At 42.1% G+C, this 210494-nt stretch overlaps 7 protein-coding genes, 1 long non-coding RNA gene and 3 other non-coding genes across 22 annotated transcripts; 5 read left to right on the top strand and 6 right to left on the bottom strand.

Annotated features, from left to right (window-relative positions):
• Window positions 1–10433: 10433 nt before the first annotated feature.
• mybpha (myosin binding protein Ha) lies at window positions 10434–64051 on the top strand. Of its 5 annotated transcripts, XM_029123982.2 has the most exons (14): window positions 10435–10959; window positions 14229–14282; window positions 16732–16788; window positions 21463–21510; window positions 21936–22070; window positions 25785–25952; window positions 41195–41283; window positions 42378–42573; window positions 42680–42819; window positions 50332–50491; window positions 50782–50918; window positions 55066–55252; window positions 62354–62393; window positions 63854–64051. In XM_029123982.2, exons 1-13 carry the CDS (start codon window positions 10776–10778, stop codon window positions 62377–62379), a joined length of 1581 nt encoding a protein of 526 aa, XP_028979815.1. In that variant the 5' UTR covers window positions 10435–10775; the 3' UTR covers window positions 62380–62393; window positions 63854–64051. The 5 variants fall into 5 exon arrangements, with proteins under 5 accessions (XP_028979816.1, XP_028979815.1, XP_028979818.1 ...); XM_029123983.2 differs by lacking the exon at window positions 14229–14282 and having other exon boundaries at window positions 10434–10959; XM_029123984.2 differs by lacking the exon at window positions 16732–16788 and having other exon boundaries at window positions 10557–10959.
• A 9981-nt stretch (window positions 64052–74032) lies between these two features.
• Window positions 74033–102885, top strand: LOC105008758 (sialoadhesin). 5 transcript variants are annotated; one of them, XM_029124259.2, is made up of 20 exons: window positions 74033–74305; window positions 74846–74878; window positions 76429–76713; window positions 78571–78840; window positions 79006–79290; window positions 79967–80236; window positions 80402–80686; window positions 81363–81632; window positions 81798–82082; window positions 82759–83028; window positions 83194–83478; window positions 84155–84424; window positions 84591–84821; window positions 85251–85371; window positions 91451–91617; window positions 96152–96253; window positions 96379–96438; window positions 97055–97114; window positions 100670–100759; window positions 101821–102885. In XM_029124259.2, exons 1-20 carry the CDS (start codon window positions 74275–74277, stop codon window positions 101880–101882), a joined length of 3732 nt encoding a protein of 1243 aa, XP_028980092.2. In that variant the 5' UTR covers window positions 74033–74274; the 3' UTR covers window positions 101883–102885. The 5 variants fall into 5 exon arrangements, 4 of the variants coding, with proteins under 4 accessions (XP_028980092.2, XP_028980089.2, XP_028980091.2 ...); XM_029124256.2 differs by having other exon boundaries at window positions 84591–84875; XM_029124258.2 differs by lacking the exon at window positions 74846–74878 and having other exon boundaries at window positions 84591–84875.
• A 9097-nt stretch (window positions 102886–111982) lies between these two features.
• Window positions 111983–121991, bottom strand: si:dkey-109j17.5. 2 transcript variants are annotated; one of them, XM_034296080.1, is made up of 7 exons: window positions 121264–121991; window positions 120261–121032; window positions 119747–119989; window positions 118573–118844; window positions 116164–116719; window positions 114679–114837; window positions 111983–113125 (listed from the first exon to the last, which is right to left on the bottom strand). In XM_034296080.1, the coding sequence occupies exons 2-7, from the start codon at window positions 120408–120410 to the stop codon at window positions 112451–112453; spliced, it is 2055 nt and encodes a 684-aa protein (XP_034151971.1). In that variant the 5' UTR covers window positions 120411–121032; window positions 121264–121991; the 3' UTR covers window positions 111983–112450. The 2 variants fall into 2 exon arrangements, with proteins under 2 accessions (XP_034151971.1, XP_034151970.1); XM_034296079.1 differs by having other exon boundaries at window positions 120261–121991.
• Window positions 121992–122051: 60 nt separating this feature from the next.
• ccdc115 (coiled-coil domain containing 115) lies at window positions 122052–126863 on the bottom strand. 2 transcript variants are annotated; one of them, XM_020044987.1, is made up of 5 exons: window positions 126633–126863; window positions 125172–125275; window positions 124948–125063; window positions 124660–124869; window positions 122052–122941 (listed from the first exon to the last, which is right to left on the bottom strand). In XM_020044987.1, exons 1-5 carry the CDS (start codon window positions 126651–126653, stop codon window positions 122829–122831), a joined length of 564 nt encoding a protein of 187 aa, XP_019900546.1. In that variant the 5' UTR covers window positions 126654–126863; the 3' UTR covers window positions 122052–122828.
• Window positions 126864–127033: 170 nt separating this feature from the next.
• trnae-uuc lies at window positions 127034–127105 on the bottom strand. Its single transcript has one exon. It is a non-coding gene; the product is annotated as a tRNA-Glu (tRNA).
• Window positions 127106–129094: 1989 nt separating this feature from the next.
• On the top strand, window positions 129095–131814 carry ebp (EBP cholestenol delta-isomerase). The gene is made up of 5 exons (XM_010868112.3): window positions 129095–129333; window positions 130183–130510; window positions 130760–130796; window positions 131024–131154; window positions 131251–131814. Exons 2-5 carry the CDS (start codon window positions 130183–130185, stop codon window positions 131463–131465), a joined length of 711 nt encoding a protein of 236 aa, XP_010866414.1. The 5' UTR covers window positions 129095–129333; the 3' UTR covers window positions 131466–131814.
• Window positions 131815–134668: 2854 nt separating this feature from the next.
• Window positions 134669–134741, top strand: trnaf-gaa. The gene has a single exon. It is a non-coding gene; the product is annotated as a tRNA-Phe (tRNA).
• A 1692-nt stretch (window positions 134742–136433) lies between these two features.
• trnaf-gaa lies at window positions 136434–136506 on the top strand. Its single transcript has one exon. It is a non-coding gene; the product is annotated as a tRNA-Phe (tRNA).
• A 5516-nt stretch (window positions 136507–142022) lies between these two features.
• On the bottom strand, window positions 142023–147075 carry fkbpl (FKBP prolyl isomerase like). Its single transcript, XM_010868113.5, has 3 exons — window positions 147006–147075; window positions 145221–145671; window positions 142023–144076 (listed from the first exon to the last, which is right to left on the bottom strand). Exons 2-3 carry the CDS (start codon window positions 145617–145619, stop codon window positions 143357–143359), a joined length of 1119 nt encoding a protein of 372 aa, XP_010866415.2. The 5' UTR covers window positions 145620–145671; window positions 147006–147075; the 3' UTR covers window positions 142023–143356.
• Window positions 147076–167837: 20762 nt separating this feature from the next.
• Window positions 167838–169996, bottom strand: LOC105007951. The gene is made up of 3 exons (XR_003782703.1): window positions 169764–169996; window positions 169477–169608; window positions 167838–168633 (listed from the first exon to the last, which is right to left on the bottom strand). It is a non-coding gene; the product is annotated as an uncharacterized LOC105007951 (long non-coding RNA).
• A 253-nt stretch (window positions 169997–170249) lies between these two features.
• On the bottom strand, window positions 170250–203313 carry LOC105007952 (protein Wnt-2b-A). Of its 2 annotated transcripts, none has more exons than XM_020044988.1 (5): window positions 203171–203313; window positions 183072–183292; window positions 177714–177991; window positions 172713–172977; window positions 170250–171869 (listed from the first exon to the last, which is right to left on the bottom strand). In XM_020044988.1, exons 1-5 carry the CDS (start codon window positions 203269–203271, stop codon window positions 171640–171642), a joined length of 1095 nt encoding a protein of 364 aa, XP_019900547.1. In that variant the 5' UTR covers window positions 203272–203313; the 3' UTR covers window positions 170250–171639. The 2 variants fall into 2 exon arrangements, with proteins under 2 accessions (XP_019900547.1, XP_010865400.2); XM_010867098.3 differs by lacking the exon at window positions 203171–203313 and adding an exon at window positions 185843–186387.
• Between the last annotated feature and the right edge of the window lie 7181 nt (window positions 203314–210494).

Here is a 210494-nt window from a genome sequence, read left to right as displayed (position 1 = left end):
CAGTGTTGCGGTCTGGGTCTCCGGGGTTTGGGTCTGGGTCTGGGTCTCCGGGGTCTGGGTCTCCGGGGTTTGGGTCTCCGGGGTTTGGGTCTGGGTCTGGGTCTCCGGGGTTTGGGTCTCCGGGGTTTTGGTTTTGGTCTGGGTCTCCAGGGTTTGGGTCTTGGGCTGTGTCTTGGTCTCCAGTGTTGCGGTCTTGGTCACCTCTGTAAAACGAGACCGATTTTTCATATAGGCTAGCTTGTCTCTTCGTCTCTTCGTGCACCTGTAGTACTGTATTTGCGTGTTTTCTATCATGTGTTGTCCCTTTGTGCACCTGTTGTTGAACTGTATGTGAACTGACACCAAACAGATCTGCAGCCGCCTGCAACCCTTGATGTCTGCAGGTAAATCATAGCTAGCTAGCTAATACATACATTATCTTAAGTGGTCATGATTTGTTCAGTTATACTTCTGACATAACTCATTACATTACATTCATATATAGTACCAAGCTAAAGTCTTGGTTAGCTAGGCTTAATAGCTACACTACCTAATTTGGCCTAATGTATTCTGTAAAACAATGCTTTGTTTTACAGAATACATTGCAAAAAAATCATTTATTTCCTTATATTACTTTCTTACTGTTTTATGTTTGGGAAATATTGGATAGTCTAAGGTCTTGGTCTTGTTTTTTTTTGTGTTCAAAGTAGTCTTGGTCTTGACCCGCTGGGTCTTGGTCTCCAAGGTTTGGGTCTTGGTCTGGGTCTCCAGGGTTGTGGTCTTGACTCCATCTCTGGGTTATAATGAGGTGGTTTCTATGAAATTTATTGAGGGCATTGTGCAACATTGCCTGGTATTTGGAGTCCAAAGCATTTGATGGGGCCAATGTTGTTTTGTATGCATGCACCTATAGGGGTGTGGTCAGGATGCAGTAGGGGTGTGGTCATGCAGCTCTGGGAGTGTGTTCAAATCTGAACTTAGTTTTGAGATGTGACTTTAAAGAGCCAGAGTTTGTCAGGGAGGATGGCACAGTGAAAAGCACAAAGCATTAGTGGCAGGAGATGGTTGTGATATACATGAGAAAGAAAGGTATATCTGTAGTAAATCAGAGTTCATGGAAGTTATGAGGGCTCAAAGTGTCTGTGCTTTCTCAAGCATGCCCATGACAAACTTTGACCTCTGACTGGCAAGCAGCTATTTGACTATTGGCACAGACTGAGCTTAAGTGACAAAATACAGTGCCCTCCAGTATTGGTACAGTAAAGTTCCTGTACACTCAGAACATATGAAAATACGGCAAAAATGCAGTGTCACTTTTCATTTCTGTTTGTTCCAACAATTATATGTTTTACTAAATAAGAACAGCACTGTCTGGGTTCCAGACAATGCAGTGCTGAAACCTAGCGTCAAAGCTTGTTTCAAAGTGACCAAGTCATGTGATCTAAGCAAACAAAGTGTTAGTTAAATCATTCTGTTTCTATCAGATTTGATGCCAGTCCCTGAAATAAAAGCCAATGAAAATGGCCAGATTTCAAGAGTTCTTTGAAGTAGGAGAGAGACACACTATTATCAGAACTATTATCAGAACGATTCAGTTGATTTGGAGAAATGGAGGGAGCACACAAAATAACAAGAACCAGTGTGTGGGAACAAGTTGTTAAACGTAACCTTCTGAAGATTTGTGAGCAACAACTGTGCTAGAACTTGCATTCACAACTTTTATACATAAATTATGTAAAAGCATATAATTGTCCGCTTATACAGTGGGGAGAACAAGTATCTGATACAGACTTCTACATGCTTTGTAAGTGTAATTTTTATCATAGGTACTCTTCAACTGTGAGTGACGTAATCTATAACAAAAATCCAGAAAATCCCATTGTATGATTTTTAAGTAATTAATTTGCATTTTATTATATGACATAAGTATTTGATACATCAGAAAAGCAGAACTTAATATTTGATACAGAAACCTTTGTTTTCAATTACAGAGATCATACGTTTCTTGTAGTTCTTGACCAAGTTTGCACACACTGCAACAGGGATTTTGGCCCACTCCTTCATACAGACCTTCTCCAGATCCTTCAGGTTTCGGGGCTGTCACTGGGCAATACGGACTTTCAGCTCCCTCCAAAGATTTTCTATTGGGTTCAGGTCATGAGACTGGCTAGGCCACTCCAGGACCTTGAGATGCTTCTTACGGAGCCACTCCTTTGTTGCCCTGGCTGTGTGTTTCGGGCCGTTGTCATGCTGGAAGACCCAGCCACGACCCATCTTCAGTGCTCTTACTGTGGGAAGGAGGTTGTTGGCCAAGATCTCACGATACATGGCCCCATCCATCCTCCCCTCAATACGGTGCAGTCGTCATGTCCCCTTTGCAGAAAAGCATCCCCAAAGAATGATGTGTCCACCTCCATGCTTCACGGTTGGGATGGTGTTCTTGGGTTTATACTCATCCTTCTTCTTCCTCCAAACACGGTGAGTGGAGTTTAGACCAAAAAGCTAAATCTTTGTCTCATCAGACCACATGAGCTTTTCCCATTCCTTCTCTGGATGTGTGTTACTAATGGTTTTCTTTGAGACTGTGGTCCCAGCTCTCTTCAGGTCATTGACCAAGTCCTGCCGTGTAGCTCTGGGCTGATCCCTCAACTTCCTCATGATCATTGATGCCCCATGAGGTGAGATCTTGCATGGAGCCTCAGACTGAGTGAGATTGACCGTCATCTTGAACTTCTTCCATTTTCTAATAATTGCGCCAACAGTTGTTGCCTTCTCACCAAGCTGCTTGCCTATTGTCCTGTAGCCTATCCCAGCCTTGTGCAGGTCTACAATTTTATCCCTGATGTCCTTACACAGCTCTCTGGTCTTGGCCATTGTGGAGAGGTTGGAGTCTGTTTGATTGGGTGTGTGGACAGGTAACGTCTTTTATACAGGTAACGAGTTCAAACAGGTGCAGTTAATACAGGTAATGAGTGGAGAACAGGAGGGCTTCTTAAAGAAAAACTAACAGTTTTGTGAGGGCTGGAATTCTTATTGGTTGGTAGGTAATCAGTTATTTATGTCATGCAATAAAATGCTAATTAATTATTTAAAAATCATACAATGTGATTTTTTGGATTTATGTTTTAGATTCCGTCTCTCACAGTTGAAGAGTACCTATGATAAAAATTACAGACCTCTACATGCTTTGTAAGTGGGAAAACCTGCAAAATCGGCAGTGTATCAAATACTTGTTCTCCCCACTGTATATCGAACTCCACCAAGTCCACCAATACAACATCAATATGTCATACAGCCTTTACTCGATGATTGACATGGAAACCCAGGAAGTGAGGTGGATACTTTCGCTCAGATAGAGCTGGTGAAGCTCAACCTGGAACAAGAGATGTGCAATGGAGCAAGAGAAATGCAATGGAGCAAGAGAAGTGCAAAGGAGCAAGGAAATGCAATGGAGCGCTTCAAATGGAAACTTGAGAGAGAGAGGGAGGAGTCTCTGTGATTTAAATAAGAAAGCTGGATAGTGCTAAACATACGATGAGTGTGATGTAAATAAATACATTAGTTTGGATCCTCATTTTAGCAAGCAGGATTATGAGACTTTTTAATTTCTTTTGCAAAGTTTGCCAATAGCCTGAAATGGTCTGAAATGTTTTGGCCCTCTTGGTACAAAGTGTGTTTGAAGGAAAAGCTCAAGAGGTGTATTCTTTGGATGAAAGCACTTCCTCTGATTATGACATTGTTAAAGCCTCCGTGTTGACTGCTTATATGAGTTGGTGTTGGAGCCATTTATAGTTTCATTGTAGTTTGGTTCTTTGGATAGTTTTGTGTTGTTTTTCAAATTTTTAAGACTACTAAAATTATATCCAATTGTGTTTACATTTATTGTTTATTGTTATTTTTGTTTTGATAAATAATCTGTCTAACTAACTGTGTCTCATGATCACCTTGATTCGCACCCCCCCATCCTGGGGAAAACTATGATTTGTCCCCCCCAATATATAAATGTAAACATAACTATGTCATTTCAATAATAGTAATAAGATGCAATGAAAGCCCTTGTGCTGCATATAGACACTTAATAGTGGGTTTAAGTTTCAAAATCACTCACAGGCGGCCCAGTCCTCGTGCAGTGTCCCTCCCAGCTGCAGTCAGAGCAGGAGATGTTCACCCCTCCGCGTCCAGAGACTGTGAATGAATCGCGCACCACTGGCGTCTTCTTTGTCTTAAATAAATCCCTGCATCACTCACACAGCCTCAGTCACTTACTCACCACTGTGTGTGCCTCTCTGTGACATAAGCTAAACATCTAGCTGGCTAGCTCATCATGTTTCAGTCTAAACTGTACACTCATGGACAATAAAACACATGTATAACCGTCAACAGCCTTCATTTTCTCTGCATTGAATTACAGGTCACTCGTTATGTTAGCTAACTGTTAGCAGATGTTTGCTAGCAATCTATAATAACATAAACCAGCTTTTGCGGCTGTTTGAATTTGAGTCAATGAGAGAAGATTGCAGTGCAGTGTGTGTAGTTTTCCTTAGCTGGCAAAGTGACAGTGTTCATGTCTACTGTCTGAAAGGCTCTCAATGCACATAGCTAACGTGAGGTTAAACCAGTACATTTGTTTTATGTTGGTAGGGTTCACACACAATAGCTGAATTTGCAGAGCTACAGTAGTGTCCCACCCATAACACTTATGTGATTGTCCCTTCCAAACTTGTTATCAGATTTTGGCCCCTGTTCATACCACCTGGGATACGTGGTAATTGAAGGTGTGTCAGAGAAAGAGAGTGAGAAGAGGTGAGAAGGCACACAGTTTTTCGACCTTAGGACTTAGAGGGTTATAGAAAGAACATTGGACACATTGGAATATTGGAGTTGTGACTGGAACATTGTTTGTTTGTTATGTTATTTGTCTCTGTTAAATAAATGAATACCTTTTGCATATAACACAATCGTTTGGGAATCTTCTTGGAATTGTGTGGAACAACCTATGTGTCGGAACTAGTCTTGCCTCTTCCTGGAAGTGGCTTGAGTTAATAGAATGGGTATTTAACTAAAGGCCACTACAGTTGGTGCCTGAGGCCTACCGTCAGAAGTTCAGAACATTGGTGAGGACCCATGGAATGTCACATGTTAAATTTGCTTGTCAAAAAGAGAGTGCTTTTGATAGGTGGTGCGGGCAGCCCAAGTAGGACAACAGTTTCACGTTAAAATAATTTATTCAATTAGAGGAATTTAAGAATTCCATTTCTATGGATTTACATATCCATCTTGATGACCATAAGATGTGTTTGCTGATGATTATGAGTTGGTTCATAAAAAGATTAACATTAAAGAACCAAAAGGCAGTGGAAAAGTGGGAGTAGATTTCAGCCCTCTTCCAAAGAGCAGGTGGTGCCTCCCCATAATCTCCTCCTGGTCAGGTTTCCCCTTTGGGGTTTGAGAGGAAGGGTTAGAGTCTGGAGGCTTTATACTGCTGTAAAAGAGGTCACTTCATCTCTCAATGCTGGAAGTTGCACAGGAAAGAAAAAGAAAAAGGTGGGGCAAAGCCAGGTGCTTTGGTCTCCACTGGTGCTGCAGTTTTTACTCACGTGCACATTCTGCCTGAGCAGCTTGCCTGACATAAAGAGTATGATAGTTTTATATGGGAAGGGTCTGTGTCTTCTGAGGGTGAGGAGTGGCATCCTGTGGTCACTCACCGGCGATTAAAGTTCCTCTGAGGAGCTTTCAGGGCAATTTAGTCATGATTGGTTAATACAAGAGCAGTCCCGTGACCCTATCCTTTCAGGTGTTGCTCGGAAGCGTTTGGCAGATTCTGAAATGTACGATTAGCCTGAAGGTTTTTACATCTAGAAGGAAGTGTTAATGACAAATTAGACCTCCACAATCTCCAGCCTTCAGTGTGTGGAGGGAGCCGAATCAAATTGTTTTGCCTGTGTGTTTTAGGGTCAACGTTCTTCGGATGACACATGACATTCCTGCCAGTGGCCATTTAGGAATGAGTAAAACCATGAGGGGGTAATGAAATTATTATTTTTTATTTTTTATTTTTTTTTACTGGTCAAAAATGCACAAAGACATAGTTGAATTTTGTCGTACGTGTCATATATGTCCATTAAAATGACTCCCCCTGCTACCCCTAACCCTCCATTAAAATGACTCCCCCTGCTAACCCTAACCCTCCATTAAAATGACTCCCCCTGCTAACCCTAACCCTCCATTAAAATGACTCCCCCTGCTAACCCTAACCCTCCATTAAAGTGAGTCTCCCTGCTAACCCTAACCCCCCATTAAAGTGACTCCCACTGCTAACCCTAACCCTCCATTAAAGTGACTCCCCCCTGCTAACCCTAACCCTCCATTAAAGTGACTCCCCTTGCTAACCGTAACCCTCCATTAAAGTGACTCCCCTTGCTAACCGTAACCCTAACCCTGCTCCATTAGTGCCTTTACCAGTGTTTCTATTCACATGAGTAATGGTACACTGTGTTGGCCCTTTTCCAAAGACTAGAAAGGAAAAACAATATTTGTGAACGATCCTGAACATGTTCTCCAGATTTTCTGAGGTGGACTATCTGCAGCATGTTATCTGGTAAGAGCGGGTAAAAAGTGGCTAATGTGTGGCCAATTTCACAGATAACATGCTGCAGATAGTCCATTAAATAGTCATTAGCAAAGAGGCAAAATAACTTGTGACCACCGCAAAACCTCCTTTCGGACCGACAATGGCAAAAGGGATGCATTAAAAAAGGATCTGATGCTCAACTGTCTGAAGCTGACTGAACGACTGAACAGGCTTACCACTAGCTAAAGCCCTGCTGGGAAAGGTCTTGTTTGCCCAATTCCGACTTTAGGGGGCCTTTCTTGCTCTCTGTGGAAAGCCTGTCAATAAACAGCAGCATAACTACTAACATCTGAGGTCTATACCACAAAGCAAGTTCAACATGCCCAGGATTTTTTGTTAGCTGGCTTCACCAAGCCTAACAACCGCAATCCCCCATAACTGCAATCCTGTGTCACAAGGGTGGTTATCAATTTGTTAAATCAACCCAGGTTTTCCCAATCTAGCAACAAGTGTGTTCACATTAAAGGGGCAGTGTTTGCATCATATGACCAATCTCAAACATGGAGCAGTGCTGCATATTTAATTCAAGAGGAGAAAATGATAATTTTAGACAAATGTGAAGAATATATATATACAGCTCTGGTAAAAATTAAGAGACCACTCCTAATATATCTTAAATCAGCATCTCTACATGTATTGCAGCCATTAAATTCCAGTGTCTGTTAAATTCCAACCCAGGCACACCTCATTTTACTTAATGAGTTACTATTTAGGTGATTACCTGAACCAAATCTAATTTAATGACGAAAAGTATAAAAACCACTGCTGTGGTCATCACTATCCTCTTGCTATAGGACCACCTGGATGGCAAAAACTATGGAAGTAGTACCTCAAAGGTAATTTGAATAAACATGACAAAAGAGTTGAATAAGAAAAGCTTTGAGTGAGGAAAAGAAGGGTTACATTTTGGCTTTACTGGCAGAGGGATACAACAAGCGTCAGGTTGCTTCCATCCTGAAAATGTCAAAGATGGCGATTCATAAGAACAAAGTCAAGCAACAGACATTGGGGACAACAAAGCTACAGACTGGCAGAGGGCGAAAATGTCTGTCCACTGACCGAGTTGACCGTCAACTCATTCGAATGTCACTCAACAACCGTAGGATGACATCAAGTGACCTACAAAAAGAATGACAAACTGCAGCTGGGGTGAAGTGCATGGCGAGGACGGTTCGAAACAGGCTCCTAGAGGCAGGGCTGGAGTCGTGAAAAGCTAGAAAAAAGCCCTTAATCAGTGAGAACCAAAGAAGAGCCAGGCTGAAGTTCGCAATAGACAATAAGAATTGGACCGTAGAGGAATGGAGTAAGGTCATCTTCTCTGACGAGAAAAGTTTTCAACTTCGCCCAACACTTGGTCGTCTAAAGGTTAGATGGAGACCTGGAGAGGCCTACAAGCCACAGTTTCTCACACCCATTGCAAAATTTGTTGGAGGATCTGTGATGATCTTAGGATGCTTCAGCAAAGCTGGAATGCAGATTTGTCTTTGTGAATGACACATGAATCAAGCCAAGTACAAGGTCATCCTGGAAGAACACCTGCTTCCTTCTGCTCTGAAAATGTTCCCCAACTCTGAGAATTGGGTTTTCCAGCAGAACAATGCTCCATGCCACACAGCCGGGTCAATCAAGGTGTGGATGGAGGACCACCAGATCAAGACCCTGTCATGGCCAGCCCAATCTCCAGACCTGAACCCCATTGAAAACCTCTGGAATTTGATCAAGAGGAAGACAGATGGTCACTAGCCATTAAACAAAGCCGAGCTACTTGAATTTTTGTGCCACGAGTGGCATAAAGTCACCCAACAGCAATGTGACAGACTGGTGGAGAGCATGCCAAGACACATGCTGTGATAAGAAATCAGGTTTATTCCACCAAATATTGTTTTCTGAACTCTTCCTAAGTTAAGACATTAGTATTTGTTGTTGAAAAATGAATATTAATGCGTTTTCTTTGCATTATTTGAGGTCTGAAAACAATGCATATTTTTTTGGTTATTTTGACCAGTTGTTGTTTTCTACAAATAAATACTCTAAATGTCAATATTTATATTTGGAATTTGGGAGTAATGTTGTCCATAGTTTATAAAATAAAACAACAATGTTCGTTTACTTAAACACACCTATGAATAGTAAAACCAAAGAAACTGATAATTTGTTCCAGAGCTGTATATTCAAACCCGATTCCATGGAATGGAATAATTTACAAATCTCATAAACTTATATTTAATTCACAATAGAATATAGATAACATATCGAATGTTGAAAGTCGAATGGCGAAAAATAGTGGAGCAATATCAGAAAGGAGTTTCTCAGAGAAAAATTGTAAAGAGTTTGAAGTTATCATCATCTACAGTGCATAATATCATCCAAAGTTTCAGAGAGTCTGGAACAATCTCTGTGCATAAGGGTCAAGGCCGGAAAACCATACTGGATGCCTGTGATCTTCAGGCCCTCAGACGGCACTGCATCACATACAGGAATGATACTGTAATGGAAATCACAACATGGGCTCAGGACTACTTATGTAATTGTCCCTTCCAAACTTTTCCATTCCTTTATGACCACCATGTACCCATCCTCTGATGGCTACTTCCAGCAGGATAATGCACCATGTCACAAAGCTCGAATCATTTCAAATTGGTTTCTTGAACATGACAATGAGTTCACTGTACTGAAATGGCCCCCACGGTCACCAGATCTCAACCCAATAGAGCATCTTTGGAATGTGGTGGAACGGGAGCTTCGTGCCCTGGATGTGCATCCCACAAATCTCCATCAACTGCTAGATGCTATCCTATCAATATGGGCCAACATTTGAATCAATGCCACATAGAATTAAGGCAGTTCTGAAGGCGAAAGGGGGTCAAACACAGTATTAGTATGGTGTTCCTAATAATCCTTCAGGTGAGTGTACATATACTTAATACTTGTAAATGCTTGTCAATATTCTGCCCTCCTCTTTTGGCAGTTCTGGTTAAATGCTAACTGCATTTAATGACAATAAAGTTTAATCTAATCCTATCTTGAATCTAATATGACTCAAGACACTGACAAAGATAGGCCTGTGTAATTCCCTCAGCTGAGAAAGATAAAGATACTCATCAGAGAAAGCCAACGGGTTTTGTCGGCTTCTAAATATTCTTGCTTTTCTAAGAGACCCTCTCACCCTCTCACTCCAAGCACTGAGCTCCACATGAAGTTCTGAGAATGGTGACACCATTTTCAATCGAGAATTGATTGGTCAGTAGGCGGTGCTTTTATACGGGTTGATCTGTTATCTGTAATATAACCTGGTCCTGAGCAGGTTAGGTCTGTAGCATGAGTTCCCATGAAGATGTAACCCAGTAACATGTGAACTACCGTTGTGACTCTGGGTTCAACCTGAAGTTAGCTTGCTTACCCCAAATCCTGATTTGTAGTATGAGCCTCTGGATGTTGTGGTGTTATTCCAGACTCTACCAGTAGAGGGCAGCATATCTACTAACAACTGGATGTTTTTGAGGTGTTTTTCCAGACTCTACCAGCATATCTATTCCTATGCCCATATCAATGGTTCTACACAAAGTTGAAATATGACTATATAACTACAATATCAGATTATGAAAATGAGCAGTAAGCATATTATTTACATATATATATATCTTGACCCAGGGAAATGAAAAACATTTAAGTTCAGTAAAGTGCAGCTATTCAAGTTAGAACTTGGTTTGATCAGTAGTTCTGTTGGTTTGATCATTAGTTTGGTATATTACATTGCTGTAAATTATCAAGCATTGCATTGTTTGTTTGTATCATAACAAGAGAGTTGAAAAGCAAACCATGTTTCCATTGAATGCTGGGAAAGAAACAATCATGCAGACATAGAAACAGGTATTGATTCCAGCCTAATTCCCTGGTGTGGATGAATGCTGAGGTGATGAGAGGGGTGTGTAGGAGAGGAATGCTGGGCCCACTGGTCAGTGTCTGCTTTGTGCGTTAGAGAAGCTCTCTAGGGGCGGTGTGTGTGTTCTCGTTTGGTTTACAGAGGCATTTGGGAGCTGTGTGTATGATTACAAGCATCTATATATAAGGTTATCCAAGGGGTGGAGTCGTGTCCCTCGTGGCTCTATATATCCCAGGGACTGCCATCGCCCTCATCCAAACCGCTCCCCAGAGTCCCTTCACCATGCCAGCCAAGCCAGCCCCCATAAAGAAGTCCGCCACCAAGAAGGCAGCCAAGGAGAAGGAACCCACACCTGCCCCAGTGGCCACTCCAACCAAAGCTCCAGCGGAGGTCCCAGCGGAGGTCCCAGCGGAGGTCCCAGCAGAGGTCCCAGCGGAGGTCCCAGTTCAGGCACCAGCAGCTGAAGGTACAGTCCCAGGGGAGCAGGTGCCACAAACTTTTCACTATTAAAGCACCTTTAAGCTTATCTATCTCATTCTCTATGATTCAACATTTATATGATGATGCTCACATACAGTCCAATCAAATACATCCTTATATTCTCTTCTTGAAGAATGTGGACAAGATCAGGACAAAAGGCATATTAGAGCTTTAAATGGAGATAGGCATCCTTCATCATGATACTCTCCCTTGATACTTAGAAGTTCAATTACCAATGTGGTTTATTTACAAACATTTCAGGAATTTTTATCTGAATTTGGAGAATATCCAGACAATAAGGACACATGACAACATCAGGTATAAACTGGGCTTTACGCAGCTGAAGTATAGTTGTACTCTGTATTTACCTACCTTACCCAACCCCAGCTTGACTCCTGACCAGCCCTTAACTTACCCAACCCCAGCTTGACTCCTGACCAGCCCTTAACTTACCCAACCCCAGCTTGACTCCTGACCAGCCCTTAACTTACCCAACCCCAGCTTGACTCCTGACCAGCCCTTAACTTACCCAACCCCAGCTTGACTCCTGACCAGCCCTTAACTTACCCAACCCCAGTTTGACTCCTGGCCAGCTCTTAACTTACCCAACCACAGATTGACTCCTGACCAGCCCTTAACTTACTCAACCCCAGTTTGACTCCTGACCAGCTCTTAACTTACCCAACGTTTCACTGTTGTTTTTGCTGAGCTTACTTCCAGGATGCTGGCTTCCACCCAGCCCCCAGCCACCAAGGGTAAATCAATCACAGATAAATAAAATATGACATGTTTCCCTGGGGTTTTTAAAATCATGTCTATGTTTCAAAATGCAAATGTGTGTTCAGCATTCCCTCGTTCTTTCAACGGCAAAGAGCACCAAATTTACCTGAGAGACCATTATTTCTTATACGGGATAAAGCAGAGCGCTTAGCATAAGAAACATTTGATCACATAACACCCTAGAGAACTAATTGGCTTAGTACTTTTTTGCATTAAGCCATATTGCATTTGAATTTGGTTTTGAAAAAAACAAACATGTACTTCCATACATGTTTCACACTCTAGGTAGGACCCATTTTGAAACACAACTCAAGAGGTGTGTCTGGTTTCCTGGTCTGATGAATGTCACCCTGATTAGCGGGAGACAATGAGAGTCAGCAGTGGAAATGACTTCAAGGCTGTAGAAAACTATTTGACAGTTTCATTATAGCTGTACTGGTTATCCAGTTGTCTGAAATAAGATCTTGCCCGGAGAATAAAGTAATAACAAGTTTACAAGCAGAAATGCTAGCTCAGTGTTCCCCAGCTCCACAGCTGCTGTGACACCTTAACAAGATTTCTGCTGTAGGATCTGTTAGCCTGTCTGTTGGTTAGCCACTCCATCTGTCTGTCTGTTAGCCTGTCTATCTATTAGCCTCTCCATCTGTCTGTCAGTTAGCCTGTCTATCTATTAGCCTCTCCATCTGTCTGTCTGTTAGCTTCCTGTCTCCAACACTACAGTGATAATATAGATTTTACAGTATAGTATAGAATAGTATTGTATAGTATAGAACAGTATTGTACAGTATAAATAGTGTAGTACCACGGTAATACTACGATGTAGTTTATGTGCTACTACAGCAATATGATATATAATATACTGTAGACAGTAGACAGTAGGCAATAGGCAATAGGCCAGTAAACAAAAAGCAGGTTCTAATCAAACTGACAAGGTGAAAAACCCTCTTGTTCTGAGCAAGACCATTCATCTTAATGAACCCAGATCATTGCTGTGAATAAGGAAATGTTTTTAGCATACTAACCTGGTAAATACTATTGATTTAGTGTATGTAGTCATACACTAACATCATTGATCTAGTATATACTGTAGTACTGCACTAATGCTACTGATCTAGATGTAATGTATAGTACTACAGTAATAATACTGATATAGTGTATAGAATAGTTAAAAAATAACATTATTTATCTAAACTCAGAATATATTTTAAAGTGGTGCTTTTAGACTATAAATCATTGAATGGTTTAGGCCCCGAATAAGTATCTGATATGTTTGAAGATTATAAACCGAACAGGGCTCTTAGCTTAGTTTAGCAGTTAAACCATTATTATTATGTTTTATTATTGTTTATTGTTTTTATTTAAATATTTGTTTTTATTGTATTGTATTACTATATTTTGCACATTTGCATTTCTTCTATTTATGAATTGCGTTATATAAATAAACTTGCTTGCTTACTGGTGGCTAAACTATAGTATAGGTATACCATAAAACTACTGATCTAGCCTATATTTTAAAATTACAGAAATACTACTATATGTATTCTCTAGTATAGTACCACAGTTTATTATCAATCACACTATAGTGTGGTACAACAATAATGCTATTGATCAGGGGCTGTATTCACAAAACATTTTAGGGTTAAAAGTAGCTCGTAACTTGCTGATTTAGGAGTAACTCTTCAAAGAAATTGACATGTCAGTCCTAACCTTTTGGCCTAAGAGTATTTCACATAGCATTTTAGCACTAAAACCAGCTCCTAAATCTGGGAAGAGTTAGAGGAGTAGTCAAGAGGACTTTGTACCATCTATACCATTTCTCACCTATTTACTAACTCTACCATCTCTTTACCATTTGTACCATCACTCTACCATCTCCCTCAATGCTCTACCATCTCTTTACTCTCTTTCTACTCTTTCTTATCTCTCTGCTCTATGTGTCTTATCTCGCTACCCTCTCCCTATTCTGGTTTGCCTCTCAACTATCTCTCTAATTTCTTCAGCATCTTTATAATTTCTCTTTAATCTCTCTATTCTCTCTGTCATCTCTGTAATCTCTTCACCTTCTCTATCATTTCGCTACCATCTCTCTAATGTTCATACCATCTCTCTCATCTCCCTTCCTTCTCTCTACTATCTGTTTAATCTCTCTACCATCTTTACCATCGCCCTAGTATCTCTCTACTCTCTCCATACCATATCTCAGTCATCTTTAATATCTTTATCTAAGGCTGTAACTGGTGTCGCCTCCACTGAAGAACACCTACTGACAAGCAACTGAATGCTACAAACCAGCTACCGATAAGTGACTGACCACTACCAACCAGATACTGACAAGCAGCTGAATGCTACAAACCAGCTACCGATAAGTGACTGATCACTACCAACCAGATACTGACGAGCAGCTGACATTCTGTGGCAGTCTGTTAGCCTCTATGGTCTACCTGTTTAATCCCTGCCTCTGACCTCTAACCCCAGCTGCTGCTTCTCCCGCTGAGGGTGGAGTCCCTGTAGCTGATGCCCCTGTTGATGGTAAACACACACCTGCGAATACACACACCTGCGAATACACACATACACCTGCGAATACACACACCTGCGAATACACACACACCTGAGAATACATACACACCTGAGAATACACACACACCTGCAAATACACACACACCTGTGAATACACACACACACCTGGGAATACACACACACACATACCTGAGAATACACACACATACCTGAGAATATACACACATACCTGAGAATACACACACACACCTGGGAATACACACACACTTGTGAATACACACACTTGTGAATACAAACCGACCTGAGAATACCCACAGACTTGAGAATACACACACACCTTGGAATAAACACACACACAACTGGGAACACATTCTGGTGTCTGTGTCTATATCTCCATGGTGTCTATATCATTCTGGTGTCTATATCTCCATGGTGTCTATATAATTCTGGTGTCTATATCTCCATGGTCTCTGTGTCATTCTGGTGTCTATATCTTCATGGTGTCTATATCATTTTGGTGTATATATCTCCATGGTGTCTATATAATTCTGGAGTCTGTATCACTCTGATTATGTATTGCTGTATTATCAGTCACTATATCTTGTGTGACTGTATGGTTTTGGAATGTGTCGATACATCCTGCAGTATATCTGTTGCTGCTGGGTGTGTCTGTTTCACATTCTTTAAATGTGCTGTCCACTGTCACTTTCTCAGTGACCATGTGAGCTGGGTCTGCATCACATTCTTTACAGAGGGTCAGTATCCCTCTGACGTCCATATCATACTAGTGTGTATCATTGATGTCCGTCTCATTCTGATGTCTGTCCCATTCTGAGGTCTGTTTCATTCTGATGTCTGTCTCAGTCTGGTGTCTGGATCTGCTTTTTGGGTACACAAACAGTAACTCACTCTGGATAATAGCATCAGCAATATGAATAAATTGTAAATGTGGTATTAGTTTTAACATTGAATATTGACAACAACACACAGCAAACCTTAAGGTATTTTTACTCAAATGTTTCTACTAATTGTAACTCAAAGTTAGTGAACTGTTCCTAATGACTAGAAATTATTATATGATACTGACCTTTACCAAATGTTTTTTTTTTTGCATGTACATTGACTAATTAATACATCTTAGCTACACATCAAACACATACATTTTTGTAAAGTTACCCAATCATATAAATAAAAAATATTTTGCAATTAAATAAAAATTGCAGTCAAAACCTAAGATGGATTCCAATAGGAATCACCCATTGCTTTGCAGGCCACTGCCTTGCGGGAAGCATTGCTGAATCAGGGAATTTTCACATTTTTGCTTTTTTAATAATTTCAGTAGCATGTAGATAAAATATATATGTTTAACTAGCCCTAACCCTCTAAGTTCTGCAAATTTTTATGAACTTAAAAACATAAAAGCTTCTGTTCGCCTACATTATTTTTAATCAATTTTACAGTGCAGTTATGTATTCTGTCTCCCTATTTCTACGCATCAAAAGTAATGGGACAGATTAATATAATGTATACTAAATGGAGCACAAAGGTTTAGTACTTGGTTGCAGATCCTTTGCATGCAACAACGCCCTGAAGTCTGCAATCCATTGGTCCTTCCAGAGTCTGGGTATCTTCTCTGGTGATGATCTGCTTGCCATCAATTTATTTTGCTTTAAGTCTCATCTCCAGCAAATTAAAGGCACTTTCATCTGGATTTATATCTAGAGATAAAGTAGAGTAAACTTTCCACTTTCTGCCTTGAAAAACTTCCTTGTGTAGTTCTGCTGGTGGAGTCTTTTGAGGCTGGTTGTTGCTAACACATCCACATCCACCTTCTGATACATCCACATCAACCTGCTGAGACATCCACATCCACTTTCTGACACATCCACATCCACCTTTTGACACATCCACATCCACCCTTTGACACATCCATATCTACCTTCTGACACATCCACATCCACCTGCTGTCACATCCACAACCACCTGCTGATACATCCACCTTCTGACACATCCACATCCACCCTTTGACAAATCCACATCTACCTTTTGACGTATGCACATCTACCTTCTGACACGTGCACCTTCTGGTGTTACTGATCTGTCAGTTCAGTTTTGTTATAATTCTTTTATCATGGTGACCTTTCTTCAGTCATCCACTGTAGATCTCCTTGGCCTACCCGACCGTTTGTGATTGCTGAGCTTATCTGTACACATGGCTAACCAGAAACACCTGTCAAGTAAACTGTCCCAATACTTTTTGTGCCCTGACATAGAGGGTCTATGTATAGTCCCCTAAATGTACACTTTAAGGTTAAGGTTGTTCTATATCAAATCCCAACTTTTCAAGTACAGAGCTAAAACCTATGGAACACAATGTGTGTGACTGGTTGTGTAACTTTAAAAGCTGTAATTAATTAATGAAATTATTGAACTTGCTTCTCTAACATTCTACTGCTAGCTGCTCCTTTTGCTGAAGATGCTTCTGCCACTCCTGCCAGTGATGCCCCTACACTTGGTAAATAATCAAAGACAGCTGCAATATGACCATAAACCAGCATAACCATAACCCCAACCGACACCTGTGGTATCACCATAAAACCGGCATAACCATAACCCCAACAGACAACTGCAATATGACCATAAAATCAGCATAACCTTAACCCAAACAGACAGCAGCAATATCACCAGCATAACCATAACCCAAACAGACAATTGCAATATCACCAGCATAACCATAACCCCAACAGACAACTGCAATATGACCATGAAACCGGCATAACCATAACCCCAACAGACAACTGCAATATCACCATAAAACCGGCATAACCATAACCCCAACAAACAACTGCAATATCACCATAAAACCGGCATAACCATAACCCCAACAAACAACTGCAATATGACCATGAAACCGGCATAACAATAACCCCAACAGACAACTGCAATATCACCAGCATAACGATAACCCCAACAGACAACTGCAATATCACCATAAAACTGGCATAACCATAACCCCAAACAGACAACTGCAATATGACCATAAATTCAGCATAACCATAACCCCAACAGACAGCTGCAATATCACCAGCATAACCATAACCCAAACAGACAATTGCAATATCACCAGCATAACCATAAAACCAGCATAAACATAACCCCAACAGTCAACTGCAATATCACCAGCATAACGATAACCCCAACAGACAACTGCAATATCACCATAAAACCGGCATAACCATAACCCCAAACAGACAACTGCAATATGACCATAAATTCAGCATAACCATAACCCCAACAGACAGCTGCAATATCACCAGCATAACCATAACCCAAACAGACAATTGCAATATCACCAGCATAACCATAAAACCAGCATAAACATAACCCCAACAGTCAACTGCAATATCACCAGCATAACTATAACCCCAACATCCATCCATCCATCTTCTCCCGCTTTATCCGGGGCCGGGTCGCGGGGGCAGCAGTCTAAGCAGGGATGCCCAGACTTCCCTCTCCCCAGACACTTCCTCTAGCTCTTCCGGGGGGACACCGAGGCGTTCCCAGGCCAGCCGGGAGACATAGTCCCTCCAGCGTGTCCTAGGTCTTCCCCGGGGTCTCTTCCCGGTGGGACGGGACCGGAACACCTTCCCAGGAAGGCGTTCCGGAGGCATCCGAAAAAGATGCCCAAGCCACCTCAGCTGACCCCTCTCGATGTGGAGGAGCAGCGGCTCTACTCTGAGCTCCTCCCGGGTGACCGAGCTTCTCACCCTATCTCTAAGGGATCGCCCGGCCACCCTGCGGAGAAAGCTCATTTCGGCCGCCTGTATCCGGGATCTTGTCCTTTCGGTCATGACCCAAAGCTCATGACCATAGGTGAGAGTAGGAACGTAGATTGACTGGTAAATCGAGAGCTTCGCCTTGCGGCTCAGCTCTTTCTTCACCACGACAGACCGATACATCGACTGCATTACTGCAGAAGCTGCACCGATCCGTCTGTCAATCTCCCGTTCCATCCTTCCCTCACTCGTGAACAAGACCCCTAGATACTTAAACTCCTCCACTTGAGGCAGGCACTCTCCACCAACCTGAAGTGGGCAAGCCACCCTTTTCCGACTGAGGACCATGGCCTCAGATTTGGAGGTACTGATTTTCATCCCCACCGCTTCACACTCGGCTGCAAACCGTCCCAGTGCATGCTGAAGGTCCTGGTTAGAAGGGGCCAACACGACAACATCATCTGCAAAGAGCAGAGACGAAATTGTGTGGTCCCCAAACCTGACACCCTCCGGCCCCTGGCTGCGCCTAGAAATTCTGTCCATAAAAATTACGAACAGAACCGGTGACAAAGGGCAGCCCTGCCGGAGTCCAACATGCACTGGGAACAAGTCTGACTTACTGCCGGCAATGCGGACCAAGCTCCTGCTTCGGTTGTACAGGGACCTGACAGCCCTTAGCAAAGGACCCAGGACCCCATATTCCCCAAGCACCCTCCACAAGATGCCCCGAGGGACACAGTCGAATGCTTTCTCCAAATCCACAAAACACATGTGGATTGGTTGGGCAAACTCCCATGAACCCTCCAACACCCCGTAGAGGGTATAGAGCTGGTCCAGTGTTCCACGGCCCGGACGAAAACCACACTGTTCCTCCTGAATCCGAGGTTCTACTATCGGCCGTATTCTCCTCTCCAGAACCCTGGCATAGACTTTCCCGGGGAGGCTGAGAAGTGTGATCCCCCTATAGTTGGAACACACCCTCCGGTCCCCCTTCTTAAAAAGAGGGACCACCACCCCGGTCTGCCATCCCAGAGGCACTGTCCCCGACCGCCACGCGATGTTGCACAGGCGTGTCAACCAAGACAGCCCCACAACATCCAGAGACTTGAGGTACTCAGGGCGGATCTCATCCACCCCCGGTGCCTTGCCACCGAGGAGTTTCTTGACCACCTCAGTGACTTCAGCCCGGGTGATGGACGAGTCCACCTCTGAGCCCTCATCCTCTGCTTCCTCAATGGAAGACGTGTCAGCGGGATTGAGGAGATCCTCGAAGTACTCCTTCCACCGCCCGACGACATCCTCAGTTGAGGTCAACAGCTGCCCACCTCTACTGTAAACAGCGTTGGTAGGGCACTGTTTCCCTCTCCTGAGGCGCCGGATGGTTTGCCAGAATCTCTTCGAGGCCAGCCGATAGTCCTTCTCCATGGCCTCACCGAACTCCTCCCAGGCCCGAGTTTTTGCCTCCACAACCACCCGGGCTGCAGCCCGCTTGGCCTGTCGGTACCCGTCAGCTGCCTCAGGAGTCCCACAAGCCAACCAGGCCTGATAGGACTCCTTCTTCAGCTTGACGGCATCCCTTACTTCCGGTGTCCACCACCGGGTTCGGGGATTGCCGCCTCGACAGGCACCGGAGACCTTACGGCCACAGCTCCGAGCGGCCGCTTCGACAATGGCGGTGGAGAACATGGTCCACTCGGACTCAATATCTCCAACCTCCCTCGGGATCCAGTCGAAACTCTGCCGGAGGTGGGAGTTAAAGATCTCTCTGACAGGAGACTCGGCCAGACGTTCCCAGCAGACCCTTACAGTACGCTTGGGCCTGCCGAGTCTGTCCAGCTTCCTCCCCCGCCATCGGATCCAACTCACCACCAGGTGGTGATCAGTTGACAGCTCCGCCCCTCTCTTCACCCGAGTGTCCAAGACATACGGCCGCAGGTCAGATGAGACGACAACAAAGTCGATCATCGACCTGCGGCCTAGGGTGTCCTGGTGCCACGTGCACTGATGGACACCCTTATGCTTGAACATGGTGTTCGTTATGGACAAACTGTGACTAGCACAGAAGTCCAATAATTGAACACCACTCGGGTTCAGATCCGGGGGGCCGTTCCTCCCAATCACGCCCCTCCAGGTGTCACTGTCGTTGCCCACGTGGGCGTTGAAGTCCCCCAGTAGAACAATAGAGTCCCCAGTCGGAGCACTTTCCAGCACCCCTCCCAGAGACTCCAAGAAGGTCGGGTACTCTGCACTGCCGTTCGGCCCGTAGGCACAAACAACAGTGAGAGACCTATCCCCGACCCGTAGGCGCAGGGAAACGACCCTCTCGTTCACCGGGGTAAACTCCAACACATGGCGGCAGAGCTGGGGAGCTATGAGCAAACCCACACCAGCCCGCCGCCTCTCACCATGGGCAACTCCAGAGTGGTGAAGAGTCCATCCTCTCTCAAGGAGTGTGGTTCCAGAGCCCAAGCCGTGTGTAGAGGTGATCCCGATTACCTCTAATCGGAACCTCTCAACCTCACGCACCAACTCAGGCTCCTTCCCCGCCAGCGAGGTGACATTCCACGTCCCTAGAGCCAGTTTCCGTGTCCAGAGATCGGGTTGTCTAGGCCCCTGCCTTCGACTGCCGCCCGATCCTCTTCGCACCGGCCCCTTATGGTCCCTCCTGTGGGTGGTGAGCCCACGGGAGGGCGGCCCCACGTCGCCCGTTCGGGCTGAGCCCGGCCGGGCCCCATGGGGGAAGGCCCGGCCACCAGGCGCTCGCATACGAGCCCCAACCCCGGGCCTGGCTCCAGGGTGGGGCCCCGGCTGCGCCATACCGGGCGACGTCACGGTACTCAAAATGTTTTTCTTCATTAAGGGGGTTTTGAACCGCTCTTAGTCTGACCCGTCGCCTAAGACCTGTTTGCCTTGGGAGACCCTACCAGGGGCATATAGCCCCAGACAACATAGATCCTAGGGTCACTCGGGTACTCAAACCCCTCCACCACGTTAAGGTGGCAGTTCTTGGAGGAGTATAACCCCAACAGATAACTGAAATATGACCATAAAACCAGCATAACCATAACCCCAACAAACAGCTGCAATATCACCAGCATAACCATAACCCCAACAGACAACTGCAATTTCCCTATAAAACCAGCATAACGATAACCCCAACAGACAACTGCAATATCACCATAAAACCGACATAACCATAACCATAACATAGAAAATAGTTTACAAATAACATTGAACACAAATCTCATGGAAGTATCAATGCCAGACTTAGTCCTGAAGTAAATCAGATCTCAAACACAGAATCTGTCTAATAATCATCCTACATTCAGGAATAAGTTATGCCCCTCTGTGGTTAGTGCTGCATCAGTGTTGCTTTTGTTCTAACAGAAGTGTTTGTTGCTGTTTGTTGCCAGCTACCCCAGCCGCAAAGCCTCCCAAGGCCCCGACACCCCCTCCTGCAGGTAATAGTCTCCCTCTGCCTTCTTAACCATGTGTGGTTGTGTCACGGTTGTTTTATGGTTGTGTGGTTGGGTTGTGATTGTGTCACAGTTGTGATATGGTTGTGTTGTGATTGTGTCACAATTGTGATATGGTTGTGTTGTGGTTGTGTGGTTGTGTTATGGTTGTGTTATGGTTGTGTGGTTGTGTTATGGTTCTGTTGTGGTTGTGTGGTTGTGTTATGATTGTGTGGTTGTGTTATGATTCTGTGGATGTGTTATGGTTGTGTGGTTGTGTCACGGTTGTGTTATAGTTGTGTTGTGGTTGTGTGGTTGTGTGGTTGTGTTGTTGTGTTGTTGTGTTGTTGTGTTGTTGTGTTATGGTTTTGTGGATGTGTTATGATTGTGTGGTTGTGTTATGGTTGTGTTTTGGTTTGCCCATCCTCCAGTGCCAACGAGCGCCCCCCAGAATCTGACCGTAGAAGATGTCCAGGAAACATCAGTGACCATCAGTTGGCTTGCCCCAAAAACCATCGGAGCCACAGGTCTGGATGGATATACAGTCGAGACCTGCAAGGATGGAGGTGAGACTGACTCATAAAATCACAAACATTGTTCAGTAAAGAAAGACTGTCATCAGACTCTTACAATGCAATGAGCAGTGAAAACAACTATCACTCAACAAGACATTACAAGTAGGCATTGTTCTTTATGCACAACCTGCAACTTACACACAACGCATTCAAGCCAAATTTCTGCAAAACTATGAAAGTGAAATCTGATCATTATTATACTCCTCATACAAGTGGCCTAGAGTGTCTCCCCAGAGATATAGGGTTGTTTTGGATCCCTGGGCCAGCCATCTCTGCTTGGCAATAAGGAGATACATTGGGAATAAGGCCGTTTGCTTGTGGTAGACAACCATCCTGTTCAGTGAGTGAGGAGGAGTTGTAAAGGTTTCAGTAAAGCACGGGATAATTTACTGTGCGGAGGAGTTGTAAAGGATCCTGTAAGCACGGGATGTAAAGTCAATCAGAATGTTTTACACTGTGATGACACCATGACATCCAGGGTTATAAACACATTGCTAAAATTGGTCCCTGTTGGACACACTGCAACGTCCGTGGGTGGTGCGTGATTGTGTGTGTGTGTTGCACCTGTCCTCAGAGTGTCAGGGACAGACTGACTCGTAAGAGGTCCATGCCACATATGGACAGCCACACTTTCCCGGCTGTCTCCATATCCCCTTACGCACACACACACACACACACACACACGCACACACACACACACACACACACACACACACACAGGTGAGCGTTTTTGAACATGATGTCACCAATGGATTGAACACTCTGTTCACCTTATTATGGAGGTGTTGGTGTTTGGAAGGTTGTCAGGAATTTATTTTTTTGGAATGGAAAAGCAGCATTCATCTGAAAAAATCTGAAATAAAATAATTACTTAGGGTTAGGGTTACCAGAGAAGCTCATCCATGCTTTTATCTCTAGTAGGGTTGACTACTGTAATGGCCTCTTAACTGGACTCCCCAAAATGACTGTAAAACAGCTGCAACTCATTCCGAATACTGCTCTGGAAAGCACATTGAATTGCTTCTATGTATGAATTGTGCTATATAAATGAAATTGCTTGCTTGCTAGATCAATAGAACTTTAAGTTTATAAAACGTTTTTAAAGTTTGACAGCACCCATTCACTGGTTTCTATTGAGCATTTTATCTTACCACTAGGAGGACTCCTAAACAGCACCAAAAGTTCCTAGCTAAGAGTGTCCTCTTAAAACCTATTCACAGAGCTGCTAAGACCAACTTTTACTAAGGAACAGGGTGAAGTCTTAAGCAAAGAGAAAGGTCGGGGTTGACCCCGTTGCTATGGATGATGTCATGTTCCACGAACAAGCTTACTTACTACGCCCACACTGATAGGGGATGGTCAATTAATCATAGCCATGCTGTAGAATAATGTGTCATGTTGCCATATTGAAATAAAGATATTAAAATAAAATCATGTAGGCTAAATGTCACTGATTAAACATGAAACCAAGAATGAGTCAAGATTCAGTTGTGCTCAAACGTTTGCATACCCTTGGAGAATTGGTAATATATGTACCATTTGTAAAGAAAACATGAGTGAGCACACAAAACACATCTTTTATTTCTTATGGGATTCACATTCAACTGTAGGTCATAACAGAATGGCACAATCATAAAACAAAACATGGCAACAAAGATTTTTTTTTACTGACCCCTGTTCAAAAGTCTGCATTCCCTTAGTTCTTAATACTGTGTATTGCCCCCTTTAGAATCAATGACAGGGTAAAGTATTTTGTAATAGTTGTCTATAAGGCCCCAAATTCTTACAAGCCTATTCGACTTGGCAAAGTGCCTCCAGGTCATGCAATCTTTGGTCGTCTTGCATTAACCACACGTTTGAGATCTCCCCAGAGTGGCTCAATGATATATTAAGGTCAGGAGACTGTGAAGGCCACTCCAGAACCTTCACCTTTTTCTGCTGTAACCACTGGAGGGTCAACTTGGCCTTGTGCATAGAGTCATTGACATGCTGGAAAGTCCTTTCTGCAGATTTCGTGCAGAAGAATGCAAACAGTCTGCCAGTATTTTCTGATAACATGCTGCATTCATCTTGCCATACATTTTCACAAGATTCCCTGTGCTTTTAGAGCTCACACACCCCCAAAACATCAGTGAGCCACCACCATGCCTCACAGTGGGGATGGTATTCTGTTCACTATAGGCCTTGTTGACTCCTCTCCAAACATAGCACTTATGGTTGTGACCATAAAGCTCTATTTTGGTCGCATCACTCCAAATTACAGTGTGCCAGAAGCTGTGAGTCATGTCAAGGTGTTATCGGGCATATTGTAACCAAGATTTTTTGTGGCATTGGCGCAGTATAGGTTTCTTTCTGGCAACTTGACCATGCAGCTCATTTTTGTTCAAGTATTGTCATATTGTGCTCCTTGAAACAACCACACTGTCTTTTTCCAGAGCAGCCTGTATTTCCCCTGAGGTCACCTGAGGGTTTTTCTTTGTATCCTGAACCATTCTTTTTGGCTTTCTTGGTCTACCTGACATTGGCTTGGTATCAAGAGATCCCTGAATTTTCCGCTTCTTAATAAGTGATTGAACAGTACTGACTGGCATTTGCAAGGCTTTGGATATCTTTTTATATCCTTTTTCATCTTTATAAAGTTCCATTACCTTGTTACGCAGGTCTTTTGACAGTTATTTTCTGCTCCCCATGGCTCAGTATCTAGCCTGCTCAGTGCATCCACGTGAGAGCTAACAAAATCATTGACTATTTATACACAGACACTAATTGCAATTTAAAAAGCCACAGGTGTGGGAAATTCACCTTTAATTGACATTTTCACCTGTGTGTGTCACCTTGTGGGTCTGTAACAAGGCCAAACATTCAAGGGTATGTAAACTTTTGATCAGGAGCATCATTATGAATTAAAAACGAGCCAAACAACTATGTGATAATTAATGGCTTCATATGATAATTTCCTTAAATAAAATAGTTTTTCAGTCATATTTTCTAAATCAATCCCAAAATTTCACAGTTTCTGCCAGGGTAAGCAAACTTATTAGCACAACTGCATGTTCAGCTAATTTTCTGCCTCTTCCATGTCAGGCAGCTCATAAAGAAAATTGTGTTCATGTTTTGATGGTGCAATAATTTGTGCAATTATGTGTCCCATCTATAGCACTGACTATACCAGGTTGTCAAGCTATGGCCATGAAGTTGGCTTAGTTTCTTTTCTAGTTGTCGAACATCACAAGGAAACCAAATGATTTGTCTGATGATATGGGGTCTGGGGAGGGTATTTATTGTTTGATGTAATATTCTAAAATATATTCTAAAACGTTGACCGCCTTATGAGGTGGATTGCCGGCAGTAGCCTTTAGGATTGTTTGTGACTTGGTCTTCTTGACTAGTCCTAATTTTTCACAGATTTAGGAGATGGTTTTAGCATTAAAACGCTTTGTGAAATACTCTTAGGCCAAAAATGTCCTAAATTTAGGAATGACACACAAAAAATATGTTTTGTGAATACAGCCCCTGAAGCCCAATGGATGATGCCAATACCATGCTAATTATAACTTCACTATAGCTACAGGTAGGATAGTGGCTAGTATTAACTGGCTAACTAGTACTAGCTGGCTAACTAGTACTAACTGTGCTCTCTATTAAACTATGACTAGTTTGGATGTTGCTAATGCTAATTATCAAGAAATATGTGTTTTTCTATAGCCAAAGAGTGGGTGGTGGCTAACGAGGAGCTAACTGTGGCTAATCGCTACATGATAAGGAATCTGACACCGGGAGACCTGCTGAACATCCGCGTTGTTGCAGTTAATGTTGGGGGGCGTAGTGAGCCTGTCGCCCTCCCCCAGCCTGTACCGGTCCACGAAGTACTTGGTAAGTATTCACATTTTATTGGTGTGTAGAGAGGTTAAGATGCTCTCAGTTGATGATCATGGTTCTCCTGGTTCCCAGATAAGGGTTAGGTTTGCCTTGGTGTGGCTGACCTTGAACTGATCCATTAGAGGAAAATTAGAAGAAAATACTCAAGTAAATGTTTTTAAACATTTTGACATGTATTTCAATTCATCCATACTCTTGTAAATGTTTTTTGAAAAGTCAATATATATATTTTTAAATATTTTTTTAAATAGAAATGTCAGATTTCTTTCCAGTAGTATTTTTTGTAGTATGTGGATTGTATGTTACAGTATCTCACCTCATCCCCACTAAAGTGTAACACCCATGTTGATGATTTAACGGCAGCCATTATATTCAATAACTCTTTTCACCCTTCTCTTTTTAAAGATGACATTAGTTGTCACTGTGAAGAATTATGAGGCAGTTGACGTTGGTGACATTTAAAATGAACCAGAAAGGTAATATTCTTATTAAGGGAAAGTAGTTTGCCCTCTCATCCAGGACTTCTTACTGCTGTATCACTTATGATATCTCCTTCACTTATAACTGTAATGCCTATGACATCTGTAACACTCTCCTGTTACATTCAGCTTGGCGCTGGCTGGCTGAAGTGATGTAGTGTACTGAACATAAATCCACTGACATGTGATGACAAGGCATGACACACACATTCACCCACAAACACACACCAATCCACACACACGCATTAACACACACGTGCACACAAACACATTCCCAAACACATACATATATAGTCACACATTCACACACACACAAAGTATACAGAACACTTTATGCTGTGTTGTAGACATCATTTATAATTTATTAGATGCCAGACGTCTGCACACCATACCCCTTAATGATAATGTTTTTAGAGATTTGTACCAATTTATTTAAAGTAAAAAACTGCATTAGCTCATACACAAGAATTTAGAACCTTTATTTATTACTTTGTAGTAGTGGCTTAGTTGGAGATCACAGCTTTGAGTCTTTTTGGGTTTGCCTCTACCAGCCACCAGCTTTACACACCTGGACTCTGGCACTTTCTCCCATTGTTGTAAATCCTCTCAAGCTCTGTCAGATTGGTACAGATGTTTAATTGGGTTAAAGTGAAGGCTTTGGCCACTCTAGGACTCCAGCATTGTCTTGGCTGTGTGCTTCAGGTTGTTGTCATGCTGAAGATGAGTCTTCGTTCCAGTCTGAGGTGCTGTGTGCTTTGGATCATGTTTTTTTGAAAAAATGTCTGTCTGTATTTTCTCTGTTCATCATTCCCTCAAACCCGACCAGTCTCGCAGTTCCTGCTGCTAAGCAGCGTCACATAGCATGATGTTTTTTACCACAATGCTTCAAAGCAAGTGGCCCCTTATTTTCACCAGGCGTAGACCTTGACATTCACGCATAGATCATTTTGTTCTCATCAGACCAGAGAATTCGATTTCATTATTAGATTAGGTTCAACTTCATTGTCATTGAACAGTATGAGTACAGTACAACAAAGTTAGCATCTAACCTGAAATGCAAATAGAAGAGGGCAGTACATTTACAAGTATTAAGTAAAGTGTATGTTACAAGTGGAATGTATAGATGTGCAATGAAGACAAATACAGTGCAAAATGACCATTCTAAATGAACAATGAAGGCAAACAGTGGAGGACAGAAAGTATACAAATGTACAAGTATTAAGTATATGTATGTGTAAGTGGATGTGAATGTGTATGGTTGTGAGATGAGGCAAATGCAAGTAGAAATGGCAATTCTGCCTGTGCAATCGAGCAAGTTGGAGGTGTAAGGGAGTCTGTGCAACTGAAATGCAGGGATAGCAGCAATGAGGTGCCCTACCAACATAAAACAAACTTACTGGATTAAATTTGAAACTGGAAGGAATCCAGTGTTGGGGGAAGGCAGGACTTAAGGTGGGCCTGAACTAGTCTTTCGAAGCACAACAGGTCAGAAGTCATTCAGGCTAGACGCAGTCGACTGTTTCAGTGGTTGCGGTCTTGAAGCACGTTGGAACAACCGCCTGGGCCAGTGACTGGTTGATAATGTCAGTAAAGACCTTGGCCAGCTGCCCAGCACATACTCTAAGCACACCCCCATGGATGCCATCAGGACCTTGCAGCTTTGCCTGCATTCACTCTGCTCAATGCAGACAACACATCTGCAGTGGATAGACTGGGGGGGAACATCTGGCAGGAGTTCAGCTTTAATGGCAGGCTCTGTGTTGTCCCTGTCGAAGCTTGCGTAGAACCTGTTTAACTCATCGGTGAAGGAGACGTCGCTGGCTGAAGGGGTAGGGTTCTTTGGCTGGTAGTCTGTGATGACTTGCCTCCCCTAACTCTAACCCTCTTCTCCATCTGGTCACAAGACACTGTGTTGCGTGAATCTAGCTGCTAACACCTTGCTTGTAGCATGGTTAGTTGTCATTATTTAATGTGTTTTCTAATTAAGTAAAGTAATAATGTTGTCACCAGTCATTTCCACCAAAAGATATTCAAATAGTGGAATTAACAAACAACTTCCATACCCTGCATGAATAACATATATCATCTGATTAATGTTTGTAGGTAAACATTTCTAGACACCTTGACTACATTATGCCATTGCCTTTTCAAGTAACCTGCCTTATGTATTTGGTTGAATTTGGGAATAATTTAATAAAGACACAAGTATTTGGTTGTAACCATCCATCCGGATTGCTACTGTTACAGCCTTCTACCTGAACCCCATTCTAACCACATTTCAGCCTAACCATCAAAGGACAATAACCTGGAATAGCTTGGGTGTGATTCCGTGTGGGTTCAAATGCCTGCACACTCTGCAGCTCTCCAGATAAGATGGTAGTAGTTTAAAGTAGCAGTTATTATATTTGGTGCCTCAATGAAAAGAACAATGGAAGGAGACGGTAGAACTATTGAATCAGAGACGAGCAATCTTCTATTTAGATTTGCATGGGATACATTTAAGGGCTTTGACATTTAAGGGCTGTGACAACTTGTATTTATTTAATTCCAAGTCAAGTACTGTCCATATATTATAATAAAATACAGTCTGTCTTTAACATAATTCACTGCTTTTTAAACAGAAAAATTGTGTATTAAGGACAAAATTTGAATACATTCCAAAATATTGACAAATTGGGTTTAACTACAGAAGATTATGCAATGAATCATGGTTAATTATTTTAATTGTTTGGCAGCACTAGTTACAACATGAAATCAAAATGGTTTTCATTAGGGTGCTTTAGTTGTGCAAACTAAATTATTATTATTGGAATAAAAATATATTTGATTTGATGAACAACAACTCTGTTCTGTGCAGCTTTTTCAGCCGATATCCTGGTGAAATGCATTAAAATACAAATAGAAGAATGTATTTACTAATTGCATTTGGATCACTACAGTTTTTTCAGGACCAAGACGGCAAACTAAGTTAATTCTATTGAGTCTTCTCTTGCTCATCACTAAACAACAGTGGTTGGGGAATTGAAGTACAGCTTATTGTGGGTACTGTATGTTTAGAAATTACTGTAACTATTGAGATTTGTGGCTAGCAATCAGGATGTAAAGTACATAACTACTCTTTAGATATGGCTAGCAATCATGTTAAATACATAACTAATCTTTAGATATGGCTCGCAATCATGTTAAATACGTAACTACTCTTTTTATATATGGCTAGCAATCATGTTAAATACATAACTACTCTTTAGATATGGCTAGCAATCATGTTAAATACATAACCACTCTTTTTAGATATGGCTAGCAATCATTATGTAAAATACATAGCTACTCTTTTTAAATATGGCTAGCAATCATTATTTGATATTTGAAAAATCACTTTTCTGCATTTCCTTGTAATTAATGCAGCACTGAAAGTCACAGTTAGTACATTGATACATACATGCACTAAACTGCAAAGTTAATGTATGCAATTGTTTTTGGTAAATTTAACATAAATCATTTCTATTTTGATATGTAGTTGTTGGACTGTAGCTTTCCCCCAAAATAATGTAAAATTATTTGATATGACAACTGAAAGTGTCTTTAGTGTTATTGTGCATTAAAGTAGATTCTACAAAATGTTACTAAGATTTCCATGAAATGTGACAAAAACAAAAGTTTTGTTTAATTACTTATTGCTTTGCCTATTTCGTATAAAAAAGATAAGGTATTCATTTTATTTAGTTTTATGGTTTGGAAAACTTTTTTACCTGCATTGTCCATTTTACCACAGTATACTGAGTAACCCTTACCATTGTAGATTCTAGTACTGTCCTGTCCTATAAACCCACAGCATACTGAATAAACCTTACCATTGTAGATTTTAGTACTGTCCTGTCCTATAAACCCACAGTATACTGAGTAACCCTTACCATTGTAGATTCTAGTACTGTCCTGTCCTATAAACCCACAGTATACTGAGTAACCCTTACCATTGTAGATTCTAGTACTGTCCTGTCCTATAAACCCACAGCATACTGAGTAACCCTTACCATTGTAGATTCTAGTACTGTCCTGTCCTATAAACCCACAGCATACTGAGTAACCCTTACCAATGTAGATTCTAGTACTGTCCTATCCTATAAATCCACAGCAACAACTTCCTCCCTCTCCACCCCACATTTCCCACCCCCCATCTCCCACCCCCTCTGGTAATATTTCCTGTGTGGATTATGTCATTAGTCCCAGCAGTAACAGGAGCGTCAGGGATCAGGCTGTAATGCTCACTGTCAGCAGCGTTGAGGTCAGCTCAGGAGGATGACACTCCATTCTAAATAATGAATTCTGGGTAATGCTGATCTGGAGAGGATAAAAACAGCTACATGTCACCCTCTCCCCTTTAGGCACTTCTGCTACCCAACCCTAACCCATCAGATCTTGGTTCTGTACGTTTGTAAACTATCTACAATGCAATCATATAGTGCTCAGTGTCCAAAACAAAGGATTATACAGTTGGGTTCATATGTTTTCTTACCCTGGCAGAAATTGTGAAATTCTGACATTGATTTTGAAAATATGACTGATCATGCCACAAACCTTTTATTTAAGGATAGTGACGTGGATGTACTGAGCAGGCTAGATACTGAGCCATGGAGAGCAGAAAAGAACTGTCAAAAGAACTGCGTAACAAGATAATGTATCTTTAAAAAGATGGAAAAGGATCTAAGAAGATATTCAAAGCCTTGCAAATGCCAGTCAGTATTGTTCAATCACTTATTAAGAAGTGGAAAATTCAAGGCTCTCTTGATACCAAGCCAAGGTCAGGTAGACCAAGAACAGGAGCACAAAGGAGCACAATACGACGATACTTGAACCAAAATTAGCTGCATGGTCGAGTTGCCAGAAAGAAACCTTTACTGCGCCAATGCCACAAAAAAGCCTGGTTACAATATGCCCGATAACACCTTGACACGCCACACAGCTTCTGGCACACTGTAATTTGGAGTGATGAGACCAAAATAGAGCTTTATGGTCACAACCATAAGTGCTATGTTTGGAGAGGGGTCAACAAGGCCTATAGTGAACAGAATACCATCCCCACTGTGAAGCATGGTGGTGGCTCACTGATGTTTTGGGGGGGTGTGAACTCTAAAGGCATGGGGAATCTTGTGAAAATGTATGGCAAGATGAATGCAGCATGTAGTCAAAAAATACTGGCAGACAATTTGCATTCTTCTGCATGAAGCTGCACATGGGACGCTCTTGGACTTTCCAGCATGTCGATGACCCTAAGCACAAGGACAAATTGACCCTCCAGTGGTTACAGCAGAAAAGGTGAAGGTTCTGGAGTGGCCATCACAGTCTCCTGGCCTTAATATCATCAAGACACTCTGGGAAGATCTCAAATGTGCAGTTCATGCAAGATGACCAAAGACTTTGCATGACCTGGAGGCAGCTATACCACCTGCAAGAATATGGGGCCTCATAGACCGCTATTACAAAAGACTGCCTGCTGTCATTGATGCTAAAGGGAGCAATACAGAGTAATTAGAACTTAGGGTATGCAGACTTTTGAACAAGGGTCAGTAAATATTTGCAGTATATAAATGTATGCACTCAGTAGAAGTAGCCTGTATATTAATGTATGTACTCAGTAGGAGGGGCCAGTATATAAATGTATGCACTCAAAAGGTGTGGCCTGTATATAAATGTATGCACTCAGTAGGAGTGGCCAGTATAGAAATGTACGCACTTGGTAGGAGCGGCCAGTATAGAAATGTATGCACTCATAAGCAGTGTCCTGTATATAAATGTATGCCCTGAGTAGGAAGGGCAACTATAGAAACGTATGCAGTCAGTAGGTGTAGCCATTATAGGGAAATGTATGCACTCAGTAGGAGTGGCCAGTATAGAAATGTACGCACTCTGTAGGAGCGGCCAGTATAGAAATTTATGCACTCATAAGCAGTGTCCTGTATATAAATGTATGCCCTGAGTAGGAAGGGCAACTATAGAAACGTATGCAGTCAGTAGGTGTAGCCATTATAGGGAAATGTATGCACTCAGTAGGAGTGGTTATTATATTAATGTATGCACTCAGTAGGAGGGGAAAGAGGCCACTGCCATCAGGGAATACCGTTGCCAAGAATGGCTGTACCTGGTTTGCAACAATGTTTAGGTAGGTTGCATGTGTCAAATTGACATCCACATGAATGCCCAGACCCAGGGTTTCCCAGCAGAACATTGCCCCAGATAGGGAACCGGGGTCATCATGGGCAATCTGACCGGTCTGCGGCTATGCAGCCCCATTAGTAGCAGGGTGTGATGCACATTTCTCCTGTAACCATCATTAACATTTTCTGTGAATTGTGCCACAGTAGACCTTCTACTTTAAAACAATAACTGCAGATATCTTCTGGTTATATTTGGTTGTATTTATCCTAGTAGTACAGTCATAGTCTTACATTTGTAACTGTTAAGGTTTTGATTATTGGTTAATACCTTTGTATACCAAAGGTATGAAAAGGTATACCAAATGTATATAAAGGTATACAAATGTTTTTGCGGTTTCTAATTGTGGTAGCAGTTTTATTACACCAAAAATAAACATTGGGGGTTAGTTGTAATATATTGCCAGTATACCGCTGTGGTGTATCCAGGCATTCTTGGTTGTGTCGTGCTTAAAAATAGATAGTGTCTATATAACACGCTCCCTTATGCTTATATTGCTTAAATAACCACCCCTTTAACTGTGACTCACTTAAGTATCAATACTGAGGTCTCATTCCTCTTTGGTGGTATTGTACACTTCCTTTCCGTCCGAGATGTAATGGTTACCTTTTTATGGGGTGTTAAACACACATTTAATGGATAGAAATAACTTGTTTTTGTTTCATGTGGGGTGGGGTTTGGGGGGGCCTCAGACTGGAATCTGCCTCAGGCCTCTAAATCATTAAGTCTGCCCCTGCCTGACAGGGTAGTTAGCTGGCAGGGGGTCTTCTGGCTCAGGATCTGAGTTTACCAAACAGCTTGCATCCTGATCCCAAATCTGTAGATGTTGGACCTCTCACACACTGCACCCCTGATGGACAGACTGGGACAGGTGGGGGGGTTATTCAGAGTGAGGTCGTGAGAAAGAGAGCGATAGAGACTAGGGATGTCTCATATATCCAGTAAGCCAAAAGAGATTTTTAGAGATTTGCTGTTTAAGTAGGAACATGTCTGGGACTTTGTGACTGGCACTCGGCACCAAGCATCTCCGAGCCCTCCAGTACTCAACACTGGGGCTTAACCCACACCCCTCAATCCAGCTAGTACACATCAGATCCAACCTAGTAACAGACATTTGATATAACTGTATCTAACCCTAACCCTATCCCATCTGAAATTCAACACTACTGTTGTTTGCTCCTTGGGGTTTAAGGCTGGGTGTCTCTGTAAAGCACTTTGTGACAACTGCTGTTGTAAAAAGGGCTTTATAAATACATTTGATTGATTGATTGATCTTATAGACAGTAGTCATTATCTGTCCCTTCTTATAAAAGGTAGTCATTATCTGTAACATCTTATTAAAGGTATTAATTATCTGTCCCATCTTAATAATGGTAGTCATTATCTGTCCCATCTTATTAAAGGTAGTCATTATCTGTCCCTTCTTATAAAAGGTAGTCATTATCTGTCATATCTTATTAAAGGTAGTCATTATCTGTCCTTTCTTATTAAAGGTAGTCATTATCTGTCCTTTCTTATTAAAGGTAGTCATTATCTGTCCCTTCTTATTAAAGGAAGTAATTATCTGTCCCTTCTTATTAAAGAGAGTCATTATCTGTCAGATCTTATCAAAGGTGTTCATTTCCTGTCCCATCTTATTAAAGGTGTTCATTATCTGGCCCATTTTAATAATGGTAGTCATTATCTGTCCCATCTTATGATAGGTAAAGACAGCTGTCTGGTCTAAAATATTTTTAGCTGTCACTTATTTTTTATTTTATTTGATTTTGTCAAAGTGTTCAGTCAATGAACTTGCTCTGCACACTTATTTCTCCTTCTGGCACCAAGGCTCAGTCCCTAATCTGCTATTAGCCATCTGAGACGAAAATGTTTCTCAGCTCATCCTATTCTCATTATCACCTTTTATTTATGGAGCAGTTTGAAGGTGGTTGCTGACTGTCATCTGCGCACTACGACTGGGGTCAATTCTGAATAGAGTTGTGAATCGCTCTGTTAATTGGGTCTGAATTGATTTGTGAATCGCTCGGTTAATTGGGTATGAATTGATTTGTGAATCGCTCGGTTAATTGGGTCTGATTTGAGTTGTGAATCACTCTGAAATGGCAGTTGTTTTCTGGATTTTGAATTTCATTTGAAAAGACCACTGCCCACATAAAGCAGGGTTAATTTAATTAGAATTCAATGTATCATTTCATTCAATGAAATTCAAATATGTGATTTATTCTACACATCTGGATATTGTATCAGGTCAAAAGTTTTACAGTATAATGTCTCTATCACAATCCATTCAAAGGTTATTGGATGGGATACATAGATACATAGTTTAGAACCACTGCACTAAACAACACCACTCACTAAACAACACCACTCAATAAACAACCCCTCTCACTAAACAAAACCACTCACTAAACAACACCTCTCACTAAACAACACCTCTCAATAAACAACGCCTCTCACTAAACAACACTAATCAACACCACTCACTAAACCACACCTCTCTATAAACAATGCCTCTCACTAAACAACACTAAACAACACCACTCACTAAACAACACCTCTCAATAAACAACGCCTCTCACTAAACAACACTAAACAACACCTTTCACTAAACAAAATCTCTTACTAAACAACACCTCTCAATAAACAATGCCTCTCACTAAACAACACTCCTATAGCCTCACCATGAGATAGGGTGCAGTTCAGGCCGCAGGCTGTTAGCCAGCCTGCTAGCATATTGGAGTCTGTTGATAGCATAGCCAGAGTAGTTAGTACCTTTTGCCACTGTGATTTCAATGAACCATGGAGAAGCCCCAAAATTAGCTACTTTGGAAGCATGCGTTTCAGATATTAGGAAGTGGATTACAGAAAATGTCTAGCTTTTAAACTCAAGAAAAACAGAAATGCTCGTTTTAGGACCCAAGAAACAAAGAGCGTTGTTAGCACTGTGAACACTGTGAACCTCGACGGCTGCATGGTCATATCCCAAAAAACTGTAAGAAACCTCGGCATTACCCTTGACCCTGACCTCTCCTTTGATGAACGTATAAAATGTCTCAAGAGCTGCTTATTTTCATCTTCGAAACATTGCAAAAATCTGAAACTTTTTATCAAAACTGATGCAGATAAACAAATCCATGCTTTTGTTACTTCTAGACTAGATTACTGCAATGCTCTACTTTCCGGTTACCCTGAAAAATCAATAGATAAACTTCAATTAGTGCTGCACACGGCTGCTAGAATCCTAACTAGAACAACACATTTGAACACATTACTCCTGTACTAGCCTCTTTACCCTAGCTGCCTGTTAAGGTTTTATTCTTAACCTATAAATCAATACAAGGACTTGCTCCCACTTACCTCGCTGAAATGATCCAGCCATACACGTAACCTACAATCGCAAGATGCAGGTCTTTTAATTTTAACTACAATCTCAAAACAAACAGCTGGAGGCAGGGCCTTTTCTCATAGAGCTCCACTACTGTGGAACGATTTGCCAATCAAGGTTAGAAATGCAAACTCAGTGCAAACTTTCAAGTGTCTACTAAAGACTCATCTCTACAGTACAGTCTATGATTAGGTGTAGCCTGGCCCAGGGGCGTGAAGGTGACCATTAGGCTTGATACTGTCCACCCTTGCTGTCTTGCGAGGGTGGACTTTCATGACCATCCCTCCAATACCTCTCGGGGGCGGAGTCACTGGCTTGTTGTTGTCTCTCTGTTGTGCACTTGTGCAATTGGGCTGTACTCTGCTGGCAATCCTCAGCCCTCATTCAGGGTGGTTGCGGTTCGTGGGTGTCCCTTTGGTTGATGCTTGGTAATGTGGGTGGATTGATTTCCTGCCTGTTGGGCCCTGTCCGGGGCCTCCCCCAGATAGGGCCACAGTGTCACCAGACCCCCCTGTCTCAGTCCCAAGGTCTTACACTGCTATATTATTGTGCTGGGGGAGTAGGGTCTGTTCTCCTTCTCCACTAAGTTCTCCTTTTCTGAATTTTCCCAGTCTCCTCCCATTTTGAATTTAGAAGGGCATGAGGTCCTGGCCCACATCTGCGGGGACCCGTTGCTGTCCCTGTCCAGAGTCTTCCTGGTTGTGTTGCAGATCGAGAAGATACCTGACGATTTCAGCTGCCACTGTGCTGACACCTCCTCCTCCCCTGTGTTGTCTAGAGTTTAAATAGTCTAGAGTTTAAATAGACTCTAGACTCAGTCCACACGCATTTATTAGTTATTACAATTATAATCTTAATATGTTCACCTGGCACAGCCAGAAGAGGACTGGTCACCCCTCTGAGTCTGGGTCCTCTCTAGGTTTCTTCCTCTCTCTCATCATCTCTCTCATTTTCATCCGCTTATCCGGTATCGGGTCGCGGGGGCAGCAGCCAGCCACCCTTCTGAGAAAACCCATTTCAGCCAATTGTACTCGCGATCTTGTTCTTTCGGTCATGACCCAGCCTTCATGACCATAGGTGAGGGTAGGAACGAAAATTGACTGGTATATCGAGAGCTTTGCCTTCCGGCTCAGCTAAATTTTTATCACAACGGTGCGGTAAAGCGACTGCAATACCACCCCGCTCCATTGTCCCTTCACTCACGAACAAGACCCTGAGATACTTGAACTCCTCTACTTGGGGTAACGCCTAATTCCCTACCTGGAGGAAGCACTCCATCGGTTTCCTGCTGAGAACCATGGCCTCAGATTTAGAGGTGCTAATCCTCATCCCAACCGCTTCGCACTCGGTTGCGAACCGGTCCAGTGAGTGATGCCATCAGGACCACATCATCCGCAAAAAGCGGCGATGAGATCCCCAGCCCACCGAACTGCAACCCCCCCCACCGACTACACCTCGATATCCTGTCCATAAAAGTCACAAACAGGATTGGTGACAAAGCGCAGCCCTGGCGGAGGCCAACCCCCACCTGGAACGAGTCCGACTTACTACAGAGAACCCGAACACACCTCTCACTTTGGACGTACAGGGACTGGATAACCCTCAGAAGGGACCTCCTCACCCCATACTCCCACAGCACCTCCCAAAGTATCTCCCGGGGGACCCATTCATTTGCCTTCTCCAGATCCACAAAACACATGTAGACAGGATGGGCATATTCCCAGGCCCCCTGGGAGTTTTTCCTAGCCACTGAAATTCAACACTACTGTTGTTTGTTCCTTGGGGTTTAAGACCAGGTGTTTTGTAAAAGCACTTTGTGACATCTGCTCATGTAAAAAGGGCTTTATAAATACATTTGATTGATTTGATTGAACACCTTTCACAAAAAAAAACTCTCACTAAACTACACCAAACAACACCTCTCACTAAACAACACTAAACAAGACCTCTCACTAAACAAAACCTCTCACTAAACAACACCTCTCACTAAACAACACCTCGCACTAAACAACACCTTTCACTAAACAACACTAAACAACACCTCTCACTAAACAACCCCTCTCACTAAACAGACAGGTCAATGTGACCTCCCTGGAAAAGAGTGAAAATCTTGGGATCCATTAACCCTGACCCCCCCAATATACAATACAAACCTATGCCCTTGATGCAGGTACCAATCAACACTTCTCTTTTTAAGCTCATTGTAATGATTCGCCTTCTGGTCTTAATGTAGGTTTGGTGAATGTGAAGAGGCTCCTGTGCCATTGGAAATTTGATTTGCCGAAAGTGTATTGGCCGATAGGTTGGGTGTCTAGCTTGAAATTTACATAAGATGTTTGAATATTTGTGGTTATTGTCAATAAATGTTTTGAAGAATTTTTAAATGTTAAAGAAAGTATTTTTGTTGTTTGAAATCTGTTTCAATAGTTTAACAGTTTTGGGCCTGAATAATGTTGGTGTCCTGCAGAGTCTCCTCCCAGACCTTGATCCGGGCATTAGTGAGCTCCTGGTCAGTCTGTAGCGCTACTTGGTGGTGTCGGATGCACCGATACATAACATCCCAGAGGTTCTCAATTGCATTCAGCTCTGGGGAATGTGTGGGCCAGTCAATGGCATCAATGCCTTTGTCACACAGGAACTGCCTACACACTCTGGCCACAAGGCTGGGCATTGTTCTGCACCAGGAGGAACCCAGGGCCCACTGCACCAGCTTAAGGTCGGATGATGGGTCTGAGGATTTCATCCCGGTGCCTAACAGCAGTCAGGGTACCGTTGGCTAGCGCGTGGAGGTCTGTGCAAACCTCAAAGGATATGCCTCCCCAGACCATCACTGACCCACCACCAAACTGGTCATGCTGGATGATGTTGCAGGAAGCATAATGTTCACCACCACGTCTCCAGACTCTTTCACGTCTGCCATGTGTTCTGTGTGAACCTGCTCTCATCTGTGAAGAGAACGGGGCACCAATGGCGGACTTGCCAATTCTGGTGTTCTCTGGCGAATGCCAATCGAGCTGTATGGGGCTGGGCTGTGAGCACAGGTCCCAATCGAGGACATCGGGCCCTCATGCCACCCTCATGGAGTCTGTCTCTGACAGTTTGGTTAGAAACATGCCCACCAGTAGCCCGCTGGAGGTCATTTTGTAGGGCTCTGACAGTGCTTCTCCTGTTCCTCGTCGCATAAAGAAATAGATACTGGTCTTGCTGCTGGATTGATGCCATTCTATGGCCCTGTCCAGCTCTCCTCGTGTAACTGCCACGTCTCCTGGTATCTCCTCCATGCTCCTGAGATTGTACTGGGAGACACAGCAAACCCACTTGCGATGGCACATATGGATGTGCTATCCTGGAGGAGCTGGATTACCTGTGCAAACTGAATGGGCTGCAGGTACAGCCTCATGCTACCAGTAGTGACAATGACACAGCTAAAACACAAAACTAGAGTAGAATAAGTCAGGAAGAATAAGGAGAGAGCAATTGTCTGTGGCCACCACCTGCAAAACCATTTTGAGGGTTGTTTTGCTGTTGCCTCTCCAGTGCACCTGTTGTCATTTTCATTTCCACCATAACAGGTGACATTGATTAACAATCACTTTATGCTTCCTAACTGGACAGATTGATAACCCTGAAGTTTAACTGACTTGGTGTATATATACTGTGATGATTACATGTTCCTTAAATTATTTTGAGCAGTGTATATAAGTGTTGTTGCACATTAAACGACTGTAAATTGGGATGGTTAAGCAAGTGATACAAAGGTGTGCAAATGTATACGCATTTAGATTATTTAGATTATCAATAGAATTAAATACATGTTTAAGCCTGTTTTTGTAGATTGTCTAAACATTTGTGTTTTTTTTTTTACTTTTGAATCTGTTATTATCTGTAGCTTTAAAAAAGTTCATTATATACTGTTTAAGTAATCCAAGTTAAGCAGAAAAAAGTGTAGGAATATTTACATGATAATGGATAATGACGTGTCATAAGATTTTTTAATTGGGATGACATAAAGATGGAAGAAAATGTGTGTAGGTTAAATTAGCCAACTCAGAAAAAAACTGAGTTTTAGCAAAAGTTGGTTGGGAATTGTTGGGAAGCGGAAATTGTGTCATTGGTTTAGTGAGTATCAATCAATCAATCAAATGTATTCATAAAGCCCTTTTTACAGCAGTTGTCACAAAGAGCTTTTACAAAAAAAACTGCCTGAAACCCCAAGGAGCAAAGAACAACGTGTTGAATTTCCGTGGTTAGGAAAAACTCCATAAGAAGGCCGAAATTTAGGAAGAAACCTAGATTGGAACCAGGCTCAGAAGGGTGACCAGTCCTCTTCTGGCTGTGCCGGGTGAACATTTTATGAGTACAAGTTGAAATAATTAATAAATGCATGTGGGATGTGTGGGGGGTATCAGACTGGCCGCTGAAATCATCAGGTATCGTCATGATCTGCAACACAACCAGGAGGATTTTGGACAGGGACAGCAACAACACTTTTAAGCCTGGTACTCCAGAGGTGTGGGCCAAGACCTCATGTCCTGCTAAGTTTAAGCAGGGCAGGAGAAAAATTAAAGAGTGCATTCCTTAGATTTATATGAATTTACAATGGAGAAGGAGAACTGGCCCTACTCCCCCAGCACAATAATATGGCAGCGTAAGACCTTGGGGCTGAGACAGGGGGTACAGTGACACTGTGGCCCTACCCGGGCCACACTAACGTTCCAGTACACTTGGGACATACAGTACCACACCAGATCTTCCCAAATTTAAAGCAGGCAGACATAAATCCATGTTCCCATTTCTGCTATTGAAGGAATCCAGAACAGAACCCTAACCACCTAATGTTTCCATTCCAGTTGTTTAAGGGAACCAGAGCAGAACCCTAACCCCCCAATGTTTCTATTCCAGTTGTTTAAGGGAACCAGAGCAGAACCCTAACCCCCCAATGTTTCCATTCCAGTTGTTTAAGGGAACCAGAGCAGAACCCTAACCCCCCAATGTTTCTATTCCAGTTGTTTAAGGGAACCAGAGCAGAACCCTAACCCCCCAATGTTTCCATTCCAGTTGTTTAAGGGAACCAGAGCAGAACCCTAACCCCCCAATGTTTCTATTCCAGTTGTTTAAGGGAACCAGAGCAGAAAATTAACCCCCCAATGTTTCTATTCCAGACCGCCCAAGGATCAAGTTGCCCCGTTTCCTCAGAACTTGTTACACCAGAAAGGTTGGAGAACAGGTCAACATTGTCATCCCATTTCTGGTAAGTACACAACACCACTGATCAATAGATTGATGGACAGTTACAGACTGACTGGCTGGCTCAGTGAATGATTGACTGACTGAGTGTTGGTCTGATGTCCATCTTAGGGTAATCTTCGGGATGTCCGTCTTCTGTTAACATACTCCATGTCCTAGGGTCAGCCTAAACCGCTGGTCTTCTGTTCATATATTCCATGTCCTAGGCTCAGCCTAAACCACTGATCTTCTGTTCATATACTCTGTGTCCTAGGGTCAGCCTAAACCACTGATCTTCTGTTCATATACTCTGTGTCCTAGGGTCAGCCTAAACCGCTGGTCTTCTGTTCATATACTCTGTGTCCTAGGGTCAGCCTAAACCGCTGGTCTTCTGTTCATATATTCTGTGTCCTAGGGTCAGCCTAAACCGCTGGTCTTCTGTTCATATACTCTGTGTCCTAGGCTCAGCCTAAACCGATGGTCTTCTGTTCATATATTCCATGTCCTTGGCTCAGCCAAACCGCTGGTCTTCTGTTCATATACTCCATGTCCTAGGGTCAGCCTAAACCGCTGGTCTTCTGTTCATATATTCCATGTCCTAGGCTCAGCCTAAACCGCTGGTCTTCTGTTCATATACTCTGTGTCCTAGGGTCAGCCTAAACCGCTGGTCTTCTGTTCATATACTCTGTGTCCTAGGGTCAGCCTAAACCGCTGGTCTTCTGTTCATATACTCTGTGTCCTAGGCTCAGCCTAAACCGATGGTCTTCTGTTCATATATTCCATGTCCTTGGCTCAGCCTAAACCGCTGGTCTTCTGTTCATATACTCCATGTCCTAGGGTCAGCCTAAACCGCTGGTCTTCTGTTCATATACTCTGTGTCCTAGGGTCAGCCTAAACCGCTGGTCTTCTGTTCATATATTCCATGTCCTAGGCTCAGCCTAAACCGCTGGTCTTCTGTTCATATACTCTGTGTCCTAGGGTCAGCCTAAACCGCTGGTCTTCTGTTCATATACTCTGTGTCCTAGGCTCAGCCTAAACTGCTGGTCTTCTGTTCATATATTCCATGTCCTAGGGTCAGCCTAAACCGCTGGTCTTCTGTTCATATATTCCATGTCCTAGGGTCAGCCTAAACCGGTGGTGTGCTGGACTAAGGATGGGGAACCCCTGGACACCAATCGGGTCAGCATCCGGACCAGTGATAGAGATTCCATCCTCTTCATCAGGAGCGCTAACAGAGAGGATTCTGGGAACTATGTAATCTCTGTCAAAGTGGACAGCCTTGAGGACAGGGCCACCATCATAATGCAGATAGTTGGTGAGGATGTGTGTGTGAATGTGTGTGTGTGTATAGGTGTGTATAGGTGTGTATATGCCACTGTTTAATTTGCTGTTCTTTGCTGTTTTGTGTGTGTGTGTGCCAGAGCGACCAGGACCTCCTGCCTCAGTAAAGCTGGTTGACACGTGGGGCTTCAATGCAGCGCTGGAGTGGACCCCCCCTCGGGACAATGGCAACACAGAGATCACGGGATACATCGTCCAGAAGGCTGATAAAAAGACTGGGGTAAAACACACACAAACACACATATACAGTATCTCACAAAAGTGACTACACCCCTCACATATTTGCTAATATTTGATTATATCTTTTCATGTGACAACACTGAAGAAATGACACTTTGCTACACTTTAAATTAGTGAGTGTACAGCTTGTATAACAGTGTTAATTTGCTGTCCCCCCAAAATAACTCAACACAGAGCCATTAATGTCTCAACCGCTGCCAACAAAAGTGAGTACATCCCTAAGTGAAATGTCCAATTTCCCTCCCTGGTTTCATGTGACTCGTTAGTGTTACAAGTTCTCAGGTGTGAATGGGGAGCAGGTGTGTTAAATCTGGTGTTATCGCTCTCACACTCCCTCATACTGGTCACTGGAAGTTCAACATGGCACCTCATGGCAAAGAACTCTGAGGATCTGAAAAAAAGAATTGTTGCTCTACATAAAGATGGCTTAAGCTATGAAAATTGAGTTGCAGCACAGTGGCCAAGACCATACAGCGGTTTAACAGGACAGGTCCCACTCAGAACAGGCCTCACCATGGTCGACCAAAGAAGTTGAGTGCACGTGCTCAGCGTCATATACAGAGGTTGTCTTTGGGAAAAAAACTAATGAGTGCTACAAGCATTGCTGCAGAGATTGAAGGGTGGGTGTCAGTCTGTCAGTGCTCAGACCATACGTCGCACACTCCATCTAATTGGTCTGCAAGACTGTCAACCCAGAAGGAAGACTCTTTTAAAGATGATGCACAAGAAAGCCTGCAAACAGTTTGCTGAAGACAAGCAGACTAAGGACATGGATTACAGGAACCATGTCCTGTGGTCTGATAAGACCAAGATAAACGTATTTGGTTCAGATGGTGTCAAGCGTGTGTGGCAGCAACCAAGTGAGGAATACAAAGACAAGTGTGTCTTGCCTACAGTCAAGCATGGTGGTGGGAGTGTCAAGCATGAGTGCTGCCGGCACTGGGGAGCTACAGTTCATTGAGGAAACCATGAATGCCAATATGTACTGTGACATACCAAAGCAGAGCATGATCCCCTCCCTTCAGAGACTGGGCCGCAGGGCAGTATTCCAACATGATAACGACCCCAAACACACCTCCAAGACGACCACTGCCTTGCTAAAGAAGCTGAGGGTAAAGGTGATGGACTGGCCAAACATGTCTCCAGACCTAAACCCTATTGAGCATCTGTGGGGCTTCCTCCAACGGAAGGTGGAGAAGCGCAACATCTCTAACATCCACCAACTCCGTGATATCGTCATGGAAGAGTGGAAGAGGACTCCAGTGGCAACCTGTAAAGCTCTGGTGAACTCCATGCCCAAGAGGGTTAAGGCAGTGCTGGAAAATAATGGTGGCCACACAAAATATTGACACTTTGGGCTCAATTTGGACACTTTTGTTGCCAGAGGTTTAGACATTAATGGCTGTGTGTTGTGTTATTTTGAGGGGACAGCAAGTTTACACTGTTATACAAGCTGTACACTCACTACTTTACATTGTAGCAAAGTATACTTTCTTCAGTGTTGTCACATGAAAAGATATACAAGAATGTGAGGTGTGTACTCACTTTTGAGAGATACTGTATATAATTGTAACGCAAACCTGAGCTTCAACAAATAACTTTCATGCCTAAACTTAAACTAACCTTACCCATAAACCTAACCCTAATACCTAAATATAACCATAAACCCTGAACCAAAAAAATGGTACCTGAGGACCGGCCAAAAGCAATTTGAATATACTTACAAATGGTGCACATCAAAAGTTTGGACACACCTACTCATTCAAGGGTATTTATTTATTTAGACAATTTTCAACATTGTAGAATAATACTGAAGACAACAAACCTATGGATAGCACATATGGAATCATGTAGTAGCCAAAAGAATGCAAAACAAATGTTATATTTTATATTGTTCCAAGTAGCCGCAAGTCTTCATCTTGCAGTCTCTGCCTTGAGACCACATCAGAATCAGAACGTTTTATTTGCCAAGTGAGTTTCACAAGAAACTAGGAATTTGTTCTGGTCCATTGGGGCAGCAATTTATACAAAATAAATAAAAACAAATAAGAATAAGAATAGTGTACTGAACATGAAAACAGTAGACTGAGCATTAATTCATTACTAAAAAATATACAAAAAAATATACTAAAAGATATATAAGGTGCAAGAATTGTCCAGTTGAGGATGTGTGCATGTGGGAAGGGGTATAGATTTGTCAAGCTGAAGGTCTAAAGAGGACACAATATCCACAGCTTTACACTCTGCTCTGACTAACCTGGACAAAACCAAGTCGTATGTGAAAATGCAATTCATAGACTTTAGCTCAGCATTACACAGTCATCCCCTCTAGGCTGGTCAACAAACTCCATGACCTGGGGATCAGCCCCTCTCTCTGTAACTGGACTTTGGACTTCCTAACCAGCAGACCCCAGTCTTCACCTCCTCCACCCTGATCCTGAACACTGGTGTTCCACAAGGCTGTGTGCTGAGCCCCCTCCTATAGTCCCTCTTCACCCAAGACTGCGTTCCTGTATACATTTCCAACACCATTGTCAAGTTCACAGACACACCACAGTAGTAATCCTGATCAGTAACAATGACGAGTCAGCCAATAGGGAGGAGGCTGACAACAACCTGGCCCTCAATGCAAAGAAAACCAGGAAGCTCAATGTGGATTGTAGGAAGTCTAAAGGCTAGAGTCACTCCCCAGTTCTCATTGATGGCACTAAGGTGGAGCGTGTGTCCAGCTTCAAATTCCTGGGTGTCCACATCTCCACTGACCTCTACTGGACCCTCAACACCTCAGCCCTGGTCAAAAAGTCGCAGCAGCGCCTTTATTTTATGAGGAGGGTGAAGGAGGCCTGTCTGTCTTCCAAGATACTTGTGAACATTTACTGCTGCACAATCAAGAGCATTCTGACAAACTGGGCCACATTGTGGACTTGCGGATGCCCTGTGGCCGAGCAGATGGCCCTGCAATGGGTGGTGAAAATCACTGGTGCCCAGCTCCCTACCATCACAGACCTCCAGCACATCACTGGTGCCCAGCTCCCTACCATCACAGACCTCCAGCACATCACTGGTGCCCAGCTCCCTACCATCATAGACCTCCAGCACATCACTGGTGCCCAGCTCCCTACCATCACAGACCTCCAGCACATCACTGGTGCCCAGCTCCCTACCATCACAGACCTCCAGCACATCACTGGTGCCCAGCTCCCTACCATCGCAAGCAGTGTCTGCATTGGTCACATAGCATCATCAGGGACCCTTCACATCCATGCCACAAACTGTTTGCCCTCCTACCACCAGGCAGGCAGTACAGGTCTTTTATTTTCCACACCAGTTTATATTTGGACACTGACACAATATTCATAATTCCGTCTCTGTATGCCATTCTGTCTCTCTAATGGATTTGAAAGGAAACAACCGAGATGCAATTGAAGTGCAGACTTTCACCTTTAATTCAAGGGCTTGAACAAAAATATAATATGAAATGTTTAGGAACTGTAACCATTTTCATACACAGTCCCCTTATTTCAGGGGCTCAAATGTAATTGGACAAATTAACACCATCATAAATAAAATGTTCATTTTTAATACATTGTGGAAATCATTTGCAGGCAATGACTGCTTGAAGTCTAGAATGCATGGACATCACCAAATGCTGGGTTTTCTGGCTTTGCCAGACCTTTACTGCACTTGTCTTCAGTTGTTGTTTGTTCGTGAGTCTTTCTGCCTTAAGTTTTGATCAGGTGATTGACTCGGCCATTGGAGAATATTCCACTTCTTTGCCTTAAAAGACTCCTGGGTTCCTTTCGCAATACATCTGTAAAGTGAAGCACTGTCCAATCAACTTTGTTGAATTTGGGTGAATCTGAGCAGTCAGCATATCCCTATACACTTCAGAATTAATCCAGCTTCTTCTGTCTTCTGTCACATCATCAATAAACACCAGTGACCCAGTGCCATTGGAAGCCATGCATGCCCATGCCATCACACTGCCTCTACAGTGTTTTACAGATGATGTGGTATGCTTCAGACCATCAGCTGTTCCAAGCCTTCTCCATACTTTTCTCTTCCCATCATTCTGGTTCAGGTTGATCTTAGTTTCATCTGTCCAAAGATTGCTGTTCCAGAACTGGGCTGGTTTTTAGATGTTTTTTTGGCAAAATCTGGCGTTTCTAATTTTGAGGCTTATGAATGGTTTGCACCTTGTGGTGAACCCTCTGTATTTGCTGTCATTAAGTCTCCTCTCTATAGTAGACTTGGATAATGGCTGGATGTTGTGAAGGGGTTTTTCTTTACCATGGAAAGGTTCCTATGATCATCCACCACTGTGTTCTTCTGTGGACGTCCAGGCCTTTTTGTGTTGCAGAGCTCACCAGTGTGTTCTTTTTATCTCAGAATGTACCAAACAGCACGTTGTGGGTTCACAGCAACATCTTCCAAATGCAAATGCCACTCTTGGAATCAACTCCAGAACTTTTACCTGCTTAATTGATGAAGAAATAATGAAGGAATAGCCCACACCTGTCCATGAAACAGCTTTTGAGTCAATTGTCCAATTACTTTTGGTCCCTTAAAGAGAGGGGGCTACATATTAAAGAGCTGTAATTCCTAAACCCTTCCTCCAAATTGGATGTGAATACCCTCACATTAAAGCTGAGAGACTGCACTTTAAGCAAATATTTATTATTCCACTGTAACTTGAATATATTTTGGTATACAACAATAACTTGTGTCAGTGTCCAGTTATTCCAGACCTGTACATGTCTACCTCGGGAACCTCACGGCTGTTATTCCTGCATTTCAGTTGAACATGCCACCTTGCACCTTCAACTTGCCTTCATTGCACATTTAGAATTGCCATTGTACTTGCATTTTTCAGTTGTTATGTGTACATGTCTATCTCGGGACCTCATTTCTGCTATCCCTGTATTTCATTCGCACATGCTAACTTACTCCTTCATTTTGCCTCGATTGCACATTTAGAATTGACATTTATACCTGCACAACGATTTATCCCACTTGTAACACACATTATACTTAATACTTGTGAGGTTCTGCCCTCCTCTATTTGCATCTATACAGTCCGCTTGTAACATACATATACTTAATACTTGTGAATACTTGCTCTGCATTTGCCTTCATTGCACATCTATATATTCTGCTTGTAAACATACATTTACTTAATACTTGTGAATTTTCTGCCCTCTGCTATTTGCACTTCTGGTTAGATGCTAAATGCATTTCATTGTACTGCACTTGTACTTGTTCAATGACAATCAAAGTTGAATCTAATCTAATCATTTGTGTATGTGGTGAGCGGGCTAGTCAGTTAGGCTCTAGGGGCATGTTCATGAGGCCTACGGCTGTAGGAAAAAAAAATGTCTTGTGGCGAGAAGTTTTGGTCCTGATAGACCTCAATCTTGGAATAGTCCAATCTTTGCCGCTCACCTCTGCGTCTTGGAGGTGTGTAGATCTCGTAGAGACTGCAGATTGCAGCCAATCACCCTCTCTGCAGAGCGAATGATGCACTGCAGCCTGCCTTTGTCCTTAGCAGTGGCTGCAGCATACTACAGACAGACAGTGATGGAGGAGGTCAGGATGGACTCTATGATGGCAGTGTAGAAGTGCATCATAATAGTCTTTGGCAGTCAGCTTTTTCAGCTGACGCAGGAAGTACATCCTCTGCTGAGCTTTCTTTGTAAGTGAGGTAATGTTCAGCTCCCACTTGAGGTCCTGGGCGATGATGGTGCCCAGAAAATCAAAGGACTCTACAGAGTTGACTGGGAAGCCATGCATGTGGAATGCAAATAATGTGCAAATCTGTCAACAAGGCAAAGTGGGTACTTTGAACTACAAAATGAAATGTATTTTGATTTGTTAAACACTTTTTGCTACATGATTCCATATATTTCATAGTTTTGATATCTTCACTACTGTGCCACAATGTGGAAACTAGTAAAAATAAAGAAATACCTTTGATTAAGGAAGTGTCCAAACCTTTAATTGGTAATGTATGCACATAAATGCAAACATTTATTCGTATATACACCCACCAGACATAATACAGCAGGCTGGTATTCAGACAGGCAGACAGCAGACAGACGTAGGGACATTCAGACTTTCTCTCATTAGACAGCAGACAGTCAGATCCTCTCTTCCTCAAGTCTCTGACAGACAGACAGACCAAGAAAGGAAAGCAAGAAGATAAATAAGACAGCCAATGAGTAATCACTTCCTAGAATAACTGCAGAGTTTCGATGACTCCCATTATTAGTGACATCATCACAATGAACAACCTGACCTGAACCAAAGCCCTGTGTCTGGATTTACTAACCAAGTCATTCAACATGCTACTGCGCCTTTTTAGTGTAGTGACAGATGGCTGGCATCAAGGATCTGACAGAAGTCTGGCAGAGAACCTGAGAGTTTTTAACACAGTGCTCTCTGCAGAAAATATAATGAAAGAGGATACTGCAGACTCAAGAAAGCAAAAGACAGATGGACAGAGAGAAGAAACGAGAGATGAGGGTGGGAGGGGTAGTGATGTAGGGACCGATTTAGAATTTCAATGGAGTAGGTTCCTAAGGTGGAGTGGTCAAACATTATAAAGACATTAAGGACTTTCCTTCTGAGCTGGTCTAGTGCTGAAAGATGTATAACAGATGTCTAAAAAGATAGAATAAGAGAAAGAAAAAGGAGAAAGTGAGAAGGAAAAAATTAAAAAGAGGAATGATGGTTGATACACACTCCCCACTCTGCCAAACCTACCAGCAGGAGTTAACTGATACATTAATTTGTGGACAATGTTTATGGCACTGCTGGTGTCAGTTGTTAGTTTAAATGAGACCACTTCAAACACAACACAACCCATTCAATGACTGATGAACAGTCAAACTCCTCCACCAACTAACACTGTTACACACTTCCATTGGCTGAAGAACTATTACACTCCTTCAGTGATTGAGAAACTGTCAAACTATTTACATGAATGATGAACTAATTTCATTTTAATGGGATTGTTTGGGATTAAGGGCTGTGAACCCCTTTGTCCACTTCCACAGAGTCAGGTGAACTTGTAGATACCATGTTTGTGTCTGTTTCCAGTATGAAGGAAGTTAGATGACCAGGTACAGTTATTCCATTATGACGTTAGATGACCAGGTATAGTAGTTCCAGTATGAAGTGGGGATGAACTGGTATTGTAGTTCCAGTATGAAGTGGGGATGAACTGGTATTGTAGTTCCAGTATGAAGTTAGATGACCTGGTATTGTAGTTCCAGTATGAAGTTAGATGAACTGGTATTGTAGTTCCAGTATGAAGTTAGATGACCTGGTATAGTAGTTCCAGTATGAAGTTAGATGAACTGGTAAAGTTGTTCCAGTATGAAGTTAGATGACCTGGTATAGTTGTTCCAGTATGAAGTTAGATGAACTGGTATAGTAGTAGTCAGGGGTTATACTGTAGGTCAGGAGGTAACTGTTTTGTTCTGTATTCTAGGATTGGTTCACAGTTTATGACAACTGCCACCGCCTCAGTGCCACTGTCTCGGATCTCATCATGGGGAACTCATACTCCTTTAGGGTGTTCTCTCAGAACAAGGTGGGCATCAGTGAAGAGGGCACTGTTGCCAAGGGGATCGCCACCATCCAGAAAATAGGTGATGCCTCAACTTCTAACTCCAACTGTGACCCTATTCCTAACACTGTGTTTTAGGTATTGTCTACTAACCGCTCCAGTAAACAGCACTAACCCTGAACTCTAACCTCTGACCCTGTCCTGTGTTCTAGGTATTGTCTACTAACCACTCCAGTAAACAGCACTAACCCTGAACTCTAACTCTAACCTCTGACCCTGTCCTGTGTTCTAGGTATTGTCTACTAACCACTCCAGTAAACAGCACTAACCCTGAACTCTAACTCTAACCTCTGACCCTGTCCTGTGTTCTAGGTATTGTCTATAAACCAGCCCAATACACTGAACATGATTTCAGTGAAGCTCCCAAATTCACGGCCTCCCTGAACGACCGTGCAGCCACCGTGGGTTATACAACCAAACTGCTGTGTGCTGTCAGGGGCAGCCCCACGGTAAACACACACACACAGCCCCACGGTAAACACACACACACACTCAGCCCCACGATAAACACACACACTTAGCCCCACGGTAAACACACACACTCAGCTCCACGGTAAACACACACACATACACAACCCCACACACACAGCCCCACAGTAAACACACACACACACACACACACAGCCCCATGGTAAACACACACACACAGCCCCACGGTAAACACACACACATACACACACAACCCCACAGTAAACACACACACATACACACACAGCCCCACGGTAAGCACACACACATACACACACAACCCCACAGTAAACACACACACATACACACACAGCCACACAGACAGACATACACAAACACACAATTCCATAATCAGGAATTTGTTGTTACAATTCTGGGAGGGGAGAAAATTAGGTGAAAATATGGGTAAAAAGTAACAAAAAACATAATACAGGCTAACTCCCTGAAATTGTGATTAATAAACTCACGTTTCTGGACTCCATTGTAATTGAATGATGAATGATGCAATTCAGTAGCTTTAGAAGAAAGAAACCTCAGTTACAGAAAAGCATTTAATGTCGGAGGCATTTTATTTTTCAGGTCTCCTCCCAAAAATATATTATTAGACAAATGTATACATTCTTTTGACAACATATTGCATCGCCATGATGATTCCACCTCATGCAAGCTGCATTGTTTCACTATGGGGCTAGATGGCCACTAAAACGTCTATAATATAGATTCCCTCAGCTTTGGGAAAGTCAATTAAATCCATTCAGGGATATCAGTCCTTCCAGTTAGGAATTATAAGCGATTATGAATGTTTTGGTGCAAATGAAAGTGACCACAGGTGCACTGGAGAGGCAACAGCAAGACAACCCCTAAAAAGGGAAGGGATTTGCAGGTGGTTGCCACAGACAATTGCTCTCTCCTTATCCTTCCTGACTGATTCTTGTCTAGTTTTGCGTTTTGCTAGTGTCCTTGTAACTACTGGTAGCATGAGGCGGTACCTGCAGCCCGTTCAGGTTGCACAGCAAGCAAGTTTATTTATATAGCACAATTCATACATACATAGAAGCAATTCAATGTGCTTTACAAAGAAAAAATATTAAAATACAATAGCATAAAAACAAATACTCAAATGAAAACATCAAAACAAAATTATAATAATAAAACATAGAATAGGAAAATAGAAATAGAATAAAATCACATGAAGCTATAAAAGCTGTAAGGCTAAACAGGGTTTAAGTGCTCAGTCACAGGCATGTGAAAAGATATGAGTTTTTAACCTGGATTTAAAAATTGTCTAAGATCTTCTGGTAGTTTATTCCAGTTGTGTGCAGCATAACTGCTAAAAGCAGCTTCACCATATTTAGTTTGGACTCTGGGCTTGACTAGCTGACCTGTGTTTATGGATCTAAGAGCCCTGCTCGGTTTATATTAATCAAATATATCAGAAATGTATTCGGGGCCTAAACAATTCAATGATTTTTAAACTGAAAGCACCACTTTAAAATCTATTCTGTAACTGACTGGAAGCCAGTGCAAAGATTTAAGAACCGGAGTGATGTGCTCTGTTCTCTTGGTTCTGGTTAACATTCTAGCAGCAGCATTCTGAATGAGCTGCAGCTGTTTTACAGTTTTTGTGGGGAGTTCAATTAAGAGGCCATTACAGTAGTCAACTCTACTAGAGATAATAGTATGGTAGTCCCGGATTCATAAAAGCACAGGTACATCCATAAGTGCCATAAGTGGACAGGGCTTTAGAAGGGCATCAACTGTTCTAATCAATGGAATTCCCATCACACAACCCAATAGCAGGATCGGTATCTGCTCCTTTGTCTGAGGAGAAATAGGAGGAGCACTGCCAGAGCCCTACAAATTGACCTCCAGCAGGCTACTGGTGTGCATGCAGAAACAGACTCCAGAAACAGACTCCATGAGGGTGGCATGAGGGCCCGATGTCCTCTATTGGGACCTGTGCTAACAGCCCAGCACTGTGCAGTTTAACTGGCACTCACCAGAGAACACCAGAATTGTCAGGTGCCATTTACACCCCGTTTTCTTCCCAGATGAGAGAAGGTTCACACTGAGCATGACAGACGTGAAAGAGTCTGGAGATGCCGTGGTGAATTTTATGCTGCCTGCAACATGACCGGTTTGGCGGTGAGTCAGTGTTGGTTTGGGAAGGCATATCCTTGGAGGGTCGCACAGACCTCCACGTGTTAGCCAACAGTACCCTGACTGTTGTTAGGTACCGGGATGAAATCCTCAGACCTATCATCAGACACTGGTGCAGTGGGCCCTGGGTTACATCTGGTGCAGTGGGCACTGGGTTACATCTGGTGCAGTGGGCCCTGGATTACATCTGGTGCAGTGGGCACTGGGTTACATCTGGTGCAGTGGGCACTGGGTTACATCTGGTGCAGTGGGCCCTGGGTTACATCTGGTGCAGTGGGCACTGGGTTACATCTGGTGCAGTGGGCACTGGGTTACATCTGGTGCAGTGGGCCCTGGGTTACATCTGGTGCAGTGGGCACTGGGTTACATCTGGTGCAGTGGGCACTGGGTTACATCTGGTGCAGTGGGCACTGGGTTACATCTGGTGCAGTGGGCACTGGGTTACATCTGGTGCAGGACAATGCCCAGCCTCATGCGGCCAGAGTGTGTAGGCAGTTCCTGGATCAAGAAGGCATTGATGTCACTGACTGGCCCTCATTTTCCCCAGACCTGAATCCAATTGAGAACCTCAGGGACGTTACGTATTGGTGAATCCGACACCGCCAAGTAGTGCCACAGACTGTCCAGGAGCTCACTGATCCAGGTCTGGGAGGAGTCTCAACATGAGCATTGCCCAGACATTGTCAGGAGTGCATACAAACACGTGGGGGCCATGCACACTACTGAGTCCCATTATGAGTTACCGGGATGAATTTCACGCAGGATGGAACAGCCTGCGATTTCAATTGTTTACTTTGATTTTCAGTGTGTGTTTTAATCCAGACCTCAGTCAGTTTGTGATTTTGGTTTCCATTGACTGTTGTTAGGTCATTTAGTTCTCAACGAATTACACAATGTACAGTAAAGATTTTGATCTTCAATATATTTAGTTCATCGAGACCCAATGTGTGATTTAGGTGTTTCCTTACTTTTTTTGAGCAGTGCACGAAGGCATGATAGTTTGTGGCCAAAGCGTGTCCAAGATATGGACAACAGATGGCCAAGGCCTGGAAATGGTGCAACTTCAAGGCTGTGTGCTGATAGGCTTTTTAAGTAAAGGCTCTATTTTCTAAGTCAGGTCTTAGACTTGACTACGGACCAGAACCTAATATATGGACAGACCGCCCGTTTAGAAACCTGCTATCACTGTGAATGTCCCTGTGAGATTCAGAGAGAAAATGAGACAGGGAGGGAGAACAGTGCAAGAGGGCGAGAGTTGGAAGGAGACCAAGAGAGAGAGACCACTACTATTTACTGGTTTCTTTAACAGGAAACTCCAAACAAAGATTGTTTTTGCATAACCGGTCTTTTTGACGTTATAATCATCAGTGTACATAGACACACAGGCTCTGGTCAAGGTCAGCAGAAGGTAATTGGTAAAAACAGAAAACAATGTAGACCCAAGCCTGCTGCCCTGCAGTACTGTAATGCTCAACACACATCCATGTTGTTGTTGGAGTGGCTTGCACCAAATAAATCCCATGTCTTCTATTAGATAATTAATTCCCAGCTATTGTCAGTCCCAAGGCTCCTGCCCTGTGGGACGCCACACCCCTTTGTTCTATCAGATATTAACTATTAGTTGTTGTCAGTGCCAAGCCTCCTGCCATGTAGTACACCACACCCCAAGTGTTCTGTTAGATAATTAGCTGTCAATTAAGGAACGGGTTTAGTATTAGGGAAAGGTTTTAGTATTAGAGAACAGATTTAGTTTTAGAGAGTAGTTTTTTGGGATTATAGTCTTGAGTTACTGTCCTGCTGAGAATAAAGAGAAATGAAAACCACAACCAATATCTTTTTCTCTCCATCTTTCTGCTGATCTCCATGTGTCTCTTTGTCTCTTTCTTCTGATCTCTATGTGTCTCTCTGTCTTTCTGCTGATCTACAAGTGTTTCTCATTCTTCCTCTGTCTCTGTCTCCTCAACCCAGCCAAAGATTGAATGGTTGAAGAACCAGATGGTGATTGGTAATGACCCTAAGTTCCGTCAGATCAGTAACCAGGGAGTGTGTGCTCTGGAGATCAGGAAGCCGTGCAGCTTTGACGGTGGCGTATACACCTGCCGTGCCAAGAACGCCCTGGGAGAGGCCACGGTCGCCTGCCGGCTGGAGGTCAAAAGTGAGTCAATCCGTAAACTTTGACCCCTGGACAAACAATAGTCTACTAAACCGAAGCCTAGAAACTTGAGGTTCGAAAACAAAGAGGGTTTTTATAGTTTTATAGCTTTAAAGAGCACAATTTCATAAAAAAACACAAACATGAAATGTAAAACCTTTTTCGATTCAGACTAGCAATGAGTTACTCTCTCGGTGCTGCAAGGCAAAACACATGCGTTGCTTTAGCCAGACAACTGAGCTGGAAGATCATTTATTTTTCTGATTCTGTTTGTGGCTAGAAGGACTTACATCACTGTTCATTCCACTCCAGTACACAGCTAGACGTTGTGTTTAGACCTCAGTAGCTGTGGGGAGCATTGTTTGGAAAGGTCTGCCACATTACCTCAGAAGGTGGCATGTAAACATTAAGATTGTTCCCCTGTCTACACAAAAATAATCTTGAATCTGGCTGTGTTGTTTATCTACGTAAAAATAACATTATGGGAAAACACTCTACACCTAATCCTTAACCTATCTCCTAAACCTATCCCCTAATACTAAACCTGTCCCATAATACAAAACCTGTCCCCTAATACTAAACCTGTTCCATAATACTAAACCTGTCCCATAATACAAAACCTGTCCCCTAATACTAAACCTGTCCCATAATACAAAACCTGTCCCCTAATACTAAACCTGTTCCCTAATACTAAACCTGTCCCATAATACAAAACATGTCCCCTAATACTAAACCTGTTCCATAATACTAAACCTGTCCCATAATACAAAACCTGTCCCCTAATACTAAACCTGTTCCCTAATACTAAACCTGTCCCATAATACAAAACCTGTCCCCTAATACTAAACCTGTCCCATAATACAAAACCTGTCCCCTAATACTAAACCTGTTCCCTAATACTAAACCTGTCCCATAATACAAAACATGTCCCCTAATACTAAACCTGTCCCATAATACAAAACTTGTCCCATAATACTAAACCTGTTCCGAAATACTAAACCTGTCCCCTAATATTAAACCTGTTCCATAATACAAAACCTGTCCCCTAATACTAAACCTGTTCCATAATACTAAACCTGTCCCATAATACTAAACCTGTCCCCTAATACTAAACCTGTCCCATAATACAAAACCTGTCCCCTAATACTAAACCTGTTCCATAATACTAAACCTGTCCCCTCAAACTAAACCTGTTCCATAATACTAAACCTGTTCCCTCAGACTAAACCTGTTCCATAATACTAAACCTGTCCCATAATACTAAACCTGTTCCATAATACTAAACCTGTCCCATAATACAAAACCTGTCCCCTAATACTAAACCTGTCCCATAATACAAAACCTGTCCCCTAATACTAAACCTGTTCCCTAATACTAAACCTGTCCCATAATACAAAACATGTCCCCTAATACTAAACCTGTTCCATAATACTAAACCTGTCCCATAATACAAAACCTGTCCCCTAATACTAAACCTGTCCCATAATACAAAACCTGTCCCCTAATACTAAACCTGTTCCCTAATACTAAACCTGTCCCATAATACAAAACATGTCCCCTAATACTAAACCTGTTCCATAATACTAAACCTGTCCCATAATACAAAACCTGTCCCCTAATACTAAACCTGTTCCCTAATACTAAACCTGTCCCATAATACAAAACCTGTCCCCTAATACTAAACCTGTCCCATAATACAAAACCTGTCCCCTAATACTAAACCTGTTCCCTAATACTAAACCTGTCCCATAATACAAAACATGTCCCCTAATACTAAACCTGTCCCATAATACAAAACTTGTCCCATAATACTAAACCTGTTCCGAAATACTAAACCTGTCCCCTAATATTAAACCTGTTCCATAATACAAAACCTGTCCCCTAATACTAAACCTGTTCCATAATACTAAACCTGTCCCATAATACTAAACCTGTCCCCTAATACTAAACCTGTCCCATAATACAAAACCTGTCCCCTAATACTAAACCTGTTCCATAATACTAAACCTGTCCCCTCAAACTAAACCTGTTCCATAATACTAAACCTGTTCCCTCAGACTAAACCTGTTCCATAATACTAAACCTGTCCCATAATACAAAACCTGTCCCCTAATACTAAACCTGTTCCATAATACTAAACCTGTCCCCTCAAACTAAACCTGTTCCATAATACTAAACCTGTTCCCTCAGACTAAACCTGTTCCATAATACTAAACCTGTCCCCTCATATTAAACCTGTTCCATAATACTAAACCTGTCCCCTCATATTAAACCTGTCCCATAATACAAAACCTGTCCCCTAATACTAAACCTGTTCCATAATACTAAACCTGTCCCATAATACAAAACCTGTCCCCTAATACTAAACATGTTCCATAATACTAAACCTGTTCCATAATACTAAACCTGTTCCATAATACTAAACCTGTTCCATAATAATAAACCTGTCCCCTAATACTAAACCTGTTCCATAATAATAAACCTGTCCCCTAATACTAAACCTGTTCCATAATAATAAACCTGTCCCCTAATACTAAACCTGTTCCATAATACTAAACCTGTCCCCTCATACTAAACCTGTTCCATAATACTAAACCTGTCCCCTAATACTAAACCTGTCCCATAATACAAAACCTGTCCCCTAATATTAAACATGTTCCATAATACTAAACCTGTCCCCTCATACTAAACCTGTTCCATAATACTAAACCTGTCCCCTCATACTAAACATGTTCCATAATACTAAACCTATCCCCTAATATTAAACCATCATCATCATCATCATCTTCTTCCGCTTCATCCGGGGCCGGGTCGCGGGGGCAGCAGTCTAAGCAGGGATGCCCAGACTTCCCTCTCCCCAGACACTTCCTCCAGCTCTTCCGGGGGGACACCGAGGCGTTCCCAGGCCAGCCGGGAGACATAGTCCCTCCAGCGTGTCCTAGGTCTTCCCCGGGGTCTCCTCCCGGTGGGACGGGACCGGAACACCTTCCCTGGAAGGCGTTCCGGAGGCATCCGAAACAGATGCCCAAGCCACCTCAGCTGACCCCTCTCGATGTGGAGGAGCAGCGGCTCTACTCCGAGCTCCTCCCGGGTGACCGAGCTTCTCACCCTATCTCTAAGGGAACGCCCAGCCACCCTGCGGAGAAAGCTCATTTCGGCCGCCTGTATCCGGGATCTTGTCCTTTCGGTCATGACCCAAAGCTCATGACCATAGGTGAGAGTAGGAACGTAGATTGACCGGTAAATCGAGAGCTTCGCCTTGCGGCTCAGCTCTTTCTTCACCACGACAGACCGATACATCGACCGCATTACTGCAGAAGCTGCACCGATCCGTCTGTCAATCTCCCGTTCCATCCTTCCCTCACTCGTGAACAAGACCCCTAGATACTTAAACTCCTCCACTTGAGGCAGGCACTCTCCACCAACCTGAAGTGAGCAAGCCACCCTTTTCCGACTGAGGACCATGGCCTCAGATTTGGAGGTACTGATTCTCATCCCCACCGCTTCACACTCGGCTGCAAACCGTCCCAGCGCATGCTGAAGGTCCTGGTTTGAAGAGGCAAACACGACAACATCATCCGCAAAGAGCAGAGACGAAATCGTGTGGTCCCCAAACCTGACACCCTCCGGCCCCTGGCTGCGTCTAGAAATTCTGTCCATAAAAATTATGAACAGAACCGGTGACAAAGGGCAGCCCTGCCGGAGTCCAACATGCACTGGGAACAAGTCTGACTTACTGCCGGCAATGCGGACCAAGCTCCTGCTTCGGTCGTACAGGGACCTGACAGCCCTTAGCAAAGGACCCAGGACCCCATATTCCCGAAGCACTCTCCACAGGATGCCGCGAGGGACACAGTCGAATGCCTTCTCCAAATCCACAAAACACATGTGGATTGGTTGGGCAAACTCCCATGAACCCTCCAACACCCCGTAGAGGGTATAGAGCTGGTCCAGTGTTCCACGGCCCGGACGAAAACCACACTGTTCCTCCTGAATCCGAGGTTCTACTATCGGCCGTATTCTCCTCTCCAGAACCCTGGCATAGACTTTCCCGGGGAGGCTGAGAAGTGTGATCCCCCTGTAGTTGGAACACACCCTCCGGTCCCCCTTCTTAAAAAGAGGGACCACCACCCCGGTCTGCCATCCCAAAGGCACTGTCCCCGACCGCCACGCGATGTTGCACAGGCGTGTCAACCAAGACAGCCCCACAACATCCAGAGACTTGAGGTACTCAGGGCGGATCTCATCCACCCCCGGTGCCTTGCCACCGAGGAGTTTCTTGACCACCTCAGTGACTTCAGCCCGGGTGATGGACGAGTCCACCTCTGAGCCCTCATCCTCTGCTTCCTCAATGGAAGATGTGACGGCGGGATTGAGGAGATCCTCGAAGTACTCCTTCCACCGCCCGACGACATCCCCAGTTGAGGTCAACAGCTGGCCACCTCTACTGTAAACAGCGTTGGTAGGGCACTGTTTCCCTCTCCTGAGGCGCCGGACGGTTTGCCAGAATCTCTTCCAGGCCAGCCGATAGTCCTTCTCCATGGCCTCACCGAACTCCTCCCAGGCCCGAGTTTTTGCCTCCACAACCACCCGGGCTGCAGTCCGCTTGGCCTGTCGGTACCCGTCAGCTGCCTCAGGAGTCCCACAAGCCAACCAGGCCTGATAGGACTCCTTCTTCAGCTTGACGGCATCCCTTACTTCCGGTGTCCACCACCGGGTTCGGGGATTGCCGCCTCGACAGGCACCGGAGACCTTACGTCCACAGCTCCGAACGGCCGCTTCGACAATGGCGGTGGAGAACATGGTCCACTCGGACTCAATATCTCCAGCCTCCCTCGGGATCCAGTCGAAGCTCTGTCGGAGGTGGGAGTTAAAGATCTCTCTGACAGGAGACTCGGCCAGACGTTCCCAGCAGACCCTTACAGTACGCTTGGGCCTGCCGAGTCTGTCCAGCTTCCTCCCCCGCCATCGGATCCAGCTCACCACCAGGTGGTGATCAGTTGACAGCTCCGCCCCTCTCTTCACCCGAGTGTCCAAGACATACGGCCGCAGGTCAGATGAAACGACAACAAAGTCGATCATCGACCTGCGGCCTAGGGTGTCCTGGTGCCATGTGCACTGATGGACACCCTTATGCTTGAACATGGTGTTCGTTATGGACAAACTGTGACTAGCACAGAAGTCCAATAACTGAACACCACTCGGGTTCAGATCAGGGGGGCCGTTCCTCCCAATCACACCCCTCCAGGTGTCACTGTCGTTGCCCACGTGGGCGTTGAAGTCCCCCAGTAGAACGATAGAGTCCCCAGTTGGAGCACTTTCCAGCACCCCTCCCAGAGACTCCAAGAAGGTCGGGTACTCTACACTGCCGTTCGGCCCATAGGCACAAACAACAGTGAGAGACCTATCCCCGACCCGAAGGCGCAGGGAAACGACCCTCTCGTTCACCGGGGTAAACTCCAACACATGGCGGCAGAGCTGGGGAGCTATAAGCAAACCCACACCAGCCCGCCGCCTCTCACCATGGGCAACTCCAGAGTGGTGAAGAGTCCATCCTCTCTCAAGGAGTGTGGTTCCAGAGCCCAAGCCGTGCGTAGAGGTGATTCCGACTACCTCCAGTCGGAACCTCTCAACCTCACGCACTATCTCAGGCTCCTTCCCCGCCAGCGAGGTGACGTTCCACGTCCCTAGAGCTAGTTTCCGTGTCCAGGGATCGGGTTGCCTAGGCCCCTGCCTTCGACTGCCGCCCGATCCTCTACGCACCGACCCCTTATGGTCCCTCCTGTGGGTGGTGAGCCCACGGGAAGGCGGCCCCACGTCGCTCCTTCGGGCTATGCCCGGCCGGGCCCCATGGGGAAAGGCCCGGCCACCAGGCGCTCGCGTGCGAGCCCCAACCCCGGGCCTGGCTCCAGGGTGGGGCCCCGGCTGCGCCATACCGGGCGACGTCACGGAACTCAAATAATTATTCATCATTAAGGGGTATTTTGAACCGCTCTTAGTCTGACCCGTCGCCTAGGACCTGTTTGCCTTGGGAGACCCTACCAGGGGCATATAGCCCCAGACAACATAGCTCCTAGGGTCACTCAGGTACTCAAACCCCTCCACCACGTTAAGGTGGCAGTTCATGGAGGAGCAATATTAAACCTGTCCCCTAATACTAAACCTGTTCCATAATACTAAACCTGTCCCCTAATACTAAACCTGTCCCCTAATACTAAACCTGTTCCATAATACTAAACCTGTCCCCTAATACTAAACCTGTTCCATAATACTAAACCTGTCCCCTAATACTAAACCTGTTCCATAATACTAAACCTGTTCCCTAATACTAAACCTGTCCCCTAATACAAAACCTGTTCCATAATACTAAACCTGTCCCCTAATACTAAACCTATCCCCTAATACTAAACCTGTTCCATAATACTAAACCTGTCCCCTCATATTAAACCTGTTCCATGATACTAAACCTGTCCCCTAATACTAAACCTGTCCCCTAATACTAAACCTGTTCCATAATACTAAACCTGTCCCCTAATACTAAACCTGTTCCATAATACTAAACCTGTCCCCTAATACTAAACCTGTTCCATAATACTAAACCTGTCCCCTAATACTAAACCTGTTCCATAATACTTAACCTGTCCCCTCATACTAAACCTGTTCCATAATACTAAACCTGTCCCCTCATACTAAACCTATTGTGAAGAAGTAAGTGCATAAAAGTAAAGGCAAAAAAATAAAACCGTAAGATATTAAAGCCAATATTAATGACCTGCAGTAAGATATTAAAACTGCTATTAATGACCTGCAGTAAGATTTTAAAGCCAATATTAATGACCTGCAGTAAGATATTAAAGCCAATATTAATGACCTGCAGTAAGATATTAAAACTACTATTAATGACCTGCAGTAAGATATTCAAATTATTATTAATGTCCGGTAGAAAATCATGCTTCTCATTGTTCTAATATGTTAATGAACTCCTAATGTTAATGGTAACTTAACATATACTGAACCTCTCTCCATTGTTTACTCTCCTACTCTCCCTCCATCCACCCTCTCCTACTCTCCCTTTTTTCTACCCTTCTATTCTCTCCTTCTTAGAGGTTATTATTCCAGAAGCTAAGTAAACAGACCTACACAGGTGAGTCAGATACACACTGCACCTCTCCCTACTGAGACACACTGCACCTCTCCCTACTGAGACACACTGCACCTCTCCCTACTCAGACACACTGCACCTCTCCCTACTCAGACACACTGCACCTCTCCCTACTCAGACACACTGCACCTCTCCCTACTGAGACACACTGCACCTCTCCCTACTCAGACACACTGCACCTCTCCCTACTGAGACACACTGCACCTCTCCCTACTCAGACACACTGCACCTCTCCCTACTCAGACACACTGCACCTCTCCCTACTCAGACACACTGCACCTCTCCCTACTCAGACACACTGCACCTCTCCCTACTGAGACACACTGCACCTCTCCCTACTCAGACACACTGCACCTCTCCCTACTCAGACACACTGCACCTCTCCCTACTCAGACACACTGCAGCTCTCCCTACTCAATCAATCAAATGTATTTATAAAGCCCTTTTTACAACAGCAGTCGTCACAAAGTGCTTTACAGAGACACCCGGCCTTAAACCCCAAGGAACAAACAACAGTAGTGTTGGATTTCAGTGGCTAGGAAAAACTCTTTAAGAAGGCCGCATTTTAGGAAGAAACCTAGAGAGGACCCATGCTCAGAGCTGTGACCAGTCCTCTTCTGGCTGTGCCGGGTGAGATATTAAGAGTGCAATTAGCACCTCTCCCTACTCAGCCAGAGACACTCTGCACCTCTCCCTACTCAGACACACAGCACCTCTCCCTACTCTGCCCCAGACACACTGCACCTCCCCCTACTCAGACACACTGTACCTCTCCTTACACAGCCCCAGACATACTGCAGCTCTCCCTACTCAGCCCAAGATACATTACACCTCTCCCTACTCAGACACACAACACCTTCACCCAGACCTTAATCCAATCATATGCTGTGTAGAAGTCTCTTTTCCCCATGAGAGCAGTTGGCTCTCCTTCACTCGTCCCTCAAAATATGTCAGAGACAGATTTTTGGCTACAAGAGACATTTACTCCAAGTTATCACTCATAATAGAGGTGCCACATGCTGAAGCATTTCACATACAGTGGATATAAAAAGTAGACACAGCCTTGTTAAAATGCCAGTTTTAACCCCAACCCTTATTGTAAGGTTATTGTAAGATTTATATTTTTCATTTTTCCCCCTCGAAGATTTCAATGTGTTTTACAATTGAATTGTTCACATTATAGGTCACATTAAAAGTGGAATAAGTTCTGACATGATTTACTTTTGTCTCATTCTTTTACATTCTTTTACATCACAAAAACCTGGAATAATCACTGTATTTTCCACACTTGAAATCTGCAATGAAATAAGCAATGAATGTGTATCATTTGTTTTTGTTTCTGACGAATTGGTGTTTAGATAAATATCTTATGAGTTTATATTTAATATTTTATACCAAAATAATTATTATTCCTGCTAACTCTTGGATGTTTCCTTCCTCAGTGGGAGAGAGTACAGAAGCTTATATGTGTGAAGAGGAAGACGACAGAACCCCCCGAACCCAGCCCCACCTCTGTCTATGTCAACCCCTCCCTCCGAGCCCAGCCCCACCTCTCTCTATGTCCAACCCACCCCCCGAACCCAGCCCCACCTCTCTCTATGTCAACCCCTCCCCCCTAAACCCAGCCCCACCTCTCTCTATGTCAACCCCCCCCGAACCCAGCCCCACCTCTCTCTATGTCAACCCACCGTTAACCCAGCCCCACCTCTGTCTATGTCAACCCCTCCCTCCGAGCCCAGCCCCACCTCTCTCTATGTCCAACCCACCCCCCGAACCCAGCCCCACCTCTCTCTATGTCAACCCCTCCCCCCTAAACCCAGCCCCACCTCTCTCTATGTCAACACCCCCGAACCCAGCCCCACCTCTGTCTATGTCAACCCCTCCCCCCGAACCCAGCCCCACCTCTCTTCATATCCAACCCCCCACTTAACCCAGCCCTACCTCTACCCATATGCAAACCCCCATCCCCCCACCACCGAACCCGGCCCCGAACCCAGCCCCACCTCTCTCTATGTCAACCCACCGTTAACCCAGCCCCACCTCTCCCCAAATTCAACCCCCCCCCCACCGAACCCAGCCCCACCTCTCTCTATGTCAACCCCCCCCGAACCCAGCCCCACCTCTCTCTATGTCAACACCCCATTAACCCAGCCCCACCTCTCCCCAAATGCAACCCCCCCCCACCGATCCCAGCCCCACCTCTCTCTATGTCACCCCTCGCCCCCCCAATTCTCCATCCCAATCAACCAGGTCACGATGAATATTACAGTTATTATGCCACCTGAATGTTATCTTACATGTTACCATTACGTTAACTAACATTACTTTGATGTTACCTAATAAAAAAAATTCACCAACAAGATTCTAGGCTGTTTTCTCTGGAGACCAATAATCAGATTTCTCTGGAGACCAATTGACTTGAATACTTGACACTGATACTGTGGTTTTAACAGTGACACAAACAGGGACATTTTTGTTCAAGATTAAAGCCTATCAGCCAGAGAGGAAACCTGACAGGATTTAGTTAATTTAACATGAATTTAAAATATTAAAGCTTACGGTTTGGTTCAGGTAAGGATTGGACAGAGTCATTCCCAGGAATTTGTATAGCATTAACAGAAAGGATTCATGGAGAGTACCTCTTTTTTATTATAGAAAGCTGCAGCTTCTATTTTCAATTCAAATTAAACCAGGATAATATTATACTGACCCCTCCTGGCTGAACCAGGACAATATAATTTTACTGACCCCTCTTGGTTAAACCAGGATAATATCATTATACTGACCCCTCCAGGTTGAACCAGGATAACATCATTATACTGACCCCTCCTGGTTAAACCAGGATAATATCATTATTCTGTCCACTCCTGGCTGAACCAGGATAATATCATTATTCTGACCACTCCTGGCTGAACCAGGATAACATCATTATACTGACCCCTCCTGGTTAAACCAGAATAATATCATTATACTGACCCCCACTGGCTGAAACAGGATATCATTTTACTGACCCCTTTTGGTTAAACCAGGATATATCATTATACTGACCCCTCCTGGCTGAACCAGGATAATATCATTATACTGACCCCTCCTGGCTGAACAAGGACAATATCATTATACTGACCCCTCCTGGTTAAACCAGGATAATATAATTATATTTCAGTTTGTTTTTCAATTGAATTCTTCACATTATAGGTCACATTAAAAATGGAAAAAGCTCTGACATGATTTATCTTTGTCTCATTCTTTACCATCACAAAAACCTGCCATTTCAACAGGTGCATGTAGACTTTTTATATCCACTAGGTGCTGGTCATAAAATTAGAATATAATCAAAAAGTTGATTTTTTTCAGTAATTCCATTCAAAAAGTGTTTTCTGAAGTCCAAGGTCAACACAGCCGTCAAGCAGGAAGTTTTAGAGCATTTCATGCTTCCTGCTGCTGACCAACTTTATGGAAATGCAGATTTCATTTTCCAACAGGACTTGGCACCTGCACACAGTGCCAAAGCTACCAGTACCTGGTTTAAGGACCATGGTATCCCTGTTCTTAATAGGCCAGCAAACTCGCCTGACCTTAACCCTATAGAAAATCTATGGGGTATTGTGAAGAGGAAGATGCGATACACCAGACCCAACAATGCAGAAGACCTGAAGGCCACTATCAGAGCAACCTGGGCTCTCATAACACCTGATCAGTGCCACAGACTGATCGACACCATGCCACACCGCATTGCTGCAGTAATTCAAGTAAAAGGAGCCCCAACTAAGTATTGAGTGCTGTACATGCTCATACTTTTCATGTTCATACTTTTCAGTTGGCCAACATTTCAAAAAAATATATAATGATAGTAATATAAAGATTTTCTGAGATACTGAATTTGGGATTTTCATTAGTTGTCAGTTATAATCATCACAATTAAAATAAATAAACATTTGAAATATATCAGTCTGTGTGTAATGAATGAATATAATATACAAATTTCACTTTTTGAATGGAATTACTGAAATAAATCAACTTTTGATGATATTCACATTTTATGACCAGCACCTGTATATACCTCTAGCCAGCACTACAGTGTTTCACAGTTTCTTCCAGGGTATGCAAACTTATGAGCATAAATGTATACAAATTAGTATCTATCCTTAGACTCAGGGGCAAGAATCTGATATCAAGTTTGGAGGGGACAATTATATAAAATATTCTCAAGAGCAATTTTTGTGGGGGACACCAAAAGTAGAGCTGTAATACTGTTTTAGTTTGCACCAGTGGTTTGCTTGCTACTGTAGCTCTGCAAATTCAGCTGTGTGTGAACCCTACCAAAATAAAACACATTTACTGGTTTAACCTCATGTTAGCTACGTGCATTGAGTGCTTTTCAGATGGTAGACACAAACACTGTCACCTTGCTAGCTAAGGAAAACTACATACACTCCACTGCAAGCTTCTCTCATTGACTCAAATTCCAACAGCTGCAAAAGCTGGTTAATGTTACTGTATCTTGCTAGTAAACATCAGCTAACCGCCGGCTAACATAATATGTGACCTGTAATTCAATGCAGAAAAAAGAAGGCTGGTGACAGTTAGAAATGTGTTTATTCTATTGAGTGGTAGAAGTAAAGAAATGTCTAACATATGCTTCGTTTGAACTACTAACAGAAATTAACCACCAAGGACAGACAATCAGATTCCCACACATGCACTGTACCAGCAAGATGTGCCACTGCTGAGGGCTGGGGGGGGGGGGGGGGGGGGGGCAGTGGATCAAACCACTGTGAGGCAAAAAACAGGGGTGTTGCAATTTCTGCAAACTAAAACCTGCTATTAAGTGAAAATAAATTGATTGAACATGAATGCAAATAATTATTTGAGAGGGATTTCTTTTCTTGATAACGCGATTTGGAAGCATTATCTATCTACAGTTTTTTTCTATCTTTGGTTATGTTATAACAGATGATACAAGTGGCCTAGATATTCCCTATTAGTTAAGCCTACTATTACTTGGATAGGTAGGAAGTGGAGGTGCCAGAATCATTGTGGATTGCATCTAGCTTAACATGAGATAGGGTGCAGGTCAGGCTGTTAGCCTGCTAGCATAGTGGAGTCTGTTGATAGCATAGCCAGAGTAGTTAGTACAGCTTTACCTATTGCCACGTTCCAGGCTGAGAAAAGTTAAACAAGGTAGTGCTAACAAAAACAACCTTATTAAGAGTAAAGCCTTCCTCCGCCTCGGTCACAAACCTTGTAGTCATGGCAGATAGTATTCATATTTTTGGCGATTTCAATATTCTTATGGAAAAGTCCAATGATCCTCTTCAAAAAGCCTTTGAAGCCATAATTGACTCAATGGGTTTTATCCAACATGTCTCAGGTCCAACACATTGCCACAATCACACCTTAGATTTAGTCCTTTCACGAGAAATAGATATTGTAGATCTAATAATTTCCCCCCAAAATCCTGGATTATCGGATCACTGTCTTATTACATTTACCGTTAAAACAAGAAATCCACTTGCTCCGCAAACAATGAGTTTCAAAAGCCGTACTATAAATTCTCGGACTACAAATAAATTCCTTGATATTCTTACATGTTCGCTCATTAACGACAGATTAAATAAATCTGTAAACGATCAAATCAAGGTTCTAAACTCAACACTGCAAAATACATTACCAGGGAACAAGAAACTTGCTCCCTGGTACACAGACAATACTAGAGCACTTCAGCAAGCCTCCAGAAAATTGGAGCGAAAGTGGCGCTCCACCAAGTTGGATGTATTTAGACTAGTCTGGATAGACATTACACTACAATACCGAAAATCACTCACGTCTGCTCGATCAGCTTATTTCTCCAACCTGACTGAGGTGAACAAAAACAATCCAAAATGTCTCTTTGATACAGTTGCAAAGTTAACAAAAAAGCAAAGCGGGTCTTCACTTTAGTTGTAATGAATACATTAACTATTTTGATGAAAAGATCATCACCATTAGAAAACCAATAACTGACTAGTTATGGTCCTCAAAATCTCAGTTGTCCTGAGAATGTCCTGAACCTCCCTGACCAGGTGTCAATAGGGACACTTGAATTTTTTGATACCGTATCGCTCGACACATTTACTAAATTTGTAATGAGTTCTAAACCCACAAACTCTCAGCTAGACCCGATTCCAACAAAATTTCTTAAGGAGCTATTTCCTGTGCTAGGTCAGCCAATGCTGAATATAATACATTGCTCCCTTTCCTCCAGATGTGTACCAAACTCACAAAAAATTGCGGAAATTAAGCCTCTTCTAAAAAAATCTAATCTGGATCCAGAAATATTAAACAATTATAGGCCAATATCAAACCTCCTGTTCCTCTCAAAAATCTTAGAAAAATGTGTTTCCCAACAACTGAATGCCTTCCTAAAGACAAATAATATTTATGAAATACTCCAGTCCGGTTTCAGATCCCATCATAATACTGAGACTGCACTCGTGAAGGTAACAAATGATCTTCTAATGGCCTCAGACAAAGGTTCCGCATCGTTCCTGTTGCTTCTTGATCTTAGTGCTGCTTTTGACAATATTGATCACTCCCTTCTCTTAGAGAGACTGGAAACCCATATTGGGCTACATGGACATGTTCTAGCCTGGTTTAAATCTTATTTATCTGAAAGATATCAGTTTGTTAGTGTGGATGGCATATCCTCTGACAAGTCAAAGGTATGCTTTGGTGTTCCTCAAGGCTCGGTTCTGGGCCCATTATTGTTCTCACTATATATGCTCCCTCTGGGCAATGTAATCCGAAATGACACACAGTTATATATTTCAATGAAGCATGGAGAAGCCCCTAAATTAGCTACTTTGGAAGCATGCGTTTCAGATATTAGGAAGTGGAAGACGTTTCAGGACCCAAAAAACAAAAAGCGTTGTTAGCAGATCTCACTGTGAACCTCGACGGCTGCATGGTCGTATCCCAAAAAACTGTAAAAAACCTTGGCGTTACCCTTGACCCTGACCTCTTCTTTGAAGAACATATAAAATATGTCTCAAGAGTTGCTTATTTTCATCTTGGAAAAATTGCAAATATTTGAAACTTTCTATCAAAAACTGATGCAGAAAAATTAATCCATGCTTTTGTTACTTCTAGACTAGATTACTGCAATGCTCTTCTCTCTGGTTATCCAGACAAACTAATAAATAAACTTAAATTAGTGCTGCACACGGCTGCTAGAATCCTAACTAGAACAACAAAAATGTAACACATTACTCCTGTCCTAGCGTCCTTACACTGGCTGCCTGTTAGGGTTAGGGCTGATTTTAAGGTTTTACTCTTAACCTATAAATCAATACATGGACTTGCTCCTACTTACCTTGCTGAAATGATCCAGCCATATATACCTACATGTAACCTACGATCGCAAGATGCAGGCCTTTTAATTGTACCTAGAATTTCTAAACAAATAGCTGGCGGCAGGGCCTTTTCTCATAGAGCTCCACTACTGTGGAATGATCTGCCAATTAAGGTTAGAAATGCAAACTCAGTGCAAACCTTTAAGTGTCTACTAAAGACTAATCTCTACAGCACAGTTTATAATTAGGTGTAGCGTGGCCCGGGGGCGTGAAGGTGACCAGTGGGCTTGATACTGTCCATCCTTGCTGTCTTGCCAGGTGGGCTCTCGTCGCCACTGGGATGCCCTCCCTCCAATGCCTTTCGGGGGAAGAGTCACTGGCTTGTTGTTGACAATCAGCATTCATTCAGGGGGGTTGTGGTTGGTGGGTGTCCCTTTGGTTGATGCCTGGCAATGTGGGTGGATTGATTTCCTGCCTGTTGGGCCCTGTCCAGGGCCTCCCCCGGGTAGGGCCACAGTGTCGCCGGACCCCCCCGTCTCAGTTCCAAGGTGTTACGCTGCTATATTATTGTGCTGGGGGATATGAGGAATGCACTTTCTAATTTTTCTCAGTCTCCTCCAGTTTAAAATTTTAGGAGGAGATGAGGTCCTGGTCCACACCTGCGGAGTACCTGGTTTGGGGGGCCCGTTGCTGTCCCTGTCCATGTCTATCTGGTCATACTTCTGACCTAGTCTAATTTTAAATAGACTCTGGATTTAGCCCAGATAAATGTATTAATGACCGAAAGGACAAGATCCCGGATACAGGCGGCCGAAATGAGCTTTCTCCGCAGGGTGGCCGGGCGATCCCTTAGAGATAGGGTGAGAAGCTCGGTCACCCGGGAGGAGCTCAGAGTAGAGCCGCTGCTCCTCCACATCGAGAGGGGTCAGCTGAGGTGGCTTGGGCATCTTTTTCGGATGCCTCCGGAACGCCTTCCTGGGAAGGTGTTCCGGTCCCGTCCCACCGGGATGAGACCCCGGGGAAGACCTAGGACACGCTGGAGGGACTATGTCTCCCGGCTGGCCTGGGAACGCCTCGGTGTCCCCCCGGAAGAGCTAGAGGAAGTGTCTGGGGAGAGGGAAGTCTGAGCATCCCTGCTTAGACTGCTGCCCCTGCGACCCGGCCCCGGATAAGCGGAAGAAGATGATGATGATGATGAAATGTATTAATTATTCCAATTGGACTCTTAATATCTCACCCGGCACAGCCAGAAGAGGACTGGTCACCCCTCTGAGCCTGGGTCCTCTCTAGGTTTCTAGGATTCGGCCTTCTTAGGGAGTTTTTCCTAGTCACTGAAATCCAACACTACTGTTGTTTGCTCCTTGGGGTTTAAGGCCGGGTGTCTCTGTAAAGCACTTTGTGACAACTGCTGTTGTAAAAAGGGCTTTATAAATAAATTTGATTGATTGATAGGCAGCATAATATTAGATACTATTAATGTATTAGTTGTTTCCCAATTTTTCACCCTATTTCCAAAATAAACTGCACTTTTACACTTCCTTGCATTCATTTTGCAGTATGGTAGAACTGTCACTGCTTAAACACATATCTTTTTATGCATTAGGAGGATGCTGGAACACACCTTGGAGAAGAAATGGCCAAACTGGATGTGTGCTGTCTCAACCCCCTCTATGTCTAGTCCAGTAGTTAAAGTCAGAAGTGATATACAAGCAGCATGGTAGAGTTAACATCTATTACATTTATATTTATTCATTTACTTCCCCAATGACACAAGTTTCTTTAAGGGGGTTGGTGATCTACAGTATGGACTAGAATAACTCTAGTTATTTTGGGAGGGAAAAGCACCACTTCTTCATATTATTACAGTATTTGCTCCATATCAGACTATGTGAATCTGTTTGGTATTCAAACTCTCAGAAAACTATCAGCTGTGAGTGGGACAGCTAAATAACACCATTGCTATGTGCAGGCAAACCCCTCATATTCTCCATCAGATACCTTCCTGTATTTGAGATGCTGCTGGACAAGCTGCCCTCCAGCAGCCAGGTGAAGATGCTCTCGTATGTGAAGAAGCGAGGGCTAGAATTGCTACAAAATGGCAAAAACAAATGTGTTGCCCTGAGCCCCCTTTTTCAAATGGTCTGTTTTACTACCTTCAGAGAGGGATTGTATGAATGCATACTTTGGTTCAGGATTATGAGTTGTGTCCTGATTCATCACCCTGTAAAAGTGTGGACTAGTTTTGATGGACAGCAAATGGACATCTGTTCCTGTGTTATGAGAAGTCATTCAACTACTCAAAATGACTACAGATTGCGACATACTGTGCATGTGAACAGAGAAACAGTGTTAGTTTTACACTGACCCTCTGTTTTAGGTTTCCACTTCCACTGTACCCTTTTAAAATAATTTGTGTTGTTTTATCACATGTGGCTCCATGGCTGTGGAAAAACTAATCAGCTGGAGGAACTTTGTTTCCAATATTATTATGTATAGTATATTTCTAACTGTATTGATGAGGAAGGCCTGGGCAGAATGATCTATTATCACTGAACTGTGTCAAATGGACACTCCCTTTTGTTACAATCCCCTAGTAACAAGTTCAATAAGGTTTGTAATTACTATACAGATATGTTCTGCTCTTAAGGTTCTTCCAATGAATTGTTTTTTTTAATTATATGACGGCATATATTTGTTTTATGTTGACTATTTGTTTTTCTTAAATAACGATTAAACTTGCTGCTGCCTATCTTGGCAAGGATGCTCCTTAAAAACTGATTTTTAATCTCATTGAGCCTTTCCTGGTTAAATACATAAGTGATGGAAACTATTATTGAGGAAGCCTATTTGAACCCTTTGTAGCCTTTTTCTTGTACACAAGAACTGTTACCTGTAGGAAAGTCTCAATCAAAGATCTCCAGGTATACTGTAGGAATAACTTTGTGTGTGTGAATGTAACATTAATAATGAGCTTGAATGTAACATTTGAATATTTATTGCCATGACATGACAAATCAATCAACCAATAAAGCGCTGTTATATATGCCCATGTTTTGTAAGCTGTTTTACCACAGATTTACTTGGCGAATGTTGTCTGCTGTGCCTCTTAAAATGTTATAACTTAAATTAACGCATACTGGCCATACTGCATAGCTATGTTTACATTATGATTTTGGGTTAGTTCTGTTCTACAGATAAATTATAACACGCTGTCATTTGTATGTATCAGCTTTCTAGCCAGCTTTCCTCTTCCTGTTAGATATCTATCATAGGTGCATGAGATGATTGTTCAGTGAATACAATCGACACCTCTTATGGAATTTGATAAAGCAACATCATAGTATGCATACAGTAACAAATAAATGACTAGCAATCTGTATCAGAAAGCACGATTGGGTGTATATTTTTTACTTGCAGAAACCCAAATTAAGTTCCATACACGATAGCATGTCTAATTATTAATGTAACAAGCCTACAGTGTAAACAAGCTGGAGCTGTTGATGTTGCACCAGTCTGGTTGACCAATGGAGATGCATTTCCTCTTTTAAACCCTCCCACTGTGAAACTTGGGTCAAAAACTTGCAACCGCAAAAAAAGAAATTGTGAGCAAAATCAAGGGTAACATAAACATAAGACATTAAACTGCAGCCAAATTTAATTGTTTTAACGCAATCACGTTATAAAAAAAAACATTTCCTCTCAAATAATTATTTGCATTCATTTGTAATACATTCTTTTTCGCATTTCAAATGATTTTATTTGCAACATTTATATTTTTGATCACAATACCTTTTAGTTGATGTTTTGCTTTCAATATTAATTATTTTGTTTGCAATACTTAGAATTTTGTTTGTTCTTATTGAAACACAAGTAACTCCATACTGACCCAGCAGCCTTTCAGTTTGCATAGCCTGACATTCTCCTGAATAATTATTTGTTACAAAATAGAATTCATGTCTCTGTGATGACAGGTTGTCCAGGTCTATTAGCTTTTTCACACCTAAAAAAGTTATAATCACATGTTTGATTATGTATCACACCAAACTTCTATAAAACACAAACTTTGTAAATCTTTCTCTCACACTCCGTTTATATTACTACAACCCACAAAAAGTTCTAACCACATTCTGTGAAATGTTACATTGTGTAGCATTGTGCAGCGTGGAGATAATGTTTCCTTCTGTTAGTGATACCATTTCAATGAGAATCCAGTTGCCATTGCAAATCATCAACAGACCAAACCATATCCTGTGGTAGGAAGTGTACCAGATACAAGACAAGCATACAGGAAGCCACATCTACTGCTGGACTGAGGTGAGCACGTATCAACACATCCATCCTGATACACATGATATTACACAAACTGTCAAGCATATAGACACATCTTAAGTGTGAAGTACGCCTCTGACCACTGACTGAGTCCTAGCTCATATGGGTGGACTACATCAGCCACCAGCTTCTAAAGAAAGAACCCAGCAGTTTCTAAAGAAAGAACCCAGCAGCTTAACAACATCTCTAAAGCTCAATGGAAAATGTGGCTTCATACTGCTACCAGCATCTTCAGTAAGTAATCTTGCTTTAAGATGACTACATTGCACTGTTATTTTCCTTTAACCTTCTGCTTTTACTGAATGTCAAACTATTTTTAAACAAAAAGCTTTGCCTTCAAGTTAGTAATGTTGAAGGTTTCAACAACACAGTATATTGTTTTTCATTGATGTGGTATGTCCAACCCTGGTCATGGAGAGCTACTGTCCTGGGTTTTTTCTCACTCCAACCCCATGTAGATGCAGCCCCATTCAGTTACTGTCACGTATGATCAATTATGGTTGGAGTGAAAACCATCTGGACAGGACAGTAGCTCTCCAGGACCAGGGTGGGAGAACCCTGTTGTAGTATTTTTACAGCAGTTGATTGAGAAAACATAGTTTTTTTTTAAAGTTGGTCCTGTCCATATGTAGCACATTTCTTCAAGTTAAAAGGTATAAATGGCTTTAAAATACAGACAATAAATGTTTTATAAACTATAATACAAATCTATTTTATGAATTAGATTCTAAATCTGTTTTACTTTCATCCCTACTTCTGATTACGGTTCGACAGTTCTCTGTGCTCTCCTGTGTTCGGCACAAGATGGTAAGAAGTGAAACATGCTGATTTTACTATTTTTAATAACCAACATCTCTTGACTTATGAAATTAGCAGCAAGGGAAACAGGAACATTATCTCCCATCACTACCTTTTGCAAAAGCATTGTAGCGGCTGCAGATAATGCGTAATTGTTGAGCAATCTGTGAGATCTAGGGCTCCCTTGAAAAATATGCCTGGTCTCAGTTGGGTTCCTTGCTAAAATAAGGTCATAATATTAAAAAGAAGTACAGCACTGACTGAAAAAATTGTGCTGCCTGTTTTCACTCTGACAATTTTGCATTTACAATCATAATCAAGTGTAAGGATACGCTGTATTTATAAGACTCTAAATATGAATTTGAATTACTTGTGTGTTTGATACAATCTGTATTTCAGTGGCTTGGCAACAGTCCCATTTATTAATTAGCAATATTTATTAGAATTGTGGTCTTGTTCAGTTGTGGAGTTTGTCTTCATTCATATTTAGAGCATACATTCTATGGTAGCCAGGCAACTCAGCATTAGTAAACTCATTGCTGTCAGCAAAGTCTGTAAAGGAAATAAACATGTCAGTCATGTCAGTCATTAGTTAATGAGGGCAGCGGTAGATGGGACTGATGGGGGATAGAAAGTATCACAGTCATAAGCACAAGGTTTTCCTTTCTTTGCTAACACAGAATATCCATTGTGTCTATGTAGTACTGTAGTAGACGCTTGTGCACCGCATCAGATATGTAAAACTAGATATCCTAACGTATTAACTGGATTGGTCACATAACCTGGACACATGAGATAATCAAAGAAAACAGAGTTTATACAGAGACGCATACCTTTTCCATGTGACATAAGAAAATGTATCAAATTCCCAACAATAACATAATTCTCATCATAACTTACATTTAAATAGCTTTAACATGTAAAGATATTGTTATTCACTAGCAACATTATAAACAATAATTCACTAGTTCCAACATTTGTGATTATTAAGAGACAGTTGTGAAGACAATTGTACATTTTAGGGCACTATGTGCGAAATATGCTCCTTAGCTCCTTGACTTAACCAATGGAACGTGGCCTTATTTTTGTACCTGCACAAAATCCTTTTTCATTTAGTTTTTCTGCTATGATACTACACATGATTTCCTCTAAAACAACACATGGAATTGGTAACAGTGTCATCAGCATAACAATGAAATGTACAAATTCTTACAGTCATAGATTTCATTCATGTATAGATTGAAAGATATAGGATCAATGTTTGAAACCTGTTAATATTATAGGTTAAGGTAGGTTAGGTAGGGTAAGTTAAGGTAGGTTAGGGTACGTTAAGATAGGTTAGGGAGGTTATGGTAAGTTAGGGTAGGTTAAGGTAGGTTAAGGTAGGTTATGGTAGGTTAGGGCAGGTTAAGGTAGGTTAGGGTAGGTCGGCTGCTAAATAAAATATTGTCATGCCGTCCATATGTAATATACAAATATCTACACCATCAACAGAAATACATTTATTTTTTCTTTCTGAACTAAGCATTAACATCTCAACCCTATATATGTCTCCCCAGTGGAGAAAGTGATTCCAAAGCTGTCTCTCAATCCCCCTGATGGTCAGCTCTACTCTGGGGAGAAGGTCACTTTCCTCTGTAGTGCGCAGGGAACCAATTCCTCTGGCTGGACCTATGTGTGGTTCAAAGACTCCCAGGAAAAACAACTGAAGGCAGATGACGCCAATCAAACCAGTTATCACCTCAAATCTGCTGGTCTTCAAGACTCTGGAACATACTGGTGCAGGGCCACAGAAGTAGACCGGCGTTCCGATATCAGCAACAGTGTCTCAATAACTGTCACGGGTGAGAAAACAAGTTTCTTTAGAAAACATCTAGTTAATATACTAAAATAATTGTATTCTAAACAAAGTGTTTGTGTAAGTCATGAGAGAAATACATAAATTGGAGAACCAGGCACTTGAACTATCCTGCCAATAACAAACAACTTTCTGTTTTGTGTCCAAAGCCTCTTGTCCCTCCCTGAATGTCATTATTAATTATACAGTTTTCTCTCGTGTGTCCAGAGTCTCCTGTCCCTTCCCGGAATTTCATTATTAATTATATACAGTGAGGGAAAAAAGTATTTGATCCCCTGCTGATTTTGTACGTTTGCCCACTGACAATTAAATGATCAGTCTATCATTTTAATGGTAGGTTTATTTGAACAGTGAGAGACAGAATAAAAAAAAAAACTGAAAATCGCATGTCAAAATGTTTATAAATTGATTTGCATTTTAATGAGTGAAATAAGTATTCGACCCCTCTGCAAAACATGACTTAGTACTTGGTGGCAAAACCCTTGTTGGCAATCACAGAGGTCAGACGTTTCTTGTAGTTGGCCACCAGATTTGCACACATCTCAGCAGGGATTTTGTCCCACTCCTCTTTGCAGATCTTCTCCAAGTCATTAAGGTTTCGAGGCTGGTGTTTAGCAACTTGAACCTTCAGCTCCCTCCACAGATTTTCTATGGGATTCAGGTCTGGAGACTGGCTAGGCCACTCCAGGACCTTAATGTGCTTCTTCTTGAGTCACTCCTTTGTTGCCTTGGCCATGTGCTTTAGGTCATTGTCATACTGGAATACCTATCCACGACCCATTTTCAATGCCCAGGCTGAGGGAAGGAGGTTCTCCCCCAAGATTTGATGTCCCCGTCCATTGTCCCTTTGATGTAGTGAGGTTGTCCTGTCCCCCTATCAGAAAACCACCCCCAAAGCATAAAGTTTCCACCTCCATGTTTGACAGTGGGGATGGTTTTCCTGGGGTCGTAGGCAGCATTCCTCCTCCTCCAAACTTGACGAGTTGAGTTGATCCCAAAGAGCTCGATTCTGGCATCTGACCACAACACTTTCACCCAGTTCTCCTCTGAATCATTCAGATGTTCATTGCCAAACTTTAGACGGGCCTGTACATGAGCTTTCTTGAGCAGGGGGACCAATTGTTTTCTTGGTGATTATGGTCCCAGCTGCCTTGAGATCATTGACAAGATCTGTGTAGTTCTGGGCTGATTCCTCACAGTTTCTCATGATCATTGCAACTCCACAAGGTGAGATCGTGCATGGAGCCCCAGGCCGAGGGAGATTGACAGCTTTTGTTTTTCTTACATTTGCGAATGATCGCACCAACTGTTGTCACCTTCTCACCAAGCTGCTTGGTGATGGTCTTGTAGCCCATTCCAGCCTTGTGTAGGTCTACAATCTTGTCCCTGACATCCCTTGGACAGTTCTTTGGTCTTGGCCATGGTGGAGAGTTTGGAATCTGATTGATTGATTGCTTCTGTGGACAGGTGTCTTTTATACAGGTAACAAGCTGAGGTTAGGAGCACTCCCTTTAAGAGTGTGCTCCTAATCTCAGCTCATTACCTGTATAAAAGACACCTGGGAGCCAGAAATCTTTCTGATTGAGAGGGGATCAAATACTTATTTCACTCATTAAAATGCAAATCAATTTATTACATTTTGACATGTGTTTCTCTGGACTTTGTGCAAATTGGGTGTACCATGCAGATTGAAAATGGGTTTCATGACGGTCATTTTGGATTCACCCAAACCAAAAGAGATATCCAACAGTCCTCCTCAGTTTTGTCCTCCAGGGCAAAACCCAAAGCCTCCTGTCCCTCCCTCAGTGTCATTATTAATTATATGGTTCTCTCATGTGTCCAGAGCCTCCTGACCCGTCCCTGAGTGTCCAGTCAGGCTGGTTGGATGTGTTTCCCTCTGAGACTGTGATTCTGAGCTGCAGTCTTCCGGACAAGTCTGCAGCCTGGTTGTATAGATGGTCCAGAGATGGACATGACCTTACTGAAGAAGGCGCTACTCTCTCCATCTCCTCTGCTACACAGACAGACTCTGGAACATACCGCTGCAGCACCACTCTCGCTTCTAGACCTGCTTCCACCAAACACAGCAACACACACACTCTCACAGTCTCCTGTAAGACTGTGCTCTTTATGTTAGCAGTTAGAATTAGCATTGCTGTTAGGTCCTAATGTGTTTTTATCTTGTCATTGTTAGTTTAGCATTAGCATTGTTGTTAAGCAATAAACTGATGTTGTCTAGTCTTGGTTAACTTGACATGTCTTTTCTCATCCTATGCAGCTAACTCTCCCATAGCGTCCCTGCTCCAGGCTCCAGGGTTTGAGGTGATGTACACTGGTGAGAAAGTGTCCTTCAGCTGTAGTGTGAAACAGTCCTCTGGCTGGCAGTATGTGTGGTCCAAAGACTCACAGAAAACACAGCTGACCAACAATGACTCCAATCAGACCAGTTACACCATCAGCTCTGCTGGTCTTCAAGACTCTGGAACATACTGGTGCAGGGCCACAAGAGGCAAGACACCATTTTACACTCAATTCAGCCAAGCTGTTAAGATGGAGGTCAGAGGTGAGTTCTGTTATATTTTCTTTCTGGTGAGAAAATACTTTTTTTGGTTTGTGACAATTGTTGTGTTTGCTAGTGAGCTTGATCTCCACCAGTTGAGAAATCAACAAGTGATTTAAATTCTCACCTTTTCCTATTGACTTATGAGTAGTCAAAGCCATGAAGACGGCTAACTAGCACAGTCTATATTTTACCAGTGATACTCCACTAGCTAGCAAATTAGCTAAGGTTGTGTAACTCTTTAGACAGCTAAAATGTGTGTTTACTCATAATGATAACCTTTTGGATATTTTTTGAAAACCATCTTAGTCATATCTAAAGTAAGTTATAACTAAGTGCCCTAACTGAGTTAATCACAAAATGTGTTAGTAGTTCTTTAGTTTTGTCTTCCATTCCTTGACAATGTACCCAATTTGCACATGATTCTTCGCTACTTATTTGTCATCTTTGTCAAGTATCCCAGTCTAATCCAAAACTACAAGTTGTAGCAAAAGCCTTTGTGCAAATTGGGTATACCATGCAGATTGAAAATGGGTTTCATGACGGTCATTTTGGATTTACCCAAACCAAAAGAGATATCTAACAGTCCTCCTCAATTTTGTCCTCCAGGGCAAAACCCAAAGCCTCCTGTCCCTCCCTCAGTGTCATTATGAATTATATGGTTCTCTCATGTGTCCAGAGCCTCCTGTCCCGTCCCTGAGTGTCCAGTCAGGCTGGTTGGATGTGTTTCCCTCTGAGACTGTGATTCTGAGCTGCAGTCTTCCGGACAAGTCTGCAGCCTGGTTGTATAGATGGTCCAGAGATGGACATGACCTTACTGAAGAGGGCGCTACTCTCTCCATCTCCTCTGCTACACAGACAGACTCTGGAACATACCGCTGCAGCACCACTCTCGCTTCTAGACCTGCTTCCACCAAACACAGCAACACACACACTCTCACAGTCTCCTGTAAGACTGTGCTCTTTATGTTAGCAGTTAGAATTAGCATTGCTGTTAGGTCCTAATGTGTTTTTATCTTGTCATTGTTAGTTTAGCATTAGCATTGTTGTTAAGCAATAAACTGATGTTGTCTAGTCTTGGTTAACTTGACATGTCTTTTCTCATCCTATGCAGCTAACTCTCCCATAGCGTCCCTGCTCCAGGCTCCAGGGTTTGAGGTGATGTACACTGGTGAGAAAGTGTCCTTCAGCTGTAGTGTGAAACAGTCCTCTGGCTGGCAGTATGTGTGGTCCAAAGACTCACAGAAAACACAGCTGACCAACAATGACTCCAATCAGACCAGTTACACCATCAGCTCTGCTGGTCTTCAAGACTCTGGAACATACTGGTGCAGGGCCACAAGAGGCAAGACACCATTTTACACTCAATTCAGCCAAGCTGTTAAGATGGAGGTCAGAGGTGAGTTCTGTTATATTTTCTTTCTGGTGAGAAAATACTTTTTTTGGTTTGTGACAATTGTTGTGTTTGCTAGTGAGCTTGATCTCCACCAGTTGAGAAATCAACAAGTGATTTAAATTCTCACCTTTTCCTATTGACTTATGAGTAGTCAAAGCCATGAAGACGGCTAACTAGCACAGTCTATATTTTACCAGTGATACTCCACTAGCTAGCAAATTAGCTAAGGTTGTGTAACTCTTTAGACAGCTAAAATGTGTGTTTACTCATAATGATAACCTTTTGGATATTTTTTGAAAACCATCTTAGTCATATCTAAAGTAAGTTATAACTAAGTGCCCTAACTGAGTTAATCACAAAATGTGTTAGTAGTTCTTTAGTTTTGTCTTCCATTCCTTGACAATGTACCCAATTTGCACATGATTCTTCGCTACTTATTTGTCATCTTTGTCAAGTATCCCAGTCTAATCCAAAACTACAAGTTGTAGCAAAAGCCTTTGTGCAAATTGGGTATACCATGCAGATTGAAAATGGGTTTCATGACGGTCATTTTGGATTTACCCAAACCAAAAGAGATATCTAACAGTCCTCCTCAATTTTGTCCTCCAGGGCAAAACCCAAAGCCTCCTGTCCCTCCCTCAGTGTCATTATGAATTATATGGTTCTCTCATGTGTCCAGAGCCTCCTGTCCCGTCCCTGAGTGTCCAGTCAGGCTGGTTGGATGTGTTTCCCTCTGAGACTGTGATTCTGAGCTGCAGTCTTCCGGACAAGTCTGCAGCCTGGTTGTATAGATGGTCCAGAGATGGACATGACCTTACTGAAGAGGGCGCTACTCTCTCCATCTCCTCTGCTACACAGACAGACTCTGGAACATACCGCTGCAGCACCACTCTCGCTTCTAGACCTGCTTCCACCAAACACAGCAACACACACACTCTCACAGTCTCCCGTAAGACTGTGCTCTTTATGTTAGCAGTTAGCATTAGCATTGCTGTTAGGTCCTAATGTGTTTTTATCTTGTCATTGTTAGTTTAGCATTAGCATTGTTGTTAAGCCCTAAACTGATGTTGTCTAGTCTTGGTTAACTTGACATGTCTTTTCTCATCCTATGCAGCTAACTCTCCCATAGCGTCCCTGCTCCAGGCTCCAGGGTTTGAGGTGATGTACACTGGTGAGAAAGTGTCCTTCAGCTGTAGTGTGAAACAGTCCTCTGGCTGGCAGTATGTGTGGTCCAAAGACTCACAGAAAACACAGCTGACCAACAATGACTCCAATCAGACCAGTTACACCATCAGCTCTGCTGGTCTTCAAGACTCTGGAACATACTGGTGCAGGGCCACAAGAGGCAAGACACCATTTTACACTCAATTCAGCCAAGCTGTTAAGATGGAGGTCAGAGGTGAGTTCTGTTATATTTTCTTTCTGGTGAGAAAATACTTTTTTTGGTTTGTGACAATTGTTGTGTTTGCTAGTGAGCTTGATCTCCACCAGTTGAGAAATCAACAAGTGATTTAAATTCTCACCTTTTCCTATTGACTTATGAGTAGTCAAAGCCATGAAGACGGCTAACTAGCACAGTCTATATTTTACCAGTGATACTCCACTAGCTAGCAAATTAGCTAAGGTTGTGTAACTCTTTAGACAGCTAAAATGTGTGTTTACTCATAATGATAACCTTTTGGATATTTTTTGAAAACTGTCTTAGTCATATCTAAAGTAAGTTATAAGTAAGTGCCATTACTGAGTTAATCACAAAATGTGTTAGTAGTTCTTTAGTTTTGTCTTCCATTCCTTGACAATGTACCTAATTTGCACATGATTCTTCGCTACTTATTTGTCATCTTTGTCAAGTATCCCAGTCTAATCCAAAACTACAAGTTGTAGCAAAAGCCTTTGTGCAAATTGGGTATACCATGCAGATTGAAAATGGGTTTCATGACGGTCATTTTGGATTCACCCAAACCAAAAGAGATATCCAACAGTCCTCCTCTGTTTTGTCCTCCAGGGCAAAACCCAAAGCCTCCTGTCCCTCCCTCAGTGTCATTATTAATTATATGGTTCTCTCATGTGTCCAGAGCCTCCTGTCCCGTCCCTGAGTGTCCAGTCAGGCTGGTTGGATGTGTTTCCCTCTGAGACTGTGATTCTGAGCTGCAGTCTTCCGGACAAGTCTGCAGCCTGGTTGTATAGATGGTCCAGAGATGGACATGACCTTACTGAAGAGGGCGCTACTCTCTCCATCTCCTCTGCTACACAGACAGACTCTGGAACATACCGCTGCAGCACCACTCTCGCTTCTAGACCTGCTTCCACCAAACACAGCAACACACACACTCTCACAGTCTCCCGTAAGACTGTGCTCTTTATGTTAGCAGTTAGCATTAGCATTGCTGTTAGGTCCTAATGTGTTTTTATCTTGTCATTGTTAGTTTAGCATTAGCATTGTTGTTAAGCCCTAAACTGATGTTGTCTAGTCTTGGTTAACTTGACATGTCTTTTCTCATCCTATGCAGCTAACTCTCCCATAGCGTCCCTGCTCCAGGCTCCAGGGTTTGAGGTGATGTACACTGGTGAGAAAGTGTCCTTCAGCTGTAGTGTGAAACAGTCCTCTGGCTGGCAGTATGTGTGGTCCAAAGACTCACAGAAAACACAGCTGACCAACAATGACTCCAATCAGACCAGTTACACCATCAGCTCTGCTGGTCTTCAAGACTCTGGAACATACTGGTGCAGGGCCACAAGAGGCAAGACACCATTTTACACTCAATTCAGCCAAGCTGTTAAGATGGAGGTCAGAGGTGAGTTCTGTTATATTTTCTTTCTGGTGAGAAAATACTTTTTTTGGTTTGTGACAATTGTTGTGTTTGCTAGTGAGCTTGATCTCCACCAGTTGAGAAATCAACAAGTGATTTAAATTCTCACCTTTTCCTATTGACTTATGAGTAGTCAAAGCCATGAAGACGGCTAACTAGCACAGTCTATATTTTACCAGTGATACTCCACTAGCTAGCAAATTAGCTAAGGTTGTGTAACTCTTTAGACAGCTAAAATGTGTGTTTACTCATAATGATAACCTTTTGGATATTTTTTGAAAACTGTCTTAGTCATATCTAAAGTAAGTTATAAGTAAGTGCCATTACTGAGTTAATCACAAAATGTGTTAGTAGTTCTTTAGTTTTGTCTTCCATTCCTTGACAATGTACCCAATTTGCACATGATTCTTCGCTACTTATTTGTCATCTTTGTCAAGTATCCCAGTCTAATCCAAAACTACAAGTTGTAGCAAAAGCCTTTGTGCAAATTGGGTATACCATGCAGATTGAAAATGGGTTTCATGATGGTCATTTTGGATTTACCCAAACCAAAAGAGATATCTAACAGTCCTCCTCAATTTTGTCCTCCAGGGCAAAACCCAAAGCCTCCTGTCCCTCCCTCAGTGTCATTATTAATTATAGAGTTCTCTCATGTGTCCAGAGCCTCCTGTCCCGTCCCTGAGTGTCCAGTCAGGCTGGTTGGATGTGTTTCCCTCTGAGACTGTGATTCTGAGCTGCAGTCTTCCGGACAAGTCTGCAGCCTGGTTGTATAGATGGTCCAGAAATGGACACAACCTTACTGAAGAGGGCGCTACTCTCTCCATCTCCTCTGCTACACAGACAGACTCTGGAACATACCGCTGCAGCACCACTCTCGCTTCTAGACCTGCTTCCACCAAACACAGCAACACACACACTCTCACAGTCTCCTGTAAGACGGTGCTCTTTATGTTAGAATGTTAGCATTAGCATTGCTGTTAGGTCCTAATGTGTTTTCATCTTGTCATTGTTAGTTTAGCATTAGCATTGTTGTTAAGTCCTAAACTGATGTTGTCTAGTCTTGGTTAACTTGACATGTCTTTTCTCATCCTTTGCAGCTAACTCTCCCATAGCGTCCCTGCTCCAGGCTCCAGGGTTTGAGGTGATGTACACTGGTGAGAGTGTGTCCTTCAGCTGTAGTGTGAATCAGTCCTCTGGCTGGCAGTATGTATGGTCCAAAGACTCACAGAAAACACAGCTGACCAACAATGACTCCAATCAGACCAGTTACACCATCAGCTCTGCCGGTCTTCAAGACTCTGGAACCTACTGGTGCAGGGCCACAAGAGGCAAGACACCATTTTACACTCAATTCAGCCAAGCTGTTAAGATGGAGGTCAGAGGTGAGTTCTGTTCTAGTACAACCAGGCTTATATACATTTTAATAAAAGATAGTCAATTCAGAATGTTATTCAAATATTAAAAATATATTAATTGAATTACAGTTTCAGTTTATCTCCTGAATTGGCTGATTACATTTAGAATTTCCCCCAATCAACTCTTAAATTATGTCAAATTGACATATGAGCTAAATCAGTCTCGATGGATTCATATCTGTCAGCTACATCCACCATTACGTCACCATCTCCATCCTGGCTTATTCATTCCTTGAGCTCAACAACAAGCTTTTTCCCAGATGAGCTATATCTACCGTGACCGTAACCACAAGCCGGCCTTCTTAATAGTTTGATATTAAATTGTATGTTTTATTGTTGCAGTTCGTCCATGGGCGGAGATTACCCTGGAAACAGGATGGGCCGAAGTGTTTTCAACTGATAGTCTGGCACTGAAGTGTGATGTGTTGGGTAGCCATGGTAACTGGACCTGGAACTATACATGGTACACAAAACAACTTGTTAATTAATACCACTTCCTCAACACCAACAAACTCATCAACACCAACATAAACCCCACATTACCAATACAACTTCCTCAACAACTCCACAACTTACTTATTGCCTCAGTACCAACACAACTTCATCACCAGTACAACTCCATCATCCCAAATACTACTTTCTCAATACAAACTCCTCCACACCAACACAACATCCTCAACACCAACACAACCTACTCAACACTCATATATCCCACATCATCAACACAATCCCCTCATCACCAACACAACTGCATCACCAATTCAAAACACTCCCACACACAGTGTCTCTGGATTAGTTTCAGAAAAAGGTGAGAGGGGAGGCACGGCTGTTCCTCTCATAGATATTCCAATTTCCAACAACTTGAAACAAACTGTTCTAACATACGAGAATGTAGGGCGCTGTTATGCAGGATGCACATACAAGTGACGAGTAAACACGATTAACAACGGGAATGCGTAGGCTACTCTCCATTGTTGTATTGAAAAAAGATAATTCCAACACAAGTGGCAGTTAAATCAATAAATGACAGCCCCCACCCAAGTCAAGCACCAACTATGGATGATTCTGAGGCTCAAACAAGAAAAATGCATTCATGGCAACAACAAAAAGTGTTAAGCACTTTTAATTTATCGCACACCTTAACTTATGAATTTTCACAGCCCTATAAAAAACACAAATATTACATTTACAGGTGCTGGTCATAAAATTAGAATATCATCAAAAAGTTGATTTATTTCAGTAATTCCATTCAAAAAGTGAAACTTGTATAATGTATACATTATACAATGTATTCACAAAGAGTGGACTGCAGCTGGAGTCAGTGCTTCAAGAACCAACACGGACAGACATATGCAAGACATGGGTTTCAGCTGTTGCATTTCTTGTGTCAAGCCATTCTTGAACAAGACACAGCGTCAGAAGCGTCTCGCGTGGGCTGAAGACAAAAAGGACTGGACTGCTGCTGAGTTATGTTCTCTGATGAAAGTACATTTTGCATTTCCTTTGGAAATCAAGGTCCCAGAGTCTGAAGGAAGAGAGGAGAGGCACAGAATCCACGTTGCTTGAAGTCCAGTGTAAAGTTTCCACAGTCAGTGATGGTTTGGGGTGCCATGTCATCTGCTGGTGTTGGTCCACTGTGTTTTCTGAGGTCCAAGGTCAACGCAGCCGTCTACCAGGAAGTTTTAGAGCACTTCATGCTTCCTGATGCTGACCAACTTTATGGAGATGCAGATTTCATTTTCCAACAGGACTTGGCACCTGCACACAGTGCCAAAGCTACCAGTATCTGGTTTAAGGACCATGGTATCCCTGTTCTTAATTGGCCAGCAAACTCGCCTGACCATAACCCTATAGAAATTGTGAAGAGGAAGATGCGATACACCAGACCCAACAATGTAGAAGAGCTGAAGGCCACTATCAGAGAAACCTGGGCTCTCATACTTTTCAGTTGGCCAACATTTCAAAAAATCCTTTTTTTCTATTGGTCTTATGTAATATTAGAATTTTCTGAGATACTGAATTTGGGATTTTCATTAGTTGTCAGTTATAATCATCACAATTAAAAGAAATAAACATTTGAAATATATCAGTGTTTAATGAATGAACATAATATACAAGTTTCACTTTTTTAATGGAATTACTGAAATAAATCAACTATTTGATGATATTCTAATTTTATGACCAGCACCTGTATATAGGTATTCAGACCCCTTCACTTAGTACTTTGTTGAAGCATCTTTGGCAGCAATTACAGCCTTGAGTATTCTTGGGTTTGATGCTACAAGATTGGCACCTCTATTTGGTCAGTTCCTCCATATCTATTGGGAGGGCAGTGTCCAAAATGTATATTTTTCTCAAAGTTAATTTTTTTGAACAATCCATTATTCAGCTCAGTCCCAGTCTGTAATTAGCGTTAGTAGCATCATCCAAATTCATGAATGGAAATGTTTGGTACTGCTATCGCTAAGCTTCAAATGGAAAACTACTCAAACGCTTCAAACTGCATTCAGTAATCTGTCGTGGTAGCATACATTTTTTAAACTGTACATTGACGAAACAGCTGGCAGTATTGGCTGAATTCAAACTAGCACTAGCGAACCATTTCATACAGCCACCATACACAGCTTCTGTTCTTTGACAGTGATGTAATTGAGTTGAGCGTGAATTTTAACCTCCACAAGCTATGTGAAGAAAGGTTGCTTTGCCTAGCTTTAAAGAATTGCTGCTAGTTTACACTGGCCATATCCCTCGAAAAATTATCTTCCTGCTCGTATTCTGAGTCAGACGAACGCGTGGATTGATATAGCTGTGAACAAAACTGACTGGTAAACACGTGAATTATATAGTGAAAATTTTAACTTTTTTAGAGAAATACAACATCGCCATGTTCTTTGAGGTTAACAACACCACTTAGTTTGGAGTGTTTTAGAGTAGTTTTCCGCTTGCAATGCAGCTTTGTGATAGGGGTATGTATGGTTTCCATTCATGAATTTGTACCATGCTAATAACGCTAATTACCAACTGAGACAGAGACAGAATGGCTCTATGTATCTGAAGGACTTACTTGGGGTAAAATATGATTTTTGGACAAACTATCCCTTTAATGAATAACTTACTAAAATCTGGGCTATTGAGAGCAAATAGAAAAATATTGGTTCATAGAAAAACATATGCCATCTTATACAAATCTGGGGTTGCATTTAGCCTTTTTCAGAAAGCAGAAAAATGCTTCTAAATTCTATTTCTATTATGTATCTGTTATTAAATCCAGATATGTATAGAAATCATTACCCAGGTGCCCCTTGACATTGTTGGTAGATAACTCTCTCTGATCACTTCTAAACCCTATACTTCCTTTGGACATCATTCATGGCAGTTGATCTAGAACAAATTGTAAGACCTTTAAGCTTACAACTTGCATTACATCTCACTTCTTAAATTTTTTATAAATACTGCTAAATTCTTTATTTATTATGTATCTGCACATGCCTCAGTGTATTTAATGTAATTTGATATTTATTGTTAATACCATGCACTGTATATAGGTTTATCTTTTTTTACATTATTTATGTGGTTCTGTGTTGTTTTCTTGCTGGCTTGCAATTGACCAAGTCAATGACAAGTAGAATTGCTTCTTCACTGACTTGCTTAGTTAAATGCAAGTTAAATAAAATAACCTTTTTCATGAATGCCACTGGTCTAAAGTACATTTAGTGAAGATGTTTGTATTTAAGAATTGATATAAGAATCAGTATTATAGTAGAGCTTTTCCATAACATTTGTAAATATTAATGATTGAAAGATCAGCTACTCTGAAAAGTGTTTTAAAACCTGACCACCAATGTTATCAGCGCCTTGGCATTATGTAGGATTTCTGTAAGATAATTGTGATAGAAGAAAATGTCGATTTATATCTACAGTTATGGTGGAATGAATGTGTTTCACAACATTATTTTTAGTGCATACAAAACCACAGGCTAAAATGCAGAATTTTACTTCATCAGTAGAAGACAAACGGCTTCTAACCCATTGACAAATCACTCCCACTGTCATTTTCTTGCTGATTAAAATTCCTCAGACTTCACTCAGTGTCTAAATGGCTAAACAAGCACTGCATATTATAATGAACCATTGTGCCATTTAAATATATTTTTAAAATAATTTTGTAGCCAGGACACTAATCAAGGAAGTGAAACTTAGAAGCGCTAGTGTGTAAAACGATCTCACAGGACAGACGTAATATAGTGTATAGTGAGGAGAACAAGTATTTGATACACTGCCGATTTTGCAGGTTTTCCCACTTAAAGCATGTAGAACTCTGTAATTTTTATCATAGGTACTCTTCAACTGTGAGAGACGGAATCTAAAACAAAAATCCTGAAAATCACATTGTATGATTTTTAAGTAATTAATTTGCATTTTATTGCATGACATAAGTATTTGATACATCAGAAAAGCAGAACTTAATATTTGGTACAGAAACCTTTGTTTGCAATTACAGAGAGCATATGTTTCCTGTAGTTCTTGACCAGGTTTGCACACACTGCAGCAGGGATTTTGGCCCACTCCTCCATACAGACCTTCTCCAGATCCTTCAGGCTTCAGGGCTGTCGCTGGGCAATACGGACTTTCAGCTCCCTCCAAAGATTTTCTATTGGGTAGGCCACTCCAGGACCTTGAGATGCTTCTTACGGAGCCACTCCTTAGTTGCCCTGGCTGTGTGTTTCGGGTCATTGTCATGCTGGAAGACGTAGCCATGACCCATCTTCAATGCTCTTACTGAGGGCAGGAGGTTGTTGGCCAAGATCTTGTGATACATGGCCCCATCCATCCTCCCCTCAATACGGTGCAGTCGTCCTGTCACCTTTGCAGAAAAGGATCCCCAAAGAATGATGTTTCTACCTCCATGCTTCACGGTTGGGATGGTGTTCTTGGGGTTGTACTCATCCTTCTTCTTCCTCCAAACACAGCGAGTGGAGTTTAGACCAAAAAGCTCTATTTTTGTCTCATCAGACCACATGACCTTCTCCCATTCCTCCTCTGGATCATCCAGATGGTCATTGGCAAACTTCAGACAGGCCTGGACATGCGCTGGCTTGAGCAGGGGGACCTTACATGCGCTGCAGGATTTTAATCCATGATGGATTAAAATTTGTTTTTCTGGATTTTTGTTTTAGATTCCGTCTCTCACAGTTGAACTGTACCTATGATAAAAATGACAGACCTCCACATGCTTTGTAAGTAGGAAAACCTGCAAAATCAGCAGTATATCAAATACTTGTTCTCCCCACTGTACATATATTTAATGAAATTACAATTAACAAAATGTTATATATGTAAATAAATAAATAACCCTAACCCTAAATATTCTTTTTTTATATGTAGGATATGTTAGAAATTTGCTAAAACACATAATATGATACAAATGTGTTTGCTATAATTCCTCCTCTGCCCCTTTAATGTTTTTATGACATTTATCTGATGGACAGCAGTCATATCTGTCACCACCAGTGGAGCCCTGACAGTGTGTCAGTGGAGTTTTAACCCAGTGGAGCCCAGACAGTGTGTCAGTGGAGTTTTAACCCAGTGGAGCCCAGACAGTGTGTCAGTGGAGTTTTAACCCAGTGGAGCCCAGACAGTGTGTCAGTGGAGTTTTAACCCAGTGGAGCCCAGACAGTGTGTCAGTGGAGTTTTAACCCAGTGGAGCCCCAGACAGTGTGTCAGTGGAGTTTTAACCCAGTGGAGCCCCAGACAGTGTGTCAGTGGAGTTTTAACCCAGTGGAGCCCCAGACAGTGTGTCAGTGGAGTTTTAACCCAGTGGAGCCCCAGACAGTGTGTCAGTGGAGTTTTAACCCAGTGGAGCCCCAGACAGTGTGTCAGTGGAGTTTTAACCCAGTGGAGCCCAGACAGTGTGTCAGTGGAGTTTTAACCCAGTGGAGCCCCAGACAGTGTGTCAGTGGAGTTTTAACCCAGTGGAGCCCCAGACAGTGTGTCAGTGGAGTTTTAACCCAGTGGAGCCCCAGACAGTGTGTCAGTGGAGTTTTAACCCAGTGGAGCCCCAGACAGTGTGTCAGTGGAGTTTTAACCCAGTGGAGCCCCAGACAGTGTGTCAGTGGAGTTTTAACCCAGTGGAGCCCAGACAGTGTATCAGTGGAGTTTTAACCCAGTGGAGCCCCAGACAGTGTGTCAGTGGAGTTTTAACCCAGTGGAGCCCCAGACAGTGTGTCAGTGGAGTTTTAACCCAGTGGAGCCCCAGACAGTGTGTCAGTGGAGTTTTAACCCAGTGGAGCCCAGACAGTGTATCAGTGGAGTTTTAACCCAGTGGAGCCCCAGACAGTGGGTCTTATGGGGTCTTAACTTTTTTTAACTTGAAAAAGAACACGACACCCTCCATGTTATGTTCCTCAACACCTTCCAGGGGAACATTGGTTCTACCTTGGCCCTTTTAAGGGGCATTTTACCCTATGTGATCCCATTGGATCTTATTTGTAATATATTGCTTTCTATGAATTAAACAGTTGATTTGCCGTATTTATTTACAGGTACCGAGAGGAAGAGCAGCCATTTCTGGCTCTCCCTGGAGGCCAAGAGAGGTATTTGGTAACCCCTACTAATAACCCCACCCAGAATGCCTTCAGATGCCAGGGAAACCGTATGGAGCGACCATATTACTCCACTCGCAGTGAGCCACTCAAGACAAAGAACCTAGGTATGTCATTTAAATAACAATCAAATTAATTAAATAAATGTAATTGAAGAGTCAATACTGCCTTTTAATTTCACTAAACAGCTAATAAAATTGTATTTTAGTGTTATCAAACTGTCCTTTAAATCATACTCTTCAGTAAATGTTTTACAAACAGATTTAATGGATCCCATATTTTTTTCTGGAAACTCACCAGCTGAAATCATATCACAAACAGCAAACACAAAATGTAAATAAATTGCAAGTAAATAGTCTATGAGCAAAACTAAATTTTTAAAAGCAAGAACACTGATTTGAACACATTGTTTTCTGCAACCCACATAATCGATCCCATTATTGAAGGTGCTGCAGCTATTACTTTTGGTCCAAAACTCGCTGTTGCTGCAAGGTTTGGCAGTTAAAAAAAAGTTTACAGTTTATTTGAGCCTCTTCAGTCTGGGATCTGACCACTCCACAGAACCGTAACTGTCCTCCTCCTCCTCAAGGTTGTCAATGTCCTCCTCATCTCTGCTGATGCTGTGCCCTCATCCTTATACTCCTTGACCTGGGTGCTGCATTTCACACAGTTAGTCATGAGATCCTCCTCAACCTGAGTTTTGCGCTTGTGATGGCAAAGTCCAAACTATTTACGAAAATGGTAGGTAAGACAGAGGAAAACTCAATTTGCACAATAATCAGTTTATTCTTGCAAGGAGAGAATACACAGGTTACAAAGTAACAATGCATAATCTCTAAAGTAAAACAGGACAAGCATCATCATTTAAAGAAGAGTAAAAAGGGGTGTGGTAATATGTGTGTCAATAAAACACATTCACATGGTAATCCTTTTCAACCTTTTAGGAGTCACAATGTCTGGACACCCAAGGATAGACCCTAAAAGTGTTATACAGATTAACTCATTTACGAGTAACTAATCCACTAGTGCCGGTCAAGGATGATGTTCAAGGATGTCTCCCTGAGACAAACACCAGACCCCACTCTACCTACATTCCTTTACTTATCTAAACATGGGGACTCAGTCCTTTAATCAGTAAGAACACATCAGTGTAAGAAATTTCCCTGACACGCTTGACACAGTTAGTCATGAGATCCTCGTCAACCTGGGTGCTGCATTTCACACAGTTAGTCATGAGATCCTCCTCAACCTGAGTGTTGCGCTAGACACAGTTAGTCATGAGATCCTCCTCACCAGGCTGGAAGCTCTGGGTGTTGAGGGAACCACACTCTCCTGGTTACACTCATACCTCACCAACCAGACCCACTACATCTCCCTCAATGACACTCATACCTCACCAACCAGACCCACTACATCTCCCTCAATGACACTCATACCTCACCAACCTTACCCACTACATCTCCTTCAATGACACTCATACCTCACCAACGAGACCCACTACATCTCCCTCAATGACACTCAAACCTCACCAACCAGACCCACTACATCTCCCTCAATGACACTCATACCTCACCAACCAGACCCACTACATCTCCCTCAATGACACTCATACCTCACCAACCTTACCCACTACATCTCCCTCAATGACACTCATACCTCACCAACCTTACCCACTACATCTCCCTCAATGACACTCATACCTCACCAACCTTACCCACTACATCTCCTTCAGTGACACTCATACCTCACCAACGAGACCCACTACATCTCCCTCAATGTCCTCCCTCTCCTGTACCACCACTGAAACCTTAATACATCTTAATATCTTCATGAAACCTTAATTCATCTCCTCCTGTATTGACTACGGCAACTCTTCTCTCCATGAGATTCAAATGGTCCCAAACTCAGCAGCCAGACTCACCCACACCAAGTCCTGGCAGCACATCACCCCTATCCTCCACAAACTCCACTGGCTCCCCGTCCCTCAGTTCATTGATTATAAAATGATTGTGCTCACCTATAAAGCCCTCCATCAGCTTGCTCCACCCTACCTCTCTGATCTTATTCCCCATTACTAACCCTCTCAGTCACTCCTCTCTGCTACAGCTGGTCACCTCATCATCCCTTGGTCCAAGCTATAGAGCATTGGAGACAGGGCTTTCTCTAGGGCTGCTCCAAGGCTTTGGAGACAGGGCTTTCTCTAAGGCTGCTCCAAGGCTTTGGAGACGGGGCTTTCTCTAGGGCTGCTCCAAGGCTTTGGAGACGGGGCTTTCTCTAGGGCTGCTCCAAGGCTTTGGAGACAGGGCTTTCTCTAGGGCTGCTCCAAGGCTTTGGAGACAGGGCTTTCTCTAGGGCTGCTCCAAGGCTTTGGAGACAGGGCTTTCTCTAGGGCTGCTCCAAGGCTTTGGAGACAGGGCTTTCTCTAGGGCTGCTCCAAGGCTTTGGAGACAGGGCTTTCTCTAGGGCTGCTCCAAGGCTTTGGAGACAGGGCTTTCTCTAGGGCTGCTCCAAGGCTTTGGAGACAGGGCTTTCTCTAGGGCTGCTCCAAGGCTTTGGAGACAGGGATTTCTCTAGGACTGCTCCAAGGCTTTGGAGACAGGGCTTTCTCTAGGGCTGCTCCAAGGATTTGGAGACAGGGCTTTCTCTAGGGCTGCTCCAAGGATTTGGAGACAGGGCTTTCTCTAAGGCTGCTCCAAGGATTTGGAACTCTCTTCCACAATCAGTCCATGACTCTGAATCTGTTACAATCTTCATCCACCGCTTCAAGCCTCATTTGTTCAAACAAGCCTACCCCTAGCCCCTGCCCTTTCCCTTCGTTCAGTGCCATGGCTGAGTCCTTTACTTTACGTTTGTCTGTGTACTGTCCAATCGCTCTCCTAGGATGTTGTATTTTTTGTATCTGATATAAAGCATCTTTGGGTCCTTCATAGGTTCAATGTATTATTATACAGTTTAGGTACAATGATTAAAAACAAAACAAACACAGTGTTATTCCCTTAGAGGTCTCCGGTTTTAGTGGATTTTGGGCCTGGCGAAGACTGTGGGTCCCTTAGGTGTAACCCAGGGACCTGGTCTTTGCTGAAATCAATACAGATATTACAGCCAATAACAGGACCAGATTTTCTAAACAAATGCATCAGACTTGTCTTTACACAGTGGAAACAGTAGACAGAGCGTCACGTACCGAGCATTTCACCATAACAAAATGTACACTGTTCAATGCATGGTGGTTGTATGCATATTTTAACACAGTCATACCCAATTTTGTGGAGATTGCAGGGGGCACAAGTGTAATCCAGGCTAAAGATCTGGTTTCATGAGTTACATTTCTCATGTTGACAAGTGATGATAAATAAAAAGGTACTTTATTTATAAGTGCTTTACAGATAAACACCAGAGCAAGTAGTTCTCATCTCAAGTCCAGCCCACCATTTGATATAAACAACAGTGGTGAGTCCTGTACCTTGCATCCAAAATAATCCAAAGTGCACAATTTGATTAGATTAAACTTTGTCATTGAACAGTACGAGTACAGTACAACGAAATGCAGTTGTATCTTATGCATCTTATGATAACTGCATTTGATAAGTATCAAAGGTGATAACACAATGATAAGTAGCATCCAGCAGTTTAAGAATGGATGCAGTAACACACATTTAGATAATATCCCCATTGTCTATAACCGACATAGAAGTGGCTTGCACAATTTGTTTTCTGTATGTCGAGGACAAATGTTCTGTTTCTATTGAGGAAGCCTAGCTTGATTTTTAGCCTTTTACAGTTCATCAACATGTATCTTAAAAGACAGATTATCATCCATCCAAATCCCTAAGTATTTGTATGCAGAGACTTGATTAACTTTAGAGTCACCTAATCACCTGAGTGCAAGTGTATTTTCTTTTTAAGTTCAAGTTTTATAAAAGACCCTTGTAGTATCTTAAAATCTCTCTAGCTGCAATCATGTTTGGTCAGCTGTTGAAGCAATAGTGTATAATAGTGTACACAACTGTGTCACCACCAATATTGTTTATGTAGAGAGTGAACAGTAATGGACCAAGTATAGAACCTTGTGGGACCAAAGTTCGGTCACGGAAAATCCCAGTTCATTAGAAACCAAATTTAGCATTTGTTACCTGATCATTGTTACCTGTCGGCCAAAAGGATACGAGTCAACTGCTAGATGTGGCCTAAGGCGATACTTTCTGCATATAAATTACATCGCAATTTATCACCGAAACTAACATAAAACTAGGTGGAACAACAACATTTTACTAAATTAATTATTGGCAAGTGCCAATGCTAAGAAACAGAAGAATCATCTCCTGCAGGCATTCTATTATCCGTGGACCCCCGTGGTCTCCCACCCCCTCTGTCTCTTATCTGTCTGTCCCCCCCCAGTCTATTTTCTGTCTCCCCACCCTCTCTGTCTCTTATCTGTCTGTCTCCCCCAGTCTATTTTCTGTCTCCCCACCCTCTCAGTCTCTTATCTGTCTGTCCCCCCCAGTCTATTTTCTGTCTCCCCACCCTCTCTGTCTCTTATCTGTCTGTCTCCCCCAGTCTATTTTCTGTCTCCCCACCCTCTCTGTCTCTTTATCTAGCTTTCTCTCCACCCCACCTCATCTTTCTCTCCCTTTTTTGTAGTTCTGAAGAGGAAGGTTCTTCTTTCCATCTCTGGCTGTCTGTTCTTTGGCATCATCGTCATTTTTTTGGGATGCATCTTCCTCCAATTCACCAAGAAACCAGGTCTGTTTGTCCGCTATCTAGCTGTTTGCCTGTCAGTCTAAAATGTAATAAAAAACAATAAATCTGTTAGTCCACCAGAACAAGGTGTCAGGAGATGTTCTAACCTATAACTCTTCTACCTCCAGTGGATCAGAGCAAAGCCTCTCAGCCTGACCTCTTCCTTTCCATGGCTCAGCTGAAGTCACGTAAGCAACTGTCATGTTTCCCAGCGTTTCCCAAACTAAGTGTTCCAACCCCATGTAGGTTCACTTCATTTAGAAATTGGGTTGCAGGAAAAAATGTGTGCTTGCTGGAAATAAGTGTATGTGAAAATCTTCAGGTAGCCGTTTGTCTCTTAGAACAAGGTGGGTGTTAACATCTTCAGGTAGCCGTTTGTCTCTTAGAACCAGGAGTGTGAACATCTTCAGGTAGCCATTTGTCTCTTAGAACCAGGTGTGTGAACATCTTCAGGTAGCCATTTGTCTCTTAGAACCAGGTGTATGTGAAAATCTTCAGGTAGCCGTTTGTCTCTTAGAACCAGTAATGTGAACATCTTCAGGTAACCGTTTGTCTCTTAGAACCAGGTGTATGTGAAAATCTTCAGGTAGCCGACTTTTAGTTGTAAATGAACAACTAAGGATACATTGTTCACTACTCCCTAACCCCTGGACTGTCTGTTCAGTCTGTTTTACAAGTGTTGCTGGAGGTCTGGGGAAGTTGTTCCTCTGGGTTTAAAACATAGCTGTGTATCTGAACTACTTCCCTCTAAACCGGAAAGTCCTGACTTTAAACCTCAACTAAGCTCCTTCCTATTCCCAACAGACACACCCTCTCCACTAGCGGACTACGTGACAGAGCCAGACAACAGTTTTCACAATAAAGGTACAAACACAAATGCACACTGAGACAGCCCTGTTAAACCTGCTATTAACAAGCTTGTCCTGATCTTGACCTTATCTAGCTTGTTTACACTTACAATATCTGATCTTAAATAGAAAAAAATGCATCAAGGAACCGGGTCTGTCAGGGATGTCAGGAATCGGGTCTGTCAGGAATCAGGTCTGTCAGGAATCAGGTCTGTCAGGGATGCAAGTAATCGGGGTCTGTCAGGAATCAGGTCTGTCAGGGATGTCAGGAATCGGGTCTGTCAGGGACCGGGTCTGTCAGGAATTGGGTCTGTCAGGGACCGGGTCTGTCAGGGATGTCAGGAATCGGGTCTGTCAGGGATCTCAAGGACCGGGTCTGTACCCATCCATGACAGGGTATCCAAATGTAATGTAAAACCGGCAACCAATTATATTTTACTTATCCTTCTCAATATAAAACCAAAATATGTGGACTTGCATGTCTCAAAATATGTGTTTTCAATACATCTTTCATGTAGCTGAGAGTCTGCAGAATCCCAGAATAGAAAGCACTTCCTTCTACTATAAAGGATGACTATTTAAAAGGCAAAGTGTCAAGGTAGTGACAGGCAGATTTGAAAACCCTAGTTCTTAGAGGGTTAAAGGGGTTCCTTAAGGGTCTATATAGTGATGGCCATTCGAGGCTTCATTAGCGTTATTTTAGCAGCAGGATATTATGCTGGCAGCATTCAGATTTTCTTTATCAAAATAAAAGCCATCATTGAAATCTAAGGCAGTATAGTTAACAATCTAGTTTGTGAAAAAGAACGGGCAAGAATAACATTGGAACAGACATTAAACTTGAAATGTACAGACTAGATTGTTAACTATATTACCTAATATATTTCAATGATGGCTTTTATTTTGAAAAATAAAATCTGAGTTAGCGCTGCAAGCATAATATCCTGCTGCTAGAAAAACGGTTATGATGCCTCGAATGGCCATCGCTAGTTCTATATTTGGTCCGTTACTGTTCACTCCCTACATAAACAATATCGGTGATGAGTTACGAAATAGTAAAATGAATCTTAAGACATCGATGCAGGGCAGTGAACAGTTTTGGGAACTGTAATTCATCAAGGATGTGAGGGGGACAAACTCTGGTGTAGCCTGGTGACGCCGGGCCGGGCTGCAAGCTGTTCTACGTGGATGAAAAATTGTGAAGTGGTAAATACGTATGGAAAGCTGATCCTGAGGTCTGACTATGATAACCACATAGAAACACACAATATAAAATTATAAAAAACATTTTTATAGAGGTCCAGCCCGGGTCCCCCACCCACTGTGGGCCCTGGTGCCACCGCACCCCGGATAGCAACGCCAGTGGGGACAAATATGTTTTTACAAACGCCCATGTTTTGAAATGAGATGGCCAACAAGCTCATACACGTGTGATGATCGGGTGTCCACATACTTTAGGCCATATGCTGTATGTGCACTGATGGACACAACATCTCATTGATTCTGCTAAAACAAACTCGCAAAATACAGCCTTTAGCCATTTCATTAAATATTACTTAGTTAACACGTGGTCTATGATGTGTGCTCTTAGTGAAGAGCTACTATACTGTATACATCTGTATTTCAAAGTGTGTGGCTGATCTGTGATCTACATCTGTGATCTACATCTGTGATCTACATCTGTGATCTAATTTCACCACCTCACCTCCCACCAATCTCTTACACTGGTTGACTCAACATCCCTCTGGTTCTGCTAATAAATATGAACATTCAAGATATGGGCTACACACAACATAACTAATTGTATTTAAGTTATCCACCTTTAAAAAAAACATTTCACCTCAGCTCCATGGTTGAACCTTTCTCCCTGGCTGTCTGATCCTGCTGTGACAAGGACCTTTTCACAGTCACCATGTGAACCTGCTAAAATGCAGGACATGATATGACATGAACAACTTTATTTATATTGACGCCTGCAGAACCTGATGGCAATGTTGATATATAATATCCACATTAGGATGACATGTCAAATGCAGCTAGTTATGTAGGGAACTACAACGTTAGCCAACTTTTTAAGAGATCAACTATTAAGCTAGTTAGTTAGCTATATCTTCTAATGTCTCATAGCTAGCTAGCTGTACCACTCACTTTGTCTTTGCATAAGAAAACTCTAACTTCAGTCTTTTATTGGCTGGTGTCATACGGCGCTAGCTGTGAGTGAGGTGAAATTAGTGTAATGTACACTGTTTGCTAGCTAGCGAAATAACGTTAGCTGTCAAGGTAATATATATTTTGCAACAATCAATATCATTCATATATAACGTTAGCCTAACTACACCTTACTGGTTTACTCTGAGGTAATGTCAGCTAGGTTCCCAAACTTTCATGAGCCAGAGATCGCAGTTACAAGTTGCAACCATAGCCTCTACTGTACCCAAAGAAAAGTGCCTGCGTGTGGTCCTAAAGCGAGTCTTATTTGGGGGGGGGGCATGTCCCACTCATGTATAATGAAACGTACGCCCCTGGATGAATATAAAATGCATGTATAGACAAGAATTGCTATGACATGGCATGAATGTATTATCTTACTAAAGGACAAGTTTATCCAATTGCTGTTAGTCCAAGGATTAAGATACCAGGGAGTTTAGAGTGTCCTGGAGGGTAACAATCTGCTGCTATATTTTTGTTTTTAATATTTTTCTTGTTTTGTGCAATCTGTGATTTCATTTTGTCTGTTTCATGTAATTCAGGGCAGCCCAACCCTGTTCCTGGAGATCTACTGTCCTGTATATCAATCAAATGTATTTATAAAGCCCTTTTTACAACAGCAGTTGTCACAAAGTGCTTTACAGAGACACCCGGCCTTAAACCCCAAGGAGCAAACAACAGTAGTGTTGAATTTCAGTGGCTAGGAAAAACTCCCTAAGAAGGTCGAATTTTAGGAAGAAACCTAGAGAGGACCCAGGCTCAGAGGGGTGACCAGTCCTCTTCTGGCTGTGCCGGGTGAGATATTAAGAGTCCAATTGGAATAATAAATACATTTCTCTGGGCTAAATCCAGAGTCTATTTGATTTTAGATTAGGTCAGAAGTATGACCAGGTGGACAAGGACAGGGACAGCAACGGGCCCCCCAAACCAGGTAATCCGCAGGTGTGGACCAGGACCTGTAGGTTTTCTCTTCAACCCCATTTATGACTAACCTGATAATGCTTTTCATACAGCTAATTATTAGAATCAGGTGTGCCTAAATAGAGTTTGAGAGAGAACCTACAGGACAGTAGATGTCTAGGAACAGGGTGGGGCAGCACTGATGTCATTTCCTAATCATTGTGTGTCTTGTTTTGTCTGTACTCATTTTTACTCATTGAACCTTAACTGTATGTGTAAACATGAATACGCAGGGCACAGTGGTAAGTGAGACCTTGGTCTCAGTCTGGGTTCTTTGTTGAAATAAAGGTATAATAATAACAATGTTAGGGTAATACCACAATGTACCAAAGAATACAGGGTACAACGTGTGTGTGTGTGTGTGTGTGTGTGTGTGTGTGTGTGTGTGTGTGTGTGTGTGTAGATCCTGATGAGGACGGCGGCGCTGGAGGAAGTGGTACAGACATATGCACTGAGCTGACTCCTCTTCCTATAAGCCGCCAGGATGACCAAGGTAAAAGTAATTATGTATTTATATACTGGTATATAATATCCATGGATGAACCGATACACATTTTTTAATGGCGTTACTGATTCTGAGTACTGAACTTTGCCTGCAGATCTGATAGTGCCGTATTCATTTTGTTGTGTGCTAATGTGCTATAATTGCCTTCATTATTGAATTTTAACTTAACATTTTAAGAAGAACCTACATTTTACAACATAAAATGTTATTAAATTACAGTATGTTCAAATACACACCATGGACACTTTAGATTAAAGGCATTTGTGGAGATTCTATAGCAATGTAGAATGGGAAAGTGGATCTATTGGACAAAGAGTCACTGCAGTGAAAACTAGGGATGTGACACTGACAATTTGTTATATATTTTTGGCATGCATTTTACGATCAGTTTTTGGCTAAAATCATATTAAATTCTAGTTGAATTGGCTGGTTGTCGTCAAATCACAACTTGATCAAAATGGCACTAGATGATGTCCTTTAGGAAATAGTTAATCAGCCTATCAGTCTATCTGCCTATGGCATTGGAGGTGGAGCTAAAAGGACAGGCTAAAGCACCAGTATCGGACACATTTTCCAAGCCATTATTGTATCGTTGCACCCCAAATTATATTACTGTAAAACATTATTCAAACTGGTGTTATATTATTGAAAACACTATTCAAACTGGTATTACATTACTGTAAAACACTATTCAAACTGGTATTATGTTACTGGAAAACACTTCATAATTGTATTATATTACTGGAAATGACTATACAGGCATTGTGCGACTGTCAAAATCTGAAATTATTTAAATTACATTTTAGTAATAATTTATCAAATTTAATATAAAATATAAATAATTTCAGCAAATGCTCTTATTCAGAGCATCTTACAGTTAATTAATGTCATTTAAAAAGGCTGGCGAAAAAAACACAATTATGGTACAGTAAAACATTGTATTCTGCTGACCCATTAATACTGGTGTAATATTACTGTAAACACTTTGTATATTATATCACCTCCAATCTGATCTCTTCTCTCTCTCTCTGTTCTCTCTTCTCTTTCAGACATTCTCTCTGAGAAGCCTGACATGGAGAGGAATGGAGGGATGGTTTCGTTCAGCTCATAGGACCAATAACAATATTGATAATTATTGATCTCTAATTGATCAGGATGAGCTCAGAGCACCGAGGAAACAGAGTTTTGCTGCATATTTTCTTTAATTCAAAATTGCATTATATTTTTTAATCTAAGCATTGTATTCAGACACGTAATTCTAAAAGTTTGTCTTGAATACTCAGACATATTGTGATGAGTGTGACACAGAGTGAATTGCATTGGGATAAAGGGTTAGAGAAGGGAACGTCCCAGTGCTGCTTGGTAGGTGTTGTAGTCAATGGAAACAAGGGGAGGGCGTAGATGATGGGGGTGGGGAATGTTAATACACATACGATACACAGATAACATGTAGCATGTTATCTGATAACATGTGATCTGATAATGTGACCTTAAATCACATGTTGCTTAGATTACATGTTGTCCGATCAGATGCTATCAGACCAGATGCATTTGATCTGATACAATCTGACCTGATAACATATGGTCTGTAAATACCTGGTCTGATACATGTGATCTGATAATATGCCATCCAGAGATTTTTACTGCTGTAATTTGCTGTGTTGTAAACAAGGCAAGCTCTAATTAGAATGTTATAATTGACTTACTGTAAGATCTGTAAGTCCCTTTGTATAAAAGCGTCTACTATGTAAAATGTAATGTAAGGGTTAGAGGTCACAATGCTGTAAATAATGTTGTAGTTCTCAGGGTGAACCCCAGATGGCAAAATAATACTTCTCTACACTTGGTGTAGTTTTGTGTGGTGGTGTAAAACTTCAGAGTGTAGATGGATGAGGATATATGGGTGCTGGATGCAAATCACAGTGTAGTTCAGGTGTTAGGTGAATCTCACCAAGCTGGAGAGGATCTTCAAGGAAGAATGGGAGAAACTGCACAAATCCAGTGTGTAAAGCCGGTAGAGTCAAACCCAAGAAGATTAGAAGCTGTGATCACTGCCAAAGGCGCTTCGACAAAGTCCTAAATAAAGGGTCTGAATACTTGTGAGCATGAGATATAATATATATGTACATTTTCATTAAATTGGCACACATTTCCAAAAACATATTTTCGCTCTTTCATGAGGTGGTGTTGTCTGGATTGATGAGAAAACATATGTTTAATCTGTTTTATATTATGCCTATAACACAATATGTTTAATCTGTTTTACATTCAGCCTATAACACGATGTTTATTCATTGTGTTGAACTGACTAACATTTCTTATTATGTTTACTTCCACCACAAATAGCAACTATGAACTGTATGGCTTTTATTAGCCAGTAATAGGCCTACTAGTATCTGCTAACTTACTACTTGGAATAGTCATGAGAATTGTGCAATTGCTAGCAAGACTGAAGATTAACTTTATACTGCCAAAGCAATTTAATTTCATGGCACAACAATGTTTGTTTTTCTTTCATTCGTGAATGACGTTGATACAAAAACTATCAATACAGGTGACGGTCCCACCTCTTTTACTGCTCAAGGGGTTGTGACCTACTATTATTACCCCAAAAATCTTACACAGTTGCGTACTTCGAAAATCAGCCAGAAATAGTTGCTATGTAACCATAAACAATTTTATTTTAGGCTTACTATAACGTAGCTTCTGAAGGTTGTGGCCAGCAAGCTTTTTGTCTATCCTAAACAAATCCTAAGGCATAATTTGCTTTGACTGCCTCAAGGCTCGTACACTGGTACCATGCATGTCTCAAACCAATATGCTATTTAACAAAGGTTGGTTGGTCGGTCGGTCGCCCGCTCAGAAAGAGACATTCGCTGTACTTGGCCGGCTCCGCTTACACAGTCTGGCAAAAACAGTAACGTGTGACATGTTTGCAGAATTGATAATTGCTGATCATTGGTATTTTGTTTAGTTAATAATTATTTAGCTAAATACATTTGAGGAATCTATATCTTCAGTATAATGAGCAGAGAAAATGGGAGATGATAGGATGTATTTCTCTCCTTAAATAAACAGTAACATGTAAGACATTTGTTGAGTTGGTAGTTAGCCATTGGCAAAGAATGTCTGGTATTTCGTTTCTTAAAAAAATATTTAGATTTACATTTGATGAACTAGCCTACACAAGAAGCTGAATCTCCTATTGAAAAACGGTAATGTGTGATACATATGTTGAATTGTCCTGTATCGTTTGTACTGTTTCAATAATAGCCTAATTAATTTGTTGAATGGTCATGGAAGTCTTGCATTTCATTCATAAGTTAATCCAAATTCAACCAAGATTTCATGTGGAAGTATCACACATTCATCCATTGACGTCATGAATTCAGTGAGGGGTGATTTGCGCCTGGATACCATTTGGTTAGCAACGCTAAATATTGTGGACTGTTGGCTGATTAAGATTGAAAACAGGGTAAAAAAAAAAGTTTAATAGTTTTCTGTTTGTGTGTTTAGAATTCTGACCACGGAACAATGTTATATACACCTACTTAGGAAAAGTCAGAGAAGCAGGAGGATGTAGCTTTCAAAATGGCAGTTTTATTTTTATTACAAACTCAAACGTCAATTCCTGTAGGATTTTGGCATTCCTCGTGATAAAAGACCAATCCAATTGTTGCCTTGGTTTCCTTACTAGTTAGCTACAGTAAGGACGTCAACTCAGGACAACAACAAGACACGTTTTTCAAATAACAGTTTCATGCCAATGGCAAATGCTCAACATGATCCTTCAGTGTAACTAACTATGATTACACAAAAACCCAGATAGTAAATATGGTCCAGTTGACCGGGGGCCTCCCAAAACACAAGCGAGCTGATGACCACATTGCCTATTACTGGCTTGCAATTTAGTTAGCTATTACCTTGCAATATAAAGAGATGACAGTCCAGCTGGCACTTTAAGTGGTTTTCATTGATTGTACCGTCCAAATACCAAAGTCCAAAATCCCAAAAAAGCCTGGTTCTCTAATTATTTGGTTTATTTTCGTCTGCCAGCTCAAAAGATGAACTTGAGCTGGTTGTTTGTTTCAGTCATTTTGTCCAGCCTATGTTAGCTTTGACTAACATACAGCTCTGGAAAAAAAATTAAGAGACCACTGCACCTTTTTCTTTCCTTTCCAAAAAACTTGAAAAGTATGGTTTTGAGTTAAATTAAGAGACCATTGCAAATTGAACGCTTCTGTTCCTCTCTCAAAACTTTCCTTTTGAACTTTTTGGGAAATGTAAGAAAAATGTGCGGTGGTCTCTTAATTTTTTCTGGAGCCAAAGCTAACAGCTAACATATATTTGCCCATGGTATAATGGCCCATGGGGTATATATTGGCCTGTGGCATATTGGGGAGGACATGGCCAATATACCACAGTGTTCAGGAGGACATGACCAATATACCAAGATGTTGAGGAGGACATGGCCAATATACCAAGATGTTGAAGAGGACAAGACCAATATACCACAGTGTTGAGGAGGACATGATCAATATACCAAGATGTTGAGGAGGACATGACCAATATACCAAGGTGTTGAGGAGGACATGGCCAATACACCAAGACGCTCTTTGTGTGTATAATGGAAGATCCTCTGTGTCTGTATAATGGAAGATCCTCTTTGTAATGGAAGATCCTCTGTGTAATGGAAGATCCTCTGTGTCTGTATAATGGAAGATCCTCTGTGTCTGTATAATGGAAGATCCTCTGTGTAATGGGAGATCCTCTGTGTAATGGGAGATCCTCTTTGTAATAGAAGATCCTCTGTGTAATGGAAGATCCTCTGTGTCTGTATAATGGAAGATCCTCTGTGTCTGTATAATGGAAGATCCTCTGTGTCTGTATAATGGAAGATCCTCTGTGTCTGTATAATGGAAGATCCTCTGTGTCTGTATAATGGAAGATCCTCTGTGTCTGTATAATGGAAGATCCTCTGTGTCAATATAATGGAAGATTCTCTGTGTAATGGAAAATCCTCTTTGTAACAGAAGATCCTCTTTGTAATGGAAGATCCTCTGTGTCAATGTAATGGAAGATCTGTGTCTGTATAATGGCACCATTGAAATGACGAGCCATGTCCATGTGTTTGTGGAGACGGTTTTCACTGTATCTTCTGCATATGTCAGCCGAATAAAAAATTACACTTTAAACATTGTCTGAATGGAGAACAACAGAATCAAGAATCTGAAACATGACTGACAACAGAATCAAGGATCTGAAACATGACTGACAACAGAATCAAGGATCTGAAACATGACTGACAACAGAATCAAGGATCTGAAACATGACTGACAACAGAATCAAGGATCTGAAACATGACTGACAACAGAATCAAGGATCTGAAACATGACTGACAACAGAATCAAGGATCTGAAACATGACTGACAACAGAATCAAGGATCTGGAGAGATTATGCATGGTTGAACGATGTCAGGTGCATTGCTATATGTTCTCCAAACTCCACAAACATGGTAGATGCTATCCTGACATTTTCATGCAAAGTACTAAATGTAGGATTTTCAATAACCATGAGAGGTTTTTAGAGATAAAACATGTATTCCTTAATACTTTTTTAGAAAATGTTTAGCTCAGATAAAGATTAGATTTATCTCATGTTTTGAGTGTTAGATTAAAACTTATATTCAAAAAATATATATATAGACATTCTGATAGTATTCCCTCCAACTTCTGTTATATCTTATTTACACCTTTTAATTCAGGTTTTTTTATATCCCACTTGCTAGAGTAATGTTAACAAATGCTTCCCAAAGTAATAACACCTTTTAATTGAAATGGAGAAAGCCAGCAAAAGAGAGGCAGAGAATGAGGTAGAGTGAAAGAGAAGTGTGTTGTTTGTTTACCCAGCGACAATTTCCCAGGGGGGTAGTTGGATTGGCTCAAACTCTCTGTTCTCCTCTTCTCCTTCTGCCCCCTCTGTTTTCTCTTCTGCTCCTGTCTTTCCCACTCTTCCCTTGTTGTTCTTCACCTCTGCAGGCTGGGGTTGGTATCCTGTCTCCTCTGGTATTCTATCAACATCCTCCTGGTTGTATTTTTGTGTGGTGTGTGTTGAGTGTGGTTGGTGTGGTGTGTGTTGGTGTGGTGTGTGTTGAGTGTGGTGTGTGTTGAGTGTGGTGTGTGTTAAGTGTGGTTGGTGTGGTGTGTGTTGAGTGTGGTGTGTGTTAAGTGCGGTTGGTGTGGTGTGTGTTGAGTGTGTTGGTGTGGTGTGTGTTGGTGTGGTGTGTGTTAAGTGTGGTTGGTGTGGTGTGTGTTGATGTGGTGTGTGTTGGTGTGGTGTGTGTTGAGTGTGGTGTGTGTTGAGTGTGGTTGGTGTGGTGTGTGTTGAGTGTGGTGTGTGTTGAGTGTGGTGTGTGTTGATGTGGTGTGTGTTGGTGTGGTGTGTGTTGAGTGTGGTGTGTGTTGAGTGTGGTTGGTGTGGTGTGTGTTGAGTGTGTTGGTGTGGTGTGTGTTAAGTGTTGTTGGTGTGGTGTGTGTTGATGTGGTGTGTGTTGGTGTGGTGTGTGTTGAGTGTGGTTGGTGTGGTGTGTGTTGAGTGTGGTGTGTGTTGAGTGTGGTTGGTGTGGTGTGTACTGGTGTGGTGTGGGTTGGTGTGTGTGGTGAACAGGACTCTCTTGCTGACAGATCTGAAACACTGAGGCTTATCACTACACCAAGGTCACACACACTATTATTATTATTATTATTAGTGTGTGTGTGTTGGTGTGTTTCTGTGTTGAGTGTTTGGTTTGATGAGTGTGTTGGTGTGTGTTTGTTTTGATGTGTTTCTGTGCTGGTGTGTGTGTTTGTTTTGGTGTGTGTGTTGGGGTGTAATGGGTTTCTGCACTGCAGATGTAATAACTGAAGGCAGCAGGAGGGTTGGAAGGAGGAAGTTCAGTTACCATGTTCTCTCTCTCTTGCTGCCCAGTAATTCATTTCAGTGCCAGGCTACCCAGAATGCTCTGCTCTAGTCTATCTAGAATAGACAAGCTGTTGAGTTAGGTGGGGGCTGCTCTCTCTGCTGTTAGTGAAAACATATTTCTAAAACACATCAAACACAGCGGTGTGTAGTGGAGGTTTGTCTGTCTGTCATTCTGCTGACTCTCATTCAACAGTAATATAATTACTCCCTATTGCCCAGACTCCTCTGTCTCCGCACAGCCACAAACACCTACAGCCTGAACAAGAGCACACAGAAATAACATCAACCTCCCCTGTTCCCAGACCGGGGACACAGAAATATAACATCCACCTCCCCTGTTCCCAGACCGGACACACAGAAGTATAACATCAACTTCCCTGTTCCCCGACCGGACACACAGAAATATAACATCAACTTCCCTGTTCCCCGACCGGACACACACAGAAATATAACATCAACTTCCCTGTTCCCCGACCGGACACACAGAAATATAACATCAACCTCCCCTGTTCCCCGACCGGACACACAGATATATAACATCAACTTCCACAGTTCCCCCGACCGGACACACAGAAATATAACATCAACTTCCCTGTTCCCCGACCGGACACACAGAAATATAACATCAACTTCCCTGTTCCCCGACCGGACACACACAGAAATATAACATCAACTTCCCTGTTCCCCGACCGGACACACACAGAAATATAACATCAACTTCCCTGTTCCCCGACCGGACACACACAGAAATACAGCTCCGGAAGAAATTAAGAGACCACTGCACCTTTTTCTTTCCTTTCCAAAAAGGTTGAAAAGGAAAAGTTTTGAGTGGGGAACAGAATCATTTAATTTGCAGTGGTCTCTTTCAATTTTTTGGAAAGGAAAGAAAAAGGTGCAGTGGTCTCTTAATTTTTTCTAGAGCTGTATAACATCAACCTCCCCTGCTCCCTGCACAGGGTCAATCCCATTTCAGTAGGGAAATAAATAACCAACCCTGTTCTCCAGACATGGTCAATCCCATTTCAGTAGGGAAATAAATTACCAACCCTGTTCTCCAGACATGGTCAATCCCATTTCAGTAGGGAAATAAATTACCAACCCTGTTCTCCAGACATGGTCAATCCCATTTCAGTAGGGAAATAAATTACCAACCCTGTTCCCCAGACAGGGTCAATCCCATTTCAGTAGGGATATAACCGACCCTGTTCCCCAGACAGGGTCAATCCCATTTCAGTAGGGATATAACTGACCCTGCAGGAGAGCAGCCGGGGCACTTGGGTAGGAAGACTGACAGGAGCAAAGACAGAAATGCATTAAGGTGCAAGAATTTTGATACAACGCACACAGTTCAATTCTACAACTGTTTCCCAACGACTGAATGCCTTCCTGAAGACAAAAAACATTTATGAAATACTCCAGTCCGGTTTCAGACCCCATCAAAATACTGAGACTGCACTTGTGAAGGTAACAAATGGCCTCAGACAAATGTTACGCATCCATCCTGTTGCTTCTTGATCTTAGTGATCACTCCCTTCTCTTAGAGAGACTGAAAACCCATATTGGGCGACGTGGACATGTTGTAGCCTGGTCTAAATCTTATTTATCTGAAAGATTTCAGTTCGTATGTGTGGATGGCCTATCCTCTAACAAATCAAAGGTATGTTTTGGTGTTCCTCAAGGCTCGGTTCTGGGCCCATTATTGTTCTCATTATATATGCTGCCTCTGGGCGATGTAATCTGGAATCACAATGTCAAATTTCACTGTTACGCTGATGACACAAAGTTATATATTTCAATGAAGCATGGAGAAGCCCCAAAATTAGCTACTTTGGAAGCATGCGTTTCAGATATTAGGAAGTGGATGACAGAAAATGTCTTGCTTTTAAACTCAAGAAAAACAGAAATGCTCGTTTTAGGACCCAAGTTAGCAGATCTCACTGTGAACCTCAACGGCTGCATGGTCGTATCCCAAAAAACTGTAAGAAACCTCGGCGATACCCTCGATCCTGACCTCTCCTTTGAAGAACATATAAAATATGTCTCAAGAGTTGCATATTTTCATCTTCGAAACATTGCAAAAATCGGAATCCGTGATTTTGTTACTTCTAGACTAGATTACTGCAATGCTCTTCTCTCCAGTTACCCTGATGAATCAATAAATAAACTTCAATTAGTGCTGCACACAGCTTCTAGAATCCTAACTAGAACATAAAAAATTTAACACATTACTCCTGTACTAGCCTCTTTACACTGGCTGCCTGTTAGGGTTAGGGCTGATTCTAAGGTTTTATTGTTAACCTATAAATCAATACATGGACTTGCTCCTACTTACCTCGCTGAAATTATCCAGCCATACATACCTACACGTTACCTACAATCTCAAGATGCAGGCCTTTTAATTGTACCTAGAATTTCTAAACAAATAGCTGGCGGCAGGGCCTTTTCTCATAGAGCTCCACTACTGTGGAATGATTTGCCATTTAAGGTTAGAAATGTAAACTGCAAACTTTCAAGTGTTTACTAAAAACTCATCTCTACAGCACGGTCTATGATTAAGTGTAGTCTGGCCCCGGGGTGTGAAGGTGACCAGTAGGCTTGATACTGTCCACCCCTGCTGTCTTGCCAGGTGGGCTCTCGTCGCCACTGGGATGCCCTCCCTCCAATGCCTTTCGGGGGAAGAGTCACTGGCTTGTTGTTGTCTCTCTGTTGCACACTTGTGTAATTGGGCTGTACTCTGCTGGCAATACTCTGCCCTCATTCAGGGTGGTTGCGGTTGGTGGGTGTCCCTTTGGTTGATGCTTAGCAATGCTGGTGGATTGATTTCCTGCCTGTTGGGCCCTGTCTGGGGCCTCCCCCAGATAGGGCCACAGTGTCACTGGACCCCCTAAAACGTACCCCTGCCCAACCCTAAATATAACCCTACACCATGTCCAAAACAGCCATTTACTGCATAATGTCCTCACTTTGCCAGATTTAACATGGGTTACACTATTTATACAGTAAGACACATACAGACACTCACAGCTCCTGTTGCAGATTAAAACAGATTAATTTATTTGCGTCCGAGCATAGGGAAAGAGAAAGTATATCATAGGGAAAGAGAAAGTATAGCATAGGGAAAGAGAAAGTATAGCATAGGGAAAGAGAAAGTATAGCATAGGGAAAGAGAAAGTATAGCATAGGGAAAGAGAAAGTATAGAGATAGCGACAGAGGGAAACAGAGGGAGGGAAAAAGGGAGAGGGGGGGACAGGGAGAAAGAAGGGGAGAGAGGGAAAGCGGGAGGGGAACAGGGAGAAAGGAGGTAAACCAGGAGGGAGGGGGAGAGAGGAGGTAAACCAGGAGGGAGGGGGAGAGAGGAGGTAAACCAGGAGGGAGGGGGAGAGAGGAGGTCAACCAGGAGAGAGAGGGGGAGAGAGAAGGTAAACCAGGAGAGAGAGGGGGAGAGAGAAGGTAAACCAGGAGAGAGAGGGGGAGAGAGAGAAGGTAAACCAGGAGAGAGAGAGGGAGAGAGGAGTTAAACCAGGAGGGAGGGGGGGAGAGAGGAGTTAAACCAGGAGGGAGGGGGAGAGAGGAGGTAAACCAGGAGAGAGAGGGGGAGAGAGAAGGTAAACCAGGAGAGAGAGGGGGAGAAAGGAGGTAAACCAGGAGAGAGAGGGGGAGAGAGAAGGTAAACCAGGAGAGAGAGGGGGAGAAAGGAGGTAAACCAGGAGAGAGGGGGGGAGAAAGGAGGTAAACCAGGAGAGAGAGGGGGGGAGAGGAGGTAAACCAGGAGGGAGGGGGGGGGAGAGGAGGTAAACCAGGAGGGAGGGGGAGAGAGAGGAGGTAAACCAGGAGGGAGAGGGGGAGAGAGAGGAGGTAAACCAGGAGGGAGAGGGGGAGAGAGAGGAGGTAAACCAGGAGGGAGAGGGGGAGAGAGAAGGTAAATCAGGAGAGAGAGGGGGAGAGAGAAGGTAAACCAGGAGAGAGAGGGGGAGAAAGGAGGTAAACCAGGAGGGAGGGGGAGAGAGGAGTTAAACCAGGAGGGAGGGGGAGAGAGGAGGTCAACCAGGAGAGAGAGGGGGAGAGAGAAGGTAAACCAGGAGAGAGAGGGGGAGAAAGGAGGTAAACCAGGAGAGAGAGGGGGAGAGAGAAGGTAAACCAGGAGAGAGAGGGGGAGAAAGGAGGTAAACCAGGAGAGAGAGGGGGAGAAAGGAGGTAAACCAGGAGAGAGAGGGGGAGAGAGGAGGTAAACCAGGAGGGAGGGGGAGAGTGGGAGGGAAGGGGGGGGGGTAAACTGGGAAAGGGAGGGGGAGAGAGGGAGGGAGATATACCGGGAGAGGGACATATCTGCCTTCCAGTCTTTAACCATATAAAAGTAATCTGTAAAATGCTGTGTTAGTATTGATCACAACATAGGAACACATTGATAGTGGATAATGTACAGCCATATAGAGTGGAACTATGCATCAAAAAACACTAAAGGACATGAAGTCCAAAGTTCTCAGCATTTTGTGATCTGCAGTGGCCTTTACACTACACATATTATCAGTGTTATTAGTGTCTCAGTTGATCTACAGGATCCGTCAGTGAATCTCAGCTTGCTGACTGCATGTCCAAGCCCGGTTTAACTACGCCATGCGTGTACTGTCCCTCGGAGCCATGATGCCAGAGGTTCCCTGGTGGGTGGAACCTGTAGACCCGGGGGAAATAGTGTGAGCCCTTAGCTAGTCTAACAACACTACGACCACAGCAGTCTGTAGTTGGCCTTCAGATAGATAAGTGTCTCCAGGTTTTTGGGGAGAGCCCTGCCCCTGTCGGGTCGGAGCCAACGCCCAGAGGAGGTGAAGATGGTCTCCACGGCAGAGGTCCCAGCGGGCACCGTGAAGGCACGCTTGGCCACCTGGCAGAGCTGGGGGAAGTCGATGGCCTTCCGTCTCCAGTAGTGAAGTGGCTCCTCATCAGTGGGCTCCTCACGCAGGTACCCTGACAGCTCTTGCTCAACACTCTTCACCTGCGTCGTTGGCCTCTGCTTGATGAAGGAGAACAGCTTGCAGGGCCTGCTGAGTGAGGTGGAGGAGGGGACCGGGGATGGGGCCAAAGCTGTGTCAGGGGACTGGGCCTGGGGGGCGAGCTCCGTGCTGGGGCCATATGTTTGCGTATGTTTGGTGACCTCATCCAGGAGGACCTGTCTGTGCCAGTCGGGGTCTGAGCTCCAGGTGAGTTTGAACTGCGGATCCAGAGTGGTGGCGGTGACGTAAAGAGGGTCCTCCAGAATCGGAGCCAGGCGACGTTCAACAGCCTGGGACAAGCCCAGCAGCAGGCAGGGGAGCTGGGGACACACACACTCTGACAGGTGCTTCCTGAGACCCAGGACACATGGTAGGGCCAGGCTGATAGACACATGGCAGTCCCCCTGGCAGGAGACAACAAAACAGTTATGACCTCTCTGTCTGTTAACTGTCTGCCTCATATTTACATTCCGGTTAAAAAGTAAAGGTAAATCCTGGATAAATAGAGGAACATAATGAATGCAGATGCTTCCAAACAGGTGTACTGCATGATACTATTAAGCTATTATTGGAGCCATCATACTATCATCATACTATACCTATCATACTCTGTTGCGTTTATAAAAATGCTGAGCAAAACCAGTTGACATCGATTTTTGATCAAGCTGGAAAGAGGAAAGGATCTAAATGGCTTTGAAAGAGGGTTCAGTGTTCATCCACAGGGGACAAGCGGTCCCTGAATGGTTTGATGTGTAAGAAGATGATGTGAATGATGTGCTATGGCCTTCACAGTCACCAGATCTCAACCATATTGAACACCTATGGGAGATTTTAACACCATCATCAAAACACCAAATGAGAGAATATCTGGGATGCCCTCCCTCCAATGCCATTCGGGGGAAGAGTCACTGGCTTGTTGTTGTCTCTCTTTTGCGCACTTGTGCAATTGGGCTGTACTCTGCTGGCAATACTCCGCCCTCATTCAGGGTGGTTGCAGTTGGTGGGTGTCCCTTTGGTTGATGCTTGGCAATGTGGGTGGATTGATTTCCTGCCTGGGGCCTACCCCAGATAGGGCCACAGTGTCACCAGACCCCCCTGTCTCAGCCCCAAGGTCTTACGCTGCTATATTATTGTGCTGGGGGAGTAGGATCAATTCTCCTTCTCCACTGCACATCCTTGTAAACCTAAGGAATGCACTCTTTAATTTTGGAATGCACCCTTCTCTCCTGCTCTGTTTGAACTTAGGAGGTGTGGGCCAAGAACTCATGTCCTCCTGAGTACCAGACCCTAAAGACTTGTTGCTGCCCCAGTCCAAAGTCCTCCCAATTATTACAACTGGTACTCTTGTTCACCCAGCACAACCAGAAGATGACTGGTTACCCCTCCGAGCCTGGTTCCTCTACAAGTTTCTTCCTAAATTTCAACCCCCCTTTGGGAGTTTTTCAACACTGTTGTTGTTTGCTCCTTGGGATTTCAGGGTTTGTGACAACTGATGATGTAAAAACAGCTTTATAAATACATTTGATTGATTGATGTCTTTTGGAAGAATGGTGTTCCACCCTCCAGTAGAGTTCTGTGCTGTTTGTGTGTAACAGGTCTGTCAGTGTGTAACAGGTCTGTCAGTGTGTGTGTGACCTATCTGTCTGTGTGACCTGTATGTAACAGGTCTGTCTGTGTGTGTGTGTGTGACCTGCCTGTGTGTAGCATGTCTGTCTGTGTGTGTGACCTTTCTGTCTGTGTTACCTGTCTGTGTGACCTGTGTGTATGTTACCTGTTTGTGTGTGTTACCTGTCTGTTTGTGTGATCTGTGTTTATGTTACCTGTTTGTGTGTGTTACCTGTCTGTTTGTGTGACCTGTCGGTGAGACCACTCTGTCTGTAACATGTTTCTGTGTGTATGTGACCTGTGTGTTACCGGGCAGTGCGTGTTACCTGTTAGTGTGTTACGTGTGTGTTACCTGTTTGTGTGTGTGTACCATGTCCCAGGCCTCTGTGAAAGGTTCCAATGTGTCTGCCAGTTCTCTGAGCAGCGCCACTTCCTGGCCAGTCAGAGCCAGGTCAGCCCGGTCACTCAGGTCCTCCAGGAACTCTGCTGAATCCAGCAAACCACGCAGCACCTGGAGCAGAACAGAGAAGTGGTAGAAGTATTAGTAAGAGAGTAGTAGTACGATAAAGTAGACAAGCATTAGTAGTATAACAGTAACAGCCGATTACAGTAGTAGTAAAGTATTAGTATGGTAGGGTAGTTGAATAGTAGTAATAGAGTAGTAGTAGGGTAGAGCACTAATAGTATGGTAGTAGGGTATTCGTAGCAGAGCGGTAGTATGGTATAGAGCAGTACAGTATTTGTAGAGTTGTAGTGAAATAGAATAGAGTAGTAGTAAAGCAGAGTACAACTGTAGCAGTAGAGTAGGAGTAGTGGCTGTAGTAAAGTAGTAAGGGTAGAGGTGGTAGTAAGAACAAGGTAGCATGGGAAAAGTGTTTCAGCTACCCTAGTCCTTCACTCGTCTGTCTGTTCTGGTCTGTCTTTTCAACCTGTCTGTCTACTCTGTTCTACCTGTCTGTCTTTTCAACCTGTCTATTCTGTTCTACCTGTCTGTCTTTTCAACCTGTCTGTCTATTCTGTTCTACCTGTCTGTCTTTTCAACCAGTCTGTCTATTCTGTTCTACCGGTCTGTCTATTCTGTTCTACCTGTCTGTCTATTCTGTTCTACCTGTCTGTCTTTTCAACCAGTCTGTCTATTCTGTTCTACCTGTCTGTCTTTTCAACCTGTCTATTCTTTTCTACCTGTCTGTCTTTTCAACCTGTCTGTCTATTCTGTTCTACCTGTCTGTCTTTTCAACCAGTCTGTCTATTCTGTTCTACCTGTCTGTCTATTCTGTTCTACCTGTCTGTCTATTCTGTTCTACCTGTCTGTCTTTTCAACCAGTCTGTCTATTCTGTTCTACCTGTCTGTCTTTTCAACCAGTCTGTCTATTCTGTTCTACCTGTCTGTCTTTTCAACCTGTCTATTCTGTTCTACCTGTCTGTCTTTTCAACCTGTCTGTCTATTCTGTTGTGTCTGTCTATTCTGTTCTACCTGTCTGTCTATTCTGTTCTACCTGTCTGTCTATTCTGTTCTACCTGTCTGTCTATTCTGTTCTACCTGTCTGTCTTTTCAACCAGTCTGTCTATTCTGTTCTACCTGTCTGTCTTTTCAACCAGTCTGTCTATTCTGTTCTACCTGTCTGTCTTTTCAACCTGTCTATTCTGTTCTACCTGTCTGTCTTTTCAACCTGTCTGTCTATTCTGTTGTGTCTGTCTATTCTGTTCTACCTGTCTGTCTATTCTGTTCTACCTGTCTGTTTGTCTTTTCAACCTGTCTGTCTATTCTGTCTGTTCTACCTGTCTGTCTGTTCTACCTGTCTGTCTGTACGATACTCCAGTAAGTTCTACTGAATACCTTCAGTTGAGCGGCCCAGTCCGTCTCCCCAGCAGCCCTCAGACCCCCCTCTGCCCGCCCCAACACCCCCACCAGTTTGTCGTGAGGAACAGCAGAGGTGACGTAGTTATAGAAGGAGGAGGCTTTAGCCAGGGTGGAGGAGAGGAGAGGAGAGGAGGAGAGCAGTCCATCTCTGACACACTGAGCCAGTGATCGACAGAAACAGTCCATCCTCCTGGAGCCCAGACCTCCTTCCCACCAATCCCCCCGTTCCACCACTCCTCCTCCTTCTCCTTCTTCTGTTCCACTCTCCTCCTCATCATCCTCTTCAGCATCCTCCCCCGGGTTTCCATGGATACGGAAGCCCGGCAATCGGCATGCGGGGTGGGTTTCGGTGGGAAACGGGTCGGCCACCACACGGAACGCCCGCCCGGACACGGCGTGAGCAACACACACCTCCTCAAACTCTGCCAGCACGCGACTGGCTGACAGCCCCCCAACCAGAGGCAGGCACGCCAGCAGGGCAGAACGCATCTGCCAATCAGAGGACAGGAAGTGGCAAGTCACACCTAGGTACCTGCAGGACAGGTAGAAGGGGCAGTGTTGACATTGTGTACATGGATAATGTAATAATGTGTACTGAACACAAGCATAGATAATGTAATAGTGTGTCCTGAACACAAGCATAGATAATGTAATAATATACAGCCTTGTTTACTAAAAAGGAAAATGCTGCATAAAATGGAAATAAAACAAGGCCAAAATAAAATATTGGATGTCCTTCGAGGCCTCAGGCGGAACAGCATTTAAAACAGACAAATCATTGCATGGGCTCAGGAACACTTCAGAAAACCATGGTCTGTGAACACAGTATGACGCGGCATCCACAAAAACTCCACCATGCAAAGAAGAAACCATATATAAACAACATCCAGAAATGCGACCACCTTCTCTGGGCCGGAGCTGATTTAAGATGGACTGAGGCAAAGTGGAAAACTGTTCTGTGGTCTGACAAATCAAAATTAGAAATTATTTTTGGGAATCATGGACTCTGTGTCCTCTGGGCTAAGGACGAGAGGGACCATCCAGCTTATTTTCAGCACGCGGTTCAAAAGCCAGCATCTGTGATGGTATGGGGCTGCATTAGCGCACATGGCATGGGTGACTTGCTTATTTCAGCAAGACAATGACACACCTCATTCTGCACGTATTACAACAGCATGACTCTGTAGTAAGAGTCTGGGTAATAAACGGGCCTGCCTGCAGTCCAGACCTGTCACCCACTGAAAACATTTGGCGCATTATGAAATGAAAAATATGACAAAGGAAACCCTGAGCTGTTGAGCAGCTGAAATCCTATATCAAGCAAGAATGGGATTATATTTAACTTTCAAAACTACAGCAATTGGTCTCCTCACGGTTACAGAGTATTGTTAAAAGAAGAGGTGATGTAACACAGTGGTAAACATTAGGTTCGGTACGTATCGCGGTTTGTGGGTCACGGTAACGGTTCGGTTTCGGTATGAATGACGTGATTCCACTCCAGTAGCTGGCAGTGGCAATGCAATGCTGGCAGACTATATTTTGTTCACGACCTTCTTACCCTCATCATCGTATTGAACACTGAATCCAAAACGTTCCCACACAGCCGATTTGAAAGACGGCGGTGCCTCTTCAAATTTGCTTCTCTGTGAAGGCATTTTAGCTCTCGTTGTGCGCAGTGAGAAACCACGATTTCAGTTTGAATGTTAGATGTCAGCAAGACACTTGTGACAGTTGGCTGCTTTTCTCCCAAAACGGTTGTTCATGACGTAGATAACTAGCTAGTACCACGCTAGGCAATTTAGCTAGCTACATAGTGGACATTGTCTGTCCCACAGGTACCATGGGAAAGAGCAAATTCAATCAGAAGTTGTTAGACAACAGCACCTTTGCTTTGTGGCTGAAATCTGTTGAAGGGAAAGAATTCGAAGCCCACTGTGTTTTTCGCAAGAAGTCTTTCAAAATTGGCAGATTTATGGGAATTAAATCTGTGGAATCCCATATGAAGTGTGAGAAACACAAAGACTAAAGCGAAAATACTCCAACAAACACCCCTCGAAGTACAGCCAGTAACGTTATTGTTAGCAGTAGGGTTACCGCTCTAACAACAGTGGGTACTTCAGTCCAACTGGTGTCCTTGTATTATTGTGTGGGGTATTTCTGTGAAATTGGTCTTAAATTCAATTCGTAGTGGCATTAAAAAGTTATATGCATTTCTTATATGCATCCAACTTTTTTGGAAACGGGGTTGTAGATAATTAATACAGATTGGTTGGCTGTGTTTAACTGACTGGTGTCAACTAGAACCCTAGGGGATGTCTTTAAAGATAAGATGGCTCATTGGCTGTGTTTTAAACTGTCTAAACTATTGCACTACATCAAACATACCCAGCGTTAGACCCTGTCGGGGCCCCAGGAAAACCCCTGCAGAGGGAGATTGACAGGCTGAGCGCAGGGGCCGAGGTCAGGGCCTGTCTCGTGGCTAGCTGAGCCTGATAGGCATAGGCAGGGAGGAGCTGGGTGTGGAGGTATCGTGGAGGCTCAGGCGTGTAACGTGGCTCCAACAGCTGCAGTAACTCTGTGAACCCGCGAAGTGCCACCATGGAGGCCGGCTGAAGGTCCTGGACCAACATCTTAGCAATGGCCTCAGAGATCAGAACCTGGAGGGTTACCACAACAACAACAGAAATCAGAACCTGATGGGTTACCACCACAACGACAGAAATCAGAACCTGATGGGTTACCACCACAACGACAGAAATCAGAACCTGATGGGTTACCACAACAACAACAGAAATCAGAACCTGATGGGTTACCACAACAACAACAGACATCAGAACCTGGTGGGTTACCACCACAACAACAGACATCAGAACCTGGTGGGTTACCACCACAACAACAGACATCAGAACCTGGTGGGTTACCACCACAACAACAGACATCAGAACCTGGTGGGTTACCACCACAACAACAGACATCAGAACCTGGTGGGTTACCACCACAACAACAGACATCAGAACCTGGTGGGTTACCACCACAACAAAAGACAACAGAACCTGGTGGGTTACCACCACAACAAAAGACAACAGAACCTGGTGGGTTACCACAACAACAAAAGACAACAGAACCTGGTGGGTTACCACAAAAAAAAAGACAACAGAACCTGGTGTGTTACCACAACAACAGACATCAGAACCTGGTGGGTTACCACCAAAACAGAAATCAGAACCTAGTGGGTTACCACCAAAACAGAAATCAGAACCTAGTGGGTTACAACCACAACAGAAATCAGAACCTAGTGGGTTACAAACACAACAACAGAGATCAGAACCTAGAGGGTTACCACAACAACTGAGATCAGAACCTGGTGGGTTACCACCACAACAGAAATCAGAACCTGGTGGGTTACTACAATAACTGAGATCAGAACCTAGTGGGTTACCAGAACAACAGGCATCAGAACCTAGTGGGTTACCACCACAACAACAGACATCAGAACCTGGTGGGTTACCACCACAACAACAAACATCAGAACAACAAGATTAACATTATAACATTATACCTGCCGAGGGTCATGTCTGTGGAACTTAGTCACCCCTCCTCCTGTTCCCTCTCTCCCTCCTCCACCCACACCCCCTCCTCGTCCTCCAGATGTGGTTGAGTGGTTGCAGCGGTGGCCTCCATTGGCCAGGCTGTGAAGAGAGGAGGATGAGTAGGGATGGAGGGTGGAGGAGGAAGAGGAGTAGGCTTCTCTTTTCATATCCTTCTTTTTCACAAATTCATCATACATGGCTTGGTGCTTCCTCTGCACGGAAATAGAGGAAGAGGACGATAGGGAGGGACAGAGAGAGGGAGAAAAGATCAGGAGGAAGAAAGGAACAGAAAGTGGGAGATAGAAAGCGAGGGGGAAAAAGGGTCATTGACCTACACTAATTATCAAATGTCATACCAACTATGAGATTTTCAATTGATTTGTAAAATAGACCTTCACACATATACAGACATTAATAACTTCATAATTCATGTTGCAGAAGACACCCTGCTTCTACAGTTTCTTACGGACGGATGGAATGCACCTTGAGATGTGTAACGAAGTTAGATGTGACGCTTCTCTTCGCCTGTATTCTGGTGCCGCATGCTTTACAATTGGACTCGATCTTTCCGTTCTCCCCCTCGAACACGATGTTGAAGTAGTCTAGGATGGATACCCTCGAAACTGACGCCATCGGGCTGAACAACCTTTATACTCGGAAGTAGAATCAACTTTCCAAAGACAACAATCCGAAATCTCTCTCTACCTCTTCTTGTCCTGAACGTTTTGTTAGTCACTATAGTCCTATAAGAGCGAATAGGGTGCGTGCGCGTTTCTTCCTTCCTACTCACAGTAATCAAAACGTTGGCAGACACGCGCAACAATAGATGGGTAGAAACAGGCGAGTTGCCAATACAGTGCAGCGTTGCTATCGCGTTTCGGAACAGCTAGCTCTCAGGCTAGCAATTACACTGTGAAACAAGTATTCAGTATCGCAGCAAACGTTCAAATCATGTATCCTTGTAGCTATCGGTCCAGCTGTGTCCGTGTCCATCGGTTAGTGTTTTCTTTCTCACAGGACCAGCAAGAGGAGGAGGCTGGGCTCTTGGCCCAGAACAGCGAGGAGGCTGGTCGCCTCCATTGGTCCAGGAAGTAAATCGACCTACGTTTCCGAAACACTTCGGTGGTTCTCGGCAACGTTCCGCTCGGCTGGATCAGTTGAGAATAAGATCACTTTAATCTGAAGATTCCACTAGGCTATGGATGCTGAGGATGATGTGCTGAATTCATATTTTAAATTGACTTCATTCTGATTCCTGAAAAAATAAGAAAGGGACTTAAAAGGCTTATCGCCAACTACAATTTTTACTGCATCTCTGATCATTCAGGCGTATATACAGGGGATCAGTAAGTAAAACGGAAAACTAAGCAAACCTAAACAAAAATAGATCATAATTTAACACTTCTGCATTATAGCCTCGAAATGCCCTTGTGGTTAAACAAGAACACTGCACTGTTACAGAGTGAAATATACTATAGGTACCAACAGGAGCGTCACCAGAACCGGGCTTTCAGGCCTCCAGCCCTTTTGTGAGCTGACATCACCCAGATGGAATGGTGTTAAGAAACCTACATGCAAGTAGAAACAACAAATGCTTTGTTTTCACAGTGCAGAATTGTCAGGACATATCACTGGAGCTCCTGAGAGAACAACCGCACCTGCACACCCCAGGGCAACCTGCCTAAGTGTTTTACAAGTCTGGTGACAGGACTGTGTACAAAATGGTTGAGACTTAGACGAGAACATGCACTTATGGACTTGTCAGGTATTTTGTAGTGAGCATCATCATGAGCCAAATGTACCATCTGAAGGCATGAGTGGCCTAGCTGACCTGTGGAAAGCACTAAGTGTGGCACAAACCTAATACTCCCAATGCCTAAGTACACACCATCCACACAGTGATGCATGGTGGTGGAAGCATCATGCTGTGGGGATGTTTCTCTTCAGCAGGGACTGGGTATCAAGAGAACCTTTTTCAGTCCACTAAAAACTGAAACTTGGGAGGAAATTCACCTTTTCACTGGACATTGTTCGCAGGGACAAAGCCGAAGCAACATTGGAGTCCTACAATGGCCCCGTCAAATTTCGGATCTCAATCTCAAGTGCTGTCTAACCAATCTGTACTTGGTGCAAATGTTTAAAAAATGGGCCAAAATCACACCAGCACAATGTGCTAAGCTGATACATAGTACTTACTCCAAAATAAACTAAGCTTTCATTGCATCAAAAGGTCTCTACTAAATATTAATTATAAGTCAGGGTTGAACACTCATGCAAGCAACATATTTCAGTTTTATTTCCTTGCAAATATTTCAACATAAAACCAATGACACTTTAAAATAACTAGTTCAGTTTATGTTTCAAATCCACTTGTAATTTAGTAATATGAGAGGATCTACCTTTACCACCATATAATCTACCAATATATCTTGCTCTGCTGTAGCATTAGGCAGTTGGCCACTAGCGAGCCACTAATGGTCTGGTTGCTTATGTGAGCACAGATGAGATGCTGACTTGAGTTAATTAAATAAAGACTGCAAATAACTGAAAAATTGTTGGACAAACATGAGCTACATTATGGTTGTGCATTTGGCAGGGACCACAATCAACTTCACAATGAATGTCATTACTCCATTAAGCATTTCATATTTTGAAAAAAGTAAATTGTAATTGAAAGCCTGTTTAATTTTTTTACAGTCAAACCAAAATGTACTTCAAAAGCACTAGACACAATTATGGCCTCCTATACCATGTCTTTCAGCCAAACAGCATTCATGGCTCAAACTTCCCAGTTCACAATTGCCATGTAAGAGTTAGCATCTCCATTGCGATGTATTCAGTGTAAGTATAATGATCTGGTAGATCACTCCTGAACACAATGCCAAAGTAATGATTACATGACATCCATCATGTCTTCAGCAGAGATTAACCAATGAAAATCGAAGTCCCACCATATTGACTGAATTACAATGCTATTTGCTCCCAGTGAAGTAATCTATACAACGCTATGCTACAGCGACTGTCCTGCCATTAAGGGCTCTGCTCAGTGTGCTACTGTCCTTCTGTCTGGGGGCTGTTCTTCTCCATCATTTGCTGCTGGAGTTGTTTTCTGGTTGCCAGCACAGCAGACTGGAGAGCAGCAACCTCTGCTGACAGTTCAATCACTACAGGGGAGGAGGGGGAAGAGGGATGGGACAAAAAAGGAAGGTTGAGGGAGGAAGAGCAGACCGTTTGAAACCCTAATTATTACTGAATGCACGGTTGCTCTCAGAACTATTCAAACCCCTTTTGACATCGCCACATTACATTGTGTTACAACATTAAATCAAAATGATTAAAAAGAAATTAGGCGTCTTATCCATGCATCAACAAAATAAATTTGTAATGTCAAAATGAATTACTAAATCTACAAACTGCTCTTAATTACTTACAAATATATAAAATACAAAAAAATTATTGATTGCATAAGTATTCAACCCCTTTATTTAAAATGTTGAGGGACAGCAGTTACAGCCATGAGTCTATTTGAATAAGTCTCTACCAGCTTGGCACATCTGGACACAGCACTTTTTGCATTCTCCTTTGTTGTCAAGTTGGATGAGGACTGTTGGTGAACAGTGAATCCATATTCATAATTGGGTTAGGGTTGAGGCTTTGACTGGGCCACTCCAGGACATTGGCCTTTCTGTTTTTAAGCTACACCAGTGGCTTTGGCTTTATGTTTGCCGTCATTGTCCATCTTCTCGTAAGTCACAGGCCTTCTGACAACCTGCAGCCAAGATTTGATACCATTTGTTTTCTTTTTTCAACTCTCGCATGAAGGCCATTGTTGTGAATAGAGTCCCAGCTCGGCGGTGGAAGACTGACTCATTTAGAGTTGCCACAGGCCAATGGGTTATGGCACGCCAAAGGGGTCACAATCACCAGCTTAAGATGACACGTCAGGTCGAGTTATTGAAGTACACAAGCGTGAACGGGCCACAAATTTGTAAAAATAAAAACTCATTTAAATTCATATTTTTCCCACAAATGAGCTTGTTCATCTGAATTCAATTTTAAGCTACTGACTGATCATATGTAGCAGATTTAATAGGCTACAATAACAAATATAAAAGATATTGTATGATTGCTTATTCTACAAAACTCAAAAATAATGAAATTGTTTGGTTTCCCATCGTTTTTCTTCTCTATTATCACTGGTTCTATTGGGTTTAAACAAAAATGTGGAGATACCCTTGAATGAGTGTGTCTAAACCTTTCACTGGTACTGTATTTCATGAGTTTTTGTTCAGAATTGTGCAAACCAACTGTGATACCTCAGAGAGAGACAGGTATATTTAACCTGAAATAATGTGAAACACTAACTGCACAAAGGTGAACTTAATTTAACTAATTATGGGACCTCTAAAGAAAATTGGTTGCAACACAGCTTATTCAGGTTTTTTGGCATCATGGACTTATTTTGTGTTGATTAGTGGCAAGAAAATCCTAATTAAATCAGGAAAGGTCAAAGGGGGTGAATAGATTTGATAGCCACTGTAAGTAATTTTTTATCCATACAGGTATAGACAGGCAGGCATAAAGGCATGCATGCTGAAGGAAGGCAGACAGGCATGCATGCTGAAGGAAGGCAGACAGGCATGCATGCTGAAGGAAGGCAGACAGGCATGCATGCTGAAGGAAGGCAGACAGGCATGCATGCTGAAGGAAGGCAGACAGGCATGCATGCTGAAGGAAGGCAGACAGGCATGCATGCTGAAGGAAGGCAGACAGGCATGCATGTTGAAGGAAGGCAGACAGACATGCATGTTGAAGGAAGGCAGACAGGCATGCATGTTGAAGGAAGGCAGACAGACGGGCACGCTGAAGGCAAACGGAATACCTTGTCTGAAGGACACCTGGGCCTGTTTGAGGGTCTGTGGCACCAGGACACCAAACCACCTCAGTGGGTTCTGCTGAGGGTTGTGTTCCAGTTTGGAGGAGGGAGGAGGTTTCATGTCATCTGATTCTCTTAACAGCTCAGTCTCTGTCGCTGACTGGCCACCTTCCTCTGTTGTCAGAACCTTTTTAGCCTGGGTTCTTCTCCTCAAACCTGCAGCAACACACATTCAGTCAAGTCCCATGTAGTCATGGAGGTTACACACTACAGCGATCAGCGTTGATCCATTACCCTCTGTGTCTTTAGGTCCGATGTCTTCAACCAGTTTCTCTGCCAGCGGTTTCTCTTCAGGAGTTGTCTGAGTATTTCTGTCTGTCTGGAACGCTGCCTCACCACTTTCCAGTCTCCTGTAAAACATACATACATAAAGTATGTATATTATTATGGTATATCTCAGATAGTGTATATACAGTATATTTACCAGATTATAATAGCTAAGTGTTTCTCCCTGGTACCTGGTGTTGACTCTGACAAGAGGTTCCATCTCGTTCCCATACTGCAGAGCAGACACCTGCTTATTGCCCATGGAATATCTGGCTTTTGACATGAAGAACCATCCCTGTAAAACAACAACGTTTTATCTCAGCCCACAGTTCAAGGAGTTCCTAACCCCTTAACCAAACCTTAAGCTGGAAATCGAAATTTTTTATAGTGGGCACCAGACACAAAACCATGTGGGGACCAATGTCAGATTTTGCCATCTTTGTGTGGGTCCCCATATGTACCAACAGACCTGAAACATGCACACACATGCACGCGAGCGCACGCACACAGCCAAACTATTACCAATCATAACATAAACAGTACAATGAGTAGCGAAGATGTGACTTTTAGCCTAACAGACCTTATTTGTAAGTTGTAAGGACAGTTTATAAAAGTAATGTTCATTAATCATTGAGTTGTTGTGTGTCTGAGCAGAAGAGTACCAGAATGTTAGGTTTGTCTGGCTTTACTACTCAGACAGGAGACATTCAACAGTCAACTCTGCAAACATTATAATGTCCAAAAACAGTCTATGAAATGACCTGTTCATGGGAATGGATGCTATACGAATCAGGCTGACAGGCATTAAGTCACTATTCGATTTGAGTTTAGAATGGGCCAAACTAGTGTGATATAACCATGGGCACGCTGGTTCCAGTGTCTTAGAAACAGCCTCCAGGGCTTTTCTAGCATAGTGGTGCCTAGAGTTGTCACTACTGAGAATGTCATGAGCGACAGCTAGTCAGACAGTCCTGTGGGCAAAAACTATTTGATTGTTTGAGGAATGTCTTCCACACACAGGTTACGTGCCATGATAAACTGGCACAGTCTATGATCACTGTTCATGACATCACTTCTTGGCAACAGTTTACTCTTCACTTCCAACATGATAATGCAATGTCTGAAAGCAAGTATGGTTCTATGGATGTTAATCTGAGTTCAGTGTACTTGAGTCGCACGTGATGTCCCCAGACCTCAACACAATAGAACAACTTCCAATGAGATGGAACACGCTGTTTTACAATATGATGTACTGCCGTTATAGTTTGAATGAAAATAGTGAAAACAAAATATACAAACAACCACATCTCTTGCCTAGTTACATGCTTAACGTTTCCATTTCGTGTAATCCTGTCCTTCTCAAAGCCTATTGGAGAAACCCATAGGTTCCACCCCTAAGACCTTCTCCAATGGATTTTGAGAAAAAGAAAAGCGAGCAATATCCAAATATACATTTTCAATTGCTTGTACATTTTTGATTACACTTGCAAAGCTGGCAAATTGAATTTTTAGATTCGTCCTCTTCCCGCTCTGGTACTGGCTATGTGACTTCCTACCTGCTCTATCAGTGAGTTAAGTTTCTCCCGTTTCTCTTCCAGCAGTTCTAGTTGGTCCATGAAGACTAGCAGCTTCTTATCCAACAGCACACTCGCCTTTTTCTCAGTTGGACCCATCTCTCTCAGTCCCTCTCGATCACCTTCACTGTTTGAAGCTGTCGCAAAATCACTGTCGCCGTCACAAAGGACGAGTAGCACGACAACTTTATCAACTTAGATATAATTAACACACTATGAACTATCTAACTTAAATGTCCTTCCTTTTCATCGCTTTTTGTTTGAAAGACGCACGTCATTTACGGTTTCAAGTGCCACTTCCGTTTCTGGTCATGTGAGAACAGCACAAGGTCAGCTGACATTTTTTTGTCTTGTGAAACGTTTTTGTTTTTACTGAATGGGCATTTGCACTAAAGAAATACAAATACCAATATAAATTCATTGTATTTATGTACAACATCTAAAAACAGGATAGGGTTGAAAATACTGCAAAAATGTAGTTCCCATACCGGGAGTCGAACCCGGGCCGCCTGGGTGAAAACCAGGAATCCTAACCGCTAGACCATATGGGACTTAACACAGATTACGACAGAAAGTATTATGTAGTAATACCACTGACATTTATGTAATGGTGCCCAAATGTATTTGATCTATATCTGTAATAAACAAAGTTCATTTTATCTGGTCATATCTGGTTAGAACTAATCCTTTGTGGTATTATTTATATTTTGGCAATATATTATTTAGAATTCAAAACACGTGAATTGTAATATTTACTTATACAGTTTTATGGAAGCTTATAGTTAACTTAATTCAAATGTTAATGCAATCCCACATAGCATTTTCGTTTTCCAGTTGCGTGCATTATCTCAGCCATAATGAAAATTCAAATGTAATCATGTAAATGCATCTGAATTTTCATGTACTCCTATGCATATTCGCTCTCAGTATTAAAATGTTAGTGGAAAGCCATTTGGCATTTCATTTTCAAAGTCATGCCGCGCTTTGTGGATAACTTAATTCAAATGTTAATACAAATTGAAAAATGAAAATGCAATCCCACAATAGTATTTTCATTTTCCACTTTTGCCTGCATTATTTGAGGCAATGCGAAAATGTTAATCCAACAATGTGATTTGCATTTGACTTTTCGTGTACTGATAGACGCTTTGGTTAACAAAATGTAAATGTTAATTAAAATGTGAAAAGTGAGAAACAGTGTCACCCTTTGCACGTGCCTTTCCACGCTCTAACGTTGTTTTCCTAACTTAAAGGTGTCTAACCAAAATCAAAAAGAGTTTTATTGCTAAGTAAATTTCTCAACAAACAAGAAATTTGTTCGGGTCTGTAATGCAGGACCTTTGTAAAAAAAAAAAAAATAGTGGACTGAGCATTAATAAATTACTAAAAAATATACCAAAAAATATGTAAGGTGCAATAATTGTAAAGTTGAGGTTTGTGTGTGTATGTGGGGAGGGGTTGTAGATTTGTCCAGTTGAGGTTGTGTGTGTATGTGGGGAGTGGGCTATAGTCAGTTTGTCTCCAGGGGCATGTTCATGAGGCCTACTGCCACATTCAATGTTACAGTCGTAAGTGATTTTACCAATAAACATTTAGGATTCCAATGATGTCTGTACTTTGACATCATTGGAATTTTGAGATATTGTAACTACACTTTGAGATGTTGTAACTCTTTTATTCAGCTGGACATGCAGGCTCTGTGGAACTTGTGGATTGTGATGCTTTTGGAAAATGTCAAGCTTGAGGGGTTTGATAAACTATTGTCCACATAGTAAAACTTAAGTTCTAGTTGTAAATTGCATAGAATAAATGTTACTAATATTAATAACTAGGGTTCAGGACAAAAGGACACAGCAACAATGTTCTTGGTGAAAGCATGGTAGGAGGTTTGATCACTGGATGCCAAAGCTCTACTAAGAGGTGAACTCCTATCTTCACCTATATTCAGACTGAGGAGACAACGGTTTAAAGAGGTCAGAATGTAATATTAATGCTTGCAAGTTAGTCTTTAAAAACTCTGTCATCACTTTATGAATATGAGTACACTTCCTTTTACATGAAAGTTCAAAAGCAAATCATATTATTTAAATGACATTTTCATATTGACTGAAATAATGCCGGCAAAAGTGGAAAAAGGAAATGCAATGTGGGATTGCATTAACATTTGAATTGAAATATGAGTTTATTCTGTACTGATCCTTTTAATTTCCTTATACAACCATATCATATTGTTTGGAACTATGGCATCCGTCAAATAGCTAGTGATTTTTGTGAATATTGTTAGGGACTTTTGTTATTTCATTCATAGATAGTCACTTATATTATGTTTTCGCTAATCTGCTGTAGGAGTGTTTACTTCCGTGTCTGTTATTTGTCATACATTTAATTGGCCAACGACCTGTGATAACGTCCATGTTCCGAGACACTTAACCAATCAAACAGTCGCTAAAGTCTCACGTGGGCGGTTCGCCACCGTGCGCCACATACATTTAGCATTCTTATTCGTTGTTGTTATCACAAGCGTCCGCCTTTTTTAACCCTTGAATCCTAATTCAATTTGCTAATACAGGCGTCGTATGCTTGAATGATCCCGTTCACAGTGATTGGAGTAAAAACAGTGGATAGCTTGGTGGGTGGCATCTGTTGGCAGATGTATCTGGTATTTCAGACCGGATCTTCCAATAGTAAAGAATTGGAACTGTAGGTGTGAGTTCATCTAGTTCTTGGTTTCTCCATTCGTCTTCAGTAGCTAGCAGTCTGCATCATCTTAACCTCAAAGGTAAGTAACGTTACAAGGTAAATTATACAAAGATCAATAACATTACACTCAAGACAGCTGAGACTGTTCAATAACTTCCTCGTTGTCGCGTGTGATTAGTATCCATTGGCGTACTATAAAGAGAAGCTAAGCAACGTTGGTCCAGTTAGGTCCCAGACTGATTATGTCCTCTGGAATATAGTTGCTATTGTAGTTGTTATTGTAGCTAAGCCTCTAATATTACCTACGGATCCTCAGACATTCATATTCATTTTGTACCTTTCTGAAGTGTTCTGAAGTGATTAAAAAGTATAACTGTATTAATGTTTAATTACAGAATGTACTAAACATTTATTTAAAAAATTGTGAGAGATTGGAATGGCAAAAGATGTCAGCAGAGCCATTATCCATTATATATGTCCCTATATTGCTTCAAATCCCTCCTTGCCACACTGATCAAACTAGTGAACAGACCTCAAAAATTGTTAATGAATGTTCAAAAAAAGCTTTGTAGAAAAGTGTTTCAAAAGTAGTCCTGCAGGGTCCAGCTCTAACCGTATCGGGCCATCTGGTCTGAAATCTGCTGGCCTGAACTGTATTTTTATTGGCCCGAACTGAATTTAAAATTCTGTCTTTGTCTACTAGCCTGATGTTAGGTTTTACTGGCCCCGGGCCAGCGGAAACGTCCTCCAGGAAAGCTGTACCAATCTAATTATTTTATGTGAATGAGGGGGAGGGGCTAAGTGCACACTGCTGGATAAGGGTAGAGAATCAAAACACAGCCTTTAAGTGATGTCATTAGTTGGTTGAATGATGTCATTAGTTCAATGAATGTGTCTAACATCTTTCACTAATTTCTGTGATTGGCAGATGGCAAAGGGTCACATCCGAACCACTGGCTTCTCCCACCCCTATTGGCCAAGGAACCTGTCCATACCAGACTATGTGGCCAACGATAGGTCGATGCATGAGATCCTATCCTTCCTTTTTTCAGTGTCTGGTCTCTTTCTGTTGTCCACATGGGTCCTGACGGGGCGGGAGTGGGCCAGGGATGGCCGGGGTCAGGAGTTTGGGGTGTCCAGGCGTCTGTCAATTTGCTGGTTCGCTGTCTGTGGGTTCATACACGGGGTCATTGAAGGATGGTTTTCACTTTACTATGACATTATCCCCTCAGACCAGAGCTTCCTGTCCCAGCTGTGTAAGTAGAACCAAATACTAGAACCCTCCTATAGAATCTCAATTCACTTCTAGAACCCTAGTTGACACTAGAACCTGTAGAACACTCCTAAAGAACCTCCAGTTATTAATAGAACTCTAAAACAACCTAGAACCTAGTGCTAGATCTAGAACCCACCAAGAGAAACTAATTTCAATACCAGATGCAAGGGAAACAGAACAGCAACTAGAATGTTAGAGTAACTAACGTGATGTAGTCTTGTCTCCACAGGGAAAGAGTACTCCAAGGGAGATAGCAGATATGTCATGTAAGTCTTCCTCTGTCCACTCGCTTAGTTATCTTAACATGAAAGTAGAGGCTGTCAGTCTTAGGATAACAGCGTCTGCTACATCACTGAAGTGTAACTGTTCTTTCACCTACAGGTGGAAGCATAGACTTCACAACAAGTCGGTTTTACTTTCTAACCGTGGCCTCCTAAAATAGAGAAGTCAAGTGAATCATGTGCTTAGGTCTCTTCTCTTGGTCCCTTTGCAGAGCGGATAACTTCACTGTGTGTATGGAGACAGTAACAGCATGGTTCTGGGGACCGCTCAGCTTGTTGACAGTTTTTGCTTTTCTGGCTAACAAACCATACCGCTTTATCCTGCAGCTCATCGTGTCTCTGGGTAGGTACATGGATGTATTTGTTGGTGTGTTGCCACTATTAATTGATGTGTGTGTGTGTGTGTGTGTGTGTGTTAACCCTCTGTGTTGTGTCCTAGGCCAGCTGTATGGGGCAGTGTTGTATTTCTACACAGAGCATCGTGATGGTTACCGCCACAGTGAACTGGGTCATCTGCTCTATTTCTGGTTCTATTTTGTTTTCATGAATGTCCTCTGGATCATAATTCCTCTGGTGTTAATACTGGATGCATGGAGACATCTGCAGCAGGCCCAGACACACACTGACCGGGCCCTGAAGGAGAAGACCCACTGATAAGAGGAGGAAGAAAGATACTGTATGTGTGGAAGGAGGGAAGGAAGTAAACGATAACATAGAACTAGCTAGCTGGATAAAGAAAGCAGGATATTTTAGTGATGTTTTTTCTACGATGATAGATGTTCTTTAATGTGTGAAACTAGGAAGATCTTAGCCAAACTGCTCCCTCAGTATGTAGATAAATATTTGGGACCCATAATGGGTTATAATACTTGGTCAACAACAGCATGTTGATAGACACTGAAATGTTATGTATATGTGGATAGTAAAAAAAAAAATCCATAATGTAATGAAATTATGAAAGGTGCCTTTCCTTTTTCTAAATCTAATAAAAAATGAAAAGACAGTCTTTGTCTTATCTGTCTGTACGAACCATTGAATGTAAGCACCTTACCAATATTTATGACTGAGTATTATAGAGTTCCAAACTCACTAAAAATAGAGCAAATAAAGCCTCTTCTGAATTTTTTTTATCTGGATCCAGATATATTAAATTATTGGCAAATATCAAACTTCCCATTCCTCTAAATCAGGGGTGTCAAACCGGTTCCACGGAGGGCCGAGTGTCTGCAGGTCTTTGGGTTTTCCTTTAAATTGGTTCCCAGGTCAGACCTGAACAACCAGGTGGGGGTAGAAATTAACCAATTAGTGAACTAATTAATCAATCAGGTACAAGGTGAGAGCGAAAACCTGCAGACACTCGGCCCTCCGTGGAACCGGTTTGACACCTGTGCTCTAAATAATCTTAGGAAAATCTGTTTCCTAAGAACTAAATGCCTTCCTGAAGACATAAAATTTATGAAATGCTCCAGTCTGGTTTCAGACCCCATCAAAACACTGAGACTGCACTGAAGTTGATATTTGACCTAGAGGCTTCAGACAAAGGTTCTGCATCTGTTCTGTTGCTTCTTGATCTTAGTGCTGACATTGACAGTATTGATCACTCCATTCTCTTTTAAATCATGTGCACAAATTTAAACAGATCCACGCACAAATCTTGATCCACAAAAGCACACTCAACAATTCTAACATGAAAGTATTGACTGATAAATCTGGTTGTATTTACACAAATACTATTTTAAAATATGAGTCAGTTAGTGTTTGTGGATAGTGACTTACATTTGTGCTTTTTATTTCATGTTTCCAACTATGCATTTGTGAGTGTAATGCTGTGCATTTACGGGTTTACAACCACAGATTCGCCTCTGTGTATTTATGGGTCATGGTTTACATGTGTGGATTGTTTTTTTTAGATTAGATTCAACTTTCCAAGTCTGTTCAAAGCCCGAGGGGCCTAGCCAATGAGCATTGAGGACAGTTATATCACTTCAAGATAATACCAAAGACAAATTCTGATTGGATATTTTGTTTTCTTGGATATTAACCCTTGTGCGCCCCTCAAATGTACTAACCTTTGGACACCTTTGTAGACAAAAATTTACACGTACAATAAACTGACATAAAATATTTATACATTAATATTTTTTCCAGCTTTTTTTTTCATAAATCTCTTAAACAACTTGAAACCTGCTCAAAACAACCAAACATTCAATAATTTTCAGGATTTTAACCCTTTAAATGCTAGCTTGATTGTTTGAATTACCTCATTATTAATTACAATAAATAGTAGGGGCATGGGGCTTTGGTGGTGATTAGAGTCTTGGATATGTCAAAGATTTGCAACAAAATGTATTTGATTGCATTAGTATATTTTATGTAGTGCCAGTTACTCCCTCTGGACACCTCGTGGACAAAAATGTCCCATTGACTTCCATTAAAAACAATTTTTTTTATCTCACTGCCATTAGAGTGTAAAACCATACATTCTGTAATGTAAGCATTTCATTTTGATGAAATTTTGACTGTATTCCATCACACACTCGCACGCACACACACACGTGCGCACACACCCGTGCACACAAAAACTCTTCTACCAGATTCAACCATTTTCCCATTGTAGGCCAATGGAAGAAATTATTGTGTGTGTTTGCGTGTGTGTGTGGTGGAATACAGTCAAAATGTCTAATATCACTACTTTTCTTCAAAATGGAATGCTTACATTACATTACATTATACTCTAATGGCAGTGAGATAAAAAATAAAAAAAATTATGGAAGTCAATGGGAAATTTTTGTCAACGAAGGTGTCAAGAGGGTGCAAAATTAATAAACAGAGTATGAAAGACATGAAAGAGTTAAAGACATTGGATTTCAAAAATTTAACAAAAAATAAGAGTTCTGCCAAAAAAGCATGCCCCTAGCTGCAACACAGACAAAATGATCCCCAAATCAAAAGAAAAAAGTGAGAAAAATGTATAAAAATGCCCGAGGGGCGCACAAGGGTTAACACTGCTTTTTCCAACACAAACTGAAGAAATTCAATAAGATGATTATTAGAGGTAAGACAAAAAAAGATAAAATAAGTGAAAACAAAATTGCAAATTATAATGTTTAAAAAAACATATACAGATTTATATATATCCATAGGCCCTTTCTGAGGGCGTAGAGGGCCCTGACGGTTCCCCATTGCATTTTGGCAGTATTCTATCACCATATGCTGCTACCCTATAGATAGGAAGATTTGGAGTGGACACTGCACGTTCATGGCAGGGTAAGTGAAGTGACTGGTGTCTACTGTACAGTCGTCTGTCACTGTCAACAATATCAACAGCCGAAGACGGAAGATACACAGTCTTTAAACTTGAATACTCAGCTTATGGGTCAATTTCTTTGTTAGAAGAAAGTATTTTCTTTGCTACGCTCTAGTTAGCTTGCTGTCAGACGCAAGCACAGTTAAACGTTAGCCAAGCTGTTCGCCAACTAATGTTTTCTAATGTTAGCAAGCTTAATAAACTAATATATTTCCACATTTCCGATTGTTATAAACATTTACAGTCGTTTTACAAGCTATGTAGAGATGAAATACAGTACCCGAACTTAAACTAGTGCTGCAGATGGTATGATTTTCGGCTTCTAAGCCTCCCTTCATTGCAGTGAAGTTTGTCACAATTTCTTATTTTAGGGAAATCTACTGTAGCTAAATGTTATTTTTTATGATGTATTGGTCCAAGCCCTCAAGACAAAAATAAGAGAACCGCAACTACTGCAAAGTTTGACCCAATCATTTTGCTTCATAAAAAGCTTAACGTAGCTACGAGGGTCCCACAAGTGTTTCTTAATCAGTAATTGTATGTTAAGAACGCCGAAATAGCTCAGTTGGGAGAGCGTTAGACTGAAGATCTAAAGGTCCCTGGTTCGATCCCGGGTTTCGGCAGTTCATTTTGGGTTGGTCATTGCGACGTAGCAACCGTGAAAATACCGAGTAGATACTGTCGGGATCCCCTCTCTACCGTGACGTTATTGACTTACTGGTTGCATTATGGTTCTGTGTGCGAAGGGTGCGTTCAGGAAACTAATTTAACACAGGCAGCAGTGTAGTCAGCACATTTGTAGTCATTCACAGGTTGGAGGTGCATTTTGATCATTTATTTATAAAGCCCTTTTTACAACAGCAGTTGTCACAAAGTGCTTTACAGAGACACCCGGCCTTAAGTTGAGTTGAGTTGAGTTGAGTTGAGTGCTAACTGTGACATGAATACTGTATGTCATTCACGATAATCTGTTCGAGAACTTTACTCTAGTTATAATTTAAAAAATACTGTGCCGCCATTGTTATTAGTTATTTAAGTTTACTTTAAGTATTGAAGAATTAATGTCTAAAATTAACTTTTTGCCTCATTAACAAATCCACCAGCCAAGAATATTTTTCACCAGCCAAAATAATAAATTGCCTTTTTGTGTCACATATACATCAATTTCAGTACATTTCACTGAGATAATAAGATATCATGTTAAATACAAACTTTTATTTCTGATTACAAATGAGTTGTTTCTGCTTTTATCTTTAGCATATTCACACAGAACAACGCAACACCACAGCCTCAGCACCATACTGTAACCAGCCTGTTGAAACTCCTTTATCTCAAAAACCTCAATTTCTCACAAAATTTTATTTATAGGATGCTACAAACATGTTTTTTTAATGTATTGCAATAACGCCATCCCTTTACACCGGTCTCTCTTCCTTGTCAACTTTCTTTATATTATTTGAAAATACTTTCTTATACATCATTCCCTAATAATAACCTAAGTACTTCCCCTCAATTAACCATTCTCTAAAACTGTTGATGAATCGCCTCCCAGGTTTATAACACAATCCCTCTCCAAAGCTAATGTACAAAAGCAAATGTACAACAATAACATCTAAAGATTATTTTTATTAGAAATGCTTTCCAACTTAAGCTCTAACCACTTCTCAAAGCACCCCACCTTATAATATTCTTTACCTCATATAATATATAATTTAATTGTAATTTGAAATTTTTATTTTACCATACATAGTTTTTTCTTTAAAAAATGTACAAAATACACATCCCAGACCTTTATTCTGAAGGCAAAATACGGAAATCGGAAGTCCTATTGTTGCTGACGAATGTATATAACGTTTCACCACAAACCTTTATTTTGAAGGCAAAATACGAAAACCGGAGGTCTTATTGTTGCTGCCGAATCTCTAATGTTGCCTGCATGACGCTAATCTATTGTATCAATCATGTTATGACAGCTAGCTTCTTACCTTTGGTGGTCGCTCAGACGATGGCTACCTTATTTATATTAATCTGACAGCTTCTTGCTGATAGTTCAACACAAACGTGCCCGTGTACAGACGTTTAAGTTCTGAGAAACTTTTCTCTGAGCTTAATCGCTAGCTTGACACAACTTAGCTAATAGCAGTGCCTCTAACTGCCTCTGATTACAATAATAGGGAAACATTGGGTACAAACATTTACCCGCCAGTGTGATGGATAATCTTCTCCGACACTCGCCGGGTATTAATTTTGGAACCTGGCAAGCATTTTACCATATATGAGGACCTATCCCGAACACCTCTCAATCAGCTTTATATGCCGAAATAGCTCAGTTGGGAGAGCGTTAGACTGAAGATCTAAAGGTCCCTGGTTCGATCCCGGGTTTCGGCAGTTGATGGTCTTTTTAAATAATGGCGATTGCGTGTCAATATCGCATACTGACCAAATGTAACCACAAACCTGAACAAAGTAATTTCAACGACATACTTAATTTATTATTATGTAACCGTTGGGTTCAGTAGTTCCCAAACAGGGGTATTTAAAAACACTCATGACACCGTTGGCTTACTAGTGAGATTAACATTAGGAGGTACTTCAGGGGTACTTAAAACCGTACAGTAACAGAAAAGGGTTGGGGAGCACTGGGTTATACTGTTCTCCACTCATTACCTATATTAACTGCACCTGTTTGAACTCGTTACCTGTACAAAAGACACCTGTCCACACACTCAATCAAACAGACTCCAACCTCTCCACAATGGCTAAGACCAGAGAGCTATGTAAGGACATCAGGGATAAAATTGTAGACCTGCACATGGCTGGGATGGGCCACAGGACAATAGGCAAGCAGCTTGGTGAGAAGGCAACAACTGTTGGTGCAATTATTTGAAAATGGACGAAGTTCAAGATGACGGTCAATCTCCCTTGGTCTGGGGCTCCATGCAAGATCTCACCTCGTGGGGCATCAATGATCATGAGGAAGGTGAGGGATCAGCCCAGAACTACACGGCAGGACCTGAAGAGAGCTGGGACCACAGTCTCAAAGAAAACCATTAGTATAACACTACACCGTCATAGATTAAAATCATGCAGGGCATGCAGGGTCCCCCTGCTCCAGGCCAGTCTGAAGTTTGCCAATGACCATCTGGATAATCCACAGGAGGAATGGGAGAAGGTCATGTGGTCTGATGAGACAAAAATTGAGCTTCTTGGTCTAAACTCCACTCGCCGTGTTTGGAGGAAGAAGAAGGATGAGTACAACCCCAAGAACACCATTCCAACCTTGAAGCATGGAGGTGGAAACATCATTCTTTGGGGATGCTTTTCTGCAAAGGGGACAGGACAACTGCACCGTATTGAGGGGAGGATGAATGGGGCCATGTATCGCGAGATCTTGGCCAACAACCTCCTTCCCTCACTAAGAGCATTGAAGATGGGTGGTGGCTGGGTCTTCCCGCATGACAATGACCCGAAACAAACAGCCAGGGCAACTAAGGAGTGGCTCCGTAAGAAGCATCTCAAGGTCCTGGAGCGGCCTAGCCAGTCTCCAGACCTGAACCCAATAGAAAATCTTTGGAGGGAGCTGAAAGTCCGTATTGCCCAGCGACAGCCCCGAAACCTGAAGGATCTGGAGAAGGTCTGTATGGAGGAGTGGGCCAAAATCCCTGCTGCAGTGTGTGCAAACCTGGTCAAGAACTACAGGAAACGTATGATCTCTGTAACTGCAAACAAAGGTTTCTGTACCAAATATTAAGTTCTGCTTTTCTGATGTATCAAATACTTATGTCATGCAATAAAATGCACATTGTATTAATTATACAATGTGATTTTCTGAATTTTTGTTTTAGATTCCGTCTCTCACAGTTGAAGAGTACCTATGATAAAAATGACAGACTTCTACATGCTTTTTAAGTGGGAAAACCTGCAAAATCGGCAGTGTATCAAATACTTGTTCTCCCATTGTATATATACAGCAAAAATATAGCAAAAACAATTAGCAATAATATATATAATACTACACTAGCAGCAGTTTAAAAATGTCTTTTGGCCATAATAAAGCATGGAACATCATCAAAGATCACAACCACCCAGGCTATGGTCTGTTCACACCACTGCAGTCTGGAAGATGCGACCGGAGCATCAGGGCATTTCCAGACTCACAGTTTTTTTCCCTCAGGCCATAAGGCTCCTAAACCAGCAACAGTGATCCATGACCACACTGGTTATACACACTTTCCAGACGCTCTAATTTAATGGTAATATTCCATTCATACGGTTTGCAGCCGAGTGTGAAGCGGTGGGGATGAAAATCAGTACCTCCAAATCCGAGGCCATGGTTCTCAGTCGGAAAAGGGTGGCTTGCCCACTTCAGGTTGGTGGAGAGTGCCTGCCTCAAGTGGAGGAGTTTAAGTATCTAGGGGTCTTGTTCACGAGTGAGGGAAGGATGGAACGGGAGATTGACAGACGGATCGGTGCAGCTTCTGCAGTAATGCAGTCGATGTATCGGTCTGTCGTGGTGAAGAAAGAGCTGAGCCGCAAGGCGAAGCTCTCGATTTACCAGTCAATCTACGTTCCTACTCTCACCTATGGTCATGAGCTTTGGGTCATGACCGAAAGGACAAGATCCCGGATACAGGCGGCCGAAATGAGTTTTCTCCGCAGGGTGGCTGGGCGATCCCTTAGAGATAGGGTGAGAAGCTCGGTCACCCGGGAGGAGCTCAGAGTAGAGCCACTGCTCCTCCACATCGAGAGGGGTCAGCTGAGGTGGCTTGGGCATCTTTTTCGGATGCCTCCGGAACGCCTTCCTGGGAAGGTGTTCCGGTCCCGTCCCACCGGGAGGAGACCCCGGGGAAGACCTAGGACACGCTGGAGGGACTATGTCTCCCGGCTGGCCTGGGAACGCCTCGGTGTCCCCCCGGAAGAGCTAGAGGAAGTGTCTGGGGAGAGGGAAGTCTGGGCATCCCTGCTTAGACTGCTGCCCCCGCGACCCGGCCCCGGATAAGCGGGAGAAGATGGATGGATGGATTCCATTCATAAGAATATTACACATATGTAACTATAATACTTGTTGCTTCTACCATACCATTCATACTCCCCATCCTACTCTTTGTAGAATTGCTAGTTTACATTGTTATATATATTACTGCCATACTTGCCATATCTATCATATTCAACACCACTACCAATAATGCTGCTAGTTTATAGTACTCTTTTTAAACTGCTGCTAGTGTAGTGTTATATATATTATTGCTTTTGCTATACCTTTGCTGTATATATTTTTTTCTTAATTCTCACTACGTAGTTGTGTGCCATCTCACAATCATTTCATTGTGCAGGATGATGCTGTGTTATTCGATGCATTTGACAAATAAACTTGAATCTTTACATGTATACTTCATTGTCAAACTAATTGTTTCCTCATTAGTTACCCAAGTTTCTGTAGTAACTCAAATGTAATCTAAATATTAAAAAGATCACCATCCCTGAGTGGGCTCAAACCACCAACCTTTAGATTAACCATCTAACGCGCTAACCAATAAGGGCGATAATTGGACAGAGAAAATGGGGTGGCGATAAGTGATTGGCTGTATAAAACGGAATTGTGATAAGTGATTGGCTTTACAAAATGGATTTGACTTGACATGTTTTGCCATACTATCTTGACCGAGGTAGCAGAGACACAAATGTATCATACTACAGGAGAAAATAATGTACTCTGGTGGTCTATTATTTCTGTTATCAAATGGTGACCTCCAGTGGCTCAATAGGGTTAATGCACCATGGTTAACTGCTAAAACTTCGTTTCTAGTGAGCGAACTGAGTTCTTTGAAATAAACAATAAAAAGTTAAATGTATCAGCCCGGTTTTTGAAGATACATTAAACCTAGTCCTACAATAAAACAATAAGATTAGGCCTAATCTGTTTCTGCGAAACCATCCCTATATGTTCAACTTCTTACGGCACCCATCAGTCTTTCAGAATTCACAGCTCACCACCAGAAACTACAAATCAGAGTAGGCAATATAAAGACCAAGTTTCTCAGAGATTATCAAAGAAACATTTAAGGTAACTAGGAAGTTGTTACCCTGGTGTATATCACCAATTCTTTGGAGAAAAAGGATTGTGATTAATTCATTGACCTCAGTCAGAGAAGCTGCAGCAGGAGAAACCGTAAAATTCCTGTCACAATGTGGAAACAAAAGACACCTGCATGTTATATACACTATATGGCCAAAAGACCCCTGCATGTTATATACACTATATGGCCAAAAGACACCTGCATGTTAAATACACTATATGGCCAAAAGACACCTGCATGTTATATACACTATATGGCCAAAAGACACCTGGATGTTATATACACTATATGGCCAAAAGACACCTGCATGTTATATACACTATATGGCCAAAAGACACCTGCATGTTAAATACACTATATGGCCAAAAGACACCTGCATGTTATATACACTATATGGCCAAAAGACACCTGCATGTTAAATACACTATATGGCCAAAAGACACCTGCATGTTATATACACTATATGGCCAAAAGACACCTGCAGGTTATAAACACTATATGGCCAAAAGACACCTGCAGGTTATATACACTATATGGCCAAAAGACACCTGCAGGTTATATACACTATATGGCCAAAAGACACCTGCATGTTATATACACTATATGGCCAAAAGACACCTGCATGTTATATACACTATATGGCCAAAAGACACCTGCATGTTAAATACACTATATGGCCAAAAGACACCTGCATGTTATATACACTATATGGCCAAAAGACACCTGCAGGTTATAAACACTATATGGCCAAAAGACACCTGCAGGTTATATACACTATATGGCCAAAAGACACCTGCAGGTTATATACACTATATGGCCAAAAGACACCTGCATGTTATATACACTATATGGCCAAAAGACACCTGCATGTTAAATACACTATATGGCCAAAAGACACCTGCAGGTTATATACACTATATGGCCAAAAGACACCTGCAGGTTATATACACTATATGGCCAAAAGACACCTGCAGGTTATATACACTATATGGCCAAAAGACACTTGCATGTTATATACACTATATATGTGGACACTCAACCATTACACCTATATGAGGTAATTGAGGTAACATCCCATTCCAAAACCATGGGCATTAATATAGAGCTGCTGATGTGAGTCTTGCGTACAGCTGCTCGGCCATGGAAAGATATTTAATGAAGCTCAGTTTTTGTGCTGATGTTGCTTCCAGAAGCAGTCCTGAACTCTGGTGAGTGACGCAACAGATGATAGATCTTAACATATGCGCTTCAGCACTCAGCCTCGCTCTGCCAATTTGCGTGGTCTAACCACTTTGTGGCTGGGCTGCTGTTTCTCCTAGTTGGGGTGTCCACATACCTGTGGCCATACAGAGGTGAATTGGCTGAAATGAGTCACACTCCTCATAAAACCTTGTGGCAAAACAGAAAAGGTCTCTTTCCATTTCTTCCATACAGGATTACGGAAGAAACGTCACCATGACGACATTCACACCGTCGAGCCAGGGTTAGTCCACACAGCGGTTACGGCGCAATTATTTGTAGGCAAGGCAGCACAATCTTTAGAAAATGTCCAACTAGCACAAACCAAATACTAGCATTTGAGAACCTGTCCACACAGGGAGAACATTTAAACATTGCCAGCTGGGTTGTGGAACAGCGAATTTGCATTGATAAATCAATCATTACCCAGGGAATGTGTGGATTATGGTGAATAACTCCCTGCTATTAATAAATCATCATCAAAATCAAAACAAGCTGCCTAAATGGAGGGGCTGTATGAAATGCCTGTAATTCCAACATGGTCCATGGTTTATTGATGTAAATACCCTCAAATTAAATCTGACAGTCTGCACTTAGACATTGTTTTATTTCAAATCCAATGTTCTGGACAAAAGAGACAAAACACGAAACCTTGTGTCACTGCCCAAATACTTACAGTCTCTAACTTCAGGACATTTTTTACGATGTATGTTGATACCTTGGAGGCACATACAAATCATGTGCATCTCTACTCCAGAGATTTATCCACAGATGAAAAAGAAAACCAAGATTATTTAAGAAAAGTTTTTGAATAATCCATCCTTAATCTTTCAATGACTCACATGGGGTAGAACACTTGGGTTAACCATTAAGAGAGAAGTGGGAGTTATCCAATGAGAAGAGGAGAGAGGTGAGAGTTATCCAATGAGAAAATGGGAGAGGTGGGACATGAGCTTAGATAAAATGTTTGTATGTAACATGGTTAGTGAAGTATAACGGATAACTGTATCCGTAGGTCACAAAACACCAGATGTCTGACTATATCCACAGGTCACAAAACACCAGATGTCTGATTGTATCCACAGGTCACAAAACACAAGATGTCTGACTGTATCCACAGGTCACAAAACACAAGATGTCTGACTGTATCCACAGGTCACAAAACACAAGATGTCTGACGGTATCCACAGGTCACAAAACACAAGATGTCTGACTGTATCCACAGGTCACAAAACACAAGATGTCTGACTGTATCCACAGGTCACAAAACACAAGATGTCTGACTGTATCCACAGGTCACAAAACACAAGATGTCTGACTGTATCCATAGGTCACAAAATGCAAGCCCTACACTCAAAGTAGAAAGCCCCTTGGCCCTTGAATGACATTTTACATCATATCGAAGTGTACTGGCAAGTGCACTTGCCCAAGCCATGGTGACTGATTATCAGAGTTTACTAATTAGCTACACATTTCATGATGCGTTTCACCATGAGGTTTGACACAACTACAAAAATGTAGTCCTGTTGATTAAATGTGAAATTGGCTATCACCAGCAATTAGACATGTCACCACGGTTTGCATTGAATTGTGGGTGATATCAACACTGCAATTAAGCAAAGTAGTTTCCCCTCCAGCTAAATAAAGGGCTGAGGAGGAAGTTTTGTAAATTTGACCTACACACAATGGAAATCAAAATAGTATTTGGGATTTATGTACATTACACCAAGAATAAATGACTAGGACAAGTGTCTACTTTGTGAAAGGAGTTCATCCAAGATGGCTAATTACCCTCAGATCAAAATATACAAGATGGCTGACTGGCTCCTCAGATAAAGTGCTGGATTGCGATGAGATGTACATCACAACCAGTATCTACAAAGAGCAGAAATTTACTTTTTTTTTTGTACTATTGGGCTGTATTATTTGTAGCGGTCATTCTCACTACCCTCCAAACCTCTCTCCCTACCCCAATTTCTTGAGCTGAACATCTTACTGAGTCTCTGTCCAAGTTGTGAATCAGTCTCTCTCTCCCTCCTCCCCACCTCTCGGAGTCCTTTCAAGGCAGAGGGAGAGTCAGGCTGGAGCTCCAGTAATCTTCTGAATGCCCTGGCTGCCTCCCCAAGCTCCCCTGCCTCCAGGTTGGCCTGACCCAGGCGGTACCAGGCCTTCTCTCCCTGGGGCTCAAGCAGTGTAGCTCTGGCTGCACTGGTTCTGGCCCGTGAATACTGGCCCAGCTTCATCTGACACAGGGACAGGTTGGAGTGGAGAGAGGCCTTGGTGCAGCAGTATTGTCGTTCAGTTGGAGCTGAGGGACACTTCTCCTTATTCTCCTCTTCTTCATCCTCCTCCTCTATCTTGGCCAAGCCATGGGCCTCCCTCCAGGGGTGTAGTTTTAGGGAGATGAGAAGTCGGATGGCTCTGCTGTAGCAGTCTGCTGCCCCCCACACGTCCCCATCCCTGAACCGTTCCCCGCCCCTCTTTTTGAGTGACATAACCCAGTTCCACTTCTCCCCAGCGGTCAGCTGCCAGGACTCAAACCCAGGAGAGAAAGTCTGGAGGTCCACGATGACAGACATGGACTGGTCCTCTCCTTCTCCAGGGCAAGCTATGTGTGGGTCGGTAAGAGGGTTCAGCTGCACCTGGGGACAGGGTGTCAAAGGTGAACTCTGTAGCTTTCTGAAGGCCAAAGGTAACATGCAGTCAGTGTTTACAAACTGAACAAACATCTTCAGACTGTTTTGTCGAATTTTCACTGGTGCCTTACGCCGGTACCAGGGCTACACCGGTGATTTCTGCAAGCAAGCAAGTTTATTTATATAGCAGAATTCATACATCGAAGCAATTCAATGAGCTTTACAAAAAGAAATATATGAAAGTACAATAACATAAAAACAAATAAATGAAAACATCAAAGCAAATGAATACATCATAATAATAAAAAATACAATAAGAAAACATATAAAATAAAAAACATTATGCTAATGTTGGCTCTAGACATTCCTGTTTCCACTATATATTTAGTACCAAAGACTTGAGGGGCTCAGGTGGGGAGGGAGGAGTAAACTATCAATGAGATTTGGTTTTCCAGTCACGAAAAACAAAAGGTGATATTTTCCTGGTAGTAAAATAACAAACAATAACACCATGCTCAGTTTGTTTACAGGCTAATATGACTTTTGAACTTATTCCCCAAACTCCTGCGACCGGCTCCTTCTCCACCTTCACATGACACTGCAACTGTAAGCCAGTGTATTCAATTTGTTTAATAAGTCTTTTATCAAAACTATCTACCTTTAACAGAAGGATTTGGGAGAATTCTGAGGTAATTTTGTGTTATAGTTTCTGCAGGGTGTCTCAGTCTCAGCGCTCCGTTTTTCTATTGACTCAATCGCATTGTATCACTTTCGGTCATTCCAACTCTTTCCATTGTGAGTCTTTGCTTCCCTGTACTGTTGCTTCATTTTCTTTGTTTTATCAGGGATCTGTTTGTTAGATCAGATGAAAACCATCATTACAAGAAGGACTAAGCAGATGATGCACATTTCTCTTCGAAATGCACAATAAGTTGGCGTTTTAACTGCGCTTAACGCGTCAACCCACAAACCCCCACCCTAAGCTCTAAAGTCCAGGGCTTGGCACCAAAAGTGAGAGCCGGGCTACTCGACCACAGCCTAGTGGCCGACTGGCACTGGCCTGTGTCAATAGAAGCATTTCTGGACTTTAGAGTAAAACACCAGTGTTAGGCACCAGTGGAAACGAGGCATATGTATGTGAACTCCTTACCTCACACCTCTCTCCAGCTCTCATGCCCTCAATACACCCCTCTATTATGTCACAATGCCCCTCCCCCAGCCTCAGAACAATCCAATCACCGAGTGGGACCTGCAGCACGGAACCTTGAGAGCGCTGTAGGGGTTGGACCTGGGCTTCATTTGGGGCTGTGACTGGCTGGTCAGGGTTGAGTGACTGCTCCAGGGCAGTGTCAGGGTCTCCTTGGTGTTGAACTCTGATCCGACATAGAGAGCCAATCCCAGGGAAGACATCACCAGACATGTCAACTGGCTCTGCCCATCGAGTCCTCTTCCGATGGACCTCCCACAAGCCCCTGGGACACACCGACACCCAGGAAGTGACCTCATCACTCACGCAACTGTCTTTCTCCTCTGGCTGGGAGGTCTTCATCACTAGGAGAGAGGGAGTGAGTGAAACATGGGGAGAGATAGTGAGGGGAGGGCTGGACAGAGAGAGAGAGAGAGAGAGAGAGAGAGAGAGAGAAAAAAGGAGAGATTCTACTATTCTGATGGCAAAGGCCCAACTTGAGAATGAGAGTCAATGTGCTGCTGGTTATTTTTTGGTAATGGTTGCGTAATCTACACCATCTCTGCCAAACAAAAAGAAAAACACCTATAAAACATCTGAGGTTAAAGTCAGTCAAGTAATATCACTGGTTCTGTTGCTGATCTAGATTCTGCCTGGAAACTTCTGCTATAATTGCCCACAGCCCACTTGCCTTTACCTGTCCTTAATCTGGATTCTGCCTAAAGAATCAGCCCTCAGCTCTCTTGGTTTATTGAACTGTTGGTCATCTGAAATGAAATACATGAATTATGAAGTCATGTAGTCTGATATTCTCCACCCAGCACAGCCAGAGAACTGGACTACCCACCCCTCAGAGCCAACTTCGTTCTAAATGTCTTCCTTTGTTCCAACCCTGCTAGAGTTTTTCTTAGCCACTGTACTTCAATATCTCATTGCTACTTGGCCTTTGGGGTTTTAGGCTGAGTATCTGTATAAGCACTTTGTGACAACTGCTGATATACAAAGGGCTTTAGAAGGCACCAATGGGTTTTGTGGTATATGACCAATATCCCACTGCTTTGGGGTGTGTCATGACTGTACGAACAGCCCATATCCACCATGGTATAATGGCATTTATAAACCATGGAATATCAGACCGTATCCCATGGGTATGACATCAAATCACTTTTTACAGCTCTAATTGTGTTGGTAACCCGTTGATGGGGCATCTGATATACTGCCAATATACAATGGCTAAGGGCTGTGTCCAGGTAGTCCTCAATGCACTGTTCCTAAGAACAGCTCACAGCTGTTGAATATTGACCATATACCACAACTCCATGTGCCTTATTGCTTACATACCACATCTACTGTTCTTTAAATATAACTGACTATGGCATTAGGCCAAACCACGCAATATTAATTTGACTTTCGTGATACAACACTGGTTCTTGTGTCGTATTGATTAATTAAAACACTCGTCGCTATTCTAGACAAGAGGGGATTATTTTAACGAAAGTTAGTAAGGTACGCGTGCTGAAACCAACAAACTGATTGTCGTTTCGCACAAGTCATAATGCCATAAATCGAATGTGATGTGTATACAGTATAGCTAGCTACTGTACTATAACATACAGTTACCCCACTGTCGCTAACCACTCGGCATTAGTTTTATCCAGCAACTTGCTGACTAGCATAAAGCTTTAACTAGTAAATAAGTAAAAACATATATAAACTATGTTTAATTGCATGGAAATATGTTTTTCCTACCTGCAGACAAACGCTATCACGGTTTGTAGGTGCAGGTTGATGTGGTACCCCCAGCTGAACGTGAAAACATTACAAGGCACAGAACTATCAGCGTCTTGTGAGCAACATTAAAGAAACACTTCCGGGTCACGAAAATCTGGAATTTTTCAAAATAAAAGAGACTAACAAATTACTTAAAAACTGAGATAAACTGAGATAAATTGAGTTTATTAATTGTTTGAGAACATGTACCTCTCAAAACATTGACAACAATTCACATATGATCATATTTAAGAGTGATTTCGATAAAAAGTGGGTGTTAGTGGGTGTTAAAACACGTTCCAAGGGTAAAATTTAGACAATGCCAATGACAGAATATGGAATATATATTGCCTCATAACTAATAAACTATTGAATATTCCACAGAGAAAGCAGCGTAGGAAATGTCCAGGAGAATGTGTAGAGTAAGACAAACCTGTCTAATCATGGGGAACAGTGTGCTACATCTAGCAACACAATATTTCCACACCCTCTTTTTCCACAATGCAACTCAATGGATATGAAATACATATTGGCCTATAAAAAAAAAACTATTCTACACGCCGCGGTGAATGTATTGTAAGAAATGTCAAGGAAGGTGGATAGAGTAATTATATGCAAAGAAATCAAGGGGCACTCTGTATTTGCAATTGTTGCTGGTGTTTTACTCCACCCATTCCATTGGCCACAATGCAACTCAATGGATATGAAATACATATTGGCCTATAAAAAAAAAACGATTCTACACGCCGCGGTGAATGTATTGTAGGAAATGTTCAGGAGACTCTATAGAATGATTATATGCAAAGAAATCAAGGGGCACTCTGTATTTGCAATTGTTGCTGGTGTTTTACTCCACCCACCCCATTGGCCACAATGCAACTCAATGGATATGAAATACATATTGGCCTATAAAAAAAAAACGATTCTACACGCCGCGGTGTATGTATTGTAGGAAATGTTCAGGAGACTCTATAGAATGATTATATGCAAAGAAATCAAGGGGCACTCTGTATTTGCAATTGTTGCTGGTGTTTTACTCCACCCATTCCATTGGCCACAATGCAACTCAATGGATATGAAATACATATTGGCCTATAAAAAAAAAACTATTCTACACGCCGCGGTGAATGAATTGTAGGAAATGTTCAGGAGACTCTATAGAATGATTATATGCAAAGAAATCAAGGGGCACTCTGTATTTGCAATTGTTGCTGGTGTTTTACTCCACCCACCCCATTGGCCACAATGCAACTCAATGGATATGAAATACATATTGGCCTATAAAAAAAAAACTATTCTACACGCCGCGGTGTATGTATTGTAGGAAATGTCAAGGAAGGTGGATAGAGTAATTATATGCAAAGAAATCAAGGGGCACTCTGTATTTGCAATTGTTGCTGGTGTTTTACTCCACCCATTCCATTGGCCACAATGCAACTCAATGGATATGAAATACATATTGGCCTATAAAAAAAAAACTATTCTACACGCCGCGGTGAATGTATTGTAGGAAATGTTCAGGAGACTCTATAGAATGATTATATGCAAAGAAATCAAGGGGCACTCTGTATTTGCAATTGTTGCTGGTGTTTTACTCCACCCACCCCATTGGCCACAATGCAACTCAATGGATATGAAATACATATTGGCCTATAAAAAAAAAAACGATTCTACACGCCGCGGTGTATGTATTGTAGGAAATGTTCAGGAGACTCTATAGAATGATTATATGCAAAGAAATCAAGGGGCACTCTGTATTTGCAATTGTTGCTGGTGTTTTACTCCACCCATTCCATTGGCCACAATGCAACTCAATGGATATGAAATACATATTGGCCTATAAAAAAAAAACTATTCTACACGCCGCGGTGAATGTATTGTAGGAAATGTTCAGGAGACTCTATAGAATGATTATATGCAAAGAAATCAAGGGGCACTCTGTATTTGCAATTGTTGCTGGTGTTTTACTCCACCCACCCCATTGGCCACAATGCAACTCAATGGATATGAAATACATATTGGCCTATAAAAAAAAAACTATTCTACACGCCGCGGTGAATGTATTGTAGGAAATGTCAAGGAAGGTGGATAGAGTAATTATGTGCAAAGAAATCAAGGGGCACTCTGTATTTGCAATTGTTGCTGGTGTTTTACTCCACCCATTCCATTGGCCACAATGCAACTCAATGGATATGAAATACATATTGGCCTATAAAAAAAAACTATTCTACACGCCGCGGTGAATGTATTAAACACATTCCAAATAGCTGAATAGCCTTTAGATCCATTATTCCTTTTGTTAATGGAGGTGATTATCACCACTTGGTGATTACTTAACAATTCAGCCAATGATCTAATGTAGTTGTCAATTACTTATATTAACTGGCCATTAGCCTGCTGTCTTTGTTTGGACTCTGCTTGGATCAGCTTACATTTGTTCTGAATCACTGTTAATTTTTTTTAAGAGGCTTTGTTTCTTCATCAAGTTGGCAATTTCTTCTCAGTTTGTTGGTTTTGCTGTTTGATTCATGATGGTATGCATATGTTGTTAATTTTATTTGCCTGAGCAAAATTCTGATTGATTGAAGGATTTTTATAGCCAAATGTAGAGACAGAAAATCAATACACACAGCTTCTCCTTATTGGCTTATTTAGATTATTTACAATAAAACTCTTAAAAAGTATTCATAGCAATATTCCCAGAGAGGTCTTTAAAGCACCATGGACATCTCTATGTTAACAAATTTATAGCATATGGCTGCCCTGAATGTTGGTCGTGTAGGGCCAAAACCCAGGTCTTCATTCTCACATTACTGACATATTTTGACCGGGGATACCATCTGAGTACAGTTGAGTTGGTCTGAGTGCTAACTTCCTCTAAGAAACAAAACAGAAAAGTGTTTTGCCCTTCCAGGACCAACATTTTGCAGTCCTGTAGTATATTTGTCTCCAAGCAAATGTTCTCGTTCTAGACAGACGGAAATAATATTGACTTTTCAGTCATGACAGGAATGCCATGACCGCAAAGAATTGGCCACATTCGTAATACAATGCCCATCCTAAGCATCATAAACTCTAAGACAGCCAAGACGGAAGGAGATCAACTTGGGTAAAAGGTTGAGTAACTGGTTTGATTAACTATATGTACTGTGTACCCTATCCTGTTATGATTTAGTACATCATCTTTTATATTGCATGTTGTTTGATGTAAGTTTGGAGTTGTAATGCCCCATATTAGTTGTATTTAGATAAAACCTAACAGCCCACATTCAGAATTTACTTTGAAGGTTTTAGGATGCACATATTGTCAAATAATTATATTTTAAAAAAAATTAATTATTGGGATAAATCTCTAACTTTCTTTCCTTTTAATTTGTCCTGGTCATTGGTAATTCTCATCTCCGTGCCTTAGTGGATAACATTGTCCCCATGCCAAATCAGATTGATTCCACTGGTCGATCTACCATGGCTTTTGGCTTCATGTCCACTCCTGGAGCAAGAGTTTCACATTGGATGGCAGATGTTTGTGGGGAGGTGTTACCCAGAGGCCTCGTCCCAGTCATAGTATGTCTGATCATTCCTGGTAACAACCTTGAAGCCAGCCCATCCATCTCCCAGGCAATTACCAAGAACTGCTGGCCCTGGAGTATCAACTAGACCTCGTTGTGCTGGGGTTCAAACTCCTCTTTGCAGATCTTCTCCAAGTCATTAAGGTTTCGAGGCTGACATTTGGCAACTCAAACCTTCAGCTCCTTTCACAGATTTTCTATGGGATAAAGGTCTGGAGACTGACTAGGTCACTCCAGGACCTTAATGTGCTTTTTCTTGAGGCACTCCTTTGTTGCCTTGGCCATGTGTTTTGGGTAATTGTCAGGCTGGAATACCCAGCCAAAACCCATTTTCAATGCCCTGGCTGAGAGAAGGAGGTTCTCACCCATGATTTGACGGTACATGGCCCCATCCATCGTCCCTTTGATGCGGTGACGTTATCCTGTTCCCTTAGCAGAAAAACACCCCCAAAACATAAGGTTTCCACCTCCATGTTTGATGATGGGGATGGTGTTTTGGGGTCATAGGCAACATTCCTCCTCCTCCAAACACGGCAAGTTGAGTTGATGCCAAAGAGCTCGATTTTGGTCTCATCTGACCACAACACTTTCACCCAGTTCTCCTCTGAATCATTCAGATGTTCAATGGCACACTTCAGACAGGCTTGTACATATGCTTTCATGAGCAGGGGGACCTTGGGGTCGCTGCAGGATTTCAGTTCTACACAGTGTAGTGTGTTACCAATTGTTTTCTTGGTGACTATGGTCCCAACTGCCTTGAGATCATTGACAAGATCCTCCCGTGTAGTTCTGGGCTGATTCCATATTCTTTTTACAAATTAAGCTAAGGCTGGAATGTAGTTGCAATAACATATATCCTTCTAATAAGTTGACTTATTCTAGTACGTAATAGTTGGATATTGGTTATGATTTGACTCTGTTGTAAAAATTTGTTTGCTAATCTAAAAGGTATAAAACTGTAAATGGTCTTATGGACTCCCCTACATCTCTAAAGGTGGTACAACAGGTTAATGACCAGTTAATATATGTCATTGACAACAACATTAGATCGTTGGCTGAATTGTTAGGTAATCACCAAGTGGTGATAATCACCTCCATTAACAAAAAGAATAGTGGATCTAAAGGCTATTCAGCTATTTGGAATGTGGCCAATGGAATGGGTGGAGTAAAACACCAGCAACAATTGCAAATACAGAGTGCCCCTTGATTTCTTTGCATATAATTACTCTATCCACCTTCCTTGACATTTCCTACAATACATTCACCGCGGCGTGTAGAATAGTTTTTTTTTATAGGCCAATATGTATTTCATATCCATTGAGTTGCATTGTGGCCAATGGAATGGGTGGAGTAAAACACCAGCAACAATTGCAAATACAGAGTGCCCCTTGATTTCTTTGCATATAATCATTCTATAGAGTCTCCTGAACATTTCCTACAATACATTCACCGCGGCGTGTAGAATAGTTTTTTTTTTATAGGCCAATATGTATTTCATATCTATTGAGTTGCATTGTGGCCAATGGGGTGGGTGGAGTAAAACACCAGCAACAATTGCAAATACAGAGTGCCCCTTGATTTCTTTGCATATAATCATTCTATAGAGTCTCCTGAACATTTCCTACAATACATTCACCGCGGCGTGTAGAATAGTTTTTTTTTTATAGGCCAATATGTATTTCATATCCATTGAGTTGCATTGTGGCCAATGGGGTGGGTGGAGTAAAACACCAGCAACAATTGCAAATACAGAGTGCCCCTTGATTTCTTTGCATATAATCATTCTATAGAGTCTCCTGAACATTTCCTACAATACATTCACCGCGGCGTGTAGAATAGTTTTTTTTTTATAGGCCAATATGTATTTCATATCTATTGAGTTGCATTGTGGCCAATGGGGTGGGTGGAGTAAAACACCAGCAACAATTGCAAATACAGAGTGCCCCTTGATTTCTTTGCATATAATCATTCTATAGAGTCTCCTGAACATTTCCTACAATACATTCACCGCGGCGTGTAGAATAGTTTTTTTTTTATAGGCCAATATGTATTTCATATCTATTGAGTTGCATTGTGGCCAATGGGGTGGGTGGAGTAAAACACCAGCAACAATTGCAAATACAGAGTGCCCCTTGATTTCTTTGCATATAATCATTCTATAGAGTCTCCTGAACATTTCCTACAATACATTCACCGCGGCGTGTAGAATAGTTTTTTTTTTATAGGCCAATATGTATTTCATATCCATTGAGTTGCATTGTGGCCAATGGGGTGGGTGGAGTAAAACACCAGCAACAATTGCAAATACAGAGTGCCCCTTGATTTCTTTGCATATAATCATTCTATAGAGTCTCCTGAACATTTCCTACAATACATTCACCGCGGCGTGTAGAATAGTTTTTTTTTTTATAGGCCAATATGTATTTCATATCTATTGAGTTGCATTGTGGCCAATGGGGTGGGTGGAGTAAAACACCAGCAACAATTGCAAATACAGAGTGCCCCTTGATTTCTTTGCATATAATCATTCTATAGAGTCTCCTGAACATTTCCTACAATACATTCACCGCGGCGTGTAGAATAGTTTTTTTTTTATAGGCCAATATGTATTTCATATCCATTGAGTTGCATTGTGGCCAATGGGGTGGGTGGAGTAAAACACCAGCAACAATTGCAAATACAGAGTGCCCCTTGATTTCTTTGCATATAATCATTCTATAGAGTCTCCTGAACATTTCCTACAATACATACACCGCGGCGTGTAGAATCGTTTTTTTTTTATAGGCCAATATGTATTTCATATCCATTGAGTTGCATTGTGGCCAATGGGGTGGGTGGAGTAAAACACCAGCAACAATTGCAAATACAGAGTGCCCCTTGATTTCTTTGCATATAATTACTCTATCCACCTTCCTTGACATTTCCTACAATACATTCACCGCGGCGTGTAGAATAGTTTTTTTTTATAGGCCAATATGTATTTCATATCCATTGAGTTGCATTGTGGCCAATGGAATGGGTGGAGTAAAACACCAGCAACAATTGCAAATACAGAGTGCCCCTTGATTTCTTTGCATATCATCATTCTATAGAGTCTCCTGAACATTTCCTACAATACATTCACCGCGGCGTATAGAACAGTTTTTTTTTTATAGGCCAATATATATTTCATATCCATTGAGTTACATTGTGGCCAATAGGATCTAGGATGGGTTGAGTAAAACACCAGCAACAATTGCAAATACATAGTGCCCCTTGATTTATTTGCATATAATTATTCTATAGAGTCTCCTGAACATTTCCTAGAGTACATTTTTACAATATACACTAAGCAAAGTGTCAAAATAGATACATTTAATATTATTAAAATCGCGTTTTACCGCGGACTTCTATTTTGAAGGCAAAATCCGAAAACCGGAAGTCTTATTGTTGCTACGGAATCTCTAATGTTGCCTGCATGACGCTAATGAACGACTAGCCTTGCAACATCGCGAGACTTCCGGGATATGAGTTACTTCTTCTTCGTTGATGTTTACCGGGGTTGGCATCCAACTTCGAAGGTGCATTACCGCCACCTACTGTACTGTACTGTGTATGGGCCAGATAAACTATAGCCTGCCAGTCCCGCGTCCCTCAAGACGCAAAATATAAGTGCACTCATTTTATTTGATGATTGTCCTAGTAAGTCCCATGAACCTCTAACCATGAGCACTCCCTCATCTTAAGCCTTTCCCTCTCATAGTTCTGACACTCAAACGCCACATGTTCCACAGACTGAATATTATTACAAAAGTCACAACTTCCTGGCGTAATATGTAAATAATTATTCAACCCACAGAGCCCAGCTCTTTACCTAGTAAAAACGACTTCCTCACTCCTATTCCTTCCAGTAATCCTCCCTGCTCCAACCGTCCCTTGTATTCTATATAAGTGTCTCCCTTTCTCCTCTGTGTTCCAACATGCCTGCCACTTTTCAACAGAGTAGTTAAAGTAGTTAAAAGCGGCTATATTATTTTAATTTGGGTAAAATAACAACACTGTAATTACTCTAAGCGCTGCGCACTTTTCAATCAAAGGCATCACTTTGGATTCAACGACATTGCAGGGAAGAAAGAGCTAGATGTCTCACGTTGCGTGTAAATTGTGTCGCACAAAAATTAAGTAGGCCTGCTTGGGTAATACCACCAACTTGAGGGCTTGTCTCAACCGACATAATTTGGAACGTTGCAACTGCAGAGCAACCAAAACAACGAACCTTGGATAGTCTTACAAGACTATCCCACAGTTCCAAATGGGCAAAGCGAATCACACAATCTGTGACGTACTTTACATGTAAAGACCTACGCTTATACAAGTGTTGTCTTACTTTACATGTAAAGACCTACGCTTATACAAGTGTCGTCGTACTTTACATGTAAAGACCTACGCTTATACAAGTGTTGTCTTACTTTACATGTAAAGACCTACGCTTATACAAGTGTCGTCTTACTTTACATGTAAAGACCTACGCTTATACAAGTGTCGTCGTACTTTACATGTAAAGACCTACACTTATACAAGTGTCGTCGTACTTTATATGTAAAGACCTATGCTTATACATGTGTCGTCGTACTTTACATGTAAAGACCTACGCTTATACAAGTGTTGTCGTACTTTACATGTAAATACCTACGCTTATACAAGTGTTATCGTACATTACATGTAAAGACCTATGCTTATACAAGTGTCGTCGTACTTTATATGTAAAGACCTACGCTTATACATGTGTCGTCGTACTTTACATGTAAAGACCTACGCTTATACAAGTGTTGTCGTACTTTACATGTAAAGACCTATGCTTATACAAGTGTCGTAGAAAAAAAAAATCTGCATTTATTTGTTGTTTGAGAACAGATAAAGGTATCAACTTTATATATAAACATATCTTTTTTCAAATGGCTGAATACATTGGTAAAATATACTTTAATATTTATGTACATTATTTGTAAACCAAACCGTTAAACCTAGGAACAAAGCACTTTAACATACATACTTGTATTGTTCATAAATAAATCTTGGAAAGTTCTGAGTAAATGTAATTGACAGACTCATGGTTTTATTGTGTTATTCAGCTTTTTGGGGAGAATTTAGTCTTTGGATGTATGATTGCAAATGGTTGCAAATGGTTAGATGAAAACATAATTTAAAAAAATTATATATTGAATCATAATACATAGAATCATGAGAATCATGAAAATCTTGATACATATCCTATCGGCACATAAATATAATGATAATATTGTATCGCAAGGTCCCTTGCAATTCCCAGCCCTAATGTGTATCAGGACTGTGACTGGAATGCCCAACACCCATTGGAAATTCCAATGTCCTAGGAATTCATTTTTGCATCTTCTGTTGTTATAAACAGCATAATTCCAACATATTTGTGGAACTGTAAAACATATACACTGCTCAAAAAAATTAAGGGAACACTTAAATCACACACAGGTAGTCCAATTAAAAACAAAGAATCCACTATGGGCGAAAAGGTACTTTCAAAAGGTCTACGAGATAGAGATTATGGAAAGGCACAAGTCGGGATGGGTATATAAACATTTCAAAGGCTTTGTCTACCATTGGAGCACAGTTAAGACCATTATTAAGTCTGTCCCTCAGAGCACAGTTAAGACCATTATTAAGTCTGTCCCTCGGAGCACAGTTAAGACCTGTCACGTTATAGAAAGGGAGACGGAGGCAGGCGCAGAATGTTGAAGAGTTTCTCTTTAACAAACAAAAACAAAGAAAGCAAAACGGAGTGCCGGGCACTACAAGATACTCAGGTGTTCAGGAACACAAAATATGACAGGCAGACAAGCACAATGACCAACAGCGACAGAGAGAAAATGGCCGAACTAAATACATAGACAAATGAGGAGAACAGAAACAGGTGGGGGCTAAACACAGGTGAAATGAATATACCGATTAACTGAAACAAGAACAGGAAAGACCAAACAAGGACAAGACAGGGACAAACAGAAAACATGAAGTGGAACGGTCCCCTCAGGCAGGGACCGTTACAAGACCATTATTAAGTCTGTCCCTCGGAGCACAGTTAAGACCATTATTAAGTCTGTCCCTCGGAGCACAGTTAAGACCATTATTAAGTCTGTCCCTCGGAGCACAGTTAAGACCATTATTAAGTCTGTCCCTCGGAGCACAGTTAAGACCATTATTAAGTCTGTCCCTCGGAGCACAGTTAAGACCATTATTAAGTCTGTCCCTCGGAGCACAGTTAAGACCATTATTAAGTCTGTCCCTCGGAGCACAGTTAAGACCATTATTAAGTCTGTCCCTCGGAGCACAGTTAAGACCATTATTAAGTCTGTCCCTCGGAGCACAGTTAAGACCATTATTAAGTCTGTCCCTCGGAGCACAGTTAAGACCATTATTAAGTCTGTCCCTCGGAGCACAGTTAAGACCATTATTAAGTCTGTCCCTCGGAGCACAGTTAAGACCATTATTAAGTCTGTCCCTCAGAGCACAGTTAAGACCATTATTAAGTCTGTCCCTCGGAGCACAGTTAAGACCATTATTAAGTCTGTCCCTCAGAGCACAGTTAAGACCATTATTAAGTCTGTCCCTCGGAGCACAGTTAAGACCATGTCTCCTCCGCACAATTAATGTTGAGATGTGTCTGTTAGTCTGGGATTTTTTGTGAGAGTATGTGTTGGATGTGTGTCCATTCACTTTCCATGCCCAGAAAAAGTCAAAAGACAGTGATTGTGTGTGTTTGTACCAGTAAGCAGAGGTTGGTGACTATCAGTACCTCTCAGAAACCCCATCTGTCTCAGTCACTGATACAAACACACACAACAGTCTGTTGTCTCCTTAAAGTGTTATCTTCACACTTAGAGCCAGACAGACACACAACACACACACAAACAAACAGTTATTTGATATTGTGTTTATGTGTCTGAAGTGGAACTGTGTTTATTTAAATGTTTATCAGCAGCCTCAACTGTCAAACATTGTTTTTCTTTCTTCCCATTCTCTAATCTCTGTCTCCCTCCTCCTCCTCTCTGAATCACCCCCCCCACCTCCCTATCTCACTACCACCTCCCCCACTCTGAATCACCTCCATTTGTCTCTCTCTACCAACTCCTCTCTGAATCACCTCCTTCCCTCTCTCTCTACCACCTCCCCCTCTCTGAATCACCGCCCCCCTCTCTCTCACTACCACCTCCCTCCCTCATTCTCTTCCACCTCCCTCCCTCTCTGAATCACCTCCCTCCCTGTCTCTCTACCACCTCCCTCCTTCTCTGAATCACCTCCCTCCCTGTCTCTCTACCACCTCCCTCCCTCTCTGAATCACCTCCCTCCCTGTCTCTCTACCACCTCCCTCCCTCTCTGAATCACCTCCTTCCCTGTCTCTCTACCACCTCCCTCCCTCTCTGAATCACCTCCCTCCCTGTCTCTCTACCACCTCCCTCCCTCTCAGAAATCACCTCCCTCCCTCTCTGAATCACCTCCCTCCCTACCTACCTCTCTGAATCACCTCCCTCCCTCTCTCAACTACCTCCCTCCCTCTCTCTCAACCACCTCCCTCCCTCTCTCTCAATCACCTCCCTCCCTCTCTGAATCACCTCCCTCCCTCTCTCAACTACCTCCCTCCCTCTCTCTCAACCACTTCCCTCCCTCTCTCTCAATCACCTCACTCCCTCCCTCTCTCTCAACCACCTCACTCCCTCCCTCTCTCTCAACCACCTCCCTCCCTCTCTCTCTTTCAATCACCTCCCTCCCTCTCTCTCAATCACCTCCCTCTCTCAACCACCTCCCTCCCTCTCTCTCAATCACCTCCCTCCCTCTCTGAATCACCTCCCTCCCTCTCTCAACTACCTCCCTCCCTCTCTCTCAACCACCTCCCTCCCTCTCTCTCTTTCAATCACCTCCCTCCCTCTCTGAATCACCTCCCTCTCTGAATCACCTCCTTGGTTCTTGTCCCCTCTCTCTAATCTCTCTAATCTCTCTAATCTCTCTAATCTCTCTAATCTCTCTAATCTCTCTAATCTCTCTAATCTCTCTAATCTCTCTAATCTCTCTAATCTCTCTAATCTCTCTAATCTCTCTAATCTCTCTAATCTCTCTAATCTCTCTAATCTCTCTAATCTCTCTAATCTCTCTAATCTCTCTAATCTCTCTAATCTCTCTAATCTCTCTAATCTCTCAGTTAAAATTTTAAGTCCATCACTGGTATGGTAAAACATTTATTTAAATTGCCAAAGCAGGTGGAAAATATGAAGAATAAAATGAAGTCATATAAGTATATATAAATATATATTTTAACTGTCCACTCTGTGAAGACAAGTGCGCTGCCTAAAAGGCTCTGGGTTGCCTGGCTTAATTGGCTCTAGGGCGCTGCCGGGCCCCTCCTCGGCCCTCTGCGCTGGTTGCCCCCATAGCAACCCCCCAAAAAATAATTTGGGGAGGCCTTCGGGCGGAAGGCCAAAAGGTCCAGCTAGCAGCCCCCTGGCAGGAACTACAAACCCGATTCCAAAAATGTTGGGACACTACAATTGTGAATAAAAACAGAATGCAATGATGTGGAAGTTTCAAATTTCAATATTTTATTCAGAATACAACATAGATGACATATCAAATGTTTAAACTGAGAAAATGTATCACTTTAAAGGAAAAATAAGTTGATTTTAAATTTCATGGCATCAACACATCTCAAAAAAGTTGGGACCAGGCCATGTTTACCACTGTGTGGCATCCCCTCTTCTTTTTATAACAGACTGCAAACATCTGGGGACTGAGGAGACAAGTTGCTCAAGTTTATGAATAGGAATGTTGTCCCATTCTTGTCTAATACAGGCTTCTAGTTGCTCAACTGTCTTAGGTCTTCTTTGTCGCATCTTCCTCTTTATGATGCGCCAAATGTTTTCTATGGGTGAAAGATCTGGACTGCAGGCTGGCCATTTCAGTACCCGGATCCTTCTTCTATGCAGCCATGACATTGTAATTGATGCAGTATGTGGTCTGGCATTGTCATGTTGGAAAATGCAAGGTCTTCCCTGAAAGAGACGATGTCTGGATGGGAGCATATGTTGTTCTAGAACTGTCAGCATTGATGGTGCCTTTCCAGATGTGTAGGCTGCCCATGCCACACGCACTCATGCAACCCCATACCATCAGAGATGCAGGCTTCTGAACTGAGCGCTGATTACAACTTGGGTTGTCCTTGTCCTCTTTAGTCCGAATGACATGGCGTCACCCAGTTTTCCAAAATGAACTTCAAATTTTGATTTGTCTGACCACAGAACACTTTTCCACTTTGCCACAGTCCATTTTAAATGATGCTTGGCCCAGAGAAAATGCCTGCGCTTCTGGATCCTGTTTAGATACGGCTTCTTTTTGACCTATAGAGTTTTAGCCGGCAACGGCGAATGGCACGGTGGATTGTGTTCACCGACAATGTTTTCTGGAAATATTTCTGAGCCCATGTTGTGATTTCCATTACAGTATCATTCCTGTATGGAATGCCGTCTGAGGGCCCGAAGATCACGGGCATCCAGTATGGTTTTCCGGCCTTGACCCTTACGCACAGAGATTGTTCAAGATGCTCTGAATCTTTGGATGATATTATGCACTGTAGATGATGATAACTTCAAACTCTTTGCAATTTTTCTCTGAGAAACTCCTTTCTGATATTGCTCCACTATTTTTCGCCGCAGCATTGGGGGAATTGGTGATCCTCTGCCCATCTTGACTTCTGAGAGACACTGCCACTCTGAGAGACTCTTTTTATGCCCAATCATGTTGCCAATTGACATAATGAGTTGCAAATTTGGTCCTCCAGCTGTTCCATATCTGTACATTTAACTTTTCCGGCCTCTTATTGCTACCTGTCCAAACTTTTTTGGAATGTGTAGCTCTCATGAAATCCAAAATGAGCCAATATTTGGCATGATATTACAAAATGTCTCACTTTCAACATTCAATGTGTTATCTATATTCTATTGTGAATTAAACGTTCCTTTTTTACTCACAATTTGTACAGTGTCCCAACTTTTTTGGAATCGGGTTTGTATTTAAAAATGGGTATTTGATGTACATAATCCTCCAAAGTGGTACATCAGACATGTTCTGATTGTACATGACTTGTATGTAATCCTCCAGAGTGGTACATCAGACATATTCTGATTGTACATGACTTGTATGTAATCCTCCAGAGTGGTACATCAGACATGTTCTGATTGTACATGACTTATATGTAAACCTTGAGAGTCTTACATTACTTGTATTTTCAGGGGTGTTATTTGTGATAGATGTGTGTACGCTCTGTCCACTGTGTGAAGTGCGCTGCATTTGTTTAGAAAATCTGGTCTGTGTTCCTTGTTGAAAAAAGGTATTGTAATTATTATACTGAAACAAAGTAAACATAACAAACACAAAATGTCAATGTTGTAACAATGTGCACATTTTATTACTATGAATTACACTGTATAGCAATTAAGACACAAATATTGGGTGTGTTTTTAATTTTGTTTGTGTTCCACTGGTTGTTATACTTACTATACTTACTGTTAGCACATTGCAATATAATGCATAACTCATAATATTTTGTAACTCTTTTATTTTTATTATTATTTGTGGTTTTATGTAATCTAAAGGAAATTAGTGTCCTCTTCCATTTGTACTCGGAGGTCGGAATTTCCAAGCTCTAGGTCAGGAAGTTTCTACTGGAATTTCAACTCGTATGGTCGGAGCAACCCCACGAGCCCCAAGTTCGTAATCCAAGATGGCAGCACCCTATGCTATTTAGCAGACTAGTGTTAAATTATATATGAAAATGACGTTTACAGTTACGTTACAATATTCTGAAGAGCACTCACCCGTCCAGGTTACAGGTTAGGTAATCGGTTAATATAAACATTGTATATATTCAGAAAGGGCGCGCACAACAAACGCTTTAATAGGGGAGTCCATCATGTTTTCCAACTTGGACATTGTAACACGATCAACTTGGGTTAACTCGGGTGTGACGTCATTCCCAGTTCCAAGTACCGACTTCCGAGGTAAATGGAACGCAACATAAGTTTACGTCACCAATTCAGAGCCAATACCGAGCCTTATCTTGTTTTCTCACAGCTAGCTGGCTTTTTGCAGTGAGGGTACGTAAGGATGGTGAAGGCCGGCTGTCAGCCCTGGCTTTGATCTCAATCAAAAAATAACTTATTTAGGATTTTAAATCAAAAGACAAGCTACATGAACCTGCCATTATCCATTTCATATGATAGCGGATATAGGATCATATGATATAGGATAGGATATCTTAGATAGTAAGATGCACATTCCTGGAACACGCTGTTGTATACGCCCATCCAGAGCATCAATCAAATCAATCAATCAAATTTTATTTATAAAGCCCTTTTTACAACAGCAGTTGTCACAAAGTGCTTTACAGAGACACCCGGCCTTAAACCCCAAGGAGCAAACAACAGTAGTGTTGAATTTCAGTGGCTAGGAAAAACTCCCTAAGAAGGTTGAATTTTAAGAAAAAACATAGAGAGGACCCAGGCTCAGAGGGGTGACCAGTCCTCTTCTGGCTGTGCCGGGTGAGATATTAAGAGTCCAATTGGAATAATAAATACATTTCTCTGGGCTAAATCCAGAGTCTATTTGATTTTAGACTAGGTCAGAAGCATGATCAGGTGGACAAGGACAGGGACAGCAACGGGCCCCCCAAACCAGGTAATCCGCAGGTGGGGGGCCCGTTTAAAACTGGAGGAGACTGAGAAAAAGTTAGTAGTGCATTCCTCATATCCCCCAGCACAATAATATAGCAGCGTAACACCTTGGAACTTCCAGGCATCAACCAAAGGGACACCCACCAACCGCAACCCCCCTGAATGAGGGCCGAGTATTGCTAGCAGCGTACAGCCCAATTGCACAAGTGCGCAACAGAGAGTCAACAACAAGCCAGTGACTCTTCCCCCGAAAGGCATTGGAGGGAGGGCATCCCAGTGGCGATGAGAGCCCACCTGGCAAGACAGCAAGGGTGGACAGAATCAAGCCTACTGGTCACCTTCACGCCCCCGGGCCAGGCTACACCTAATTATAAACCGTGCTGTAGAGATACGTTTTTAGTAGATACTTGAAAGTTTGCACTGAGTTTGCATTTCTAACCTTAATTGGCAGATCATTCCACAGGAGTGGAGCTCTATGAGAAAAGGCCCTGCTGCCAGCTGTTTGTTTAGAAATTCTAGGTACAATTAAAAGGCCTGCATCTTGCGATCTAAGGTTACGTGTAGGTATGTATGGCTGGATCATTTCAGCAAGGTAAGTAGGAGCAAGTCCATGTATTGAATTATAGGTTAAGAGTAAAACCTTAAAATCAGCCCTAACCCTAACAGGCAGCCAGTGTAAGGACGCCAGGACAGGAGTAATGTGTTCAAATTTTTTTGTTCTAGTTAGGATTCTAGCAGCCGTGTGCAGCACTAATTGAAGTTTATTTATTAATTTGTCTGCATAACCAGAGAGAAGAGCATTGCAGTAATCTAGTCTAGAAGTAACGAAAGCATGGATTAATTTTTCTGCATCAGTTTTTGATAGAAAGGCTCAAATTTTTGCAATGTTTCGAAGATTAAAATAAGCAACTCTTGAGACATATTGTATATGTTCTTCAAGGGAGAGGTCAGGGTCAAGGGTAACGCCAAGGTTTTTTACAGTTTTTTGGGATACGACCATGCAGCCGTCGAGGTTCACAATGAGATCTGCTAACAACGTTCTTGGTTTCTTGGGTCCTGAAACGAGCATTTCTGTTTTATTTGAGTTTAAGAGCAAGAAATTCTCTGTCATCCACTTCCTAATATCTGAAACGCATGCTTCCAAAGTAGCACATTTAGGGGCTTCTCCATGCTTCATTGAAATATGTAACTGTGTGTCATCAGCGTAACAGTAAAAGTTAATATTGTGATTTCGGATTACATCACCCAGAGGGAGCATATATAGTGAGAACAATAATGGGCCCAGAACCGAGCCTTGAGGAACACCAAAGCATACCTTTGACTTGTCAGAGGATATGCCATCCACACTAACGAACTGATATCTTTCAGATAAATAAGATTTAAACCAGGCTAGAACATGTCCACGTAGCCCAATATGGGTTTCCAGTCTCTCTAAGAGAAGGGAGTGATCAATAGTGTCAAAAGCAGCACTAAGATCAAGAAGCAACAGGACGGATGCGGAACCTTTGTCTGAGGCCATTAGAAGGTCATTTGTTACCTTCACGAGTGCAGTCTCAGTACTATGATGGGATCTGAAACCAGACTGGAGTATTTCATAAATGTTATTTGTCTTTAGGAAGGCATTCAGTTGTTGGGAAACACATTTTTCTAAGATTTTTGAGAGGAACGGGAGGTTCGATATTGGCCTATAATTGTTTAATATGTCGGGATCCAGATTAGATTTTTTTTAGAAGAAGCTAAATTTCCGCTATTTTTAGTGAGTTTGGTACGCATCCGGAGGAAAGGGAGCAATTTATTATGTTCAGCATTGGCTGACCTAGCACAGGAAATAGCTCCTTAAGTAATTTTGTTGGAATCGGGTCTAGCTGAGAGTTTGTGGGCTTAGAACTCATTACAAATTTTGTAAATGTGTCGAGCGATACAGTATCAATAAATTCAAGTGTCCCCATTGACACCTGGTCAGGGAGGTTCAGGACATTTTTTGGACAACTGATATTTTGAGGACCATAACTATTTAAGGAGTCAGTTAATTGTTTTCTAATGGTGACGATCTTTTCAACAAAGTAGTTCATGTATTCATTACAACTAAAGTGAAGACCCACTTCACTTGCTAAGCTTTGCTTTTTTGTTCAATGGGTGACATGTCCGGTGAATATACTGGCCATGCAAGAACTGGGATGTTTTCAGCTTCCAAGAATTGTGTACAGATCCTTGCAACATGGGCCCACGCATTATCATGCTGCAACATGAGTTGGTGGTTGAGGATGAATGGCACAACAATGGGCCTCAGGATCTTGTCACGGTATCTCAGTGCATTCAAAATGCCATTAATAAAATGCACCTGTGTTTGTTGTCCATAACACATACCTGCCCATACCATAACCCCACCGCCACCACCACCACTATCGATCCACAATGTTGACATCCGCAAACCGCTCACTCACACAACGCCATCTGCCCTGTACAGTGAAAACCGGGATTCATCCGTGAAGAGAACACCTCTCCAAGGTGCCAGACGCCATCAAATGTGAGCATTTGCCCACTCAAGTCGGTTACGATGACGAACTGCAGTCAGGTCGAGACCCCGATTAGGACGATGAGCATGCAAATGAACTTACCTGAGACGGTTTCTGACGGTTTGTGCAGAAATTCTTTGGTTATGTAAACCAATTGTTGCAGCAGCTGTCAGGGTGGCTGGTCTCAGACGATCTTGGAGGTGAAGATGCTGGATGTGGAGGTCCTGGGCTGGTGTGATTACACGTTGTCTGCGGTTGTTGAGGCCGGTTGGATGTACTGCCAAATTCTCTGAAACGCCTTTGGAGACGGCTTATGGTAGAGAAATCAACATTCAATTCACGGACAACAGCTCTGGTGGACATTCCTGCAGTCAGCATGCCAATTGCACGCTCCCTCAAAACTTGCGACATCTGTGGCATTGCGCTGGGTGATGGAACTGCAAATTTTAGAGTGAACTTTTATTGCAGCCAGCCTAAGGCACACCTGTGCAATAAACATGCTGTCTAATCAGCATCTTGATATGCCACACTTGTGAGGTGGATGGATTATCTTGGCAAAGGAGAAGTGCTCACTAACACAGATTTAGACAGATTTGTGAACAATATTTGAGAGAAATAGGCCTTTTATGTACATAGAGAAAGTCTTAGATCTTTGAGTTCAGCTCATGATAAATAGGGGCAAAAACCAAAGTGTTGCGTTTATAATTTTGTTCAGTGTAGGTAAAACCGTACTAGAAGATGTTGAAAAGAAAAATGAAATGAATGGGAATATGTAAAAAATAATGCTATTTACTTACTGCATGTTTAACATTAGTTTTCTATCTTTACCTTACAAACCCGCATTGTTAAACTTGTCACAAATCGTTTAAAAACCCAACGACAATTACATACAAATTCAAAGTATACTGCTTTTTCAAGTACATTCTTCACATGTACATTAATGTACTCTATGTTATCACTGTTGAACTAGTTTGGTACATATAGTTCTATAAAATCTGTGAAACAAATCTCAGTCATGACTGATGGGTGTCTGAAAATCTGGTAATATAACTTAGCTGAGGTATGACAGTTGATTTACTTGTAGATTAAGATTATTAACGCTGCGTGTTTAATTTACATTTCTTGTAAAACAATAAACCAGGCAAGCCTAGTTCAGCTGGCCCGCAATAAAAAGTGTTGATTGTTGTTGCCCTCCAAAGAATCAAACCCGGATCGCCCAAGTGAAAGGTTGTGTCTTTAACCACTATGCCACAGATCTATACATTTGCTGGGTGTCATTATAGCCTCATGACATTATATAATTTTGTCACACATTAACATCAAGCCAAGTTTGAATATTTCATTAGACACCATTAACCATTGTGTCAATCTGAGTAACATTTCTTATTTAGTTTACCTCCACCACAAATAGCATCTATGAAATGTATGTCTTTTGCCACTGGCCATTTTTAAAACTTATTAGCCAGTAATATTTCGCTAGACACCATTAAGCATTGTGTTAAACTGTGTAACGTTTCTTAAGTTTTCCTCCACCACAAATAGCATCTATGAACTGTATGGCTTTTGCCACTGGCCATTTTAACAGCTTATTAGCCATTTGTGAATGACATTGGTACAATAACTACTGTATCAATATAGGTGACGATAACTTACTTTTTTGTCAAGTGAAAAGACAAGAGAATCGTGTAGTCAGCAGTTTTTGTCTATCCTGAACCAACAGAAATAGTCACAATATAACAAGTAAAGAGTTTCATTTTAGGCTTCCTATAACGTGGCCCGGTCCGTGTGCGTGGCTTACCTGGAGAACACATGGCACCAGGATGCACTATGGGAAGGAGGCAAGCCGGCGGAGGCAGTGTGATGCTTTGGGTAATGTTCTGCTGGGAAACCTTGGGTCCTGACATTCATGTTACTTTGACACGTACCACCTACCTGAGCATTGTTGCAGACCATGTGCAACCTTTCATGGCAATGGTATTCCCTGATGGCATTGGCCTCTTTCAGCAGGATAATGTGCCCTGCCACAAAGCTTCAATGTTTCAGGAATGGTTTGAAGAGCACAACAACGAGTTTAAGGTGTTGACTTGGCCTCCAAATTCTCCAGATCTCAATCCAACCGAGCATCTGTGGGACGTGTTGGACAAACAGGTCCGATCCATGGAGGCACCACCTCGCAACTTACAGGACTTAAAGGATCTGCTGCTTACGTCATGGAGCCACAGCACACCTTCAGAAGTCTAGTGGCGTCCATGTCTCAACAGGTCAGGGCTGTTTTGGCTCAATATTAGGCAGGTGGTCATAATGTTATGGCTGATTGGTGCATGTTGCAATGACACAGCAACTAAATTTATATCAGAATGCACAAACACAATAAATCAGATTACATGTAAGACAAGACAATTGAAATGACCTCTGTGAATGAGGTCACTATGACATGAGCTGTATCCTCTCTGTCCATTTTGCAGTATTTAGTGGCCTCAAAACAGTACTTTGTTCCCTCAAAATAATTATTTATTTCCCTCTAAATAGTATTTTATGGCCTCAAAAACTATTTTGAGGCCTCAGTATAGGTTTTTTCGTTTTCATGTCACCTCTGGGGCTCTGTAGGCAGGGATGTTATTAAAGAACAATGTTAAAGTCTTTGTTTTTACTGTTTAGGCCAAAGACAGAGGACCTCAGATCTGGTATGTTTCAGGATGAGAGAGTTTGACAATGTCCCAGACACTCCATCCACGTCCAACAAAACCTGTAGTACCATTAGTACCCGTGTCCACACTTTTGACTGCTCCAGTAGCTAGCGAAGCTTGACAATGTTAGCTAAGCCAGCTAGTAGAACTTCATATGAAACAGAAATGATGCAGTTCAGCAAACACAAAAGGTTACTTTATTCCAACAAAGCTACTGTTTCTTTGTTAGTACTTTGATTATTATGAGAGTACTACCAGTACCACTATTATGAAGTATAGATTCGGAAAGCAGCTTCTAGTTTGTGCAGGTTCTGCATCTTAGTGCCTTCTGTAATGTGAGACTCCTATTTGCCGCTGTTATACACAGATGATCAAATGTAGTAATCAGAACAGATCAGCATTTCTACTTTTTTAAAAGCTGGACCACTTCATGCTGGAATGATATCACAATGTTTTAAGTGAGTACAAACATCTGTTGAGGTTCTTGGTGTGTGTAATGTCATCATGGTTAAGGAGTTGTGTTACGGTAAACAGCCGGTGGGGCGTCTGTGGATGACAGCACGTTGGATGTGTTTATTATCTGGTAAACTGTCCTATGCAGTCAACACACAGATATGTGACTGAGCGCCAGTACAGAATTGGAGCCCTTACATCATCCTTCCCTCAACCTCTTCGTCATCCTTCCCTCCACCCCTCCATCCATATATATTGGCCATATACTACACCCCTAATGCCATACTGCTTTAATACCCTTTAAGAGATCCCACTACCTGAGCTCTATGTGGACATTGGTGAAAGAAGGGCTCCTTCCTCTGAAGTACAGTATCTGTGGCCAGCAGGCAAATTGACCAATCCCCCTGAAGGGTAAAACAGGGTGACTTTAGAGTGCTGTTCGTCCTAGCTATCAATCAGTGGTTGAAGGGTTTTTGAGGCAGCAGTTAGGGTCTGGCCTACAGAGTGGTGACTCTGCTCACAGAAGGGTAAAGGATATTTTGTTTTGTCTAGTCTTGCTAGTAAGAACCAGCTAGCATTTATTCTGCTCTCAATAAGAATCTGGTGTTGCTGTCCAAACGTTGTCCTCTTTTTCTCTGTCTTCCACCGCTGACCTGTCAAATGGTCAGACATTGGGTTAGGGTTTTTCTCTGTCCTCCACCGCTGACCTGTCAAATGGTCAGACATTGCTGCCACACTAGTTCTCTCTCCCTGACTCCTCTCTTCTCCTCAATCCTAAAATCTCTCCCATCTACTTAATCTTTCCCCTATTCTGTCTCCTGATTCCTGGTTTCAGCATACTCTCCTGCCTCTCTACATCTTATGATTCCCATTGTCCCTTCTCAGCCAGCTTGTCTCTCCTCTCTGCGGCTAACAAATTGGGGCTTTTGTCAGCAAAGATGAAAAGGAAGAACACAAAACTTTGAATTACCTTTCATGCTTCTACTCCTTCTTCACTATCTTCTCTTAAACGTTAAAGCTTCTTCCTCTAATCCAAAGAAAAGTCTTCCCATTCTCTTCAATCCTCCACCTCTTCCCCCTCCATCTTCCCTCTCTGCAGATTACTTTGTAAACCACTTTCAAAAGAAGGTTGTTGACACCCGTTCCTCATTTACTCAGCCTATCAGGTCCACTGGTCACTCAAACACTGAACTTGTTGTTGCATCAACCACTTCTCCACTCAAATCCTACTGTTCTGCACTACAGGGAAAACTTTTTTCTGGACTGGTCTGAAACTGCAAGGAAAACTCTGTTCTGGACTGTTCTCAGACTGAAAGATAAACTAGCTTTTCTAGACTTGCAGAGGAAACTAATTTGGTATTTCCACTGATGCTTTACCTAGTGTGACATAAATTTGTCATGCTAATATCGACTTCAGGGATTATAAATTTTTTTTGTTATCAGAAGTTCGACAACATGGACTTTCCACAAATCCCTGCAGTAGAAAAAATGCCTACCATAGAAAATGGTTATGGAATTTTGGACTTTTTTGACCAAGTTCTGAAACATCAGCCTGTCGTGTCATGACTTTTTGCAACATCTTTGTAGTAGATAGTGTTACGGCCCGTTCTCTATACGCTCACACCTTCCTACAGAATGTAAGAAAACAAACCATAACTAAGTGATAGAAAAAATAACACGATAAAGTTTGACCATTATGAAACCGAAAATGTCAATAACCCCAAATCAACAGAGCACTTTAAGAGGGAGTGGCACACTAAACAAATGAGTGGACACTACTCACCGCCCCCTGGTTAGCTCTGACACGGGCAGCGGCTTTCTCTTTCAGGCTGCTGTCGACTATCTGGTTAGGATGTTGACAAGTTCAATATAAGGGTGGATACAAAAACAGGGTGTCTAAAGACAGCTACACACAGCTTGTTTATCCAAAAAAACTCTAAGTAGCTGAAACACCAAATTCACCACATAGCACAACAGCTTTGACTGTAGTAGTGAAGGATCGACTCCCCGTTTGTCACAAACACTCTCACTCTTTCCTCCATTTTAAAATAGGACCTCCTTTTATGGTTGTACCCCGATCATGTGATTAAGGCTGGACAATCAATTAGTAGGAGGAGCCTCATAGGTTGCCACTCCCTTGCTCATTTCAAAAGAGAAACAAACCAAAAAAGACTTACACTTTGGGCCAAAGGTTACTAGATTCTCTGTATCCCATCTCTCTAGTACAGAACTAATACATGATGAAGGCCAGACAATGAAAAGATTGGTTATACATCAACACATTGTATTTAAAGACATCAGTTGGACAGTAAAACAACAGCGGAAACAAGGAGATGTGATGTCATTCTCCTCGCTGTACTTTCATTCAATATCAGAGAGGTGAGACAGAACATCCCTTTTAATAAATGGTTCAGTCCAGTACAGCTTTCAGTCCAGTACAGTGTTGTTTCAATCCAGTATTGCGTTCCGTTTCAGTCCAGTACAGCGTTCTGTTTCAGTCCAGTACAGTGTTGTTTCAATCCAGTATAGCGCTCCGTTTCAGTCCAGTACAGCGTTCTGATTCAGTCCAGTACAGCGTTCTGATTCAGTCCAGTACAGCATTCTGTTTCAGTCCAGTACAGCGTTTTGCTTCAGTCCACAAAGTTCCGATTAAAGTTTGTTATCTGTCCACTTCGTTCTTCCTGTCACAGAGCTTGTTCCTGTCTATCCATTTCAACAGGCCAGACAAAATAAATGTTTCCCCATAAGATATGTGAAACAAGATACTGACTGATAAGATATTATGGGATCATACTGGATGATATTGACTGACAAGATGTTATGGGAGGATACTGGATGTTATTGACTGACAAGATGTTATGGGAGGATATTGGATGATATTGACTGATAAGATGTTATGGGAGGATACTGGATGATACTGACTGATAAGATGTTATGGGCTGATACTGGATGTTACCTGATTATAGTGGGTGATCTGGGATGATAATGGATAATACTAGATAATACAGGATGATACTGGATGGTACCTGATTATACTGGATGATAGGGGATGATACTGGATGATATTGGATTATACTGAATGATATGGGATGATACTGGATGATATTGGATTATATTGAATGATATGGGATGATACTGGGGGATACAGGATGACACTGGAATAGACAGGATGATATGGAATGTTTGTAGCTGATACTGGAATATACTAGATGATATTGGATTATATAGATGATATTGGATTATACACAGTGATATTGGTTCATAGGGGATGATACAGTTAGGCCTAGGGGCCTTAGTTATGTAATGTGTCTTTAAAGCAGCAATCCTTTTGATCTATCAACACAATAGAAAACGACCTCTACGTAACCCACAATCCCTGTCTGTAGTTTTCATCACCCAATCACAGAGCTCCATTCTTGTCACTTGACATTCCAGCCCAAACAAATGTGTCAATCTGAGCATGTGCAGTAGAGGAGAGATTTGGGAGTTGTAGTTCAGAACCCCAGGTGGGTGACGGGATGTGCAGTTTCACAGAGACAGCAGTAAAAGCCATGCAATGAGGAAGGAGGCCGGACGTAGAACAGTTTGGACACATCCCAGAACACCATGTGCCAAAGGTTAACCTGCAGAGGGCAGGAGCTATGATCATGGGTGTGGCCTCAAGTCTGGTCCAGCCAATCGGCGCGCTTAGGGGGCTTGCACGTGTGAATATCCACTGCTTCCTCGCAGTCTCTGCATTCAACGGCACAGCACCACTTAAACTTACACTCACACTTAGTGACACGCGTCACACGTGTGGTGTCATAACCACGCCCACAACACATGACCTCACAGCCATCAGTGCCACGAGACGACTTATTACACACACGCCCAGCAGTGCCCAGAGATCCTGAGAGGAGAGAAACATAGTCAGAACAAAATTGCTTTTACATTTTAGTCATTTAGCTGACAGAAACACTGACATACATCATTACTTCAGTCATTTAGCAGATTCTCTTCTCCAGAGAGACTGACATACATCATTTCTTCCATCCATGAAGTTTATAGTAAAGTACATAGTAAAGTACCTATAGTACTCAACACATTTAGTTCTTAAAGTATTTAGTACAGTACCTACAAATGCATCTATTTTGCTCACGAAGTAGTACTGTACTATAGTACAGTAACTGTAGTACTTTAACCAGAACATGTTTGTTTCAGGTTGGAGGAAGGAATAAGCTGGATGCTGGGGATGATTAGGTGGCCATGACAATATGAGAGCCAGACTGGACATTTAGCTAGGACACCTCTAGGGAGGGAGGTGATGAGAACAGCAAAGAGTCCTCTACAGAGGGAGGTGATGAGAACAGCATGAGTCCTCTACAGAGGGAGGTGAAGGGAACAGCATAAATCCTCTACAGAGGGAGGTGAAGGGAACAGCACAAATCCTCTACAGAGGGAGGTGAAGAGAACATCTTTAGACCTCTACAGAGGGAGGTGAAGGGAACAGCATAAATCCTCTACAGAGGGAGGTGAAGAGAACATCTTTAGACCTCTACAGAGGGAGGTGAAGGGAACAGCATAAATCCTCTCTAGGAAAGTGTTTCTGAAGTTGTCAACTTCAGCTAAAAAGGCTAACCTAGCAGAGCCAGCCAGTCACATTTCATACCGGTTAGTGTTGGCATAAGAATTACATACTAATTACATTTTAATACGAATGTTTATGCTGCAGTGTGCATGTCTGTGTGGGTACCTGCTTGTTTGTCGGTCAGACAGTAATCTGGAGAGTTCTCAAAGTAGACCAGATCATTCTTAGTGGCCTTTCTGAAGTCCTGATTGGCTGTGGTGAACCCTGTGCCATCCTGATTCATGGTCACCTCCACTGCTCCATTATATTTACGCCGGAGGAAGTCCCCAGTCTTGCGGAAGTCCGACATGGCCGACCAGCAGGTCCGCAGCGTACAGGAGCCACTCACGCCATGACACTTACACTCCAACTTCATAAAACGCTTCACTGCCTAGGAGAGGGAGGTGGGCAGAGGAACATCCAATCATTTCTGACAGACCGACAGAGACAGACACCACTTACCCATACCCTAACACTTACAAGATCTGGCCCCTCCCTTTCCTGTAATAGCTGCTGTGTCTGACTGACGTTGAGGGAATGTTGAGGTAAGTACGACCCCAAGGAGCCCCTGTGTTCTGGGTGGGTGTGGAGGAAGTGTTGTTGCCTGCCTTCACCAGCTTTGGGCATTATTACATACAGAGGAAAGTGGCCTCAGGGTAAGTGATTGGGTATTCTGGTATTCTGGTGTTGAATGCTGAGCTGCAGTCCTGTGATTTTTATCTCTTTGTGGTCCTGTGATGTGAGCCATGACCAGCCTTTCAAAGATTTTCATGGCTACAGATGTGAATTCTGCTATCAATGGCATACATTTGAGTAATTAGCATAATTTAAACAAGGCATTTTATGAATAGCTCCGGATCTCAAATTGACCAAAATATAATAATAATAAAGAAATAGCCCCTGATCTATTAATCTATAATTCCGATCACGAACTATGACATTGTAGACATGTAGGCCACTAGGATGTACATCAAAATGTTCCGCATGTACAATCAAAACCCTGTATTTTCTGTCCTGGGTGTTGCAGGGGGGTTGGGCTAAGCCTCGAATGTACTGTAATCCTAGCGACGCCTCTGGTGTACACCTTTAACAGTGTACATTGGCTGTCCCTTCAAAATAGCTCAACACACAGACATTCATGTCTAAACCACTGGCAACAACAGTGAGTACACCCCTAAGTGAAAATGTCCAAATTGGGCCTGATTACCCATTTTCCCACCCGGTGTCATGTGACTCGTTAGTGTTACAAGGTCTCAGGTGTGAATGGGGAGCAGGTGTGTTAAATTTGGTGTTATTGCTCTCACACTCCCTCATACTGGTCACTGTAAGTTCAACATGGCACCTCATGGCAAAGAACTCTCTGAGGATCTGAAAGAAAGAATTGTTGCTCTACATAAAGATGGCCTAGGCTATAAGAAGATTGCCAAGACCCTGAAACTGAGCTGCAGCATGGTAGCCAAGACCATACAATGGTTTAACAGGACAGATTCCACTCAGAACAGGCCTTGCCATGGTCGACCAAAGAAGTTAAGTGCACGTGCTCAGCGTCGTATCCAGAGGTTGTCTTTGGGAAATAGACGTATGAGTGGTACAAGCATTGCTGCAGAGGTTGAAGGGGTGGGGGGTCAGTCTGTCAGTGTTCCGACCATACGCCACACACTGCATCAAATAGGTCTGCATGGCTGTGGTCCCAGAAGGAAGCCTCTTCTAAAGATGATACGCAAGAAAGCCTGCAAACAGTTTGTTGAAGACAAGCAGACTAAGGACATGGATTACTGGAACCATGTTCTGTGGTCTGAAGTGACAAGATGGTGTCAAGCGTGTGTGGCGGCAACCTGGTGAGCAGTACAAAGACAAGTGTGTCTTGCCTACAGTCAAGCATGGTGGTGGGAGTGTCATGGTCTGGGGCTGCACGAGTGCTGCCGGCACTGGGGAGCTACAGTTCATTGAGGGAACCATGAATGCCAACATGTACTGTGACATACTGAAGCAGAGCATGATCCCCTCCCTTCAGAGACTGGGCCGCAGGGCAGTATTCCAACATGATAACGACCACAAACACACCTCCAAGACGACCACTGCCTTGCTAAAGAAGTTGAGGGTAAAGGTGATGGACTGTCCAAGCATGTCTCCAGACCTAAATCCTATTGAGCATCTGTGGGGCATCCTCAAACGGAAAGTGGAGGAGTGTAAGGTCTCTAACATCCACCAGCTCAGTGGTGTCGTCATGGAGGAGTGGAAGAGGACTCCAGTGGCAAACTGTGAAGCTCTGGTGACCTCTATGCCCAAGAGGCATTGAGTGCTGGAAAATAATGGTGGCCACACAAAATATTAACACTTTGGGCCCAATTTGGACATTTTCACTTAGGGGTGTACTCACTCTTGTTGCCAGCGGTTTAAACATTAATGGCTGTGTGTTGTTTTATTTTGAGGGGACAGCAAATTTACACTGTTATACAAGTTGTACACTCATTACTTTACATTGTAGCAAAGTGTCATTTCTTCATTGTTGTCACATGAAAAGATAATCAAATATTTACAAAAATGTGAGGGGTATACTCCCTTTTGTGAGATACTGTATGTGCTGTATGACATGTATGTGCTGTATGACATCTATGTGCTGTATGACATGTATGTGATCTATGACATGTATGTGCTGTATGACATGTATGTGCTATATGACATGTATGACATGTATGTGCTGTATGACATGTATGACATGTATGTGCTATATGACATGTATGACATTTATGTGCTGAATGACATGTATGTGCTGTATGACATGTATGTGCTGTATGACATGTATGTGATCTATGACATGTATGTGCTATATGACGTGTATGACATGTATGTGCTGTATGACATGCATGTGCTATATGACATGTACATGCTCTATGACATGTATGTGCTATATGACATGTATGACATGTATGTGCTGTATGACATGTATGACATGTATGTGCTCTATGACATGTATGTGCTATATGACATGTATGACATGTATGTGCTCTGACATGTATGTGCTCTGACATGTATGTGCTCAATGACATGTATGTGCTATATGACATGTATGACATGTATGTGCTGTATGACATGCATGTGCTATATGACATGTACATGCTCTATGACATGTATGTGCTATATGACATGTATGACATGTATGTGCTGTATGACATGTATGTGCTCTATGACATGTATGTGCTGTATGACATGTATGTGCTGTATGACATGTATGTGCTCTGACATGTATATGCTCTATGACATGTATGTGCTATATGACATGTATGACATGTATGTGCTGTATGACATGTATGTGCTGTATGACATGTATGTGATCTATGACATGTATGTGCTATATGACGTGTATGACATGTATGTGCTGTATGACATGTATGAGCTATATGACATGTATGACATGTATGTGCTGTATGACATGTATGACATGTATGTGCTGTATGACATGTATGACGTATGTGCTATATGACATGTATGACATGTATGTGCTCTGACATGTATGACATGTATGTGCTCTGACATGTATGTGCTCTATGACATGTATGTGCTAAATGACATGTATGACATGTATGTGCTGTATGACATATATGTGCTCTATGACATGTATGTGATCTATGACATGTATGTGCTATATGACGTGTATGACATGTGTATGCTGTATGACATGCATGTGCTATATGACATGTACATGCTCTATGACATGTATGTGCTATATGACATGTATGACATGTATGTGCTGTATGACATGTATGTGCTATATGACATGTATGACATGTATGTGCTCTGACATGTATGACATGTATGTGCTCTGACATGTATGTGCTCTATGACATGTATGTGCTATATGACATGTATGACATGTATGTGCTGTATGACATGTATGTGCTCTATGACATGTATGTGCTGTATGACATGTATGTGATCTATGACATGTATGTGCTATATGATGTGTATGACATGTATGTGCTATATGACATGTATGACATGTATGTGCTGTATGACATGTATGTGCTATATGACATGTATGACATGTATGTGCTCTATAACATGTATGTGCTATATGACATGTATGTGCAGTATGACATGTATGACATGTATGTGCTGTATGACATGTATGTGCTCTATGACATGTATGTGCTGTATGACATGTATGTGCTGTATGACATGTATGTGCTATATGACATGTATGACATGTATGTGCTGTATGACATGTATGTGCTCTATGACATGTATGTGCTGTATGACATGTATGTGCAGTATGACATGTATGACATGTATGTGCTGTATGACATTTATGTGCTATATGACATGTATGACATGTATGTGCTCTATAACATGTATGTGCTATATGACATGTATGACATGTATGTGCTGTATGACATTTATGTGCTATATGACATGTATGACATGTATGTGCTCTATAACATGTATGTGCTATATGACATGTATGACATGTATGTGCTGTATGACATGTATGTGCTGTATGACATGTATGACATGTATGTGCTCTATAACATGTGTGTGCTATATGACATGTATGACATGTATGTGCTGTATGACATGTATGACATGTATGTGCTGTATGACATGTATGTGCTATATGACATGTATGACATGTATGTGCTGTATGACATGTATGTGCTATATGACATGTGTGCTGTATGACATGTATGTGCTGTATGACATGTATGTGCTCTATGACATGTATGAAATGTATGTGCTGTATGACATTTATGTGCTCTATGACATGTATGTGCTGTATGACATGTATGAGCTGTATGACATTTATATGCTCTATGACATGTATGTGCTGTATGACATGTATATGCTGTATGACATATATGTGCTCTATGACATGTATGTGCTACATGACATGTATGACATGTATGTGCAGTATGACATGTATGACATGTCTATGCTATATGACATGTATGACATATATGTGCTTTATGACATGTATGACATGTATGTGCTGTAGATGTGCTAATGGACATATTCCCTGGCTACGATTATAATGAACTTTCATGAGATGTAGTCAAAGTAAATTATGACCTTTATAACGTATGTCTCTGACTGTCTGTATGAGACTGTGTGTGTTTGTGTGTGTCTCACCACGCGTCCACAGCGATTGTTGTGAAGGTTCATCAGAGCCCTGGCATCCCGGACAGTCTTCTCCTTGGCATCTATAAAAACTTTTGCAAACTTTATCCCATAGTTGATGTTGTCGCTGCAGCCGCCCCAGTCAAAGTCTCCTCGCTGATCAGATGCTCGGCCCCGTTTCCCAGGGTCGCATGAGCAGCTCCTCAGCTCCCCCTGGCTGCAGGCCCTTGTAAGGGCGTAGACCACGCCTGCAGACGACACCGCATACACAAACGCTGCCTCACGGCTACCTGTGGAGAGGGTTTTATTCACAGAATGAAGAACAAACACACACACACTGACCTCCTGACCACCTCACCTATTGACCCTCCTGATCTCCTGACCCTCATAAACTTGACCGTCCTGATCTCCTGACCTCTAGATCTTCTTGATCTCCTGATTGTTTGACCTCCTTACCCCCCTGACCTCCTGATCTTCTGACACAATTGATCTCCTGACCTCTGCATTCCTCCTGACCTCCTGACACAATTGATCTCTTGATCACCTGAACACCTATTATTTTATACCTTTGATCTCCTGCCCATCCTGGGCTAGCTGACCCTCCTGTATGACATCAACTCAGCCAACTGCTCCATCAAGTCAGGACACATTTCTGTCACTTTGTCCCTCTGTTACTGTGTCTCTGTTATTGTGTCTCTCTGTTACTGTGTCTCTGTTACTGTCTCTCTGTTACTGTGTCTCTCTGTTACTGTGTCTCTGTTATTGTGTCTCTGTTACTGTGTCTCTGTTATTGTGTCTCTGTTATTGTGTCTCTGTGTTACTGTGTCTCTGTTACTGTCTCTCTGTTACTGTGTCTCTCTGTTACTGTGTCTCTGTTATTGTGTCTCTCTGTTACTGTGTCTCTGTTACTGTCTCTCTGTTACTGTGTCTCTCTGTTACTGTGTCTCTGTCACTTTGTCCCTCTGTTACTGTGTCTCTGTTATTGTGTCTCTCTGTTACTGTGTCTCTGTTACTGTCTCTCTGTTACTGTGTCTCTCTGTTACTGTGTCTCTGTTATTGTGTCTCTGTTTCTGTGTCTCTGTTATTGTGTCTCTGTTATTGTGTCTCTCTGTTACTGTCTCTCTGTTACTGTGTCTCTGTTACTGTGTCTCTGTTACTGTCTCTCTGTTATTGTGTCTCTCTGTTACTGTGTCTCTGTTACTGTGTCTCTGTCACTGTGTCTCTGTTACTGTGTCTCTGTTATTGTGTTTCTCTGTTACTGTCTCTCTGTTACGCTCTCTCTGTTACTGTCTTTCTCTGTTAATGTGTCTGAAAAAGAGCATTTCACTACAATACCCAAGAGAAAACTACACTGCAATATACAACAATACACTACAATATCTACAATGCCCTAGAGGAAACTATACAATACATTACAATATGCTACAATTCCCTAGAGCAGATCTGGGCAAACTACGGCCCGCGGGCCACATCTGGCCCTTTGTACGTCCCTGTCCGGCCCGCGTGAGGCCAATCATAAATTATAGGGATGCACGAGGTTTCTCATGTGGCCCACTGGAGGTCATTTTATAGGGCTCTGGCAGTGCTCCTGTTCCTCCTCGCACAAAGGAGCAGATACCGGTCCTGCTGCTGGGTTGATGCCCTTCTACTGCCCTGTCCAGCTCTCCTCGTGTAATGGCCCGTCTCCTGGTATCTCCTCCATGCTCCTGAGACTGTACAGGGAGACACAGCAAACCCACTTGCGACGGCACGTATGGATGTGCTATCCTGAAGGAGCTGGACTACCTGTACAACCTGAATGGGCTGCAGGTACCGCCTCATGCTACCAGAAGTGACAAGGACAATAGCAAAATGCAACACTAGAGAAGAATCAGTCAGGAAGAATAAGGAGAGAGCAATTGTCTGTGGCCACCACCTGCAAAACCATTTCCTTTTTAGGGGTTGTCTTGCTGTTACCTCTCCAGTGCTCCTGTTGTCACTTTCATTTTCACCATAACAGGGGACATTGATTCAGAATTGCTTATGCATCCTAACTGGAGAGATTGATATCCTGAAGTTTAACTGACTTGCTCCAACACAATACAATAGAGGAAACTACAATACAATATACAACAATACATTACAACATGCTAGAGTATACTACAGGACACTAAAATATACTAGAATACCCAAAAGAAAACTACAATACACTACAATACTCCAGAGGAAACTAAACTACAATATACAACAGTATACTACAGGACACTACAATATACTGCAATTCCCTGGAGGAAACTACACTACAATATACAACAGTATACTACAGGACACTACAATATACTGCAATTCCCTGGAGGAAACTACACTACAATATACTACAGGACCCTACAATATACTAAAATACCCCAAAGGAAACTACAATACAACATACAACAATAACCACAATATACTACAAGACACTATGAAATTCAATAATACCATACAGGAAACTACACTAGAATATACTTCAGGACACTAAAATGTACTACAGGACTCCATAAGATACCACGGGACAATATAATAAATTACAATACCCTACAGGAAACTACACTACAATGAAATATATTATAATACATTACCATATACTACAATACTCCACAATATGGTACAATACACTACAATATACTACAATAAACCACAATATACTACAATACACTATAAAACCCACTCTCCTCTATCACTCAACTCCCGTACCTCTCTCCTCTATCACTCAACTCCCGTACCTCTCTCCTCTATCACTCAACTCCCGTACCTCTCTCCTCTATCACTCAACTCCCATACCTCTCTCCTCTATCACTCAACTCCCGTACCTCTCTCCTCTATCACTCAACTCCCGTACCTCTCTCCTCTATCACTCAACTCCCGTACCTCTCTCCTCTACCGTCCTCTTCCTCCTGTACCTCTCTCCTCCACTACCTCTCCTCTACTGTCCTCCAATTCTACCTTGCTCCTCTCTCTCTCCTCATCTACCCCTCTCTATTTCTACCTCTCTCCCCTTCACTCTAATCTCCTCCTCTTCTTCAGCTCCCCTCTTCTCCTCTACAAGTCAGAGTGGTGATTCATCGCAGCAGCGTGTTTGTGTGACAGAGAGAAAATCTCTTCAAATATTTACTTCTACATTTCTGTTTACGCCTCCTTTGAATGGCGCCCCTCCCCTCCCCAAGTATGTCAGTATCAGATAGTATGTCATTATCAGCAAGTAGCTGGGCAGGATATCAGCCCCCCCGAGTATGTCAGTTTCAGATTGTATGTCAGTATCAGCTAGTATGTCAGTATCAGATAGTATGTCAGTATCAGCTAGTATGTCAGTATCAGATAGTATGTCAGTATCAGCTAATAGCTGGGCAGGGTGTCAGCCCCCTCCCAGTATGTCATTATCAGCTAGTAGGTGTCAGCCGATGCCAAGAGGCCAGCGACAACCTTAAAGTAGCTACAGGAATTTCTGTCATGAACTGGGCACTCACTGAATATTACAACCATTGTGTTAATTCTCCAAAAGTCTGAACTGTGGGGTAGGGTGGCGAAACAAGCCATTTCTCACAAAAAAAGATAATCTAAAAATATGTGTATATACTTTGCTGACAGGCACTGTCTCCCAAAACCGTTTTGGAGACATGTTATGGTTTGCTTCAACCAGGCTGGAAATATTTGGTCTTAAATCCAAAGATATTTTCTGGTGAAAAAGTCAAAATAGCGGATAAAAAGATTAATGACCTTGGCCCAGTCAGAACCTCCATCCTATAGAAAATCTTTGGACTGACCAAATGAGGTCTGGACATAGAAGATCCATTTTCAATATGACTGAGCTGGAACTCTTGGATAAATTCCCCCCAAAACATTGATAGAGACTTATGCAATCAGACTAAAAGAATTAGTTTATTTATTTTATTGTCCATTTGCTTTTCTATTAAATATTGTAAGTTACAAGATCTCATTAACAGTAAAAAATTTAAAAGGCTGACATGAATTTTCTTGCTTTCATCCTTTACCCAAAGTTTAGGTAAATGATGATGGACTCTATCAGATATACCCCAGCACTATACATCCACCCACGATACACCCCCCCCCCCACTATACATCCACCCACGATACACCCCATCACTATACACCCCAGCACTATACATCCACCCACGATACACCCCACCACTATACACCCCAGCACTATACATCCACCCACGATACACCCCCCCCCACTATACATCCACCCACGATACACCCCACCACTATACACCCCAGCACTATACATCCACCCACGATACACCCCCCCCCCACTATACATCCACCCACGATACACCCCATCACTATACACCCCAGCACTATACATCCATCCACGATACACCCCACCACTATACACCCCAGCACTATACATCCACCCACGATACACCCCCCCCCCACTATACATCCACCCACGATACACCCCACCACTATACACCCCAGCACTATACATCCACCCACGATACACCCCCCCCCACTATACATCCACCCACGATACACCCCCCCCACTATACATCCACCCACGATACACCTCACCACTTTACATCCACCCACGATACACCCCACCACTATACACCCCAGCACTATACATCCACCCACGATACACCCCCCCCCCCACTATACATCCACCCACGATACACCCCACCACTATACACCCCAGCACTATACATCCACCCACGATACACCCCCCCCCACTATACATCCACCCACGATACACCCCAGCACTATACATCCACCCACGATACACCCCCCCCACTATACATCCACCCACGATACACCCCCCCCACTATACATCCACCCACGATACACCTCACCACTTTACATCCACCCACGATACACCCCAGCACTATACACCCCAGCACTATACATCCATCCATGATACACCCCAGCCCTATACATCCACCCACGATACACCCCACCACTGCACATCCACCCACGATACACCCCAGCACTATACATCCACCCACGATACACCCCACCACTATACATCCACCCACGATACACCCCCACTATACATCCACCCACGATACACCCCCCACTACATGTCCACCCATGATACACCCCAGCACTATACATCCACCCACGATACACCCCACCACTATACACCCCCCACTATACATCCACCCACGATACACCCCCCCACTATACATCCACCCATGATACACCCCCCCCACTACATGTCCACCCATGATGCACAATCTACACCCCATTATACATTCACCAAAATACAACCCCCACTATATATCCAACTACGATATATCCACCTTAGATTCCCCCCACAAAACATCCAGAGACGATATATCAACCCACAATATACCCCACCACTATACATCCCTGTCTCCAAAGGACCAGACTCACTCCGAAGCATGACTCGTCCGAAAACGGTGTGGTCTCGGTCCAGGGTGGAGCAGTTCCAGCGATGATGTCTAAACTGGTGCTGACACTCCCTGATCCAGTCCTGAGCTCCCGCTCCGAGAGAGGTCATGACATCAGGATGGCGTTGGCACAGCTGACGCTGCTTATTGACCAGCCCTGGGATGTTGTCACAGATCACACGTGCTCCCAATGCACCAATGTACCTGCAGACACAAACACATGCATATGCTATCACACACTCCCAACATAGTTGTGTTCACCTTTGGGGAGATTCAAGACTATTTAAACAAGAAACCAGACAAGCCTAGTTCAGCCGGCCTGCAATAAAATGTGTTAATCGTGGCTGCCCTCTCGAGAATCGAACCCGGGTTGCCCACATGAAAGGCATTGTCGTTAACCACTACGCCTGTAGTTAAAATCATTATACTTGTAGTGTCTGTAGTTGAAGTCATTAACCCTGTAGCGTCTGTAGAATGTTGGCTACAGGATTGATGTGACCGAGTGAAGGAGGTGTCAAACAAATCTGCTCTGTATACTTTAGAGCTGTTACTGTGTGGAGGTTGCAAACTCTTGACATGACTGAATCAAAAATGTCTTGTAAAATGCAGTTGAAAAGTAAACCAAAGAGCCATAAAGGGGGAATATAAACATCAGGATTTACAGGGAAGGGCGTAGTGTGAGAACGGTTGTTTGATTATGCATAATATTGCGTATTGAGCCAATAAATATTGCTCAGGGTTTTATCACACTTTTCTGGCCATGGTTGATGCACTGTTCCACTAGACCTTCCACAAGCTTAGGTGGAAGTGTCCAGAACTGAAGTTCCTACTCTTAGACAACACATCTGCCACAGTTTCAATGGATTTGAGGGGGAGATTATCACATTTATATATGGGCGTGGATGGAGACGAGGGAGGGTTTATTCTGTTTTACAACAGAAGCCGATGCAGCAAATATTGTACATATTGCCCCTTAAACTTAACGTCTGGAATGATACCTAGTCTTAATGTTTAGAATGATACCTAACCTTAACGTCTGGGAAGATACCTAGCCTTAACGTCTGGAATGATACATAACCTTAATGTCTGGAATGATACCTAACCTTAACGTCTGTAATGATACCTAGACTTAACGCCTGGGATGATACCTAGCCTTAACGTCTGGAATGATACCTAGCCTTAACGTCTGGAATGATACCTAGCCTTAACGTCTGGGATGATACCTAGCCTTAACGTCTGGAATTATACCTAGCCTTAACATCTGGAACGATACCTATCTTTAACATCTGGGATGATACCTAGCCTTAACGTCTGGAATGATACCTAACCTTTACGTCTGGGATGATACCTAGCCTTTACGTCTGGGATGATACCTAGCCTTTACGTCTGGGATGATACCTAGCCTTAACGTCTGGGATGATATCTAGTCTTAACGTCTGGGATGAAACCTAGCCTTAACGTCTGGGATGATACCTAGCCTTAACGTCTGGGATAATACCTAGTCTTAACGTCTGGGATGATACCTAGCCTTAACGTCTGGGATGATACCTACCCTAATCATGCTTAGTTGAACAAGTGACCAATGGATATTTATCTTATATTTATCTTAACATCAAGTGAATTTAAATATATGAAACACAGTTAAATCATGATACCTTGTTGTAGCTAATACACACACCCAGACACAGAGGCTCACACATGCACACACACGAACCCCATCTTCTGAAATTCCCAAACCACATTTATGTTCTTAATCTACACAAACTGGTTATTGCACATTCCTCCCAAGACCCTTCCTCCCACACACACACACACATACACACACGCAGGTTATTGCACACTAACATACTTTCACATATTTTCCCACATCAACTCTTGTCTGGCTGCTAAATTAACAACTGTTTCTCTCACTGTGTGTGTGTGTGTCGGTGTGTGTGTGTGTTTGGGGGTACCTGGTAATTTAATGACCATTTTGCCTGCAGATTCCAGCTGAGCATGTGCAGCAAAACAGTGCCAACATCAATTATATTTATTGTTTTATTGCAGATCTATTAGAATAGTATTATATCCTGATTATGGCTCTATTATAAATTAATGTTAACGCCTTATTATTTTAATATTATAAACTTGAATTAAAGTTTTATGGTAACTGTTGACGTTTAAGCTCTGTCTGGACGACAATCACAAAGTCATGTGAAAAACTACTAGCAAAGCTTTTGTGTTTTGTTCTACTTTATGAAAAGATCAGTGTTATGAGTTCATGCTGTCTATTTCCTTCTGTGTCTGTATTCAATTAATGGAAATTATTTTCATTTGAAATTTCACGAAGTCTGATCCACAGCCTGAGATGACCAACTCCACATCAACGAATCCACTACGTGATACAGCAGTTAGTTAATCAGTCACCCATACATTCAGACAGTTAGTTAAACCATTCAGACATGCTAATAATATGATTTAAATGTAATACCAAATAAAATCCCTTCCCTGATGAGGAATACAAGTACAAAGCCGGTAGTCCAAAGGTCAAAACATTGTTTTCGTTAATAATAATAATAATAATAGGACATTTACAATCAAATGATTAACGATATTGTTTGTTATAATGTTCTAGTCTTAAAGATTACGCACCTTGTGGCTTCTATGCTATAACAGTTGTAGTTTTCCCCCTCAATGGACTCGCAATGACTCCTTGTCAATTCAAATCAATATATACTTTTGTTAAACGTTTTATATAATATTAACGGTACTGACCACCACGAAGAGTCCACTCTCGGTGTCAGAACCAGCAGTAGCAGCAGACACGTGCAGTAGAGCCGCTGACTGGCACCGGGACCCAGGTCACACGAGGAGGAAGATGATGTCCCGGTGCCGTTCCGGGCCGTATGCCTCCCTCCAGCAACGGCCCGACATCGCGAGGCACCGCAAGCCTTACTCCAAGTGAACATGACTGCCCCCCGTGAGTTGTACCCAGTAACAGACTGACAGAAGAGGGAACCAGTTCCACCCGGAGACTCTTCACAAAATAAAATCCCCAAAACTCAACCTCAGTTTTCTCCGCGTTTTTTTTCAGGCATCGCAGTTCCCCGGTGCGGTCAGTCCGGTGTCTAAGTAGCGCAGCCGGTGTGCCATGTCCTCCACGCGCACATACTTGACAGAATAACGGCAGACAGTGTTATCTTCCCTAAAACGCGTGGCGGTAAATTTGATTGGTAATATCTGGATATTTTGCTGAATAGAGAAATAACGTCAGAGTCAGGAGATTTTTGTGTTTTCCAGTTTTGTGTTGAGTGGCAGGCTGTTATCCTTCTCGCAGCAGATAAACCGTGCGGTGCATGAGACAAACACTGGCTCTTATACCCTCCTGCAGTGATTCCCAACCAGGGATGTTAGGCCCACTAAGGGTACCTGGCCCATCCACAGTATTCTGCTTAAGATTCATGATTCCATAGGCATGTACACACTGTAAACCCGAATAAGTTAGCAGGACTCAAAAAATGTATGGCAACTGATTGCCTTAAAATATTTATGTTTATTTACTCAAAAGCCATTTGTCTGTGGAACTTACATATTTGGAGTTACCTGTACATGTACCTTTTGATTACTAGTCAATTGAATGGCTAAAAAAGTCAAATGAATGGTTTTCAGTTACTGAAACTTAAAATGGTAATTCTTCTCACTCGATATAGCTAAACAATTTTAGGTACAGCAACTGAGTATTTAATGTTGGAAAAAATTGTAAAGGAAATTAAATGATTGAAGTAATGACAACTAAGATAAAAATAAAAAGTTATGATTGAAATAACTCAAAACCTTTTGGTTCTAAACTTAAAAGTTTTGTGGGGCAACTGGTTGCCTTTAAAAGAAATGAGTACTACTCATACTGTAAGTCCCCAGAAAAAAAACTAAAAAAACTTAAACAGGGTTTCAAATAAATAGTCAACTGTGAATACTTAACATATCCTATGAATCCATATTTTGAAATATTGTAACCCACCTAGCACATGGACTAATCATTTCAGAAGTTGTCAAATGCACTGTGCTGTCAGATAAAAATCCTAGCCCTGTTGCCAGAAAGCCATGGTTAAAATAAAATTCCAAAAATTGAATCACGGCTTCAGGTGACATTTCTGGATAACCTGGGAACCTCAATAGAATTTCAGAAAGCTACCCACAAGGCATTGACTTGCAAAAATATACATACAAGCTGAAGTTTTGACAGGAAGATTCTTGATGTAATTGTTACAACCATTTCAGTAGGGGTGCAAAATATTTGTTTTTCTACATGATTGGATTACTTTAGACAAACGTATGTTTGATGTTTGTGTAGCTAAGATGAATTAATCAGTCAATGTACACCATAACAAAAACCATAATAAAACAATTCCAAAATATCAACCTGAAGCAGAGCATGCTGGGATTTTTTTTATTTTAAACATATTAAAATTGAGTAAAAGTCAGTATAACAGTATAAGTCAATAGAAACATTTCGCTCATTTCGAGCTACTCTTAGTAGAAACATTTGAGTAAGAAATACATTAGGGTTTACAGTGCATGAGGAGGTACTAAAGGAGTTATCTAGGCAGAACAAAATGTATGTGGATGTACAGTAAGTACAGGCATAGAGAAAAACACTGATGGGCGAAAAATCACAGAAGATATGCATTTTTTTGCGAGCTCTAAATCTACTGCACAAAAATCTATTATTTGAAATTGACATCAACAAATACTAGAGGAATGAGTTTGTCAGCTGGACATTCTTCAACTGATATAATACCAAACCACCCTGTTTACAACTGATACAATACCAAACCACCATGTTTACAACTGATACAATACCAAACCACCCTATTTGCAGTTGATACAATACCAAACCTCCCTGTTTACATCTGATACAATACCAAACCACCCTGTTTACAACTGATACAATACCAAATCACCCTGTTTACAACTGATACAATACCAAACCACCCTGTTTACAACTAATACAATACCAAACCTCCCTGTTTACAACTGATACAATACCAAACCACCATGTTTACAACTGATACAATACCAAACCACCCTATTTGCAGTTGATACAATACCAAACCTCCCTGTTTACATCTGATACAATACCAAACCACCCTGTTTACAACTGATACAATACCAAATCACCCTGTTTACAACTGATACAATACCAAATCACCCTGTTTACATCTGATACAATACCAAACCACCCTGTTTACAACTAATACAATACCAAACCTCCCTGTTTACATCTGATACAATACCAAACCACCCTATTTACAACTGATACAATACCAAACCACTCTGTTTACAACTGATACAATACCAAACCACATTGTTTTTCAACTGATACAATACCAAACCACATTGTTTTTCAACTGATACAATACCAAACCACCCTATTTACAACTGATACAATACCAAACCACTCTGTTTACAACTGATACAATACCAAACCACCCTGTTTACAACTGATACAATACCAAACCACCCTGTTTACAACTAATACAATACCAAACCACTCTGTTTACAACTGATACAATACCAAACCACCCTGTTTTTCAACTGATACAATACCAAACCACTCTGTTTACAACTGATACAATACCAAACCACCCTGTTTACAACTGATACAATACCAAACCACCCTATTTACCACCTCCGTTCAAACTTAGGAGGACATGAGGTCATGGCCCACACCTCCCAAGTACCAGGTCCTAAAGACTTGTTGCTGTCCCCGTCTAAAGTCCTCCTGGTTGTGTTGCAGATCAAGACGATACCTAACAATTCCAGCTGCCAGTATGCTGACTCTCCCTCCCCTGGTTGTCCCTGTCCTTGTCCATCTGGTCATGCTTCTGACCTGAATTAGGTTTTATAGTCTCTGGACACAGCCCAAATGCATGTATTAATTATTACAACTTGAACTCTTAAAATGTTTACCCAGCATAGCCAGAAGAGGACTAGTCACCCCTCCGAGCCTGGTTCCTCTCTAGGTTCCTTCTTAAATTTTGGAGTTTTTCCTACCCACTGTGCTTCAACACTGTTGTTGCTTGCTCCTTAGGGTTTCAGGCTGGGTGTTTTGTAAAAGGACTTTGTGACAACTGCTGATGTATAAAGGGCTTTATAAATAAATGTTATTCGATTTTGACTAACCGCCCACCGCTTAGTTCTGCCCCTCAGAGACCTTGTTGCACTACTCCCTTGTACTACTGGACTTTGACACTGCCTTGCAAAAGTCTGATAAGTATGTTCTTAGTTGTTACATGTATGTGTCTACCTCGGGAACCTCATTGCTGCTATCCCCGCATTTTAGTTGCACATACTACCTTACAACTGGCTCGATTTCCCAGTCAGAACATAGAAAAATAAAGGAAGGGAATGACAGAGAGAGAAATTAAGGAACAGAAAGAGAGACAGAGAAATGAAGGAGGTCTGACAAGGTTGGTGTGGGATCCGGTCTGGCTGCTGGGAGAAGGAGAGGGTTAGATAACAAGCAAAACTAGTCATTCAATAATTCCTAGAAGTATAGTTGGTAAATTGGTAATTGTAAAATGTTTCATGATTCACCATGGCAACAAAACCGTCAGCATGGTAACTGGCTAGTCACCATGGAAACACGCCTCTGTATGCATTGTAAAGCCTTAAGCAGTTATGGAGGTTAGAAGTGGTTAGAAGTGAGGAGTTAAATTGTTGTCATGCACTGGAGATTGATATTTTGAAATTGTTATTATTATCTAAATGATTGGTTTACTTCAGTATTATTTTGCATGTGTATTAACTGATTAATTTCTCTTAACCAAAAAAAGATCAAATACTGAAGTAAACCAATCATTTAGTTTTGTGCACCCGCTACTGAAATTATTTTTCTATAACCAATAACTATTCCATCTTGCTGTCAAAATGTAATCTGAATTCCAATATGAATTAACCATCTCTTTTGCAGACCAGTGCCTTGTTGGTGGTGTTGCAAAACTCTGGTGAAGTTCACAGGTTTTCCAGAAATCCCACTAGCTGCTGCTGGATTTCTGGAAATCAGGAAAGTTTGGAAAATTTAGCAATCATGACTTTCTGGCCACTGTACTGTGCCAAGCAAGACTTCCAAACAAGATCTCATTGGACATGTAATGTATTAAAAATCAATAACATCCTCTAGGAATTCAGATGAAGGACAACTGATTAAAAATAAATATGTTCAAAAAACTTCTCCTCTATTAACGAATGCAGTCAAGAGTGGTAGTTCACGAGTTCACTTGAAAGGGCAATATATACTGGGAAATGATAATGGAGGTGTGGTTTAGGATATTACACAATTCCTTTAAGTAAATACAACTCATATCTGACTAAGAATATTTGTGTATGCTTTCCCAATAATTTACTTAGTACCCAATGAAAATAAATATGTTTGACTAGCTCTAAACATGTAACTTCTGACTTTATTTTATTAACTTAAAAATATTAAAGCAACTGATTGCCTTAAGTTTTTTCAGTTCTTCTAACTTATTTTTGTTTTGTCCTGCTGGTATCTTAATCACTATGACCTGGTTCACATCCAACATGTTGCAGGTTTCAGACAGTCATACCTGTTCTACACAACATATTTCTATATTGACGTTCTGGAAAGTTGAGTCTTCCTCAAGAGAACCAGGTGTGAATGGTTTGAACTTAAACAGGAACACACACACACACACACACACAAAGGAAAGACCAAGCAGAGGAGGAGAAATGAGAAGAGGAGCCAAGTCTCTGTGAGGAGTCTTCCCTGTGTGTGTGTGTGTGTGTGTGTGTTTGAGTAGAATCGCTATGGACCAAATACAGAACATGTGTTTAAGAGTGCTGAGACAGCTCTGGGACAATGCATGAACACACACACCCACACACACAATGAAAAACACACTCACATTCAATAAACACACACACACACACACACACAAACAATGAAAAACACACTCACATTCAATAAACACACACACACACCCACACGCACACCAAAAAACACACTCACATTCAATAACTCCCACACCCCCACACGCACACCAAAAAACACACTCACATTCAATAACACACACACACACCCACACGCACACCAAAAAACACACTCACATTCAATAACCCCCACACCCCCACATGCACACCAAAAAACACACTCACATTCAATAACACACACACACCCCCACACGCACACCAAAAAACACACTCACATTCAATAAACACACACACACAATGAAAAACACTCACATTCAATAACACACACACCCACACACACAATGAAAAACACACTCACATTCAATAACACACACACCCACACGCACAATGAAAAACACACTCACATTCAATAAACACACACACACAATGAAAAACACTCACATTCAATAAACACACACACACACAATGAAAAACACCCACGTTCAATGAAAAAAAACACATACACATACAATGAAACATACACACACGTATGATAAAAACACACATGTACAATGAAAAACACACATACATTCAATAAACACACACACACACAATGAAAAACACTCACATTCAATAACACATACACCCACACGCACAATGAAAAACACACTCACATTCAATAAACACACACACACACAATGAAAAACACTCACATTCAATAACACACACACCCACACACACAATGAAAAACACACTCACATTCAATAAACACACACACACACAATGAAAAACACTCACATTCAATAACACACACACCCACACGCACAATGAAAAACACACTCACATTCAATAAACACACACACACAATGAAAAACACATTCACATTCAATAAACACACACACACAATGAAAAACACTCACATTCAATAAACACACACACACACAATGAAATACACTCACGTTCAATGAAAAAAAACACATACACATACAATGAAACATACACACACGTATGATAAAAACACACATGTACAATGAAAAAAACACATACATTCAATGAAACACACACATACATTCAATGAAACACACACATGTAAAACTCAAACATGTTAGCTGAACAACACACAGACACAGGCAAAAATGACATGAGGAATTTAGAAATGTTTGGACATCTGAACAGACATGATCAGTAATGATGGACTGCGATTTGAGAAGCCTGCTTCATAAAGCAGTCAAACAGAAGCCAGGTCCCAGTCGGTGAGCTCCCCCACAACTCCAGGTGTATTCAATATACCAGAGAACACTTCTAACCTCCTCTTATAGAACAATTTTTATGGATGTTTGTTGTTAGTGTCTATCAGGTCGACAAGTCTGTTCTGCCTAGAAATTCACAGGTCTTTTAGGATCAGCAACCAGTCTCCTAACATTTAGCTCAGGGTCTAAAATACAGACCAGATCATGGTTTTCAGGGTGCCAGATTGATGGATTGTATTTTGTTGGTAGAACATTTAACCTGGCTTTAACCACAAAGGTGAGAATGTCCTGGCCAATAGAAGCATTCAGATTTTCTGCATGTCTATTGGCGTTGTGTTATATGGGAGACAGAGTGGTCGGCACAGTTCAGTGAGTTTCCCTGCAGCCTGAGGCCAGTCCAGCACTGCCTGTATCTGTCTCCCACTGAGGAGTGTTGTCCTTGATGTTGGATGAGATCTATCATGGCCTCCACGGCCACACAGGGTTCTGCCACAAGTTCCCTGCTCCTCCCACCCCGGAACCAGACCAATCCTAGGTCCTCCCATTCAGGCTCCTCCCATCCCTAAACCAGACCATCCCAATTCAGATAGCAACACTTCTATAGGACACTACTCCATAGAACTCATATTAAAATTGAGTATCACATATTTTCTTGATTGCTAAGATAATAAAACTGGGATCAAGCTGATCTCCATTTTAACCTAATGATCACAACAGTTTTCTTTGCTTGTATAAACAATAAGTAATTTCTTCTTCCTTTCACCCATGTCAATGGTAATTAAATTTTTCTGAAAGAGTAAATTCAACACCAGTAAAAATGTAAAACTCTGTTGTGTAAATTATGTCAAATAAAATTAAAACATTAAGATACAGCTGATACAAACTACTTCCTTGAATGTGAAACTCTTCCACACATATACAAAACATATTTGACCTATTGTTCAATCAGCAACACTGGACCAAGCAAAGGGAAGGGAGGTTCAGATGGATTTTGTGAATACAAAGAACTATAGTTTTTAAGGTGCTACAGTTATGCCATCAATAGTGAGAATATTCAAGAATGACAATAGAGTAAATAACTGTTTTTGCAGTGATTTGTTAGTTTGGTGTATTTTATTCTCGGCTACATGCAGCATTTTAAAGTAAAAAAATATATATTTAGTGAGTGATGTATATATTACATGTGTAGTTCTTCTATTCGAAGAACAGTTAGATGTAGAAATAGTTGGACCCTAACACAAGTTAATTTATTTCAGCTGTTTACCAAAATATATATTTAACTATAGTTACAGTTAAATCATGAATATGGGCTTAAAGTGCAGGTAATTAAGCAGGTAAAAGTCTGGAGTAGATTCCAGGTGTGGCATTTGCATTTGGAAGCTATTGCTGTGAACCCACAACATGCAGTCAAAGGAGCTCTCAATGCAAGTGAAACAGGCCATCCTTAGACTGCAAAAAAAGAGAATTCCATCAGAGAGATAGCAGGAACATTAGAAGTGGCCAAATCAACAGTTTGGTACATTCTGAGAAAAAAAAGAACATACTGGTGAGCTCTGCAACACAAAAAGGCATGGCCCTCCACAGAAGACAACAGTGGTGGATGATCATAGGATCCTTTATATGGTAAAGAAAACCCCCTTCACAACATCCAGCCAAGTGAAGAACACTCTCCAGGAGGTAGACATATCATTATCCAGGTCTACGATATAAAGAAGACTTCACAAGGTGCAAACCATTCATAAGCCTAAAAAATAGTAAGGCCAGATTAGACTTTGCCAAAAAAACATCTAACAAAGCCAGTCCAGTTCTGGAACAGCATTCTTTGGAAAGATGAAACTAAGATCAACATGTACCAGAAAGATGGGAAGAAAAAAGTATGGAGAAGGCTTGGAAGAGCTCATGATCTGAAGCATACCACATAATCTGTAAAACACAGTGGAGTCAGTGTGATGGCATGGGCATGCATGGTTTCCAATGGCACTGGGTCACTGGTGTTTACTCATGATGTGACAGGGTTACAAGCAGGCGGACGCATTCTGAAGTGTATAGGGATATATTGTCTGCTCAGATTCAGCCAGATTCAGCAAAGATGATTGGACGACGCTTCACTTTACAGATGGACAGTGACCCAAAACATACTGCGAAAGCAACCCATGAGTTTTTTAAGGCAAAGCAGTGGAAAATTCTGATCTCAACCCAATTGAGCATGCATTTCACTTGCTGTAGACAAAACTTAAGGCAGAAAGACCCATGAACCAAAAACAACTGAAGACAGCTGCAGTAAAGGCCTGACAAACCATCACAAAGGAGGAAACCCAACGTTTGGTGATGTCCATGTGTTCCAGACTTCAATCAGTCATTGCCTACAAAGGATTTTATTTACGATTGTGTTAATTTGTCCAAATATTTTGAGCCCCTGAAATAAAGGGACTATGAATGAAAATGGTTGCAATTCCTAAATATTTCATACAATATTTTTCTTCAACCCCTTGAATTAAAGCTGAAAGTCTGCACTTCAGCTGCATCTCTGTTGTTTAATTTCAAATCCATTGTGGTGGCATACAGAGACAAAATTATGAAGTTGTAAGTATCCAAATTTTTCCAGACCTAACTGTATGTGTAGACATTGATCTATTTGATATAGGTGTAGATAATGATCTATTTGATATAGGTGTAGACAGTGATCTATTTGATATAGGTGTAGATAATGATCTATTGGATACAGGTGTAGACATTGATCTATTTGATATAGGTGTAGATAATGATCTATTGGATACAGGTGTAGACATTGATCTATTTGATATAGGTGTAGATAATGATCTATTGGATACAGGTGTAGACAGTGATCTATTTGATATAGGTGTAGATAATGATCTATTGGATACAGGTGTAGACATTGATCTATTTGATATAGGTGTAGATAATGATCTATTGGATACAGGTGTAGACATTGATCTATTTGATATAGGTGTAGATAATGATCTATTGGATACAGGTGTAGACATTGATCTATTTGATATAGGTGTAGATAATGATCTATTGGATACAGGTGTAGACAGTGATCTATTTTTATACAGGTGTAGTGGGTTATCTATTATTATAATGTGTTCAGTAAGTCTATCATTTGTAATTGTGTGAAATAATCTAAACAACTGCTAAATTCTGCATGTGCTTTTCATAACTATAACCCAGTGACTAATCCCAACTATAACCCAGTGACTAATCCCAACTGTAACTCAGTGACTAATCCCAACTATAACCCAGTGACTAATCCTAACAATAACCCAGGGACTAATCCTAACAAAAACCCATGGACTAATCTTAACCATAACCCAGGGACTAATCCTAACCAAACTAATCTTAAACATAACAGGTACATGACTAATTGCTTAGCCAATCGGTAGGTTACATACACTCACCTAAAGGATTATTAGGAACACCATACTAATACTGTGTTTGATCCCCTTTCACTTTCAGAACTGCCTTAATTCTACGTGGCATTGATTCAACAAGGTGCTGAAAGCATTCTTTAGAAATGTTGGCCCATATTGATAGGATAGCATCTTGCAGTTGATGGAGATTTGTGGGATGCACATCCAGGGCACGAAGCTCCTGTTCCACCACATCCCAAAGATGCTCTATTGGGTAGAGATCTGGTGACTGTGGGGGCCATTTCAGTACAGTGAACTCATTGTCATGTTGAAGAAACCAATTTGAAATTATTCGAACTTTGTGACATGGTACATTATCCTGCTGGAAGTAACCATCAGAGGATGGGTACATGGTGGTCATAAAGGGATGGACATGGTCAGAAACAATGCTCAGGTAGGCCATGGCATTTAAACAATGCCCAATTGGCCTAAAGTGTGCCAAGAAAACATCCCACACACCATTACACCACCACCACCAGCCTGCACAGTGGTAACAAGGCATGATGGATCCATGTTCTCATTCTGTTTACACCAAATTCTGACTCTACCATCTGAATGTCTCAACAGAAATCCAGACTCAACAGGAAACCAGGCAACATTCTTCCAGTCTTCAACTGTCCAATTTTGGTGAGCTCGTGCAAATTGTAGCCTCTTTTTCCTATTTGTATAGAATTCATGACTTCTTTGACATTAAAAAATAAATCACGCAGAATAAAATAGTAATGAGCTCTTAACCCACCAGCTGTCAACTGGACCCTACTCTAACTTAATGACTTAAGGAGCTAATTCCTGAGCTTGGTCTTCCAATGTTGAACATAAGAAATTGCTCTCTAACAATTGCTCTCTAAAAGTGGTAGTAATAAAACCTCTTTTAAAAATGCCAAACCACCATCCTGACAAATTAAATAACTATTGGCCCACATTGAATCTCCTGTTCCTCTCAGAAATGTTAGAAAACCTGTCCACTGTCCTCCGGGTCATCCTGGTTGTGCAGCTTCCCTGGATTCTGCCTAAAGATTTATTGACCCTCTGGTAAACATGCATGTGGCCCAAAAACTTTTTGTATTATCTTACCCAGCACAGCCAGAAGAGCACCGGCCCCCCTCAGAGTCCGACTCCTCTCTAAGTTTCTTCCTAGCTTTTGTCCCTACTGGGGAGATTTTCCTAGCCACTGTACATCAACTCTTGTTGTTGCTTGGCCTTTAGGTTTTCTGGACCTGACATGTAGAAGCACTTTGGGACAACTGCTGATGTAAAAAGGACTTAATAAAATACATTTGATTGATTGACTGACTGTATAAGATCAAATGCTTATATTGGATGAATGTGAGCTAGCTTTTATGCACATTGTCAGTCTTCAGAAATACGGCTTGTTGAATAACAAAACTGCTTGGCTAAATATAAAATGGAAAATTCTATTGATTGATATATTTTTATTAGTTTAAATAAATTCTGTTTTGAGGCACAAATCTAGCCCAGCTGACAATAACACCTAGGTAATATTATAGATTGTTATGACAGCCTGTTGTGGGAAAATTAAATTTGAGCTATCACATTACCTTTTTAAAAGACAGATCAGTGAAACCTAGCAGCCAGACTCCTCTGTTAGTTCTTGGCTAACATAGTGCTAACTCATTAAAACATTTGCCCCAATAATACAAACACATAAACAAATTACCAAACAAAACTAATCCCTGCTGGAATTGAAACTATTTGATTAACTGTTTAGTGCTGCTTCATCAACAAGCTTGTGAAAACAATTTAGCTTACAGCTAAACCCTGGACCTAACCCGAGGGAGACCGACTCTTACAGCTAAACCCTTACTCTGTCAGGGGAGGCCGACAGGTAGCTAAGCTGCTTTCTGCTGCATTTATACATCTGCTTAGAATGTAGTGGGACACATACACACCCACACACACACACAGACTGACACACACACACACACACACACACACATACCTGGCACAAATACACGGCAAACACAAACAGACCATGTTGCTATGGTGGTAATTTTTGTCTCTAAATGGTAAGCGTGTAAATTATGAATACCTCTATTTTCAATACAGTTCACTTCCTTACCAGGCAAACATAACAGCACTGAGCATTTAAAACAAAAATAGTGTCTATGTTTTTGGTTACAATTTCCTGGTAATTGTTGATGATATTGATCTCAACAAGATCCAGAGGACCAGCACACCCATTAAAAACAAAGATTAATCCTATTTTACAGTTTGTGTAAAATATACATGTGTTTACTTCCACTGCTAATGCATTGTAATTCCAACACAAACTCCTGGAGTTTGCTAAATGACATTGGCACGTGGATTAGAGTAGTTGCTTCAGTCAAATGATACAGCTACATACAGAATACAGCTCTTTGGAAATGCAGACCAGAAATGTGTGTGTGTGTGTGTGTGTGTGCACTGTGGGTGTGTGTAGTGTTTGTGTGTTACTTCAGTTTTCTACTTGGGGTGGAACAGACTTTCTGCTGAGTGGCTTCTTGTTTCAGTGGGGAACTGTGTTAGCGACGCACCGGGCTGTAGGGTCCTGTCCCAATGTCCGCACTTGAGCCATTGTGCCCCTCAACCGCGCATTCTTGCTAAGGGCTGCAAGACTGTAGGGTGTCCCAATAATGTAGTGTTGTTCTCCAGGGGTGATCAGCAGGCCCTCTTGCGCACTTAATGCACCCCTTCCACAAGTGTGCATCAGACCTGACTTTGCTATAGGCTATTACCCAGAATCCCTGTAGTGTCGTGAGGTTTCGAACAGCTAACCAATAGGGAAGCAAAACGCCAAAACGGCACAGGTAGGACAACCGGGAAGAGTGGCAAGTATAGAACTGTCCCAATTCTGCTCTTAACAGCTTTGGGCCCTTGCGCACATACGCCACTAAGTGCACTTTCAACAAGACCTAAGGGCGCAGTGCGGATATTGGGACAGGTCCTAGGTCACATGGCCTGATACTGAAGTACTACACTAACTCAATAAATATATTTACTCAATAAATATCTTTACTAATATCTTTACAGAATAAATGACTTTACTGAACAAATATCTTTACACAACAGACGAACTGAACCATACTCCCAATGTCTAAACACACAGAGTGTTGCTGAGGCCCTGAAGCTGTTATTGGGTTCACTGGCCTAAAGTGTAGGTTCACTTCTGTCTCCACCTCTTACCTCCCTCTCTGTACTCTCTCCCTCTCTGTCTGTTCAAAGGAGAAATAGGGGGAAGGACCCATTGGCCTTAGAATATAATAAGCAGTTATCAGAAAACATTTGACAAGCTATTTTCTAGCATAAGTAGACAACAGGTTTGAAATATTTTAGCTTAATTAGGTGAAAGGTTATAACAGCCTGGGGAAAGTCCTAACTTCATCAGACACTAGGTTATAAAGGTCCGGGGAAGGTTCTAACTTCATCAGACACTAGGTTATAAAGGTCCGGGGAAGGTTCTAACTTCATTAGACACTAGGTTATAAAGTCCTGGGGAAAGTGTTACAGTGTAACTAGACACTAGGTAATAAATGCCTGTAGAAAGTGTTACAGTGTAACTAGACACTAGGTTATAAAGTCCTGGGGAAAGTGTTACAGTTTAACTAAACACTAGGTTATAAGGTCCTGGGGAAAGTGTTACAGTGTAACTAGACACTAGGTTATAAAGTCCTGGGGAAAGTGTTACAGTGTAACTAGACACTAGGTTATAAGGTCCTGGGGAAAGTGTTACAGTGTAACTAAACACTAGGTTATAAGGTCCTGGGGAAAGTGTTACAGTGTAACTAGACACTAGGTTATAAAGTCCTGGGGAAAGTGTTACAGTGTAACTAGACACTAGGTTATAAGGTCCTGGGGAAAGTGTTACAGTGTAACTAGACACTAGGTAATAAAGGCCTGTAGAAAGTGTTACAGTGTAACTAGACACTAGGTTATAAAGTCCTGGGAAAAGCATTAAACCATAACTAGACAGAAGGTAGTAAAGGCCTGGAAAGGTTTTGTAATTTAAATTAAAGCAGAGAGGAACATTTTATTTAATTATGTCTTACTTTCATGAGTGTGTTCAGTCTTTCTTTCAAATGTGTGTGTTCAGTCTTTCACGAGTGTGTGTTCAGTCTTTTTTTCTTTCATGAGTGTGTGTTCAGTTTGATTTGTTGTGTATAGAATACCCTTTTCTATTGCAGGTTGATTGGATCTTCTTTAATGAAATTGTTAAACATTGCAAGAACAATACATTCCATTGTGAGGAACAGTGTTTGATAAATGGAAAATAAGCATATAGAACATTCTGCCTGCTGGCTAGTCAGTCTGTTCCCTCTTTCTCCATATCTAGCTCAATATGAAACATGCAATTTATAGATCTCTTCTGATCCAAACACCAGATGACAGCTGCAAAAGCCTTACTTTAGATGTGGTATATATGATATTACTAGCTTTATTTAAAGCTCTTTAATTGAACATTTAATTTCATTGTTTAAACAAGGAAAAAACATGAATGTTAAGAAATGTTTTCCACTTTGTGGGTATGTGTGTGTGTGTGCACTATTAAAGCCCTGCTAAGCGGATCTGCGGCGCCTTTTACAACCTTAGCCCTGACCATAAGACCCAGCTTCCCTACACCTTCACTCACTAACCCTTTAACAACATTAACCCTGACCATAAGACCCAGCTTCCCTACACCTTCACTCACTAACCCTTTAACAACATTAACCCTGACCATAAGACCCAGCTTCCCTACACCTTCACTCACTAACCCTTTACCAAACCTTAACCCTGACCATAAGACCCAGCTTCCCTACACCTTCACTCACTAACCCTTTAACAACCTTAACCCTGACCATAAGACCCAGCTTCCCTACACCTTCACTCACTAACCCTTTAACAACCTTAACCCTGACCATAAGACCCAGCTTCCCTACACCTTCACTCACTAACCCTTTAACAACCTTAACCCTGACCATAAGACCCAGCTTCCCTACACCTTCACTCACTAACCCTTTAACAACATTAACCCTGACCATAAGACCCAGCTTCCCTACACCTTCACTCACTAACCCTTTAACAACATTAACCCTGACCATAAGACCCAGCTTCCCTACACCTTCACTCACTAACCCTTTAACAACCTTAGCCCTGACCATAAGACCCAGCTTCCCTACACCTTCACTCACTAACCCTTTAACAACCTTAGCCCTGACCATAAGACCCAGCTTCCCTACACCTTCACTCACTAACCCTTTAACAACCTTAACCCTGACCATAAGACCCAGCTTCCCTACACCTTCACTCACTAACCCTTTAACAACCTTAACCCTGACCATAAGACCCAGCTTCCCTACACCTTCACTCACTAACCCTTTAACAACATTAACCCTGACCATAAGACCCAGCTTCCCTACACCTTCACTCACTAACCCTTTGACAACATTAACCCTGACAATATGGTTAGTCAATTAGTTGAGGTAAGGTTCTGTGGAGGGAAAGGTTTAAAGGAGTAACTCTCAGCCAATTTCCACATTTGTCCTTGCCTTCATATATTTAAATTCAAATTAATGTTGGGGCAGGTCACAACATTAAAACAATAAAAATTGAGTACTACATTTCTCATGTAATTTTCTTATGACAGACAAAAGAAGTATGGCCTCAGAAAAGTCAACATTATGTATAATTATTTTGATAGCTATAATGAAAATGTTTAGCTACAATTCATATATTTTGTTTGGGCTAAAGACAGAGTGAGATTTGTGCCCTGAAATGTGTGAGTGATGTGGAGCATGTTTTCTGGAGAAGAGAGGAAGAGCAGCTTGTTCTAATCTAATCGTGGCAGTAGGCTCAACCGATACCCTGCCTCGTTTTTAACAGACAGCTGAACTTAACCAATAGCGTTAGAGCAAACAAGCCTCAATATGTTTTACTGACAGAGAGATGTGTGCTGGCAGGTGAAGTTACTTTTTCGTTTACATGCAATCACCTGCTTAAGCAGCGAACCTTGAAGGAGCACTATCCAGCAAAAGTAAAAAGTAGTGAAGTTGTAAACTCCTCCCTTCAGGAGAAAGAGGAGCATCTTTACAAGGTCACTCTACATAAAGAATTTCAACAGCAGAGTTCAACCATTTGCGTTGAAAAGAGATTTATATATGACTGACAGTGCAACACTGTAAAAGTTTCATTAACACTAAGCCTAAAACATTACAGAGTTCCGGATTCCTCTTCCCTCTGAGCGAACAAACCGGGATCACCAACATCCCTGTGTGTGTGTGTGTGTGTGTGTGTGTGTGTGTGTGTGTGTGTGTGAAGGCAAGGCCTCTGCAAATGTTGAGTGATGATAGGCGGCTCTAACCGACTGCATGTGTGTGTGTGTGTGTGTGTGTGTGTGTGTGTGTGTGTGTGTGTGTGTGTGTGTGTGTGTGTGTGTGTGTGTGTGTGTGTGTGTGTGTGTGTGTGTGTGTGTGTGTGTGTGTGTGTGTGTGTGTGTGTTTGGCCCTTTGAAGTTGTGGCCAACTGGGACCTGCGCCCATCTCTGACCTCCTCCCTCCTGCCTCTGTCTTCAATATACCTCAATGGCATAGATTCTAGTGTTATGGTGAGCAATGTTTGGAACATCAAATCACAATAAATTCACTGTATCAAATCCCAGTACATACAGAATTGCATTGGAAATTGTGAAAATTGCAATTCATGTCGTGAATACCTCATTATACTGATAATATTATACTGTGTGGTTCCTGGCAATTCCAAGCCTTACTTTTGAATCTAACAACATTCTTCCATAAAATATTCAGAAATGTTGTGTATTAGATGATGGAGGAGAAAACACGGCATTGGACGCCAGCCCATAGGTGTTCAACTGGGTTGATATCTGAGGACTAAAACATTCGTGGCATATCTTGATACAATGGTTTTGTTTTTTTGGGTCTCGAGTTGAATTTGGTTTTCAATAATGCATTTACCTCTGTTTACAGACTCCTTCTGCCATTCCCTTTCCAATCTCCTTCTCTGAGAATTGCCTCCCTTTTGTGACTGCCTTCATTTCCTGGTGGCTGTTATCAGCTTCGTCTCTGTCATGAATGTGGCTGGTACATCACTGCTGTTTGCACTCCTCAATGAGTTCCCAGAATTCTTAGAAGACCTTGTAATCATGGCAACTTAAATATTCATACGGAGAACTTTAATTACCCTTTCCAAAATATTGTCCAACATCTTTTGGGACTTAGGGACCAAGGATGTCAGAGATAATACATTTCTTAACAATCTAACCTCTAATCAAACAAAACAACAAAAGTTGGGAAACCTGTAAGAATTGTTAGCATCAACTTTCAAGGTTTAATTTACTTCCATTAATGCAGAACAGCTGAACTGCTTTAATATAAATAAACACTGGAAAAATGGGGGCGTACAAAACTTTGAAAGTACTGATGGCAGATTGGAACACTTCCCTTTTAATATGCGTTCACTACACCTGATAATAATAATTATTTTGGAAAGCTGCTTACCTGCTGTAATCAGGTTTCCCAAGCAGTCTCCCACCTCCTAAAGGATCTTTGACCTTTGCGATTGATGTGTGTGCAGAACCACAACGTGAGTAACGTATCATTAATGCTTAGAATCTAGGTTGCTGTTTCCAGTTGTATGCCGATGCTTTGTTTTGAATCTAGCTGGTGGTGCTGCTGTTGTCGCGCATTGCCCGAATTGGTGTGGTCACATGACCACCTGTCCACGTGGATCTGTCATTGTTTAAATTGTTTGTTGAATCTTCAAAAACCAGTATTTATTTGTGATATTATGAACTTTTGATAATCTTAACATGATCGTTATTAATTGAATATTGCTGCCATTAATAATTCCCATTAAATATGATTTGTGCACGCTGTTATTTATGAATCCTACTCTGATGACTTGTTAGCTGTTCTATTGATATTTGCTTGCTTCTATTTGGAATTCACATTCTATCACATCTGCAACCTAATGTAAATAAATAACTGAGTAGGGGGTTAAACTGGATCCAATCTCCAAGCTTTCTATTCTCACCTTTGAATCTAAGCGTGGTTTACCTGTTCACCAGGTCACTCTCTTAACCAGGCCAGCACAACCGGCTGCCCTCACCCACACACAGATGTTCTAAAACCTTTCCGGTAGTGTTTGCTTTCTCTGGTGATGTCATCCAGTGTTGAAACACAGAGTTGACTTTCATTGCTATGCATATGACAGTTGGACATTTCAATTGACCCCCAAAATTGTCTACCCTAGAAGCCTGTGTTTCAGACATAAGGAAGTAGATGACAGAATATTTTCTGGTTCTAAACTTTTTAGGTCACAGGAAACCAAGATATTTGCTGTCAGATCTCACAATGAACCTCAGCGGTTGTAAAGCCATCTCCCAACTATCAGGGACCACTGCGTCTGTCAGGGACCACTTTCTCCCAACCGTCAGGGACCACTGTCTCCCAACCGTCAGGGACCACTGCATCTGTCAGGGACCACTGCGTCAGTCAAGGACCACTTTCTCCCAACCGTCAGGGACCACTGCATTTGTCAGGGACCAATACATCTGTCAGGGACCACAGTCTCCCAACCATCAGGAACCACTGCATTTGTCAGGAACCACTGCGTCTATCAGGGACCACAGTTTCCAAACCGTCAGGGACCACTGCATCTGTCAGGGTCCACTGTCTCCCAACCGTCAAGGACGACTACATCTGTCAGGGACCACTGTGTCCGTCAGGGACCACTTTCTCCCATCTGTCAGGGACCACTGCATTACTCTGGATCCTGATCTTTGTTTTGCTGAACATATGAAACATTTAAAGGGCAGTTTTTTTTTTTTAACATTGCAAATTTCAATATGTCTTCTCTAAAATTCCTTTATATTTTCACACCTTCTCTTTCTCTGCCTCAAAAGCACAGAGAGAACACAGAAAGATGCAGACAGGCAGGTGTTGGGGGGTTGGCCACAGAGACCACTGTAGAAATGCAAAGTATGCACACCAGTCCTCTGAGATAACAGACACAAACCAGTCCTCTGAGATAACAGACACAAACCAGTCCTCTGAGATAACAGACACACAGCAGAGACAACAGACACCAGTCCTCTGAGATAACAGACACAAACCAGTCCTCTGAGATAACAGACACACAGCAGAGACAACAGACACCAGTCCTCTGAGATAACAGACACAAACCAGTCCTCTGAGATAACAGACACAAACCAGTCCTCTGAGATAACAGACACACAGCAGAGACAACAGACACCTGTCCTCTGAGATAACAGACACAAACCAGTCCTCTGAGATAACAGACACAAACCAGTCCTCTGAGATAACAGACACACAGCAGAGACAACAGACACCAGTCCTCTGAGATAACAGACACAAACCAGTCCTCTGAGATAACAGACACAAACCAGTCCTCTGAGATAACAGACACACAGCAGAGACAACAGACACCTGTCCTCTGAGATAACAGACACCAGAGATAACAGACACATGCTAGTCCTTAGTGATAACAGACACAGTTCAGTCCTCAAAGATAACAGCATTTGTCAGTGTTTTGCTGCAATCATCCCAACATCAGGTTTCAGTTGTTCTTTCAACAATAGAGGGATTGTGTCTTGGAAGAGGCTGGGCAGTATGAGCTGGCTCAGGATGTCTCTGTGTGTGTCCGTATGTGTTGGATGCTCTCTGGGTGATTGACGGACCATTTCAGATCTCTGGCTCACTAACACACACAGACACAAGCGTTCAATAACGCACCACACAAACTCACTAACACACACAGACACAAGCGTTCAATAACGCACCACACAAACTCACTAACACACACAGACACAAGCGTTCAATAACGCACCACACAAACTCACTAACACACACAGACACAAGCGTTCAATAACGCACCACACAAACTCACTAACACACACAGACACAAGCGTTCAATAACGCACCACACAAACTCACTAACACACACAGACACAAGCGTTCAATAACGCACCACACAAACTCACTAACACACACAGACACAAGCGTTCAATAACGCACCACACAAACTCACTAACACACACAGACACACGCGTTCACTAACGCACCACACAAACTCACTAACACACACAGACACACACGTTCACTAACACACCACACAAACTCACTAACACACACAGATACAAGCGTTCACTAACACACCACACAAACTCACTAACACACACAGACACAAGCGTTCACTAACACACCACACAAACTCACTAACACGCTTAGACACAAGCGTTCACTAACGCACCACACAAACTCACTAACACACACATTTCATATTTTATTGAGATCTATAAATCAAATGTACATTAAAAAAAGGACCCAAAAAAACCCAAGATCCCTTCATGCAGGTACCGACAGCATCTTCTTCTACAAACAGTTAGATTGACCACTCCAGCCTAAACAGATCAGTGCTTAGCCAACTGCTTTTTACATTTGTCAGGTCTGGGGGGCACATACTACCAGTATGCATCCTTGGGCTTGGCTCCAGAGTGTCACTATTGTTTTGACATTACAACAAATGAATGTATTTCTAAGGACAAGGACATGGTTGTTCAAATTGCTTTTAATGTGGCCTTCACCAAATTTGTTCCTTGTAAAATGTTCTTCTATATTAACTATCTATGACAATGTATTTCACACTTATTTTATAATACAGTGGTCTGAAGCTCATCGTTTACCCACCAGATCAGACCTGCAAGTTAAGCTGCTAAATTCTGGTAATTTTCCCAGAAAACTTGGTTGAAGGACTGCAGATTTCCTGCTAATTCACTCCAGTTTCAAGAAGTCTCACAACCTGATTCTCTGGAAAACCTGCATACTTTGGGAAAGTAACCAGAATTATGTCTAACTCTTTTTGGAATTCAGGATAGCCAATTTAGGAAAGCCAACAGATATCTCCACCAATTTTAATTCCCACAACCTGCATTCTAAATGACTACCAGGAATAGAAACATACAGACATTAAAACTGAAAAATAATATTGGTAATTGGTGCAATAAACTAATGGGATGAGTAACATTTTCTTATAAAAGTAATTTCCCTTTGTGTACCATGAGCTTAATAATCAGTCAGAGACAATCATAAAAATACAGATGGCAAAAACAATCCTAGAAATACCAGCTTTAGACCATGCAGGGAACTATTATAATGATGGGCATGGTTTTAGTTACAAACACCACAGTATTTGTTCAACTCGTATCCACCCAGCTTCCCAGCTTCACGTCTCTCATCCAGCACTTCCATATAAATCACAGCCAGCCAGGTGGCATCATCTAATTTATACACTTTGAAGGTTGTTTCTCTTCACTGGCCAACTACTTCTCCCTCCATGTCTCTCAACCTCTCTCATTCTCTTGAAGAAAAGGAGACAGGCAGACAAATAGACAGGCAGGCAAATAGACAGGCAGACAAATAGACAGGCAGGCAAATAGACAGGGAGGCAAATAGACATTGACAGGCAGGCTGACAAACAGACGTGAATATCGGAGTTTCCATCAAAAATCAGCTGATCATCAAGGTCAAACTGCTTACACATCTGGTGCCACAGTATTACTGATCACAAAAATGTCATTGTTCAGAATGATTTGTTATTCAGTGCATTTGACAAATAAAACATTTTGACTTTGAAATTAAAGCTGACAGTGCATACGGCACTTATGGAGCATAAACATTACAGCTCGTGTTACTGTCCAAATACTTATGGAGCAAAAACATTACAGCTCGTGTTACTGTCCAAATACTTATGGAGCATAAACAATACAGCTCGTGTTACTGTCCAAATACTTATGGAGCACAAACATTACAGCTCGTGTTACTGTCCAAATACTTATGGAGCAAAAACATTACATGTCGTGTTACTGTCCAAATACTTATGGAGCAAAAACAATACAGCTCGTGTTACTGTCCAAATACTTATGGAGCAAAAACATTACAGCTCGTGTTACTGTCCCAATACTTATGGAGCAAAAACATTACAGCTCGTGTTACTGTCCAAATACTTATGGAGCAAAAACAATACAGCTCGTGTTACTGTCCAAATACTTATGGAGCAAAAACATTACAGCTCGTGTTACTGTCCAAATACTTATGGAGCAAAAACAATACAGCTCGTGTTACTGTCCAAATACTTATGGAGCAAAAACAATACAGCTTGTGTTACTGTCCAAATACTTTTGGGGCTAAAACAAAACAACTCGTGTTTAAGTCCAAATAGTTATGGACTGCATCTACACTGCTAAAAAAAATGAAATCACACATCGGGTCTCGATGAACTGTGACGTCATCTCTGCAGGGCACGGCAGCTCCTCCTCCTCTTCGATGCTCCTCCCTGCTGGTTTACTAGCCAATGGCTGAAGACTGATGGCAGCAGCGCTCCCCGAGGACACACCTGTTTTCACTCAATCATTAGTTGTGTATAAAGTTAGGACTGGAAATATTTGGACACTGACACAATTTTTCTTAATTCTATCTCTGTACACCACCACAATAGATCTGAAAACAACTGAGATGCAAGTGAAGTGCAGACAAGGGGTTGAACAAAAATAATGTATGAAACATTTAGGAATTGCAACCATTTTCATACCCAGTCCTTTATTTCAGGGAAGTTGGAAGGGCTTTTCTTCACCATGGAAAGGATCCTATGATCATCCACCACTGTTGTCTTCCATGGACGTCCAGGCCTTTTTGTGTTGCTGAGCTCACCAGTGTGTTATTTTATTCTCAGAATGTACCAAACTGTTGATTTGGCCACTCCTAATGTTCCTGCTATCTCTCTGATGGATTGTTTTTACAGTGTAAGGTTGGCCTGTTTCACTTGCATTGAGAGCTCCTTTGACCACATGATGTGGGTTCACAGCAACAGCTTCCAAATGTGAATACCCTGCCTGGAATCAACTCCAGACCTTTTACCTGCTTAATTGATGAATAAATAATGAAGGAATAGCCCACACCTGTCCATGAAACAGCTTTTGAGTAAATTGTCCAATTACTTTTGGTCCCTTGAAAAAGAGGGGGCTACATATTAAAGAGCTTAAATAACAAAACTTGTGTCAGTGTCCAATTATTTCTGGAGCTAACTGTATTAGTGTTGTTTTCTCCACTGGACCCGACGGACTACTGTTTGTATGTTGCTACGGTGAGGTGCTGTTTGGCCTTATATACAAGAAAAGTTAAAGATTTATTTGATGGTTATTCCTCATTTTTGTTTTCCTTCCTTTTTTGCCTCACCTTTATGCACTCGTTCCACTCACACCGTCACGTGAACGAAATGCAGCTCCGAAAAAGATTAGGAGACCACTGCGCCTTGTTTTTCCTTTCCAAAAAAGTTGAAGGAAAGTTTTGAGTGAGAAACAGAAGCGTTCAATTTGTAGTGGTCTCTTAATTTTAACCCTTCTGTTACTCACTCAAAACCTTCATTTTCTACTTTTTGGGAAAGGAAAGAAAAGGGTGCAGTGGTCTCTTAATTTTAACCCTTCTGTTACTCACTCAAAACCTTCCTTTTCTACTTTTTGGGAAAGGAAAGAAAAGGGTGCAGTGGTCTCTTAATTTTTTCCAGAGCTGTACATTAAAGATCAAAATCTTTACAGTGACAATGGTTAATGGAAACCAAAATTACCAACTGATTGAGGGCTTGATTCAAACTCTCACTAAACATCATGGTGTCCTGGGAGATCTCCTCCCAGACCTGAATCAGGGCCTCAGTGAACTCCTGGACAGTCTGTGGTGCTACCTGGCAGTGTCGGATTCACTGATATAACATCCAAGGTTCTCAATTGGATTCAGGTCTGGGGAAACGTGAGGGCCAGTCAATGGCATCATCCAGGAACTGCCTACACACTCTGGCCACATGAGGCCGGGCATTGTCCTGAACCAGGAGGAACCCAAGGCCCACTGCAACAGCATAAGGTCTGAAGATGGGTCTGAGGATTTCATCCTGGGACCTAACAGCAGTCAGGGTACCATTGGCTAGCACGTGGAGGTTTGTACATCCCTCCAAGGATATGCCTCCTGAAAACATCACTGAACCACCACCAAACCGGTCATGCTGGATGATGTGTTAGCGCACAGTGGCTAGGGGTCAATGCACAGTGGGTAGGGGTCAATGCACAGTGGCTAGGGGTCAATGCACAGTGGGTAGGGGTCAATGCACAGTGGCTAGGGGTCAATGCACAGTGGGTAGGAGTTAATGTACAATGGCTAGGGGTCAATGCACAGTGGGTAGGAGTTAATGTACAGTGGGCATGTATTCCCGACATTATCTCAGCGTTGCCTAGAGGCTATTAAAAGTACATTGATGTCAAAAATCTAAGATGAGAGTCTACAATGCGTGCACAATTATTAGGAAAATCATATTCCTCAAAATGTATTTTATTGTTGAACAAACTCAATGCTCTCAGTCAATCCAAAATATAATTGAACCTCAAACCTGAATGTTTAACAAAGGAAACATTTGTTTTGATCTTTCTCAAAGTGTGCAGAATTATTAGGCAACTAAATCATCAAAATAATTTCTCCAACTCACTTGTTTATTCTCCATTTTTAGAGTAAGTGCAACAAATAAGTAACACAAAATGTAAATTTAAATAAAATGTCTGGCCTTTCAAAAATATTCAGAGACCGATTTGGCCACCCTTCTTTTCAATAACTGCCATGAGCCTTCCATCCATGCAGTCTGTCAGTTTCTTGATCTGTTCATGATCAACTTTCGCTGAAGCAGCAACCACAGCCTCTCAAATGCTGTTCAAAGAGGTGTAGTGTCTTCCCTCACTGTAAATCTAAATTTTGAGAAAGGTCTTCA

This window comes from Esox lucius, chromosome 12 (genome assembly GCF_011004845.1).
Source record: "Esox lucius isolate fEsoLuc1 chromosome 12, fEsoLuc1.pri, whole genome shotgun sequence".
NCBI classification, from domain to species: Eukaryota; Metazoa; Chordata; class Actinopteri; order Esociformes; family Esocidae; genus Esox; species Esox lucius.
Note: the sequence above shows the minus strand (reverse complement) of the source record. Positions and strands in the feature narration are given on the sequence as shown.

Excerpts from the sequence above, each read along its gene's own strand:
- mybpha (XM_029123982.2), top strand. The coding sequence starts at position 10,776 with ATGCCAGCCAAGCCAGCCCCCATAAAGAAGTCCGCCACCAAGAAGGCA. Across the intron at positions 14,283-16,731 it reads AGCTGATGCCCCTGTTGATG|CTGCTCCTTTTGCTGAAGAT; the intron begins GTAAACACACAC and ends TTCTACTGCTAG. Across the intron at positions 22,071-25,784 it reads CGAGACCTGCAAGGATGGAG|CCAAAGAGTGGGTGGTGGCT; the intron begins GTGAGACTGACT and ends GTTTTTCTATAG.
- ccdc115 (XM_020044987.1), bottom strand. The coding sequence starts at position 126,653 with ATGGGTCCAACTGAGAAAAAG. Across the intron at positions 124,870-124,947 it reads CGGACCTAAAGACACAGAGG|GTTTGAGGAGAAGAACCCAG; the intron begins GTAATGGATCAA and ends GTGTTGCTGCAG. Across the intron at positions 122,942-124,659 it reads CCAGGTGTCCTTCAGACAAG|TGATTGAACTGTCAGCAGAG; the intron begins GTATTCCGTTTG and ends CCTCCCCTGTAG.
- si:dkey-109j17.5 (XM_034296079.1), bottom strand. The coding sequence starts at position 120,410 with ATGGCGTCAGTTTCGAGGGTATCCATCCTAGACTACTTCAACATCGTG. Across the intron at positions 118,845-119,746 it reads ACAGACATGACCCTCGGCAG|GTTCTGATCTCTGAGGCCAT; the intron begins GTATAATGTTAT and ends GTAACCCTCCAG. Across the intron at positions 113,126-114,678 it reads TGGTACACACACACAAACAG|GGGGACTGCCATGTGTCTAT; the intron begins GTAACACACACG and ends GTCTCCTGCCAG.
- ebp (XM_010868112.3), top strand. The coding sequence starts at position 130,183 with ATGGCAAAGGGTCACATCCGAACCACTGGCTTCTCCCACCCCTATTGG. Across the intron at positions 130,511-130,759 it reads GAGCTTCCTGTCCCAGCTGT|GGAAAGAGTACTCCAAGGGA; the intron begins GTAAGTAGAACC and ends TTGTCTCCACAG. Across the intron at positions 130,797-131,023 it reads GGAGATAGCAGATATGTCAT|AGCGGATAACTTCACTGTGT; the intron begins GTAAGTCTTCCT and ends GTCCCTTTGCAG.
- LOC105007952 (XM_010867098.3), bottom strand. The coding sequence starts at position 186,036 with ATGTTCACTTGGAGTAAGGCTTGCGGTGCCTCGCGATGTCGGGCCGTT. Across the intron at positions 183,293-185,842 it reads AGAGTGGACTCTTCGTGGTG|GTACATTGGTGCATTGGGAG; the intron begins GTCAGTACCGTT and ends TTGTGTCTGCAG. Across the intron at positions 171,870-172,712 it reads TCTGACCGACAAACAAGCAG|GATCTCTGGGCACTGCTGGG; the intron begins GTACCCACACAG and ends CTCTCCTCTCAG.
- fkbpl (XM_010868113.5), bottom strand. The coding sequence starts at position 145,619 with ATGAAGACCTCCCAGCCAGAGGAGAAAGACAGTTGCGTGAGTGATGAG. Across the intron at positions 144,077-145,220 it reads GAGCTGGAGAGAGGTGTGAG|GTGCAGCTGAACCCTCTTAC; the intron begins GTAAGGAGTTCA and ends CCCTGTCCCCAG.
- LOC105008758 (XM_029124256.2), top strand. The coding sequence starts at position 74,275 with ATGTGGCTTCATACTGCTACCAGCATCTTCA. Across the intron at positions 82,083-82,758 it reads TGTTAAGATGGAGGTCAGAG|AGCCTCCTGTCCCGTCCCTG; the intron begins GTGAGTTCTGTT and ends TCATGTGTCCAG. Across the intron at positions 84,876-85,250 it reads TGTTAAGATGGAGGTCAGAG|TTCGTCCATGGGCGGAGATT; the intron begins GTGAGTTCTGTT and ends TTATTGTTGCAG.